The sequence below is a fragment of the Balaenoptera physalus genome (genome assembly GCF_965194825.1).
Source record: "Balaenoptera physalus genome assembly, chromosome: 19".
Taxonomy (NCBI): domain Eukaryota; kingdom Metazoa; phylum Chordata; class Mammalia; order Artiodactyla; family Balaenopteridae; genus Balaenoptera; species Balaenoptera physalus.
The window spans coordinates 3,201,634-3,438,169 of record NC_138900.1 but is presented as its reverse complement, the minus strand read 5'-3'; the positions used below and the strand labels follow the sequence as shown (position 1 = coordinate 3,438,169).

Sequence of the window (236,536 nt, the reverse complement as noted above, 5' to 3'; positions counted from 1 at the left end):
TGTCCTGACCCAGCTCAAATACCCTCTTTGGAAAAGCCTGCCCGCATCCCCTAGGTTAGTCTCCCAGCATCCACTTTTACACCTTGTTCCCCACCTCCAGCCAGGGGTCCAGCTACGGAGAAGTGGCTGCCTCCTGAATGTGTCACAGGCTTCCTGGCCACTCTTCATCCTGTGAGACGACAGCCTAATAGGAAGCTTCCTACCTCCTCAGCAACAGCTCCTTATCCCTCTGGCCAGCCAGCAAGTTTTTCCCGTCATCTGGGTGGGTGGCGAGGCTGGTTTGGGACTGGTTTTCTCTGGATCCCAACCTGGTTCAGCGTGGACGCTTCTGCTTCCCCAAAATGCCCCCTGACAAGCTCCCCTCCCCACCCCAACCAATTCCTGCTGGCCTCTACCCCGGAGCTCAGCTTCTATCCGAGCCACCAGATGGCGCCCTCCAAAATCAGATGGGAAGGGACCAGAGGCACAGCCCTAGGCAGGCAGCAGCTGATCCTCAGCCCCTATTTGCTGCCCTCATGCCTCGGCCTCCTTCTGGAACCAGACCCATCATCTCTCCAAGATTCCTTCCCACCTCAACCCCACCCTCTCCCCTGCTCACACACCTCCCCTGGCTCCCCATGTCCCACCAGATAAAATCCAAGCTCCGGCTCGGCAGCCGAGGGCCTGTAGCCTGCCAAGCTTACAAGCTTCTCGGGCACCGTGCCCAGCTTCCCTCTCCCTGTCTCCACGCCTCAGTTCATGCTGTTCGTTTCACCCGGAATACTCTCAGCCCTAGCAGGTGTCTAATCGTCTTTCAGCCTCTTGCCTGGTGCCCCAGCCCCTGTTTCTAACCAAAGAACCACGGAAGCAAGCAGTTCCCCAAAACAAGAGTTTTCCCCTGGGGTTTCCCTGGAGGTCCAGTGGTCAGGACTCTGCGCTTCCACTGCAGGGGGCACAGATTCAATCCCTGGTCGGGGAGCTTAGATCCCACAAGCCACGCAGCACGGCCAAAAAAAAAAGTCCTTACCAGGGCCACACTCCTACAAGGCCAGCCCTTACTTCTCCAACCTCATCCCCTGCTACTTTCCTACATTTCAGGCACATTTTTATCCCTTTGCCCACGCTGTTCTCCTCATCCAGAAGACTCTTTCCTCAAATACCCACATGGCTCGTTCCCAGACGCCTTCAAGTATCTGCCAGTGCCAGCTTTCCAGTAAGGCCTATTCTGACCACCCTGTACAAAATGTCACAGCCTGACATTCGGTGTTGCAATCAGACAGGCCCCAGTTTTGGACCAATCCCGGACCCCCGTGGTCTGCCACGCCCCCTCTGGGCCAATCAGAGTGTTCCGCCAGGCACGCACTCCTGCACACGCGCACACCAGCCTCCCTAACCCTGCCGCCCCCTCTGCTTTCTCTCCGCAGCACTACCACTGGCAACACATTTATCTTGTCCCTGGGTGCCTCATGCCTCTCCTCCTAAAATGTACCGGATCTTTCCCCGTCTCATGCACTACTGTACCACCAACACGTAGGACAGGGCCAGGCAAGAAGAACAGGACCACGAATGGGCGAGTGAATGAATGAATGCCCCAAATTGGAGAATAGCTCCTACTTGGCTCCAGCCAACTGCCGCCGAGCAGGACTGAACAGCTTGCCCTGTCGGAGTCCTGTTTACTCAGAAAAGTCAAAACCCCGGACTTTTATATGTGAACTACCCCAAGTTTTAAATGTTGGCAGCTGACTCAAATTTGTTGCAAAAGAAGTGATGGCAAGACCCAAGCTCCCCAACCCAATAGTCACAGCCCCTACCCCTCGCCCGGCTGACCCTTTCTGCTCTGTACCAAGCCAACTTGTGACCACGTGGGCCCTGGGTTGGGACCTCTGCTCCAACTAGCCGCTCTTCCTGAAGCCCCGTCCCACCCCATGACGGGCAGGCACAGCCCCAGCACGGAAGCGGGAAGCAGTGCCCCCACCTCCAGCCAAGGACGCAGCCACTGAGTGGCAACTTCACGGCTTTTATTTGTGGTGCCTGTGCTTTATCTCGAAAATACCTTCTCCCCCTGCCCCGGAGAGTGGGCCGCGAGGGGGCAGCAAAAAATAGAAGACATCCCTCCCTATTGCACACGGACCCTATATACAGGCCCACCTGGCCGAGGCCGGAGGGACTATTGGCACATTCTCGGATCCCTGTTCAGGAGTGGGAGGGGTGATGAGGGTGGCATCACACGTGAGGGGGGACCTCTGGGCGGCCACTCTGGTCCTGGCGCTCCTTGGTCCTCGGTTCCTTCCTGGTCCCGCCTCCAGCCCGTCCCCCCTCAGCGACGTCCCCCTACCTGGCTCGGCCTCCGCCTCCATCCTGGCCTCGGATGGCCCCCCTTGGCTCCTGGGGACTCTGTACTCCCCTCCCAGTCTGGAGGTCCCGAGGGGAGGTTATGGCTTCTCAGAGACTCCCCGGGAGCCCTGTCACTCGTGTTCACGCAAAGGAAGGGGTGCATGTGGCAGAAGCAGCTGTATAAATATGGGTGCGGGGGAAGGGCCTCCTCCAGAGTCACTTGGAGAGTTTGCTGATGACGCGAATCAGGGCTGCGTTCTCGTCCTTGAGTCGCTGGTTGTCAGCCCGGAGGTCGGACAGGGCCTGCGAGGTGGGACGGGTCAGCCAGGTGGCCCCGGGCAGGCTGCACCCACTGCCCACCCTGGCCCTCTGCCCTCAGCTCCCCATTAACATTCACCTTCAGCTCCTCCTCCAGCTCTGCTGCCTTCCGCTCCAGGGCCCTGCGCTCCTGGAATAAACAGGGGAAGGTGAGGACGAGGGACTGGGGGTGGGGGAGGGCCGGAGGTCAAGTACGGCTGAGAGAGGTGGGGAACGGGCAGAGGGGCGGGTTAGGAGGTCAGTGTGGCCCTCTTCATCCAGACCCGCCTGAGCTCGTAAGGCTGGGGACACAGCTGGCCCCACTCCAGCCACCCTTACTCACGAATCTCTCCAGCTCCAGAAGGGCGGGCCTCTCTGCAAATCGCTCCTGCCTCTGGTGGGGACACAAAAAGAGCAGGGGTCAGAGAAGCGTCCAAACCGCAATGGCCAGAAGGGGGAAGCCAGCAGTGAGAGGGGGAAAGGCAGACTCCTGGCTGGCCCAGACCTCCCCACCCACTGCTCAGGACCACAAGCCCAGCCGCTCTTGGACAAGGCTCCGCCTCCGAGATCCTAGCTCTGCCCCTCATTCGCCCCTCATCGCCCACGCTCCGCCTCCCAAGGGTCCTAGTACCCCCACCACTCAGGCCCCTCCCCTCGACGCTCTGGCCCTACCTCCCAGGGATCCGGAGCCAGCACTGGCACGCCGGCCAATTCCCACCACCTCCAGGGCCGCGGCGTCCTCACCTGCGTGGCACGCTCCAGCTCCACCTTGAGCTGCGCCAGCTGCAGTGTGGTCTCGGTCAGGGCCTCGCGAAGTCGTTCGTTCTCACTGCGCAGCTCTGCATACAGCTGGGGGCCCCAGGAGGAGGGACACGGGGGTCAGGCTTGCCGGCTGAGGTGCCGCATGTTTGCGGGGAAGGGGGGTGACTGTGGCTCAGGTGGGGCGGAAAAGAGCAGGATGCCCGGATCGGTCAGGCAGAGCCACTAGGTAGGGGGCAGGCAGGCAGGTATATAAAAGCCAGCAAGTGGGGGTTAATGGCACGATCGTGGGGTGGGATCGCGAACCTTCCTGAAGCCTCCATCAGGCTCTTCCGATTCTGGCTCTGGTTCTGGGTTGAGGTCCCGCTGCCTGCGGGAAGAGGGGCCGCCCTCGGGAGTGCTGGGGTGAGGGCAAGGAGGGCGTCATGGGGCGCGCCCACGGCCCCACAGACAGCCCAAGCCCTTCCTGCCCACCCTGTACCTGGATCCTGGGCTGCGGTCTGCAGGCGCCGGCTCCGCCTCCTCCCCCTGTGGGCGGAGGTGGGGTTCAGCTTGGCTCCACCCCCAGCCCACCTCCAAGGCCGGCCCCACCCCTCACCTCCGCAGGTCCCCGCCGCTCCTTGCTGACTCTGCGATGCTCCTCGGGGGCCTGTGGTCCTTGCCCTCGGCCGTCGGGCGCCTCTGCTGGGGGAGGGGCAGGAGTCAGCCCAGGGATCTGTGCAGGGCTCCCCCCTGCAGGGTCAGGGTCTCTGGGCCCAACCCCCAGGAAAACAGTAAGGCTGTAGCAGGAGGGAGCCGGTGGGCCCAGGAGGACCACCTCCCAGAGACCAGACCTCACCTCTCTGGGCAGGGCCATCAGAGTTCTCGACCCCAGGGACTCGGGGTCGCCGGGAAGGGTCCTGCGGGAGAGGGGCACGGGGGTCAGAGGACGAGGGCATCTTGTACCACCCCCTGCCCGGGCACCTGAACCCTCTCACCAGGCTTTGCAGGCACGACTTCTCTGGCTCTGGGGCCTTTCCTGCAGCCTTCTCTGCTTCTTTAAGGTCTGTCAGAGTCACACCCTGGCACGGAGAAGGGGCAGTCAGGGGGTCCACGACTCAGGGCCCAGCCCCTTCAGGACAGACTCCAGGCCCCCAGGCCCCCCTCCCTCAGACCCAGGGGCCCATCCTCCATCCCCCCTCCCTCAGACCCAGGGGCCCATCCCCCATCCCCCCTCCCTCAGGCCCAGGGGCCCATCCCCCCTCCCCCCTCCCTCAGACCCAGGGGCCCATCCCCCATCCCCCCTTCCCTCAGACCCAGGGGCCCATCCCCCATCCCCCCCTCCCTCAGACCCAGGGGTCCAGGCCCCCAGCCCCTCCCCCCTCAGACCCAGGGGTCCGGCCCCCAGCCCCTCCCCCTCAGACCCAGGGGCCCGTCCCCCAGCCCCTCCCCCCTCAGACCCAAGGGTCCGGCCCCCAGCCCCTCCCCCCTCAGACCCAGGGGCCCATCCCCCAGCCCCTCCTCCCTCAGACCCAGGGGTCCGGCCCCCAGCCCCTCCCCCCTCAGACCCAGGGGCCCATCCCCCATCCCACACCTGTGTGGACCTCCGGGACTGGCGCATGAGGCGAGAGCGAGCTTTCCGCTGAGATTCAGACTCCTCGTCCCGCACAGGCATCTGGTAGGACCTGCGTGAAGGGCCCCGACCTCAGAGAGGGTTCCTTTGGACCCTGTCCCATCCCATGGCTGACACTCTCAGGGGGAGTCAAGTTCGGCCAGAGGACCTCAACGCCAACCCTGGGACTCCTGGGTAATGCAGTTGTCTCCCAGCTGGGGAGACAGCTGCTTCCTGCCCTCAGGCCTCTTCACCTCACCTCCGGCGGTCCCGGGAGTCCGCTGGGGGCGCTGCAGAGGCTACGGGGACATTTGGCTTCACTGGGGATTCAGGCTCCGGAATCCTGGAGGGAGGAGTGGAGTTATCCAAGGGAGGAGGAGGCCTGGAGATCTCAGACCTGTGTGAATTCATTCAATCAGCAAATATTACTCAAGCTCGCGTTACATGGCAGGCACCAGACATACAGCAAGGAGCAAAAGAAAAAGAAACAAATTATCTCTGCCCCCATGAGTCAAATCTGAGCAGAAAAGATGCAAGCAAAAGAAAGGATAACCACAGAAAGAGCAGGACACCACATGATACATCAGGAGGATAAAGTACTCTGGAGAAAAAAGACAGAGCAAGGACAGGAGACCGGAGGTGTGCATGTCCGGATGCTGGGGCAGTGGGGCTGGTGGGCCTCCCTGAGAAGCTGACATTCAAACAAACCTGAGAGAGGGAGGAAGGAAGCCCTGTGGGGGTGAGCGGGGAGCAACAGTGAAGGGCCCGGGCAGGAGCAAGCCCGCGTCAGAAAGGAGGGTGGAGGGATGGAGAGGGGGGTGGGGGCCGCCGGAGGCCGGATCACGGTGGCCTTGGAGTTTTGCTGTGAGCTTTTACTTGATGCACCAAAAGGGAAACTGAGGCCAAGAGTGGGAGGCAGGGACCAGACCCCAGAGAGCAAAGGCTGACAAGACAGGGGCCCAGACCTGCCCCACTCCCGGCGGGACCCGGGCCGTCAGACTCACGGGGCAGAGGACTCCGGCACCTTCCGGGAGGGGGTGGGGGTAATTCTGGCAAGACGGGGCTCCCTGGCCTGCGGGGAGAGGAGAGGAGGGGGCTATTCTCCTTGACTAGGCAGGGTCTGGTCCCCTGCCCCGCACCCTGCTCACCTGAGTGGAGGTCCCTTCCAGCCGCGAGGAGGAAGCGGAGCGCGGCAGCCCAGCCCCGGGGGCACCCTCGGCGCCCCGCCTCTCTGCAGGACCTAGGGCCCCAGAGCTCCCCGTCTTCTGGAGGCCAAAGCGCGTGGAGAAGGGGGCCTCGTCGGGGGTCTGGAGAAGGGAAGGGTCTCAGTTACAGGGAGAGGGTCCTACTTCTCAAGAACTTCAAGTGTTACCCCCAAAAGGACCACCACAAACTACAACTGGGGGGTGGGGAGGACAGGCACAGCCAGGAAAAGGCAGTCAGTTGTCCCAGAGGATTCTGGGAACTGTAGTCTTCACCCCACCTGCCCTGACAAGAGGTTCACAGCCTTTACGGCTACGCCCCCCCCAACCTCCCAGGCCAGCACCGCCTCCGGGAACCCAGACTCACCATGGGGCTCCTAGGGCTAGAGGGTGGCGGGGAGGAGACCCCGTTGAGGGTTCCGGATTCTGCAGGGGGTGGCTCTACAGTGTAGGAAGCGGGAGAGGTCACAAGGATCAGCCAGCTGCCTCTGAGCACCCGCCCTTCCTCCCTCAGACCCCTCCTCTCCAGATTCAGGACCCCAGACCCCCAGCCCCTCACCTGAGGGGCCTTCTTCTCCCTCATCCTCGTCCCGGATTGGGGGCCCCCCTGCCCCTCCAGGCCGGCGCTCCTTGGACAGGTCCTGGAGGGAGATCTTCTCACGGCTGCTCAGACGACATACAGAGCTCCTGGTGGGAAGGGGAAGGCGTTGGGGTCCAAGCCCTGGGGAGCCTCCAGCCCACCTACCCTGCAGGCGACTCTCCCCTACCTTCGGTGTTTGCTGCTGGAGGGCCCCTGGGGCTCCTGGCCCCTGCTCTGGGAGGCTTCCTTCTGGTTCCGAAGCTGCAAGGGGGAATGGGGCCGCTGGGGAGGGGCAGAACAGGCAGACCCTCCTGGGTCCCACACACAACTGTGCTGGGGTGGAGGTGGTACAGGGGGGAGTGAATGGGATGATTTGTGCACCCGCTGAGTTCTCCTAGACATGGCGCCCTGGGTCTCAAGTATGTCGTCCAGTACTCAGGGGCCCCCAGGCTTCCTGGCCTCTACCTCCCAGGGGCGACCTGCCCAAACTTCTCCCCGACCCCTCAGCACACCCGGACACGGGCTGCCAGGCCCGGCCTCCTCCCTTAAGGCTCGCTGTCAGGCCCAGCCCCCAAATGGCATCTCAGGGCGCAGTTCCCAGACTGCTGTGTCTTCACACCTCGGAGCCTGCACAGCAGTTCCCCCGCCCCTCCTAGCAAACCCCTTGTGCTGCAGGTCTCCCTTCCCAGACACCCCCAGGCCTCGTCTGTGCCCCCACCTCTCAGAGACCCTGCCCCACCCACTAAACGCCCCCCCAGAGCCCCCAGCCTCCTCACCCTCACGCTGCTCCTCCCTGGCATTCAAGGCCCTTCAGGGTCTGCCCCTCTCCTAATTCCGGGTACCATACGACTCCCCACCCCTGGGCCTTTGCACATACTGTTCCCTCAACAGTGTGCGAGCCCTAGTCCCCAGGAAGCTGCCCAAGTCCGCCAAGCCAGAAACAGGACCGTCTCCCTCAATGTTGCCACAGCCAAGCTTTAAACACGGGGATCTGGCCCTATCTACCTGCCACTCACCAGAAGCTCCAGGTAGAGGGCCTGGCCCCCAGAAGGCCTCAGGAGATGTTTCTTGCTACCTAAGAGTGCTTACTGTGTGCCACGCAGGGTTCTGAATGCTTTTGTTTAGTAACATACACACCACTCATAGCATAATACATACTCCACATAACAGCACGTGTAACTCATAAAGTGCGCCGTACTATCCCCATTTTACAGATGAGATAACTGAGGCCCAAAGAGGTTAAGTGACTGGCCTGAGCTCACACAGCAAATCCATGGCAGAGCTGGGATTCAGACCCCAAGTCCACACCGTTCACCCCTTCATTCTGCGTTTTTCCAGCGACAAGGCCTGGCCCAGTGCTGGTGGGGGGGGAGTCCCAGGGGTGACAAGGCCCAGCCCAAGCCTGGATAGATGACTCCCATCTGCATCCCAAGGTCCCCCGGGGCCCCAGGCCCCGCCTTCCCCTAGTGCCCAGCTGTGCCCCTCCTCCTGGCTCCCCACTGGGCCCCGGTCACCGGCCAGGGAAGAGCAGGTCCCCAGGGACGTGGAGGCCCTCCCTCCTGGCTGCAGACAGACACTCACGTCCTCCTGCTTCCGGGCCAGCTCCTCCAGCAGGCTCAGCACCTCCTCATCCGCCAGGTCACAGGGACGCTGCCCCTGGGTGGGGAGGGGAAAAGGCAGGTGAGGAGGAGGTGGAGGGGCCCTCCCACCCCCCACCGGTCCCCGGGGCCCCCGGACCCGGCCCTCACCGCGTGCGTCAGCGAGTCCATGCCCCCACCGTGCTCTGCCAGCAGGCGGCAGGCGTCCTCCACGCCCCAGTGGGCTGCGGCATGCAGGGGTGTCCAGCCGTCCCCGTCCCGCAGCTCCGGGTCGTAGCCGGCCTGAAGGAGCAGCCTGGGGGCCAGGGACGCTCAGGTCAAGGACCAGGACAGGGGCTCGGGGCCGAGAGCTAAGGTCGGCCAGCTGTGCTGCACCGAAAACAGTCCTGGGCCAGGGGGTAAAGCGCCATGGCCCCAAGGCGCCCCCTCCCCGAAGTGGCCCCCTCTGCCACTGCTTTGACGCCTCCCCTGGCCTAGCAGGTGGCCTCTGGAACCCTGCTTCTTGTACCTGAAGTGCTCGACTCTTTTGAGCGTCACCCCTGGTTGTGAGACAGCTCCAGGGGAGGTGAGGGCAGGGGTTCCCCAGCACCCAAGCCTAGAGAAAGGATGAGACCCCAGAAGGGGCGGCCTGGGGGCAGCACTGTTCCAGGAACCCTCCAGCTCAGAGCAGCGGTTCCCAACCAGGACCACATTGCCGCCTGGGGACGTCTGGCCGTGTCTGGAGACGTTTCTGGATGTCACAACGTAGGGGTGGGTGCCAGAAGCGTCAGTGGGTCGGCGCCAGGGGTACTACTAAACATCCCACAGCGCAGAGGATGGTGCCACAGCCAGGAACGATCTGGTCCAAATGCCACCAGTGCCGAGACAGAGACCCTGGCTTAGACGATTCCTTCCCGGGGGATAATCACCACCTTAGACCCAGCCAGGAACGATCTGGTCCAAATGCCACCAGTGCCGAGACAGAGCCCCTGGCTTAGACGATTCCTTCCCGGGGGATAATCACCACCTTAGACCCAGCCAGGAACGATCTGGTCCAAATGCCACCAGTGCCGAGACAGAGCCCCTGGCTTAGACGATTCTTTCCAGGGAGATAATCACCACCTTAGACCCAGCCAGGAACGATCTGGTCCAAATGCCACCAGTGCCGAGACAGAACCCCTGGCTTAGACGATTCTTTCCCGGGAGATAATCACCACCTTAGACCCCACGATCTGGTCCAGGGCAATTCTGCAAACTCAGCTTAGGGTAGACACGCCTGCTTTTAGAGAACTGCATTTAGGTTCTGTGTCAGTGAGAAAGAGCTAAAGCAAGGTGGGAAAGGCAGAGAGATGAGGTACCTTGTAAAGAACCGTTTTAAACAAAAGCTCCTCTGTGGGGCCCCCCAGCTCACTCTGCTCCAGCCGTGCGGGCACCCCGCTCCTCCCCCAAGCACGCGCCCACGTTGGCTCCGCTGTTCTCTCTGCCCAGCGAGTGTTCTCGAGGCATCAGTGCCACCCTCTCGGCAGTCAAAACCCCCTCACCGAATCTCGAAGGGGACCTCCCCACCGCACTCGCTCTCCCCAACTGCCCTGTTTACATCCCTCTAGACCAGTGGTTCTCAGCTGGGGACGACGCTGACCCCCAAGGGACACTGGGCAACGCCCAGAGATGTGCCTCGTTGTCGTGACGGCGGTGGGGTGTGACTCCCGGCATCTAGCGGGTGGAGGTCAGGGGCGCTGCTCAGTGGCCCACCCCCATGAGCAGGACAGGCCCCCAGGGTTACCCAGCCCCACGTCACCAGGGTGGAGGCTGCGGACCCCTCTCTGAGCACTCAGGGCCACGTGATGTGACCGGCTTCCTCAGTCACTCGTCTGTCTGTCTCCTCGACAAGGCTGCGAACGGCACGTGGGCCCAGGTCTGTCTCGTTGGCTGCTACATCCCCAGTACCTAAACGATGGCCTGGCATACAGCAGGTGCCCAGTAAGTGTTGAGTGAATAGCATCAAAGAAATGTACGCCTTTACTCTGCCACTCATCTTTAACGAAGAGAATGTCAGCTACATTCTTCCAAAAATGCAGTCCATAGATCTGGTTGTAAACCCATACTAAGGGGCGGAAATGAAATTATAGTCAGTGAGTATCTCTAAGGCCAAAGCGTTTCAGTTCTGTGGCAGAGAATGAGGCTGTCCATGAATATCCACTCTCCTTCCACCTTTAATAATAGTACCCAGGGACTTCCCTGGTGGTCCAGTGGTTAAGACTCTGTGCTCCCAATGCAGGGGACCCGGGTTCAATCCCTGGTCAGGGAACTAGATCCCGTGTGCTGCAACTAAGACCCAGTGCAGCTAGCTAGCTAGCTAGCTAGCTAGCTAGCTAAATTAAATAAATAAATAAGTAAGTAAATAAATAAATAAGTAAATAAATAAGTAAGTAAATAAGTAAGTAAATAAGTAAGTAAGTAAATAAGTAAGTAAGTAAATAAGTAAGTAAATAAGTAAATAAGTAAATAAGTAAGTAAGTAAATAAGTAAATAAGTAAATAAGTAAGTAAATAAGTAAGTAAATAAGTAAATAAGTTAAGTAAGTAAATAAGTAAGTAAGTAAATAAGTAAGTAAATAAGTAAATAAATAAGTAAATAAGTAAGTAAGTAAATAAGTAAATAAATAAATAAATAATTAAATAGCCACTGCAGAGCCCTGAATGAAGATGAGGCCCCCTGCCCTGGGAAGACCCTTCTAAAAAAAAAAAAAATGGCACCCAGCTTTCACTGGGTCGCCTGCTTAAGTAGAATCTCCCAGTCTCCCTCACAGCTAGGAGTGGCCAGCTGAGAAGGGTCTGGCAAATGGGATGTCAGTATTCAGTATGTACACCACTTCTGGACTGTTCTTTTAAAAGAAATGGACATTTGCTCCTTTTGCCCCCTGCTTTTTCCTGCTGGCTGGGACACAGATGCAATGGCAGGAGCTGAAGCAGCCACCTGAGACTCAGGGGTGGAAGCCATGGGTAGAAGAGGGCACAGCTTCCAGGCCTGGGCACATCACCGGGCCTGACCATTCACAGTGTCCCACCCTCCTTGCCACAGGGATCAGCCCTGGGATGAGCAGGTGTGCAAGGTAGCCCAGTGAGTATCAGACCCAGGACTTTCACTGGAACTACGGAGGACGAGGCACTCTACCTCTGAATTAGGGGAAGCAGCCAGGACATGAGCCTGGAGTTGCTGGGCGTCATCTTAAGTTCCTCACTGAAAAGCTTCCTTTTTTTTTCCCCCAGCCGCACCGTGCAGCTTTCGGAATCTCAGTTTCCCGACCAGGTAGGTACTGAACCTGGGCCACGGCAATGAAAGCCCAGCATCCTAACTACTAGGCCACCAGGGAATTCCCCTGGAAGACCTTTCTAAAAATTCATTAACACAGAGGTGAGCAGAGATGGAGAGATTCATCTGGACTCCATTTATATACTAAACATAAAGTATAACATCACATGAGAGAGAGGGAAAAAATAAAGAGAGAACAGGGGAGCCTGACGATAAGAAGTAGAGCCAACTACTGACAGGAAGGGGTGAGGCACTCAGAAATGGACAAGACCAAGGTGAGGATGAGAAGAGAGTACACGGTGCAACAATTTAAAATATAGATGCACCAAATAACCTGGCCTTGAAACATGCAGCACAAAAACTGACACAACTACAAGGAGAAACAGCAAAAATCCACAATCATAGTGAGACATTTTACTGCACTTCTCACAGCAACTGACAGAATAAGCATATGGGGGAAAAAAAATCACTACGGATATAGAAAATTTAAATAGCATGAGTACAAAATGGACCTATTAACCTATATAGGACGCTGTACTTAACAACACAATTCTTTTCCAGCTCACAGACTGGGGTATGAAGCACTCCAGCTTACACAGACTGGGGTATGAAGCAAACCTCAGTGAATTCCAGAAATCTGGAATCACAGAGAACCTGCTCTCTGACCACAGTGCAAGTGAGCCAGGAAGTGAGTACAGGCAGATCTCGGAGGTATTGAGGGTCTGGTTCCAGACCACCGAAATAAAGCAAATATTGAAATAAAGCGAGTCATATTAATTTTTTGGTTTGCCAGCGCATAGAAAAGTTAAGTCTGTTAAGTGTACAACAGCATTATGTCTTAAAAAAAAAAAGTACATACGTTAAAAAACACTTTATTGCTAAAAAACGTTCACCTTCACCTGACAACGCAGGGTTGCCACAAATCTTCAATTTGTAAAAAAAAAAAAAAAAAAAAACACTATTGGCGAAGCACAATAAAATGAGGCGTGCACGTAATTCAACTACGACTAGAAAATCCCATGTATTTGGAAATTAACGACATACTTCTAAATGATCCCTGGGTCAAGGAAGACTACAAGTTGGAAAACGTTTTAAACTGAAGGACAGGGAGAAGCATGCGCATCAAGACTTAGGGATGCAGCTAAGGCTGTATTTAGAGGGAAATGCATGGCCTTAGGTACATAAATTAGAAAAGCGAGGGAATGGACAAAATCCACAGGAAGGTGTAAGACAGTGAGAAGGAACAGGCTGGCCCAGAGCAAAGGGCAGGGGAAGAGGGAGGGTCTACACCGGCCCAGCTCACCTCATCACTTCGATGTAGCCCTTGGCGGCGGCCACGTGCAGGGCAGAGGCCCCCGTGCGGGGGTGCCGGGCCTCTGGCATGGCGCCCCCGTTCAGCCAGCACCTTGTGTCATGAAGCAGCAACTCCTCCTCGGCCCGTTTGGCTGCTTCCACATCCACACCTGGGAGGACGAGAAGGGGGGATAGGTGGGACACCCACCCTGAGACCCAGGAAGCACAGAGTGGCACCTGGCCTGGTGTCTCTGCTCTGAGCGCTCCTCAGGGGCTCAGAGGACCTGAACTAGCTCTGTCACTTCCCAACCATGCTCCGTGAAGCCCTGGGTTCCACTAAGGGTCTCTGAGTCAGTGCTGGGGGCTGGGAGGATGGAGGGCGCAGGAATCGTACATCTTACACTTCCTATCACTACAGATACAGTCCTTAGCCCAGCATCTTTGTGTGTTTTGTCACCGTTATCACTCATGAGTAGGAGAAACCAGGCAAAAAGCCACTAAACAGTGCCCGTACCATTGGGGCAACGGCACCTTCCCACCAGGTGCTGTTCCCAGCTGTCACCTGCACAATCTGTGCGAGGCAAGCATGCTTCCTCACTCGCCAATTTCACTGTAGTCAATTGGTCTCATGGAAAACTGTACTGCATTTATGGATGCAAAAGGCAAGTTATGACTTTAAACATAAGTTGACTGTGGATCAAAACAGGCAGCCTTGTTGAGGCTGGAATATTACCTTTTGACTGTCACTGAGAATCTGTACTTTCACGTTATGAACTATTGAGACGGGAGTCAAAAACAGTCTCTTCTAGGGAATGTGTACTCTTTCTCCTGGGAAGTGTATTACTGGCTGTTATTTTTTCGATTGTGAAATTTCTCACTCGCCCAAGTGCTGCACAGAGTTACACAGAGTTAAGCCGTCCTGCTCAACAGCCGTCAGCAACGTGCAGCTACGGAGCCCCTGAACTGTGGCTACTTCCCACCGAGACGCCTTGTAAAATACACTGGATTTCGAAGCATAGAAAAAAAGAGTGTGCGGCAGCTCACGCGTAGTCTTTCATATTGATTGCATATTGAAATGATAATGTCTTGGACGTACTGGATTAAGTAAAGTATATTACTACAATTAACTTCACCTGTTTTTGTTTTTCCACGCGCCTACTTGGAAATTCTCAATTACGCTTGCGGCTGACTCTGGCTTTCCACTGGACAGCACTGGCGAAGGTGCGGCGTACAGCCGCTCGGCTTACAGCAGTACAAGGCGACAGAGGCAATGACAGCGTGCCCCTCCCCGCGGCCCCAGAGGTTAACCACCGTCACGAATCTGCTTTCATGACCGTGAACCTGGTTACACCCTTACCGCAAGGTTGTAAATGCTGCCCCGGGGCTACCCAGAGGATCCCAGAAACGCAATCCCCGCCGGGACCGAATCTGTCCGGGTCCAGCTGCGCACTGGCGCCACCCGGTGGCACCTGGGCACTCGGACTAAACTCCAGTGGATTACCTTAGGGTCCCCTGGCTGGCGGAGACTCCCAGAGGCAGCTATTACAGGAATGTCTGGCTGGCTAGGGCCCATCCCGCAGGCCCAGGCTCGGGTGGAGGCCCGGAGAGTGCCGGGGACTCAGGGACTGCCCCCCTCCCTCTCTCCTCCCCGACCTCCTTAAAGGGAATCACCTACATTCGGTCCTATTATAGATGCAGGCGCCTTGCTGCGGGCAGGGAAGGGCAGAGTTTGCCAACCTTTTATTCAGCAATCAGTTAGTATCCTGCGTGTTCAAACGCATCCTTCGGCAATTTTGCTCTTTGCCGGGATTTGCCCATGTTTATTAACAGAGCTCTTGATGGGGGTTGGCAAACTACGGCCTGCACGCGCAGGCCACCTGTTTGGTTAACATAAAATTTACCGATTTCACGCTTTTAAAGCGTACTACTCGGTGGCTTTCAGGACATTCACAACGCGCAACCATTGATCCTATCTGTACCTCAACTTTCTCATCACCCCAGATGGAAACCTCGTACCCCATTGAGCAGTCCCTCCCCAGCCCCTGGCAACCAGCAATCCACTTCCTGTCACTGCAGACTTGCCCCTTCTGGACAGCCACCTGTGTGTGTAAGTAAAGTTTTATTGGAACACGGCCACACCCACTCATTTACATATCCTCCCTGGCTGTTTTCCCCGCCACAGCAGCGGGGTAGAGTGGTTGAAACCTGACAGCATGTCCCACAAAGCCTAAAATATTTACTGCCTACGGAATTCCCCAGTGGTCCAGTGGTTAAGACTCTGAGCTTCCACCTCAGGGGGCATGGGTTCGATCCCTGGTCGGGGAAGTTCCGCATGCCATGCAGTGTGGCTAAAAAAAAAAAAAAAATTCACTGCCTAAAACGTTTGCCGACCACTGCTTGGATCACTCATTTATAGATGACAGACTGATCCGTTCGCCCTTTGGTGCCGGCCACATCCTCTCAACACTGAAGGCTCGAGTTTGGATGGTTCCATCGGGTGGCCTAGGAGCGGAACTGCTGGAACACGGGGAATGTGGATCTCCAGCTGTAATCCATGCCGTCCAGCTGGTCCCCACGGTGGCTGGAATCACCCGCACTCCTGCGGGCCAGGGATAAGAGCGCCCTGCCTCGCCATCACTGAACTGACTGTCAAAGCTGCCCGTCTCTGAGAGTAACTGCCCCGCGTCTACTGTCCTGATGTTGGGATGCCAAGTGATGGCTTCAAACGCTTCAGAAACACTTCACGTGTCCTCCCTGCCCAGTTCCAAGCCCCTGTGGGTCCGACCATGGCACTTCTGAGCAAGCGGCCCGAGAGTCCTGTACTTGGGCTGTGTCCCTGCGGCCCGGGCTGTGGGAACAGCATCTGCGGTGGAGACGTTGCTTGGACCTGCAGGCATCCGGCCTCCCGCCTCCGTGAAGACTTCTGCCTCCTCCTGACCCCTGCTTTCAGCCGACGTGGTTCCGACGTGGCTGAGCCCGCAGCCCGGCTCCATGGGTGGCCGCTTCACCAGGCCTGACCGTCCTCCTTGCCACCGTGACTGGCTCAGGGGCCAGCCTGTGACCAAGGTGGCCCTAAGAGCGTCAGGCAGAGGACTGTGGATGGGACTACTGAGGAGTCAGGTTCTAGCTCCGCTGGGGTATCGGCCTGCCCTGCTTGGAGCCACGCTAAGAATCAATACCTCCGGGAGAGAACCTGCCTAAGGATGAAGTCAGCACAGAGTTCAGCAGTGATGGAGGGATGCTTTTGACTTTGTGCACCTCGATCAAACCATTCCTTAAGTCCATGTAACTCCTAGACCTCGGTTACCTATGCCCATAAATTGTCTTCTTCTTTAAACTGCGGTAAAATACAGAGACTCTGCCGACCACACTCCGCTGAGGCTTCCGTGTGAAGAAAAGCATCGCGGAGCCGTGGGGCAGGAGCCATCCGATTCCCGAGGCAGTGGCTGCAGTGGTGTCGGCAGGTGCCTCCCACCCCCCGCAGTGCAGCAGAGGGTCCTCCCAGTGGGACCACAGGCCTCTGCGCCTGGTCGGCCCCACAAGCCAACATCCCCCAACCTTCGCCCCGCAGAAGGGGAACATGGGCTGCTGTGAGAAGGTGGTGTGAGCTCTGGGCACTTCCTGCAGAAACACACAGGATGTCCGAGAGATCACCCGCCCCCTGGTGGCCTCCAAGCATTGCCCTGCAGACTACTTTTTTTTTTAATTTTTTAATTTAATTTTATTTATTTTTTATACAGCAGGTTCTTATTAGTTATCTATTTTATACATATTAGTGTATTATGTGTCTATCCCAATCTCAGACCACTTTTTTTTAAATTAATTAATTAATTAATTTTTATTTATTTATTTTGTCTGTGTTGGGTCTTCATTGCTGCATGCGGGCTTTCTCTAGTTGCGGTGAGCGGGGGCTACTCTTCATTGCAGTGCGCGGGCTTCTCATTGCGGTGGCTTCTCTTGCTGCAGAGCACGGGCTCTAGGCGCGTGGGCTTCAGTAGTTGCAGCATGTGGGCTCAGTAGTTGTGGCTCACGGGCTCTAGAGCGTAGGCTCAGTAGTTGTGGCACACGAGCTTAATTGCTCCGCGGCATGTGGGATCTTCCCGGACCAGGGCTCGAACCCGTGTTCCCTGCACTGGCAGGCGGATTCTCAACCACTGCGCCACCAGGGAAGCCCCAATCTCAGACTACTTTTTAACTACAAAGGGAGGAAGATGCCGCCACGGTAGAGTCACCTGGGCAACCCCCCTGAACGAGGTTCAAGGTTAACATCACCAGTAACGGGGCAGAGAGACAGAGCTTGTCTCCCGGAGGGACTCGCTGAGAAGTTCCTGCCAAAACTGCAGAACTGAAGAAACAGCCAGGTCCAAGCTGAGGGACCTGTGTGTGAAACAAGGGAGGGTGGGAAGGGCGAAGGCTGATCCAGGTGGAGGGAGCTGGAGGTGACATGAGAACCAGGTGCAGGGAGGGACCCAGGGAGGTCCGCTCCCAGAGGAGAGGGAGGGCGCACGGGCAATCGTGCCAAGAAGTTAAAAACCCCTGAGTCCACACTTTACGATTCCACTGATACAAAACGTCCAGAATAGGCAAATCTAGAGACACAAAGCCAATGAGGGGGATGCAGGGCTGGGGATGACAGCTCAGGGGTGTGGGGTTTCTCTTGGGGTGATCAAAATCATCTAAAATCGATGTGGGGACTTCCCCGGTGGCACAGTGGTTGAGAATCCGCCTGCCAATGCAGGGGACACGGGTTCGGGCCCTGGTCCGGGAAGATCCCACAGGCCGCGGAACAACTAAGCCCGTGCGCCACAACTACTGAGCCTGCGCTCTACAGCCCGCGTGCCACAACCACCGAGCCCGCGTGCTACAACTGCTGAAGCCCGCGCAGCCAAAAATAAATAAATAAAATAAAATTTTAAAAAATAATAAAAATTTAAAAAATAAAATCAATGTGGTGATGGATGCACATTTAGTGTGAACACACTAAAAACAAACAAACACCAGATCGTACACTTCCAAAGGGTGAACTGTACACACTGAATTTTATCTCCATGAAGCTGCTGAAAACCCCTGGTAAATCTCAGTGAAGGTCATGTGGGCACTCATCGGACTGCTATCGAAACCTGCCTCTGAGTTTGAAGTTTTCTGAGATAAAAAGGTGGAGAAGGGGAGGGAGAAAACCCCGGTTCTGTCTTTCCTTTGCTTCCCACTCCCCTCCACCTGAACCAAAGCAGGGCTCCTGGACCTCAGCTGCCCACCTCGGCTCGCCCACCAGCACCTCCATACCCTGCGTGGCTCTCACGGCCACCGACACACAGCTGCCCAAGGGCAGGCCCTTGTCCCTCCCACCCAGAGCCAAGCCGGCAGTCTGGGCGTCACCTCGGACGCCCCGGCATCTACTTTTCACCAGCCTGCCTGCACCTCCTGCGCAGCCCTCCAGACCTGCCAGGCCCACTGGCCCTGCGCTCACACCTTCCCACCCACTGAGCCCCGACCACCCGCGAGGCACTGCTGCCGCCACCCTCGCTCTGGGGACGAGACGGTCACCTCCACAGCTGGGCTGTGACCCAGGACTCCGGCGGGAGACCGGGTGAAGCGGTGAAGCTGCTGGCCATTGCCCACCCGACCTGCCCCGTGTCCTCCGCCCCCAGCTCAGCCAGGCGACAGCCTTCCCCACGCACACTGCACACCAACTGGCCCCAGACGGCTATTTTTAGCGGGGCGGGGGGAAGGTGGGAACCTGCTAGAAGTGACACACACTCCCCCTAGAAAAATGAGCATGGCCAGACACAGAGTTTTGAGGGGTCCTGGGCCCCATATTAAGGACACTGGGGCTCAGTGATCCTGAGCACGGGAGAGACCAGTCCCCCAGAAGCCTGTGCATTCCCCTGCCCGCACCCCAGCAAAATTCCTGAGATCACCTGCAATCGCGTAACGAACCCCTGGACAAGCCTCTACCTCAATTTCTTCGGTCACTCGAGGATAACGTGACACTGCAGGCCAACAGTGGTTTGAGCTCTTATTCCGTGCGGAGCACTTCCTCCAACTACTCTAGGTAACCCCGGGGGTAGGTACGCACACCCCGCTTCCCATGTAGGGACACGGAGGCCCACAGAGTCAGGGTCCTCGGGAACGGAGGGCCCCCCCCGCAGCAGCCCCCGAGGCCCACCTCGGCGGGCAATCTCCACCTTCAGCAGCCCCTCCACGGCGTCACACTCGGCCAGGTCCAGGGGCAGGTCCCCATCACTGTTCACCGCCGCGATGTTGGCCCCGTGGCTCAGCAGGTACCTGGGGGCAGGGCGAGGTCAGAGCCGAGGGGTCCGGGCCCGTTCTCATCAGGCCCCGCCCACCCTCCCCGCCTCACCTGGCGATGTCCAGGTAACCGCAGGAGGCGGCCACGTGCAGGGGTGTCCAGCCCTCGTTGTCTGCCTGGTTCACCGTGGCACCCTGCTCCACCAGGAAGCGCACCACCTCCAGGTTCTCGTCGATGCAGGCCTGGGGGGCGGGACACGGTGTCACCCTCACCTGGTCCGGACCCCGCATGCCCTGCAGGCAGGACCCCCGGCAGGGACCGCTAGGCAGATACAGGGCCAAGCGGCCCTGACAGTCAAGGAGAAGACCCAGATGGCCCTGGAAAGCACCAACCCTGTCCCCGGAGGCCCCTCCAGCCACCCAGCTGTTTAAAAGCCCCCGGCTTCCCAGTGCTTAGGTCAGCCAGGCATCTGGGGCTTACTGGAGACCATGAGAGGAGGAACTGGACAGAGAAGAGAGGGGGGCTTCACATCCAAGTGTAGGAATCCTGAACAGTGCTTGTTAGATGAGACGTACCCCACAGTCACCACCGAAGGATGGGGCTTCCAGTGATGAACCAAAGGGAAGAGGCCCAGCCCCTCCTCCCTCAGACCCAGGGGTCCAGGCCCCCAGCCCCTCCCTCAGATCCAACAGATACTCTACAAGAACTGACCATGGCCCTGCCTTGTACCTGGAGGGGAGACTGCTGGACCCCTGGGGCCCAAGGCTGTGCAGGGCTGGTAAAATCACCAGGTCCCTGGAAACCTGGGACAGAGTGAGGGTCCCAGGCAGGCCTCCTCCACTGAGAGACATGACTGAGTTAGCGTGTACCCTGGACCTGGGGCCCGAGGAGAGGCAGCTCCCCTGCACCAAGGGCCTCCTAGGCACAGGGCGCTGCACCAAGGGGCTTCCACGGGCATCTTCCCCAATCCTACGGCTGTCAGGGTCCTGTTTGATGCAGGAAGAATCAAAGCTCCAGGAGACAAGCGCTCTTGCCCAAGTTGGCACACCAAGCGGGGGCCAGAGAAGGGATTTAGCCCCAGGCGCGTGTGAACACTGGGTGGGCACTGGGACCTGAGCAAGGGCTGAGGGATAGGAGTGGACCTGGACTCCTGGGTCCTCAGGGTAGATTAACCTCCAGCTCCCTCACCTCTCCAAAACCGTCCATCTGGAGGAGGGGGAGGAAGCTACAAGGGCCAAGAGCATGAAGTCATGGAAACTCAGGCTGTGAAAGGGGGGCCACACGTGCCCTGGGAACGGGATGAACTCTGGGCTCCGTTTATTTCCACTCGGTTGTCATGGTGATGGGGGGAGGGGGGCAAGGAGGGAGATGGGCCTTTCCCTTTCAAGGACCTGGCCGGGCACAGGCATCCATGTGAAAGATGCCTGAGGCCTGGGCACCAGGGATCCAAGAATCTAGGCCCCCAGCCCCTCCTCCCTCAGACTCAGGGGTCCAGACTCCCCCACCCCTCCCTGTTCAGACCTAAGAATCCTGGCTCACAGTCTTTCCTATTCCAGACCCCAGGCCCCTGGCCACTAATTACAAGGTAATTTCAGGGAGGGGACAGAATATACCAGCCTCGTCTAGCAGTTGACAAACCAGCCTGAGGTTGGGGCCGAGGCTCGAGAACTCCTAGGGACACGACGAGAGCAGGGAGCTGATGCCTGGGGACCTGCTCCATGCAGAACAGAAACCACAGCCGCAGGACTCACCCAGATAATGTGAGCAACTGTGCCGGTTTGCCTGTCTGGGGGTTTCCTGGGACCTGGGACTTTCAGTGCTAAAACCAGGCCAGTCTTGGGCAAACCAGCATGAGCTGGTCATCAGACACCCACACCTGACCCAAACCCCAGCACCCCCGCTTGCTAGCTGTGTGACCTTAGGCGGGGACTTCCCCTCTCTGAACCTCAGTTGCCCTCATCCTTCACGCCTCCTGCAAAGGCCTGGCAAGGGAGCTTACCAAGTGCTCGCCTGTGGAGGGAGTGGGAGAGGGACCCCACCTAACAGGCCAGGCCGGGGTGGTCTTCTGCAGGGTCTGGGCCAAGGGAGAGGGTGGGGAATGGGGCTTGGCCTGCAACGCAGGGCCAAGAACCCCTTTGGGAAGGTCGAGGGGAGCCAGGGGCAGGGACGGTGGCGGAGGACGGGGGACAGTGAAACCTGAGGCCCCTTTCCTGGGTGTGCCAAGCTCTGAGACCCTCCTCTAGATGGAGGAAAATGTCCCAGAGAGCACTAGAGCCTCTGCAGGGCACAGGCTTGGGGGTAGGGAAAGGGAAAGGGAAAGGGAAAGGGGGGAGGGGTAGCACTTGGACCAGGGGCTGCAACTCCCCAACTGGATGCCCACGGCCGCTTCCTGAAGGGTGTTTTTCCTCCTTTGCCAGAGCCCTGCCAGGGAGGCGCTGACTACTGGCCCCATTAACAGATAAGAAACCTGAGGCACAGAGAGAAAAGACACTAATTCGAGATCACAAAGTTGAGGAGCAGAGATCAGAACTCAGGACTATTCTGCTTTCCTGAGCTGCTCCTCTTCCCGGGAACCTGAGAAGCGGGCCTCTTCCTGCCTCCACCCCACTCCCCTGCCCCCTGCCAAGGTTTCCTTCCCAGGGTCCTCTCTGGGCCCCAAAGTAACCAAACCCTAGCGGTTCCCGCACAGAAGAGGGCTGGGGACTGGACCAATTCGAGGAGAGTAGGAGGCAGACAGCCTCAGGGACAGAGGGAGGGGACAGAGCTCTTCTGTGGCTTGTGCCTGGTGGTCCCACTGGAGATGGGGGGGGAGTGATAATAGCACGCAGAACTAGAGAGAACTCTGGTTGTGGGACACTTGGGGGGCCCTAGTTCAGAGGAACCCTGGAGACAGCAATCGGAGTGTTTTGGAACGGCATGGGGGCCCCAGGGTGGACACAGAGGAGCAAGAGGGTGCTAGACCCCTTGGGAAGGTGATATGACGGGGGCTGGGAGAGATGGCACATGCTGCGGGAGAAAGAATCTGCCCACATCCACAGGAGGGGATCCAGGCAGAGAAAGCAAGGTGACCAAAGGACAGAGAGGTGTCCCGAAGCCAGGAAGAGGTGGGTGCTTTGAGTGTGCCCAGAAAAAAAGGGTGATGATGCAGGTCTGGCCAAGGCAAGAGGAGAGGCAGAGAGGAGGTGCCTGGAGAAGAAGAAACATCCCTGAGAGAAGGCCTACAGTGGGAGACAAGAGGTGGCACAGCCCGCAGAAGGAGAATGAAGAGGCCATGAGGGTGAAGGGAGGCAGGGAGACAGCATGAGGTGACCCAGACCCGGGGAGCATCCCCTTCAAGAATACAGAGCTGGAATTCCCTGGCGGTCCAGTGGTTAGGACTCCGCGCTTCCACTGCACGGGGCACGGGTTCGATTCCTGGTCAGGGAACTAAGATCCCACGTGCTGCGTGCCACGGCCAAAAAAAGAATACAGAGCCTTGAAGGCAGGGACTCAGGAAAGAGCATCCTTAGACAGCAACAGATGGCACAGACCAAGGATGAAAGAAGTGGCATGGAAGGCCCTGGGCCTAGCGAAACAGGTGGCCCAAACCAGAGACCAAGGGGGGAAGCAGCACAGGCCCAAGAAAGAGGAGGAGGCTGCTCCAGGAAAGTGATACCTGCCTGGAAGGGGGAAGCTGTGGGCACCGGTAGAGCTGTAAGTGTCACAGACTCAGGAAAGAGTTCCAGCATTAGACGACAAGGTAGAGGTGGGACCGGTGGAGGTGGCACAGGCAAGACTAGTAAAGAGAGCTCAAGGTCGGGAAAGAGCAGCGCGAAGTGACAAGACTAGGACGGACTGGACTGAGGCCGTCAGCAATGGCTCGGGTCCAGGGAGAGGGCGGCGCAGTGTGGCAAAGACCAGGGTCAGTTCAAGTGTCTCAGGATCGGAAGAAGGGAGCTCGAGGTGGGTGGGCGGAAAAGAGGACCAGCACGGGATGGCAGGGACCGGAACAGCAGCGACGGCGCAGACCAGGACTGGCAACGGTGACTCCGGACAGGGGAGGGAGGGTGCTCGAGGTGGCGCAGACCCAGGGCGATTCAGGTCCCCGGGACGGGCCCGGGCGGGGGCGCTGACCTGGTGCAGGGCGCTGATGCCGTCGGCGTTGGTGGAGTCCAGCACTGCGCGGGCGGGCGGCGGGGCAGCAGGGTCGAGCTCGGCGCCCGGGCCGGGGTCGGCCTCGCGCAGCATCAAGCGCGCCTCGTCCAGATCGCCGCCCGCGCAGGCCGCCAGGAACTCGGCGGCGCGCTCGAAGCGCACGGTGCGGGCGCGCCGCTCCCCGGGGCCCGGCTCGGCGCCCGCCCGCGCCCCCCACTGCCGCAGCTGCTCCCGCCGCCGCTCTCGGGCCGCTGCCGCCGCCGCCCCGGGGCCCGACCCCGGGCCATCCTCGCCCGACATCGCGCCGCCCGCCCGCTCGTGAGCGAACGAGCGAGCGAGCGAGCGCCGAGCTCCGAGCCCTGAGCTGCCGCCGCCCGCCCACGGGCCGCCGTGATCTGCCGCCCGCCCCGCACCGTCCCGCGCCGCCCCGCGCCGCCCAAGGATCCACGGGCCCCCGCCCGGCGCGTGACGTCACCACGCCGTCCGGGGCGCGCTGGGAAATGGAGTCCGCAGCCTGGAGAGGCGAATGGCAACCGCCTCAGGGAAGGCCGCGGGGAGCGCAGGGAAATGGAGTCCATACACGGAAATTGCTCTTGGCAACATTCCGGCCATGATCGGCCCCGAGGCACACTGGGAAGTTCGCAGCTCCGAGGTGTCGAAAGGAAACATGATTGAGAGGATTCTCCTGGGAGTGCTGGGAAATGGAGTCTAAAAGCTACAGGTGTGCCCCCCAGGGCATGCTGGGAAATGTAGTTCACAGCATCAGAAGGACGAAGAACTGGCCCCTGGGGACCTAGTAGGAAATGGACTTGACAGCCCGAGAGTCCTAAAAGGTATAGAACTAATTTTTCCACACACCTTACCCGCTTTCCTCATACCATGTAATTTATTTATTTTGGGTTAGTCTGCTCGCTTCATCTAGAAATAAGCCCCAGGAGGACAAGAAATTTTGTCTTCCGTGTGCACTACTTGCTCCGCGATCGGAAATAGTATTTTGGATGAATGAATGAATGGATTCCCTAGGTCGTGGGAAACGTCAGGACACTACGGGAGACTGAGTCCGCAACCCTTAGACCAAGACAATCCCTGGGTGACCTCCCAGGGCATGCTGGGAAGTAAAGATTGCGGTACAAAGGTCACGGCAATCGGCCGCTGGGCACGCTGGGAAACGTAGTCCTCGGGGCCACGCCCCTAAAGGCACAGTTGGTCCTAGGCAGAGCCCCAAAGCACCCCAAGTCCCTGATGGAACCCCTGGATCACATCGGGAAATGAACCGAAGAGACGGGGTCCACAACCGGGCTCTACATCATCGCAAGCCATGCTGGGATTTGTAGTCCAGGGCGAGGAGATCGAACAGATGTGGAGGGTGAATTGCCTCATACATAGCACCATAAAGCATGATATAATCCTTATGTTAAGCACTCTGCACTTAAATTCTCATTGGGAAAGAGACAGGCACTTTTAGACCGGAACAAAGACCCATAAAAAGCGCAAACGTTTCAGCATAACGGCGCTGAAATCCAAACAGAAGCAAGATTCTTTTTTCCCAAGGGATGTCGGAGCAGCCCTACCCACTCTGAAGTCCCTGGGCTTGTGCAAAATAATAATAATAATAATAATAATAATAAACTACAAATCCCGTGAGGGCTGGAGACCGTCGGGATGGATACAAAGGGGATAGCAGTCCCGGTGGCTCTTGGGATGTGTAGTCCCTAAACTCCACACTTCCCACTCAAGGTACACACCCACCTCCTTCTCCAGGGAGCTTAAATTATTCGTATGTTGTTACGGTGTCTGTATTTATGTGTGTTTCTGTGCCTGTGCATAACTGTGATAATTGTGTGTATTTGTGATCATGTCTGTGGCTGGGTGTATGCTGTTTTTGGATGCTTGTGTTTGTTGTGTCTGTAAGCTTTGGTGTAAATATGTCTGTATTTTTGTGAGTTTTATTTATGGGAGACACAATCTGGGGTATCTGCTCAACCCATACAACTTACTACAGGATGTGCTCCCACCATAAGTTCTATTAGGAATCTTTAGGTTCCTATGCTTAGACTTTAACCTCTATTTAACAAATTCTATTCTACTACAATTGTTAGGAATTCCAGCTCTGGTTTAGGCAGTCCTGGATTTGATCTTGCCTCTGCCCACTTTCTAGCTCTGTGACCTAGGCTTAGTCTCTTTATCTCTGCCTCTCGTAGCTGTTGAGATGGTGTACCTGGCCTGTCTCATAGGTAGACATCAGCTCTGTACAGGCATTTTTATATTCCACTCATTACAATTCTCTTCTGCCCTTCTCTTTTCCATGATGAAGGTTTTTTTCAATTCTCAAGCCTGCTGTTTTCTCTCAATGCTAGCACTGGAAGTTTGATGCTTAACCTGGGAACTGCAGGCCCTCCTCAAGGCTGGTGAAAATAACCTCAGAAAGATAAGAATAAGATGTGGGTTAGGGGAGACTGGGTCAGAGACCACTAACTGCCTGCCCATCAAAAATAGAACCCTGCTTTTGTTTGGAGCAGCAAATCACCCAACCAGCTAAAGAGCGAGCAAGAGACCTAGTCATCTTTGCAGTTAGGGGTGGCCAATAAGATGTAAGTGAGCATTGCTGGGTGGGGCATCCAGAAAGTCTTTGGAAAGGGATTTGATTTAGCTGAGAGGTGCACGTTTCTGCCTTCTTGTCTTCTGCTGCCTTCCTTCCTGGAAGTGGATGTGATGGCTTGGAGCTCCAGAAATCATATTGTGACCCACCTGTGACCTCACAGACGGAGGCAGAGCAGAAAGGCGGGAGGCATCTCGGTTCCTGATGGCAGTTTTGTGGGGTTGTTTTAGGTTTATCCACTTTTGGCTTTGTTTTGTTTTGTTTTGTTTTCAAGAGCCACAGTGCCTTTATTTAACCATTTTTAAAAATTGAAGTACAGTTAATTTACAATGTTGTGTTAGTTTCAGGTGTACAGCAAAGTGACTCAGTTATTTTATATATATATATATTATTATTCAGATTCCTTTCTCTTATAGGTTATTGCAATTTTTTTTTTTGGCTACGCCCTGCAGCTTGTGGGATCTTAGTTCCCCAACCAGGGATCGAACCCAGGCCCCCGGCAGTGGAAGCACAGAGTCCTAACCACTGAACCACCCTATTACAAAATATTGAGTATAGTTCCCTGTGCTGTACAGTAGGTCCTTGTTGGTTATCTATCTTATATATAGCAGTGTGATCAGTGGGTTTTTGTTTTCAGTCTATTCACAAGGTTGTGCAACCGTCACTACTGTCTAATTCCACGACACTCCCATCACCCCCAAAAAGAAACACCATTCCTTTTAGCCATAACCCCTCATTCCTTCCTTCCCCTGAGGCCCTGGAGACCACGACTCTACTCCCTGCCTCTATGGATTTGCCTTCTAGAAATTTCCTATCAGTGGCATCACACAATGTGTGGCCTTTTGTGTCTGGCTTCTTTCGTTATGATTTGGAGACTCATCTACATTGTAGCCTGTGTCAGAGCCTCATTCGTTTTTATGGCTGAATGATATTCCCTTGTATCCATTCACCAGTGGACGGACGTTTGGGTTGTTTCCACCTCTTGGCTATCGTGAGTAACGCTGCCAAGATTCCTGTACAAGTTTTTGTGAGGACAGAGATTTTCAGTTCTCTTGGGGCAGAATTGCTGGGTCCTATGGTAACTCTACGTTTAACTTTTTGAGGAACCGCTGGACCGTTTTCCAAAGCGGCAGCCCCATTTTACATTCCTGCCAGCTGTGTGTGAGGGTTCAAGCTTACACATCACTGTCATGATTGTTGAAGATTCTAATAATAACAATCAAAGAACAGCAGGTGCTGCAGGGGGAGCATTTATTTCAAGCCACAGATGGGACACACACTCCCAGTGCTCCCGGGTGCCTGGAGGGGGGTCGGGGGGCAGTGCCCAGATCCTCACTTCCAGCGGCCTCCAACGCGGCCCTTCCCGGCCCCCTTCCGGCTGTAGGAGAAGGAGGGGTGTCAGGAAGGAAGGCCTCCCTGACCCACCTCTGAGATGGGTCCCTGTCCTCAATTCAGGGAGCCCATCCCCCCAAATCCCCGCCCTCCCCGCCAGAGGAAGAGGCCGGCAAGTGCCTTCTCATTGGGTTCACTGCCTGGAGTGGCGTGATTAGTGGTCACAGGCCCACAGGCGGGTAGGAGTTGGTGTCAGTGAGTGAGCTCGGGATGCTCATGTGGGCGCTGATAAATATTTATGGGTACAGGGAAGGGGGAAGGAAAGGGTGAGTGACTGAGAGAGGGTCGGGGAGGCTGGGGTGAAAGAGACAGAAAGATGGAAAGTGAGATGGAGAGAGAAGATGAAGAGAAGGCAGAGGGGAGGGAGGGAGGGAAGGAGAGAGGGGAGACAGAACAAGAAACAGAGGAAAAGCCGGGCTTCTCAACCTCAGCACGAGCGACATTCGGGGCCGGATCATTCTGTGGTGGGGGCCGTCCTGTGCGTTGTAGGACGTGCAACAGCAGCCCTGGGCTCCACCCACCGGGTGCCAGTAGTGTCCCCCTCCCCAAACAGGTTCCAGACATCCCCCGATGTCCCCGGGCTCGGGGGCAAGATCACCCCCGCCCCGAGAACCAGTGATTTAGAGGGACATAGAAACGGGCATTGAGACCCCAGAAGAGAGCTGGAGGGTGGAGAGGAAAGGACAGATTATGAGACCGTCCCAGAGAAAGAGGGACAAAGACAGAGCCCCCAAGAAGGGGTGGAGAACTGAAACTCAGAGTAAGGGACAGCAAGAGGAAAGGAAAGAGAGGCCCCAAGAGTCAGAGGGAGGGGTGTGGGGCTCAGGGCCGGGTTCACACTTACAACTTCTGGGCGTGGCTGATGCGATTGTACAGAACATTGATCTGCAGAGACAGGAGGGAGATTCTGGCACAGCCGGAGGGACAGGCCCGCTCACCCCCTACCCAGCCCCAGCCCAGCTCCGCACCCAGCCATCCCCAGCCCAGCCTGGCCTTCAGCAGAGATGGGTCTCACCTCATATTTCTGCTGCTTCATCTTCTCCATCAGGTCAAACTTCTCGGACTCCAAGTGGTGGATCCAGTCTGACAGTTCCTGGGCCTTCTCCCTGGCAGGGCAGAAGGGCTGTCATGGAAGGGAGCCAGGCCAGGCCATGAGCCCAAAGAGGTTGAGGGAACTGTTCAAAGCCACACAGCGAGTCTCTGAGTTCGACATTATTGGTGCCATTTTGTTAATATTGGAGGCCACGATATTCAAAGTGAATTGCAGCAAGGGGTTTTAAAACCTCTGCCCACTTCTCCATATCCAAAACAGAGAGCTCACGTTTCTCTAAGGGAGAATGAGCACGGTTAAGGGCCTAGGCCCTGGAGTCAGAAAGCCTTGGTTCAAATACCAGCTTTGGAATTCTCTGGTTTGTGACTATGGCCAAGTGACTCCCCCTAGGATCCTTTCTCCCTCTCCAGAAAAATGTAGAAATCAAACGGTGAAAGAAATGGCTGGTTGCCCACCTTCTCCCTTTCTTCCTTAGAAATCGAATTTTTTGCAGTAGGCTCAGTTAAAAAGTTTCTCTCCCCAAGCTCCCTTACAGGTAGGGTAGCCAATGGGATGAAAGTAGGTCATTGGGTGGAGCTTCCAGGTAAGACTTTGTGGGTTTTGCTTTGTAATTTCTGCTGCTTGGATGTGATGGCTGGAACTCCAGCAGCCATATTGGACCATGAGGTGATTTTGAGGACAGAAATATCGGGCTAAAAGTAGTGGAGCAGAAAAATAGGAGCCTGAGTCTCTAATGATTTTGTAGAGTTGCCATACCAGCTATGGACTACAGATTTCTTCTACGTGAGAAAACAAACCTCTATATTTTAGGCTGCTATAGTCAGATCTCAGTTATTAGAGGCCAAACTTATTCTGAACTTAAAAATCTACTGCCTTGAACTGTTATAGAATGAGAGAATAGGTATAAAGTACCTGGCACATGCTAAATACTCGACAAAGCTAGTTGTTACTATTCTTTTTATTCTTACTAGCAGTCTTTGTTTTCTTTTGCCAGCTAATGGTCTTCAAATGCTGTCTCTTCCGTGGTGTATTTTACTTTAAAATTTTATAGACCATCACATGACCTCTATCTAATAAATAAAACTTAAATAACTTGAGATCCTCAAAAAATATTAGTAGACCCCTGGGCTTCCCTGGTGGCGCAGTGGTTGAGAATCTGCCTGCCAATGCAGGGGACACGGGTTCGAGCCCTGGTCTGGGAAGATCCCACATGCCGCGGAGCAACTAGGCCCGTGAGCCACAACTACTGAGCCTGCGCGTCTGGAGCCTGTGCTCCGCAACAAGAGAGGCCGCGATAGTGAAAGGCCCGCGCACCGCGATGAAGAGTGGTCCCCACTTGCCGCAACTAGAGAAAGCCCTCGCACAGAAACGAAGACCCAACACAGCCAAAAATAAATAAATAAATAAATAAATAAAATTAAAAAAAAAAAATTAGTAGGCCCAAATTATGAGTGGATGTGTGGTGAGGGAAGGAAAGAGGAGGAAAAAGGAACTTTAGTGACCTGTTATTTAGTGCTAGGCCCTGTGATAACGTGACTGGGGAAGGACGGCACATCGCCAGTGGTGGGCTGGAGCCAAATCTGCGCACCCTTTCCCGACTCCGAGTGCACTGTTCTCACACTGGTAGTTTGAAATCAGCACAGTGGGAGTATTTACACCGTGGAAATGAGCAAATGCTAAGATGTGGACTTTTAGGCCCTGGAGATCCACGTGTTAAACATTTACCATCACACCACTTTGTAAAAGAGTGATGAAGAGCACAGACTACCGCACCAGACTGCCTGGGTTCAAATCCCCACTCTTCCACTTGCAAGGTGTGCAACCCTGGAAAGGTTACTCAACCTCTCTGTGCCTAGGGTTGCTCTTTTTTTTTTTTTTTTTTTTTTTGTATGTTCCAGTTGCTTGCTTATCTTTAACATGAGGGTGATAACAGTATTATAGTATCTGCCTCTTAGGGTTGTAAGCCCTCCACAGGGGGCTGCTGCTGCCGTTATGATGACGATGGTGATGGGCTCACTGACCTTCCACTGCTCTGTGATGTAGATTTTGTTATCACAGCCTCATTTTACTGGTGAGGGAAGCAAGGCTCACAGAAGGTAAACAACGTGCCTAAGATCACACAGCTGTAAGTGGTGCAGCCGGCAATGAGCCCCTGGCAAGTGGTTTCAGATGTTGAGCTCCAAACCCCATCACTGTGCTGCCTATAAGGTGGTGGATGTTTCTGACTTTAAAGTCTGTGCCTGGGCCAGAAAATGTCAAGACGCAGACGAGGGCCCCGAAGGAAAGACCCTCCCCGGCCTTCCCTCAGGTGGCTTATCCCGAGATCCAGGCTGTGCAGACAGTGAGCTGTGAAGGGCAAGATAGAGCCCCATCCAGAAGAGATGTGGCTGGAAAACTGTTGCCAGTGCGTCTGGCTTTAATTCAGGTAAAAGATGGGGCCCATTCAGAGTTCCCAGGGGACATCAAAACACCATCATCTCCTAAATTTTGGTCAGATCTGTTGTCTGGCTTCCGTATTATCACCCAGACTCTACAGGTCTCGGCACCCACAAAACATGGGTCCTATATCAGTGAAACATTCCACAGGGGAGTCTACAGGGGCGCAGAGAGGGAGAGACACTTGCCTAAAGTCACACAGCACCAGGGCTTCTGCCCAACTCGGATCTGGGTCAGGCATCCCCTTATCTGCCTGTCTCATACCCAGGCCTCTCCCACCTACCGGAGCTGTTCTTCTCCCATGTGGTCGATGTTCAGAGGCTTTTTACGCTCCGACAAGACGCGCACTTTCGTCTCACGCCCTGTCTGGCGCTTACCCCGCTTCTGTTCTGCCTGACGGTTGGAAAGGACATTGTGAGCTGGGGGATGGGTCACCCGATGGCTCCGCGCCTCAGGACCCAGGGGTCCGGGCCCCCAGCCCCTCCTCCCTCAGACCCAGGGGCCCAGGCCCCCAGCCCCTCCTCCCTCAGACCCAGGGGTCCGGGCCCCCAGCCCCTCCTCCCTCAGACCCAGGGGCCCAGGCCCCCAGCCCCTCCTCCCTCAGACCCAGGGGTCCAGGCCCCCAGCCCCTCCTCCCTCAGACCCAGGGGCCCAGGCCCCCAGCCCCTCCTCCCTCAGACCCAGGGGCCCAGGCCCCCAGCCCCTCCTCCCTCAGACCCAGGGGTCCGGGCCCCCATCCCCTCCTCCCTCAGACCCAGGGGTCCGGGCCACAAGCCCCTCCTCCATCAGCCCAGACCCCCAGCCCCTCCACCCTCAGACCCAGGGGTCCGGGCCCCCAGCCCCTCCTCCCACGTCTTAGGGAGACCAGTCCTTTGCGCACCACACCACCCGTTTCCGGTTGAGGCCCCAGCAGGCTGAGCTCACCTTGACCAGGTAGCCCCCAAAGTGGGCCCCAATGTTGGACAGAACCTTCTTCTTCTTGGCGTCGTCCTCAGCCCGCTTCTTGGCCTCTTCCTCTTCCTTCCGCATCTTCTCCTCCTGCGGGAAGAAAGGGTTTAATTCCTGGGCCTCCCTCCAGCACCCTGGACTGAGAGGGGAGGGGGTCTGAGATGGGCACGTGGGAGGGGGCCCTCTTCTGCACTGAGTGAAGCGGGGATCAATCAGACCCAAGCGTAAAACAAGGTCAATATCAGAACAGGCAAGGATGCTGACGGTCCCCTCCTCACCTTTCCAGGCCTGGCTGTGTGACCACCTGCAAGTCCTTCCTCCTCTTTGAGACTTTATATACCACCCCCAAGGAAAATATTAAACTAGTGGAGGGATGTGCTTGCTTTTTCTGCATGCTCCAGCCTGAAATGGCCAATGGTGATCTTTGCTGTGTGACCTCAGTGCAGGCACATACCCTCTCTGGGACTTACTCTTCCTTAGTCTCATGAGAGGAGAATGACTGTCCTCAGAGGGTCATGGAAGGTAACTTGTGATGGGAGTCGGGGGGCTTGGGGCAGTAAAGAGGCTCTTGGCCTTGAGCCTGAGGAAGAGGTTCTAGAATGCCTTCACTAAGGCATTACCACAACCAGAAAGTCTGCATTGCATGTTCCAGAATTAGTGGCTTGTCCAGACCAAAGCCCCCTCCCCACTGGAGAGGCAGGTGGATGGGTATGATGGTGTTTCACTTGTCCAGGATTCCCCACCTGAATTAATTTCCTCTCGCTGCTGTAATTTGCAAACACAGTGGCTTAAAACAATGAAAGTTTATCAGCTTATAGTTCTGCAGGTCAGAAGTCTGAAATGGGTCTCATGAGCTAAGTCAAGGTATGGACACGGCTGGGTCCTTCTGGAGGCATTAGGGGAGATTCACTCCCTTTGCTCTTCTGGCTTCTAGGGGCCGCCTGCATCCCTTGGCTCGGGGCCACTTCCTCCATCTTCAAAGGTCCTCCCTTGTATAAGGACCCTTGTGATAACATTGGGCTCACCCAGAAAATCCAGGAGAATCTCCCGATCTCAAGATCCTTAACTTAATCATACCTACAAAGTCCCTTTTGCCAGGTAGGTTCCCATATTCATAGTCTCTGGGAATTAAGATGTGGACATTTTTGGGAGACCAGTCCTTTGCGTACCACACCACCCGTTTCCTGTTCTTTAAAAGTGGTTTCAGGGGGCTTCCCTGGTGGCACAGTGGTTAAGAATCCGCCTGCCAATGCAGGGGACACGGGTTCGAGCCCTGGTCCGGGACTATCCCACATGTCATGGAGCAACTAAGCCCGTGCGCCACAACTACTGAGCCTGTGCTCTAGAGCCCACAAGCCACACCTACTGAGCCTGCGTGCCACAACTAGTGAAGCCCACATGTCTAGAGCCCGTGCTCTGAAACAAGAGAAGCCACCGCAGTGAGAAGCCCGTGCACCGCAACGAAGAGTAGCCCCCGCTCCCCGCAACTAGAGAAAGCCCACACGCAGCAACGAAGACCCAATGCAGCCAATAAATAAATAAATAAATAAAGTGGTTTGAGGGACTTCGCTGGTGGTCCAGTGGTTAAGACTCTGTGAGGGGGCATGGGTTCGATCCCTGGTCGGGGAACTAAGATCCCACGTGCCGTGCAGCGTGGCAAAAAAAAAAAAAAAAGTGGTTTGAGTGAGCCACTCCTGATGCCAAGTCAGGTCATGTTTTCAAGGGTTAAACCAATGGAAGCATTCTAACCACTGTCTCCCAACTAGCCAGTGATTCACTCCACAGTGGACAGGTGAACAATCTGAAAACATCCCAGGATTTGTGCAGGAGACAGAGAAAAGATGAGTTTAAGCCAGAGTTGCTGGTGGCCATTTGCCACCCCTGCCTGGGAACCATCTGGTTTGCCTGGGACTGACCGGATGCAGGATTTTCAGGGCTCAGACCAGGAAAGTGCCAGGCAAACCAGGATGAGTTGCGTACCCTCCTGGACACATTGTCCACAGAAATATTGGCCAAGATGGGAAGATAAAAGCTGGGTCTTTGTGATATTATTTGAGTCCCTTGATCCAGCCATGCCTGAAGCAAGCCATGCCCTAGACCTTTTAGTTATATGAGCCAATAAAGTTCTCTTTCTGCTAAGTTCAGTTTGGGTTGGAGTTTCTGTCCCTTCCAACAGAAAGACCCTTGAATAATACAGCATGAGGACTTTTATGGGATCACAGAGAATATTATGAGTGGAAAATTGCAGTGTCCAGCTGAAAAAGTAACATTTGGGCTCCGGGAGGAGGGGAAACACCCACCACCAGCTTAGCCTGACGCTCGCGCTCCTTCTCGGTTCTGAAGCGCTGTTGCTCAGCTCTCTCCGACCGGCGCCGCTCCTGGGGGAGAGAGAAGAATGAGGGGGTGCAGGGACCACCAAGCACCCCCTTTATCACTTCCCAGGGTAGGTCAAGAGTGGCGATGGGCACCAACTTGGGTACTTTCCCAAAAGTTTCAGCCTTGGGTCTGTATTGGACGGGAACGTATCTCCCAAGACCCAAAGGATGGAAGGAGGGAGAAGAATTTGGGGAACCCCACCTCCCTTGACTCACAATGCGTTCTTTTAGCGCCACAAGCTCCTCTTCCTCTTTCTTCCGCTGTTCAAAATGCACATCAATGAGCGTCTGCAGCTCCAGCAGATCTTTTTCCATGCGCTTCCGGTGGATGTCCTAGGGGACAGAGGGTGGGAGCACGGTCATTCCCCAGGTGGTGCCCCAAGAGGGCGCCAACCTCTCAGCACTTCTGAGAAGCATCAGGAGGGGGAGCCCTTTGCAGCAAGAATTGGTGTGGTTGGGCTTCCCTGGTGGCCCAGTGGTTAAGAATCCGTCTGCCAATGCAGGGCACACATGTTTGAGCCCTAGTCTGGGAAGATACCACATGCCACAGAGCAACTAAGCCCGTGCGCCACAACTACTGAGCCTGCGCTCTAGAGCCCGTGAGCCACAACTACTAAAGCCTGTGCGCCTAGAGCCCGTGCTCCGCAACAAGAGAAGCCACCGCAATGAGGAGCCCGCGCACCGCAACGAAGAGTAGCCCCCGCTCGCTCTGCAACTAGAGAAAGCCCGCGCGGAGCAACGAAGACCCAACGCAGGCAAAAATAAATTAAAAAAAAAAAAAAAAAAGAATTGGTGGCGTTGACAGCTGGGACAGACGTCTGCCATGCACTGTGTTTCCAGCAGATGGCAGCAAAGCATCGTATTCTGACACTAAACTAAGGGGCTGTCAAGGCACAATTCCAAAAGAAGGGGGTAGGAAACAAACAAACAAAAGGGAAAAGACAAAAACAAACAAAAAACAGTGGCTAGGAAGGGGCGCCTCTTCCTAATTTGCACCCTATAGGCTAGCAGCCCCTGCTGGGATGGGATGTCTGTTACTTACGTCGAAGTCCACACGTTCCCCCTCTGGGATCTTTGGGGGTATCAGCGGAGGCACCACGGGCCGGCTGAGTGGACAGAAGAGAAGAAACACTGAGTAGTCTGACCTCCCTGCTGGGCTGCACCAGCCACACGTGTGCTGAGCGCCTGGAATGTGGCTGGTCCAGATCAGAGGGGCTGTCAGTGAAATGCACTGGATTTCACAGACTTGGTTGAACAAAAGAATGTAAAATATTTTACTAATAACGTTTTATATGGATGAATGTTGAAATTACGAGATTTTGGCTATAACAGGTTGAGTAAAATACGCTATTGGGATTAATTTTACCTGTTTGGGTTTACTTCTTAAAAGGCTGCTAGTAAAAAAAAAAATTGTTTTTTAAGTTATTACATATATGGCTTGCATTGTATTTGTATTGGGTGGTGCTGCTCTGGGGGACTGCCCTTGTCCTCTCCTTGATTTCCTGCCCTGGGCACTCCCACTTCCTGGAATTTTCTCTTTCTTTCTTTCTTTCCTTTTTTTTTTAAGCTGGAGAATTTATTTTTATTCTTGCAGTTTTATACTAGGAAGTCAACATTTAATTTAATAATTCATTTTTCACAACTGATTTATAAGAAACTTTAATCCTTAAATTGTACATCAGTACCCTATGACTCCAAATCTTATTTATCACTCTCCTTCAAGTCTGAGGAAAATGATCATGTAATCTATTAACTTCCACAGACAGCACAGTCCCACTGACATAACATTTGGTTCGAAGTCCTACACGCATATGAAGATTAAGAATAGCCAGTATCAAACTGGCCTGAAACCTGATTGTGTTCCTGGCTCAGGATACCTGTAGTAAATTTGTAAGTCCACACTAAGACACAAAAATAAACTAGGGTGTGTATATCGTATAAAAAACTTTTCACAGTAGAGTAAAAATAACATTAAAATGTTACAAAATTTCAATCATATTACAGTGTTTTAATCAATTAGCTTTCAAAATGCCTGATTAACTGAATTAAATGCAAATAACTTTGTATGGGATTTTTTTTTTATGTTTGTCCAGCATTTCAAAATGGTTATGGAATATAACTTTTAAAATGTCAAAATACGCTATACATATTGCACTTTTCTGCTAGGCTGGGCTAGTATCCTCCATGGCAAGATACCAAAACTATTGAATAAAATACACATTAAAATCAATAGGTATTTTATTAATTTCCTTGAAATTATCATCATCATTACCAAAACCTTCCAGGATTTTGTAAGATTTGATTCCTTAAATACAGTTTTAAAGTTTAACTTAAGGAATGAAAAAAACCCTCATATATTTGACTTTTTGTTTCCTTTTTTGGTCATTCAATGATCAAAGAGAATTTTAAACAAATTATGCTTCATCTTTCCTGGTTTAATAAAAAGCAACAATTTCTATTATTCAGATTAAGAGAGTTTTGCCCTTTGAGTCATTCGTGGGACACTCTTGTGATTAATGTCATTCACGCCTGTGACTTCGATTATCATCAATTACCGAGGATTCACCAACTCTGTCTCCAGCCCAGACTCTCTCCCAAACCCCAGACTCCAGTAAACAGACGCTTCCTGAACATTTCCTGCCTTTGCACACACCCTGCCACAACTGAGCTCATCAACCTGTGGGTCTCTCAGTCTGTGGCCCCTTTCCACCCTATGCCCTCTGCTCCAGCTTAGGCCTTTTCCCCTTGAAAACTCACCACATCCTACAGTTCCCTGGCCGTGTCATGTGCCTTTGTGCCCCCGGGCCTTTGCACACTCCGTTTGCTCTGTCTACAATGCCCTTCCCCTGATATACTCCACCCGAGACCTTCCCTCCTCCAACAAGCTTTCCCTGACACTGAAGCACACGTGTGCTTTCATGTGCCCCTGTGCTCTCAGCCAGATCTGATCCTCGGCCCCCACTGAAATTGACCACTAATCACGCCACTCCAGGCAGTGAACCCAACGAGAAGGCACTTGCTGGCCTCTTCCTCTGGCGGGGAGGGCAGGGATTTGGGGGGATACAGTCCCTGAATTGAGGACAGCCCTTCCATGGCTCCCCGGTGCCCCAGAGAATTTCTGCATCTCATGCTCGATTGCTGCCTCCTTGCATCTCCAAGCTTTGTCCCCAATGTCACACCCTCCAGGGGTGAGCTCTCACAGACTTCACTGGTCTGCCTAGTTTGGATCTTTCTCATCAGAATGACCTGTGTCTGCATCTGTTCCCTGAAAAACTAGCCTAGATCCAGCTACTGGACTTTGCACACACCACTCCGCTTCGTCATCTACAATCTCCCTTCTACTTCCTTCAGCTAGCAAACTGAAGGACTCCGCCTCAGGACTCGGCATCACCTCCCCTGGGAAGCCTTCCTTGATTGCCTAGGGCACAGATAGGGCCCTCTTCTGCACTACCATTGCTGTATCTGGGTCTGTTTCACCAACAGGACAGCAAGAGTCTAACTCTTGCCAAACACAGTGGGAAGTTCACCAGAAATGTTTGTGGAAAGAAGGAATCACTGTCCTTTTCTATGTTTCCATTTCCCCACTCTCCTTCTCTGCCTTTCTTGCACCCTATCTCTGGAGGTGGGGGACATATTTAAGAGGACATGATTGGGACCCCCACCCCCCCAGGATCTCACCTTGGTTTGGGGCGCTCCTCTTCTGGTGGAGGGATACAAAAAGATAATTAGCAAGAGTTCTTGGGGTGGGCATGACACATCCAAAGGAGGGACCCCCCCCTCCAAGCCTTGGTCCCCACAAGCCCAGTTCCCTTCTCCTGCAGCTCTGGGGGAAGGGTATGGGGGGGGAAGAGGATAAGGGAAATCGGGGTGGCCATAAAGGAGGGAGAGGGTCACACGCATCAGATATACATTCAGAACTGGTGTGGGGATCCCCCTCCCACTTCTCTGGGAACCCAGGTGTCCAAACCCCCAGACCATAAGGAGAAAAAAAAAGCAAACCCTCAGACCCTCGTTCTACATACCCAGAGCTCCTGCCCTCCATCAAGATCTAGCAGTGCAGGGAGGCCCCAAGCCCCCTCTTCACTCGGTGACTCAGGAGTTGCGTCCCCAGCCCCCTCCCCCTTGGGGACAGAGGAATACGGACTCCCACCGCTAGTCCCTTCTACAGCCCACGCCCCAACCTTTGAATGTATATGAAGGAGACAAGTAACAGACAGGCGAAGATGAGAGGGGGGAGGGGTGCCTCTCCGCAAACATCCAACCCTTCTATACGTATTCCTCCAGACTGGGGAAGAAGGCTTGGGTGTCGGTCCCTTTAAGAAGGAAGGGAACGGGTTAAAGCCGTTGCGAGGCTATTTCCCTTCCTGGCCGCCAGAGAGCGCGAGAGCTCTCCGGGGCTTAAAGGACCGGGCCCGGGGCGGGTTACGGGGACGGGTTACGGGAGCGGGAGGGAGTCATCTTGGAGGTCAGGGCCCTGAGGACCCCCGAAATCGGCCTCAGGAAGCGAAGCGGCCGCGGTTACCTCGCTCAGCCACCGGCTCCGGCTCCTCGGGGGCTGGGGAGGGGGCGGGACGAGAAGCGAGGATTTGGGGAGCTGGGGGAGGGGAGCAGCCATGCCCGGATGCGGGAAGGGGAGAGAGGGGAGAGAGGGGAGAGGCTGTTAAAGGAGCTGAGGCCGAGGCCATCGAGATCCCCGTCCCCCGCCCACCCAGCCCCCCGGTCCTGCGTCCAGCTCCAGACCTGCGGAGTCCAGGGCCTCACCTTCCTCCTCCTCCTCCGCAGCCTCCTCTTCTGGAAGGGGTGGGGGAGAGAAGAGGCGGCGTGAGGAGCCCGGGGCGGGGACGGAAGGGGCTTCAGATGGGGGAAGAGTGGGGGAGTGCGCAGAGACCCGCGCTCGGGTTCGAGTCTCATCTAGACGGGGGGACCCCTCTGGGCCTCAGCTGCAAGTGGGCCCACTGAGCTTTTCCCACGGGCTGTGCGGACCAGGAGGGTGGGCGTAGGGCAGGGTGGGCTAAGATGCGCCGAGGCGTCCCCACCTCCCCTCCCCCCCCAAGGCCAGCCCACTCTCCACTCACCTTCAGGCTGCTCCCTGGGGACCCGGGTGGGAAGGAAAGAGGGAGGGGGAGAGTTAGGCGCCTTGGCGGGGGGAGGTGTCTCCACCGCTGCAGGGCCCCAGCCCTCCTGCCAGCATCACTCACTCATATTCCTGCTCTTCGGCGTCCGACATCCTGGTGTCCTGGTGTGACCTACGAGCAGCAGAGAACAGGCGGAGTGGGGTGGGGCCCAGAGGAGGAGGGGCTGGGGGCCGGGACCCCTGGGTCTGAGGGGGGAGGGGCTGGGGGCCGGGACCCCTGGGTCTGAGGGGGGAGGGGCTGGGGGCCGGGACCCCTGGGTCTGAGGGGGGAGGGGCTGGGGGCCGGGACCCCTGGATCTGAGGGAGGAGGGGCTGGGGGCCCGGACCCCTGGGTCTGAGGGGGGAGGGGCTGGGGGCCCGGAGCCCTGGGTCTGAGGGGGGAGGGGCCGGGGGCCTGGACTCCTGGGTCTGAGGGAGGAGGGGCTGGGGGCCGGGACCCCTGGGTCTGAGGGAGGAGGGGCTGGGGGCCCGGTCCCCTGGGTCTGAGGGAGGAGGGGTTGGGGGCCTGGACTCCTGGGTCTGAGGGAGGAGGGGCTGGGGGCCTGGAGCCCTGGGTCTGATGGGGGAGGGGCTGGGGGCCTGGACCCCTGGGTCTGAGGGAGGAGGGGCTGGGGACCCCCAACTCCTAAAGACTCCTAAACCGCGGGTGAAGACAGCGCATTGGGAGATACGGTCTGGGCAGAGCCCCAAGGCTGCAGCCCCCGCCCCCTGACCACAGCTGTCCCCTTTTGTCTTATGACAAGTCCGTAGGAACCTGATCTGAGTAGGGATTAGGAGAAGGTATTTGGGAAGGGACAGTGGCCCGAAGACAATAGCTGCCCCACCCCCAGGGTCTATTTTGGGGAGATGTCGTAGAGAGTGACACAGAGGACATCTCCTGAGAAGTATTCGTGGAGGGGGGGGTTCTAGGATAATTAATCATACCCGCTGCCCTCTCCCACCCCAGGTCCCCTCCCCTTTGGCTGGTTATCTGCCCACCTGTCGCCTCCTTTCACCTTCACCCACTGCCATGGAGGGGACAGGACACATAAGAGCAGCTTCTGTCCCCAGACCTCATCCTGACCCCTAAATACTAAGACTCCCCAATCTCTGAGATCCCCAAGGCGTCCAGGTTGAGAGACCCCACAAAATCCCCATACCCACAGACCCCAATTTATGAATTCTGAAAGCCAGTAACTCCTCATATCTCCAGATTCTGAGACTCCAACTGTCGAGACTCCCAATTATGGGTGCCCTAAAATCTTGACCCCCTAGGTCTTGACATCCCCTAAATTCTGAAACCTCGGGACTGTGAGACCCCAAAATCTGGATGCCTAAACTCAGGGGACTGATTCATGAAACCCCAAAATATGACATTACAAATTCTAATACCTCCCATCATGAGACATCAGACTCTGCGACCTCGATTCCTAAATCGCCAGATTCTGAGACACTGCCCCCCAGTTCTGACACCCAGACTGTCTGTCATCCAAGCCCAGGGACTCCCAGTTTCTGAGATTCCCTCAGACTCAGACCTCCGAGGTCCTAAGATGTTATATTCTGGGACACCCAAACCCTGCACTCCCAGCTTCTATAACCCTCAAGTCCTAATACGTTCCCTTCCATCCCCAGTTCCTCTGGGACCGTTACCTGAGGCTGCGTCTGCAGAGGCGTGAGCAGTGGGGCAGTCTTGCTGGGCAGGCTGAAGCACCCCCAGTTTATAGTGGGAGGCTCAGCCCCGCCCCAGGGGGAGAGGGAGGGGTAGAGAATTCCTTTCCTGACACTCAGAGGCTGCCCTGCCCCCACTCTGGCTCCACTTTCGGGATCGAGGCACCTCCTGGCTGTTCCAAGGCCTCTCCTCCATCCCAAAAGCATTGTCCAGGAACCCCAGGCTGGGTGGGGCCGCCCTCGGGCTCCCCATCTCCCAGATCACACGGCACACTATGCCCTGAAGCCCCTGGGCTCAGCACGCAGTAGGTCCTTGGAGGATGCTTATTGATGAAAGGGGTACAAGGGACCCCTTCTCGCTCCATGAAGGGGTCCCTTTCTCTGTGTCTCTCTGGGCCTCCACTTCCCATACCCCGTTTCCCTGTCTCTATCTCTCCTTTGTCTCTATGACTCTCCGCCTGTGTTTCTCTGTGTGTGTCTGTCTCAGCTTCTCCATCTCTCCACCTCTGTCTCTGTCCATCTCTCTGTCCCCCCCTCCCCACCCCCATCCCTTTGTCTGCCACCAGGATTCCACCCGGGTGACAACAGGCGCTAAAACGGGGAAACAGGTGTGTGAGGGGGAGAGGGAGGGGGAGGGGTGTGTCAGGCCCACAGGACCTCACACTCCCCACCTCCATCGGACACTGATCTTTTTTGGTATCCCCCTCCCCCTTCCCAGCCAATCCACAACCTTGAACTCTAGGGGCTTCCTCACCCCTCAGTGCCAGTGTCTGTCTCTCTCCGAATTTCTGATTCTATGCATTTCTCAGGGGTTGGCTTTGGGCCTCTCTCTGCATCTCTGTCTCTGAGTTCTTCACTCTGCCTGTCTCTGTGTCGCCAGTTTTTCTCTCTGCATTTCTGCGGTGTCTCTGAGTATCTGCCTCTCTTGATGTCCGGCTATTGGTGTCTGTGTCTCCAGGTGTCCCTGTGCTTCTCTGTGACTCGGTTTCTGTCTGTCTTTTGCTCCGTGTCTGTTTTTATCTTTCTAGTTCTTGTGTGTGTGTGTGGGGGGGGGGGGGTCTCTTTGTATCTGCAGTTCTTCCTCTGTGGGTCCTTATTTCTGTCTCTTCCAGGGCGAGGTCATCTCTGTCTGTGTATATCTGTCTCTGTTTCCCCTTCCTGTGCACTTCTTCCTATGAATCTCCGCCTGTTTTCCCTCTCCCTTTGGGTCTCTGCCTGGCTCTCTCTCCCTGGGTCTCTGACTCAGTCTGTCCGTGCCTGTGTGTCTGTCTTTGGGCCCTGGTCTCGGCACCTCTGTGCAGCCCCACGTGGAGACCCAGCTCTGCTCCTGATGTGCGCTGTGGCTTTGGGGGAGCCTGGCCCTCAGGTCTCCCGCCTCTCTCACACCTAAGCCCCCCTGGTAATAGACACACAGCCACTCCCAGCTCAGAGAGAAGCTTTATTCCTCGGGGCCGTCCTCAGGGCCAGGGCCAGGGCCAGGGCTGCGCACAGGCCGGCTCAGCCCTCAAACTTCTTCTTGCGGCCTTCCATTCCACTCAGCGCATCGATGTTCTTGCGCCAGTCTCCCACCTCCCGGTTTTCCTGGAGGAACGGGTCAGAGGTTAGGGTGTCTTCCTGGTCTACAGGCTCTCAGATATCCTCTGCTTGCCCTCCCGCCTGCTGGGCCACTCTGTTCCGGATGCCCCTCACAGAGTCTGGCTCTGGAACACTTCTTGTCCCCTCAGACGATCCCTGCCAATTTGCCCCACTTCCTGTCTCCCTGCTGCACTTCTTGTCTCCCTCTTGGACTTCCTGTGTCCCTCCTGCACTTCCTGTCTCCCCTCTGCATTTCCTGTCTCCCTCCTGCACTTCCTGTCTCCCTCCTGCACTTCCTGTTTCCCTCTTGGACTTCCTGTCTCCCTCATGCACTCCTTTTCTCTCATGAACATCCTGGAGACATCATGCACTTCCTGACTCCTTGCCACTTCCATTCTCCCTAATGCACTTCCTGTCTTCCGCGTCTACATTCTGTCTTCCTCTTGCATTTCCTGTGTCCCTCCTGTACTTCCTGTGGAAGACCCTTACCAGATACTTCTCCCCACAACTTCAAGTGCCACCTGCCCTCAGGCTAGTCCCTAGAATTGCTCACACACACACACCTTCTCCCCTAAGCACCCGCTTTCCTGGACCTAGCCACACTGACCTTCTCCGTGTCCTCCTTCTTCACCTGCTTGAGGTGGGCCCGCAGGTCTAAGGACTCCTTAGCCCTGGTCCCCAGCAGTGCCTGCATCATGGCATCCGCAGAGATCCGCACTCTACGCAGAGTGGGCCGCTTAAACTTGCCCCGAAGGTCAAAGATCTTCTGGGTCAGATCTGCGATCTGGTAGCAGCCATAAAGGGAGGTGGAGACCCCTCCTTCCACTTCCTCCTTGCCTCACGCTTCCACCCTGCACTTCCCTCCTATCCCGATCCAGGTTCTACCTAGCTTAGGCTCCTACCGCCTTCGAGACAAAATCCAAGATCCCCATCCTGAAATTGGAACCTGATCTGCCCCAGCCTCATCTCTGAAAACTACTGACACGTCCCGGTCCAGCTACACGCATCTCACAGTTCCCTGGCCCACACCTGAACTCACTTACCAACACTTGAGGCTCCAGCCACACATTTTCACAAACATATTTTCCGCTTTCCCATCTCCTGGGTTTTGCATGTGCTGTTCCCTCTGCCTGGAACAGCATTCCCTGACCGTATTGTACTCATCCTTCTGCCCCCTCCCTGCCAGGCTCACAGTTGTCCTGGGTCTCCTGGTGTCTGCAACCATAAGCAGCTGCAAGGGTCCAGGCTGAGACCAGAGCCCCAGGCATCACCCCCTACCCTGAAGCGACCCAGACGGCCCAGTGTCTCCCACCTCTGTGATGTTCTTAGTGACTTTCGCCTCCACGTCGTATCTCTCCTCATCCACCTTGTCCACGCGGGCGTGGAGCTGTCGGCACAAGTCCTGGTGGAGGAATGCAGTGTGCGTGGTGGGGGGAAGGCTGGGGGTCTGGACTCCTGGGGTCTGAGGGAGGAGGAGCTGGGGACCTGGACATCTGGTCCTGGAGGAGTAGATTGAAGCCAGACCCTGGGGAACTGCGAACAAAGCAGAACTCCAGAGCCAGGTGTTCTGAGAATCTGGACTGGAGTGGGCTGGAGGAACCAACCTCTGGGTTTTGAGATTGTAGGCAGCTGCAGGCCACATTTCTGACCTCCTGAGGGTAAGAATTGGGAGATTGGACCCGAAGGTCCTGAGCAGAAAGGGGGCATAGTAACTGTACCCCTGAGTCCTAAGGGATGCAAGATCGGACAGTAGGAACCTCGGATCCCGGGCTAGGCAGGAGTCCCTGATTGGAGCGGGTACCTGCAGATCCGCGAAGCCCAGCCCGGCCAGCTCCAGAGGCTGGCACCGCGTGCTCAGAGCACGCCCCTTCTCTCCTCGCCGCTCCTCTGCTTCCCGCTCCAGCTCCTGTTTCGCAATCTGCAGCATCAGGGTCTGGGGAGGGGACGACGGGTACGGTAGCACAGGTATGGGGATGAGGACAGAGCGGGATAGCCACCCCCGCCGGGCCCCGCCCTCTAATCCCAGGCCTGCTTCCAGAGACCTGCCCCCCCCAAGGTTGATGTCCATCATTCCAAGGCCCCGCCCCTCCCTTGCAGGGCCTCCCGCCCACTTGCTCTTCCGAAGCCCCACCCAACTTCCAAGCCCCGCTCCCTGAAGACACCTAGGCGCTCTCCCCAGGCTCATCGCACCTTCAGCTGCAGTTTTCTCGAGGCGGAGATCTTAGACTTTTTCTGCCGGGGTGAGACAGAGCAAGGGAGGATGAGAGAGGAGGGTCCGAAGGAGGACGCCGGGAGGGGCTTCAGAACCCGCCCCCTCAAGCCAGGTCCAGATTTAGTCCCGCCTCCAACTCCAGCCTTCAGTCTACGGGAAGCCACGCCCCTCACTCCCATCCACCAATGTGGTGTCTCTGGTTACCCACCTCCCCCCACCATCTCTAAGCAATCTCATTTCCCACGGGCAGCGGGACTCCGCCCATAGGCAAGCTCTCACCAATCAGAGCCCAGCCCTCTGATAAACTCCGCCCCTGAAGCGCCTCATCCGCTTGGGCTCCGCCCACGACCAAAGTCTGGTAAAGGCCCTGGCTCCGCCCCTCCTCCCCAAGCTGCGGGTAACCCAAGAATCCGAATCCAGACCCTGCGAAGTCCCGCCCGGCCCCGCCCACCGCGCTGGCCCCGCCCTCACCTTGGCGTGCGGCTCCGTGGCGTAGGCGCGGTAGTTGGCTGAGGAGCGGCGTCGTACAAGGGGTGGCGCGGGGCGCGGGTCCCCCGCCTGGGATTGGGGGAACGGAGCTGAGTTATCACAGGGACACCCCCCTCCCCAGCCCCTCTCCATGCAGTCTTCCAGGGCTGCAGCCTCTCGCCCCAGAGCCCTCCCGGCAGCGCCCTCCCTGGCCAGGCGGGTCCAGCCCACGCCGACTCTCACCGCATCGCCGCTCCTGGAGGGAGAGAAACCAGGAAAAGGGGGTTAATGGTAGGCCTGGGTCCTGTCCACGCCGTGTCCTAAGGGACCCCAGAGGCCCCTCTGACCGACAGGTCCGGCCCACCAGCTGCCGCTTCTCGGCTCCTAGGGGTCGGATTCCCAGACTCTTACCTCATTCCGATGCCCAGGAGTCCTGTCCCTACCTCCCTTCTCAGGCCTGGAGTCCAACCTCGCAGCTCTCACCCCTCACAGGAACCCGGGAGATCACCGCCCTACCCGACACTGTCTCGGGCCTCAGGAGTCCCGGTTACCAATCTTCACTCACCGGTCCGCCATGCTGAGTCTCAGGCCAGGGGTTGCGGAAGGCAGAGCAGGGGACGAGGGGCTCTTGGAGGGTCAGTGAGGGGGCGTCCGGAGTGACCTTGAAGGCCCCTGGGGCTTCTGTCTCGTCCGGTCTGCTCAAGCCTCACTGAGGACACTGAGATAAAGGGCGAGGACAGAGACTAAATATATTGCTGCCCCCTCCTCTCCCTGCCCAGGATTCGAGATAACGGGGCGCGTGAGGGCTGGGGCGGGCCATGCTCCAGCTGGATCACCCCTCCATCTTGGCGGCCTGGGAATCCAGCCCCTCCCTCCTCCCACCTAGGAGTCCAGACTCCCAACCTCTCCATCCTCAGACCCCGATGGGTGTCCAGGCCCCCAAAATCCTCTTCCTTCTGACACAGGAGTCCAGGCCCCCAGCCCCTCTTCCCTCTGACACAAGAGTTCGGACCCCAACGTCCTCCTCCCTCAGACCCAGGAGTCTAGGCCCCGCCCTCTCACTAAATTGTAATTCTCCTTGAGGGCTGGAACTTTTTTTTACCATGTTATGGTCAGTTTCAGTGCCCCAAACCTGTTAGCCAATCCATAAATTTTGCTGATTTATTTGAGAATCCAGGTGTGGGGTGCCCAGGCTCTCAGCAGGCAGCACGGAGAAATTCACCCCTAGCCCTCTTGGGAACCCAGAAATCTGGTCTGGAGTCTCCTCTCTTGAACACTCCTGCCCCTCCCCTCTCCCAGCCCTGGAGACAGACTGAGGGCAGGAAAGACACATGGACACACGGAGAAGAGGATCTGGCTCTCTTTACTTGGACCACCCTAGTGTTGACCAGCCTGTGAGAGGAGACACCCCCAGCCCCTAGTTAGGAATGGGATGCCTGGGGATGACGGGACCACGCAGAGGGCCTGAGCCCCAGGGCCGGATCTCCAGGCTGGTTTTAGAGTCTTGGGAGTGGAATGTAGAACTCAAGAGAACAATCTAGAATTCTAGGAATAAAATATAGAATCCCAGGAATGGAATCTGAAATTCTAGCGACACCTCTGGCGCTGAGTGAGAATGCTGGGAGTATAACTGAGTATTCCAGAGGCGCGTTCTGATCCTAGGACCCGACTTTAGAAGTTAGGGATTGGGGAGTTGGTCTCTGGAGGTACAGTCAGACTCTCTGGTTTGGGGGTCTGACTCCCTGTGGGTGGAACCAAAGCCTCCAACAGTGAAGCCTGAGACTCTGAGGGCCGTTTGAGGGGTTCAGAGGGTGGGGTCCCGCCTTCAAGGGGCTGGGTCAGGTCCTCGGGGGGAGGGTTGGTTGCCTCAAGGGGCGGGGCCAGGACTTCAGGGGGCGGAGTCCCAGATCCCACAGCTGGGTCCTTGTGGCTGGGAGCAGAGTCTCCGGCCTTGTAGAAGCGCACGAAGGTCTGCGAGCGCCTGGCCCCCGGCTGTGGGGCGAATCCAGCCGCCTGTGCTAGCTCCCCGACCCGGCTGGAGAACCCCTGCAGCTGCTCCTGCCGCAGGTCCACTAGGAACCTGGAACCAGGAGGCGGCGTGTTAGGGGACCTGGCTTTCCGCCCCCAGCCTGGAAGTTCCCCGCCCTGCTCTCCGCTGGCTCACTGGGCTAATTCTACAATGAGGCGTCCTCCGGGGGCCACGCAGGCCCCGAGCTCAGGGCTGAGAAGATGGACCATCCTGCGGAGAGAAAAGGGGAGGGCCGAGGCTCAGACTTTTAGGTCCCGAGGGAAGAGGCGGGCTGGGGACCTAGACACTGATTAAGGAGGGTCTGGAGGCCTGGATTCCTGGGTCTGAGGGAAGAGGGGTTGGGGGAGGGAAATCTGGGAACCTCCCAGGCCCTCTTACCCACAAGCCATGTAGAGAAGCTGGAACCGTCCCTTGTAGCAGCTCTTGTGGTGGAGGGTCAGGGCAGAACCGAGGGACAGGAAGTGGACCGCAAAGGATTCCGGGACAGGGGCTGCTGGGGAAGGGAAGACTGGCAGAGTTAGGCAGACAGACAAAGCTTGGAGATGACTCGCCTTGTCCGTCTTCAAGCCCTTTCTCATCCTTTCTCTTAGGCAAATTCCTGGAAAATTCTGGGAAGATTGGCCTGGCACGCAGAGACCCATTTTACAGACCAGGCAACTGAGATTCAAGAGAAGAAAAGAGAGTGGTTGGCCCATGGCCACACAAGACATCCATTCACCCGGGAGGGCCAAGTTAGGGGATGGGTAGAAGGAAGCACGACCAGATTTGGGGGGGGGGCTCTCCAGCGTTAAGCTGGGACCCAGCTTAACCTTGTTAAAATGTTCTCAGCCTCTTGGACTTCTGCAGGTAGGATGAGAATTCTACTACTGGAATTCAGGATGCTAAGGATGGTGTGAGGATTTAGGAAAGGGAGAGAAGCTCAAAGAGAAGAGAGAAAAATAGACCGGATGTCGGGAAGGGGAGGTCACTTGTCCAGACATTAGATACCGTATCAGTCCATGCTTGGACTTGAAACACCAGGAGCCTGAAGCCCGGGACGGGGGTCCGGGTCCCATTCTTTCTCAGACATGATCACCCGAGCCCCACTTCCCATCTCAAGGAAGAAGGCTGAGTCCGTCGCTTACCAGGCTCCGGGCTTCCATCCGCGTCGCCTTGCACCTGCGCGGGGTCTCCCTGGGCGGCTCTCGGGCGCCCCCAGGCGGCCATCTCTCGGAACAGCTCCGTCACGTTGTGCTGCGTGATCTCGCCCGCAGTCTTTAGGGGAGAAGGGGCGTGGCCGGATGCGGGGCTAGGACCGCGGGGCCGGGATGGCAGGGGAGAGGCTTAGAGGACGCCACCCCCACACTCCCCCACCCCCAGAGCTAGCATCTGGCGGGCAAGCTTACACTTCCAGACTGGCCCTAGGAAGTAGAGAGGGGGCGCGTAGGGGGCGGCGCCTGGACGGCAGGGGGCGGGGTCTCGCGGACTCGCCTCCAGCCCCAGCGCCTCCAGCCTCAAACCTTGATAGGCTGCCCGTTGCTGGTCCTCAGGAGGGTCTCGTCGTCCGCTTCTATGCCGAAGGCCACGAAGGGCCCCGTGACGATGTCCCCCCAGTACCCACGCGCTGCTACGCGCTCCCCGCGCTGGGAAATCAGGGAGAGAGGAGACGGGTGAGGTCGATGTTCGGGACTCCGACTCCTGGGCCCCCGAAAAGAAGCAGCAGCCAGGGCAGGGAGTGGATTCGCACGTGGCTCAGGAGGCGACCGGACGCCAGAGTCCGGTTGGGCACGTGATAAGCGCTGGCGTCTCTGAGTTCAAAGGCGACTCCTGTGTCCCTCCAGCGCCGGAACTCACTGGTGTGGATGACTCGGGCCTGGAATGGGGGGATGCAAGAAGAGGCCTCAGTGAATCTGGTATATGGATCCCAGGATCTCCTCCCAAAGACCCAGCACTGAGGGCCTCTGGCACCCTTTTCCTTCAGACCCAGGATTCGGGGCCCCCAACCGCTGCTTCCTCAAGCCCCAGCCCCTCCTCCTACACACCCAGGACTGGAGACCCCAGGCCCCTCCTCCCAGCCCTCACCCCGCGATCGTGCAGCTTCATGTGCAGGTCCCAGTCGCTGACACCGCGCCGGGCGTCGTACCGGGAGCCCAGGTAGTGGCGCAACCTCGAGTCCCACAGGCGGCTCATGGGGAAAGCCTCGGGCCCCTTCTCCCCTCCGGCCCAGAAACGGAACACGGCCTCCAGGGCGTCGCGCTCGCGGAACTGCGCGGGCAGGCCCGCATGGAGACAGAACGAAGGAGAGGCGGCTGCAGGGACCGCGGCTTCTCTTACCTGATCCTCCCTTCCCTCCTAGGGCGTGGGAACGATTCTCTTTTTTTTCAGATGAAGAAACTGAGGCTCCGAGAGTAGAAGCCACCCCCAGGGCCATATCCCACTGTGGGAGCCGGGGAGCCCTCAGCTCGATCCATCAACGCAAACCCTTTTGGACTGCCCATCCCCATTCTTCCCGCCGCCACCCGGATCCCCGCCGGTGACGGTCGCAGGTCAGGCGGCGGCACCTTGAGGGCGCCCAGGCTGAGCCAGGGCAGCTGCTCCGCCAGGCGATCGGGCTCCGGGACGAGGCGAGCCAAGCGGCCGGCCTGGGCGCGCACGAAGGCGGCCACAGGCGGGCGCAGCAGCGAGTTCCCCCACACCTCCAGGAAGGTCTCGCTCCTCTCTGCGGGGAGGGGGGAGAAAATTAGAGGAGGGGGCAGAGGAGTGAGCCCAGAAATGAGACCCGTGCAGATGACGCATCCCCACTTTATAGTGATCTTCTTATTCCATAGTCGTGTAATGAGCACAACGGACCCAGGCAAACTCCCTACCCACCCGAATAGCTAGAACACGAAGAATAACTTACACCTCACCTAGGTCTCCTCGCCTATTCCTTCCCACCCCCTGCAGGTAACCCCAATCCTGAATTTCATGTTTGTTTCCCTTGCCTTAAAAAAGGAAAAGTTGTATATAGATATAGATGGAGATGAAGATCTATGTGTGTTAAAGTGTTGAATATTTTCATTTTAATTAAGAATCTTATAAAAGGGACTTCCCTGGTGGCGCAGTGGATAAGACTCCGCGCTCCCAATGCAGGCGGCCCGGGTTCGATCCCTGGTCATGGAACTAGATCCTACATGCATGCTGCAACTAAGAGTTCGCCTGCCACAACTAAGGTCACACAGCAAGCAGAGTCAGAATTTGAACACAGCCTGCCTGAGTCTACACTCTGCTCTAGGCACTAAACTGAAGTTTTTGTTACTGGGAAATAATCATTTCCCACCCAAATCCTCCTTCTCCCCCTCCTCCTTATAATCTCACTTCCAAGGCCGCTTCCTCCATGCAGATTCCCTGGGGTGCACACCTCTAACTAAGGGAGACTCAGGCCTGAGGGAGGCTTTGGGCAGGACTGAGCTCAGCTCAGCCAAACCCTCCCCACATCTGGGGGACTCACTACCTCTCAGGAAGCCCTTTGATCTCTTTTGGGCTTCTCCCTCGCGAGGAGGTTTTGAATGCTTACACTGTGTCACGCACGGTTCTGAGAGTTTTATGTGGCTTTTCTCCTGGAATTCCCTAAGTGATTCTAGGAAGTATTATCTTTTATCCCCATTTCAAAGGTGGGAAAAGCTGAGGCTCTAAGGCTACCAAACAAGTGAGCAAGTGACGAAATAGGGAACAATGTCCAAAATGTTTAACCACACCCTTGAAATGCCAGAATTCCTGCAGGGAGGGGGAAAGAGCTGGGGGCCAGATTGCTGGGTCTTTGCTGACCTTGCAACCCCATCTTCTCAGGATCCTCCAGGGCTAGGCAGAAAATCAGCATGTGTCGGGCTACAGCTTCCATATTATTCTCCAGCACATAAAACTGGAAGGATGGACAGGGAAGAATGATTCTGAGACCTGTGTTCCTGGCCCCTAGGAGACCCTGGAGTGGGAAACCTCAGCCCCCTCCTTCCACAGGACCCAGGAGACCTGTACACCAGCCCCACTCCTTCAAACACAGGAGTGTGGGCACTCAGAACCCTCCTCCCCATCTTTACTCAGGAGACTTGATCCTTAGGCTCTCCCTCCCACTTCAACCCAGGAGTCCCCAACCCCAGCCCCTTCCCTCCTCAGAACCTAGGAGTCTGGGTCCCCAGCTCCCTCCTCCCTCAAGGACTCAGGAATCTGTGCTCTTATCTTCATCCTCCTCCTTCCAGGATCCCATAATCCCAGCTTACACGGAACCTCCTTCGAGGCCAGAGAGCCGCCCGGGCCAGGGTCCGTAGCAGGTGTCGCCCATCCACGGAGCCCAACAGCAGCACATTTAGCTCGGGGGTCCCGTGCTCTGTATCGGCCTGTGAGTCTGGGTCCACAGGAGGACCTGACAAGACGACAGCGGGCTGGGGCTGGTGGCCTGGAGAGGGCCCCCTGAAGCCACCCCCAGAACGATGGACTACAACTCCCAGCAGGACTTGCACCCCTGGCCTTGGTTTTAAAAGGCGCTGTGCCTCTAAGCGTTCTGGGACTCGTAGTTCGCAGAGGTATCTAGGCTGTCCACTGGAGGGCACCCCCCGCCCTTGGAGCCTCAGAGAACGTTAGCGCCAGAACGTTAGTGTCTGCCAGGCTGTGAAAGCAGCCGCTGTGTCGGATGATTTGTGGTCCTGAGTGGGCGACTCACTCTCAGCCTGCAGGTCAACCGCCGGGGACAGGCCCCACCAGGACACAGAGCCGAAGCCAGTGCCCGAGCCCGCTGGTGTGGTCATCGCCCTGCGGGACAAACAACCCGGGAGTCCCCAAATATCGTGTCTGCATTGCCCACCCATTCCCCTCTCACCTCCGCTGACTTCTCGCCCCTTTCACACCCCCTTCACCTTTATCCTTCCAAATAACCCGAGACGTCCTCTCCCTCCCCTCTCGGTGCGGCGCTGGGATCCGAAGGCCCCTACACAACTGCTGCCCATAGTCCCCGCCCTTTTCAATCAGTCGGCCAATAGGAGTGGGCGGGCTGGCACCACCGCGATCAACTGACCAATGAGAGCGAGGGAGACCTGCCGGTTGCAAACGTTTAGCCAATGGGAGCGCTAAGGGTTTGTGGGAGTGGTGGGCGAGAGGACGCGGTTGTCAAGACGACGGCGCTGGAGGAGTAGGGGCGGGGCCGGAAGAGGCTGGGGCGGAGCTGGGGACGAACCAAATTTCTGGAAGCTGGAGGCCTGGGCCGATTCAAATTTAGACAGAACGGAACAGAATTTTGATAAACCCAAATTAAACTGAGGTGGCTTAGACCTTAAACTATAGACCTCTGTGGCCCCATTTCCCCTCACACCCTGGCTCTATCACACAGGGCTTCTCTCCAGGTGAGAAAAACACAGCGAAGTACTGGGGCCAGCTAGCACTGGCCCCGGTTGTTAAATTTTCAGGAATTTTGTGACCTGGTTTTACACACAATCATTACTAAAAATTAAACTTTTTACTAAATTAATTACTAAAAATTAATTCCAATAAAATACATTAAAATAAAAGTAATCATACTCAAAACTCATCACTTCCTACTTTATTATATTTTACAATTATTGATGGTCTTAAGGTTATTTACAGCTATTGTACCTGTAAGAAGGAAATGCTATTTTAATGCAATAGTTTAAAAAATGAAGTTGGCAAACTAGGACCATGGGCTGTCTATTTTTGTAAATAAAGTTTTATTAGAACAAGGGCCAGGATTAGGATAAGGCAGAGTGGTCCAAGTGAAGGGTCAGATCCTGTCTTTAAATTTTTAATATTTTATTTATTTTTCCATCTTGTATTTCTTTTTTGCATTAGTTTTGAATTTTAAAAAATATTGCATTAAAATGCTATCTTGATTACTGGGTGTGTTGGTTTTGATGACTTTGTTTTTGTTTTTGTTTTGGCTTTGCCTTAAATTCTGGAACCCTTGTTCTACTCTGGGAAATACTATAGGATGGTGTGGTAGTAGGCATCTCTTCTCAACTCTATATTCAGACTTCACATTGGTGGCTTGAAATCAGCCACAGTGACAGTATTTAAACCACGGAAGAGGGCAAGCTACACAACAGGGCTTCAGAGAGATGGTAACAGCACACCTCAGGAACCACACCAAGTCCTCTGTTGTCTCCAGGTCTATATGGCTTGTGTTTTTGTTTATTTATTTATTATTTATTTATTTACTTGGCTGAGCCAGGTCTTAGTTGTGGCACGCAGGATCTTTTTTTTTTTTTTAGTTGCAGCACATGGCACCTTTTAGTTGCGGCATGTGAGATCTAGTTCCCTGACCAGGGATCGAACCTGGGCACCCTGCATTGGGAGCATTGGGAGCGCGGAGTCTTAGCTACTGAACCACCAGGGAAGTCCCTTTATGGCTTGTGTTGCTCCTTCTAACATCCTCCCCTTCTCCCCATGGAAAACTCCAACTCATCCTTCCAACCTTAGCCAGGGATCTTCCTGAGTTCTGCTCCTGCTCTTTCAGCAGATGGCCACTGTAGTCTACCCTGTGACTCCCAGTACTTTTTATCTGGGGTTGAGGACCCTTGAGAATGTGGCTTTTGGTGCCAGACATGGCTGGGTTTACACCTTGTCCTGTCACTTGCTGGCTGAGAGAAGTCGGCCAGGTGACTTAACCTGTCTGTGAGTTTCACAAGGGCAGGGACTCCAGTGAGGCACATCTCCAGATCATCCCCAGCACCCAGCCCAGGGCACAGCACCCAAGGAGCCTCGGTTCTCTGTCCCCTCTCCTCACCCTGCTACATGAACTTAGCCAAGTCAGTCACCCTCTCTGCCTCAGTTTCCTGCTCTGTAAAATGGGAAAGGTAACATGCAGCTAGCAGGAGTGTAGTGGGTTAAAAGGAGGTCCACCTGCCTGCTGAGGACAGTTCTGGTTAGCGGGAAGGAAATGAAGGCTGAGTTTTCAGCAACGCTCCAGGAGTGGGCCAGCCAACCTGGGCCCCTCCTGAGTCAGCCTTCAGCCCACCAGAGCCCCAGATCCTGACTGTCTCCAGTGAGACATAATGTCTTTTATCTTCATCACCACCACTCTCCACAACGCTTCCTCCACGGAGGAGCCAGAGTAATCTGAAATGTGAACCAAGCCATGCCACTTCCCTCTAAAACCCTACTGAGGTTTCTCACTGCAGGTAGATACAATCCCAGTTCCTTAGCTTCACTTCCTAGTTCCTGTGTGATCTGGCTCTTGGCTGTGTCTCTTAAGTCATGTCCCCACCCCCACCCCCGTACATCCGCCCTGATGCTCCTCTCCAGCCGCACTGGCCTCCTGGCTCTTTTGAGAATACATCAAGCCTGTTCTTGCCCCCAGGGCCTTTGCGAGGAACTTGGGGTTCCTTCTGTATGGAATTTTCTTCCCCCTCATCTTTGTGTGTGTGTGTGTTAAAATACACACAATACGAAGCTTACAATTAATGATGTTTAGTACATTCACAGTATTGTGCAACCATCACCACTATCTAGTTCCAGAAATTGCTCATCGCGCCATAAGGAGACCCCATATTCATTAATCAGTCACTCCCCATTTATCCCTCTCCCTAGTCCCTGAAAACCACTAGTCTACTTTTTTTTTTCTCTGTGGATTTGCCTATTCTAGATATTTCATATAGTTGGAATCATACAATATGTGGCCTTTTACGTCTGGCTTCTTTCACTTAAAATCGTGTTTTCAAGGTTCATCTATGCTATAGCATGAATCAGTACTTCATTCCTTTTTGTGACTGGATCATATCCCATTGTATTTCCCCTTCATCTTTGGAAGCCTCATGCCTTCTTGTCATTCATATCACAGCCTAAACACTACTTCTTCAGAGAAGCTGCCCCTGACAACCCTCTTTAAACGATCTGAGCCCTTACTAGTTTCCTTCCCAGTTTGGTCGCCACTTGTAATGGTTTTATACTTCTCATTTGTCTGCTTACTTGTGGAGACATAGACCTAGGGATCCCAATGTCATCATCTAACTCAGAACAGATTCAATCCCAGGATTTAGAGAAGGACTTCCTGGATGTATGATCCCGAGCAGGTCATGTTAATTCCCTGAAGCACAGTTTCCTCATTTGTCAACTGGGAATAATGATCGTGTCTATTTCATGAGGTTGCTGTGAGGATTATTATCAAAAGTAGCAAAAGTAATAGTAATAATAGTAATAATATATACATAGTACTGTCTTTATAAAGATGCCCCCCACTCACTCACACATGAGAAATTACTGCATTCCTCTGGAGAAATTTCTTAAATTTCATGGACCTCACAACCTAGGTAACTGATCAGATTTCCCTTTTCCCCTTGGCCACCAGGAAGCTCAGGGGTAAGTTCTGCCCCTTTCCTTAGCACATGGCAGTACTTGTTGGCTCATTTTCCACTTTACCTGATGCTCAGAGAGCTCTCTTGCCAAATGTCATGGACCTTTGTCCATCACCTGAAATCCTGTCTGGGATGAGATGGGGGAGAAGCCAATAAAATGATCAACTTTCCTAGACACAGACTGAGAGAAAGAATTTGTTGAAAAAAGAATGAGGTGTAGCTGGAACTACTGTGTCTCCCTGAGGAAATCTTGCCCTTTCTCTCATTCTCTGGGGATTTCATTCCTAGACGCTGCATATCTACTTTGTGTCCTTGATGACAGTAAGTTGCTTGGAAGTAAAGTCTGGATTTGCATCTATTTGGGGGTCCCCAGCATCCAACAGAAGCTGGCACACAGAGGGCCTCAGGGAATATAGAAAGGATGGATGATGCAAGGAAGAAAGAAAGGGAGGGAGGGAAATATGGGTAAGAAAATCTATGTAAATCATGGGTGAGGGAGTGGATAAATTCATGAATAACTAAGTGAATTCTCATTGACTCCTCACAGCAAATGTACAGTAGGTATTAGTATTATCATGATTTTTTTCAGATGAGGAAGCTGAAGTTTGGAGGGGTGAGTGAATGAATAAGTGAGGGAGTGAATGGGAGAGTGAGTGGGTGAAAGGATGGATGGATGAGTGGGTGGGTGAGTTTCCGTGTGTGTTTCCAGGATAGGCAGCCCTATCCCTGCCCTTGTGTGGTCCCACCCCTGGAGGGTCCCTCCTGCGTTCCCAGTCCTCACCCCTACCCACCCCCATCAAGGAGCACCGGTCCAGGCCAGCAAAGTTGCTGAGTATTTATTTGGTCCCAGGAGCGGTGCAGGAATCAGACCGGGGACAGGAGTGGGTAATACTGTGCAGGAAAAGGGGTATTGGGAGCCAAGGGGATAGTAGGCTGGGATCACTGATTGTCAAAGCAGAGGGCGGGACCCTGGGATGGCGGAAGCCTAGACTGCTCCCCTCCTCCAGGGGTCCCTGGGGCTTCTGGGCATGTGCCATATTGGGGGAGTTGGCAGGTTATCATGATTGGCATGATGGGGGTGGGGAGAAGGCAGGAATGGGTAGAGTGGGGGGAGGGTGTTAGCGTTCAGAGAAGGCTTAAAGGTGAGCATGGACGTGGCTTTGGCCAGGAGTCTGGGGTCAGGGTCTTGAGGGTGGGGATCAGGGTGCTGGCGGTGGCCTCACTCGGTCAGGGGGCCGCAGCGAGTGCCACTGGGCGATGGGCCGCCGGGGGTTGGCCAGCATGTCTGCCCAGTGCCGCAGGCCAGCGCCCCCGGCCGCTGCCCCTACGGCCACCCTCCCGATGGCCTCGTTCTTGCCCAGCTTGTCGTAGTCTAGCACAGTCAGCTCCACCTGAACCTTCTGGGGTGGGCAGGGGAGGAAGAAGAGACAGAGAGTGGGGTAAGGAGGTAACGCGAGGGACTCAGGTATCATTGCTAAGGAGACCCTCTCCCTCGCAAGCCTCATTCTGAGGGGCCCTCCTAGGCCGCCGGGCTAAGCCTTCATCTGGAGCTCGGACGGGGGGGTGGGGGGCGCGGGGCGGGGGCGGAGCGCCCTGCGGTTGGTCACAGGGATGCTCTGGAGTCTTCCTGCGATCAGATTTCAAAGGAGATAAACTCGCAGGATCCCCGTTGCTCAGGGGTTGTTAGGAGTCTCCTTAGGGTCTGCTTCCTAAGGGGGCAAATCTTCAAGACTTTGAAATAGGTGGAGGGGCCGGGCCTTAGGGCTGTGGGGAAGTCTCTTTTTCTCAGTAACTAGAACTCCTGAGGGCAACGGGCACCCTGGTCTTGCTTGGGGGCGGGGCTTCCTGGTCCTCATGGGAGAAACTGAGATTGAGAACACAATCAGACCCCCAAGACCTGGCTTCTAAGGGTTGCTAAGGAGTCTCCCTTCCCTTAGCAACGGGGGTTTCTAAGGGCCTGGGACTCCGGGGTAAGGGCTGCTCTGGCAGGGGCTATGGGCAGGTCTGAGCTCACCTGGACCTGGTCACAGGGCACCTCGAAGCTGAAGGCCTCGTTGTAATAGGGGTTCAGAGTATTCTTCTTGATGGTCGTTTTCTTCTTCCGCACCTTTTTGCCGCCCTGCAGCAGGTGGACCTTGACATACGGATCTGGGAGAGGGAGGAGGAATCTTATAAACCCACCACTCTGGTGAGTCCAAAGGGATCAGATTGAGGGGAATGCATGAGACTCTTCTTTGGAACAACATGGAGACAGCCCATGGACCCCTCAGGTCTCCCTTTCTCTATCCCCAAATAGAATCTAAATCCTCCATGACAGCCTGGACCTCCCTCTCCCCATGAGACCCTCGGGGCCCAGACACTGCCAGAACCTTAGCCAGAGCACCTCCCCCGCCCTTCACCACCACCATGTGCTTGCTTCCCACACACCTGACAGCCCTGCTACATCCATCTTCTTCAGGTTTTTAGCCTCCAGGACGATGACGGTGAGCTTCCCAGCCGTGGGAACATAGCGGAGGGAGAAGCAGATGTCACCTAGTTTCTCCTGCTAAAAGATGGAGAGGGACCCATCACCGGAACCGGGGCTCCGCATCCAACCCCTCTGCGATTTTTCTTCCCTCCCCCTCGTGTTGAAATGGTATGGTCCAGAGTTAAGACCCGGGTGGTACAATCCGAGGGGGACTGCCGAGGGGAGGCGTTGATCCACCAGGATAGACCTGGGAGCTACTCTTCTGCAGCAGGTGGAAGCGCTGGAGCCCGGAGGATCGCGGAGGCCTGTGATCTGATTGGCCCGGGGTTGAGGTGGGCGGGGCCAGATGTGGGGCCGTGGCCACGCGTGCTCACCTCCTCCCGAGGAGCCGCCTGCAGCTCCCGCCAGGCCAGCACTGGCCGCCCCAAGTCCACGGAGCTCATGGGGACCCGCACCTCCCCAATGGCGTCGTTGCGGGAGAAGCGGTCGAAGTCGTATACTGCCATGACCAGTACCCTGCCCCCCAGCTCCACGTAGGGGACCTGGGGGAAGGGGGACGCAAAGAAAGCACACGGTGAGAGTAGGAAGTGGGACACAGCACATCCAGGTGGAAGGCGATGAGCGGGGGCAGCAAGGGTCCCAAGGAACAGTTAGGGGGGTGTCAATGGACCCCAAATGGGACAGCCCAAGGACCAACGAAGCAGTCCAGTGGCCAGTAGTGTCCCCCAAAGGGACAACGCAGGGTCCAGTGGAATAGTCCCCAGAGCTGGTAGCTGCCACCAGTAAAAGCTGAAGATACTGGTCCCTAGTGTTCCAGAGACTGGGGACAGGCTGCCGGGCATAAAGCACTGAGGCCACGAGCTCACCTTGAAGGCAAAGTTCTCCCCAAAGTGTGGGTTCAGCGTCTGCCGATGCACCCTGGTCTCGTGCCGCCTCCGTTTGTCTGGCAGCAGGTAAACCCGCACGTAGGGGTCAGAGGAGCCACCGAGGTCCAAGGCTGCCAATCCCTCAGCTTGCACGATGCCCACCAGCAGCTGTACAGTGATAAGGGGACCCTAGTCTTAGCTTCCCTTCCAGAGCCTCCTCCAGGAAGGGGCTGGAACCCCTGGGACCCTCCCCTCCAAAGCATCTCCCCTCCTCCACACCCACCTGGCCACTCTGGAAATCATAATCCAGTGAGTACTGTAGTCGTCCTAGTTCATGCTTCTCTGCCACCTGCTGCCCTGGCCCAGATGGTGTCGGCTCCAGCTCCTCCACTTCTGGCTGCACCTTAGGGAGCCAGGGGCAAGGGCAGGTGAACTCTTCCCCTGATAGTGATATCCACCCAGGCGCAGAAGCCAAAGGAGACTCACAGATCCCTCCAGCTATACCTGAACACTTGCAAGCTAAGCAGAGTCGGTGTTTGATTAGTGATGTCTGCCACAGGTGGGACTAGCCATGGCAACACAGTGTGGTACGGTTTGTCAGTGTTTTATTAGTGATGGCTGCTACCGGTGGGGCATAGACGTGGTGACACGTATGCAGTGTGTTTGTCATGCCTAGACTAGAAAAACAAGCACGACAGTGTCTCATTGCCTACAGGATGGATGCAGATTTTAGTTCACACATTAATGGATGTATTGGGGTGATTGTCCAAATTGCCACATTGATTAGTGATCTTGGACAGAAAATATGGAGGAAAAATGGCATATTTAGTGCGTATTTGCCATTCTAAACTAGAACAACAAAGTCAGAAAACTTCTTAAAGTAAGCCACCGATTTTCAAAATGCAATGTGAATCAGAATTCCCCTGAGTAGCTGGTAAAATGCCTTCACTTCAGAGATTCTGATTCAGTAGGTCTGGCACAAGATCCAGAATTTGCATTTCAACAAGTACCTGAACTGATTCTGATGCTGATGGGTCTTTGGAGTCACTGGCTTAGGGGAGAGGGATGGAGACTGGATACCAGGGCCCTACAGGACACCCCTTAAGGGTAATAATTATAACAGCTATTTGTTGAAAAGGGAGGTAAGGAAATACTAGCTATGGTCCACAAACTTGAGGCTCAGAGACAGACAGTGAATTTCCCAAGGTCACAGAGCCGGTTGCTCTGGGCTGGAAACCTAGGACTCTGGCTCCCAGGAGAGCCTCATTCCACTCTGCATTCAGAGGCCCAGTGCTCAGATACTTGCACCTGTAGCTTTCCACGCTAATGACGTCTTCCAACTCGCGTTTGCTTCAACCTCGCAAGGCTGCCATACAGCCCCCTCCCTTGTCTCCTTGCCCCAGACGTGTCCTCCACAAGGGTTCCAGGGGATTCATCCTAAAGCCCATGTGACCTTGTGCCTCTCCCACTCAAAACTTCTGTGGCTCCTAATCACCTTCATTACATGGGTACTGCTGAGCTCTCCAGAAACCTCACCCTAGAGCACAGGATATCTGTATGCTATACCCCAGCTATTGTGAAGAATGACTCTTTGTTCTCCAAATATCCCTCAGAATCAGGATTCCAGGCCTCAACACATGCTCCTCCTTTGAGGTAGAATGTCCTTCTCTCTGCTCTCAGTTAATTCTGAGTTCCTTTGGGTCTCAACACAGAAGTCACCTCCTCCAGGAAGCCTTCTCAGACCCCCTAGGCTGTCAGGTGGTTTCTCCGTGCTCCCATGTGCCCTGTACTGCCTCTAATGTGGCACATACCACCCTGTATTTTGAATGTCTATATGAGCATCTGACTTCCCCATCAGACTGGAGGCTCTTGTGAATGTCTGGTCTATCTCCAGGTCCCCAGGTCCAGTTTAGGGCTAGACACACAGGGGAGATGAGCAAATACAGCGGGTGTAGGAGGGATGGAGCAGGGACTGAGGCTGCTGGGCCATTGAGAGGAGTAAGGGTGCAGGAAGGAGCAGGGCTGAGGGGCTGGGCCAGGCCACACCTTGTCTATGTAACTCCGGCCCAGCTCCTTCACTTCCTGAAGGTGGACCTGGGCTTGAGCCTGGCTCTTCTTGCCCATCCTCCTCCGACAACGCTTCCGGTAGAGACAGAAACAGCAGCTGAAGACGAGGAGGCCTGAGACCAGCACGATGGTGGCCAGAGCCCAGGGGGGCACTGCAGAGGACATGGAAACAGCAAACATTGAGGCCCTGAGAGACAAGCAGGCTGATTCATTCTGTATGACACGTGTCAGCTGAAATTCTGGCCTTGTTTTTCCTCCAGCCATTTCCATTCCATTTTATTCCCATGTTTTCCTTCCAACTGGTCTCACATATAAAACTATTTGAAGACCTAAGGCAGGCTGACACCATCTAGATTTTCTTGCCTATTAGGATTAGTTCCACCTCCTCTTCTACCCCCATTCTAATCTTTCTGCTCGACCGCTGTTTTAGAAGGCTTAACCCCTCCCTGGGCCTCAGTCTTCCTCTTTAAAAGAAGGGAGAGGTGGACCTTCCAACTCACCAATCCACGGTTCCATTCCATTCCACACCCCTTGATTTGGTTCCTGATTTTCTTGCAAACCTGTCCCTTTTTCATTTCATTTAGATTCCAATCCAGGATGCCGACTATAATCTCACCCGTACTTTCCAGCCCGCCGGCCTGAATACACCCGTTCGAACCCCACCCCTGGGAATCCTAGCCTGGCTTTCCCTCCGCTCCACCCCAGGTTTCGCTCACCAGGGCCGTGGCTGATGCGACTCGAGTCAGGAGGCGTGTCGGTCGCTGGAGGCCCCGGTGTTGGGGGCGCCGGGAACATGGCGGCGGGGTCCTACTGTTCTTTCTGCGGAGGCACCCAAACGCTCTAGTCCCCCCACACCCACCCCGTGCATCCGTTGAGCCATCCGAACAACAAAGAACTCCAACTCCCATCGGCACCCTGGGCCGTATGGTCCCGTATGGGAACCTGCCAACCGCCGCGAGGCATGCTGGGGGTTGTTGTTTCAGCCTTCCTGCGACGGAGGGCGAGGGCTTGGGGTGGATTCCAGGACCAAGTCTCATCCCAAGGGACGCCCCCTCCCTCCAAGGCCGCCAGGAATCCAATCCCGCTGACTTCTGTCCCTTCCTTGCCCTTCCCCGGGGCCTGATCCGGAAGTGGGCGAGGGCAGGCGTGGGAACCAGCGCACCGGTTTGCCCAGAGCAACGGCTGGCTCCGCGAGGGCGGGGTGAAGGTAGCGCTGGTTGCCCCGGCAACGGCCTGTTGCCAGGACAACGGGCGGGGCTGACGCACAGAAGCCGAGTCCCAGAGGCTCAAGCTGGTTCGGTTCCCCGTCCCACCTGGGATCTGAGACCCGGATACCCGTGACAAGCGAAGGTGGGGAGGACGCGGTCTTGCCTGTCCGTCTGTCCACGCGCCCACAGCTGGCTCCTCCCTCCACATCTGGCCCTGGGAGTGAAGACTCAGGCTGCCCTCCCTCTCCCACTCTTGCGGGGAATGTGGGGGGCGGGCGGCTGCCCTGCTGCCTTGGCTGGGCCCCCACATCATTTTCAGTTTGTCTCTTCCGCGCACCCTGAGCTCTCTCTTCACACCTGTCCTCGTGACCGCCTCGGCCTCCATTCCTCTCTCGACCCCACATCGAGGTCCGTCTCCCCGTCGGCTTCTCGCCGCTCCTCCGTCTGGGTTGTCTGGCCTCTGCCTGTTGTCTGATCTCAGTCTACCGGGGTCTCGCACCCTCTTCCACTGCCTGCTCCTCCCTTCCCTCTGGCTCTTTGTCTCCACACCTGTCTCTAAATCCCATTCTCCCCGTTTCAGGCTCCAGCCCTCCCACTCCATCTGCTGGTCTCTCCCAGTGTCCCCGCCACCACACACACACGCACAGACACACACACACACACCATCTCTCTAGGGATGGGAATGAGGATGGGGCTTAGGGAGGGGGTTCCAGCGGCTCCTACCTGCTCGGTGGCTAGACAGGACCCTCCCGAGAGACACCGAGGCGCCGGCCCCGCCCGGACCCCGCCCCCGCACGCGTGTGGCTGGCGCTGTCCTGGGTGCTGATCGCGGGGCGCTGTGGGGCGGGGGCTCGGCCGAACGGAGCCGGCGCGGGGTGTGTATGTGCCCGTGTGCGTGTGTGTGAGCGTGTATATGTGTGTGAGAGAAAGCCTGTGTGTGGGAGTGTGTATGTGTGTGTGCGCGTGCGTGTTTGGAAGGCGGAGAACCCCGCCCCGGCCCTCGTCCCGCCCCAGCCTGGAAGCACCAGGGCGCCCACGGATATTTATACTGGTCCCAAGGATTTTCTGCTTTCTAGTTCAGCCACCTGGCATCCAGACCCCTTCTCCCCACCCCAGCCCCCGGGACTGTCCGTAGAACCGAGCTCCAGGATATCGGGTTCTAGGACCCAGAAGACCCTCTCCGGAGACCCGGCTATTCAGATATCCAGACGGGAGACTAAGCGTGAAATTCTCCAGCAAATCCGATACAGACTTCACTCCACCCTCTAAGTTCCCCTAAGGCCGGGCCCAGAAGGCAAGCCCCCGTGCTCCTAGCTCCAGGGAAGCGAGTCCACACTGCCCAGACCCTAGACCTGCAGCCTTCTCCGAGAGACTCAACTGTCCAAACCTACATTCTTCAGGTGCAAATTGTGAGTCCCTCTAGTTTCCTCCCTAGGACGTTGGCCTCAGTACCTAAACATCAGGAACCCACCCCAATATTATTTCCAGACCCAGAAATCCAATGGGGCAAGTGTCTCTGGGGAGAATAGTGATTTAATAAATTATGGGATAAAAGAAAAAATATGTACAGGCAGTGGGGTGCAGGGAAACCTCAGATCCTCGAAGACTGATGATTTAGTTTCTGGAGTAAAATATGGGCAGGATCGTGCCTGGCCTGCCCTTGCTCCTTGGGTGGCCAGAATTCTGGACCCTCATTACTTCTCTCTTCCTCAGAATTCAGCTTGTTCCCTTGAGACCCTGCAGCCTCTTCCTCCCTCAAAAAACAACAAGGAAATCCTAGATCCCATCCCTCTCCTTCTTCAAGGAACTGGAAATCCAGGATCTGGGCTCCCACCTGACCTCTCTCCCCCTCCGGAAAGCAGGAGTTTAGGCTGCCAGCCCCCTCTTCCTGCAGGGCCCAGGAGTGTGGGACCCCAGCCCTCTGCTGTCCCAGGGGTCCAGGTATCTGGGCTGAAGTAGGGATGCAGAATTTGAGTCTAGATGGGCTGGGGTCTCAGCCCTCCCACAACTTAGGCCTCTGTAGGAGCTACATTCTCGAAAAGCAGGTTCTCATAGGGGGGCCCCTTCTCAGCGGGCACTGGGGATGACTGTTGCAGAAACCTAAGGATGCGCTGGTGCAGGAACACATACTGGGCCTGGGGACAGAGCACGGGCAGGTGAGGGTGCGCTACTGAGCCTCGGCCTGCTTTCCTCTGGGGCCCCACCGCCCCCCACTCACCCTGTGCCGGAGGGTCCCCATCACCTCAGTCTGCACCATATGTGGCCGGCTTTCTCACATCTCCATCACGTGGCTGAAGGGCCCCATGAGGCCCTCACACTCCAGCTGCCGCAGCAGGACATCCAGGACAATGAGGGTGCCCGTGCAGCCCACGCCAGCGCTAGGCAGAGACAAGAAGGGTCAGCCCACGGGAGGGGGGAGTCTCAGCTGACAGGAGGGATCTGTGTTTGGAGCACCCAGGGGTCAGGGTGTTCAGTGAGACTATTCTGGAGGCTACAGTGTTAAGTGGGGGTTACTTAATTAAGTAGGAAGTAATAACAAATGACTACGCTCTGTGTTCTATCTGCTAGGCCCTGTTCCAGGTGCCTTATGTGCTTTTTTCACTCCTCCCACTCCTAAGAGGTAGGAACCATTAGTTGAGCGTGCCCATTTTACATATGGGGCAATGGAGGCTGAGTGAGGTGAAGTTGATTGTCCCAGGCCACTCAGCTAGTAAGTGACAGAGCTAGGGTTCACACACCGGAAGATGAGCTCCCAAGCTTGTCATTTAAAAAAATTTTTTAAACATGAAAATGACCATTTTATTTTATTTTTTATTAAAAAAAATGTTTTTTTGGCCGTGCTGTGAAGCTTGTGGGATCTGGGCCCTCGACAGTGAAGGTGCTGCGTCCTAGACACTGGACCACCAGGGAATTCACCCAAGGAGCTGTTTTAAATGTTTCTTAAAACCTTTGGCTGCCTCTCCCTTCTGCTCTTCACCCCTCCTCCCTCCTTCTCCCCATGCATGCCTCCTCCTTTACCTCTTTTTCTTTCTTTCCCATCTCTTCACCTTTATCATCATTCTCGACCTGCATCACCGCCCTTCACCTTCTGCCTCCATCTTCTCCGTCCCCTCCCCATCTCCTCCACCTCCTCTAGAAGTTCCTAAGGACCCAGAGAACCCTGGTTTCTGAGCCCCAAGGGGGCGGTTTCCTCACAGGCAGAGGGCTCTGGCTGGTCCTCACCTGCAGTGCACAGTGGGGGGGCCTCCGCCCACGGTCTGGTCCAGCCACTGCCGGAGCATCTTCCAGAAGGCCAGCAAGGGGTCTGGGGAGTGGGGGACGCCGTGGTCTGGCCAGGTCACGTAGTGGACCTGACGCACAGATAAAGTCTTCCGCTCTTGCATCTAGAGGGAGGGGAGTTGGGGGGCGCTCAGGACCCGGGGGCTGGTTTCTGACCAGGGGGGACATCCCTGGGGCACATTGTGGTCCCTTGTGGGAGTGGCGAAAGCTTAGACTTCATGGGGAGCTCTGGGGAGGGGACTGCCTGGAATAACACAGGGGAGGAATTGAGGGTCAAGGTGGGGCTGACGGGGTGGGGTGGGGGCTTACGTGCCGGAGCTTCAGGTTTCGTACTGTCCAGTTCTCCATCACCTCCTCACCCACCAGGGTCACTTGTAGGTGCCCATGGGTGCAGGGCTGGGCGTCTAGAGGCCAGTGATGCTCACACTTCACCTGGGGGAAGACTGGGGCGGGTCAGAGTACAGGAGGCCCCAGAGCACCTTCCCTGGTGCCCCTCCGCAGGGTGGCTCTTGTATTCAGTGCCGGGGAATCCCCCCTGCTCTGGTGACAAGGCAGGACCCACGGGCAGCCAGGTGTAGATTCATCCCAGCCGGGAGGACTCTTCTCTCCCAAGGTCCTTGAGATCAGCTTCACCCCGTAGGTGGACAAATGGGCAGACTGGGGGAGACAGGAAGGTTGGGGCCGTGGTGGAGGGAATCAGTGAGGTCTAGGTCAAGGGCTACCCTGGGATCAGTGTCTGGGGCAGGGTCACGGGCTGGAGCTCAGGGGTCAGCACCCAGGACCCAGGTGTCCTCTCACCCGGGCAGACTCCACGCAGTTGGTCAGCGTGAGAAGTGTGGGGCTCCGCTGCCCCTACACCAGGCGCCTGAAGTCGCCCACAGTGTGGGGAAGGGGGCCCTGGGCTGCAATGAGCTCCCGGAGGCTCCAGAGACCCTGGGTGAGGAAACAGGTAGGTCATGTCCCGCCTCACCTGGCCCTCGTCTTCCGATGCTCATTCAGCATCCTCCCGGCTCCCAGCCGCAGCCTTACAGGGATGCAGCTGGCGTTGATGTACTCGGAGCCCGGCTCCCCAGGGAGGGGCGTCAGGGGCACACGGGACCAGTCATCTAGGGGAAGAGGCCGGCATTAGCGATGCAGGGGGCAGGGCGGGAGACCCAGGGATAGAGGTCATGCCGACACGTCACGCTGCACACAGACAAGGGGAGCTGGGAGAGGGGCTGAGGGACCTCGGGCGGGAGGAGCCGGCCTGGGGTTTCTCAGCTCATGGGGGCAAGAGCTTTGTCCCTCACGGGGAATAAGGGGCAGGGGTCAGGCCTGGGGTGTTGACAAAGTCACGGCTGAGAACAAAGTCAGCAGAGGCTCATGACTCACAGGGCAGCACGTTTCTGTAAGGGTTCTTGGCGCTGTTTTCCGGAGCTAAGGCCACCGTCTGGGACTGGCTGTGGTCCTCCAGGGCCAGTTGCTGGGGGCGAAGTGAGGGGAGGGTGCACAGGTGCTGGATTTTCTCTGCCCCGCCCCAGGGATACCCGCGTTGCTCCCTCTGCCTTCCTAAGTGCCACCCCACTCACCCCTTACACCCTGGAATTCTGTAGCACCTACAGAAATAGGATGAGTAGGACTTCCCTGGTGGTGCAGTGGTTAAGAATCTGTCTGCCAATGCAGGGGACACGGGTTCGAGCCCTGGTTTGGGAAGATCCCACGTGCCGCGGAGCAACTAAGCCCATGAGCCATAACTGGAAAAAGCCTGTGCGCAGCAACGAAGACCCAACGCAGCCCAAAATAAATAAATAAATAAATTTATTTTTAAAAAAAGAAAGAAATAGGATGAGTGTGTGCACCATCCCCAGGGGGTCATTTGGGAGGATGGGCAGGAGGATGGGGACTGGAGAGGTAGGTGAGAGAGGAGGGGTCAGGGGAAAACCAAGGTGCTGCTTTAGGACTAACCCATCCAACCAACACTACAGTACGAGTTCAGTGAGTCAAAAAGGTGGATAATCATGGCTGAGAATTTCTGTATGAGCCAACCAAGTATGTATCCCTGCTTCTGTTCAATCCCAAAGGGGTGGAAAGGTCTCGGTGGGCACGTGGGGCTCGGCTCAGCCCCCTCTGTTCTCACCCGCCCTGGTACTCCTCAGCAAAACCACAGCCGCTGTCCTTCTCGTGTTTCCTGACGAGGTCGGCCAAGTCTTCAGTCAGGATGCCCCCTGGGACGCTGTGGGGGAAGAGGGGCACATAACCTCCTTTAACCTTGTGCGCTTGGATTAAAAGAAAAGGATTTTGTTTTCTTTTTTTACCTCCCCAGGACTTATTTATAACTGGAAGTTTGTACCTTTGATCATCTTCACCCATTTCACCCTCTGCCTCTGGTAACCACCAGTCTGTTCTGTGTATCTACAAGTTTGAGGTTTTTTAAATTCTTAAATTTTGGCCACGCCGCACAGTTTGTGGGATCTTAGTTCCCCGACCAGGGATCGAATCCGGGCCCCTGGCAGCGAAAGCACCGAATCCTAAACACTGGACCCCCAGGGAATTCCCTCGAGTTTTTTTTAGAGTCCACACACAGGAAGTCACCTACATACGAACCTTCAAGTTGCGAACTTTCAAAGACGCGAATGTGTGTTCGCATGTCCAATCACATAAGGCGTGAGTGAAATTGCAGCTTGCCCTCTGTCTCCTATAGCTAAGGATCCTTCAGCTCTGCCATCTCCCACCTCCTCTCCCTCCTCCAGTCAGTAACTCTTCTTTCCTGTTCACTCGATGCCAGCCCCTGTATGCCAGCTGTTATACTGTACTACTGTACTTTTCAAGGTACTGTACAGTAAGAGTAAAAATGTTTTATTTTTTGTGTTTGCTTGTTTTTATGTATTATTTGTGTGAAAAGTATCACAAACCTATTACAGTACAGTACTATATAGCCAATTGTGTTAGTTGGGTACCTAGGCTAACTTTGTTGGACTTATGAACGCAGTCTTGGAACGGAACTCATTTGTGTGTAAGGGACTTACTGTATAAGTGATATCTCATACCGTATTTGAGTTTCTCTGTCTGACTTATCTCACTTAGCATAATGCCCTCAAGGTCCATCCATGTTGCCACAAATGGCATTACTTCATTTTTTTTTTTTTTAAAGATTTGTACATGGATCATCATAGCATCTTTATTATTTTTTTAAATGTTACTGTTTTTTAAAAATTTATTTATTTATTTTTATTTTTTTTGGCTGTGTTGGGTCTTCGTTTCTGTGCGAGGGCTTTCTCTAGTTGTGGCAAGTGGGGGCCACTCCTCATCGCGGTGCGCGGGCCTCTCACTGTCGCGGCCTCTCTTGTTGCGGAGCACAGGCTCCAGACACGCAGGCTCAGTAGTTGTGGCTCACGGGCCTAGTTGCTCCGCGGCATGTGGGATCTTCCCAGACCAGGGCTCGAACCCGTGTCCCCTGCATTGGCAGGCAGATTCTCAACCATTGTGCCACCAGGGAAGCCCACTTCATTCTTTTTTATGGCTGAATAATATTCCATTCTATATGTATATTACACCTTCTTTTTTTAAATTAATTAATTTCAGCTGCGTTGGGTCTTTTGTTGCTGTGCATGGGCTTTCTCTAGTTGCAGTGAGCAGAAGCTACTCTTCGTTGTGGTGCGAGGGCTTCTCATTGTGATGGCTTCTCTTGCTGCGGAGCACAGGCTCTAGGCACACGGGCTTCAGTAGTTGTGGTGCACGGGCTTAGTTGCTCCGTGGCATGTGGGATCTTCCTGGACCAGGGCTCGAACCCATGTCCCCTGCATTGGCAGGCGGATTCTTAACCACTGCGCCACCAGGGAAGCCTGATATTACACCTTCTTTATTCATTCATCCATTGACAGACACTTAGGTTGTTTCCATATCTTGGCTATTGTGGGTAATGCTGCTATGAACATGGGAGTGCAGATATCTTTTCAAGTTAGTGATTTTGTTTCTGATTCATCAATTGCATTTGTAGGTATATGTCCAAAAGCATTGAAAGCAAGGTCTCAGATATTTGTACACCCATATTCATAGCAGCGTTATTCACAGTAGCTAAAAAGTGGAAGCAAACCAAGTGTCCATTGATAGATGAATGGATAAAGAAGATTTGGTCTAACCATACAATGGAATATTATTCTTCCTAAGGAAGGAAGGAAATTCTGACACATACAACAACATGGATGAACCTGGGGGGCATTATGCTGAGTGGAATGAGTCAGTCACAAGAGGACAGATAAGAGGACAAATACGATTCCACCTATACGAGGCACCTAGAGTCATCAAATTCATACAACCAGAAAGTAGAAGGGTGGTTTCCAGGGACTGGGAGATGGGGGAGATGGGGAGTTAGTGTTTGATGTGTACAGAGTTTCAGTTTTGCAAGATGAAAAGAGTTCTACGGGGAATCTCCTGACAGTCCAGTGGTTAGGACTCTGCGATTTCACTGCCGAGGGTACGGGTTCAATCTCTGGTCGGGGAACTAAGATCCCACAAGCCACGTGGCATGACCTAAATAAATAAATAAATAAATAAAGTTTAAAAAAAAGAGAGTTCTATGGATGGATGGTGGTGATAGTTGCACAACAATGTGAATGGACTTAATACCACTGAACTGCACACTTAAAAATGGTTGAGGTGGTAAATTTGTTATTTGGAGGTTGTTTGTTTTTTACCGCAATCAAAATTTGTTTTGACTCAAAAAAAGGAAAGGGTATTTCTTCTCCCACTTAGGACCACTGCCCTTCTCTGGGCCCCAGTTCCCTGCGGCCCTCTCTAGCCATGGTTCTTCCCTCTCTGCTGTATCTCTCCCCTCTCCTCTTTCCCTTTTGTGTGTAAACATGCTAATCTCGCTTTTGTATTAAAAAAAAGAATCCTTTGACCTCCTGTGGCTCCAGCTCCAGCTCGTTGTCTCTCTTCCCCTTGTAGTATAGTGTTCTATATACAATGTTATGTATACAGTCTTGACTCAGTTTTGAGACCCTGGTTGGAGGTTCATCAGTTTACCTTCTTCTTTTTTGCGTGATTGTTTTTTTTTTTGGTTTTGGGGTTTTTTTTTACACTTTTGTTTATTTATTTGGCCACGCTGCATGGCTTGTGGGAGATCCCTGACCAGGGATTGAACCTGGGCCCAGCAGTGAAAGTCTGGAATCTTAACCACTGGACCGCCAGGGATTTCCCCAGTTCTCCTTCTTGAGAAGCTGATTAAATCCACACCCTCACCACCTCCCCTTTCGGGATCCATCTGCTGGAATCCCCGCCAGGAACAGGGGACGGGCCCTGTGCATCAGAGTCTAGTGAAATGATTCCAACTAAACCCGTTTGCCTTGGATTGCCCACTTCTTCCGGCAGAAACCACAATAAAGCCTCTTCCTCAGGTGTTCCCCGACCTCCCAGCTGACCCTGGTGCTTCTCTGCATGGCCTTGCTTGGTGTTAACGTGTAATCCCTCTCTTGGGATCTGTGATTGTAATGAACTATCTTTCAGTGGTGTCTGTCTCTGGATCCCTTGGCCTTATCACACCTAAACAATAATAAGACCTATGAAAACACACCATCACATTCAAACTTTGCACACTGACCGGTTTTCTCTGCTTCCTTCCCACCCTTCACCACGGCCTGGTGTCTACACCACGACTACAGGGGAACAAGGACTTTTTTCAAAGTCCCCTATCTTATTTGCCTCCTTATCACCAATTCCAAAGGCCACCTCTCAGTCCATCCTTCGCGTGAGTGCTCAGCAGCATTTAGCACCTTTGGCCGCGCCTTCCTTTCTTCCGGATCCACCCTCTTCCTGAACACCCTCTCCTGGTTTGCACCACCACCGCCTCTCTGGCTGCTGCTTCTCCATCTCCTTGGTGGGCCCCTGGTCCTCTGCCCATCCTAAAAGGTGGGCATCCCCGGGAGTCCATCCTTAAGCCCCCCTTTCTCACTGGACACACACTTCTTATGGGGTTTGTCCACTTCCTTAGCTTCGCTTTCCATCCATTCATCTGTGATTTTTGAATCTCCGTTGCCAGTCCCTACTTCTCCCCCTCCTGAGCTTCACAGCTGTTTTCCCACCTGCCTCCTGGAATCTCCACCTGTGTGTCCTCGAGGGTCATCGCTGGGACATCCAAACACGCACGTTGAGGTTGAGGAGGGCAAGATGCTCAGCATACAGGTGGGGCCAGACTTGGAATACAATGGGCGCAGTGATTTGTTGCAGATGCCATATAATGGACACAGGGTAAGGAGGGGAGAGGTCACAGGGTGAGTGGGGCGGGCCGCTGGCCAGGACAGATTCTATGGCGAAGGAGAAACTGGACATCATCGTATTTACTCTCCCTCATGCCCCTGCCTCTGATGGCCATGCCCTCAGTTTATGCCTCTTTCTTTTGCACCCAGGCCGTCTCAGCTGGTCTCGCAACATCCCTTAACTCCCTGGCCTATCTCTCCTCTATTGATCCCTGGGGATCGCTCTGACATAGAGATTTGATGATGATTGACCCAACCTAAAGGGGACTCAGAGCGATGAAGACATTTGCACAAACGTTTTTCTGAACCACGGAACTCTGTGTCCAACAGCCCATTCAGCACTGTCTTCACTCACGTGTCTGACAAGCATCCCAAAATCAGTGTGTCCACCACTGAGCTCCTGATACTTTCCCCCAAACCTGCACCCCGCATAGTCATTCCGTCTCAAGTAACGGCCATTCCAGCCTCCCTGGGGCTCAGGCTAAATTCCTTGGGTTCACTCTTGAGCCCTCTCTGAATCCTACACCATACATCCATTCTTTAACCAGGTCTGCTCTTCAAACACTCAAACGGCATCTTGAATCTGATTCCCTCTAACCATTTCCTGCTCCAAGACATAACAGACATCTGGATTATATACAGACATCCTCCTTTGCTTCCCTACTTTTGCCTTTGCTTCATAAAAATGTGAGACTGTGTCACAGGTCTATTGAAAACCTCCAAAAACTCCCATCTCAGGATAAAACCAAAGTCCCCACTATCACCTACAAGGCCCAACCTGATCTGATCCCACCTGGTAACTCTCCGACCTCATTTCCTACCCGCCGCCCCGCCCCCGCCCCGCCTCATCCACTCTGCTCAGCCTCAGGGACACACTACGTTCTCCAAACACGCCAAGCCTGTGCCTGCCTCGGGGCCATCGCACTTGCTGGTCCCTCTGCCTGGAATGCCTTTTCCCCAGATGGGCACAGGGCTCTTGCCCTCACTTGCTTCAGGTCTGTCCTCAAATGACTTCGTCTCAGTCATCTTAGTAAGGCTTCTCCTGGACACTCTATTTAAAATATTCCTCCATCCTTCCTGCCTCCACCTCTTGCTTTATTTGTCTCCAAGTAAGCATCACGTTCTTTATCATCTTGGTTTTGTTTTTTTGTTTTTTTGTTTGTTTTGGCCGCACTGCACAGCTTGCAGGATCTTAGTTCCCCGACCTGGGAACCCGTGCCCCCTGCAGTGGAAGCGTGGAGTCCTAACAACTGGACCGCCAGGGAATTCCCAATCATCTTGTTTATTAATGGCTGCTTGTACTAGAATGTAAGCTCCACAAGGGCAGGAATCTTTGTTTCAGCCAGTTTCCTCGGCACCTAGAACAGTGCCTGACACTTAACAGGGGTTCAGTGAATGTCTTTTTGGATAAATGAATGGAAGTCCCAGAACTGAGACTGAAAGAGATTCCACAGCCACCGGCCCAGGCTGCTTAGGGCGTGGGCAGCGGTGAAGGCATTGCGATCCCTGCCGCAGGGGGGATCTGAGGCTGGTGTGGGTGGATTCCCTGGCCCTGCCCTCTGACCTATACAGTGACCAGCCGGATTTGACCTGACAGTGAGTCTTTTGGATGCTCCCCAAACCCACTCACCTGAATACCAGATCCCTGGGTGCTGGTTTCTTCTCACTCTTCTTATGCCTGGGAAAAGGACACGGGGATGAAAGGCTTGGGGAGTGAGGCCAGAACCACGGATCCCCATCTTTCCCCAGGCCCCCTCCCTCCTGGCCCCCCATGAGCCCTGCGCCAAGTCTCACCTCCTCTTCAGGAAGAAAACCAGCAGGCCCACCAGGATGAGAAACAGAAGGGGACCGACTATGGCTCCGACGATGGCCCCTGGGGGACGGAGGCGTGGAGGGCTGTGAGAGCCTAGGTCTGCTCTCCTACTGTCCCATCTCCCCTACCTCTGTCCTCACCTAGACTGTGATCAGAGGGTCTAGAGGGTAGATTCGAGGGCAGAGAAGGGAAAGGAGAAAGCGTCTGGATAGAGCCCTACCTCCCACCCAACCTCTTCCCCTTAGGTCCTCACTTCCCAAGGAGCCTGATCCAACGGCATCACTTTCTCAAGAGACCTGGTTGTTAGAGAGTGACTCTTCCCCAGTTTGGCCTAGACTAGTCGTTCTCAGAGAGGGCGATTTTGCCCTCCAGGTGACATCGGGCAATGTCTGGAGACACTTCTGGTTGTTACAGCTGCGATGGTGGCGCCACTGGTATCTAGTGGGTGGAGGCTGGGGAGGCTGCTCGACATCTTACCATGCCCAGGGCAGCCCCCACCTCCCCATCAGAAAGAGTGATCCAGTCCAGGATCCAAGAGGACCTGTGTTCTCAGAGACCCTTCTTGCTAAAGCAAAGAATCCTGGACAGTGGGACCCATGGAACCTGGTTTGGAAGAGCATCCATTTATCAGTACAGCAAACTCCAGTGTCTCCAGATCAGAGACCCCATCTCATAAGAGGCTTTCATTCCTAGGAAATGGCTGACAGGGCCCAGGGAGGCACATGACCACGGTCAATGGTACATGATCAAAGATTTCCTGAGTGTGAGGTTCAAACTTCTTCAAATACCCCACTGGTGGGTGAAAAATGGTGCGGCCGTGTTGGAAAAAAATTTGGCAGTTCTTCAAAAGATTAAACACGGACTTACCGGGGCTTCCCTGGTGGCGCAGTGGTTGAGAGTCTGCCTGCCAGTGCAGGGCACACGGGTTCGAGCCCTGGTCTGGGAGGATCCCGCGTGCCGCGGAGCGGCTGGGCCCGTGAGCCACAATTACTGAGCCTGAGCGTCTGGAGCCTGTGCTCTGCAACAAGAGAGGCCGCGGTGGTGAGAGGCCTGCGCACCGCAATGAAGAGTGGCCCCCGCTTGCCACAGCTGGAGAAAGCCCTCGCGCGGAGACGAAGACCCAACACAGCAAAAAAATAAATAATAAATAAGTTAAACACGGACTTACCATACGATCTAACAATTCCACTCCTGGGTATACACCCAAGAAAAATGAAGACATACGTCCACATGGAAACATGCACACGAATGTTCAGAGCATTACTCATAATAGCCAAAAAGTAGAAATGGCCCAACAGATCCATCAAACAGATGCATAAACAAAATGTGGTCTATCCACACAATGAAATCTTATTTTGGCAATAAAAAGTAATGAAGCACTGATACACACTAGAACAGTGGATGAACCTTAAAAACATTATACTAAGTGAGAGAAGCCAGTCAAAGAGGACCACATATTGTGTGACTATTTTTAGGAAAGCTCTAAAAGAGGCAAATCTATAGAGACAGAAGTAGGTTAGAGATTGCCAATGGCTGGTTGGTGGGGGATTGGGGAAATTAGGGGGTGATGGCTTAAGGAGATGACTTTTCTTTATGGGTTAATGAAAATATTCTAAAGTTGATGGTAATAACGGTTGCAAATACTGCAAATATACTAGAAGCCAGTGAGCTGTACACTTTCAGTGGGTGAGCTGTTGTATGTTATAGGAATTACAACTCAATAGAGCTGTTTAAAGAAAGCAGGAAATAAAACACAAACAAAAAGGACTCCATGGGTTGGTGAGACTCAACAACAGGGCATGAAGGGGTCTGGAGAGAATGTCATTGTATCAGTAGCTCTCTGTCCCCGTGGGGCTCTGCTCACCTGTGCTCTCGGTGTGGCAGGTCACGGAGGCACACTGGGCCCTCATTCCATCCCAGACGGTCGTGATGGTGGCTGAGTAGGACTGAGCCGGCCTGAGCCCCGACACCCACACGCCTCTCCCACGAGAGGAGCTGTCCTGGAGTCCCGCTGCCGCCCACCTCCAACTCAAAGGCCTCATAGCCTCCCGGGGGGCAGGACTAGGTGAGGATGACTCCGTGGCCCCCCGAGGCGCTGATGCAGGCGGTGATGGTGACGGGGTCCGGGTCTGGGTGGAGGGAACAAGACGAATCAGTAGGATCCATCCAGGGGGGCTTTCCAACTCCCCACTCCTCACCAGTCACGCCAGGTCTCTGAGAAATAGCTTACCCCTTCCTTCCCCCAAATCAAAATACCTCTTCGTCCCTCATCATCTGTTGTCCCCAAATAGACATGCCCCCCTTAAACTACAACTCCCATGAGCACTTGGACTCTCTGTGTCACTGCAGCTCATAAAGTCATGACCCCATGGCCTGATGGGATTTGGAGTCCACTCACCTTCATTGCTCCCAGGTCTGATTGATCTAAGTTACTACCTGGACCTTTACAGGAAACGTTTGCTGGCCCATGACATAGTTATTTTCACCAGCACTTTTAGGTTCACAGCAAAACAGCAGAAGGCACAGGGATTTCCCATACACCCTCTGCCCCCATCATGCATAACCTCCCCCACTGTCAACATCCCCAAAATGTATACATGTTACCATTGATGAACACAATGATAATCATCCAACGTCCATATTCCATTCCTTTTCGTGGCTGAATAATATTCCACTCAATGGATAGATGACAATTTGTTTCTCCATTCACCAGCTGATGGACATTTGGGTTTCCACCTTTTTGGCTGTTAAAAATAATGTTGCTTGAATTGTATGTTTTCAGTTGTATGTATGAAAACATTGTACGTTTTCAGTTCTGTGGGGCCTGCCCCCAGGAGGGGCCACACTCTCTTTTTACAGACTCCGTGGCTATCCTCCTTCTAGCCCGCTCCAGCTGCCAACCCTGTCTACCCCTCCACCACCAGCTCACAACCCCCTTCAATCTTCCCAGGAGTTTCTCACTATTTTTGCTGCTCAGTGGACATCAGTCTCTCTGCTCCATGCTTTCCTCTCCTCGTGTGGTTCAAGAACTGAAGCCGTGTTCGTTCACCATCTTGAAGCAATTCCCTGCCTGCCTGCAGGTGTTTACCCAACACCTATGGCTTCCTGCAGGCAGGACCACAGGCTCAACCAGCACCGGGGACGCCAAGGGCAAACAGCCTCTTCCAGCCCTGGCCAAGCTTACACTGTGGTGAGGAGGCAGACTGGCAAGGTAACCGCAGAGTGACATGAAGTGGGCTGCCACGGTGAGAGCACCGAGAAAGCACCCGTCCCTTAGTGGGAGGTGACATTGGGGCTGAGTCTTCATACAAGAGCAGGGTTTGGTCAAGTGAAGAACTGCATTGGGACGTCATCACAGGCAGAGGGGAGAGCCCATGTCAGGGCTAAGAGGGAGGAGAGGGCTGGGGGCAATCTGGGGGGATTTCTGTGTGGCCAGAGGGCCAGGTGGAAATGGGACTGGAGGGAGTGACCTTGAAGTAGGGGTCAGGCCACCCGGTCCCAGCCTAGTCTCAATCTATATTTAGCCTGCGGGGTTGGTGAACACGTGGAGATTGGGGAGAGGAACACTTTCTGGATAGGGCATGGAAGCTCTGTGCCCTCTCGCCACACCTTGCCCTGTGCCTGTGCTTCTTCCATCTGGCTGTTCCTGAGTTACATCCTGTAATAAACCAGTGATCTAGTAAGCAAAACGTTTTTCTGAGTTCTGTGAGCTGCTCTAGCAAATTAATCCAACCCAAGGAGGGGGGTCTTGGGAACCTCTGATTTATAGCCAGTTGGCCAGAAGCACAGGTTAACAACCTGGGCTTGTGATTGGAATCTGAAGTGGGGGTGGGAGGTAAAAGGTGGCAGTCTTGTGGGACTGAGTCCTTAACCTGTGGGATAGTGTCAGAACTGAGTTGACTTGTAGGACGCCCAGCTGGTGTTGGAGATTGGCTTGCTGGTGTGGGGAGCAAGCCCCACACTGGAATTGAGTGCAGAGTCGTAATTGTTTATCATCATGAAACACTGAAGGATAAACAACAAGGTCCTATTGTATAGCACAGAGAACTATATTCGACGTGTTTTTGTTTTTGTTTTTGTTATTTGGCCACATCGCAGGGCATGGGGGATCTTAGTTCCCCAACCAGGGATCGAACTCACGCCCCCTGCATTGTAAGTGAGGAGTCTTAACCACTGGACCACCAGGGAAGTCCCTGGAGAACTATATTCAGTATCCTAGGATAAACCATAATGAAAAAGAACATTAAAAAAAGAATGTATATATATGTATAACTGAATCACTTTGCTGTACAGCAGAAATTAACACATTGTAAATCAAGTATACTTCAATTTAAAAAAAATTAAAAGAAAAAAGAAAAAAAACACTGAAAACAACCCAAATGATTGGAAATACCAACATTTAAAGATGAATTATGGGTAATTCTCTTGCAGTCCAGTGGTTAGGACCCTGCACTTTCACTGCCGAGGGCACGGCTTCAATCCCTGGTCGGGGATCCTGCAAGCCATGCGGCGCAGCAAAAAAAAAAAAAAAAAGTGAATTATGCTAGTGGCTTCCTTGGGCTGGAAGGGGATGGGTGATTTGTAAAAGGCACGGGGTCTCTTCTGGGAGTGATGAAAATGCTCTAAGATTGATTGTGGTGATAGCTGCAAAACTGTGAAAACACTAAAAACCACATGCACACTTTGAGCGGGCAGTTGGTGGTATATGAAGAGTATCTCAATAAAGCTGCGATCGTAACGTTTTCAGGAATTGGATATAAATGCCTCCAAACAGAACATGGTCACAGTATAGTGATTACAGACAACAATGTTGTATCATAAACTTCAAAGTTGCTAAAAGACTAGATCTTGGGGGCTTCCCTGGTGGCGCAGTGGTTGAGAATCTGCCTGCCAATGCAGGGGACATGGGTTCAAGCCCTGGTCTGGGAAGATCCCACATGCTGCGGAGCGGCTGGGCCCGTGAGCCACAATTACTGAGCCTGCGCGTCTGGAGCCTGTGCTCCGCAACAAGAGAGGCCGCGATAGTGAGAGGCCCGCGCACCGCGATGAAGAGTGGCCCCCGCTTGCCGCAACTAGAGAGAAAAGCCCTCGCACAGAAACGAAGACCCAACACAGCCATAAATAAATAAATAAATAAAATAAATAAACCCAAAGTTTGAAAAAAAAAAAAGACTTAATTGGTCCCACCACACACACAAAAAAAGGTTGTTATGTGATGCCGTAGAGATGTTAGCTAACATTACCAGGGTAAATCATATTGTGACGTCATCAATGTATCAAATCAACACCAGTACACCTTAAAGGTACACAATGTTTTATGTCAACTATATCTCAATTTAAAAAACCAGAATATGGGCTTTAGACAGATGGAGGCTGGGAATATTGCTCCTTTAGCACGTCTCCCTGGGGTGGAAGGTTGCTCTGGGGGGCCCTTTAGGAGGGGAGCGCGTGCTCACTTTATTCACCCCCCAGTTAGTCTGTCATGAGTCTCCCACCCTTAACGGCTGACAGAGTGATGAGGACCTCGGCAGCGTTAAGAGGTGGTCATGACCACCAAGTGGGTGTGGGGCTGAAGGAAGGCATCCCAGGCCAACGTGGCATCTGAGATTGTGAGGAGCAGGGCACCCCCACCGAGAACACCTGCCTCCTCTGGCCTGAGGCCTTCCTCTATGGTGAGTGGGGATCCTGGCCTGAAGGTGAGGCAGGGACTAGAAACCAAGGGTGGGCTCTGGGGGTCCCTAAAAACACATCATGGATGTAGAAGTCTCCTCTCTGCTATAAGAGTCCCCAAAAGTACATCATGGATGCAGAAGTCTCCTCTCTGCTGTAAGAGTCCCTAAAAGCACATCATGTCTGTAGAAATTGAGCAGGGTTTGGAGAGCAGCTCTGAGTGCTTTCTGTCCTCACATGTAGAACCTGAGGCCCAGAGAGGGGCAGTGGGCTGCCAAGGTCACAGCCAGGACGAGGGCCATACCCAGGTTCTTCCTTCTTTAGTACTCTATTCCCACCGTGTTGCTACCTACACCTTCCTCCAAGTCTCTTCTTGAGTTTCCTCATCTCCTCAACCCTCTCCTCTCCTGGTATTGTATGTGACTGTCATCAGTTGAACTGTGACCCCCAAAGAGATATGCCCAAGTCCTAAGCCCCAGCACCTATGGATGTGATGTTAGTTAGGAATAGGGTCTTTGGAAATGTAATTAGGGATCTTGAGATGAGATCATCCTGGATTTAGGGTGGGCCCTAAATCCAACAACTGGTGTCCTCAGGAGAGGACAGATTCACAGAGGGAGAATACCATGTGAATGTGGCTGGGGCCACCAGGAGCTGGAAGAAGCAGGAAGGACCCTCCCCTAGAGCTTTGGAGGGAGGGCACCCCTACCAACACTATGATTTTGGACTTCTGGCCTCCAGAACTGTGAGAGACTAAATCTGTTGTTTTAAGTCACCCAGTTTATGGTAACTTGTGACAGCAGCCACAGGAAAACTAATACACTGACCAGTCTCCTCCCGGCCTCAGATCTGTAAAATCCTCACCTGTACAGTGAGCATGGTGAATCCCCACCACCAGCAAAGGGCCCGGGGTGGGGGGCGGTTGGTTATTCCATACCCCCTAAGTCCTGGGCACCAGGACTGGTCCACAGGGAGTCTGCTGTGGGTATAGTTAACAACATTGCGTTGTACATGTAAAAATGTGTCCCGAGGGTAGATCTCACAGCGAGTGTTCAATGCACAACACTGTGAATGTACTTAACGTCACTAAATCATACACTTAAAAGTGGTTAAAATGGTAAATTTTGTGGGGGGGAAAAAAAAAGGAAAACGAACCACTTGCTGTTATTGTGATCACCCCTCCCCAAATAATGGAGATGTCACCATTTCAACACCCACTTTACTTAGGCAACAGAAAAATAGATTAGGGCCAGAGGGAAGGGGCAGGCACACATGGAGACCATGTGGGATTACAGAAGCAGGCAGGGGGCTGGGGAGGGCCCAACGTGGGTCTGGTTGAGGGGCCTGGAATTTGGAATCGGAACCGAGGGAAGGCAGTGGGAACGTGGCGGTGGATTCGGAATTCCAGAAACAGTTCTGTGTCTCCAGATAGACTGGCACCGGCAGATGGGAGTCTGGGGGCCTGGCTCTCACCCCCAAGGGTGTTTCTCTGGCCTCACTGGTCTTGGGGGCCCAGGTCCTTGAGGGAGGAGGGGGGTGGACGTCTGCCGGCCTCAGCCCCTAGTCAGTTGGACTTGAGCCTGGGGCTCTGGAAGGCCGACAGGGCGATGAGGGTCTGGGCAGCGTAATAGGTGGTCATGACCACCAGGTGGGCATGGGGCAGGGGATGGACGAAGATGTTCCAGGCCAGCACGGCATCTGAAAGCGTGAAGAGCAGGGCGCCCCAGCTGGTACTCCCGCCCCTGGCCAAGCCACGCCACAGCATAGCGGCCAGGACCAGGGAGTAAGCTGTCAGGGGCAGGACCATGTCAGGCGGGAGGTGCCAAAGCAGGAGGCCATAATATGGGATGGAAGCCAGGAGAATAGGCAGCAGGAGGCTAGGCTTCAGGGGAGTGAGGCCGAAGGCCCAGAGGTAGAGCAGGTGGGCCACGGCGAAGGCAGCCATGCCTGGAGGAGACAGGGGTGGGTGCGCCTGCTGTGACCCCTGCTTCCCGGCATCAGCTCGTTGCCCTCAGAGCCTGAGGAAAAGGGCCGTCCCCGAGCACCAGCTCCCACCCTGGCCATACCACCCCATCTGCCAGGATTACAACGCTGGCCTCCTTGGTGGTCCTCTTTCCTCCCGCTCTTGGCGCCAGAATGACCTAAAAACGCGCACTGCATTCCTTCCTTACTCTGCTCAGAACCGTCCACCGACTGACACCCCATCTTGCTCAGCCCCTAGTCGGCTTCACCCAGCAGGCACACCCACCCCAGGGCTTCTGCACTTGCTGCCCCTCTGCCTGGAAGGGCCTTCCCTGGAAGGGGACCTGGCTGGTACCCCGCACCCGCTTCAAGACTTTACCTTCTCGGCGAGGCTGTCCTTGACCAGCGTACTCAGGACCGTGACGCCTGGACACTCACACAGCCTCAGGTAATGCTGCCCGCGCCCTCATGGAAGGAGAGCTCCTCGGGGTCCAGGGTTCGGGTATGTCTCCCTCGCTGCCGTCCATTTCCCAGTGCCTTTGGGTCTGGACCCCGGACCCCCCGCCCCCCGCCGGGGTCCAGAAGGGACAACACAACACAGCCCCTCTCACCGTGGAGGAAGGCCTCAGGCCAGACGAGGCAGGAGTCCCCCACAGCTGAGCACAGAAGGGCCCCCTGCAGGAGCAAGCTGTAGCCCCCGCCGGGGTACACGGTCCACAGGAACACCACCAGGTAGAGGATGGGCAGGCACTTGATCAGGGCACCGACCCAGGACGGCTGGTTCTCAGGGCTCCAGAGGAGAAAGTAGACAGCACAGGTGAGGAAGAACGGGCTCAGCCACCTGCCCACATGCGCCTGCTTCAGGGGACAAAGGAGCCGCTGAGCCACGGGAACTCAGCCCAGCCCCCAGGCCCTGGGACCAGGCTCCAGAACCCTCCTGGTCTTGGTCTCAGCCAGTTCCCAGCCCTTGGGGGTCAGGCCTCACCCGGCCAGGAGTTGGGAGTCAGGGCTTCCCCCCCACCCCCACCCAGGGACGCCAGCCATGCTGTCCAGGGTAGGGGGGCAGCTGCACAGGGACCAGGACGTCCAACCGCACAGAACCCAGCCCCTCAGTTCTTCCAGGTCACGTGGGTTCCCAGGAGCCCAGGCCCAGCTCCCACCCCACACTCCGTGGCTCTCACTTGAGCTGAAAAGCGAGGTTTTCCAGGCAGCCCCTCTTCCCCGGTGTCCATGTCAACGTGTGACCCACCCCAACTGGCCTGCATGTGGGCACCGGTGGCTTTGAGGGTGGAGGGGATGGCGTGTGGTTACACGTTAACCCGAGGAGCGTCCTGTGGACTCTGGGACTGATAACAGGGCCCAGGGAGATGCTGCCCCCACCCTGGGGATGGCCCTGCCTGGCACCCGCTGATAAGGTGCCCACTGGGACCCAGGGGTCTCTCCTCCTCCACAGCCCCCTGCCCCTGGCTTCCTCCCTCCCTTGCCTAGGGAGCCGTGGCTGCCAATGCCCCTCCCACTGTGCTGTGCCTGGCGGGTCAGAAGGGAACGGGGTGCAGAATCTCAGCGCCCTCCCCTCCATGAGCCGGGGCAAGGGCAGGGGGCCAGAGCCCAGGGACAGGTCGGGAGACTCCCTCCTCCCCTCGCCGTCCTCGGCCCTGCCTTCCCTCAGGAGTCCCCACCACGAACGCCTGCCCAACCAGGAGGCCGTCCGTGCCAGCCCTCAGCTCCAGGGAAGGCTTCCCGCGCATGTCCGCCAGCGCACCTGGTATGTTCTTTACCTTTCCGCTGGAAGACATGGGCCCGCTGGGCGCCCACCTGTCTGGCTTGGTTGGCTGCCCCCAACCACCACTGCTCCACCAAGGGGAAAGGGCTCGGGGACATGGCTTCTGCAACACGCTGGGCAGGTGAGGGGGTGCCGGAAGGGGGCTGGTTAGAAGCCCCCTCACCACACCTCCCGGAGCCTGCGCGTGTGGACAGGGGGTGAGGCCGGGCGGCACTCAGCTCCTCCAGGAAGCGCTCCGCAGCCTGAGCAGAAGTCACCCCACAGCAGAGCGCGGAGCTTGAGGAGCCCGATTCCGTGCTCCAAGGGTCCCCCTCAGAGGCCACGACGCGGGAGCAGCTCAGGCTCCCCGACCCCAGGTCCCAGAACTCAAGGCCGAGCAGCAAGAGTCTTCAACTGTCTTCCTTTATTTGTTTGTATTTGCAATATGAAACAGAAGCTCGGCACAGACACACGCACACGCACGCCAGCCTGGGGAGAGGGAGCTGGGACAAGGTCACTTGGCAGCTGGGCTGGACCCCAGACCCTTGGGAGTAGGACGGGGACCCCAGCCAGACCCCCACCCCAGAGTCCATGGGAGATGGGGGGGGTCTCAGTGAGTGCGTCAGGGCCCCGAGGGAATGTCACCGGGGAGGCCCCCTGGGACCAGGACTCCCAGCTCCCTCCCACAGAGCTGGCTGGGCCAGGTGGAGGGTCTTTTAGCTCCCGGCCTGGGTCAAAGTGCAGGGTCCGAGGCAAGGGGATTTGGGCAAAGGCACGACCCCCACTCGGGCCCTCCCCCAAGGTGGACCTGAGCTGAAAGGCCAAGTGTGGGTGTGGGCGTCTGCACCGGAGGGAGGCTGGGCATGGTGGGAGGGGAGGGTGGGTGGCAGCCTCAGGACCCTCACCACGGCAGCCCCAGTGGGACAGGGTGAAGGTCCAAGCCACTGCCGCCCAGCCCTGCTTCCTTCTGGCTCCCTGCCTGCCCACTCTCTCCCGCCTCGAGATATATATATATATATATATATATATATATACACACACACATATATATATATATATATATATATAAAATATATAATATAGGTCTCTCTCTCTCTCTCTTTCTCTCTATTCGACTCTATTCTAGGAGACAAAACTCCGTAATTTCTTCTCTCAGTGCAAATGGGGGTGGGGTGAGGGGCCTGTCTCCCTGGCACCAGCCTCCTGGGAGCCCAGAGAGGACCTGGGGTGGGCAGGGCAGGGATGGGGTGATGGGGCAACAGGGCCACTGCGGAACCTGCCCTGCCCCCACCCGGACAGGGTCCACGTGGAGCACGGAGGACTTGGCTGCCACCACTGGGACCAGGCAGTTACCTGCGAACCGAGAGGAAGGCCCGCGTGAGGAGCCGGCCGCCCCGTGGCCGCCCCGTGAGGTCCCTGCCTGCCCCGCCCCAGCCCACCCTCTGCCCCCAGCCCCACCACTCACTGGGAGCCCGGGGACGCCGGCCCTCCTGGGGCAGAGCCATTGGGCATCGGAAGTGGCTCGAGGGCCAGGGCACTGTTGGGGGAGAGGGACAACATGGGGAGGTCAGTGCCCCCTACGTAACACCAGCTGCCCTGTGAGGCTGCACCATGCTTACCTCTGGCTTCGGGGGAGCGCCAAGGACTCTGGGCTCTTCACCCCCTCCGTGGTCTGGGGGGGCTGGTGGGCCCCGGGGGCCGGGACAGAGGTAGCAGGGTCTCTGGTTGCACTGCGGGGGGACCCGTGGGGTTACTGGCACTGACACCCTGCTGGGCACTCTCTCCCTCAGCCCCCTGCTCGTGCAAGCAGGGAAGGAGTGCACGGCTCAGGGGCGTCCCTCACATCCGAAGACCCCTGGGAGCCGCCCGCCGGCAGGAGCAGCTCAAGGTCAGCGGGACACGAGCTCTGCACACCCCCAGCCCCCTTCTGCTCCTGCTGGGCCTTCCCACCCCAGCGCCGAGCGCGGGACCCTGGGGTCCAGGATCCTCGCTTGTGGCCACATGTGGGCACAGGCACAGCCCTAGACCTTCAGCTTCCCGAAGCTCTGAGGCAGTGGCACACACGTGAGGGGAGGGGGGTCTTGCAAGGGCCACGTGGAGTAGCTCCAGGGCAGGGACGGCCCAGGGAACAGGCTCCACCCGCCTCCCCACACTCTCCCCTTCTCGGCCCCCCAGCGGCTGCTCCCTAGCCAGTTACCTGTCCGAGGAGCTGGGGGCGGGGTGCGTCCCTCTGAGGGTGGCCTGGAGGTCCCCAGCACTGACCAAGGCCTGGCAGGGGGCTGTGCGGAGTAGAGTGGCCCAGAGGTGTGAGCCTCGGCGAGCTTAACGCCAGCCTCGCTCCTCAGGAGCAGGTGTGGGCGAGGCCAGGGGACAGCTGTGTACGGGAGGGCTGAGGGTGAGGGGGGCAGGACGGGGGGTGGGTAGAGAGCGGCTCACCCGAGGGCTCTGCTACTTGGCTGCCGTCTGTGGCTTCCTGAGGTGCTGAGGAAGGGATGCGATCCTGAGACCTAGGAGGCAAGAGAAGGAGCCGGAGGCGCAGCTGGGGTCAGCGCTGGAGCTTAAGGCGACCAGGCCCTGGGCACCCGCCACTAGGCCTCACCTGAGCTGCAGGGTGCTGGGGGCCGCAGGGCCAGCTGGGCTCGGGGCAGGGAGGTCCGGGGGCCCGCTGCAGGGCTCCTGTGGGGCAGGGGGCCCAGAGTGCAGTTCCTTCTCCCTGCAGGCTTGGGGGCCGGTCGGGGCATCCACAGGCACTGGGTCAAAGGTAGCTGTCCAGCTGGGGTCTGGAGGGGGAGAGCAGCGCAGGGGTGAGCACAGAGGCAGACAGCCGGATGCACCCGACCACGCCCGCCCCGCGCATGCACCCACCTGGAGGCTGGGGGCCAGGGCTGGGGTGAGAGGTGGGCCCAGCCCTGCCACGGGCCACCCGCCGGTCACCATCCTCGTCGTCCTCGTCCTCCTCGTCGTCCTCGTCCTCCTCGCTGTCTGTGCTGCCTCCGCTCCTGCCCCAGGGACACCTGTCAGTCAGCCACTGTGCTGGGCACCCTCCTGACCCCACCAAGGCCGCCCCAGGCAAACGATGGGAAGGAATCAAAGGGATGGAGAGGAGGGGGCAGCGGGGAAGAGGCCCAGAGAAAGAGCCCATGTCCCATGGTGGTGGGAAGGCAGGTGGGAACTTGAGTGCCCTCTGGAAAGAGCGTGGCCAGCAGCACAGGGGCGGAAAAGCCCCGCCCAGCCCTCAGCAGGAACGGGGACACCTCCCACCCCCTGCACAGCCCTCGCAGGGAAGGCTGACTCCACACTCTTCTCCACCCATTATAGCCTCGGAGGAGGGCAAAGCAGAGCAGCGCAGCTCGTAAGGGCTGAGTGTTGACTAACACGCAACCCGACACCGTGTCCGATGGGGAACCGCTAAGCAGCCCTGGGTGCTCTCCACGGACACTGGCTGCCGTGACCAGAAGGGGCTCGTCCGCACGGTGAAAACGAGCCAGACGCTTGGGCAGACGGACAGGGTAGAGGGAGCTTCCTGAACCTGGAAACCTCGGAGGGCGTCTCCAGAACCCACAACCCATGTCACACTCACCAGGGAGACCCGATGTCCCCCCAGATCAGGGAAGTGCTCTTCCCACTTGGAAAGGAAGGAGCAAAACTATCTCTAACTGCAGAATGGGTGATTTTGTATATAGAAACCTAAGGAATCCTCTAAAACTGTTAGAACAAGCAAGTTTTGCAAGGATGCAGGATACAAGATCAATGTGCAAGAGACTTGTATTTTTATACACTTATGACAACTTCAAAATGACTCTGAGAAAACAATTCCACTCAGGATTGTATCAAAAAGAATAAAATGCTTAGGAATAAATTTAACGAAAGCAGCATAAAACTTATACTCTGAAAACTACAAAACACTATGAAAAGTAATGAACACCTAAATAAATGTAAAGACATCCATGTTCATGGACTGGGAGACAAAATATTGTTAAAATAGCAACACTCCCTGAACTGCCCTATAGATTCAGGGCAATCCCTCTCAGAATCCCAGCTGGCTTCTCTGTTGAAATTGACAAACTGATCCTAAAACTCACCTGGAATCTCAAGGAACCTGGAATGGTCAACACAACTTAAAACAGAAGAACAGACTGGATGCTCACATTTCCAAGTTCAGAACTCACTACGACGAAACAGTAATCAAGGGTGGCCCCGCCACAGAGAGGTGTACAGACCAATGGACCAGAAGACAGAGGCCAGAAATAAACCCTTGCATGTACAGTAGAAAGATTTTTGACAGAGGTGTCAAGACCATCCAGTGAGTGGGGAGTCTCTTCAACAGGTGATGCTGGGACACTGGCATTCCCACACACAGAAGAATGAAGCCGGACCCTCCCACCTCACACCACATCTAAAAAACTAGCTCAAGGTGGATCAAAAACCTAAACGTTAAGAGCTGACGTTGAAAACACAGGGATGCATCACAACCTTGGATTTGGCAATGACACCCATAAGTGCAAATCAACTTGGCAGTCACACAATGACACACCAGCGGATGGGAAGTGACACACAACCACACCTACCCGAGGGATGGGCCTCACATGTAGGAAGAGGCAAAATCTACAGGGCAAGAAGTCAGGAGAGTGTCACCCTCGGAGGGCGGCCAGCAGGGGGCACAGGGGTACAAGAATGGTTCTGCTCCCTCCTCTGGGTGCTGACAAAGCGATGTCCACGTGTCCGGACACTTAAGATTCGTCTACTTGTCTGTATGCTAGTCACCCGTCAATTTAAAAAGTTAAAACACTCTAACCCTCAAATCAGAAGCCATAGGGGTCAAGTTGCAGGCCCTGAGTTGGTATTCACACTGGCAAACCTATGCCACCCAAATGCATTTAGTCAGTGATTCTGGGGCCAGCCAGTAAAAAAAAAAATAATGTACTGCTTATACAAAGGGCTGGTTCCAGCTTACTGACCCGCATGCTGGGACTGCGAGGGAGGGACAATCATCATGTCTCACTTCACTGAAATTTGGGAAAGGAGCTGACAAGACACCTACTGCCCTTTTGGGAAGAACACCTGCCCGACAGCTACCACAGGGGAGAGCAGAGTGGGGGGTGGGGGCAGATAATGGTTTCATTCGCACCTGGACCAAGCTGTACCTGAAGGACCAGCCTTGCACAAGCGGTTATCCTACTCCTTTTGTAACTGAACTCATCTGAATTGGGTTTTTATCACTCACAATTGAAAGCGCCCCAAATAATACAGACACTACATTCTCCTTTATTTTTCTCACTCACTCCAGCTGATGAAAACCATTTTACATGGGCCCTGTGGCCCCGCTGTGCTGGGGAGCCTGCAGGAGGGTACTCACCGCACACCCGGGGGCTGGCCCAGGCGGGACCCCCTGGCCAGCTGGCCGCCCTGCCAGGCACCATCCTCTCCATCAGACCCCCCCGAACCCTGGCCCTCTTCCTCGTCCTCCTCCTCGTCATCGAACTGCTGGATCCGGTCCTTGTAGCATATCTCAAGCAGGTTGGCGTTCGGCTGCGGGGGCAGGGGGGTGTGAGGTGAGCTGACTGCCTGCAGCCCGCCCCCACCAGCAGGGGTCGGGGCAGCACTCACGTTGTCGTCGTCGGCGTTGAGGGAGAAGGTGATGTTGGCCGTCTTGTCGAAAGGCGCGCTGCGGGAGAAGCACAGGGGCAGTGAGGGGAGGCTCCGGCCACTTCCCCCTCTCATCCCCTCGCTGGACGACGCTCGCTCTCCTCGGGCCCTGTACCAGCGAACGCACCTCCTCGCTAAAGCTGATCTGTAACCCCAGATCAACTCTGGCAGCACCCTCCATCAGCGTAGATGTCTGCAGAGCGGAGTTAAGTGAGCCGCCCAAGCTGCACACCCCCAGCCGAGTGAGGTCCCACAAGGAGATGGGGTCAGGCCCCACCTAAGACTCCTAAACCTTGTTTCCTCTACCGTAAAATAAGGGACACAGAACCTAGCTGGAGAGGCTGTTTTTAGGGTTTGAGATCACATGCTGGGTGAGATTATTTATTCCTATGCACACGCTTCCCCCAGGAAACGGCTCACTGCTCACGCTGACTTTACTGGATGCAGCCTCACATGGGCCGCCCCACACAAAGCATCGCCCCAGCCCAACGAGGGTCAGTCTGGGCCAAAAGAAGCAGCCTTGGAGCTGAAACAAAAACGCTTCTGTGTGGGCCCCAGCGCCAGCCCGAGGCAGGACCCAGATGGGAGCGAGTGATCCTAGGGATCGTGGGGAGCGCGGTGTTCAACATCTCCAACTTCCAGCCTTTCAGTGTCCACATCCGCCCACACCCACCTCTGCTCAACTCTTTCTCTTTCAGAAGGCCTCACAGAAGTGCAATTCCTGGGTTAAGGAATTAAATCCATGCATTTTAAATGCTGACACAAATTGTGGAAAGAGATTTGTCAATTTATACTCCTACCCGCAGACTGTGCAATTTTTCAACAGCCTCCTACTTGTTTTGTTCGCACCCTGCACCCCCTTTTTTTCCTGGGGCACCAGTCCGTCCTCCTCCTGTTCCGTGGAAAGAGCACTTTGTATCTATGCCGAGGTCCGGGCTCCACGCCATGTGGTAGGGATGCTCCCCAGGCTGTTATCTGTCTCTCTGATTCAGGAAGTGCATGAACAATCCCTGAGTGCCGACTTGGCACCAGCCGTAGTCCAGGCAGGTGACAGATGGACCCACAGCCACCACCAGGGCAGGTATTCTCGTCTCCTCCACAGAGAGGCAGCAGCCCGCACGCGCAGCTGGAAGGCACCGCGACCAGAGCCCCGCGAGCAGCACCTGCAGCCCTGAGATTCAGGATACTCATCCATTTTCTGCTCCAGAATGCTTCATGGCTTTACTTTTTTCTTACATTTAAAGCTTTTAACCTCACTGGAATTTATCTTGACGGAAGAAGTAACATAATTTCATCCCAAAAGGGCAGCCGGCTAAGCTGAGGCCATTCACCGAGTGTCACCACCCCCGCCAGGAGGGGTGGTGTCTTCCTTGGCCAGTGTCCTTCCTCTCCAGGGGCCTCCCAGCACCGGGCGCTGTGCGGGACAGAGCAGCAGCAGACACGAAGCTCACTTCTGAGTCCTACAGGGCCTCTGTCTGGCTGTGGGCCCGAGAGACCGCAGCTGACTCTCCCACAGTAACTGGTGAGCGCCCCGGGGTGAGTGACAACGCTGCGTCTCTCGGCTGCAGATGGGCTCCTGAGCCCCGAGCAGAGGGTTGCCATGGCACCTAAGTGGGCAACACCTGAGAGGGCCCGGCATGCTGCCTGTGATGAAACGGACCAGGCCAGGGCCCCGGCCCCCGCATGCAGCCCCTAAGGGGCCAGCAGGGCCCTTCCGTCACCACCCCGCTCAGGAACACCCCCACGGCACGCCCTTCGGTGACTGTTCCACTTTTTCTTGGGCGTCATGGACTCATCTTCTGCTCTGACCGCGCTGGCTGCGCCGGTCACTGAGCACGTCCCCCAGGGCCCGGCCCGAGTCCACAGGCGGCGGCTCCGCTCCCACCCCGACACAGTCTCCCCTTCAGACTCTTGCTGCCTGCCCTTCCCTTCTCTATTTACCCGTTGCTGTCGTAAGGCTGCTCGTGAAATGACAAACCACTAAAACTTTTAATTTTTTCTGTAAGCAAAAAACTTGGACAATAAAGAAGGTAGTTCACGAGCGCAAGGCCAGAAGCGACTGCTGTCAAAGCGCTACAGGACAAACACAAATAATCAGACCTGGTCGTTGAAAACCCATCTCTCATGAGGCCCTGAGGCCTCCGCAGGGGGCAGGCAGGCCGGCCGGCCAGCTCTGAGTCCGCGAGTGTCTGTCCCACAAGCTCCGCAGCCCAGCTCTGCACAGCCAGCCCCCGTGTCCCAGGACGCCCACGCCTCCGGCCTGGTCCTCAAGAGGCGGGGAGAGGGCGCAAGGCCGGCTGCTCTCCAGGCTGAGCCCCACGTGGGGCTGGGGGGCAGCGGGGAGGACGGCAGGAGGAGCACGCCGCGGGAGCGCATGCTGCCTCGCTGCCTCACACCCCTCCTGCCACACGGCCAGCCGGGCCCCGCCTGCCCCTGGCCTTGCCCGGGGCCACACTCACTTCACGCTCTCCTCCTGCTCCCCAAACTCCTCGTCATTGAAGCCAAAGTGGTCGATGAAGGCTGAGGTCATGCGCTGCATCTGGAAGTCCATGAAGGCCTGCCAGGGTGCGGGGGGCAGTCAGGGCCGGGCGTCCAGAACAGCCTCCCCGCCCCGCCCCCCCCACCGCCCCCACCTGCTGCAGCACCGCCTCCTCCGGGAAGTTGAACTCCTTGAGCCTGTCGTCCTCGTCATCGCTGGAGGAGTGCAGGTGGTGGGTGTTCACCTGGGCAGCGGGGGCGGGGGGGGCAAGGGTCAGGGCCTGCGGAGCCCCCAGAGAGGACGCGCGCGAGTTGGGGCCGCGGGGAGGGGCGTCCGGGCTGGACCAGGGGGAGGAGCACCGGAGAGGGCTGACGTGGGCGCGCCTGGGTGCAGAGGCCTCACCAGGTCCACCGTGTTCTTCTTGTTGGTCTCCGCCAGGGGTCCCGACACGAACACCTCCCACCGCTCCCGCTGCTGCTCTGGCAGCTCTGCTGGGGGAAGGGTGGGTGTGAGGACACAAGGCCCCGGGCGCCCAGCCTCCTCCCGCCCCCAGGCCGGCCCCAGCCCTCACCCTTCAGCAGCTGCCCCAGCTGCTCGGCGTTGGGCCCCTTCTCCGAGTTCTGCGCCAGGGCGTTGGCCACCCTTGTCAAGTGGCCCATGTAGCCTTTGCGAGGGCCCCCTGCGGACCTGGGCGAGAGGGGCCGCGGCTGGACACAGACCCGCCCCGCCCGCCCAGCCCTGCCCTCCCCGGGGAAGGCCCCGGACGCTTGCTCGCTCACTGCACGCGGTCGTTCTCCTCCCAAGAGGTCAGGATGCGCTCCACCAGGCGGCACTGCTGCAGCAGCTGGGGGGGAGCAGCGAGGGGCCGGCGTGGGGTGGGACCACGGCTGGGCCCTGCTACCCCAGCCCGCTTCCAAGCCCCTGGTCTGCCTACAAGGAGCGTGCAGCGAGTGTGCACACGCACGCTCCTCCTCTGCTCACCCAGACACGCCCTCTGCCTGTGTGACGCCCGCTCAGCCCACCCAGCAAGCCCCAGAGCCACTCCACCTGCCTCCAACTCCTGCTTGTCCAAACCCCCAGCGCCCCACCGGTCAGCTCCTCCCTAGGCCCCAGGCTACAACCAGAAAGGCATCTCCACTAGCGTGGTGGCCATCACCCTGGGAGAACCCTTCCTGGTCCCCCAGGACACCCACTGTCCCCCAAGGTCACCACTCCACTCAGCCCCACCCCCACACGTCACCCTCTACTTTCCAAGACTCTCCAACTAAGGAAGAGGCTGAGCCCCCAGTGCCCGGCACATGAATGGCCTGGCAGCACACAACAGGCGAGGGGCAGGTGTGGGGCAGAGCCCACCCCCCGAGATCAAAGGGGGACCTGGGAGCCCCACTCACGTGTTTCACGACAGGGTTCTGGGCGGGTGTGTCAGAGCTGCTGTTGGAAGGGGGCCCGGAGCTCAGCATCGTGCTCACACACACCTCCACTTGGGCGTGCAAGAAATTGTTGAACACGTAGTGGAAGAAGAGGTCCTGGGGGTAAGGGGCACAGGCTGGCTCTGAGCGGCCCCCACCCCGGCCCCGTCCTCCCCACCCAACCGCCCCTCCGCACGGTGCCCCCTCCGCCCCCTGCCCTTCGTGCCCTGTACCAGAAGGGTGTTGGGCACGTCCAGCGCTAGGAGCTCCTGGGTCAGGGCCGCATCACTGGCGCTCAGGGCGCTGGCCAGCAGCTTGACCACGTGCAACCGCGTGTTGCCCAGCGGCGGGGCCAGGCTGCCCCATGTCGTGCGCAGCGGCTCCAGCTGGAGGCACAGGAGAGGCTCAGTTCCTGCCCCAGCACCGCCCTGACGGCGGGGCACCCTTGCTGCCACCCCCTCCCCCACGCACCCTGCCCACCTCGGGCGGCTCCAGCAGGAGTTGGTGGAAGCGGCTGAGCCGTGGGCGCAGGGCATGCAGGGTCCCCACGCTGGACACGGCGCTGTCCAGGGTTCCCTCGGCCAGGAGCTCCAGCTGCCCATCCACGCTGCTGAAGAAGTTGTTCACAATCACAGACTCGGACCTGCAGAGGGACAGTAGAGGGCAGAGTGAACCGCCCAGACAGCCTGTGCACTTGCACGTGTGTGCACACGTCTTCACGTGTGGGCCACACCTGGGAGGGAGGGAGAAGCTGCTGCCCTTGGGAGCCCGGGATCCTGGGGGCAGTGACCCGCCCCAGCAGCCTGGATCCCAAAGGCCAGCTCGAAGCTACAGGCGGTCTACTCACCCCGTTTCCTCGTCTGCCAGAGGCACCAGGAGGACTCCTCTCCGGAACCCTAGCGACCCCCACCCCGGAACCGAAGGGTGGGGCTCTGAGGGGTCACCTGGGGAGGGAGGCCAGCCGCTCACCTGGGCCTCCTGGGCTCCAGCAGCGTCAGTAGCACCTGGATCCCGCTCACGATGACGGACTGGCTCTGCTCCCCCTCCAACATGTTGCTCAGGAGCTGCTCGATCGTCTCCTGCCTGGGGCGGGGGTGGCAGGCGTCAGGGAGAAGGGCCCCCAGATGGCTCCCCCTTCCCTCTAGCCTGGGCACCACCCGCAAACCCACTTCTCCAGGGTGGCCAACAGCTGGTCAGGCTCCGGGCTGTCCTGCACTTGGATCACCTGCTCCCGGCTCAGGCGGATGATGTCGCACAGGGACTGGGATGCGTTGGAATGTTGCTGGGGGAGGGGAGACAGAGCTGGCACCCCGGGCCGGCCCCGGTGCCGGGAAGCCCCACCAGCTGAAGACTGGCCACCCGCCCCTGAGGACACAGGGTCACGCAGACCCCGGGACACAGTGCCTCCCGAGGGAGAGAACAAAAGCACCGAACACTGGCAAGGCAGAGACGACAGAGAGAAAGGGAAACCAGAGACGACTTCCTGGAAGAGGAGACACCCCACACAAACACCACACTATCCACAGTAGCCACAGAGGAGAACAACCCAGGCGTCCGCCACCTGGTGAACAGATAAGCAACTGTGGTCTATCCACACACTGAAACGTTCTTTGGCCTTAGAAAAGGATGAAGCGCTGACACACACCACAACACGGATGAACACAGACAACTTGGTGCTAAGGCAAAGAGGCCAGTCACAGAAGACCCTGCCCCATGCAATCCACTTATACGAAACGTCCAGAACAGGCAAACCCAGAGACAGAAAGCAAACTGGTGGTTGGTGGGGGCCAAGCAACCATGAGGGAAATGGGGAGGGGCAGCTAACGGGTACAGGGTCTCCTTGTGGAGTGATGAAAAATACTCTAAAGTCAACGTGGCAAAGGCTGCACGACCCAGTGAATATACTAACAGCCACTGAATCCTATATTTTTAATGGGTGAGTCATGTGGTACGTAATAAAGTTGTCGCAAAATAAACAAAAAGAAACACAAGCAGAACTCTGAGTCTAACCCAACAGGTGCTTCCAGGGCCCACCCACACAGACCCCCGACCCATGAAGACCAACCAGGCCACCGGCCGCACTTCAGAGCCCCTCACAGATGCCCTGCCACCTGGCTCATGGCAGATACCCCTCGTCCCTCTGCCACAAAGGCCTGGACAGTCACCGCTCTCCCAGGCCAGGCACTGGCTGAGTGCCTGGTGCTCACTACCTGCGCCTGTGGACCTCTGCCTACAAGCCAGTGGGCCGGGAGGACAGACTCAGGGCTCCTGGGGGGCTTCTTTGAAGGACCGGCAGAGCTGATCCAGGCACAAGAGACAGGAAGAGCCACCAGGCCACAGAGCCAGCAACAGAGGGGAGGAGGAGAGGGGCCCCTGGGAAGGGCAGCAGCGAGGGGCCAGGGCCAAAGGACCCCCTTCAGAGCCCTGACCCCACATGGGATGATGGGCCAGGTTCCTGCGAAACGTTCCACGTGTGTACACCCCTTTTCTGTTCTCAGCAGGAGCCCCCCACTCAAATACACACAGTTCCAAGTGCTTCCTTCTCTCATCAACTCGTTTACGAAGGGAGTGGAGGGACAAGCTGGTGTGGGGCGGAGGCTGGAAACGTCAGGTGGGTGGGCTGCACTCACATTGTCGTCCTTCGATGGGTGGATCTGCTCGATGAGCCGCTGGACAATCTTCTCCTCATTGAGCCACTGGGGGCGAGAAGGTGGAGCTCCGCTCACTGACCCCGCTCCTGCCGCCCAGCCCTGCCCACTGCCCCGCCGCGGCCCCTCGGCACTCACGTTGACCACGTCCTGCCTCAGCTGCGGCCGCTCCACGCAGGTGAGGAGGCGCAGCAGGAGGTCCATGATGGCCGAGGTGCCGATGTGCTGCAGCAGCAGGTCCACAAAATCGTCCTTCTTCCGCAGGAAGGACACGAGCTGGGGACACGGGGACTGGCACGTCAGCGCAGGAGCCGGCCCCACGCCCACCCGCCCACCCTCCTTGGGGCCCCAGGCACCTGGTCGGTCTTGCGGTTGATGAGGACGCCCATGACCTTGCTGAAGAAGCTGGCCAGCAGCGGGTTGAGTCTGCCACTGCTCTGCAGGAAGCCGTAAAGCCGGTGCAGGAGGGACTCGTCCGCACCCAGCGCGTCGTTGATCTGGGGCACGTCCGATGTCAGGATCTCGCAGGCCACGCTGGGGTACCTGACACACCCAGAAAGGGCTGGGGAGGGCACGGTGGGGGCGGAGGCCGAACCACCCCGCCTCCCAGTCGCAGCCCATTCACGCTCCCCACCCCCCAAGGCAGCATCCAGCCTCCTGAGCCTGGAGTCAGGGGACCTGACCCCCTCCCAACACATGTCCCCCTATCCCTCTACCCCCAACCCTCCAGTCTGACCCAGGCCCAGCCCCGATGACCCTGCTAAAATCCAACCTCACCCCCTCACCGCCTTGTACAGACAGGGACAGGGCTGCCCCACCCAGTGTGCCACCCAGGGCCCTGGGGGACCACAACCTTCTCCAGCTCTGCCCCACCCAGTGTGCCACCCAGGGCCCTGGGGGACCACAACCTTCTCCAGCTCTGCCCCATAAACTGTAAGGCCTCTGGGAAGCGGGTTCCTTGGGGCAGGGCAGGGAGCCCAGGGGCAGCTCGGTACAGGTGTCAGAATGGAGGCTCCCTGCTACTGTGAGCAAAAGCCCCGTCCACGGGGCCGCTGGACACGCTCAAGGGGGTACAGAGGCCGGGCGAACAAAGCAAAGAAGGGAGAAGACACACGTGGGGGCAGGTAAGTGACAGATGAACACTGGGGGACACAGGGGACACTCTGCTGGCCCCCCCCGAGGTCCCCACTGTGCACCAGACCCCACACTAAGCAGCTGGCAGCACCTCACAGACCCCCGCTTCACAAAGGGCAAAGTGAGGAGAAGCAGTCACCCACTCCCCATCTGGCTCAAGGCCTGCGGGGACAGAAGATGCAGAGCTCGTAAGGACCACCTGCGTGTCTACAGTGTGAGGGGCCGGGGAGAGGGCGACACCAGGGAACCAGGAGGATTGTCCAGGACAGACTGCACAGGGCTCAAGGAGGGCAGCAGAGGGACTTCCCTGGTGGCGCAGTGGTTAAGAATCCACCTGCCAATGCAGGGGACACGGGTTCGAGCCCTGATCTGGGAAGATCCCACATGCCGTGGAGTAACTAAGCCCACGCTTAGTTACAGTGGCAACAAGAGAAGCCACTGCAATGAAAAGCCCGGACATCGCAACGAAGAGTAGCACCAGCTCGCCGCAACTAGAGAAAGCCCGCGCACAGCAACGAAGACCCAACGCAGCCAAAAATAAATAAATAAATTAAAAAAAAAAAAAAAAAAGGGCAGCAGAGGCTAGGGCAGACAGAAGCCCCCCGTCATGGAGACGATTCCCATTGACCCTCAACCGGGCCCTGCCCTGTTCGTCCACCCTCCCTGGCACACCCGAGGGCCCTACGGTGGGAGGGAAGGGCAGAAGAGCATGGGGGAGGGGGCACAGGCACACCCTTAGCGCCTGGAGTCGCACTGGGCACTGGGGACGTGGGGGGTGAGGGGGCAGGCCTCACGCTGCCCATACTCCAAAGAGGGAACAAAAATCCAACTGAATAGACCACGGAAATAAAGTGGGGGTGGGGGGTGGGCCAATGAAACAGACTGCCCACACGCGGCGCCCCTGACGGCTGGGGAAGGGTCCCCGGGGTCGTTCTGCCCATCCCTCCGCCTGGGAGATGTCTGGGAGGTCCCGTAACAACAACGGGAGTCAACAACGTCCACAGCAAGTCGGGGTGTCCCACCGTGGGGGACCGACAGGGCGGGGCTCACTTGTAGCGCAGCCGCTCCTCGCCGCTGGCCGGCGGCTCCTGGGTGACCCAGGCCACCATGGCCTGCAGGTGTGGCGGCTGCAGCAGAAAGTCCAGCAGCTTTCGGTTGACGACCTTGCACTCCTGCAGCACGTCCTCCTCGTCCAGCAGCTCGGGCAGGCTCAGGTCCTCCCGCTCCAGCAGCGTGTCGAGGTGCGAGCTCGTGTGCAGGTCAAACTTCCAAAACATGGCGCCCTGCGGGCAGGGGCTGTCACACGTGGGCTCCGACCCCGCCCGCTTCCCTCCACCTCCCAGCCTGCGAGGACCACCCTACGGGCGACTGTCCTGTCCACTGCCGAGCCCCCAGGCCTGGGTAAGACCCCCGGGTGCGACCACACAGGCCCCGTGGAGAACAGCCCCGACGCTGTGCACGGAGCTGCCGTGATCCTGTCACCCCAGGGCCTGTGTCCACCGTCCCCACATCTAGGCTGGAACTGTGCTCATCCTGGAACCTCGGGCATCAGACTTGCTTCAGTCTGCATTGCCGAACAAATTAAAACGCCCCATGACAGCCAGCACGGTCGCCATCCAGCCCGGCAATCTCCGTGCTGTGTGCAGGGTGTGGGGTAGGGGCAGAGGGAGGAAGGTCTGCGACGTCTCCAGGCTGTGGTCGCTGCCTGGACACTACACACACACCCCCCAAGCCCCCGTACCCAGTGCCACGACAGGAAGAGGAAAGGTTTGAGGGGAGGGGGTGGCAGCTCCCAGAACAGCCGCTGCCCGGGGCCGAAAGGAACCAGGACAGGGAACCACCTTAGCAGGGAGGACGGAAAGCCAGCGCCCACCACTGGAGGATGGCAGCTCGCTGGCCAGCACTGGAGACCCTGTACACCTGGCTGTGGCCCACCCGACCCGGCACTGGCCTTAGGGCCATCTCGGGTGGAGCACTGACTGACTAGGTGCCAGGTGGGTCCAAGCCCTCGACGAGCAGGGATTTGGCTGCTCCTCTGAAGATTTCTATAGGCTCCCAGCATTGACCACCGTGTAGAGACCCGCCCTGAGCTGGCCGCCAGTTCCCAGGCCACTTGTTGCCCACTCAGGTTCCCTATGTACCGGGCACTGTGCCTATGGCCCTTGGGAGGGGCTGTGATCACCCACTGCACGGTGGGCAACCACACCCGGGTAAGCTGGGCCCCCCGAGCGCCGTGCAGGCGCTGACCAGAGCTCACGCACGCCAGCCACCTCGTGAGGACCACCTGAAGCGGAGACCACTGAAGACAGACCCAGACGCCAGGATGCCCCTCCCGCAACCTCCCGGACGCGCACGCCGGTCCCTCTCCTACAAAGCCCTCCCTCGCCGCTTCTGGCCCACACCATCCCAACCACGGACTGTGTGCCTGCCAGGCGGGGCACCAGCCCAGGGGAGAAAGACGCTCGACTCGGGAAGCAGCTGGGGCTGAAAGCGGGGCAGAGCCGGGTGGCGCGTGTGGCCGCGGGCAGGCGACTGGCCTTCTGCCCCTCGGTTCCTTCAAGACGCCACCAGCACCCAGCTCTCCCTTCCAGCCTCCTCGGGAGCCTCGCTTATCTCCTCCCAGCCCTCAGGGTGACTTCTCAGTGACTGGGAACAAGTGGCTCTAAATCTGCAGTCCCTGCCGGGACTCATGTCAGCTCCTAAGCCCTGGCCGCCTACGGCTGAAGGTGGAGTGGACGAGCCATGACCCCGGGAGGCAGCAGCAGACACCGACCCCAGACAGTGGGTGGACGCAGGGGCACTTGAGAGCCCCCAGTCCCGCAGGCCTCATGGGTCCCGTCCGACAGCATGCCGGGACCGCCCCCTTAGCCCTGCACCCCACCCCACTCGGGACGCTTTTCTGAAACACAAACGTGAGCACCTCATGCTTGCTCCCCCCAGGAGACCCTGAGGTGGCTCCCCCGTCTCCGCACGAAGACCCCGAGGGCCCCTGACCGTCTCCTGGCGCTGCGCACCCAGGACCTCCTGCTCGTCAGCACTCACTGTCCCAGTCCTGCCTGAGTACGTGCACCAGGCTCTCTCACACCCGCCACCCCCTCGGCCGACCCACCTCCATGTGTGCGCCGAGCCCAGGCCACGTCCCCTGGTACCACCCCGGCCCCGAGCAAGCTCCGGCCTGGCTGCTCACATGTCGCCCCGCGACTGCCCTTTCAGGGCACATCTCCTCCAGAGCCTGCAGCCCCGAGGAGCCTCCTGTGTGATGTCACTGCCTCCAGCCCTAGGCCTCCGGGTCTGCGGGAATGGGGGCATTCTGCCGACAACACACCAGACACGTGAAGTGGACAAACCACGTTAGCTGCACCCCCGACACTGTTCCCAGGCCCACACAGCCATTATCTCAATCTACCCTCACAACCGCCCCCAACGAAGGAACCGATGGCCCCATTTTACAGGTGAGGAAACTGAGGTGCACCGAGGTCTGGGGGCTGCTGAACTGTGGAGATGGCACCCAAACCCCAGGAGGTAATTTCTCGGGGTGCAGGGCCTCATCCCATTCACTGGTGCCCAGCCACTGCCAATGAACACTCACAAAACAAGTGAGTGAGCTCAGGCCCAAGGTGGTTGCCCACACTGGCTCTGCCCTGGCTACGGCCTTCCCTAACCTGGCTCTCACCAGCTGACACCCTCAGGGAGCTGAAGAGCAGCTCTTTCCTGGTCTCTGTGGGGCTTAGCGAAACGCTAAGCTGCAAGTCTAGCACTTACTCAGTGGACATCTCAGAGTTCAGGGAGGAAGGCTAGGCCAGGTCCCTCACAGCCGGTGCCGCCCTTACGCCGAGCGTGCCCTGACAGGCTGGTGGACAACGCGGGGAGAACCTTCCCTGCTGGGCCGCTGTGAGCACCCAGACAGCACCTAGCGCGGTGCCGGGCGTGCGGTACGTGCTCGGAAACTGACTGAAGGACGCCCCGAGTTTTCCCACGGACCCCGCTCCCGAGGCAGGAAGCTGACATGCCTGTCAGGGCATCAGTAAAGGGACCCGCTCCCACCCTGTCTCCCCCAGCCACACTCAGAGGCTCCCTATAAACCACAGTCACAGGTCGGGGGGGGTGGGGTGGGGGTGACCACCAGGGCAGGCAGGCTGGGGATGGGAGGAAGGAGAGTGGGCTGAACCCGGTGCCGAACGTGGGTCCCTGTGTCGGAGTGAGGACCACTGCTCCAAAAGGAAATCAAGGCAGCGCCCCCGGCTCCGCAAGTGCTCAGAGACCTGCCTTTGCACAAGGGCAATTCCCCACTTCTGCCCAGTTCCCAGACCTCTGAGGGACCCTTCCACCGTCCTCTTCACTTCAAGAGACAGCCGGGCCTGAATGGGTTTCCTGAGCTGGGTGGACCTGGGACCAGAATCACTTCAAGGGGCAGCCACTGCTGGGCCCAAGGGACAAGGAGCTCACCACGGCGAGAACACCACCTCTTTCTACATCACAGACTTGTGCGGCGATAAGGAGACCAGAGAGGTCAAAAGGCCACCCAGGTGGCATGAACAAAGCCAATCACCAAAGACTACATCGTATATTTCCATTTACATGAAACATCCAGAAATGGCAAATCCATAGAGACAGAAAGCGGATTAGTGGTTTTCAGGAGCTGGTGGACATGGGTTGGGGGCAGGGGGGGGGGAAGAACTGCTAGCGGTTATGGGGTTTCCTTTTGGGAAAAGGATGTTCTAAAAAAAAAAGTTCTAAAATCAATTGTATACAACTTTGTCAACGATACCTCAATTTAAAAAATCCATTGTAGGACTTCTCTGGTGGCGCAGTGGTTAAGAATCCACCTGCCAATGCAGGGGACACGGGTTCGAGCCCTGGTCCAGGAAGATCCCACATGCCGCGGAGCAACTAAGCCCATGCGCCACAACTACCGAAGCCCACGCGCTCTAGGGCCTGTGTGCTGCAACGACAGAGCCCGTGCACCTAGAGCCCGTGCTCCGCGACAAGAGAAGCCACCGCAATGAGAAGCCCATGCACCGCAAGGAAGAGTAGCCCCCACTCGCCACAACTAGAGAAAGCCCGCGCACAGCAATGAAGACCCAAGGCAGCCAAAAAAAAAAAAAAAAAAAGAAATAAATGGTTAAGCCACAAAATGTCTGGATTAGGATATACTGTCAAAATGAATGGGAAGGAATAAAAAAGTCTATAATAGTCATTAAAATTTGAAAAAAAAATCCATTGTGGTGACTGATGGTTGCACAACTCTGAATAGACCAGAAACTGTTGAATTGTGCACTTTAAATGAGTAAGTCATATATGGTGTATGAATTACATCTCAACAAAAAAACCGTTATCAAAAACAAACAAAACCAAAGCTGCCTGAGGCTGCTGTGACAGGGCCAGGCCTTGGCCTTGCTCTGCATCCAAGACACCCCGAGCTGACAAGCCGCCAGGCCAGAGCCGAGGCTGAGGCGTGAAGGCTCCGCCTCGGGAGCGCACCCAGGTCCCCCCTCCCCACCCTCACTGCCAACGCTGCCCCTGAGCTAAGCAGGCCCCCCAGAGCTGGGGGACAGGGCCCTGCCGACCCCTTCCGAGAACCTGTGCACCTGCACGGCACTGTATCTCTCATCAGGACGCCTAGGTACAGCACTGTTATTATTCCCATTTGATAGCTGAGGAGATGGGGACCCGAAGGGGTCGAGCCACAGCAGAACCAGAGCTCAGCGCCCTCTCCAGAGCACAGGAGGAAATTCTCAAGGCTGAGGCACGCCCACACACTTCCAAAGCATCTGGAGACACGGCACAGGCTACGCTCCTCCCACCCCACCCCTCCCCTCCCACCTGCTTCGGACAGCAGGTAGGACTTCCCTCCCAAAGCTGGCTTGCCAGAGAACGGAGAACGGAGAGCGGGTGCGGTGCGGAGGGCTGGGGGGTGTGGACTCCAGCAGCCTCAGAAACCAGGGGGCCCCTTAACTCTCAGAACCTCAGGTCCCTCCTCCGAAAATCAGAGGAGCCTGCAAAGATCAGAGGCAGTCGGGTGGTAGTCGGTATCCTACAAACATCAGGTCTCAAGCTCTACGCAGAACGGAGATGCAGACACAGGAGAAGTGGAAAAAAGAAAACAGAAAAAAGAGAAAAACACTTTCCCCCGCCACAAACTCTCAATTCACTCTAGCCTCAAGTCCTGACAGTCAATCCCACCTTCCACTTAATGGAACTTCCTGGAGGAAGCTCTGGGAACTGGACAGGAGAGGTGGGTTTCGTTCTTTCTCTCTAAGGGGGTGAACATGGGCCAGGCACTTGGCATCCAAATGCCTTGTTTCCTCATCTGTGAAATGGGGGCACAGCCATCGGGAACGGCCATTTCATGAGAACAGCTGGGTCAGGCCAGTGGTCCTGATAGAGCAGGTGCACAGCAGGTGTTGGCCTTTCCTATCTGTCCCTGAGGCCAGGCCAGAGCCTGGACACTTCTGAGCAGGAGGGAAGGAACAGCCACTACGCAGGGTGACGGCGCTAAAAACAGAAGACCTGAGGAAATGCCCCATTTGCCTGAGTGACCGAGGTCACTCAAGTGCTCTGGTGGGCGCCATACACCCCGCCACCCCCACTCTTTACAACTTTTACAGAACTTCAAGAAAACGGAAGTGACTACCTACTGGTTTTTAGCGACCGTTTGAAAATCATGACTCTGGCTGCAAACGGAAGAAGGGGAAACTGTAAATGAGAAAGGAAGCCATTAAAAACGAAAACTACCTCTCTCTCTGCCAGCTCTGCACCATCGCCCCAGGTTTCCTGCTTTGCTGCGTTGTTCTCAGGCCTCCGACACCAGCTGCCCCTCTCGGGAGCCTGCCAACCCCTGGCCCTGCCTGGGCTCAGATAGGGCCCGACTGCAGCTCCCAGAGAGCGTCCCCACTGCCGCTGCTGCCACCGTCCGACACAGCCCCGCCTGCCAGGGAGCCCGTGGGCTGATCCTTTATCTGCCACCCCTTTCTCGCCTGCCCTGGCCCTGAAGCTCCCGGAAGTGGAGGTCAAGTGTGAAGAGGCCTCTGGGAGGGCCTTGGGGCGGCCACCTGAGATGCCCCGAGGCTCAGCAGAGACTCCAACATTGGGAGAGGCCATCTCAGGCCTGCTGCTGCTGCTGCCCTCAGCCACCACAGGCCAACAGGCCCCTGAAGAGACAGCGGCCAGGCGAGCCGCAGGAGGGGAGAACCTGCTGCTGGCTTGGCCAGCCCCCAGCCCCTGGCAGGGCCCAGCAGCTCAGAGGACAGCGAGACCACCACCCTCTAACTGCCCCCCGTCCGTCAGCTCTCAGCCAAATCTGAAATGAAATGGGGGTGGGGGACTTCCAATTCCCAGAAGGGGACAATGGATAACAGCAGGACCCAGCACAGACCCAGCAAGGTAAGCAGCGGGACATCCATTTGGAAGTAGGGGCCACAGAGGCCAGAGGAGAGGGACCTGGCCAAGGCCACACGGGACGATGGGCTGGGACTTTCCTGTGGCTCATCCTTCCCATGGGGGGCTGGGGGGGTGGAGAGGCAGCAGTTAGGGGCACCACCGCCCCCTCTGGCCCTAGACCACACCTGCCCAGGGGAGGTGGAGGCTCTGGTCCAACCCTAGAGGATGGAACAATTAGGAAACAGAAGAGAATGTGATACCCAGCCAAGGACTGAGGAGGGGCCCGAAAGCTCCCATTCAGTGCCATCTCCTGGATCGGTCATGGGTTCAAAGCGGAAAAGAGCAACGAATAGATTTTGAAATAGCTCTTGGAAAACAGAGGGCAGGAGTGAGTGTTATAGGGTGATCCAAAGTCAGAAAGGCCTGAGTTCCAATCCGCCTCTCCAAACTCCAATCTCTGGGGCCTTAGACCAGGGACCTCAGTCTCTTCCCTGAGAGACACCTCACGGTCACTGTAAGACGGCACTTCCCATGGGAAGATCCACCAAGCCAGTGTTCAGGGGGAAACCATGGTTCAGCCTGGAAAGGAAGGTGTGTCCCCACCCCCCAGGTACTGAGCCTGCCCAAGCTCCCTTTAGGAGGCCGGCAATGCGGGGAAGGCTTCTCGTTTCCACCAAGGCGTCCAGGCCTCTCTCACCTCATCTCTTGCTGCAACCCGCATGGCGCTCAACACTCCCGCCACACCTGACTGCTCGGCTGCTCCCTCTGCCTTCCCTCCAGCTCTTTGGGCCTGACTAGCTAGCTCCTCGTGGGTCCTTCAGGCTTCAGCACAGACACCACTTCCTCCAGGAAGCCTCCCCTGACTGCGTTAGAGGCCTTCTCCACACTTGCACAGCTCCCGTGGTCACACTACGATGGCATCTGAGCGCTCTGCGACAGGACTTGCCTGTTCGGTCGCCTGCCTCCCGCAGCAAGATGCCAGTTTCCCGGGACCTAGCATAAGGCCAAGCCCACAGCTAGAGATACTTCTTCTCTTCTTTAATTTATTTTATTTAAGTCTAGTTGATTTACAATGTTGTATTAATTTCTGCCGTACGGCAAAGTGACTCAGTTATACATACATACACATTCTGCTTCATATTCTTTTCCATTATGGTTTATCCCAGGATACTGAATATAGTTCCCTGTGCTATACAATAGGGCCTTGTTGTTTTAGAGATACTTCTTGAACTGATGAAAACTGGAGTCCAGAGGGGAAAGGTGACCTGCTATGGTCACTTGGCCATGGATCCTGAAAAAACATTGGGTGGGTGGGTGGGTGGGTTGGGGGGAGACCAGCAGATTCTCCTTTACTGGAAAGAAACAGTAGGTATCCCAACAAAACTAACTACCAAAAACACAAAAGTAAATGAAAGTACACAACTCAGAACACACAGCCGAGCTCACAGTAGCAAGAAAGCAAACAAGCCACAACGATACAACACCCAAGCAAGAAAGCAGAGTTCGTCCACTGCAGCACTACTGACAGCTGGGCTGGAAAACACCGTGCTGTGGGGGGCTGTCCTCTGCGCTGGAGGAGCTCGAGCATCCCTGGCCTCCACCCACTAGATGCCAGTAGCATCCCGAGCGGTAACAACTAAAAACGTCTCCCACTGGCAGTAAACGTCCCCTGGGGGATACCATCGCCCCACCCCCCCAGTCGAGAACCACTGCAATGGATAACCCCCAACTAAATAATAACGCTGGTGCACTTCCTGTGCCTTGCTTTCCGCTACAGGCTTCTACAAACAGCACGCTGAACCCCCAGAACCACCCTACGCGGAGAGCACTGATGTCAGTGCCACTCTACACCCCACTGAAGTTTCTTCTTTACAACTCTGAAGCCCGTCCCACACCTGACAACACATCTTCCTTTCCAGAAACAGCCTGCCTTTCAGGCTGGTGGCACCGGTAACAACCGTGTCCTCAGCACTGACGTACAGGTATGTAAAACATCCGGCAAGAAAGACCCTAACCAGGTCACGTTCCAGGGCCTGGACGAGCAGCCCGACCACGGGGTTCCGCCCGCGCTCCCAGCACATCTGCACCACAGGCGCGCAGGACTCCTGGGTTCCCACCTTCACACGTGTGCACGTGCTGTTCCTTCCACACGCAAGGCCCTGCTTCCCACTTGCCACCTGTCAACTCCTACTCATCCTTCCTAGACAGAACACGCCACCCGCTGAGCCGGTCCCGCCAGTCCCCCTGCTCCGCGGCCTCCACAACCCCCTGGGTTACCTCGGTCACTACGCCAGCCACGGCGACCGACCGTCCGGCTCCGCCTCTGCTTCCCCCGGGCAGGGCCTGGGCCGGCCCCCCCCCGCTCTGTGCCCGCAGCCAGCCTCCCCTCACAGGAAGGAGACGGAATGGAGGGGCGGCCGCTCCACGGAACTGGCTCCCTGGCCTCCTCGCAGCCCGAGACAGCCGGGCGGGGAGCCACGGTCGGGGCGAAGGGAGAGCCCCATTACCCTAGTTCCCCGAGCCCAGGGTGGGAGGCAGAGAGAGGGAGGGCAAGGGGTGTCCTGGGGAAGGGTCCGAGGGGGCGTGGGCCAGAGGGGAAGAGAGTGGGGGTGGAAGCCCAGGGGCTTAGGGGGGTCAGAGGGGGAAGACACTGAAAAACTACAGGGGGCTCCCGTGGAATCACAGGTGAGGTGGGGGAGGCAGGACACGAGGTGAGGGAGGGGAATGTGGAAAAAAGAGACACTGAGGCTGGGGGATGGGCCTGAGAGGGGAAGGAAGGGTGGTCTGGAGGGGGAGAGACTAGGAGACTTAGGGGGCTGATGGGGAGAGACAGTAGGAGACTTGGGGGGCTGAGAGGGAGAGACAGGAGACTTGGGGGGCTGAGAGGGAGAGACACTAGGAGACTTGGGGGGCTGAGGGGGGAGATACTAGGAGGCTTGGGGGGCTGAGAGGGAGAGACACTAGGGGACTTGGGGGGCTGAGAGGGGGAGACACTAGGAGACTTGGGGGGCTGAGAGGGGGAGACACTAGGAGACTTGGGGGGCTGAGAGGGAGAGACACTAGGAGACTTGGGGGGCTGAGAGGGAGAGACACTAGGAGACTTGGGGGGCTGAGAGAGGGAGACACTAGGAGACTTGGGGGGCTGAGAGGGAGAGACACTAGAGGACTTGGGGGGCTGAGAGGAGGAGACACTAGGAGACTTGGGGGGCTGAGGGGGAGAGAGACAGGAGACTTGGGGGGCTGAGAGGGAGAGAGACAGGAGACTTGGGGAGCTGGGGGGGAGAGAGACAGGAGACTTGGGGGGCTGAGAGGGAGAGAGACAGGAGACTGGGGGGCTGAGGGGGAGAGAGACAGGAGACTTGGGGACCTGGGGGGGAGAGAGACAGGAGACTTGGGGGGCTGAGAGGGAGAGAGACAGGAGACTGGGGGGCTGAGGGGGAGAGAGACAGGAGACTTGGGGACCTGGGGGGGAGAGAGACAGGAGACTTGGGGGGCTGAGAGGGAGAGAGACAGGAGACTTGGGGAGCTGGGGGGGAGAGAGACAGGAGACTTGGGGGGCTGAGAGGGAGAGAGACAGGAGACTGGGGGGCTGAGGGGGAGAGAGACAGGAGACTGGGGGGCTGAGAGGGAGAGAGACAGGAGACTTGGGGGGCTGAGGGGGAGAGAGACAGGAGACTTGGGGGGCTGAGGGGGAGAGAGACAGGAGACTTGGGGGGCTGAGGGGGAGAGAGACAGGAGACTTGGGGGACTGAGGGGGAGAGAGACAGGAGACTTGGGGGGCTGAGGGGGAGAGAGACAGGAGACTTGGGGGGCTGAGAGGGAGAGAGACAGGAGACTTGGGGGGCTGAGAGGGAGAGAGACAGGAGACTTGGGGGGCTGAGGGGGAGAGAGACAGGAGACTAGGGGGGCTGAAGGGGAGTGACTAGGAGACTTGGGGGGCTGAGAGGGAGAGAGATAGGAGACTGGGGGGCTGAGAGGGAGAGAGGAGACTAGAGGGGCTGAAGGGAAGACACTAGGAGACTAGGGGGGCTGAGAGAGACAGAAGACTTGGGGGGCTGAGAGGGAGAGAGATAGGAGACTGGGGGGCTGAGAGGAAGAGAGATAGGAGACTAGGGGGGCTGAAGGGGAGAGACTAAGACTTGGGGGGCTGGGGGAGAGACACTAGGAGACTTGGGGGGCTGAGAGGGAAAGAGACTAGGAGACTTGGGGGCTGAGAGGAAGAGACACTAGGAGACTTGGGGGGCTGAGAGGGAGAGAGACTAGGAGACTTGGGGGGCTGAGAGGGAGAGAGATAGGAGACTAGGGGGGCTGAAGGGGAGAGACTAAGAGACTTGGGGGGCTGGGGGAGAGAGAGATAGAAGACTTGGGGGGCTGAAGGGGAGAGACTAAGAGACTTGGGCTGGGGGAGAGAGACAGAAGACTTGGGGGGCTGAAGGGGAGAGACAGGAGACTTGGGGGCCTGGGGGAGAGAGACAGGAGACTAGGGCGGCTTGGGGGAGAGACTAGGAGACCTGGGACGCTGAAAGGGAGAGACCGGGGGTGGGGAACCCCCACGGACGAGGGACAGGGTCCGAAGGGAAAGGGGTGAAGAAACTCGAGGGATACCTGGGCGGGGCACTCGGGGGAGGGGAGGGTGACTCGGGTGCTTGGACTGCGGGGAGACTCCCGGTACGGCCCGCTCACCTGCGCGGGGGGGCGGCGGCTCCTCGCACTCGGGGCTCATCGGGGCGCCCCCCCCGCCCCGCCGCCGGCGGCTCCGGCCCCTCCTCAGGGAGCCGGTATGTGGGGGCGGGGGGCGGCGGCGGGGTCTCGCCCTGGCGCCGGGGCTCGCGCACGCGTCTCGGGCCTAGGAAGGGGGCCCTCGCGCGCCGAGTTCCAGAGTTTCAGGGGCTAGCGCCGGTCGGGCGGGGCGGGGGTCCGGGGCCCGCGGGCGAGGTGTCTGAGGGAGGTTGGCGGGGTCGCGAGGCCCGCGTAGGCCCTCAGCTGGGAAGTCGCCCCGGTTTCCCCGGCCCGGCGCGCCCCGCGGAAAAGCAAGGGCCGGTCACAGAAGGCGTCCTACTCCGCAGTCAGAACAGGCCGCAGTGCTGAGCAACGGCTGACGGAAGCCGAGGCCCACTTCCTCCACCGCCCCCTTCCCCACACCGGCGAGACTCCCGGGCTTTGCAGTCGGCTTCAGGGCCTCAGATGCCCGGCTCCGTCCGCCACTATCCCACAATCCCCCGAGTACGGAGGCACGCAGGAAGCCCCGCCCTCCTGCCGCCGACTCGGTGCGCAGGTGTGCGGAGGCCACGCGCCCGAGCCCGACAGTGCGCATGCGCGCTGGGCCAGCTGCTGCGGACCACGCCCAGCTAGAATAACTCCGCTGCAGAAGTGCTTGCGCCGCTTTGTGCCAACGGTCTCTCCCTGAGTAAACCCAGGCAACCCAGTGCGCAGGCCCCATTGCACACTAGGGCATCGTTTCTCTGCGACTCCGTTCCAAAGGTCCACAGGAAATCCTGCTCCTGAATTTCTCTATCCCCTCGCTCCCTTTGGAAATCCACTTGCTCTTCTGTCTCCTCCAATCACATTCCTGCTTCGGCTCCAGGGTCGGCTCCTGAGCAATCCATCTCGGGTTTTCTCTCCAACCCCGGCCAAGAGTTTTTTGTCCCGCTGCGATCTTTCTCGAAGCCTTCCTCCTCTGTGCCTTGGGCTGACTTCAGTCCCACTTCTAGGCCTTTGCCCCGGCCGTGTCTTTACTGTTGCCAGCCGCTGCACAAAGTATCCTCTAACAACATCGACTGGAAGGGTTCTCCTAGACTTTGTATCCATGTTCTTTAAGGTCCCATCTTGCTCTGAGTCTCAGTCTCCTCAATTTTCATACCCCTCTCTTGCCATGTTACAGGCCTTCTGTAAGAATCAGCGCTGTAAGTGCGTGTAAGGACTCGGCATATTTTAATTTTTTTAACTCGCAGATTTACCTTTTACATTTCAGGGACATTTTTATTGAATCCTATTCTAGTTGTTCTCTGTTTCAAGGATATCATTATGCATTTGTGCTTAACATCTGTTAGCTTCTCTGTAATTGCTTTAATCTTTGTCATTTCTACCTGCATCTGCTGATTACCACATGTCAGTAATTTCATTTTACAGCCGTGTCTCTTCTGTTCCTTGCTATTTCCAGTGTATTTGTTGCGTGTGATGTTCTTAGCTACTGCTGAGTGACAGGCAGCCACAACCTATCATGCTCACAGCTTAGAGCTGCAGGTGTGAAGGTTGGTGAGGCTGGTTCTGTTCCTCATGTCTCTCATACTCTGGGCACCAATGGACATCCCAGGGCACCATCTCATAAGAAAAGACAGAGGCGCCTCAGATCAAGCCAAGCTGTGTTAGCATATTTCAAGTCTCAGGTTGCCTCACATGTGCCACCATCCATTGGTCAAAGCAAGTCACATGGTCAAGCCCAAAGTCATGGGGCAGGCACCTACGCCCCACCCAGCACGGGTGAGGAAATGTACTTCTCTCATGGAGGTGCAATGAGAGGGAGCAGATATTTGTTGAACCATCTAATTTATTAATTACCACAGTCCTCAATTTGTTTCCTTAGGTTTGCCAAGCTTACCTTCTCATCTTTGAGGTCTTGTTTAAAAATGGACACAGGTTACTACTGTTATACAGCTTGAAGCATTTGTGAGGCATTTCCTTCTGTTCCTTGAATCATCTTCTACATCAGCTTCTTTTGTCGTTTGCACAGCATTTTGCTTGCTTTTTCCCCAATACGATTGCATAGTTGCCACACTGTTTTAACGCATAAGCTTAGGAACTGAGGGGCAGGGGGTTGGCCATATTCAATCACCAAATGGAACCTGAGAAGCTGACAAAGTCCATCTCCAAGAACCTGGGAAGCTGCAGGGGCTTAGGACTGAAGTTGTGTCTCCACCTTGTCAGAACTCACAGGTCGACAATGCTGTTCTTTGTATTAGAATTGGAAGGAGCTTCTTAAAGTGTTTGGTGGGAACACTCATTCCCCATTGCTCACATTTCCACATGGAGAAACTTCTATGGCTATACCTTTCCTGGCCTCTCCACCCCTTCAGAGGCTGAGGAATGATTTACCGGATTGGAGAGGCATCACGGCTCAGCACTCCAGCTTCCCTCCTCTTGGAGCCAGCTTGCCCAGTGTTCTGACCTGCTGCCTGCACCCGAGGGGAAGGACTGCACTTGCCCAGTACTGCCTATGACCAGACAGACAACCACATCCAATGCTGGGTGAAGTGGCAACAAGACCAATGCCGCTTTCTCGTATCTGCTCTAAAAGTGATACAGGTTATATGTTATTTCCAATTCTCGGATCCCGTAGCTACCTTTCGATTTATCCTGAACTTGGGAAGGGGAGTGAAAAAATAACCATTCCCTCCCGTACAAGTAAATTCCACAGGAGAGGAATTAGTCTGGCATTAAATGGGTGTAGGAAACCAGGATACAGGGAGGAGGGGCACAGCTTTGGAATTGGCCCAGGTCTAAATTTTGGCTATGAACTTGGCCACGGATCAACCACCCTGGGCTCAGCTTCCTCGTCTCAAATATACCACCGGTCAGGACTCTTGGTTGTAAAGGAAAGCTCCTTTGACTAAACTGAAAAGGAATTTATTAAAGGAGGCGAGGCAGTTTCCCTCTGTCCCCGCTCGCCCCCCAGTCTCGGAGAAGGCTGGAGAAAAGGCTTAGCGCTTTCCTGTTGGGACAAAGCCCACGCCCAACCACGGCCTGCCCCAGGCACCCAGAGTGACCACTAGCCCTGGCGCGGGCAGTACAGCGAGACCTCCAGCACGTGCTCCCGCCTTCTCCGGCCGCGGCTCAAGAGCGGGCGCACGGTGAGCTCTGATTGGCGGAGCTGAAGCCACGTGATGCCCCCCACCCCCCACGCACGTCCTGCCGGGAAAGAACTTGGCTTCCCCCTTAGGCTCAGCAGCGCGGGTGTCTAACGTAGAGATTGCTCAAACAGAGGAGTAGTTACAGAGACGGTGGGGGCCAAAGAGGAGGAGTATCCCACACATTCCTTCTCCAGAGAGGCCAGGAGGATGAAAGAAGACAATGGCTCTGGACTTTAGATAGCAACACTTTTATTATTCCCAGGTTCCGCCCGCTGCTGTTCCCTCCATGGCTCCCCACGTCCCCTAAGATCGTGCCCCTCCTCCCCAACCAAGGCACTCTCCAGGGGAGGTGACAAAGGTGGCAGTGAAGGAGGTGGTGGAGGAGAAACACCTTTACTGGAAGACCAGTGTGGACACGAGAAGGGGGAATGGAGTGAGAGTGCGCGAGAGGTGGGGTCCAAGGAGCCAGTGCCTTTTTCAGCGCCCCTCCTGAGGGCTGAGAAGAGACGGGCTGACACGCCCCGGCACCAACAAGGCCCTGCTCTCCTTTGGGAGAGGGCCTCGTGGGTGAGGGGGAGTCAGGAGGCCTGGGGTTCCCACAAAGAGAGGAAGAGAAGCCACCGGGTTTCACCGATCCATGATGTCGTCCGTAGGGGTGGAGAAACAGGTCTGTAGCAACTTTTCGCAGAACTCCAGCTCCTCCTGGATTGGGGTGTGAGATTGGGAGCCCTGAGTGCAGAGGCCACCCCCTGCCTTCACCAGCTTTGCCCGCAGAAACGGCTCCTCTTCCCTTCCGCCCACCACCCCAGAAGCTTCCTGTCTCACCCCACTGGTCTGTCCTCACATCAGCCCCCTCCAGCTTTTCCTAACTCCCAGAAATGACCAACCTCGATTAATCCCTACTTAAAACCCCTTCCATGGATACAAACTCCAGAGACCAAGAAAGAAGCACTGATAGATTGGACCACATAAACATAAAAGGTATCTGCATAGCAAAAAGATGCAGAAACAAAAGTGAAAGAAAAACAACAATTTGGGGTGAAAAATATTTGCAACTCATCATAAACGGCTAACATGCTTAATACTTCAAGAGCTTTAATGGGGGCTTCCCTGGTGACGCAGTGGTTAAGAATCCGCCTGCCAGGCTTCCATGGTGGTGCGCTGGTTGGGAGTCTGCCTGCCAGTGCAGGGGACACGGGTTCGGGCCCTGGTCTGGGAGGATCCCGCATGCCGCGGAGCGGCTGGGCCCGTGAGCCACAATTGCTGAGCCTGCGCGTCTGGAGCCTGTGCTCCGCAACAAGACAGGCCGCGATAATGAGAGGCCCGCGCACCGCGATGAAGAGTGGCCCCCACTTGCCGCAACTAGAGAAAGCCCTCGCACAGAAATGAAGACCCAACACAGACATAGATAGATAGATAAATAAATAAATAAATAAATAAAGAATCCGCCTGCCAATGCAGGGGACACGGGTTCGAGCCCTGGTCCGGGAACATCCCACATGCCGCGGAGCAACTAAGCCCGTGCGCCACAACTACTGAGACTGCGCTCTAGAGCCCGTGAGCCACAACTACTGAAGCCCGCGCGCCTAGAGCCGGTGCTCTGCAACAAGAGAAGCCACCGCAATGAGGAGCCCGCGCACCGCAACAAAGAGTAGCCCCCGCTCGCCGCAACTAGAGAAAGCCCGCGCGCAGCAACGAAGACCCAACGCGGCCAAAAATAAATAAATAAATAAATAAATATTTTTTAAAAATAGAGCTTTAATGAATCAGTTGCAAAACCACCACCCATTAGATAAATGGGCGAAGGATATGAATGAGTAGTTCACAGAAAAAGGAAAAAGATGCCCAACTTCACTCACGGGAAAAATGCAGACATAAATTGGACTGGAATACTGCTTTTCACCAATAAGCTTGAAGAAAGGTCAAATGGCTTGAGGGAAAAGCTTGAAGAAAGGTCAAATGGCTTGAGGAAAAGCTTGAAGAAAGGTCAAATGGCTTGAGGGAAAAGCTTGAAGAAAGGTCAAATGGCTTGAGGGAAAGCTTGAAGAAAGGTCAAATGGCTTGAGGAAAAGCTTGAAGAAAGGTCAAATGGCTTGAGGGAAAGCTTGAAGAAAGGTCAAATGGCTTGAGGGAAAAGCTTGAAGAAAGGTCAAATGGCTTGAGGGAAAAGCTTGAAGAAAGGTCAAATGGCTTGAGGGAAAAGCTTGAAGAAAGGTCAAATGGCTTGAGGGAAAGCTTGAAGAAAGGTCAAATGGCTTGAGGGAAAGCTTGAAGAAAGGTCAAATGGCTTGAGGGAAAAGCTTGAAGAAAGGTCAAATGGCTTGAGGGAAAAGCTTGAAGAAAGGTCAAATGGCTTGAGGGAAAAGCTTGAAGAAAGGTCAAATGGCTTGAGGGAAAAGCTTGAAGAAAGGTCAAATGGCTTGAGGGAAAAGCTTGAAGAAAGGTCAAATGGCTTGAGGGAAAGCTTGAAGAAAGGTCAAATGGCTTGAGGGAAAAGCTTGAAGAAAGGTCAAATGGCTTGAGGAAAAGCTTGAAGAAAGGTCAAATGGCTTGAGGGAAAAGCTTGAAGAAAGGTCAAATGGCTTGAGGGAAAAGCTTGAAGAAAGGTCAAATGGCTTGAGGAAAAGCTTGAAGAAAGGTCAAATGGCTTGAGGGAAAAGCTTGAAGAAAGGTCAAATGGCTTGAGGGAAAAGCTTGAAGAAAGGTCAAATGGCTTGAGGGAAAAGCTTGAAGAAAGGTCAAATGGCTTGAGGGAAAAGCTTGAAGAAAGGTCAAATGGCTTGAGGGAAAAGCTTGAAGAAAGGTCAAATGGCTTGAGGAAAAGCTTGAAGAAAGGTCGAATGGCTTGAGGGAAAGCTTGAAGAAAGGTCGAATGGCTTGAGGGAAAGCTTGAAGAAAGGTCAAATGGCTTGAGGAAAAGCTTGAAGAAAGGTCAAATGGCTTGAGGAAAAGCTTGAAGAAAGGTCAAATGGCTTGAGGGAAAGCTTGAAGAAAGGTCAAATGGCTTGAGGGAAAAGCTTGAAGAAAGGTCGAATGGCTTGGGGAAAAGCTTGAAGAAAGGTCAAATGGCTTGGGGAAAAGCTTGAAGAAAGGTCAAATGGCTTGAGGGAAAAGCTTGAAGAAAGGTCAAATGGCTTGAGGAAAAGCTTGAAGAAAGGTCAAATGGCTTGAGGGAAAGCTTGAAGAAAGGTCAAATGGCTTGAGGGAAAAGCTTGAAGAAAGGTCAAATGGCTTGGGGAAAAGCTTGAAGAAAGGTCAAATGGCTTGAGGGAAAAGCTTGAAGAAAGGTCAAATGGCTTGAGGGAAAAGCTTGAAGAAAGGTCAAATGGCTTGAGGAAAAAGCTTGAAGAAAGGTCAAATGGCTTGAGGAAAAGCTTGAAGAAAGGTCAAATGGCTTGAGGAAAAGCTTGAAGAAAGGTCAAATGGCTTGAGGGAAAAGCTTGAAGAAAGGTCAAATGGCTTGAGGGAAAAGCTTGAAGAAAGGTCAAATGGCTTGAGGGAAAAGCTTGAAGAAAGGTCAAATGGCTTGAGGGAAAAGCTTGAAGAAAGGTCAAATGGCTTGAGGAAAAAGCTTGAAGAAAGGTCAAATGGCTTGAGGAAAAGCTTGAAGAAAGGTCAAATGGCTTGAGGAAAAGCTTGAAGAAAGGTCAAATGGCTTGAGGAAAAGCTTGAAGAAAGGTCAAATGGCTTGAGGGAAAAGCTTGAAGAAAGGTCAAATGGCTTGAGGGAAAAGCTTGAAGAAAGGTCAAATGGCTTGGGGAAAAGCTTGAAGAAAGGTCAAATGGCTTGGGGAAAAACTTGAAGAAAGGTCAAATGGCTTGGGGAAAAGCTTGAAGAAAGGTCAAATGGCTTGAGGGAAAAGCTTGAAGAAAGGTCAAATGGCTTCAGGAAAAGCTTGAAGAAAGGTCAAATGGCTTGAGGAAAAAGCTTGAAGAAAGGTCAAATGGCTTGAGGAAAAGCTTGAAGAAAGGTCAAATGGCTTGGGGAAAAGCTTGAAGAAAGGTCAAATGGCTTGGGGAAAAGCTTGAAGAAAGGTCAAATGGCTTGGGGAAAAGCTTGAAGAAAGGTCAAATGGCTTGGGGAAAAGCTTGAAGAAAGGTCAAATGGCTTGGGGAAAAGCTTGAAGAAAGGTCAAATGGCTTGGGGAAAAGCTTGAAGAAAGGTCAAATGGCTTGAGGAAAAGCTTGAAGAAAGGTCAAATGGCTTGGGGAAAAGCTTGAAGAAAGGTCAAATGGCTTGGGGAAAAGCTTGAAGAAAGGTCAAATGGCTTGAGGAAAAGCTTGAAGAAAGGTCAAATGGCTTGAGGGAAAGCTTGAAGAAAGGTCAAATGGCTTGAGGAAAAGCTTGAAGAAAGGTCAAATGGCTTGAGGAAAAGCTTGAAGAAAGGTCAAATGGCTTGAGGGAAAGCTTGAAGAAAGGTCAAATGGCTTGAGGAAAAGCTTGAAGAAAGGTCAAATGGCTTGAGGAAAAGCTTGAAGAAAGGTCAAATGGCTTGAGGGAAAGCTTGAAGAAAGGTCAAATGGCTTGAGGGAAAAGCTTGAAGAAAGGTCAAATGGCTTGGGGAAAAGCTTGAAGAAAGGTCAAATGGCTTGAGGGAAAAGCTTGAAGAAAGGTCAAATGGCTTGGGGAAAAGCTTGAAGAAAGGTCAAATGGCTTGGGGAAAAGCTTGAAGAAAGGTCAAATGGCTTGAGGAAAAGCTTGAAGAAAGGTCAAATGGCTTGGGGAAAAGCTTGAAGAAAGGTCGAATGGCTTGGGGAAAAGCTTGAAGAAAGGTCAAATGGCTTGAGGGAAAAGCTTGAAGAAAGGTCAAATGGCTTGGGGAAAAGCTTGAAGAAAGGTCAAATGGCTTGAGGAAAAGCTTGAAGAAAGGTCAAATGGCTTGAGGAAAAGCTTGAAGAAAGGTCAAATGGCTTGAGGAAAAGCTTGAAGAAAGGTCGAATGGCTTGAGGGAAAGCTTGAAGAAAGGTCAAATGGCTTGGGGAAAAGCTTGAAGAAAGGTCAAATGGCTTGAGGAAAAGCTTGAAGAACGGTCGAATGGCTTGGGGAAAGCTTGAAGAACGGTCGAATGGCTTGCGGCACCCGATCCTGGCCAGCATGTGGGAAAGCTCAGCACCCTCATGGCTGCAGTGTCGACTGGTTCAACTTCTATGGAGAACAGCTTGGCAACAGCTAAGGGCATGGCGCTTAAACCCTGTAACTGCATCTTTAACCTACCTTAACCCAGCCTTCCCCTTTCTAGAAATTGCTCTATAGACATACTCCTAAAGTTACATGTGTAAAAGGTTATTCTTTTAGCAGAGTTGATAGTAGTGAAAGAGTGGAAACAAACTCCAAGAGGATAGAGCCACAGGCACCAACAGGAAACACACTCGTGGAGATGTTATGAAAGGGAATACGGCAAGAGCAGAATAGTGGTCAGAATAGGCTGAATTTACACAAAATGAAGAGAGGAAGAGGAAGAGAATTGATATGTACATTTCCTTGTATGTGCACAGACGATCTTAGGAAGGCCACAGGAAGAACTGGGTAGATAGGAATGGGGTAGGAGGGAGACTTTTCACTGTTTATCCTCTCGTGCATCTTGAATTCTGAACCACATGACTATGGGGCCTATTCAAAAAGCACCAATTAATTTAACTCTACACAGGGCCCACAGAAATACCTACAAAAGAGGACTGGCTAAATCATGATGTAGTCACTTTAGGGAATACTATGCAATTATAATATTGAATTACACTGAAATTAAAGCACACCTCTATTTACATATCTGGAAAGAGTTCTAAGACAGACACATAGGGGAGAAAGAAGGCCATGTGAAAACAGAGGCAGAAATCGGAGTGACAGATGTATCCATAAGCCAAGGAACGTCAAGGACTGCCAGCAACTACTAGAAGCTGGAAGAGACAAGGAAAGATTCTTCCCTAGAACCTTCAGAGGGAGCATGGTCTTGCTGACACCTTGACTTCAGACTTCTGTTCCCCAGAACTGTGAGAGAATACATTTCTGTGTTAAGCCACCCAGTGTGTGGTACTCTGTTACAGCAGCTCTAGGAAACAAATGCACCACCTTACCTAAAATATCACAGCCCACCATTCTCTAACCCCTCACTGGTTTAATTTTTCCTCACTGTAGTTCTAACTTTCTCATGTCATATTATACACAACAGTATATGTTAAATTATATACAGATACATATTACACGTGTGTGTATAGATAGATATGTATGTATCTGTAAATATATATTTGTGTGTATGTTTGTCTACATTTTTATCTGTTACCCTATGAGCCCCATGAGAACCAAGGCTGTATTCCTTTGCTCCTCACCAAATCTCCAGTGCTCAGGTTGGGACCTGGCACATGGGTGACCTGCCCCTGATGGAAAAATGAAGGTTTCCACAGCTGTATACATATGTAAAACTTCTCACATTGCACACTTTCAATATAGGTAAATTATACCTCAATAAAGCTGTTAAAATTTGTTTTGAAAACAAAAAAAATGGCATGTTGGCCGGTTCACACGAGGCTTCCCTCACCAGGTTGGTCTCATGGTCTGGTACCAGGATCTGGCACACCAGAGGCTCAGGGAACAAACACATGGATGCATCAAGCAAGGACGGCTAAAACCACAGGCCGGACGAGGGCCAGGCCTTCCCCTGCCCCCCACGGGCACAAATCTCCACGGGTTCCCGTGACAAGGTCAGGGGGCGAGCACCTGGGGGAGGGCACTGTGCCTCTCCCAGTCACCCCCGCTCCTCACACCCAGTGCCCAGCACCCTTCTGTAAACACCTGATGGTGTCCACAGAGGAATGATCTCAGCAGAATGCAAGTCCCAAGAAGCCGGCACGTTTGCTGTGTCCAGCTCTGCTGAAGCACCAGCGTCTGGGCGGTACTATAATGGCTGGATAAATTACTTAAGTAAAGTTAACTAAATCACTTAATCCTTTAAATAATTAAATAACTACTGAAGATGTAATTAGTTGCTCTTTATTACTTATTTGTTACTTATCTATTTAAATATCTGAGTTGTCATTTATCATGTTACTCAATATCTATATAATTAATACCTAATGAGTTATTTGTTATCACTTATTTGTTACTTATCTATTTAACTATTTAGTGAGTTATTTATTGCTTGTTATTTATCACTTGTTACCCTTTATCTAATTAAATAGCTAATGAGTTATTTATCACATATTAGTTACTTACCTATTTAATCAAATATTTAATTTGTTGCTATTTATCATTTACTTATTTATCAATCTAATAAATACTTAAATATTTGAATGATATGATATAAACAACAATATTAAATAATTTGGATAATAATTAGATGAGTTTGGGGGAATTCCCTGGCGGTCCAGTGGTTAGGACTCCATGCTTCCACTGCAGGGGTTACAGGTTCCATCCCTGCTTGGGGAACTAAGATCCCGCAAGCTGTGAGTCATGGCCAAAAAAAAAAAAATTAAATGAATTCGTTAACTCTTTAACTCTCAAAACCCTGAGCTTCTGGTTCTCCTTGCAATCCCCCCGGTGCTAACACAGCACGAGGCACATGGGAGGGGGGGCAATAAATGTTTGCTGAATGATGACTAGAGAAACACATGAATTGCAAAGAGGATGTAAACAAAAGCGTGGGCGAAGAGACCACAGAGACGCAGAAGGCAGGCACCAGGCTGGCCCCTCCCGCAAAACACGGGCGGGTCCCCCGGGCCAGCGCCCCCGCCCCCAGCCCCCACCCCCGTCAGCAGTACCTGGTACTCCTCGTGCTGCTGCAGCAGCTGGCACCGGTGCCGCAGAAGTTCCTCCAGGCCCAGCTCGGGCTCCCGGCACTCCCGCACACCCTGCGGGAAGTCCGTCACCAAGCTGCGGGCACAGGAGAGCAGTCCTTGGGACCTGGCTCTGCACAGCACCCCGAACCACGGGAGCCTGGGCAAGCCGCTCCCCCACACTGGGCCTCAGTTTCCCCACCTGCAACGTGGACTTCACTCCTGTCCCCGCCCCGCCCCAGGGACTTTGTGCACTCAGCACAGTGCCCGGCCTGGAGCCGCCTCCACACGTGAGAGCTGCTGCCTGCCTGTCCAGCTTCTCCGTTCCGTCGTGTTTTAAGACTCTAATCTGCTTGTACTTTGTGTGGGGGATGGGGGAGTATGAGTGTAAGAAAGACTCTCCCCCTCCTCCCCAGGCTGCTGCGGCAGCCCCCAAAGGTGAGGAAACTGAGGCTCAGGGAGGGCCAGCGCCGTGGTTCCCGCTCCTCTCTGACCCTAAACCCTTTAGCCCCCACGGGGGGGGCCGGTCCTTTTGGGCCCCAGCGCACCTGCACAGGGCTCCAAGCACGTGCTCATGGAAGGGGCTGTGTTCTGTCCGGACGAGGGCCACCAGCTGCTGGACCATGCCCATGGAGCACAGGGTCCCTGGGGAAGGGCCACGGGGTCAGAGGGGCAGTCCCTTCCCCCATGCAGTCCCCGCCAGGAACCATCCCAGCTCCCTGCCCTGGCCACCCCACCTTTGTGTTCAGGGTGGCCCACCAGCAGGTTCTGCAGCAGGAACGCCGACTTGACCTTGAGCTTTTGCACCTGCTGCTGCATGGCCCGCATCAACACAGAGAAGCCATCCAGGCGGAGGAACTGCAGCAGCCCAGCCTCCTGCTCCCGGACCAGGCCTGGGGAGGGGGGAAGGCGGGGCCTTGAGGTGACAGTCACCACTGCCACCATTATCGTCACCATTATCTCACCATCACCATCATCACCACCATCATTACTGTCACCACCCACCATCATCACCACCAATATCATCATCATTACCATCATCACCACTACCATCACCACCATAAACACCACACTCATCATCATCACCATCATCACCATGACCATCACCATCCCCAGTAATCACCTTCAGCATCATCACCATTATCACCACCCACCATCATCATTACCATCACCACCATCATCACCAGTATCATCATTACCATCATCACCACTACCATCACCACCATAAACACCACAATCATCACCATCAAGACCATCACCTTCATCACCATCATCATCACCAATATCGTCATCAGTATCATCACCATCCTTATCATCACCATCCTCATCATCATCGATTTCTATGGGCCCATGCTTTGCAAGCATTACCTTTAAGTAGTTTTAATTTAGGGACTTCCCTGGTGGTACAGTGGTTAAGAATCTGCCTGCCAATACAGGGGACACGGGTTCGAGCCCTGGTCCAGGAAGATCCCACATGCCACGGAGCAACTAAGCCCATGCACCACAACTACTGAGCCTGTGCTCTAGAGCCCGCGAGCCACAACTACTGAGCCCGTGTGCCACAACTACTGAAACCCACACGCCTAGAGCCCGTGCTCCACAACAAGAGAAACCACCTCAACGAGAAGCCCGCACACCGCAATGAAGAGTAGCCCCCGCTCGCCGCAACTAGAGAAAGCCTGCACGCAGCAATGAAGACCTAAGGCAGCCAAAAACAAATAAATAAATAAGTAAATTTATTTAAAAAAAAAAAAGAGCAGAGTACTTTAAAAAAAAATTATTTTTAATTGCGATATAATTCCACAGTCTGTACAATTTACCTTTTTAAAGTATACAATTCAGTGGTTTTTAGTATATTCGCAAGGTTGGCTTACCATAACTATCTAACTCCAGAATATTTTCATCACTCCCAAAAGAAGCCCCATACCTGTTAGCGGTCCCTCCCCCAACTGGCAACCACTAATCCGCTTTCCATATCTATGAATTTGCCTCTTCCGGACATTTCATATAAATGGAATCAAACACTATGTGGTCTTCTGTGGTTGGCTTCTTTCACTCAGCATGTTTTCTAGGCTCGTCCAGGTTACAGCATGAATCAATATTTCATTCCTTTTAATGGTTGAATAGTGTCCCATTGTATGAATAAACCACGTTTTTTTAATCCATCCATCCATTGATGGGAACATTATCTCTTTTTAATCCTCAAAACCACCCTAGGAGGTGAGTGCTCTAGGAATCCCATTTTACTGATGAGGAAACTAAGACCCAGAGAGCCAGACTACTTCGTGGGGGTGACAGGCACCGTGGAAGGCCTCCGAGTATGACAGAATCAGCCTGAGGGGTGGAACTCCAAGGAGGTGCCCACTTGGGCAGGGTCTAGGCCAGGATAGATGGGAGCCCCCAGAAACCTGTGGCCAGTAAATCCCTAACATGTGGCAAGTGCCACTGAGGACCTGAGTTGTTAATCTCATTTGAGTTTATTTCAGTTTAGGGTAAAAAAGTGAAGCAGTGGTATAGCATGTTCCCATTAAGCACAACTTCGTCCCCTCACTAGAACCACACTCCACACTGACCGCTGAAAATACAGCCTGAGGTGAGATGTGCTTTACATGTAGGAGGTACACCGGGTTTCACAGACGTAGAGTGAAAAAAAAAAGATGTAAAATATCTCATTAATACTCCACATAATGATGGGCTGAAATGATAATAATTTGGATATATGGGGTTAAATAAAACATTACTCAATTTAAAAAATAAAAAAAAGGACAGGCAGATGGTGAGGGGAAGACATGACGACCCTCCACGTCCGCTCGGCAGGCACAGCCCACTGGCTCTGCCTTCACGACGTGTCCAGGGGCAACCACTTCCCTTCACTCCAGGGCCTCGCCACTGGGCAGAGCTGACATGTGGGTACAGGTCATTCTGTGTCGTGGGGGCAGCAACCCTGGCCTGAGCCCACCAGGTGCCAGTGGCCTGGAGATGCATCTCCCCGGGGGCTCCCCCACCCACCTCCTCCGCAGCTCTCACACACTCCTCCAGCTGGCCTTCTCCTGGTCTCGGGCCGGAGGGTGAACCTCTGTGAGCCTCCATGCAGCGGGCGGCAGGAGCAGTCAGGAGACCGACCAAGCAAAGGGCTCGTAGCACCAGGGCTGGCCTGTCCTAAGCACTTTCCAAATGGTAGCTGCCACACGATGGCATACCCTGCAGCCATGCCCACCCCCCCAAAAAAGAAGACAGATGCCACTGAATTGTACACTTTAAAATAGTTATGTGAATTTTACATCAGTTTTAAAAAATATAAAAGGCATCAGGCTTCCCTGTTGGCGCAGTGGTTAAGAATCCGCCTGCCAATGCAGAGGACACAGGTTTGAGCCCTGGTCCGGGAAGATCCCACATGCCGCGGAGCAACTAAGCCTGTGTGCCACAACTACTGAGCCTGCGCTCTAGAGCCCTCAAGCCACAACTACTGCAGCCTGAGCACCTAGAACCCGTGCTCTGCCACAAGAGAAGCCACCGCAATGAGAAGCCCGCGCACCGCAAGGAAGAGTAGCCCACGCTCGCCACAACTAGAGAAAGCCTGCGCGCAGCAACGAAGACCCAAGGCAGCCAAAAATAAATAAATAAAATAAATAAATTTTTAAAATAAATAAATAAAAATAAAAGGCCTCAGCCGTTAGAAAAAAATGAAATTTTGTCATTTGCAACAACATGGATGGACTTGGAGGTATTATGCTCAGTGAAATAAGTCAGACAGAGAAAGACAAATATGGTATGTTATCACTTATATGTAGAATCTAAAAAATAAAACAAACTATTGAGGGACTTCCCTGGTGGCGCAGTGGTTAAGACTCTGCGCTCCCCATGCAGGGGGCCTGGGTTCGATCCCTGGTCAGGGAACTAGAGCCCACACGCATGCTGCAACTAAGAGTTTGCATGCCACAACTAAGACCCGGTACAACCAAATAAATAAATAAAATACTTTTTAAAAAATAAAATAAAATAAAACAAATTATTGAATATAACAAAAAAGAAGCAGACTCACAGATGTAGAGAACAAACTAGTGGTTACCAGTGAGGAGAGGGAAGCGGGGAGAGACAAGACAGGGGTGGGTTTTAAGAGGTACCAAAAAAGAGGAAAAAAAAAAAAAAAGATAAAGGGCATTGAATTGATAGTTCCTGTAGCTCCTGCCTGGCATCCTGGATTGCATTTTCTGGGAGAAGCTGGCTGCCCGGCTTGAGTTGTGATGACACTCAAGCAGCCCCCGAGAGGACCCCCCCATGACAAGGAGTGATCGGGGCCCCAAATGTCAACAGTGCCAAGACTGAGAGCCCTGAGGGGCCTAAAAGCACTCAAGCTGGGCCTCGCCCCGTGTTGTGAGGCTCTGGCTCTCTGACCAGCGGCGGGCGTGGCAAGCTCACCGCTCTGTTCCCAGCACCCAGCAGAGCCCCGGCAGGTACTGGGGATAAACGAACACACGAGGCCCCTCTCCCTCTGCCCAGAAGCAGATCCGGAAGCTGGCACCAGCCCTAGGGACCCGAGCCCCTCCCCGGCAGCCCCCGGGACACTCACAGGAGATGGCGAAGAGGGCCTTGACGCGCACGGCGTCGCAGGGGTCCCGATCCAGCAGGCGCAGCAGCTTGCGCAGTGCGCCAAGGCCCAGCACCTGCTCCTGGATGGCTGCGACGTTCTGGCTGCACGTGCCGATGAGCTGCGCCGCCCGCCACCGCAGCCCCGCAGGCCCCGCCTCCAGGTAGCGGCCCACCAGCAGGTGCATGCCGGACAGCTGGCAGAAGTCTGTGTGGAGAGAGGGGAGCAGACAGGCCCGGGGTGACGGGCTGAGCTGTGTCCCCCCAGATTTACATCGAAGCCTGAACCCCCAGGGCCTCAAAATATGTCTCTATCTGGAGACAGGGCTTTAAAGAGGTGATTGAAGTGAAACGGTGTCATGGGATGGGGCCCTAATCCAATATGACTGGGGGCCTTATAAAAAAGAGGAGATTAGGACACAGACATGCACAGAGGGAAGACCACATGAGGACAGAGGAAGAAGGCCCCCATACACAAGCCAAGGAGAGGGGCCTCAGACGAAATCAACCCTTGGACTTCCAGTCTCCAGAACTGTGAGAGAAGAGATTTCTGTTGTTTAAGTCCCCAGTCTGTGGTGCTTTGTTACGGCAGCCCAACTGGACAAATACACCAGGTGAGGCTGAGGGGAGCCTGCCTCCAAGGGCTGGCTCTCTCTAAGCACCCAACTGGGGGTCTGTCCAAGGCCAGTGTGTCTCAACAATGTCAGCATTGGAGGGTCAGGGTCCCAGGCTCCAGACCACTAAATTCCAGCTCTGACCCCCAGTCTTTGTGACAATCAGAACATCCCCTGTGGGAGAAGAACACAACACACTAGAAGTCGGCAAACTATAGCCTACCACCTGTTTCCTGTATTGGTGAGCTTGGCAGTTCTTCAAAAAGTTAAATACAGAGTTACCCTGTGACAACTCTTACATATATATCTAAAAGCATCGAAAGCAGAAACTTGAACACATGTTTGTACACCAGTGTTTACAGCAGCATTATTTACTATAACCAAAGGGGGAAGTGACCCAAATGCCCGTCAACTGATGAACGAATAAACAACATGTAGCCCATCCACACACTGGCGTCTCAGTCAGCCACAAAAAGTAAGAAAGTTCTGATACAGCTACGACATGGAAGAACCTTGAAAACATCACCTTCAGTGAAGGAAGCCAGTCACAAAAGGTGACATATTCTACTATTCCATGTACCTAAAATGTCCAGAACAGACAAATCCACACCATCAACGACCACACCACACCCCTCCAAGTGGAAGTGACCACTCATCCTTCTATTGGCTTCTCGGCATTTAAAATAAAACCCACAGCGCCAACCTTGGCCCGTGAGCCCCTGTATGCCCAGCGTCACTTCCTAGTCCTCGTCCCTCACTCACTCTGCTGGCTTCACTGCTGTTCCCACACAGGCCAGGCAAGTTCCCACCTCAGGGCCTTTGCACTGGTCATTCCCTCTGCCTGGAATGTTCTTTCCAGAGCCAATCCCATGACTCACGCCCTCACTTCAGGTCTCTGATCAAATGTCACTCCTCGGGGAGGCCTTCTCTGACTACCGCATCCAGGACCACCTCCTGTCTCTTACTCTAGGGAGCGGCAATGGACTCCCAGCAGACTAGGGTGAAATGGTCAGTCTCAGAGCATCAGGGAGGTGGTGGACTGAACCTGGCGCCATCGCTGCTCCTGATGGCAAGCGGACCAAGCCGGGAGGGACAGGGCAGTCTCACCTGGGGCCTGAGTCGGAGCCAGACTGGAGGGGTGAGGCTGGGAGGCTGGGAGGAGGCTGGCTGTGTGGTCCCTGAGACAAAGGACAAGGGCTGGGCTGCAGCAGGACCCAGGGCTGAGGAGGAGGAGGCAAGAGACAGAAGGGAGACCGGAAGGCAGAGGGACAGGGCCCTGGAGGCTGGGGGCAGGCTGGAGCGGGCCCGGCGGTACCTGCAGCGTTGTCCATGTTCTCGCACAGGTCGGCCAGCAGCTCCAGGGCCCCCTCGCGCTCTTGCTGGTCGGCAGCCAGTTCAGCCTCACCAGCTGAGGGGGGCGTGGGCTGGGACAGCACTCGGAGGCAGTTCTTCATCTGCTCCACCTCTTCCCGCTGGCCCCGGAAGGCAGCCGACATGGCCTCCTGCAGCCACTGGCGCCTCTGGGGGGTGAGGCGGAGCGGGAGGGCGGGGGAAAGAAGCAAACCTCATCAATAATCAACTCAGGAATAACAGTCATTAGTAATAACAGCCAGGGCTTCCCTGGTGGTGCAGTGGTTGAGAATCCGCCTGCCAATGCAGGGGACACGGGTTCGAGCCCTGGTCTGGGAAGATCCCACATGCCGCGGAGCAACTGGGCCCGTGAGCCACAACTACTGAGCCTGTGCGTCTGGAGCCTGTGCTCTGCAACAAGAGAGGCCGCGACAGTGAGAGGCCCGCGCACTGCGATGAAGAGTGGCCCCTGCTTGCCACAACTAGAGAAAGCCCTCGCACAGAAACAAAGACCCAACACAGCCAAAAATAAAATAAATAAATAAATTAAAAAAAATAATAATAATAATAACAGCCAACATCTGAGAGCTGAGTGTCCTTCAATCAACACATACCTACCGGGCACCTTCTCTACTGACAGACTCTTTTCTAGGCGCTAGATCTATGGAGAGACTGGCTGTGTGGCGTGAGAGAAAACGAGGGGTCAGGGACACCTAGGTTTTTGTCCTGAACAACTAGAAGGAGGTGGGGAAGACTGCAAGAGAAGCAGCTGCGGAGTGAGAGTAGAGATTAGAGCTCATTTCTGAACTTGTTAAGTTTGAGGGATCCATGACACACCCGAGGCCAAATGTTGAGTACGCTGCCTGAAGTTCAGGGAGGAGGTCCAGCCTTGATCTCAACCTCGAGGATTTCTCAACCTCGACTCTGCTGACACTTTGAGCTGGATTGTCCTGCGGTGGGGGTCGTCCTGTGCACCGTAGGATGTAGAGCAACATCCCTGGCTTCCACCCACCAGACGCCAGTAGCACTGCCCCCACCTCCCACCCCCCCAACCCCACCAATTTGCGACAACAAGAAATGTTTCCACCCATTGCCAAACGTGGTTAAAACTGCCCCCCCAGGAGAGCACCACTGGCCTAGAGATATAAATTTGAGAATCATCAGAGGAAAACGTCAACATGAGATCACACAGGAAGTGAGGGTAGAAGAGAGAGTCCTGGTGTGCTCCACGGTTAAGAGGCTGGGGAATGAGGAGGAACCAACAGAGGAGATGGGGAAGAAGAGCCAGTGAGCGGGATGAAAAGCAGAAAACCATGTTGTTCCAGATGCCAAATGAAGGAAGAACTCAAGGGGAGGGGGTAGTAATCAAATGCTGCTAGTAGGTCAAATAAGATAAGCGCTGAAAACTGGCCGCTGGTTTTTTGTTTTTTGGCCAGGCTCCATGGTCACTGTCCTGGATAAATTTGGGCAAGATGTTAATCTTTCTGTGCCTGTTGCCTACCTCATGGTCCTAGAGGTTCAATGACATCATGGATGTAACTGAATTAGCACCATATTTTGTATACTGTAATTGTCATCGCCAACTAAACATCATGTATAACAAATATTGCTATTAATCTCCGAAACAACCTTCCATGGTTAAGGATTACTGTTATTCCCACTTCACAGATGACAAAATGGAGGCACGGAAAAGTGCGACTTGCCCAAGGTCACATAGTCAGCCATCCACAAAGCCTTAAGTCAAACCTAAGCGGTCTGTCCACAGAGCCTGTGTTCTTAATGAGAATATCCTGTTGCCTTCAGGAGCACGACCTATGTGCCAGGTGCTGTGTTGAGCCCTACTTCAACTGGAACCTCAGAACTACCCTGTGAAGTACCACTGTTATTCTTGTCATCAACATCAACTTGCTACTAAAGAACCTGATGCTCAGAAACATGAAGTGATATACCCAAGGTCACACAGCTGTATGATGCTGAATCCACGTCTGTCTGGCTCTGGAGAGCCCTTGCTTTTTCTTTTTAGCATAAGACTCTCTGCCTCCCAGCACAGTGCAGGGATCCAGGGATCTGACAATAACCCTATCGAGCGCAAATACAGTCTACTATGCCTTCACAGCGGGACTCCCGCCCCTCCCCAGATATCTGTCCCCTCGTCCCTCACCCCAGCTTCTTGGGTCCCCACCCTTTACCTCCTCACTCATGGGTTCTGGAGGGGGGTCTGGCTCTTCAGAGCCCGCCATGATGGCCATCTGCAGCAGGCCTTGGAGGTTTCGCGGTGGCGGGGGATTGCCGGAGCCGCCCGCGGAGGAGCCGCTGCCCCCTGACGAGCAGCCCTGGGAGGCTGGGGGCAGCGCCAGGGGAAGGTGACTTCTCCCGGAGCCTTGGTTCGCCATGGGCTGTTTTCAAAGAAGGGAAGAATGTGTTGGGGTAGGGGGTGGTCCCCGCTGAGGTAGCTCTGGCGTCCTGACAGGTCGATTCCTGGGGGTCTGCTAATAAGGTGGCGTTTTAGGGGAGCTCCGCGGCCCCCCATGACCCCAAACCACTCTGCCCACACCCCCTTTAACCACAGCCCTCTTTTCTTCCCTCATACCAACAGGACCCTTCCCCAAAGTCACAAGTCCCTCCTTCCTCCCTAGCAACAGGCCCCACCCACTGTCCCTAGCAACCCCCTCCTCCATTTCCACTGCCGTCCTTCCCGTCTCTTAGCAACCCCACTGCCCAGCCTTCAGAGCAACAAGCCCTCCCTGTGGTCTTCTTAGCAACAAGTCTCCTCCCTCCTCTCCGAAGAGGGGAGCCTGAGCGGGGCGGACCTCACCTTCCCGGGCCTCGTGTCGCCGCCGCTACTAAAGACAAACCCGCCCGCACCTGACTATGCTGGGCGCCGCCATATTTACCGGAAATACTCACGGTCTCGCCCGGAAGTTCCCGGCGCAGCCACCCAACTAAGGGCCGTACCTGGGCGTGAGGCTACTTCTCCCGGTTCTTAAGTCCTTCCCACCTGGCGGGATACTTCGCTCGGCCCGGCCCCTCACCTAGGCCACGCCCCTCGCGCTCACGCTCTTGTGTAAGTCCCGCCCCCTGCCCGGATCCCGCCCCTAAGGAGCCCCTCCTCCTCATTGCAAGCTCCACCCTGCCCAAGTGTAGGCCCCGCCCCCGGTCTGGCTCCGCCTTGGCTAGACCCCGTCCACACCCACGCAGCCTGTCCCAGTTCTAAACTCTGCCCCTCGCCGCCACTTAAGGCTCCGCCCCTGTTCTAGGCCTTTCGCCCTCTCCCAGCTAAACCCCGCCCCCGTGCCCGTGTACCCGCCGCTCCCCGTTAAGCCCCGCCCTCTTCCTGGCCCCGCCCCACCCCGTGGTTGCCTGTAGCGAGGGTCCCCGCACCCTCGGGGTGTTTTCCCCTGCACCTGGGCCCCGATTCCGTCTTTTACTGGAGCCCTGGGTTCTCACCACTAATACCTGACCCAGGCAGAGTTTGGCCTGTCCCACCCCCTTCTTGGCCTCAATTTCCCCTTTCGTCATAGGAGGCTGCCTGTTACCCCCACCTGCAGCACCTGTGCGGACCTCTCTTATCCTCCAGCGTCTCCCTCGTGGAATCTTCCCTGAGTCCTGCCAGGTGCAAAGGAGGTGATTCTTTTTTTTTTAAATTTATTTATTTATTTATTTTTGGCTGTGTTGGGTCTTCGTTTCTGTGCGAGGGCTTTCTCCAGTTGCGGCAATCAGGGGCCACTCTTCATCGCGGTGCGCGGGCCTCTCACTGTCGCGGCCTCTCCTGTTGAGGAGCACAGGCTCCAGACGCGCAGGCTCAGTAATTGTGGCTCACGGGCCTAGTTGCTCCGCGGCATGTGGGATCTTCCCAGACCAGGGCTCGAACCCATGTCCCCTGCATCGGCAGGCAGATTCTCAACCACTGCGCCACTAGGGAAGCCCAGGAGGTGATTCTTGAAGCCGGGCAAGGTGGTTTAGGCGGCTCGAGGCCTCCCTGCACCAAATTTGGGGCTCAGGTCTGGGAATGTGCCTGGTCTTTGGAGGTGTTTGCTTTGCCCTGGGCTTAGAGAAATCCTAGTTTTAGGCTTCCATAAGAGGCCCTCCCACTCCAGGAAAAGGTTGTACTCAACTTTGGTGGAGCCCACAAGTCGCAGATATATTGAGCACACTGCTCGGTCTGGGATGTGCCCGGTGATCTTTTGGACAGAGATGGGAAGACCAAACATATAAGCCGTGTGTGTGTGTGTGTGTGTGTGTGTGTGTGTGTCGCACTGAGGAGGATAGCTATCAGACAGGCGTCTGGGCCCCTGGGTACCCAACTGTATCCATTTCCTGTCGCTGCTGTTAACAAATTACCAAAAACTTAAAACAACACAGATTTATAACCTTACAGTTCAGAAGCCCGGAATGGGTCTCACTGAGTTAAAATAGTTAAACTCAAGGTGTCAGCACGGTTGTGTTTCTTCTGGAGGCTCCGGGGAGAATCTGTTTCCTGGCCTTTTCCAGCATCTAGAGGCTGCCCACTTTCTTTGTATTGTGGCTGCATCATTTTGGCTACTGTTTCTTTCCTTATCCCATCTCCTCCTCTGACTCTGATCCTCATGCCTCTCCCTCATAAGAACTCTTGTGATTACATTTAGGTCCCACCCAAATAACCAGGACAACCTCCCCATCTAAGATTTTCAGTTCAATCACATCTGCAAAGTCCATTTTGCCATGTAAGTGACATATTCACAGGTTCTGAGAATTAGAATGTGGACATCTTTGGGGGCCCGTTGTTCAGCCTAATATACCTATGTACACATATGTACAAGTCCATCTAGCTATAATACTATTTACATATATTATTATACATAATGCCATATATGTACATATAACATGTAATTGTATATAACATTACATATATGAACATATGTTTAATATAATGGTAGCCTAGATGAAAATTCCCCAGGTACCCTCTAAAAGACATAGCTTTTACAATGACCTGTAAGAAGGATGATCATATAATTTCCCATCCACAGCAAGACACTTGAGAGTGAAAACGGACCCTATTAATAATTACAGAATAACAGACAAAAACCAGGACATGTGGTCACCCTGCTTCTTTTTTCTTTTTTTTTGTGGCCACGCAGCTTACAGGATCTTAGTTCCCTGACCAGGGATCGAACCCAGGCCCCAGCAGTGAAAGTGCCGAGTTCTAACCACTGGACCACCAGGAAATTCCCTGGTCACCCTGCATCTAAGGCCCTATTTGATCTGCTTCCTCACCTCATTTCCTCTCACCATTCCCCTCCAGCTACACTGGCTCCTTCAATCTTCCTGTAACACACCGGGCACACTCCTGCCACAGGACCTTTGCACTGCTGTTTCCTCTGCCTGGAAGGCTCCTGGCACTTTATCTACATGGCTCTGACCCTCATTTTTCTTCAGTGTCCCTTCACTGAGGAGGCCTTTCTTGGCACGCTAGTGAAAATCATATAAAGGGACTTCCCTGGTGGTCTGGTGGGTAAGACTCCATGCTCCCAATGCAGGGGGCCCAGGTTCAATCCCTTGTCGGGAAACAAGATTCTGCATGCATGCTGCAACTAAGAGTCCACATGCATGGCACAACTAAGAGTCCGCATGCCGCAACAAAGATCCTGTGTGCCGCAACTAAGACCCAGCACAGCCTAAATAAATAAATAAATAAATATATTTTTTTAAAATCATGTAGAAAATTACTCAATAAACATTTCCTGTCCCCATTCCCTCCTTTAGTTTCCTCTTTATCACTGATCACGGCTCTGTAACGTACCATATATTTTGTGCTTTTTTGTTTTGTTTTCTTTGTTTTGTTTTTTGGCCACGAGGCTTGTGGGATCCTAGTTCCCCTAACAGGGATCGAACCCGTGCCCCCTGCAGTGGAAGCACGGAGTCCTAACCACTGGACCACCAGGGACTTCCCAACATACCATATATTTTGATTGTTTATCTTGTTTATCTCTGGCCTCATCCACTGCAGTGAGAGCTCCGTAGGACAGGGATCTTTGTTGATTTGGTTCCCTGCTGTACCCTCAACACTGGGAACAGTATCTGGCTTAGATTTGGCACTAAGTATAGATTCATGGAATGAAAGTGGTTGACTAGGAGACTTAAGGTTCGTGGGTACACTCTATAGGTGATTTGGAAATTAAATGGGTGCCTAACGCCTTTGGGTGTCTGATACAGGGGAATCCCGGATCACGTGGAAATCTAGCTGTGCACATGGATGAGCTATAGTGGGACATATGATTATATTGGAGCCCACATGAAGATCTACGGGATCCAATGGTGGGCACAGAGAATAGACAGGGGCCTAAAAAAACACACAGGGGGGCTCCCCTGGTGGCGCAGTGGTTGAGAATCTGCCTGCCAATGCAGGGGACACGGGTTCGAGCCCTGGTCTGGGAAGATCCCACATGCCGCGGAGCAACTGGGCCCGTGAGCCACAATTACTGAGCCTGAGCGTCTGGAGCCTGTGCTCCGCAACAGGAGAGGCCGCTATAGTGAGAGGTCCGCGCACCGCGATGAAGAGTGGCCCCCACTCGCCGCAACTGGAGAAAGCCCTCACACAGAAACGAAGACCCAACACAGCCAAAGATAAAAAATAATAATAATAATAAATAATAAATAAATAATTAAAAAAACACACACACACAGGGACCTCAAGGGGTTCTGGAAGTTTCTCTGTAGGAGGATCGTGAATCCTAAATGGAGGTATGGATCCAAGATGATCTAAAAACCGGCACCCTGGGCTGTGGGTGGATACAGGGTCCTGATGCTAGTGGGGAACGGAGGCCTGGGTGGGCAGCTTGTGGGTCTGGGGGAACAGAGATGAGCCTTGGATCAGCAATTCCCCAAATGCTTTCCCTCTCTCTGCTTCTGTCTCCCCTTTTCTCTGCCCCTCCAATCTGTCCCGTCTCCCCCCAGCATCTAGCCCTTCACCTGTATGTATCCCCCATCTTTTGTGGTCCCCACCTCTATCTCTCTTTGTCAGTCTCTCTTTCTACATCTCTCTGTCTCTCTCCAGTTCTCCCTCCACCTGTCTCTCTGTTTTGTTCCTCCCCCCTGGTCCCTTTCCATCTCTCTCTCCCACTTTTCTCCTGCTCTCTGACCCTCCATCCTCCCCTGCCATCTTCCCCTGTGCCTTACCTTTACATCTTGCCCCCCTCTGCCCCCATCCCTCTATTTTTGTTAATTTCTCTCCCCCATCTCTCTGTGTCTCCACTGCTGTCTCTCTGTGGTCTCCCCTCCATTACTCTGGGTCTCTCCTCATCTCTGGCTCTGTTTTCTCTGTTCATCTCTCTTCGCATCTGTCTCTCCATATCTCTCTGCCTCTCTCCCCTACCCCCTACTCCCTGTCTCTCCAACTCTCTTTCCCTTCATCTCGGTCTCTCTCCATTTCTATCTCTGGTTTTCTGCATCTCTGTCTCTCCCCATCACCTTCTCTCCTTTTCTCCATCTCCCTGTCTCTCTGACCACCCCCCATCTCTCCTGTCTCTGCCTGTCTCTGGCTGCCTGCGTGTTCCCCCATCTCCCTCTCTTGCCCCATCCCTGTTTCTGGTGGTCTCCATCTCCCTTGCCATCTGTCTCTTTCCCTGACTCCTGTCAGACTTCATCTCCCTTTGTGTAGCTCCACCTCAGCCCCTGCCTGTTTGCTCCGCATCTCTGTCCCTCCATCGTCTCTCCTGCATCCCTGCATCCCTCCCAGCATCCTCCCACCTCCTCTCCATCCCTCCAGCTCCCAGGCCCGCCCCCTGCCCCCGCTCCTCCCTCCCCCCTCCGAAAGGGTTAACTTTGGGGAAGGGCCCGGAGTCCCCGGATGGTGATGTCAGCGTGCGGGAGAGAAAGGACGAGGTGGCGGGGGGAGGCGGAGAGGAGGAGGAGGCGGAGGAGAGAGGGCGCGTGGGGGGGCGGGGGGGACCTCGGCCTGCAGCATCCGCCGGCCCGCACCTCAGACCCCCCCGGCGGGGGGAGGCGCAGGAAGGGGGGGGCCGGCCAGGGACGGGCTGGGGAGGGGGGGCCGCGCAGCCCCCCCGGGCCATGCTGACTCCCGGGGCCTGACCCCCCCGGGCCAGCCCCCCCTCCCCCAGCTCCGCGGCCCGCCGACTGGGGGGGGCCCAGCCCAGCCCCCTGGGGACCCCCGGAGAGGTGGGGGGCAGCCGGGGGGGCCGGGACGGAGCGGTCGCCGGCCCCCACCGGAGGGACGGGGCGACCGGCCGCAGGGGGGGCGGCCGGGGGGCCGGTCGGGCCGGGACCAAGGGCATCATGTCGTCCGGGGGCAAGGAGGGGGGCGGGGGCTCCCCTGCCTACCACCTCCCGCACCCACACCCACACCCACCCCAGCATGCCCAATATGTGGGCCCCTATCGGCTGGAGAAGACGCTGGGCAAAGGACAGACAGGTGAGTCAGGGGAGGGGACACCTGGCGCGGGGGCGAGGGGAGATAGGGGACAGAGGGCGGGACTCATGGGTATTCAAAGGGCAAGGGCTGGCCGCTCAGACCCCTGAGTCCCTCACAGAGAAGGGACTTGGGGTCCAGACTGCCGGGTCCCTAGGATGGAGGGGGGTGAGGGCTCAGACTCTGGGGTCCTGGGGAGAAGGAAGCTGGGGGTCTGGACTCCTGGGAGGAGGTACTGGGGCCCAGAGGCTCCCACCCTTTGGGGGCAGAGGTTGGGGGGTCCGAGGCCACAGTGGGAAAGGAACCTCGGCCTGCAGCCAGGGTCTGGGCCGGGAGCTGAGGTCCTTGGTGCAGTACAGCCGCAGGCCGGGGTGAGGTGCTGGGATGGGGGTGCGCCTCAGGAAGCTGCTTCTCTCTGCACTGTCCTCTGGCCTAGGAGGGCCTCTGTTGGGGTTACAGGGGGACTGAAGCTGGGGCGATGAGGTCTACAGCATTCTGCCCCTTCTCCAGCATGCTGGCTCAACGTGGGGACCAGGAATGGAGAGGTGGAAAGGTGGATGCAAGTGGCAAATCCCTCAGGAGTGGCTGTGGATTGGGGGGTGTCATCTTTCACTGTTGTTAAGCCTCTGTAACCTCTTTCCTGCCAGGTGGGAGGTGGGTGGGTGTAAGACAGGAGCTGAACACCTGTGTTCTGGGTACGAGGTTCAGGATTGGGTCCAGGATCTCTATGAAGCTGAGGGTCAGGGCTGGGAGAGGATCAGACTCCATATCCTAGTGCAAAAAAGTGTGAAGGTGTTGCTGACCTGAATTCCTGAGTTATGGGGGAGGAAGGGGCCATGGGCCTGGACTTGGGGGTCTGAGGGAAGAGGGGCTGGGGGCTTGGACTCTTGGGTCTAAGGGAGGAGGAGGCTGGGGGCCTGTACACCTGGGTCTGTGGCTTTGGGGCTTACCCTTGGGGAGTGGGGATACCCTTGGGGTGTGCATGCTTCCAGCTACAGCTGCTATTAAAAGAAGATCAAAGAAGGGGATTGAGAGGTCAGGGTTTGAGAGGAGGTGGAGGAGGATGGTCTGGGAAGGGGGCAATCATAAAATTATATTCCTTGGGAGACATGGTGTCTCCAGAAGATTAAAGGGCAAAGAATTCAAGGAAGTGATGGGTTGAGAGAGAGACAGGTTTGTTTGAAGGAGGCAGATTGGAGGAGACAAAACTACGGAGAATCAGTGAGGCAAGAATATGTGGAGAGAGGAACTTAAATCGAGGGTAGCTGTGGAGGGAGGGGGAGGCAGGTAGGTGAATGGACAATCAGAAGGAACAGAATTGGGCAACAGGGAGCGGGAAGAGAATTGCGTTTGGTGGGAATGGCGGCTGTCAGCCGCAGGCGTTCAGGTGAGAGTGATTCAGGCCACCGTTAAACAGCCAGCAGGGGAAGAAAGAGGAAATGGGGTGGCAAGGGAGGCTTAGGAGCCAGAGGCGGGGAGAATGCCCTGGGAGCACAGCCCACATTTTCAATCCCAATCCCCCAGGTCTGGTTAAACTCGGGGTCCACTGCATCACGGGCCAGAAGGTTGCCATCAAGATTGTGAACCGGGAGAAGCTGTCCGAGTCAGTGCTGATGAAGGTGTGTCTGTGTGCTGGGGGAAGAGGGGACCCTTCGGGGCTGGGGGCAGGGAGGGAGGCAAGGCTGACCTCCATTCCTTTTCCCCCAGGTGGAACGGGAGATTGCCATCCTGAAGCTCATTGAGCACCCACATGTCCTCAAGCTCCACGACGTCTACGAGAACAAGAAATATTTGTAGGTATTTATAGACACCCAGCCCCCCATGTGCCCTCCCCAAGTTCCTAGGGTGGGACATTTCCAGAAACAAGGCATGGAGGGGCCTGGGGAAACTTGAGCTCTCCTGGCTGGGCCACTGAAGGCCCAGTTCCTTCCTTACTGCACAAGGACAACCCCCCCCCACACACACACACACTCATAACACTCCTTGTTCCCACACTGAGCTGGCCTGACGCTACAAGCCGATTGTGTCCCAGCAACAGGACAGCTTAGCCTGAGCCATCCCGAGTGGGGGACAGAGGCTGATCCTCCCCCTTCCTCTCCAGCCCCAGTCCCTCGCCCTACTGCGCTGCAGGGAACACTCGAAACTGGATCATCTTGATGCCCTCAGCCAGACCCAACTTGCTAAGGGCAGATCCCTTTCCTATTTGCTAGGGCAATGGGGCCTAGCAAAGCCCCAGGCCTCTTCCCAAACCCCCTCTCTGGAGCACTGGAGGCTCCCTTCGTCCCCCAGCATAACTCTGGGTGCTATGACTGGACACCCCAACAATGGTCTCCTTAGGAGTTCTAAGTCTGCATCTCAAAGTTGATTACTCCCCTTAGGATGGGGGTGGGGTCCAGCTGTCCAGACTCCAGACAATAGACCTTTGTCTGGACTCTGGTGACCCAAGGGACAGCTGGACTGGGCAGCGAGAGAGGGGACAACCCCCTGCCCCCACCAGGCAGTCCCCAGGATGAACCAACTCCAGCACCCATCAGATGCTAGGTTGGATTTCCCTAGGAAGGAAGCTGGCCAGCCCCAGGTACTCATGGGAATTGTAGTCCTCAGGCTTCCCCAGGTGTGGCGGCAGGGAGGGGCCATTGTCCCTGATTGATGGAGCTATCACTCTCACTCCACCATCCTTGTGGGGAGGGAGGGCCCATGGGAGTTTGTGCTTCACAGAGGAACCTCAGTTTTCCAAGAGCTCATAGAAATTGAGCTTTTGTTTTCCAGGGGCTGATGGGAATTAGAGGTTTAGCCTCCCAGAGCCTGATGGGATTTGGAGTGTTTAGAATCCAGGTGGCTGATGGGAATTAGAAGTCTCTATGTCCCAGAGGCTTATGGGAGTTGGGAGTTCTTAACCTCTCAGGAGCTGAAGGGAGTTGTAGTCTTTTACTTCACAGAAGTTGACTTAGATTGGTGCACAAGGCAATCGTTTTTGCCAAGAGTTAATGAGAATTCAAGTTTCTTCATCCCAGAGGCTTATGGGAATAAGAGGCTTGGCTTCCCAGGGGGTAATGGGAGTAGGTAGGGGTGGGGGTGGGGGTCTTCATTTCCCAAAGTCCTGTGAGAATTGGGGGTCTCCTCCAAGTGCTGATGGAGTTGCCTTATCTCCTGAAACAACTAGGAGTCAAAGTATTAATACTCCTGAAGTTAACATGGGAGTCTGTGCTGCCCAGGACTGATGGGAATTGAATTTTGGCTTCCCAGAGGCTGATGGGAATTAGTGTCTCTTTCTCTCAAGGACTGATGGGAATTGGAGTCTTTACCTCCCAGGGGCTGATGGGAGTTGTAGGCTATAGCTCACAGATGTTGACTGTTCATTTGGTACACACTGCAAATATCATTATCCAAAAATAGATTAAAATTCCATTATCTGCATCCCAGAAACTAATAAGAATGAGAACTTTGGCTTCCCAGAGGCTGATGGAAATACAGGGCTTTATTTCCTAGGGGCCTATGAGAATTGGGATCTCTGACCTCCAGGTGCTAATGGAATTGCCTTATCTCCTGAGGACAACTAGTCAAAGTGTTGACCCCTGAAACTGACATGCTGACCAGGGCTAATGGGAATTGAGTTTCTGTTTCCCAGAGGCTAATGGGAATTGGAGCCTCCTCCTCCCAGGGGCTCATGAGAATTGGGATTCTCTGCCTCCAGGGGCCAATGGGATTGAGGTCTTGTGCTTTTGGAAGAGAGAGACCAGGCTCTTTGGTCCTCCACATGCCCCTTCCAGCCCTCTGCCTCCTCCATGTCCCCCAGGTACCTGGTTCTGGAGCACGTGTCTGGAGGTGAACTGTTCGACTACCTGGTAAAGAAGGGGAGACTGACCCCCAAGGAGGCCCGGAAGTTCTTCCGCCAGATCGTGTCGGCGCTGGACTTCTGCCATAGCTACTCCATCTGGTGAGGGGGCAGGTTGAGGGGAGGCCGGAATGAGCACTGCCCAGAAGGCAGGCCCTTGGGAGGACATAGCAGGCTGCCTAGAAGCCAGAGTCCTGCAGCCCCCAAATAAATCTTTTATCCCTTTTTCAAAATTGAGATATAACTCTCACATCATAAGGAATTCCCTGGCGGTCCAGTGGTTAGGACTCTGTGCTTCCACTGCAGGGGGCATGGGTTCGATCCCTGGTTGGGGAACTAAGATCCCACAGGCCCCACGGCACGGCCAAAAAACAAAACAAAAAAACCCTCACACATCATAAAATTCACCCCTTGAAAGCGTACAGTTCAGTAGTTTTTAATATGTTCACAATGTTGTGCGTCACTACTACCTAATTTTAGAACATTTTCATCACCCCAAAAATCACTACCCACTAAGCAGTCACCTTGCCCCACCCCCAGCCCTGGGTAACCACTAATCTACTTTCTGTCTCTGCGGATTTACCTATTCTGGACATTTCCTATCAATGGAATCATACTATATGTAGTCTTTTTGTGGTTGGCTTCTTTCACTTAGCAAAATGTTTTCAAAATGTTGTAGTATGTATCAACAACTTATTCCTTTTCACGACTGAGTAATATTCCATTGTATGGATATGCCATGTTTTATTTATCCGTTCACCAGTTGATGGACATTTTGGTTGTTTCTTCTTTCTGGCTATTATGAATAATATGGACATATGAACATTCACATACAAGTTTTGGCGTGTGCCTGTGTTTTCAATTCTCTTGGATATATACCTAGGATTAGAATTGTTGGGTCATATGGGAACTCTTTATTTTATTTTTTTATTTTTTGACCACACCGTGCGGCTTGTGGGATTTTAGTTCCCCAACCTGAGATTGAACCCGGACCCTCAGCAGTGAGACCACGGAGTCCTAACCACTGGACCACCAGGGAATTATGAGAACTCTATGTTTAGCCTTTTAAAGAAGTGCCAGACCATTTTCCAAAGCAGCTGTATCATTCAACATCCCTGCCAGCAGTCTCTGAGGGTTCCAATCTCTTGCCACTTGTTATTATCTGACTTTTTGATTATACCTATCCTAGTGGGTGTGAAGTGGTATCTCACTGTGGTTTTGATGTGCATTTCCGTGATAGCTAATGATGTAGAACATCTTTTCATGTGCTTATCGGCCATTTGTATATCTTCCTCAGAGAAACATCTGTTCAGATCCTTTGCCCATTTTTAATTGAGTTATTTGTCTTTCTGTTACTGAGTTGTAAGAGTTCTTTATTCCAGAACAAGGGATAATTCTAGGAATAACTCCTAAGAGTTACTTATTCTAAGAACAAATCTTTTATCAAATGTATATTTTTCAAGTAATTTCTCCCAGTTTGTGACAGGCTTTTACATTTTTTACAACAATATCCTGTGAAAAGCAAAAGTGTTACATTTTGATGAATTCCAGTTTGTTGATTGTTTTCCTTTTACAATTCATGCTTTTGCTTTCCTATTTAAGAAATATTTGCCCACGGACTTCCCTGGCGGTCCAGTGATTAAGCCTCCACACTTCCACTGCTGGGGGCACGGGTTCAGTCCCTGCCGGGGAACTAAGATCCCGCATGTTGCACGGTGTGGCCAAAAAAAAAAAAAGAAATATTTGCCCAGCTCAAGGTCACAAAGGTTTCCTCCTGTGTTTTCTTCTAGAAGTTGTATAGTTTTAGCTCTTGCATTTAAGCCTGAGATCCATTTTGAATTAATTTTTGTATATGGCGTGGGGTAAAGGTTGAGGGTCATTTTTTTTTGCACATAAACGTCCATATGAAAAGATCTTCCTTTCCTCATTGAATTGCTTTCAGCTCTCAGAACAAGAGATTCAATATGCAGCATTTTAATGATTAATTATGGTGCAAAATAGATGCCTCCAGTTCATCTTTCAGCCTCATCTGTTTGCACACCTCGCTCTCTGGGATGGGGATCAGGGTGGAGGGGCTGAGACCTGGGAGTAAAGCTTGGTGATGAAAAGGCAGCCCATTTAACTTGTCAACACCTTAAGTGTCTAGACTCTGACATTAAAAACACTGGCCTCCAGGGGGCGATAGTCAACAGATTTAACAAGTATGACCCAGTTAAGGACCACTTCCAAGAGAAACTGTAGAATCTTCCGCCCCACCTCCCCCAGACATTAACCCTTACATCCTGAGGAGTTTGTCTCTGGGGGGGCGGAGAACCAGTGATGGGCTTGGGGTGGCAGTATTTTTTTTTATTATTCAGTATTGAAATATTTGAATGTTTTAAGAACCAGCTCAGTATCATCTGCCTGCTTACCTCAAAATATCTCACTTCACACATATTCAAATATTTGTGGATAAAATGATACGCTGTGTGGGGTCTCCTACAAAATCATCCAGTGGGGGAAGGAGAGCATATGTAGGGATAGAGATAAGAGAAGATTTGCCCCGAATTGATAATGGGTGAAGCTAGTGGGTGGGTACACGGGGCTTCCTATATTCTTGTTCCAACTTTGGGGCATGCTTGAAAACGTCCCTAATTAGAAGTTTCCAGATATGTCCCCCCCCCTGAGAATAGTGAATGGGGCCTTGGCTTCTGGGAAGAGGGCAGAGGCCTGAGTCCCACCATCCTGTCTCAGCCACAGAGACCTGAAGCCTGAGAACCTGCTTCTGGACGAGAAAAACAACATCCGCATCGCGGACTTCGGCATGGCGTCCCTGCAGGTGGGGGACAGCCTCCTGGAGACCAGCTGTGGGTGAGTGGGGGCCCGGCCTCCTACGCCCCAGGGAGGGGGTCAGAAGCCGGCCAGAAGCTCATACCACCTCTCTCTCTCTCAGGTCCCCTCACTATGCATGTCCAGAGGTGATTAAGGTGAGTGAGGGGCAGGTGGAGGGGAGAGAGGAGCGGAGGGAGCCTGGGAGAGATGAACGTGATGGCTGGTCCTTCTCCCTTCCAGGGGGAAAAGTACGATGGCCGCCGGGCGGACATGTGGAGCTGTGGAGTCATCCTGTTCGCCCTGCTTGTGGTAAGGCTCTCCTCACCTCTCCTGCCCCGTTTCTAGAACAGTCCTGCCTGGTGGAAGCACAGAACATTTCCATCCTCACCTCAGGGGTTGTTTCCCAAATATTTAACTGGTACCAGGAAGGTGGGGTTATTCACCAACAGAGCAAAATCCTGGGGGCACCCCTCTCTGTGCCTGGAGCTAACCGTTCAGTCACAGAACTGTGAGATAGCCCAGGCGGGTCCCCTGGAAAGGGATGGGGCAGCCAGGAGGACTTGGAGCACTTGGGAAAGTGGCTGTTTACTAACTGATCCTGATTACAGTACTGTAATGATTAATAGAACCAGACTGGGGAATATCAGCCTGGCTCCTACCACAGGGCCTTTGCACCTGCTCTTCCATCCCTGCCAGCCCTGTTGCTCACCTAGTTAATACTAGACTTCTTTTAGCTCTCAGCTCAATTGTTGCCCTTCCAGGAAGCCTACCTGGCCCCCTTCACTCCCCCCATGTGGTCAGATTTCCTTGTGGTAGGCTATCTCCTTCCTGGCAGCTAACAGAGTTGTCATTGTGTGTGTAACTCCTTGAGGGATATCTCTCTGTGATTTCCCCTCCTCTTCAAGGCATTTGGATTTAATCGCCCACCCTAATCCCTGGACGATTTCACCTCCAGATCCTCAATGAATTATATCTGCAGAGACCCTATTTGTAAACAGGGTCATATTCTGAGGTTCTGGTAGACATGAATTTTGAGGGCACACCACTCAACTTGCTACACTCCCAGATTCCCATAGGCCTCGCTCAGCCTAGTTTGTGCTCCAGTGTCACCTCAATCACTCCATCACTATATAGCTCCCTCACCAGCCTCTCCCACTCTTGGGTGTGAACTGTAGGAGGGCAAGGGCTTGCTTTGTTCACTCCTAGATCCTTGACCTGTAATGGACGCTCACTTTTTTAAAATGAATGAAGATTACCCCTCCTGAAACTAGGGAGAAGCATGTTTTCATTTTTTAAAATTTATTTATTTATTTTGCCACAACTTGTGGGATCTTAGTTCCCAGACCAGGGATTGAACCTGGGCCATGGCAGTGAAAGCCTAGAATTCTAACCACTAGGCCACCAGGGAACTCCCTGGGAGAAGCATGTTTTTAAATTTATTTATTTATTTTTGGCTGTGTTGGGTCCTCGTTTCTGTGCGAGGGCTTTCTCTAGTTGCATTAAGCGGGGGCCACTCTTCATCGCGGTGCGTGGGCCTCTCACTATAACGGCCTCTCTTGTTGTGGAGCACAGGCTCCAGTCACGCAGGCTCCGTAGCTGTGGCTCACGGGCCCAGTTGCTCCGCGGCATGTGGGATCTTCCCGGACCAGGGCTCGAACCCGTGTCGCCTGCATTGGCAGGCAGATTCTCAACCACTGCGCCACCAGGGAAGCCCAGAAGCACGTTTTTAAAAGACAGCCTCCAAGCTGCGGCCCCAGCCTCTTAGGCGCTGGAGCCAGACTGCCCGTTGTCAAATCCCTGCTCTGCCACTCCGAGCTAGATGGTCTTGGGCAAATTGCTGGATGGCTCCGTGCCTCAGCTTCCCCACCTGCAAAGTGGAGATAGTAATAGCTCCCTACCTCTTGGGGCTTGCGGTGAGGACTAAATGTGTCAATGCGTGTGAGGCGCTTAGGCACTCGCCTGGAATATCGTAAGCTCTGTGTGTGAGGGGTCTTTATTTCTCACACAGGGGGCTCTGCCCTTCGACGATGACAACCTCCGCCAGCTGCTGGAGAAGGTGAAACGAGGCGTCTTCCACATGCCCCACTTCATTCCTCCAGACTGCCAGAGCCTCCTGAGGGGGATGATCGAAGTGGAGCCGGAGAAAAGGCTCAGCGTGAGTTGGGGGGGCGGGGATGGAGGGACAGTGGGTGGTGGGGACAGAATCGCTAGGGGAGTCATGAGGATGGATTTCCAGACCTGCCCGTCAGTCCCTGGGGTGACGGCTGGGGGCTGGGAGGGGCATCGCTGGCTGAGCCCTGGCCCTGGGGTCCTGCCCACCTGCCCCGACACACACACACACACACACACACACACACCCCAAAAACCCGGGAGTGCGCGCGCGCGCACACACACACACACACACACACACACACACACACACACACACACACACACACACACACACACACCCCAAAAAACCCGGGAGTGCGCATGCGCTTACCGGCCCTTCCGAGGCGGAGCGGAGCGGGGGTGGGGGGGCAGGTTGCCACTGCGCATGCGGGACCTGCAGCCTGGCCAGTCCGGAGTAGTCAGAATGCGCCGCACAGCCGCCACTAGGGGGAGACATGAGCTGTCGTGCTGTCGTACTGCCCTTGGTTGGGGGAGGGGAGGGGGCACGTTAGGGACCCCCAACATCACCCAGTCTACTTTCACTGCGTGCCTACTGTGTTCAAACGATCTCACTTCTGCTTCTCTACGACCCACGCCCCTCACAGCTGGAGCAAATTCAGAAACATCCCTGGTACCTGTGAGTATGGGGGAACTGGACACCTGGGTCCCTGGCGGAGGGAGAGGACCCCAAATATCGTGGGTTCCCAAAGCAGGAGAGCCGGCTAGGGGGCGGAATGCCGAGGGTCTTGAATAAGGAGGGGCTAGGGACTCGAACTTCTGGGTCCTAGGGGAGGAAGACAGAGGTAGAGAAGAGGTTGGGGCCGAACTCCTGGGCCTGGACTCCTGGGTGTGAGGGGGGAGAGGCCGGGGCCCGGCCTCCTGGGTTCCCAAGAAAGGAGCAGTCTGGGACCCGGGACCCCTGAGTCTCCGCTGAAGGAGATGCCCGATTCGCTACAATTCTTCTCCTCCCCAGGGGCGGGAAACACGAGCCGGACCCGTGCCTGGAGCCAACCCCAGGCCGCCGAGTGGCCATGCGGAGCCTGCCATCAAACGGAGAGCTGGACCCTGATGTCCTGGAGAGCATGGCTTCACTGGGCTGCTTCAGGGACCGCGAGCGGCTGCATCGCGAGCTGCGCAGCGAGGAGTAAGACCCCCCCAACTCTAACACATAACACCCTGGCCACATGGGGTGAGCTGCTGCAGCTCTCCCGACAGCCGGCAGGGGGCGCGCCGGGGCCTTGCGCACTCCAGACTCCCCTGATGGGGAGGTCCAGGCCACTAGAAAGGGCGTGGCTCAAAGCTCCCACGAGGAGCTGTTCTAGGGGGAACCAGGAGGGAGTGGTAGGACCAGTGGGAAAAAGAAACGATGCTGAAAAGTATTAATAGATGCTGAGGCCAACTTAGTGCCTCACATAGTGCTTACATATAGTAAGTGCTCAGGTGTTAGCATAATTATTATTAACGCTGAGTAAAATGAGGCTGAGATGTACACTGAGACAAAGGGACCAACCCTATTGATACCTAGGAGAATGGAACCGTAGACAGAGAAACTGAGTGGACTGAGCCGAGCCACAGACACAGGGAGGGGATGAGACCATCTCTGGGACCTGACCTTTGACCCCAGTGCTCTCCTACCCGCCCCCCCCCCCATAGGGAGAACCAAGAAAAGATGATATATTATCTGCTTTTGGATCGGAAGGAGCGGTATCCCAGCTGTGAGGACCAGGACCTACCTCCTCGGAATGATGTTGGTGAGAAGGGCAAGGCTCGGAGTCCACACCCCAGATTCCTGAGGGAAGAAAGGGCTGCAGGCCTTGAGCTTCTGCGTTTAGACTCCCTGACTTGCTCTGTGACCTTTGTCAAAACCCCTCTCCACTCTGAGCCTCAGTTTCCCCATCTGTACGAGTGCCATGTACAGCTGGACCAGTGTATCTTTTGATTGGGTTGAAACTCTCGGCCCTCAGACCCACCCCGGAAGCGTGTGGATTCCCCCATGCTGAGCCGTCACGGGAAGCGGCGGCCAGAGCGGAAGTCCATGGAAGTCCTGAGCATCACGGATGCCGGGGGTGGTGGCTCCCCGGTGCCCACCCGACGGGCCCTGGAGATGGCCCAGCACAGCCAGAGGTGGGAGCCCCTGCCCCTCCAGTGGGATCCACAGCCCTGGGTGGGGAGGGAGTTCAGGGCTCTAACCCCATACCCACCTCAAAGGTGCTGTGTGATTGGGACAAGTCTCCTCCCCTCTCTGGGCCTCGTTTCCTCATCTCAAAGGAGTGTGGAAGGGAGAGGACATCTGAGCCTTCTGAAACCCTCCCACCTGATTTTTTTTTTCTTAATCTGTCCTGAAAACAGATCCCGTAGTGTCAGTGGAGCCTCCACTGGTCTGTCATCCAGCCCTCTGAGCAGCCCAAGGGTAAGGCCAGGTCCCAAATGGATTAAGAAGGGGTAAGCGGGTGAAGGCACTGTGGAGCAAAGATGGAACAGCAGAAATTACAACTCCCATGAAGTCTTGGGATGATGCCTCCTTGCCCCTAAAGGGCCAAAGACCCAAGGCCTCATTAGTATTTTAGTCCATTGGCCATTTCCCACCTTAACAGGATAGCGTTTTCAGTGTGTCTGAAGGGTTCCATTTATTCAGTTAACAAAAGCTAGTTGAGCGCCTCCTGGGTACTAGTCACTGCTGAGTTTACAGTCAGCATGATAGAAAAAGTCCCGGCCCTCCCCCGCAACAATGGGGGTTGGGGGAAGTAATTGGACTACAAGTTCCAGCATGCTTTGGGGTGCACCTCTGTGAGTCTGTGCTAGTGGGCCTAGAGCCTCCTCCACCCTCTCACCCGACTCCACCACTCTGCAGAGTCCGGTCTTTTCCTTCTCACCGGAGCCCGCTGGAGATGAGGCCCGGGGTGGGGGCTCACCGACTTCCAAAACGCAGACGCTGCCTTCTCGGGGCCCCAGGGGTGGGGGCGCCGGGGAGCAGCCCCCTCCCCCCAGTGCCCGCTCCACACCCCTGCCCGGCCCCCCAGGCTCCCCACGCTCCTCCGGGGGGACCCCGTTGCACTCGCCCCTGCACACGCCCCGGGCCAGCCCCACTGGGACCCCAGGGACAACGCCGCCCCCCAGCCCCGGCGGTGGCGTCGGGGGAGCCGCCTGGAGGAGTCGTCTCAACTCCATCCGCAACAGCTTCCTGGGCTCCCCACGCTTTCACCGGCGCAAGATGCAGGGTATGGAGGTCCTTTGGGGGTGAAGGGGCTGGGGATGCGGACTCCTGAGTCCTAATGTGGTGGTGGGGGCTGGAGTCTGACATCTGGGTCCCCGGGAAGGAAGAGGCTGGGGGCCTGGACTCACACATCCTAGGTGAAGATGCTGTTGTGAGCAGAGATTCAGGTGTTGGGGAGAGAAGAGGCGGGGCCTCCAACTCTGGAGGAGGAGCTCATCTGAAAGACACGCCCCTTCAGTGCTCTGGCTCACCTTCCCATTGGCTCATAGCTAGCAAGCCTCACCTCGGGAGGCGTGGCCTAACCAGGGGCCCATCCCTAGAAGGAACATCATGCCGTGTGCCATTTGGGGTTTAGCTGCTGGGAAGTGAATAGACTCTGGGAGCTGGAACCTCTGGTTGGAGGCCACTGCTGGCCTGTGTGCTGGACACCAGGATGACGGACAAGTGTTGACCATGCTCTCCCCTCCCCAGTCCCCACTGCCGAGGAGATGTCCAGTTTGACGCCAGAGTCCTCTCCAGAGTGAGTCTGACAGGGAAGAGGGGCAGGGGGGTGGATTTCATTCTCTTAGCCCCCTCCCGACCCACCTCCAACTATCCCCTCCCACTCAGGCTGGCAAAACGCTCCTGGTTCGGGAACTTCATCTCCTTGGACAAAGAAGAACAAATATTCCTCGTGCTAAAGGATAAACCTCTCAGCAGCATCAAAGCGGACATTGTCCATGCCTTCCTGTCGGTGAGGGGGCCTGGGTCCCCATGCAACCTCGCCGTCACAGAACTACAAATCCCAGCAGCCTCTGGGGTTCACCATCTTAGCACTGGCCTCAGTTCCACCTGGGGCTCATGAGATTTGTAGTTTTCCAGCCCGAGTTGGGCTTGGTCATTGTGGGGGCATGGAGGCAGGAGAGGTTTATTGCGCCCTGGGGCTTGGAATTGGTGAAACAGGATCCTGAATTACAATTTCCAACATATTAGCATCCACCGAGGACTAGTGAGTTTTCTAGCCATTTCCCTACCACCAGGTCTGAGATTGGCAAAAGGAACTACTTTTTCCAGTGGATTCTAGGGCTGTCCACTGGGTCCTGTGGTTTTTTGCTTTAGGGTCTCATGGGACTTAAAGTTTCTGATACAGATGTGACTTTAGCCAGTGTTTGTGGAGGAAGGAAGAAGGTTGTTTCATGTGGTTCTGGAGCCTGGGGTTGGCACCAGATATGAGAACCCTTATTACCTCGGGATTCAGTTGCTCAATCATTCCTCTGATGCCCTGTTTATAAGGCAGAGAAAACTACAAATCCCAGCGGACAGTGGGGCCTCCCAATGCCTTTCCTGTTATTCTTTCCCCCTGGTGGCTGAGGGGACTGGTAGTTTCTTGGGCAGAGCTGGTTTTAGGGCTGCTCATCCGTCCCCTGGAGTCAGGTCGCTGAAATCACCCCCTCCTTTTGTCCCCCACCTCTCTCAGATCCCCAGCCTGAGTCATAGTGTGCTGTCACAGACCAGCTTCCGGGCTGAGTACAAGGCCAGTGGTGGCCCCTCCGTCTTCCAGAAGCCCGTCCGCTTCCAGGTGGACATCAGCTCCTCTGAGGGTCCAGAGCCCTCCCCACGGCGGGACGGCAGCGGTGGTGGTGGCATCTACTCTGTCACCTTTACTCTCATCTCCGGTAAGTTTCCCTTGATGCGGCTGCCCCCAGCCTGGTGTGTGGGATGCTCAAAAGAGCTGAGATAGGGTAGCAGCCAAGGAGGGCAGCAAGCAGGAGGAGGAGGTGGTGCTGACTCTGTGAGCCCTGTCCTCTCCCAGACCCCCCACATCCTCTCCTTCACAACATGCCCAGTGCTTTATGTGCACTACTTCCTTGAAGCTTCCCAGCAGCCTTTGAGGTTTCACACAGAAGAAAACTGCATTCTAAAGAGGTAAATTGACTTGGCCAGAGTCACACTAAAGACCGTGACAGAGCTGGGGCTCAACTGAGGCCTCCTGACCTCAAAGCACTGGGCTCTTCCTAGATTAAGACTGTGATGCTCTGCTGTCAAAACTCATTCCTACACCCAGAGCAGACATCACCAATCGATCACAGCACTTCTTTCTGCTGAGCTCTACTGCAGGCAGCCACAACCAATCAAGAGTTGGCGCAAGAGATGAAAACCACAGAAGTGCCTTGCTTCCATTTCTGCTTGGTCCCTGAGTCCTGATAACAAGAGTTTGGATAATGAGGAATACCTCTGTTTGCTGTCCTTGGCACCAATCTTAACATGGCACATCTGGGAGATGAGCTTGTTCCTAGAGTTTTTAACGACGCTGCGATGGGGCACTGGGGAATTACATCACCGAAATGAACTATGGCTCTTTTTTTTTCTTCTTTAAAGACTAACATGCAGAACTTTCTCAATGTTAAGATTTTTTTCCCTCCCATTTACTTTTCTTACGTTTCTGGGTCTTCATGGCCTCAACTAGAACCCGTTTAAATAGAAAACAACGCACATCATTATTTTAAGTCGAATCTTCCTTAGTCCCACTTGCAAACCATGGATTTATGCCCAGCCCCAATAGGGGGATTTTGAGGCAAGGGAGAAGAGTCCTTTGCTGGGTGGCGGGACTGGTTCCACAGGGTGGGAGCTCCTTCCCTGTCCCCAGCCCCAAGTCAGTCTTACTGATGAAAAAATTAATCAGTCCATCTAAAAAAAAAGAAAATTTTATTCAAGGCAAACTGAGGATTTTAACTGGGGAACAGCCTTTCAGAAAGCCTTAGATGATCAAATATTTGGTCTCTCGATGCAGAGGTGGTTGCTTACTTGCCCTGAGTCCATTCTGTTCCTTCACGTTGAGTTTTAATAGCCAAGTTATTTCTTTCCCTTTAGGGGGTTGTACTAGTAAGATGTCTGGCATGAACTAAAGGTCAATTCCAAGTTGTCCACTAGGACTTATGCCAATTTTATCTTGCATTTGCATTGTGCATGTTCATGATTAGGCAGTAAATACAGGCGTCAATTTACAAAACTAGAATTTAATATCCACTGAAATGTAATCTTTTTCTTTCTAAAATTACCCTCATTTCTACCAAATATAGCCAAATTAAGACTAATTTGTTTGCAAAATAAGTCTGGTTAATTGACCACATAAGCTGTTTTATTTATTTATTTATTTTTCTAAATTTATTTTATTTACTTACTTTTGGCTGCATTGGGTCTTCATTGCTGCACTCGGGCTTTTTCTAGTTGCGGTGGGCAGGGCCTACTCTTCGTTGTGGTGTGTGAGCTACTCACTGCAGTGGCTTCTCTTGTGGAGCATGGGCTCTAGGCACGCGGGCTTCAGTAGTTGTGGCACGCCAGCTCAGTAGTTGTGGCACGCAGGCTCAGTAGTTGTGGCGCACAGGCTTAGTTGCTCTGCGGCATGTGGGATCTTCCCAGACCAGGGCTTGAACCCGTGTCCCCTGCATTGGCAGGCGGATTCTTAACCACTGTGCCACCAGGGAAGCCCCTATTTATTTATTTATTTTCTGGCCTCACCACACAGCTCGTGGGATCTTAGTTCCCTGACCAGGGATCGAACCCGAGTCCACAGCAGTGAAAGCTCGCATCCTAACCACTGGACTGCCAGGGAATCCCAAACATAAGCTGTTTTAAATTGGCTGTGCTGGAACTTTTCATAAAGGATCTCAGATTGAATTTTTTTTTTAAGAGTATAGTTGATTTACAATGTCATGTTAGTTTCAGGTATACAGCAAAGTGATTGAGTTTTACGTATACATATATTCATTCTCAAATTGAACTTTTTTTAAAGATTTATTATTATTATTATTATTATTATTATTATTATTATTATTATTATTATTATTATTATTATTTAAAATTTTTGGCTGCATCAGGTCTTAGTTGCAGCAAGCGGGATCTTTGTTAAGGCCTGCGGGATCCTTCGTTGGGGTGCATGGCCTCTTCGTTGCAGAGCGCGGGCTTCTCTCTAGTTGTGGCGTGTGGGTTTTCTCTTCTCTAGTTGTGGTGTCCGGGGTTCCAGAGTGCGTGGGTTCTATAGTTTGTGGCACGCGGGCTCTCTAGTTGAGGCACACAAGCTCAGTAGTTGTGGCACGAGGGCTTAGTTGCCCCGCAGCATGTGGGATCTTAGTTCCCTGACCAGGGATCGAACCTGCGTCCCCTGTATTGTAAGGTGGATTCTTTACCACTGGACCACCAGGGAAGTCCCTCAGATTGAACTTTTAAAAAACCTCTTGAGGCCAGGAAATCCATGCCAAGGATGTGTCACAGACTCCACCTGAGATATCTATGTATTTGGATGAATTCCTCTCTTTTTGAGTTCCCTAAAATACCTTGGGCTTCTTGCACCTGTCAGGAGGTGGCTTTCCTTATCTACCTGAGAAAGCTGCTGGGAACCTAAGAGTTTCCATCTGGAGACAACAGGTAAAGAGAAAAGATAAATGTTTCAATTCTGCTTATAAAGGAATAATTTACCAAATTGCTGCAAGTCAAGTCATAATTAGGTTGAGGGGAAGGGTTTCCTTATATCTGGAAAACACAGATTAAAAACCAGCAGTATTTCAGACAAAACCCCAAAATTATAACCATATTCATCAGTTCTCTCAGTCCTATGTGACTAATTCTTGATCTTAATCTTCGTAACAGTTTTATGAAGCCACCAGGTTTTCCATTAGTATGCTTTAATTTCTTACCCAGTTCAACAGTATGATCTGAAAGTTATCAGAAACCTGTACTTGTCAAAAAGTCCTTTCTATGAATCTTCTTGACAATGAAGCATTTTTTTTTGGCAAAAGCATCAGAGTACAACAATAACTGTCTATAAATGACAAAAGACTTTAATAGTCAAGGTTAAAGACCTGATGCCAATGCAATTGACAAATGAACTTTGTTACTGCTGTGACATACGTTTTAAAATAATTACTAGAATTATGATTGATAACATTTTATCAGGACATACCAGATTTTTAGGAATTCTATATAATTTCTAGAATATATATATTAATGACATTTGTCTATACGATACAACCTAAGAAGTTTTATAACCTCTCATTTGACAATGCTTCCCATGTAATTTAACATACAAAATAAACTTAATATTTCTCTCTGAGATGCTCCAGGAGCCCTCTCTGAAGCATCCCAAAGTTAGCTAGAGGTCAAAAGAACTTCGATTAGAATTTGATATTTGGAAAGTTCGTCAAAATATCAAAAAGAGGACTTCCCTGGTGGCGCACTGGTTAGGCATCTGCCTGCCAATGCAGGGGACACAGGTTCAAGCCCTGGTCCAGGAAGATCCCATATGCCGTGGAGCAGCTAAGCCCGTGCACCACAACTACTGAGCCTGCGCTCTAGAGCCCGCAAGCCACAACTACTGAAGCCTGCTCGCCTAGAGCCCATGCTCTGCAACAAAGAGAAGCCACTGCAATGAGAAGCCCGCGCGCCACAAGGAAGAGTAGTTCCCGCTCGCAGCAACTAGAGAAAGCCTGTGCACAGCAACGAAGACCCAACGCAGCCAAAAATAAATTAATTAATTTAAAAAAAAAATCAAAAAGATTTCAAAACACTTGGTCAAATAGGACATAGGTCACTGTATTCACTTAACCAAAGTCACAAAAAAGATTTCAAAAGCAAATACTGAAAGTTGTAACAGATTACCAGCTAAAGAAACTTTACAATCTGTTTTCAAAAGCAGATCAATATTTTCAGAAAACTTTGTCCTCTTAATAGAGAGAAAACCAAATTCAGGTTTTGTAACACTTTAATACTAAAATTCATTTACGGGAATTCCCTGGCAGTCCAGTGGTTAGGACTCGGTGCTTCCACTGCCGGGGGCCTGGGTTTCATCCCTAGTCAGGGAACTAAGATCCCACAAGCCGCACGGTGTGGCCATAAGTAAATAAATAAATATAAAAGTCATTTACTTAATTAAATTCAATTTAATCTTAGCCAACCCTGAACATGCACAAAACTTTTTCCTCAGGGTTTCTTTTCCCTTAACAAAATGTATTTCCTTTCTTCATACTGTCTTTTACTGAAAATATACCTTCCACTTTTCTTGCATACCAAAACGTTTATTTTGGTAGCTTTAGTTACACGTGCATAATTCTTAACCTTAAAACTTAGTTTCTAGCACAAACTAAGTAGTAAGCAAGTGTGAACTTTTACATTAGCATCCCATAGGTTAGCAAACGTATAAATACTGTTTATAGTTTCTAGAAAAAGTGTTTTTTTTTCCACAGAAAATGTTTTACTGTGGCATCAACCGTATTTATTAATAGTCCTAATTACCTTTAGTTTCTCTGTAAAAGGAAGCATATATTCAGTAATTACTGTTCCAGTATCTTATTTGGAAAGGATCTGGATATTCAATGGATTCCTGTAGTTTAACTTAGTTTAGCAAAACTCCATGAAGTTTCAAGTTATCAAAATCTGGAGAGACTGCTTTAGATAGACATTCCCAAAACATAATTTTTCCTAAAGAGTTTACCTAAAAGTGCTTATCTCATTTACATCTATTTTATTTACTGAAAAGTTTCATCACATCTAGTTATTTTTCTTGCTGACAAACTTTGTAACAGGGATAATATCTCATTTATTTGATTTCTAGTAAACCTAGGTACAATAAAAATATTACACTTAACGCTGATGACTCTAAAGACATGTCTGTATTAATTAATGCAACAAGCTTCAGCTAAATTTTAGTACCGGATATTAATGCTATACCCAATATTTCCCAGTTTACGCAAACCTGAAAGTCATTGGGGTTAGTTTTTTTTCTATTTCAGAGAATTTATATAAGTGCCTAATTTCCTTTCCGTGTAAGTGTAATTTTCACTTACAAACTAATTTTGGCAATAACACGTTTTCAACACACATATATAGATACCTACAAACACACAGACAGACACGTACAAACACACAGACACCCCCCAGTTTCCATTCCAAAATGTCAGCCATGAATCAGTTACAATAATGTAAAACCCATCTGTTACAAAACAGGTTGGATTCAAATTACCTGTCTCCCTTTTGTTCTTTCTTTTTATAAGAATTACCTTTCCTGAAATTTGCATTTTTAAAAGATGGTGGAATTAAGAGTTCCTGGAGGGGACCAGGTAGAATATTTGCATATCAAAGGCATTGGAGGAGAAAGGCAAGTTCTCCTAGAAGGACTTTGTTCCCTTAAGGCCAGAATTTTTTTTTGTTTCCAATACTTACGAGCCTCTTAAGATAAAGAGGGAAGGTTTTGGGAGTGGTAAAAGGATTGGTGGGTTTTGGATTGTTTCTGGAGCCGCACCTCTGGCCCTGTAAAGACTAGATTTGTAAAACAAGGACAGTTCTTAATTCCTTAAAGAACTGGGTGGCCACCTCAGTGATTGATCAAAGGACTGACATACCCATTCACCTATGTTGGAATGTTTTACTTTCCCTCGTTTAGCTTAGGTGAGAAGGCTCCCCCCCCACCCCCCATATTCCTAGCAGGCTCTGAATTTCAGCTGTGGTCAGTTTAGTCATACCGGTGGCCTCCCATCTTGGTAATCCATTTACAAACACTTTTGCGCATCCTTCCTGGGTTTTAAGAGTGGACAGGCACTTCAGACAGAATTATTAGAATGAGTACTCAAAGGAGGATAGAGAGGAGCAGTCATGTTTTAGTTACCTTTTATGTCATTGATCTTTCATTAGCCTTCTGCAACAAATCTTTCAATGAGACCTTTTTTTTTTTGGCCACATCACACGGCTTGCGGGATCTTAGTTCCCCCACCAGGGATCGAACCCCGGGCCCCTGCAATGAAAGTGCTGAGTCCTCACACCTGGACCGCCAGAGAAGTCCCTCAGTGAGGCTATGTTGGAATTTTGAAGACTTTCAAAATTCTAAATATGAGTGACAATAGGAAAGTAAGATGAGAGGTCTCTAAAATTTTACAGTTTAGAAGTTCTTCCAATTCAAAAGATCCTAGAAGCTAGCGCTACAAATATTTTCCCCTGCTCACCTAACTTTAAAAAAGACAAAAACTCTTAACTACTGTTGTTTCCAGTAGACCCTGCAGACAGAGGTCCAGGAGACTGCAGGGTTTAACTGCGCATGAAAAATCAGTTTTGGGGTGCTTAAAGGAACCCATCTTGGGGGCTTCCCTGGTGGTCCAGTGACTAAGTCTCTGTGCTCCCAATGCACGGGACCTGGGTTTGATCCCTGGTCAGGGAACTAGATCCCACATGCCGCAACTAAGAGTCCGCTTGCCACAACTAAAAGATCCCACGTGTCGCAACTAACAGCCAGTGCAGCCAAATAAATAAATATATATATATATTTTTTTTTTAAAGAAAAGAAACCTATCTTGGCCATTTCAGGACAGATTTCCTTTAATTCCAATTAAGTAGTTGCAAACATACATAAGCCCAGCTGGTATTCCCATTGGTGGCTGTCTGCACGGGAGCTGTTTGGCCTTTGAGGCACAATTTCCCATTATTAATGTCATAGCCTAATTCAGATATGAAATATGATCTAAACAACTTTCTGAGGGCAGTGTGGTGGATTGTATGTGCACTGCATCTGAGTCTAGCTCCCCAAGGAGTTACCCGTGGGTTACTTCGACTCTTTTACCTGTCTCGGTTTCTCCCTGCAACAGCCTAAAACCATCACAGGTGCTCGGAGTCCTAGGTTATCAGCCTCTGTTGCCCATCCCCCCTCACACCTCCACGAGCAGTATTTACTTAATGGTTATGGTGGGTCTCCCTTTTTCTTAAGAGCTGAATAATTCAGTCTCTCATTTCACTAGCAAAAGTTTTGTTCAGACCATATAGCAACTTGTTTTTATTTTTTCAATTCAAGCCAAATGTATTTATTTTATTTTTTATTTTTTGGCCTCACGGTGGGGTGGGGGCATGCGGGATCTTAGTTCCCCCACCAGGGATCGAACCCACGCCCCCTTGCAGTGGAAGCCAAGGAGTCTTAACCACTGGACTACTAGGGAAGTCTTCTATTCAAGCCAAATTTAACAAAAACCCAGCCACCTATGTTTCCCTGGGCCTCTTGCCCAGACCCCCAGGTCCTGCCTAGGGAATACACCGGTGCCCCTTAAGACTCCAAGTCTTAAGTGAAAACAGCTCGAATAAAATTTTCAGGATCATCACTCAAACAACGAGATCCAGCTTTCAGGAGAACTCGTCAGAACACCTGAGGAGTACCGAGAAGCCGGGGCGGGGGGTTGGCAATGGGCCCGTGCTGGTACTTAGCGCTGGTTCCGGTAGACTCCAGGTGCTCTCTGCTGGGTGTCTCTCATATCCTGCCGGCTACGCCATGCACGGCAACGAAAAAGTTAATCGGTCAATCTAAGAAAAAAGTGGAAAACTTTATTCGAGCCAAAGTGAACATTATAACCCAGGAATGGCCGCTCAGAAAGCTCTGAGAACTGTTCCGCCATTAGCGGTCAAACCACAGTTATATAAATTTTTGAGACAGAGGGCTGTACATTAAATGACGTGTTATTGACAGTTTACACAATCCAGGTACAAAGCGAGTAGTGGGTCATGGGTCTTCGTGGCCCCTGACAAGATTAAGAAGGTTACCTCCTAAGCAGGTGTGGTTAATGCAGGTGCACAGCACACACTAAAGGGGAGGGAGGAGGCCCAAACCGGCAGAGAAAATTGTTGAAGTTTCTCGTCTTGTTGTAAAATGTGGATTTTGTTCCATCAGTCTGTTTCCCTGCCCCTTCCAGGTCCCAGCCGTCGGTTCAAGCGGGTTGTAGAGACCATCCAGGCTCAGCTGCTGAGCACTCACGACCAGCCCTCCGTGCAGGCCCTGGCAGGTGGGAGGCGCCTTGGGGCACCCGTGGGGCGGAGGGGAGACTTCCTGGTGGCCAGGTGCTGCGGGGGGTGGGGGCGGTGTTACTGGCGAGGCTTCAGCTGTGGGGCAGCAGGGCCCACCTGCTGTCGCCCTTAGGTCCTACCTGCAGTGCTGGGAGCAGGTTCCCAGAGAGGCTGGGGCCTGAGCTCCGAGGGAACCAGGCCATCCTGAGCCTGAGAAGGCCTCACCAGGGAGGGGACCTCCAGGGATCCCTAAGGGAATGACCCGTCTCTGTCTCGGAGGTAGCGGAGCTTTCCGCTAACAGAGGCTCCTGAACTGTGTTCTGGAGGAGGGTGGCCGGCCGTCCTGGTTTGCGCGGGATGGAGAGGTCCCTGGGATGCAGGAGTTTCAGTGCTAAAACCGGGGCAAGTTGGTCATCCTCTCTGCAGATGCTCAGAGTCTTCTGGCCCTGCTGGGCCTGGCTTTCAAGGACTTGAGCGTCCCCCCGGGAGCGGGCGAGGTCTGTGCTCCGGGGGAAAGGGGCTTCCCTTCACCCACCAGCCCCGGTCATCGGGAGCAGAATTCCCTAGCAACCAGGGATCAGCGAGGCCAGGGTCACAAACAGCAAACTCCGTACTTCAAACAACATCCATTTATTATCATACAGTCCTGGAGATCAGAGGCCCAGCACAGGCTAAGCAGGCTAACACCAAGGCACCTGGCGGGAGGGCCTCAGTAGTAGGGAGCTGGAGAAACTCTACCTTCTGTTAGCCTGGTTCCCCAGGGCAACCAGAAGTGAGGAAGGCCCCCTGAACCTCTCCAGACCCGGTTGCCAAGGAAAGCTGGCCTTGACAACCAGAGTTCCTAAAAGGGCATGCATTCAAAGATGTAGGACCCACAGACACCCAGGGCCCGAGCCACGTGCCTTATAAGGGGAGTGGGGCAATGCGGGACCTCTGGGTCCGCCCCAAAGAGGGGGAGCCCCATTGGTTCCTATGGCAACAAGGCCCCCAGCAATCAGTGTCTCTTAAGGGGCTGGCCTCTGCTACAGGTGCTATTTTGGGCCCTACAGAAACTACTGCATGGCTACTGGCAACCAGCACTGCCACCGCAGTCCCCTAGTCTGGGCCAGTGAGGCCCCACAGAAAGATAACCCCAGTCAGGCAGGCCCAGCTGGGAGAGCCCGAGACCCCCAAACAATCTGCTGTGGGCAGTGGAAAGTAATGGGGCCCTTTGGCCATGATCGGGGGACTCAGACAGTGCTGTAACCAGAGTCTCTGAGGATGTCTCCTGAGCTGGGCCAGCCAGGTCTCACTGGGGCGTGGCCTGGCTTCCAAAGCCTTAGGTTTGGGGGCGCCTGGGACACGTGCCTTGTTGGTCTAGGGAAGCCAGGCCTGGTTGCTGGCGTGTGTGACCCCTGGCAGCCACCTCCCCTGCTGGAGCACGTCCCTGGGCTCGGTACCCCTGGGGTTCCTGAAGCCAGATCGCTTCCTCCCCCACAGACGAGAAGAACGGCGGCCAGACCCGGCCTGCGGGGACCCCGCCCCGAAACCCTCAGCCCCCGCCCGGCCGCCCAGACCCAGAGCTGAGCAGCTCTCCCCGCCGAGGCCCCCCTAAGGACAAGAAGCTCCTGGCCACCAACGGGACCCCCCTACCCTGACCCCAGGGGGCCGGGGAAGGAGGGGCGCCCCCTCCACCCCCCTTCCCTGCCCCCCAACTGTGAATCTGTAAATAGGGCCCAAGGAGTACGTAGGGAGGGGGGAGACACAACAAACCCGGCCTTGCCCTGCAGGGATAGGGCTCAGGGGGCCGTGCCCAACGGGGGTGGTTCTGGGGGGACTGAGGGAGGGGAGCTGTTTCTATTTTATTTATTGATTAATTTATTATTTTATTTATTGATCAATCTCTCTGCGGGATGGGGTGGGGGAGGGATGGGGTCTGGTTGGGGTGGCTTAGCAGATCCGGACGGACAGGGCCATCTGTCCTTGTGTCCCCAACTCCCCCTTCCTGGGCCCCCCTCCCCTGGTCTTCTCCCTTCCCCCACGACCTTCTGTACGGATTTGCTCTCCGGAAGGAATTCTGATTTCGCGTGATCCTGCCTGCGTCCGTGTCTCTGATTCCGCCAGCGGCAAAAAAAAAAAAAATTAATAATAATAATAATAATAAATATCCTTGATCAGGGATGGCTGGCTGGCTGGCCTTGGCCTCTCGCTTCCTGGGTGGCCCTGGTTGCAGGGGCGGAACCAGATGGCAGGGACAGGAGGTGTGAAGATGCCACGCTGACCAGGTGTTCAGAGCTGGACCTTCAGGGCGATGGGGGAGGCCGGCGGGGGGCTCGGGCTGCCGGGGCCCGGCTGGAGGCACAGGGTGCAGCCGTCCAGGCCGGAGAAGTCCACCGCAAAGAGGCCAAAGAGGGTGAACAGCAGCATGGCGACGACCCACTCACAGGCGGCAGAGGCCGAGCGCAGTGACCAGGTGTGCAGGACGACCACTGTACCGCAGGGTCAAGGGCACAGCGCCACGGGGAGGGTCCGCCAGCCCGGCTAGGCTGCTGAGTGACCTTGGGCAGGCTGAGACCCTCCGCCTCTGGGTACCCTCTCGTGACATGTCCGCCCTGCCCTGGCTGGAATGACCCCTCTGGCTGGACACCCTCCTTGGCAACTCCCAGACAGTCTCAGATGGGTGCCCTCCAGCTCCCGCCTCTGTCTCAAGCTGTTTTCTAAATGTTTTCCCTTGCATGTTTCTCCGGTTTGCACTGCATTCCCAGTATCCCAGAACAAGGTACTCTTATCTTCCTGTCAGCCTTCCCTGACCCCGTGAAGGCTCTGCCATCTCCCCACTTGCCAGGGCCAGCTGGCCGCCCTTGCTTCTACCTCCAAAAATGCAGGGCTTCCTAAAGATGCTTCCACCCACCCGCCAGCCTCAGGCTGTGCTTGCAACTTTCTCCCCCGACCCAGGGCCCACAGGCCCCTCCTGCAGAATCTCCCTTTCTCCCTAAAAGCTCTTCCTCTTTCTGGGTACCCCGACCTCCGTGACAACACCATCCACTCCTGCTCCCTAGCAGACCCTTGGGAATCGCCTTCGTCCCCTCCCTCCTCATCCCCATGACCAGCTGGACACCCCAAGTCTTGTCCTCTCTGTCTTGCCCATCTCTTTCTGGCCTGGCATCTCAACTGGTTGGCCCTGTCCCTCCTCCGGCTCCACGGTCCCAGCTCTTTAAAACTTTTTTGTAACCACTGGTCAACACATACTCTGAGCTCCAACCTTGCAGAGATGCCTCTCGTTTTCTGGGACCACCCCCCTCACTGGAGCACTCCTCCTCCTCTCAGAGCCAACCCAGCTCCTACTCACCCCTCCTAGATCAGATTAGGCATGATTTCATTCATTCAAGGATTTTTAGACAGTGAATAAGGCCAACACCATCTCCAAGCCCCAACGATCCTAGAACAAAGAAGTGCTTACCCCAGAACTGACTCTGTAACTCCCCCACTCACAAGCTTTCTGTGGCTCCCTATTGCACTTGTACAGAAGCACAAGCCTGGAATCCCTCACTTTAGCGCTGGAGATGCTCATCTCCCAGCAGCCTCATCTCCTCCCCTGGGCTGGTTTTCTCACCCTCCGCATGTACCCGCGGTGTCCCTCCCTCTCTCACCTAACCCAGGCCAAAAGCAGCTGGTTCTGCAAGACCAGCTCAAATGCCAGGTCTCAGACCGCTCTTTGCAGGCTTCCAGCCCTTACGACACTCAGCTGACCATTTTATGGTCCTGTCCCCCGCTTCCCGCATCCAAGGGATATCAGAGCCCCACAGAATGAGGACCCTGTGGCCAAACTGATTATCAGCACAGGCAGGATTTTGAAAGGGGCCACCTAGACCTCATCGTTAACTGCACCTGCGGCCGCACAGGACGGATGCCGGTTCTGCAGCTTCAGAAGGCTGAGCTCGGGCGCCAGCCCTTTCTATCCATTTCACTGGATTCAACTTGCTGCTCTGGGAAACGAGATCGCCACCCCCATTTTGCTGGGAAAATGGATCCAATTTTCCAAAGGGATCCCCTGAATGCAGCCGGCCCAGGGTCTCAGCTGGGTTCCCTCCAGCCTCTTCTGGATGCCAATGACCTCTGGCCTCCCCTTCCATCATCCCCACAGGGGGCCGCAGTCCCCAAGGCTTAGCTTGCGGCCCCTCCTCTCTCTCAGAGCCCTCTGCTTCTCAGTAATCATCATTATTCTGATAAAAGCAACTCCATTCTACAGATAGGGAATCTGAGGCTCGGAGAGTGGTTTGGCTCACCCGGAGGTGTGCTGAGCTAGTGGGTTCTGGGGTGACTCAGAAGTGGGCTGGAATCAAGGCTCCACCCACAGACGTGCTGGTGAATGTGTAACAGCTGGCTCTGATTTGTAGCATTTGTTAGTTTCTTGGCCCTTTCAAGCTATTACTAACATGACATCACTGCACATGGAGCTGGGAAGAGATATACACAGACAGCTCAGGAGACCCTGTACCAGCCGCCTCCAGCCTACCACGAGCTCTGCCATTGAACTTCGTGACGGTTCTTGGCCATCTGAACCTCCTGTTTCCGGTCTTAGCCAGCACGATGCCCAGCACAGAGCGGTACCCCAAACGGACTGCTGTCATTGGTTTATCGATCTCCCAACATGTATTGGTCACTCACTATGTGCCAAGCACCGATCTAAGCACCTCACGTGTGTCATCTCCTGCATTCCTCACATTCCTTATTACTATCCACATTTGATAGATGAGGAAACTGAGGCACTGAGAAGTTAAGAAACCAAAGGAGTTCCCCCTGCTCCCCCAGCTAGTATGTGGAGGCAGCGTGACCCCAGAGCCGAGACTCGGTGACAACACCACTATAATCCTGCACGGAGACCGAGGCTGAGAAAGGAAGGGGCACCCTCAATAGCACACAGCAGACCCACCCCAATGAAGACGTGCCCCCAACACCTGTCCCCGGCCCCAGGAAGGATACTGGCCACCGTGAGGATGGTGCAAATGCTGCAGAGGACCAGACGGAGTGGCCCGATCCAGGGAGCCCCAGGCTGGGGCAGGCTCTTCACCCTCCAGAAGAGAAGGAGCTGCAGCCAGAAGTAGAATATTCCCACGAAGAAGGCGAAGAAGGCCCCCGTCAGGTGCGTGGCCCGCTGGTTCTTTTCCTGGGAGAGGAAGGGAGCAGAGTTGAGGGGCAGGCCTGTGGGAGGGCGAGGGCCACGATGCCGTGCAGGGAGGCGTCAGGACCAACTCCACGGACTGTGCTTGAAAACTGCCATACACGGAGGTTGGCTGATTGATTAGGTGCATTGGCTATTGTCAGCTCCACGAGGCCAGGCATTTATTTAAACTGCTGTTCACTGCTGGGGCCTCCATCCCTAAAACAGGGCCTGGCACATACTAGAGCCTGGTAAAAAAAATTTTTTTAATTAATTTATTTTATCTATTATTTTTGGCTGCATTGGGTTTTCGTTGCTGCGCACGGGCTTTCTCTAGTTGCAGCAAGCAGGGGCTACTCTTTGTTGTGGCACGTGGGTTTCTCATTGCGGTGGCTTCTCTTGTTGCGGAGCATGGGCTCTAGGTGTCCGAGCTTCAGTAGTTGTGGCAAACAGGCTCAGTAATTGTGGCTCGCGGGCTCTAGAGCGCAGGCTCAGGGGTTGTGGTGCACGGGCTTAGTTGCTCCACTACATGTGGGATCTTCCCGGACCAGGGCTCGAACCCGTGTCCCCTGCATTGGCAGGCGGATTCTTAACCACTGCGCCACCAGGGAAGCCCAAGCCTCATAAAATATTAGTGGAATAAATCCTTCATTCTCAACCTGGGTGGAAGAGAGCAGATTGTTGCCACCAAGGGAGTAAAAATTGGTTCTTGGAGGGTGAAAAAATATTAAATATTACAATGGTTTCTGGCTTACAGATATAGTATGTATTATATTAAAATGTTTTCATACTAAAAACTCCATGGTGGGGGTGGGGTGGGGTGGGGTGGGGGGAACTTCCCTGGTGGCGCAGTGGATAAGACTCTGTGCTCCCAATGCAAAAGGCCTGGGTTCTTCGATTCCTGGTCAGGGAACTAGATCCCACATGCATGCTGCAACTAAGAGTTTGCATGCCACAGCTAAGGAGCCGGCAAGCCGCGACTAAGGAACCCACAGGCCACAACTAAGGAGCCCGCGTGCTGCAACTAAGGGGGTCTGCCTGCCGCAACTAAGACCCCAAGCAACCAAATAAATAAATAAATATTAGGAAAAAAATAAAAACTTCATGGAGGGAAAGGATGATTAGGAGAAAATGTCTAAAAAAGTCTTCTGGGGACTTCCCTGGCAGTCCATTGGTGAGGACTCTGGGCTTCCACCGCGCGGGGCTCGGGTTGGATCCCTGATCGGGAACTAAGATCCCACATGAGGAAGGGAGCAGCCAAAAAAAAAAAAAAAAAAGCTTCTGCGTGGGGGATATAATAATTAAAGGAAAACAAAGGTTAATGAACACAGGAATACATGATAAGTGAATGATTTGCTATGCAAATGTCATGGGGAATTTTTGTTAAGTTGGAGGCAACCTCTTGTCTAAACACCCTGCGGCTTCCATGGCCTTTTGGCGGGAGAGGTTTGGAATCAGAGACATCATACTGAAAAACATAGATAAAAAATAAAATGATAAAATAAATCAAAGATTCCTCCTATTACTCATCCATTTATTTATTCTACAAATATCTACTGAGCTTTGTGGCTAAGAATGTGGGCTTCTAGAGTCTACGAATCTGGGTTCATCTCTGACCACCACGAACCGGCTGATAAAGAAATATCTCCGTCGGATTTGACCAAGAAGGACCTCCCTGGAGTTCTTGTGGAGATGGGTTAAAATAACCCTGTACAACGTAAAAAGCTAGTGCCTTCTACAGAGAGAACACTCCATCGACGTGGCAAACATTAAGAATAAGTGGGGTCTTCCCTGGTGGCGCAGTGGTTGAGAATCTGCCTGCCAATGCAGGGGACACGGGTTCGAGCCCTGGTCTGGGAAGATCCAACATGCCCGCGGAGCAACTAGGCCCGTGACCCACAACTACTGAACCTGCGCGTCTGGAGCCTGTGCTCCGCAACAAGAGAGGCCGCGATAGTGAGAGGCCCGTGCACCGCGATGAAGAGTGGCCCCCACTCGCCGCAACTAGAGAAAGGCCTCGCACAGAAACGAAGACCCAACACAGCCATAAATAAATAAATAAATAAATTAATTAAAAAAAAAAAAAAAAAGAGTAAGTGGGGAATTCCCCCTCGGTCCAGTAGTTAGGACTCCACGCTTTCACTCCCCAGGGCCCCGGTTCGATCCCTAGTCGGGGAAATAGGATCCCCCCAAGCAGCGCGGTCCGGGGGGGGGGGGCGGAGGGGGGGCAGTGAGCTGAGAAATTTTATCATTAAATGGGGGTATGGCAGTGAATTAACCCAAACTCCTAGGGGTTAACGGAATGATTGCAAAGAGCCTCCCACGCGGCCTCTATCCAGAGACCAGACGCCCTCCCTCCACGGCCCGAGAGCCACAAGAGAAATACAAGTCCCAGGAGGCCGTGCGGGGACCAGCCCCCCCAAACCAGAAGCCTGCGCCCCGGGAATGCTGGGAGTTGTAGTCCCAGACTCGGGCGGGCAAGAACCTGGGCTGGCCTGCTCCGTCTCACCTGAAAATTGCCCACTATGGATGTGCCCAGGGCGCAGAGGAGCCCCGTCCACAGGATCAGCTGGTTAGGCCACTTTCCGACCCCCCAGTCCCGAAGCTGCTGGTAACGGAGAATGCAGGTCCAGGCGGCTGGGAGGAGAGGGAAGTGGGCGGGAGGCCCGAGCCCCAGACGCCTGGGAGGGGGTGGGGGGTGGGGGGTGGGGTGAAAGAGACTGTGGGTCCTGGAGTGAGTGCCCAACTCCTGGATGTGGGGCAAGAGGAGGTTGGGTGCCAGGGCCCTCTTGGCTGGGTAGGGCTAGCACCGAACGAAGTGTGCGCGGGAGTATTTACCCAAAGCAGCTCCCAAGTTGAGCACCTGGCTGAAGATGCAGCTCTGAGGGGGGCTATTTCCACATCGACTGGGGGAGATAAACAGTCATCCTGAAGCTCCTCAGAACCAGGACCCCCTTCTTTCCTCCCTCCGGACCCCCCCACCCCAAGCACCATAACTACCTGATATAGGGGAAGCCTTCCGTGAGGTTCACAGCCTTGTTGGCCACAGCAAGCGAAAAACTGAAGTCGGGGAGACATCAAAGAGAGTAGAGGGAGTTCGACGAAACTTTTCTTTCTGTTACGCGCAGAAACCGGACTTCTAGCTCCCCCTCCCTCAGACCCAGGGGTCCGGGCCCCCCAGCCCCTCCGCCCTCAGACCCGGGGGTCCAGACCCCCAGCCCCTCCTCCCTCAGACCCAGGGGTCCGGGCCCCCAGCCCCTCCTCCCTCAGACCCAGGGGTCCAGACCCCCAGCCCCTCCCCCCTCAGACCCGGGGGTCCGGGCCCCCAGCCCCTCCCCCCTCAGTCCCAGGGGTCCAGGGCCCCAGCCCCTCCCCCCTCAGACCCAGGGGTCCGGGCCCCCAGCCCCTCCTCCCTCAGACCCAGGGGTCCAGACCCCAGCCCCTCCCCCCTCAGACCCAGGGGTCCAGGCCCCCAGCCCCTCCTCCCTCAGACCCAGGGGTCCAGACCCCCAGCCCCTCCTCCCTCAGACCCAGGGGTCCGGGTCCCCAGCCCCTCCCCCCTCAGACCCAGGGGTCCAGGACCTCAGCCCCTCCTCCCTCAGACCCAGGAGTCCATCCTGCCTCTAACACTCACACGGTCCAGATGCCAGCAGTAGCCCAGAATGCCAGGAAGGCAGGCAGCAGGGACAGGTATCCCCACATGCCGGGGTCTGCAGGGAAGGAGAGGGGCAGGCACTGAGGTCACGACTTTATCTCTCTGTCTCTCTCAGGTGAGCAACCAGCCCTAAGGGTACAGGTGTGTCATATCGTGGCCACCACCCCTGAGGCCTCCATTGGCTCCCAGGCATAAGCAATGGGCAAAGGTCGGGTCTAATGGGCCAGCTGTCTGCTTGGGAAACAGTCCCTATCTTTTGCGTAGTCCTTTGTCCTGATCCCCTAGTTTCTCTTAGCTGTCCTGCTCCCAGCCGGCTTCTGAGACCCTCCCAGCGCCTCCCTGCACTGCCAGCTGCTGGGCTCCCCCCATGCTCGCCTGCCTGGGCTCCCTCCGGCTCCCTCCGCCCTGGGACTGGCGCTGCGTGAGAGGTTTGGGGAACAGGGCTGGGTTGTGGGGTGGGCCTGTCGGCGTTCCAGCAGAGCCAAAGACACTGTCAGGCCAAGAGTATGACCTCCACTTTCTTCAGGGCCTGCCCCCCAGACTGCCACTTCCAGTCTCAGAACCAAGCAGGCAGCACCTTAGCTTCCAGGGGCCCCTAGCTTCCTTCCTCCCACTTTATAGCCTCAGTGTTCAAACTCCCAGCCCTTGGCCTCCTGAAGACCCAGAAATCTGAGCCTCTAGCTCTCTCCACCCTTCCTCCCTTGGGGACCCAGAAGTCCAGGCCTCCAGTCCCTTCCAGAACACATGCAGTTGTTTTCTAGCCCCTGAGGTCCATCCTCCCAGCTGTTACCTCCTTGGGGACGGAGAATCCAGACCTTCAGGTGCCTGCCCCTCTGAGTGCAGTTTCTGTCCTGAGGCAGTTGGGCGTGGGACCCTGGTGACCCTGCCTCCTCCCCCCACTGGCTTTCCCCTCTCCCTTCCTCTCTATCAAGCTGGAGTTCCCCACAGGCAGGGCCTGAGTGGGAAGGGCGATCTTAGTGATGACATCTCCATCGGAAAAACCTCCCTCCCAGAAAGCGACTGCTTCCTCTACCCGGACCGTTTTCTTCTCTCTCCGGCAGAACAAGCCTTAACTTCCTGGCTTCCTCCCCTCTTGATACTCAGGTGTTTGTGTCCCGGGCCCCATTCCTGCTGCCCCAGGACCCAGGAGTCCAGGCCCCAGCCCTTCCTCCCTCAGACCCGGAAGTTCCAGCCCCTCCTCCCTCAGCTCCCACCTCTTTTTTTTTTTATAAATTTATTTATCTATCTATTTATCTATTTATTTATTTGGCTGCATTGGGTCCTCGTTGCTGTGTGCGGGCTTTCTCTAGTTGTGGCGAGCAGGGGCTACCCTTCATTGCGGTGCGCAGGCTCTAGGTGTGTGGGCTTCAGTAGTTGTGGCTCGCGGGCTCAGTAGTTGTGGCTCGCGGGCTCTAGAGCCCAGGCTCAGTAGTTGTGGTGCACAGGCTTAGTTGCTCCGCGGCATGTGGGATCTTCCTGGACCAGGGCTCGAACCCGTGTCCCCTGCATTGGCAGGCGGATTCTTAACCACTGCGCCACCAGGGAAACCCCCTCTTTTTTTGTAATTGAAGTAAAATTCATATAACATAAGATTAACCATTTTATTTTATTATTTTATTTTATTTTATTTATTTTTTGCTGTGCCACGTGGCTTGTGGGATCCTAGTTCCCCAACCAGGGGCCAAACCCCGGGCCCCTGAGAGCACCGAGTCCTAACCACTGCACCACCAGGGAAGTCCCTAACCGTTTAAAATTATACAATTCAGGGGCATTTAACATATTCACAATGTTATGCAACCACCACCTCTATCTAAGTTTCAGAGCTTTTTCATCACCCCAGAAGGAAACCTCGTACCTATTAAGCAGACACTCCCAATTCCCTCCTCCCCCAGCCCCTGGCCACAACCAAACTGCTTTCTCCATATATAGATTTTCCTATTCTGGATGTTTCATATAAATGGAATCATATAATATGTGCCTTTTCATGTCTGGCTCCTCTCACTGAGCGTGATGTTTCTGAGGTTCATCCATGTCGTAGCATGCAGTGCTTCCTGCCTTTTCATGGCTAAATAATATTCCACCCATGCCAGCCATCTGGGGACTCAAGGGTCTGAGACCCGCTTTTCTCCTCCTCTGTGCTGCAGGATTTCCAGTGCCCCAGCAACTAGGACCTTCAGCTCTCAGTTTCCTTGTGAGTTAAAAAAAAAAAAAAGCAGAGAAACAGACAGACACTATGAATATTTCTTGAAGGAGGAGGCCCAGCGATCAATCAAGAGTAAGATCTCTGCCTTCAGTGGGTTCCCAGCGTGGAGGGCAGACACACACGGATCCATAATGAGAACACAAGATGTTACAATGAAGGTAGCACAGCGCATGGGGGTCCCCAGAAGAGGAAGTGGCTAACTAGCAATGGTGGCCAGTGTGCGTTTGGTTGTGGGGGACGTTTAGGAAAGTCTGATGAGCCACACTTAGAGGATACATGCAAGCTGCAGCAAGACCTTCTCAGTAGAGTCCAGAGGGTTCCTGAAACCAGGCACCTGAGGGTTGAGTGCCTTTGTTTTGTCGACTAAAATAGAAATGCACGACCTGAGAGCTGTGAGTTTCAGTTTTATCTGGGGACATACTGAGGACTGTGGCCCACGAGACAGCCTCTCAGAGAGCTCTGAGGAACTGCTCCGATATCAGCATCGGTGTGATTTTGGAGAAGGGGTACGTGCCGTCAAGCACACATCTCTGTAGAAAGTTGCTGCTACTCACGAGGAATAGATACCTTAGTTAATGACTTTAGTGCTTTTCTAAGTACGAGAAGATGCAAGAAATTGGGTTCATAAAATCTTCTCCTGAAAATATCTAACTCTCTGTTAGATATTTGGCCTGCTCTGCCAGTTTTCCCAGAGCACAGAGTGCCTCATTCCTGATCCCTGCCTTGAACACCCTTCAGGGTGTGTCGAAAGTGAGTAACTCCAGTGGCTAATGACTCAATCCTTGTAGAGCCAAGTGGAGAGCAACATTCCTTAGTAGGCAGTCTGCTGGGTTACAGATTGTGGGGTCCACTAGGAGAAATGAGCCGGGACCCAAAGCTCTCAACTGCCATAAAGAGCTTGGATGTTATCCTGAGGGTACTGGGGAGCCATGGAAGGTTCTTGAGCAGGGAAGGCTGAGAGGAGCTGATACTGGTGGTGTGTAGACATGAAAAAGATATAATGATAGTAACTGTTACCCCATCTTACGTGTCGGGCACTACCCTATGTGCTCCACATGGGTTAACTCACTAATTCTCATGACAGCCCTAAGGTGTCGTTGCCGTAATTATGGACCAGATTCTCTAATCCTCATGAAAGTAGAATTCCTCGTTTCGTTTTCTTTCTTTCTTTCTTTCTTTTTCTTTTCTTTTTTTGGCCACGTGCTTGTGGGGTCTTAGTTCCCCGACCAGGGATCGAACCCGGGCCCTTGGTGGTGGAAGCTCGGAGTCCTAACCACTGGACCACCAGGGAATTCTCAAATTCCTGGCTTCTTGAGTCACTCCTACATGCTCCCCCCCCACCCCCACCCCAACACACACACACACACACACACACACACACACACACACACACACAAAGCCCAGCGATCCTGAGGAAAAAGCATCTGGAATAATTCCAAACTTCACACATCTAAGTGATACCCCAGAAGATCCAGAGCTTTCAACTTGGCAAGACTTGAGTTCGAATCCCACCTCTGCCATTTAAGAGCTGGGTGTCTGTAGAGTGTCCTACAGCTGCTGTAACAAAGTACTACAAACTTAGTGGCTTAAGACAACACAAATGTATTAGCTTCTGTTTCTGGCGGTTAGAAGTCCAAAATGGGTCTTATGTGCTGAAATCAAGGTGTGGGCAGGGCTGAAATCAAGGTGTGGTCCTTCTGGAGGTTCCGTGGGAGAATCCATTTCCTCCTCGTCTTTTCCAGCTTCTAGAGGTGCCTGCATCCCTTGGCTCATGGCCTCTACCTCCCTTTGCATGGTGGGAGGTGCTTCTGTCATCACACCCCCTTCTCTGATTCTGATAGTGACCCCTCTTTCATTTGTAAGAGCTGTGCGATTACGTTGGGCTCACCCAGATAATCCAGGAGAATCTCCCCATCTCAAGACCCTTAATTTAATCTGCAAAGTCCCTTTCACCATGTAAGGTACCACCAACACACGTCCTGGAGATGAAGATATAGACATCTTGGGCGGCGGTGTTATTCTGCTCCCACAGGGCCCTTGGGTGGGGGGGCGGTCTCAGTTTCCTCAATCTGTAAAATGGGGCACATCGTACCATTTGGGAGTCTGACTGCCTGGGTTTGGGTCTCCGCCTCTGCCTCTTGCTGGCGGTGTGACCTGCCCCAAGGGCTTCATCTCCCTGAACCTTTGCTTCCTCATCGGTGAAATGGAGATAATAGTAACTAGCAGGGAGCTGCAGTGTGGAATTGCGGAGCCAACCCGCCTAAAGTGCTCAGAGCATGTCTGACATGTGTGCGTTTCTTTTTTTTTGGCCGCGCCGTGCAGCTTGTGGGATCTTAGTTCCCCAACCAAGGATTGAACCCGGGCCCTCAGCAGTGAGAACACAGAGTCCTAATCACTGGACCGCCAGAAAATTCCCTGACACCTGTGTGTTTCCAAGAGGTAGCTGCTGTTCCTTTTGCCTTTATCTGGGGGTTCATGCTCAGAATCAAGTGAAAACAGAATGCGTGGTCCGCCTTTGATGGGTGCCTGGCACGTGGCTATAGTTCAATGCAGGACGCTTCCTTAGTTTAGCTGCCAGTGGCAGGAGGGGGAATCAGAGTTCCTGGAATTTTGTTTTGTTTTGTTTGCCACTTAGCAGATACTGACTGAGGACCCACTGTGTGCCAGGCACTGTTCTAGACGCTGGAGATACAGCCGTGAACAAGCAGATGAAAACTGCGCTGGTGGAGTGGCGCTCTAGCAAGTTCTCACCCCTCTCCCCCGACCCCACCAGTGCCCTCCTTTCGTTTCTCAGAGACCACTGTCTCAGCCGTGGCTCAGCGTCTTCCTCCAGAATCCTTCCTTCCTTCGTTCAGTAAATATTTCCCTGAGGTACCTGGGCTCCCAGGCCTGATCTGACCCAGTCCCTGTCCTCGAGGGGGTCCCTGTGTGCAGGGGATGTGTGCCCTAGTGGACATCACACAGAGCCCTGAAGGAGCCCAGGGGAGGGAGGGCTGGATGCGACCAGCTGCTCTCCCTGCCAGGGAAAGTGTGCCCCCCACCTTGCCCCAGCTGTGCTTGTGCCTGTCTGATTCTTGCTCCTCTTTCAAAAGGAAGTAAAGATGCCAACTCCCAGGTGACCCTAGGCAAGACTCCCCCCTGCCCTGCTCTGGGCCTTGGTACCCACCTCCCTGCATTGGTACAAAGGCTAGGCTTACTGGTGTCCCTCTGGTGGCTGTTTGATATCCTCAGGACATCCCTGAGAGGACTGGGGGAAGGGCGACTCCAGCCTGGTGGGCTACTTTCAATTTGGGAATCAGGCTCCTCCCACTGTCCACTTGCAGGCTGGGGGCCTGGAATCTTCTGGATCCTTCCAGAAACAGGCTGCTATCCTGGCTCGGCTGAGGGGAAGAGGCCGTGGTCTTCCTCTGGGTGAGACGATATTACAGTTTCACTTTTAGGAAACTGCTTCTGCTTGGTGGTGGGAATCGTTTTCCCCAGAAAAGGGAACCTGCCCGGGTAGGGGATGAAGGCCTCTAGGGATCTCTGTTTTCTCAGCTGTAAAAGCAAAGATCATAATGGTGCCTCTGTCATGGCGTTCAGGAGTGAGTCCATGCAAGGACTTAAAACAGTGCCTGGCACATAGTGAATGCTGCATAAAGGTAGGTATTCACGTTGTGAGGTCCTCCAGGTTGTGTTCAGAACTTCTGCAGAGCGGGACTTCCCTGGTGGTGCAGTGGTTAAGAATCCGCCTGCCAATGCAGGCGACACGGGTTCGAGCCCTGGCCCGGGAAGATCCCACATGCCGCGGAGCAACTAAGCCTGTGAGCCACAACTACTGAGCCCGCGTGCTGCAACTAATGAAGCCCACACACCTAGAACCCGTGCTCGGCAACAAGAGAAGCCACCGCAATGAGAGCCCATGCACCGCATCGAAGCGTAGCCCCCACTCGCCGCAACTAGAGAAAGCCCGTGCGCAGCAACGAAGATGCAAAGCAGCCAAAAATAAATAAATATAAATAAATGTATAAGATAAAAATACAAATAAATAAATAAATTTATTTTTTTTTAAAAAAGAACTTCTGCAGAGCCTCCTGCAACCCTGAGAAGTTGTGCTGCTCTGTAGGGTAGGGAGCTCGAGCTCAGAGCAAGAGGCTTGCTGTGTCCCTGGGTCCTCCAGAAGGCAAATGCTGCTGTGGCCTTAGCAATACAAGAGGTTTATTGGGGGTGACACCAGTGAAAGATAGAGGGGAGGGAGACGAGGAGTAGGCGGGGGAGTCGGTCTGCCACCTGTAAAAGGAAAGGGGGGAAGGAAGGTATATTTAGGAAGAGCTTGAGACCATGCAACTCAGAGAGCTCAGCCCAACGGGGAGATGCAGAGCAGAGATTCACTGCGGACAAATCCATAGGAACAGAAAGTAGGTTGGTGGTTGCCAGACGGGTGGGGAGTGATTGCTTAATCACTTCCTTTCTGGATGGCGAAAACGTTTTGGAACTTGATAGGGGTGATGGTGGCACAAGAGTGCAACAGTACCAAATGCCACTGAATTATACACCTTAAAATGGTTAAAGTGATGAATTTTGTGTTACTTGAATTTTATCTCAATTTAAAGAAAAAACAAAAAAAAAGATTGCCATTAGATGAGTCCCACATTGGGTGGAAGTGGTCAGGCCCCAGCACGGCCCCCACCCCAATGCTAAGTCATTGGTTGGGGGCTGCCCAAAAAGAACGTCGATCCAAAAAAAATAATAGTTGCAGGTACTGCAGCTGGGGGCTGTCAGCCAAATGCACTCCTCACAGCTGGGTAAGTTCTTTATTGAAGGGAGATCCATTTCGGCTGCTGTACTTCCCAGTGTCACTGGGGAGCTGGGGTCAGAACTCAGGTTTGTCTGGTTCTAAAATCTGGTTCTTCCTCCTACACAGTTGGTGGGAATGTAAATTGGTACAGCCACTATGGAGGTTCCTTAAAAAACTAAAAATAGAGCTATCATATGATCCTGCAATCCCACTCCTGGCTATATATCTGGAGAAAATTATAATTTGAAAAGATACATGCATCCCAATGTTCATAGCAACACTATTTACAATAGCCAGGTCATGGAAGCAACCAAGATGTTCATCAACAGATGAGTGGATAAAGAAGATGTGGTACATATACACAATGGAATATTACTCAGCCATAAAAAAGAATGAAATAAAGCCATTTGCAGCAACATGGATGGATGGACTTAGAGATTATCATACTAAGTAAGCCAGAGAGAGAAAGACAAATATCATATGATATCACTTATATGTGGAATCTAAAAAAAAAATGGTACAAATGAACTTATTTATACAACAGAAATAGGCCCACAGAAATAGAAAACAAACTTTTGGTTACATATACACACTACTATTTATAAAATCGATAACAAACAAGGACCTTACTGTATAGCACAGGAAACTATACTCAATATTTTGTAATAACCTAAAAGGGAAAATAATCTGAAAATTTATATATATATAACTGAATCACTTTGCACCTGAAACTAACACAACATTGTAAATCAATTATACTCCCATAAAAAAAACAAAATAAGAAAATAAAATCTAGTTCTTTCCAGTGTGCCATGCTTCTTCCTCAAATACCCATATCCAGCCAAACTTCCACCCAACCCATCCATTCATCTGTGCATATGTTCTTGCCTTTATGCATTTATCCAACAAGTTATTTACCCACTCATCCACCCACTTGCCTATCTATCCAACCATAATTTCTTCAGATATTCTTCAAGCTCTCCAAAGCTCCATCCAGCCATTCAACTATCCATTCACCCACCCATATGTTCTTTCATTCTTTAATCCATTCGACCAGTTCTCTGTTCCTGTTTATCCTATCATCCATCCATCAATCCAATCATCCACTTTCCCATTGATCCAGTCCACTTAATCAACCATCTATTAGCTTCCTATGGCCGCTATAACAAATTCCCTCAAACCTGGTGGCATAAAACAACAGAGCAGAGTAAGGGGATGGCTGCGGTGGGTGGGTGATTCCAGGCAGGGCTGTCGGGGAAGGTCTCCTGAGGAAGTGACATTGCAGCAAAGACCGGGAGCAGGTGAGAGAGTGAACCCTGTGGATATCAGTGGGCAGAGCTCTCCTGGTAGAGAGAAGAGCAGGGAAAGACCTGGAGATGCTTGGGACTTTCGGCTTCCAGCAAGGAAGCTGATAGGACTATAACAGAGTGAGCAATGAGGAGAATAGTAAGTGATAAATCAGAGGAAGAATGGAGGCCGTTGTAAGGACATCAGATTTTAATCTAGGTGTGTATCCATTGCCTATAGTTTAGGACGTCAATAAACATTTATCATCTCACATGGTTTCTGTGGGTCAGGAATTCAGGAGTGGCTTAGCTGGATGGTTTTGGCTTGGGGTTTCTCCTGAGATGGCTGTCACGCTGTGGATGGTGCAGAATCCTGTGAAAGCTTGGTAGAGACAGGAGGACCGTTTCCAGGGTGGTCACTCACATGACTGTCAGATTCAGTTCCTCTCTGGCCGTTGGCAAGAGGCCTCAGTTCCTTGCCCTTGCCTCGTGGATGTCCCCATAAGGAGATTGCCATGACCTCTTGACATTGCGCTGAGTTCCCCCAGAGGAGTGAGTGATCCCAGAGAGGATGGTGTCTTTGATAGCATAGCAGTGGACATGCCATCTTTTCTGCAATATCCTGTTGGTTACACAGCTCAGCCAGGTTCAGTGTGGAAGAAGCTACACAAGGCATGAATCCTGGGGAGGGGGTGGGGTGCAGAGTGAAGGTCATCTTGGGGGCTGGCTACCAGGGTATGAGTCCATTGCAGAACTTTGAGCAGGGTGATGATGCTATAGGTAGAGACAGATATATAGATAATTATGTACATGCATGTGTGCATATGCATAGGTATGTATATATAGATATAGAAATATGTATATAAATTAACACATAGTATGAATACTTATATTTTATTCTATTATTATATACATTTTGTTATTACACAAGTAATACATGAAAACAGAGAGACAACTCACCACCAACCATTTATTTTTTTCCAGCTTTATCGAGGTACGACTGACAAACAAAAACTATGTATATTTAAGGCGTACACCATGATGTTTTGATATATGTATACACTGTGAAATGGTCACCACGATCAAGCTAATTAACACATCCATCACCTCACATAGTTACCATCTTTGTGTGTACGTGGTGGGAACACTTATGACCTACTCTCTTAGCAAATTTCAAATGTACAATGTTTTATTATTAACTGTAGTCACCATGCTCTACCTTAGACCCCCAGAACTTATTCATTTTATAATTGGAAGTTTGTACCCTTAGACCAACCCCTGTTCCCCCCTCCCTGTAACCACCATTCCACTCTTTGTTTCTGTGAGTTCGACTGTTTTTTATTTTTTATTTTTATTTATTTTTTTAAATGAATTTATTTATTTTTGGCTGCATTGGGTCTTCGTTGCTGTGCGTGGGATTTCTCTAGTTGCGGTGAGCGGGGGCTACTCTTCGTTGTGGTGCGAGGGCTTCTCATTGCGGTGGCTCCTCGTTGTGGAGTATGGCTCTAGGCACGTGGGCTTCAGTAGTTGTGGCACGCGGGCTCAGTAGTTGTGGCACATGGGCTTAGTTGCTTTGTGGCATGTGGGGTGTTCCCGGACCAGGGCTTGAACCCGTGTCCCCTGCATTAGCAGGCAGATTCTTAACCACTGCGCCACCAGGGAAGTCCTCGACTGTTTTTTAGATTCTACGTATAAATGAGGTCATGCAGTATTTGTCTTTCTGTGTCTATCTTTTCTCACTTAGCATAATGTCCTCCAGGTTCATCCATGTTGTTGCAAATGACAGGATTTCCCCCTTCCTCATAGCTGAAAAATATTGCAATGTATGTATACACATCTTCTTTATCCATTCACCTGTCCACATACACTTAGGTTGTTTCCATGTCTTGATTATTGTGAATCATGCTGCAATGAACTGGGGAGTACAGATATCTCTTCGTGATAGAGATTTCATTTTGATATATACCCAGAAGTGGGCTTGCTGGATCACATGATAATTCTATTTGTAATATATATATACACACATATATATATATATTTTTTGGCTGCGTTGGGTCTTTCTTGCTGCATGCAGGCTTTCTCTAGTTCTGGCGAGCGGGGGCTACTCTTCGTTGCAGTGCGCGGGCTTCTTATGGCGGTGGCAGAGCATGGGCTCTAGGGCTCAGGCTTAGTAGTTGTGGCGCATGGGCTTAGTTGCTCCGCGGCATGTGGGATCTTCCTGGACCAGGGCTCGAACCCGTGTCCCCTGCGTTGGCAGGTGGATTCTTAACCACTGCGCCAGCAGGGAAGTCCCTATTTCTAATTTTTTGAGGAAACTCCAAATTTTTTTCTCACAGTGGCTGCACCAATTTACACTCCCAGCAACAGTGTACAAGTGTTCCCTTTTCTCCACATCCTCCTCCCAATCATTTAATTTACAGACACATAAAAGTAGATATCCCTTTCTCCTCAAAATATGATCATCCCGAATTTGCTGTTTTATAGCACGCTTTCCCCCTTAATAAGTCACGTGCCCCCTTGAGAGTTACCAAGCCCACGATATCCCTCCAGCAAGTGAATGACTGGTCTGAGGAAGCCACCTGCAACCCAGGTGTCTCCTAAGGCATGCTTCTCATACGTTCTGGAACATCCCAATCACCAGTCTGGGTGATTCTGATTTAGGAGGTCAGGGGCGGGGTCTGAGATTCTGCATCTCTACCAAGCACCCACGGAATCCTGCTTGATGCCGCTGGTCCATGGCTACACTTTGGGTAGCAGCATCCTGAAATGATTAATTATTCAATATTCGACCAGCCTCTCTCAAGAGGCTGAACCTTGGAATCTATATGTTCACTACTTTCTCTAGGTGATTCTTTATTATTTTCTCTCTTTTTGTTTTTTGGCGGAGTTTCTTTCTTTTTTGGGGGGGTGGTGGTGGTAGAATATACATAATGTCAAATTTGCCATTTTAACCATTTTATTTATTTATTTTTGGCCTCACCTCGGGGCATGCGGAACTTCCCCACCAGGGATTGAACCTGTGCCCCCTGCAGTGGAAGGTGGAGTCTTAACCACTGGACCACCAGAGAAGCCCCATTTTAACCATTTTAAAGTGTACAATTCAACGGCATTATGCACATGTGCGATGCTTTGCAACCATCACCGCTCTCTAGTTCCAGAACTTCATTCAAAAAGGAAACCCCATGCCCAATATCAGTCACTCCCCATCCTCCCCAGCCCATGGCAATCACGGATCTGCTTCCTCCCGCCCCCCACCGCTTTGAGGCATGCGTGATCTTATTTTCCCGACCAGGGATGGAACCCATGCCCCCTGCAGTGGAAGCACTGGAGCCCTAACTCCTGGACTGCCAGGGAATTCCCCGGATCTGTTTTCTGTCTCTCCAGATTCACCTATTCTGGATATTTCATAGAGATGGAATCACTCCATATGTGACTTTTTGTGTCTGGCTCCTTTTACCCAGCATGATGTTTTTAAGGTTCATCTGTGTTGTAGCATGTGTCAGAGATTTATTCGTTTTTCCGAGGTTCCTCTTATGTCATGTGTGGGTCGAGAACCAGCTGGATCCTGTCCGGGCAGTGCAGCAGCAGGGGTTGAGAGTACAAACTCTGTAATCTGGTGGTCAGTTACACCTCCTTGGAAAGCCTCACTCTGCTCATCTGTAAAATGGGGATAATAACAGCCCCTCCCTCACAGGACTATTTGCAAAGTGACTGGAGTGTGCTAAGATCTCAGTAACTGTTAGGTACTATTGTTCTTCCGTCTTGCGAATATGCTGTAATCGGTCCAACCAATCTCCTACAGCTGGACATTACAGCTCTTCCTATTTTTCTGCTTTTTCAACAAATGCTGAGACAAACATCTTTAAATATTTTAACACTTGTCCAGTTATTTCTTTGGCATAAAATCCTGGAAGTGGCATTGGCGGGTTAAAATGTTATTTGTATTATGAAATATTTCTGACACGTAGAAAAAGAACAGACAGTGAATACAGTGAACTAGGGCTTCCACCTCCGGGCTTAAAAAACAAAAAATTACCAATAACAATGTCCTGAGTAGCTTTCCTGGTTGCATTCCTTCCGCTCTGCCCCCAGGGGTCGCCACTGGGACTCCCCCGCCCCTTATCATGCCCATGCAAGTTTGTGTATAATTTCATGTGTCCACACACGACCCCTGTTTTATGTGTTTTAAAACTGCGTGCATTCGACTATGTAAACTTCTGCAACTAGCAGCATGCTTTAGGGTTGTCCAGGTTGATATACAGAGTGCTGGTTCATCCACTTTCACTGTAGCATGGTGTTCCCCTGTATAAATATGCCATGATCCATTTACGTCATGCCTCATGTGATGGACATTTAAGCCGCTTCCAGTTTTTCACCCTTACGAACACCATTGTCGCAAGCATTCTTGTGCTTATTTTTTGTTCACATTTTTGAGAGTTTTTCTAGGGTGTACACCCACTGGTGGAAGGGCTGCACTTTTAAGATTCAGACCTGCTGATAGGACTTTCCCGAAGAGCTGAGTTTTTTTGTTGCTGTTGTTTTTTTAAATTAATTTTTATTGGAGTTTAGTTGATTTACAGTGTTGTTTCAGTTGAGCTGAGCTTTTTATAGGGTCCTCTCTGCTTGCTGGCTCCCCTTCTCCGGGTGAGGCTGCATCTCTTCTCCGGAGCTGTAGCCATCCTTATGGGGGTGGGGGTACCTGGGTTGGGGGTGTCTCCGAGCTGGGGATAGTCCCAGATGGGGAAAGAACAGTAAGAACAGAGGGTGGGGGCCTGCAAGCACGAGTGAAGGACACCTAGGAGGGTGTTAAGGACCCCTCAAAGAGGGACCAGTGTGGTCCTTGTTTTATAGATGTGAGCCTGAGGCCCAGAGAGGGCAAGCCACTTCTCCAAAGTCACAGAGTGACGGATTGCAGAAACCAGCTTCATACATTCATTCCTTCAGCACAAATTAATGAAGCACCTATTCCGTGCCATGCATTGTTCCAAGAGCACAGGATCTACAGCCGTCAACAAAACAAAGACCGCCTGCTCCAAGTGTGGGGCTTATTATTCCGGACGTAATTATGATGAATTGCTAATTATGTCTGCCTCTAGGACTGGAGCAGAGGGGTGATTCCAACTGTGGGCGTGGGGGGGGTGCCCCATGGGAGCTCCCCATGAGTCAGGGCTTTCTTCAAAGCCCCCACCTATCAATCTCCTTCTTTCTGACCCTTTCACCCACAGAGTGTTACTGTGGGTACTCAAAATTAAACAGGTTATTTAGGGGAAGAGAAGGTGGTCTAGAAGTGAGGAAGAGAGCGGAAAGCCCTTTGTACCGGGCAGGGTTGTCAATAAAGTTTTGTCGCCTTGGCAACCGCTGGCCCAGACGGGCGGGGGGAAGGAGGTGCGCGCGCATTCACCCCCCCCTCCCATCCTCCCCTGCTTTCTCCCTCTGGTGGTCGAAGGTTTCGCCACAGAAAAGGAACAGGGAGGTCGCGACTCGATGGTGACAGGCGGAGACCTTAGCCAATGGAAGCATGAGTCGCTCCAAGGCCAACCAATCACATGAGGGCTCTAGAGCAGGCGGTACCCGCCCTCTTTCCACTTGGACCCAAATAACCCGACCCAAACCCGCGTTTGGCCCGGAGCGACGGCGCTTTCGGCCAATGAGGGCGTCGACTTTGGGCCGTGGGCGGGGATACATCTCCATGGCAGCGCCGGAAGGACAGCGGCGGCAACCACTGGGTGCAGTTGGCGGCTCTCAATGGCAGCGAGGGCGAGGCGGAGCTTTTTAGGGGCGCTGACCGTGGGGCGGGCGGGGAGGGGCAGAGCGGAGCCCGGCCAATGGGAGCGGCGCAAGCTTCAGAGCGACTGAAGAGTGGCGGCGACCTTGGCCAATGGAAGGCCGTAACGGCCGTTGTGAGGCGGGCCCGGCTGGGCAGACGGGAGGCGCGGCGACCGTGTCTGAGGAGAGCTGGAGAAGGCTGTGGGAGGTGGTGGCAGCCGCAGCGCGGGCGCCTGAGGAGGAGGAGGAGGAGAAGCGGGTGAGGGGCGGCGCGGGGCCCGACTTCTGAGCCCCCTCTCGGCCCCCGCCCCGCGCCGCCTTGGCTCCCGGTCGTCCCCAGCCCCGACTGTCCCCCGCCCCGCCCGGCCCCTCCTCGTGTCCAGGCGCCCACGTCTCCTGGCCCTTCGGCGAGCCTCAGGCTGCTCTCGGCGCCCAGCCCCTTTCCTGTGCTTCCTTACCCAGGCCCCGCTCTCGCGCTCCAGGCTCTTCTCTGGACCCTCAGCTCGCCCTCTGACTCTACACTCCCCTCCCTGGACCTCAGGCCCTTCTCCTGCACTCTCCCTGCCTCCCCAGGCCCCTGTCTGCTTCCCCCAATTTCCCTCTGGACCTCAGGCCTTTCCCCTGGATTCTCACTGCCTACCCAGGTCCTTCCCTGGAGCCCAGGCTCTCTTCTCGCGGCTCTTCTATGCTCCTCCCTGGATCCCTAGGACTTTCCCCTGTCCCTATTTGCTTCTCCAAGCCCCGTTCTGGAAGCCCTAGGACCCCCTATACCATCTCAGGACCCTCCCTGGACCTCCAGGTCCTTCTCTACTTTCGTTGGACCCCTGGTCTCCCTGCTAGCTTTCCTGGGGTCCTCCCTGGATCCCCAAGCCTTCCCGCAGCCCTCGGTCTCCCCCGCAGGCACCCCCGCCCCTTCTGTCTGCCCCAGCTCCCTCCCTGTGGTGTCCGTATTACCCACTTGCCCCTCTGCAGCTTCCGTTCTGTCCCAGCGCCTTCCCGCAGCGCCCCCTCTTTATTTATCGCCAGCCTGCGTGCCTTCTCGACCCCCTTTCCCAGCTGCTCTAGCTCCTGATCTCTTTCCAGCTCCCCTTTCCTCGCTGTCCCCCATCTGCTCTCCCTGAAGCACCGTGGTGTCGGTGCCACCAGGCCCTCTGCAGTCGGGGTTAGGAGGCTTGTTTTGTTTCGTTTTGCTAATCCCCGTCTTTCTCCTCTTTTTTTATGGGCCTCTTCTGCCTCTCCACACCGTTCCTTTCCTCTCCCCCCTCCCCCCGCTTTGTCCTCTGTGCCCCTCCCTCCCCCGGAATCCTTGGAGAGAGAGCAGGTGCTGGGAGCCTTCCGCTGCTCTCCCTCGCCTCACCCGCCCCCGACTCGGGCTGCCTGGGGTTTCACCCAGAGCCTTCTGAGGACTCCCAAGGGCTGCTGGGGATGGGGGTGGAGGCCAAGGCCAGGAGAGAGTGGGGATGGGTGGTGGGGCAGGAAGCCTTGGCTTTTTCCTCGGTGAGGGCCAGAGGTGGAGCTGCTGGGTCCCCCCTGACTTCCACCCCCTGCAGGACTAAGCCTTTAGGGTTATCCCAGACTACCAATTAATCAGCCTTCCGTGGGCCAGTTGGCACGTTTGCGTGTGTGTGTGTGTGTGTGTGTGTGTGTGTGTGTGTGTGTGTGTGTGGTGTGTATGGGGGTCCTGGGGAATCTGCGTGTGCGCACGGGGTCTGCGAGTGTGTGTGCGCGTGGCGGGGCTGTCATAGGTGCTTGGAGGAGATGCAGCTACTAACGATGGTGGCTGGCATTTCTTTGGGGATCTCCCCATTGTCAGAAGCACTTGTTGCATTTCACCTTCACCGAGAGCCCTGTGAAGTCAGTATTGCTTTTCTCCCTGCTTTATAGATGAGGAGACCGAAGGGCTTGCCCAAGTCTCACACAACCTATAAGTGACCTAGAGCAGGCACACGCCCCGGGCGCCGCCCCTCCCCCTGCCCTGAGCTCTCCACTCTCCGCAGGAGGCAGCATGGTGCCTGGGGCACCATGGGCCCCGACAGAGTGACAGCCAGGGAACTGTGTGAGAATGACGACCTCGCCACCAGCCTCGTCCTGGACCCCTACCTCGGCTTCCGCACCCATAAGATGAACGTCAGGTGAGGCGACCTGGGGGAGGGCGACCGAGGGCTCGGGACCCCTTCCCTTCCACTGCCACCCCTCAGCCCCATCCTCCTCTCAGCTCCGAGTGGGGGTGGGGGTGGGGCCTGGGAAGGCCCAGAGGGAATAGGCCAAGGCCCTGGGACCCAGGCGTGCCCTCTCCCCCAGCCCCGTGCCCCCCCTGCGGCGACAGCACCACCTGCGCTCAGCGCTGGAGGCCTTCCTGAGGCAGCGGGACCTGGAGGCTGCGTACAGGGCCCTGACGCTGGGAGGCTGGATGGCCCACTACTTCCAGAGCCGGGGCCCGCGGCAGGAGGCTGCCCTCAAGACCCACGTGAGGGAGCCCTTCCCTTCCCTCCCCTCGGCCCTCGTGTTCTCCCCATCTCCTCTGCCTGCCCCGGGTCCCCCGCCCTGCCGGGCAGACCCTCAGCGCAGCTCCCCGGGACTCCCTGACTTCCTAGCCATTGGGACCATCTGAGGCAAGGCTCAGAGAATCCTAGGAAAGGAGAGCTGGGGGGCCCTCTGAAATGCAGTCTAACTTCTTCATTCGACAGATGAGGAAACTGAGGCCCCGAGAGGGGAAGTGAGTTCCCTGAGACCACACAGCGAGTCAGTGGCAGAGCAGGGCTAGAACCCAGGAGAGAGGGCCGAGGACGACCCCGCCCCACCTCCTCACCCCGCCCACCCCTCACCTCCCCCAGATCTATCGCTACCTCCGAGCCTTCCTGCCTGAAAGCGGCTTCACCATCTTGCCCTGTACCCGTTATTCCATGGAGACAAATGGAGCCAAGATTGTGTCTACCCGCGCTTGGTAAGAGGGCAGAACATGCCTCCCCGGGCCCCAGGCCTGACGAGAGGCATCCCTCCCTGGGGGCTGCTGGGAGAGGAGACCCCCTCCCTTCTGGAGGAGACTGGGCACTCGGCACAGGGCCACGAAGGTGTCTGTGTTGAGAGAAAGGAGGCCGGGTCTGGTCCCCCAAGACCCTCCTGGCCCACCACGGCCCTGCTGGGAGATGAGATCCCCTCGAGACCCAGGCTTTCTGGGGCTGCCAAGAAAGGACTGATCTTGCGCCCAGGACTGTGCTGTCCTTTTTTCCATCCCCACTGGAGCCCCTGCTGCGTAGCAATCGCTGCTGGGTACGGGGCAGGACGGTGAACAAGACCACCCTGCCCACTGCTCACGTTCTAGCGGGAAGGCAGGTGGTAGCTGAGTGAGCGCACAGGTCTGACCACAGCTGCTCAGTGAGTCCTGAGCCTGCCCTGGGATTTGGAGAGTGTTCCTGGGAGCCACGCCTAGGCTGAGGCCCGAAGGATGAGCCGAAGGGTCTAGTGAAGAGTGTGGGGGCGCCTGTGGGGACTTCCGGGCGGGACTGGACTGCGGGAGACCGCGGCAGTGGGCACTGGAGGCTGGAGGAAGCGAGAGCGGGAGAGGCTGCGGGTCAGGCTTTCAGGAGGTGGAGAGTGCCGCGCCTGCCGCAGGTGTAGAGGCAACGGCGGGTGCATTTCAGAGAGATTCGGGAGCTGGAACGCCGTGGCTGGTGCGTCCCATCGATTTCTTCCCGCCGGAGGCCTGGGATGAGGGGCCCCTGGCCCCAGCACTGGTGGTCAGGGAGGTGCTCACAGACCCACCACCTGGCTTCTGGGCAGGAAAAAGAACGAGAAGTTGGAGCTGCTGGTGGGCTGCATCGCAGAGCTGCGGGAGGCCGACGAGGGGCTGCTGAGGGCCGGGGAGAACGACTTCAGTATCATGTACTCCACCCGCAAGCGCAGCGCTCAGCTGTGGCTCGGCCCGGCCGCCTTCATCAACCACGGTGGGGACAGGGAGGGGGCTGGGGGGGCCGGGGGGGGGCGAGGAGCCAGCGGGGGAGGGGTTGTGCCCCGGCTTTCTGGCTCGCTGACCCAGTTCTCTTCTCTCCCCGCAACCCCCCAACTGGCTCCAGACTGCAAACCCAACTGCAAGGTGAGACCTGGGGACCCCCCTTCCCAGGACTGGGCACGAGGGAGGGGCTTTCTGGTCGGTGAACAGGCAGAAACTGTCCCGGGTCTCCCCACCTGACAAAGCAGTTTCCCACCCCTGGCTGGGCAGCACTGGCGCTTGTGCCTGCGATTGTCAGAGGAGGGAGGAAGGGGCTCTGGCTAAAGTCACACTGGAACCCAGGCTGCCACCTGCTGGCCGCATTCTCCCCTCTGAATCTGGGCTGGGAGCTGGGCCAGTTCGGGGGGAGTGTGGTGATGGGGAGACACAAAGTGCCCCGGGCTTCCCCCGGGAGACACCCACAGCAGCTGTGATAGCAGGAGGCTGGGGAGGGCCTCCTGGGGCGGGGTCAGAGCAAGCCCTGCCCTGGAGGACAAGGACTCTTCCTGATAGGAGGTTCTGGGAGGCCACCCCCCACCCTGTGCTGCGTGTGGAGCGCGGAGCACGTGAGAGGGAGGAGTTGCGGGGAGGTGGCCCCTGTAAGGCCTTGGGAGCGCACCCTGCCAAGCGGGGGGCTCACCTGGCCGCCCGTGGGGCCCCAGGGGTGTGAGGGGTGGGTTTGAGTCCTGGCCCTGCCGCGCCGGCCCTGGTTTCTCTTCTCGGATGGGAAACGGGGAGAACTTGCCTCCTGGGCCAGTTGTGAAGGCTGGGTGTGTGTCAGCGTCCTGTGACTCTGCACACCGTTGTGTGGATTTCGGGGCACAGACGCTGGGTAGGATGGAGAGTGAAGCAAAGCTCGGTGAGGCGGGGGTCAGCCACCTCGTGGTGTGGGACCGCAGGCTGCATGGAAGTGACGCCGGAGCCAGGCGTTGAAGGAGGAGTAGGATTTTCCTAGGTGTTGAGGGCAAACGGGGCCACTTTAGGGCATCCCAGAGGGGAGGCGCCACACTGGAGGGCGAGGAGGCACAGTAGCTCCCGCCTCGTGTGTCAGCGCGAGCTGGGTGTGCCCCGTGGAGGCTCCCACGGGGTGAGTGAAGGGGGCTTGGTTCTCAGAGGCCCTGGTGCCGCTGCTCTGGGAGCTTTGGGGGCGGGGCTGGAGGGAGGCAGTGCATGGGCTGAGGCTGGCAGGTAGCCTGGGGCAGAGCTGCGCAGGAGGTGATGAGGGGCAGCTGGGGTCTCAGGGAGGGAGGGAAAGGGGACGCCCGACACTGCCCGCTCGGGAGGTGCTGGCCAGTTGTCCTGGCGGCGGGCGGGCAGGCGGGCGGGCGGGCGGCCAGGGCCACTCCCAGGTGTGTGTCAGGCTAGGATGGACAGATGGGTGGGCGGGCGGATCACGGATGGATGGGAGTGCCGCCTCTCCCACATGGGGAACTTGGAGTGAGGAGCAGGCAGGCGAGAGGGGTGGCGATCCCGGACTGGGGCTGCGGGTGGACACTGGCCTCGGGAAGGGCAGGCGGCAGAGCCAGGCCAAGGCGCACGTCTCGGCCACTGAGGTGCAGGCTGGCAGGGTGTGTCAGAGGAGCCCAGAGAAGGAGTGCTGGAGGGAGCGGTGCTTGTGCGCGCTGCCAGGGCCTGGTTAGGTCATGTCCTGCAGGGAGGGTGGGAGCCAGCACAACGGGGGAGGGTCAGGGAGTGCATGCCGAGGGCAGGCCCTGGGCAGGGCTCTTCCCCGAGCTCTCGGCCGCTGCCCGTCCCCGCGGGGACCCTTGCGGCCAGGGTGCCAGGCCAGGCGGGGTGGGGCCAGGCCACCCCCAGGACAGGGCACTGAGCCTCCTGGCCCCCAGTTCGTACCTGCAGATGGGAACGCAGCCTGCGTGAAGGTGCTCCGGGACATCGAGCCGGGGGACGAGGTGACCTGCTTCTACGGCGAAGGCTTCTTCGGTGAAAAGAATGAGCACTGTGAATGCTACACCTGCGAGAGGTGGGGATGGCCTGCAGGAAGGGACACAGTCCCCGGGATCCTGGGAACCAGAAGTGCATCCTCAGGGCCCACCCCTCCCTCCCTCCTCATTTCCCTCCCATCCTCAGGAGAGGCGAAGGAGCTTTCCGACTGCAGCCCAAGGATCCCCTGCCGCCCCGGCCCGTGGACAAGTATGAGCTCCGGGAGACGAAGCGGCGGCTGCAGCAAGGCCTGCACGGCCCCCGGGCCTGTGCCCACCCACCCTCGCTGCGCCGGGACCCGTTCTGTGGTGAGCGCGGGGCGGGGACCCTGTCCTGTTGGCCTGTCTTCATCAGCTGCTCCCCCATCCCCAGCCCCTTGTCTGCCCTCCTCTCGTCTTGTTCCTCCTGGTACCCCCACTCGGTCCCCCAGACAGGGTCTCACTCCTGAGCATCCCTCTCTTCATCTGTCCCCCTCTGAAGAGCATCAGGGGGCGGCGGCTGGCCTGAGCGGGAGCTGTTCCCCTCTGGAGAGGCCCTGCTCACACAGCTGCCCTTTTCTCTCCCCGCTCCCCCTCCCTTGGGCCTCCACAGCTGCCTGCCAGCTCCTGCGCCCCCCGCCCTGTGGTGCCCGCCCTGATGCCTCACCCCTCTGGCTCCAGTGGCTGCCTCAGCCCCAGCTCCGGGTGCGTCCCCGGAGGCGCCGACGCCCCCAGCCCCGGCGGGCCCCGGCGCCCCCCGTTCTCCGTGCTGCCCGCGTCTCCCTGCACCGATGGGGAGGCTGCAGCCCCCACTGCTGCCTGCGGGCGGAGGCCCTGGTGGCCCTGGGGCCGGCTACCCGTGCCCGCTGGGCCCCCCAGCAGGACTGGCATTGGGCCCGGCGCTACGGGCTGCCTTACGTGGTACGTGTGGACCTGAGCCGTGTGGCCCCGGCCCCGCCTGCCACTGCCACCCCCGCCCCTGCCGGGACCCCAGGCCCCATCCCCATCCCCAAGCAGGCCCTTGCCTTTGCCCCCTTCTCCCCACCCAAGCGCCTGCGGCTGGTGGTCAGCCATGGCTCCATTGACCTGGATGTCAACGGTGATGGGCCGTGACGGGCTGGACAGGGAGGCCCAGGCTGGGAGAGGAGGGCGTCCCTCCTGGTCCCCTCCGCCCTGAGTTCTCAGTAACCGACCTCCAGAAGGAGCTCTTGGACCTCTGGGAGGGCGTTGACTTTCAACCCCAGCACAGCTCTGACCCCGGGGGCGGGTTGGTTTGGACACCCCCGGGGATCTGACCCCTGACCCTTCGTGACTGCTGACCCCTGAGCCACCCCCATCCTAGCAGGGAGCCCTGGCCATTGCCGCCCTCCCACCCTAGCCCCGGCCTCAGGGCTGAAGGAGCTGTTCCCTCCCCACCCGCCTTCTCCTGCCCAGGGAGCAAAGCCATAAGGGGTGGGGGCCGCCCCGTGGCTTCTCCAAAGAAGCCCAGGCCTCGGGAGGAGGTGGAACTGACATGGGCTGGCGCTCCCTAGACACTGCCCTACAGAGGGGAGTCAGTGTGCTCTCGGCTCTGTGTCTGAGGTGGGGGGCGACGAGGGGGCGGCCAGGGGCACGTCCCCACCACCCCCGTGGGTCTCAGGGAGGCCGGTGCGACCTCATCTTTCTCATGGTGCTATCCCTGGTGCTACTGGGCTGTGGGGGCTCCCTCCCCTCCCCCACACCAGAATGGGGTATGTTGGGGGATTGGAAGCACTTGAACTTTCTATTTTATTTTATTAAAACCTTGTCATAAGCAGTGCCCTGGGAAGCATTTCATCTTGATTTACATTTTGAAGTGATGTCCGTTGGGAGGGTGAGGCCCTCCGCCTTGCTGGGGAGACCAGACCGGGAGGAAGCAGCCCAGACTTTGGGCCCTGAAAGCTTTGGAAGGGTGGAAGGGCAGTGGGCTCTGAGGATGGCAGAGTACAGAGGCGCAAACTATGCTCATAAAGAACGCTTTCAGTCCCATCTTCTCACCCAGGTGGGGAGTCTCCCCATTTTTCAGATGAGATTAGTGAGGTCCAGCAACTAGAGTGACTTGTCCTGGGTCACCTGGGGCCAGGTCACCCTTGTCTGAAGTCAGAGCCCCTCCCAGACCTCACGTGTGTCATCTCGGTTGGCCTGGCTCTGTGAGGCCAGGACAGTGAATCTTCTTGTTTCTTCAGATCCAGTTCAGTTCTCATTCCCCAACCAGGGATTCAACCCGGGCCACAGCAGTGAAAGCCCAGAATCCTAACTACTAGGCCACCAGGGAACTCCCCCCATCGTCTCTTAATTCTCACCTCAACCCCCATTCTACAGAAGGAAATACTAACAGCTTACAATTAGTGACTGCTTCCTGGTACCAGGCACCACCTGCAAAGCGTCTTGTGGATGTTTTTCTTGTTCATTGAGGCCTCACAGCCATTTCATGAGGACAAGCCAGGAACGTCTGAGGGTTGTGTGTGGGCTGCAGGCCCCAGTTTATCTCCTCCATGTCGGCCGGCCTTGGAAAAGTTTACCCTGGAGGCTGATGAGGCCAGGCCATATGCATGAGGGACATGGGGGTGCTGAGAAGAGAGGGTGAACACGCATGGAGAGGCTGCAGGAGGACTTGGGTGGGCCGAGGAGATGGCCCAGGAAGGGGCACTTCCACAGTGGACCTGGGGATGGGGATGGGGACAGTTCAAAGCAGGTAACTTTTTTTTTTTTTACTTTAAAATTCATATTATTTATGTATAGCCTGCTTCATCCCTTTCAGAATGAGAAAATGTGTCTTTCTTCCATGCAAATCCTACTGAACCCTCTTAGTTTTCTCCCTCAGGTTAAAAATGAGGGAGAGGGCCTCCCAGTCAGCAAGAGGCAATGAAGAGAATGAAGAGAGATGGTTGACACAGTCGCTAAAGAACTTGTCCCTCTAGACAAGCAGAAATTCATGGCTTCTAGACAAATATGACAGCAGAGTAAGGAGTCAGCCTGGATGGACATTGGAGGTTCCGAGAACCTCCTGGAATCCTATTTCAAATGTAGTAACTGCATATTCACAGGCGTGTTCATGGCGCAGAGGGTTTAGAGCCTTCATCCAACTCTCAAAAGTGTCTGGAACCCAAAACACGAAGATTAGAAACTGGTGATCGGAGTCTCTCACCCTCAACACTGCTGCCGTCTTGAGCTGCTAATCCTGTGTCATAGGACGAGGAGTGGCCTCTCAGGCCTCTACCCACGAGTTGCCAGTAGCATTCCCTTAGTGGTGACAGAAATATCTGTGATCATTGCCAAATGTACCCCTAGGGGTCAAAGCCAGCCCCCAGTGGGAACCACTGGGCTAGAGTGACAGGATGACGGGAAAGGAAGACCTCCAGGACAATACAGCTGACACTGATCGCAAGTCCTGCGCATCCTGGCATCAACCTTCACAGCAGCGCTACCAAGATCACCCCCCTGCCTTTGCAGGCAGTCAGGAGGGCAGGCACGTCTGCCGAGGCCGCACAGCTGGTACGTGGACAGAGCCCGCCTTGCTGCCAGGTTTCTGCCTCAACCACCAGGTAGATGGAGCCCCAACCACGATAGGGAAGCGAGAGGAGTGCGTGTTGAGTCCAGTGAGCTGGCGGGCCCTGGGATGTTCGGGTGGAGCTGGGGCTTGGGAAGCCCAGGGGGAGGGTCGAAGGGTCAAGGCTCAAGCTGAGAACCCCGTCATACACATGGGGGCCAGAGCAAGGAAATGGGGAACCTGGCTGGGGCAGGAGGAGGAGGGAGTTGAAAGAAACAGGAAATAATTACAGGCCAGGGTCTCAGGAAGCCCCGCACTCTGCGGTGCCTTCCCCAAAGCTTTCTAAGTTCCCCTCCTTGGGTTACTGGGACAGCAGGGGAGCCAGGCAGGACATCCCAATCCTGGATCCCATTTCTCCCCTTGGGGGAGCTCTCTGGTGCTTTTACCCTGTGCACGGGGCTGACCAGATGCCTGCAGGAGCTCCAGGGCCCTGTTGATGGTGTTGGTCATCCTGGGGGTGCTGATCCAGGAGGGCAGCTGACGATCAGTCACCCCCGCCTCCAACATGATATTGGGCACCAGTATCGGGCCGACATGAGGACTCTAAGTGCCTCAAGTTATTTATGTAGACAGAGAACCCGCACAGCCCGAGGACAGCTGCACTGGACACTGTTCCGGCTGGGGACGCAGCGTCACCCTCTCCACGGCCCTGTGAAGTCTAGGTGTTGTTATCACTGTATTTTAGGTGAGAAGGCCACAGTGCAGAGGGCTTAGGAAGTTCGTCTGGGGCCACAAGGCTGGCACGCTTCAGGGCCAGGACTTGAACCCATTCTCAGAGCTCAAGCAGGCTCTGAGATCCTTGGGATGGGAAAGAGGCAGACACCAGAGGGGAGGCTGGGGCCGTGCCCACTGGAGACTCAGGGCTTGTTTCAGCAGTGGCTTCAATGGGATGAGGGGGGGTGGGGGTGGAGACGAGGGCCAGAGCAGTGCCTGGAGGGTTCATGGAGCAAAGGGTGAAGGGCACCGAGTGGTTTTGTGATTTTGACCGGGAAGCACCTGACCCTTTCAGTAGACTGGGAGGAAGGAGCTGCAGAGGGAGGGGAAGAGGGTAAGTGTGCGGTTGATGGGCTGGGGCTGGGAGAGGGGTAGGAGGGAGAGGAGGAGGAGAGCAGGGATGCAGGTTGTGAGGAGGGATGGGGACGTCAGTTTCCTTTGTCCTGGGAGGCTGTTGCGGGACAGTGAGCTTGACGTTGGGGGTTTCAGGTTGTGGGCGGGCGAAGATGGCCCAGGAGCCTAGGAAGAGGTGTTCAGAGCCAGAGTTTGGGGCCTGAGAGTGTTGGCCCAGCCAGCTGGAGGTGAAGTGGGTCTGGCCCTGCCCTGGGTTCAGGCATCCATAGGGCAGTGGTGGCCAGAAGGGAAGCCAGCAGTGTAAGAATGTCCCAGGAGCGGTCAAGGGATGGTGGCAGGGATCCTGGCCCCAGAGGGAAAGAAGGGGGGACTGGGAGGGGCTGCTGGCCCACAGGGCGAGAACGCGCTGCCAGCTCTGGCGCTCTGGTGAGGCCAGGAGGCCGGCTGTGGCTGCACAGGTGTCAGGCCCTGTGCTTGGGTGCTACCTGGATGACCTCACCCGGTGCTCAGACAGCCGCCAGCCCCACTCACTCGGTGACTCAGCGCTGCCTGGCCTGCGTGGCATCACGGCTTTCCTTCTTTCCTGCGGCAGCGCCACCTCTGTGCGGGCCAGAGGTCTGCAGGTCGGGGGAGGTCACATGAACGACTCACCCCCTCCTGTAGCTTCCAGCCTGTCTGTCTGAGTCCACACCCCATGCCCTCATTTGCCCCTCTGCCTCTCAGGTTGTGGTCTGAGAGAGGGGGCCCGGGGCCAAGGTTTCGGGTGGAGCCTTCCTGGGAGATGGCACATCTGGGGTGTGCCCTGGGTAGGGGGATGAGGGCAGCATAGAGGGGGTGAGGGGAGGGGACGGAGCCAGTTCTCCCCTGAGCTCACCCAGCCCCTCCCATCATTCCACCCCTCCTGATAACGGGACTTTGCACCATCTCTGTTGACAGCTGGGGAAACTGAGGTGACGACGCAGGTCAGGAGGCTTGTCCAGGGCCACCCAGTAAGTTGTCGTATGATTAGTAATAGCCACTTTTGAACCCTGGGGTTGAATGAGGACCTCATGAGATCACTTCAGGCAGAGTCTGGGGGTCCAGACTGCCCCAGGAGGCTGACAGCTTCAGGCAGAAAGTCAAATCCACCACCACCCCCATGCCCAGGACTCATGCCCATGTAGGGCAGGCTAGAAGCCCCAGGCTCCGAGCTCAGTCAAGGGTCACTCCTCCGCCTGGCTTGGGGCGGGAGGGGGGGGGGAGGTGACATTTTGAGGGGCATCTGGAATCAGGATGAATCTCAGCATTGTGGTCCCTGAGCTTGGCTGAGGGCAGGCCCAGAGCCCGAGTGGGGCGGGAGCGAAGAATAATTTATCCTGGAGCTCTGAGCGTCCTGGAGGAGCGCGCAGTCAGGAACGGGCTGGCAGGAGAGACTGAAGTGACGTGTGTTTGGTCAGAGGAGAAGGCTGCTCCTGGCTGTGGACAGGGTGCTCCGAAGCCCTGGGGGACCCGTGCAGAGCACGCTGTTGGGAGGGGCTCACGTGATGGGCTTGGGGGTGTGCTGGGAGGGATGTGGAGTCCAAGGGGACAGGGGAGTGAGGGAGTGGCAGCGAGCCGGGAAGGGTCGGGAGCAGGGGAGGGAGTGATGGGGTCCGCGCTGGGTGGTATATAAAAGACTCCTTGGAACCTGAGATGGGATGCAAGGGGTGGGGCAGGAAGTTCAGGAGCCAGCTGGGGAGGTGGTCCAGGAGGGGAAGAGGATCCTGAAGGAGGAGGTGGAGGGAGGACTTGGGTGACAGGTAGGTGTGGGGACTGAGAGGCAGGAGGACCCTGGAACCATCCTGGTGGGCAAGTGTTGGGACTCAGAGAGCCAAGGGGGACCCTGCTGAGAAGAGACTGCTGCCTGCCGGAGGGGGGAAGGTGGGAAGGGGGCGGGAGCGGGGGGCTCAGCTTGCTCCTTCCCTGACTGTCCTCCCTCCATACCAGCCCTGATGGAGCCCAGTCCTCCCTCACCCCTCCCAGGATTAGAACCAGTAGTGTTGGCTGCAGGGCACAGACAGGGAGGACCTCCCGACGCCCCCGCACCTCACTGACCAGACATTAAGAAGAAATATCAGCAATAACATAGCTTTATTTGCGGCTTAAAGATGGGGCGGGGTTTGGGGTGGTGGGGCCCATTCTCCGGAAGACGAGGGAATCGGGGGTGATGACGCTGATTACTGATCCCTCGGAGAAGCCGCCCTCAGGCCGTTAGATTTTGCCAGCGAACGTCCCGTCCTTGATCTCGGTCCAGCGCTGCACCTGGGGTGGGGGGGGTAGGAGCGAGGAAGGTGCGGAGCGGGCGCTTACTCAGCTCAGCCGGCCCGTCCACCCTCGCCCGGCCCGTCTGTGCGCTGCCCCTCTGTCCGCTCACCCAGCTCATGGGGCACAGCGCGTGGAACACGCGGAAGTAATACTCGCAGGGCTGTGTGCTTTTCCCGCGGCGGTTCATCCTCTTGACGCAGGGATGGTAGTCTGCCGAGTGGGGCGGGGCGGAGCGGGCAGGTGGGCGGGGTCGAAAGCACACCCCGCCCCCTCCACGCCAAGGCCGCGCCCTCCAGAAAGGCCCAGCCGCAGACCCGCCTCCTCCCCGCAAGGCCTCGCCTGTCCTCTCACCCCACCCTTCCATGACTTGATCGCACGCCTCCAGAATAGGCCCCGACCTTCCACTGATCGGTCCCGCCCCTTTCATACAAGGCCCCTCCCCTCCCAGGTGGGCCCCGCCCCTTCCTACCGTGGTCCGCTCCACCTCCCACCCCAACGGTCTCCGCCCCCGCAGCGAGTCCGGGACCCTCTCCTCGTCCTCAGGTGGGGCGCGCCCCTTCCTGCCTCCCACCTTCTCTCACCCGCTCCCCCTAACTTGGCCCGCGAGGTTTTACCCAGGAAGTTCTGGTAGCAGTTACGGGTCTGGTTCTGCTTGGGGAAGCGCGGGTCGAAGGCTGGCGTTGGCCATCTCCCCTTGCAGGGCTTTGGGCAATCAATACCCAACATCCACGAAGACGGCGGCTCCTGCAGGGAGGGATGGGATTCCGTGGGGCCTAGGGGGCGCCCCTCGCTCCGACCCGCACCCAGCTCCTGAGCCCCACCACGAAACCCGGACCCCGTTCCTACCCGTCCTGCCCTCACCAGGCTGTTGTCAGCGGGTCACTGGATCAGTTGTGCTTGTGGCTGCGTCCGGGGAACCCCTCGCTTCTGAGTCTCGAGGGTCCCAGCCCAGGAAAAACACGACCCTCCCGGCCGGATTGGCTGGGACCCCCGGAGCCCCAGCCAGTGGACGCCGTTGCGCCGTTGCGTTGGGTCGCGGGGCGGGGTCGGTGTGGACCCGCCTCCCCCGCCGCGACTCCCACCTCCGGCCCGACACCCCCTTTTGGGTCCGGCGCGCACACACACAGGCACCCGGGCGCTGCTCTTGCCGAGTCTCAGGCTCCGGCTTTTAATCTCTGCGAAGCTGGGCCACCACGCGGGCTCTCCCTCCACCCGTCCCCCGCCACCACCACCCCCCCCCCCATTTAAAGATATAGATAGCTCTGGTCTCTACCGGAGAAGGAGCATCCCCCCCCGGCCTTTTCAGCACCCTGATTCTTAACAGTAGAGGTGCACAACACCTAGGGGCCTGTGAGGAAGAGGAAAGAGACAGGGTGGAGTCCGGGCTCCTGGACGCCAGCTCCAGGTATAAGGCTGATCTGCAGGGTTCAGGGGCTACCTGGCCTCGCTGGGCTCCTCTGGACACTTCGGCGACTGAGGTTGAGTCCCCCGCATCCCGCTATTGAGGCCGCTGGGAACGGTGCATGCTGCAGAGAGAGAGAGAGCGAGAAAGCCGGAGAGGGCTTTGGGTGATCGGCAGGGAGAGAGTAGTGCACTAATATCTCTTTCCTCTTAAGAAGCCCTCTTTTGTCCCACATCCTATACCAGCTTCCTCTTCAGGTCCCTCCTCCCCTTCCAGCAGATCACTGGGAAAGAGCTGGTCTACTCCTCCTCTCCGATTCCCCTCTTTACATACATATGTATGTATACAAGTAGTAGGAAAATACACATCCCATGAAATTTACGATTGTAACAATTTTAAAGTGTACAATTCAGTGGCATGAATTACATTCATAATGTTGTGCAACCACCACCACTACCTAGCTCCCAGGACATACTCATCACCCCAAAAGGAAACCCCAAATCCATTAAGCAGTCACTTCCCGTTCCTCCCATCCCTTGCAGCTCCTGGCAGCCACCAATCTGCTTCCTGTCTCTTCGGATTTGCCTCTTCTGGACATTTCTTGCAAACGAAAATCGTACACTATGTGGCCTTTTGTGTCTGGCTCCTCTCGCTCAGCCACATGCTTTCAAGAGTTGCCTCACGGTGATCCACTTCCTGTGCTCCCTTAAGCCTGCCCCATTCAGGTCTTCGTCCCCACCAGGTCACCTCCTTGCTGTTACATCCAGAGGTCCTCTCTCGTCCTGTCTTCCTTCACCTGCTCGCAGCATTTGACACAGCTTCTCTCACGATGTTCCTCGTCATTTTCTTCACTTGGTGTTCAGGATGCTGTTCCGTGTTCACTCTTTCTGACTATGGTTCCCCTTTCCCTAAACACTTTGGCCTCTGTCTCCACCTGCAGTCACTCGCTGGTGACCTCCAGTCTCATAGCTTGCAGCAACCATCCATTTGCTGATGATTCCCCAAATCATTCCAGACTCATGTGTCCAGCTACATACCCCGCATCCTCACCTGACATCTCAGAATCAAGATGTCCAAAATGGAATTCCTGATCTTCTCCCTGACATCTACTCCACTCACAGCCTCCTTGACTGCTGCATCTTCCCGGTGGCTCAGATCCCAAACCTTGAAGTCACCCTCAATGCCATGTCAACATGCCCAATCCATGAGCTGATCCGTTGGCTCAACCATCAATACCTCCATTACCTCCATCCCTTCCCCTCTTGTCCAAGCCACCATCATCTTGTGCCTGGGTTATTGCAACTGCCTCCCTACTCTTCTCCCAGCGTCCACCCTTCCTCCTCTACCTTCTCCACACTTCAGCCAGAGAGAGTTCTTTCTAACATACAGCAATTCCAGCCATTCTGCTCAAAACCCTCCAGTTTGCTCAGCGTCAAACCCAAAGTACTTAAGATGGCCCCACATGATGGTGCCACCCTCGTGACTCCTGTGACCACAATTCCTACTCTGGGCTGTCCTGGAGCTCCCTCTTGGTCCAGCACATCGTGCACATTCCTGCCTCAGGGACTTTGCAGTGGCTGTTCCTTCTGAAGGGAACGAATTTCCCCAGATGTCCACATGGCTTCCTCACTCCCCTCCTTCAGATCTTTACACAAATGACATTAGCTCACTGAGGCCCTCCTGGACCACCCAATCCAATACTGGAAGTTGCCTACCCCCACTCCTAATCCTCCCTACCCTGCTGTCTGCCCGGAGCCCTATCAGCTAATAATGTACAATATAATTACTGTGGATTTTATTGTCAGAGTTCCCAGCTTCAGCACTACTGATATTTTGTGGAGGATCATACTTTGCTGTGGGGCACCATCACGTACATTATGGGATGTTGAGCAGCATCCCAAAAGATGCCAGGAGCGCCCCCCTCCCCAAATTGCTCAATGCCATGTCCATAGCGCATAGAGTGATGCCTGGCACATAGTCGACACTCACTATACACTGAGAGCACAAAGGAAAGTGAAAAGAGAAGGAATGATCCTCTCTACCTCGTGGATAACAGAGTTGACAATACACGTTAGCTGTCACCCCAAATACCTGGGCGAAGTAGCAAAGACGCCCACTTCCTCTTTTATCTTCTCCACCTTGGAGGCCGTGTCCTTCATACTCTCAATTTCCAAGAGAGTGGGCAAGAGAATCTCCAAGGACGACCCCACTGTGGCCATGGGGCACTGGTCCGGCACCCTCTTGGGCTCTTGAGATACTCTCCTGGGCTGTTGGGAGACCCTGGCCTCCATCTTTGAGACAGGGGTCAGCGAGGCAGGCGACTCGGTTACATCTTCCCACCTCGTTGAGGGCAGAGGGATGGGAGTCAGGGAGGCACCATTCATCTTGGGGCTGCTGGTGGCACGCTTGGGGCAGGGGGACGCTTTGGAAGGCCCCTTTGGGTCCCGGGGCACCTCCTCCACCTCCGCCCATGGATGCGTGTTCCCCTTCGCCCAGGCCCCCAACTGTGGCTGCTCCCTGACCACCACCGGCGTCTCCTCCAGCAAGGACACCTTGGTGGTGCGGAGGGGTACCGTGTCCATAGTTGGCATGGCAGACCCCTGCTGGGTTGAGAGCCAGGAGGGCAGATTGACCAGAGCTGATCTCAAGGAGGGATCCTTGGAACTGGCAATGATCAGCTTGTCAAGGGTGAGCCCTTCCACTGAGAAGGGCCTGGTCTGCCCCTGCGAGGCTTCCTCGATGGCCAGCTCCTGGGTCTTGACCCACTTCTTCTGCTGCCCCACCTCCTTGGATTTGAAGCCCGGCATGTCCAGAGAGATCTCCTCCTTCATCCTGCGGACTTTGTCCTCCAACTTGCCCTTGCCCTTCAAGCCATCCACGGTGATATCCTGGGCTCTGCTGACCAGGACTTCCTCCGACTCCTTCTCGGTGGTGGTGAAAGGCAGCTCCAGAGGTGTTCTCTGAGTCCTCATCTCTACTGTGTTTGTCTCCTGGGTGCCCGTCAACACCACGGGCTCTGGCTTCCCTTCAGGCTTGCTTTGCTCAAGCACATCTCCTCCGTGACTTCCCGCAGGCAACACGCCAGTGGTAGCAGGGTCCAATGTCATTTGGTATTGGGTAGGTAAGGTCAGAGCCTTCTGGGACAGGGTAGGTAGGAACACAGATTTCCTGTTTGGAGCAGAGGGGGACACAGCCTTTGGAGGAACAGCAAGTGCATGTGGGGCCTTCTGAGATGGGGCAGGCATGGCTGGGACCTTGCGGGGAACAGCCGGTACATGTGGGACCTTCCGAGATTTGGCAGGCACGGCTGGGGTCTTGTGGGGAATAGCCAGTACATGTGGGGTCTTCCGAGATGGGCCAGGTGTGGCTGGGGCCTCCTGGGGAGCAGCAGGAAAAGCTGGCGCTTTCCGGGATGGAGCAGGTACAGCCAAGAACTTCTGGGGCTGGTCAAGGATGAATGGAGCCTTACAAGAGGCAGCAGGGATGGCTGGGGGCTTCTGGGAGGGCGGCGGCCACAGTCTCTGCACGGAGTCCAGAGGCCTGGCCTGTTCGTTGCACCTGCGGAAGTCAGGAGGGTAGGCGGCTGGGCAGAGGGAGGACGTGGACAAGGTGCTGGCCTCCGGGTCCATCAAGTCGTCCATGTCCTGTTGCCACAGGTACATATCCAAGTGATCACAGGAGCCCAGCAAGGGCATTTCAGGTCTGTCCTCCGAGATACAGAGTGAAGGGGTCTCAAGTAAACCTGCCAGGCATGTGGCCCCCTCAGAATCAGAGCAACCCTGCAGGTAGATGGAGGGGAGGGGAAGGATGGTCAGGGCCAGTGGAGATGCCCAGACCCAGGTCCCCAGCCCCCTCCTCCCTCAGACCCAGGGGTCCAGACCCCCAGCCCCCTCCTCCCTCAGACCCAGGGGTCCAGGCCCCCAGCCCCTCCTCCCTCAGACCCAGGGGTCCAGGCCCCCAGTCCCCTCCTCCCTCAGACCCAGGGGTCCAGGCCCCCAGCCCCTCCTCCCTCAGACCCAGGGGTCCAGGCCCCCAGCCCCTCCTCCCTCAGACCGTGAGTGGCCCTCCTCCCTCCGATTCTAGAGTCGGCCCCGGCCCTCAGTATATAGCTGCCTTGGAAGAGGATGCCACGTGGTCAGGTGTATTGGAAATGATGCTGAAGATGGTCTGAATGGTGATGCTGGGCTTCTCTGGTGGGGTGGGGCGGGAGAAAGCAGTCTGAGCTCTCAGCAGAAGGGTCAGAATTTTGGGGTCCATTCATGGAGGCAGAGGGAGGGGGTGTGCTCACCGGAAACTTGGATTTCGGTTTGAGGTCTCTCAGGGGAGAGGCCCGGTTGGGACCTGTAAGGGCAATTTGGTGTGACTTTGGCGGCTTCAGCACTAGGATCCCCACCCTTGCCCCCTGCCCTGCACGGCAGCAAGGCCCCAAGGCTACTTCTTTTCTGTAGATTTCTTTCTCGTGTCAGCTTGCTCCTGCTGCGACCAGACGAGAGGCACGGAGTCACCCACGGCCTGAGACTTGAATTTGCTCTTGAGGGTCTGGCAGCGGGAGGAGGGAGGGAGGGCAGTCAGAAGGTGCAGCCCCGTCAGTCCCTTCCCCGCCAGGCCCACCGGGGCCCGCTCACCTTGGCCTTCCTCTGTCTCTGAGTCGTCAGAATCTTGTAAGGAAAGGTGGGCTCGACAATCATGACTGGAAAGACAGGGGGACACTTCAGGTCAAGGACCCCGATGGGGATGACACGGTGCGGGGGGAGGCCCAGAGGGGACTCATGAGGGGCTCGGCCAGGGGAGAGAGGGGGAGGATGCTGAGGCTCCGTCCGCGCCTGGTGGAGCAGAAGCTGAGACTCGGGGAGGGGCCTGATGGACACCCAAGCCAGCTCACCTGAACGTCTGTGGTGCGATGGGTCCTGTGGACAGGAAGAGGGGCAGTGACGAAGGGTGAGATCTTCCTGGTTTCCACAGCTCCGTTACCTACCCAGCCCAGGGCTCCAGGGCCCCAACCCCTACCCCCTCAGACCCAGGGGTCCCGGCCCCCAGCCCCTCCCCCCTCAGACCCAGGGGTCCCGGCCCCCAGCCCCTCCCCCCTCAGACCCAGGGGTCCAGGCCCCCAGCCCCTCCCCCCTCAGACCCAGGGGTCCAGGGCCCCAGCCCCTCCCCCCTCAGACCCAGGGGTCCCGGCCCCCAGCCCCTCCTCCCTCAGACCCAGGGGTCCAGGGCCCCAGCCCCTCCCCCCTCAGACCCAGGGGTCCCGGCCCCCAGGCCCTCCTCCCTCAGACCCAGGTATCCAGCCCCTGGTCCCTCCTCCCTCAGACTCTGGAGTGCAGGCCTCCTCCTCCTTCAGAGCCAGGGGTCTTGGCCCCCAGCTCCATTCCTGGGGCTCTTGTACTTCTGGCTTTTGGTCTTGGCGCCGTCTCGAATCAAGAATCATAGCTGCCCCCAGGGGTCTGTGGGATCAGGGCCCACCTGGAGGCGCCAGGTGGAGGCAGGAGGTGCCACATGACCCAGGTCCATGCGGGGCGTGTATAGGGTCCTGGGAGCCCGGGAGGTGGCGGGCTGCTGGAGCAGGTTGATGAGGCGGATCCAGCGGTCAAACAGGAAGCTGACCTCACTGTCAGGGGCGTCCAGCTCCAGGTAATAGTAGCGGCCCGTGACCAGACGCAGCTTCAGGCGCCAGGCAGACAGGTCGTGGACGTAGAGGTGGGCCAGGTCCAGCGGGATCATCCTAGCAGAGGCAGGAGATGGAAGCGGTAGAGCAGGAGATGGGGGCGAGGTGGCAGGGGATGGGGGGATGGAGGCACCTGGTGAGGACGAGGCTGGAGCACTCCCTGCCCTCGGGAGGCTGGGCCATCAGCAGGATGTCTGGCAACACCAGGCTTGGCAGGGATGCGGCCACGCCCATGGTCACTCGGTTGGTTCTGTGGTGCACGTACACTGGGGCCCCTCGATTGGTCACCTGGGGGTCCAGGGAGAGGGGCTGGGACCACTCCTTTCTCTTACGCTCCGCTGGCACCTCCACACAGACTCCCCCACCAGCCCCCCAGCTGCCTTGTGCCCTCCTGGGCCCAAATCCCCCAACCCAGGGGGTCTCCCTTCCCTCCTGCCCCTCTCTGCCCCCAGGGCACAGGGAGCCAGGGACCTGGACAAAGTTACTCTCGAACATGGGCAGCGGGCGGAGGGGCAAGTACTCGCCCTTCTGGAGGGTCTTCTGCAGCTCCCCCAGGGTGGGGACCCACTTCAGGGGTCCCTGGAGTGGCTCCAAACGCCTGATGTTCCAGAGCCGGTTCATGATGGCTGCAGAAAGTGTCGGTCACCCGGGGCACGGAGGCAGGGTGCCAGCACCCCAGCCCACCGGCCCCAGCCCCTCGGGCTGCAGCGGTTCCAGAGGGTGGAGCTTCCCCAGGGCTCGGACATGGCCCTGCAGGGGGGCTCAGCCCTGGCCTGGGGGAGGGGCCGTCGGTGGAGGAGCTTTGTGACCTCATCAGACACAGTTGCAGCTCTTCCTGGGAAGTCTCCAGGGGCCTTCAGCTCCCTTCCCCTCCAGGAACCTGTCCTGGAGTCTTGAGGGCTGGGGTGGGTGAATCAGAAGCCCCTGCTCCAGACCCAAACTAGGGACAACCCGGGGCCCTGGGCGGGTCCGTCTGGGATGTTGTAAGTGAATAATTAAACAAAAGGGTTTCTGACTCTTCAGGGGAGGCCTGAATTACAGTCCCAACTTGCCACTGACCCATCTCTAGACCCCGGGTAAGGTCTATACCCCCAGGAACCTCAGTTTCCCTGTATCTAACTCGTTTGTGTCCGTGGCAATGGTTGCTGTACATTGGTTATAAAGAAAGGGACATGAGGTTTGGAATAAGCCAGACCTTTGGCAAAATCATATTCTGCTTCTCCCTAGCTGTGTGGCCTTGAACGACAGGCATCCCCGAGGGGCCTCAGCTTCCCTCATCTGTAAAATTGGTGGGTATTGGAGGATGCACGGGATCCTGTAGGTAAAACCCCACACTTAAGGCATGGCGCACAGTAAATGGTCACTCCTGTCCCCTTCTGAGGGCTTTTGGGGTGGGGGGGGGTGCTGATAGTCTGTCATTCTAAATATAGTGGTTATTATTTTTTTTATGTGTCATGCAAAATACATGGTCATTGTAAAAATTCTGGAAAATACAGAGAAGCACAAATAACGAAAGTCACCCACAATCCCACCCCCACCTTCTACCCTGAGGTGGCCATAGTCAACACTTTGGTGTATTTCCTTCTAGGATTTTTAAATAATCCATGGATTATATGTATCTGTACAAAATGGGGATCACACAGTGGTTTGTAGCCTTGTGGCCTGCTTCTTCTATGCCTAAAGCAGGCTCCGTAGCGCCCCTCTTCATGGCTGGTATATTCCATCACATGGATGCACTGTCATTTATATAACCATCCCCTACTGTTGGACATTAGGGTTGTCTCCAATTTGCAGTTGTAAATACTGCCAAAATGAACAACCTTGAGCCTGCAGCCTTGTCCTGTACTAGTACTGTTGGTCACAGGGTAACCTTCTGGAATTATCCATTAAATATTTATTTATTGACTGTGAGACTAAGAACTCACAGTCTCTGGGGGACTGATGGTTCCCCCTCTACTTCCCTGTCCACGCAGGGCCCCCCCGGGACCCCAGCACTCAGCCCCTGGCCCCCAGAGAAATCACCTCTAAGTGGATGTGTTTGACAAATTTAATTCCCTCTTCTCTATCTCACAAAGGTTCTCACATTTTTGTACAAAAATCCAGGCCTCCTTTCCCCCTCCCTCCCCAACCCAACACAGAAAATAATTGTTTAATAAATAATATATGCTCCTGCCCAAGCCCAGAGGGGTGGGGGTCAGGGAGACACCGTGGCCAGACTTCTTAGAGATCCAAGAATCCGGGACTCCGGTTCCCTCCTCCTCAGGGACCCCCGAGTCCACCTGCCTCCCACCCACCCCCTTAAATAAATAAGTATAAATAAGGCACAGATGCCCCCCTGCCCAGGTCTCCTGGAGGGATCGTCTCTAACTAGAGGGAGACAATGGTGAGGGCGGAGTCCTCTGGCTACCACGCCCCCAGTCCCGAAATAAATAAATAAATAAGGTCTGGCTTTGAAGGGCGCTGGTGGCTCTAGGTGGAGGGTCACAGCCGAGTCTTCAGCAGCAGCAAGCCCCGCACAGCCCAGTCGAGCGTCAGGTGCAGCCCCCCAAGGATGGCATGGGCCGCCCGGACGCCTCCCCAGGGTGAGGCCGGGGGAGGCAGGGGGGGTGCCGGTGGGTCTGGGGGCGCCTGGGGCAGGGCCAGGCGGGACATCTGTCAGGAGAGGACAGAGGGTTAACATCAGGCCAGGGGTGCAGTTAGGGTCCGGGGAAGCGGGTATTTGGAGCCTGTACTGAATCAGGGTTGGGGAGGTCCAGCTTGCATATTTCCACTGTGTCTCTGGCCTGTGAGGTGGGGTGTCTGGGTTGGGAATTCTTCAAGACGTTGGGGCTGGGGCCAAAAGGTGGGGGTCTTAAGGCTGGGATTCTAGGGCCAGGTTCAGAGGGCTGGGGGTGAGGTCTGTAGCATCAGGGCCAGGATCCTGGGGCCGAGGTCTTAGATGTGGGGTCTCATTGTAGGATCAAGCTCAGGGACTCATGTGTGAGAGCTGGGGTCTCAAGTCTGGGGTTTCAGAGCTGAGAGTTGGAATTTGAGTTACAGGGTCTTTGGGGTCAGGTCCAGGAACCGGGGTCTGAAGTCTTACAATCTCAGGGTCTTGAGTCTGGGGTTTTGAAAGTCAGGGTCTTGGGGTCTTAAGGGCTCACAACCTAGATCTGAGCTCTTGGGGACCCAGGGCTCAGGGTCTGGGGTCTTCTAGTTTGAGATCTCAGGGTCCAAGTCCTTGAGATCTGAGGTTTGCAGAACCAGGGTCTGCAGGCTGGCTTTGAGTCATGGTGCATCATCTGAGGGTCTGGGGTCTTGATGTGTCAGGATCTCAGGGCCAGGATATGGGTCTCAGGGTTTGGAGGTTCAGAGTTTCCTGGGCTTGGGGTCTGGATTCCTCCTGTTTTGGGACCGGGGTCTCCAGGTCTTGGGGTGAGGGTTTGGATTCTCAAATCTTAGGGCTTCAGGATGGGAGTCTTGGAGTAACAAGACCATGGGGTTTCCGAGTCTCAGGGTGAGAGTTTAGAGTTTCCAGGCAGGATTTTGGAGTCTGGGGCCTCAGGGACACAGGGTGAGGGTCTCGGAGTAGGCCTGGGGTCTGGGGTCCTGGGGTCTCAGAGCCAGGTGATCGTACCAGGAGCTGCAGCCGGCGCAGCAGCCGGTCCAACCGGGCCTGCAGGGCGCCCAGATCGGGCTCCAGGGTCCGCAGGGAAGGGCCTCCTGCCCGGCGCAGCCACTGCACATGCCTCAGGTAGGAGAACAGGTCTGCCCGCAGCCGTGTCAGCACTCCCGGTAGCTGGGGGACGGGCGGGGTGGGGGTGGCGTCAAGGAGCACCTGGCACCTGCCCACTCCAGCCCCTAACCCCCTGCACCCCCTTCACTGCCCAGCTCCCACCTTTGACCCATCCCCTGCCCTTACCTGCAGGGCTCCCAGCGCCCCCGCACTCATGGCCAAGGTGGGGAGGGAATCCAGGTTGTGGTCTCCGTCAGCTGGGAATTTGTCTCTCTTGGGGGGAAAGAAACCGTGAGAGGGACCCTGCCCAGCTCCGGGGGTCCCTTCATCCCCCACCACGAGCCCCGGACTCCTTTCTCCCCCGTCTCTGCCACCGTGGTAGCCCAGACGCCCTCCCCGCTCTCGGTCTTGGCCCCAGCCCATCCCCTCCAGGCTCTCCTACCAGCTGTGCGGCCAGCTGCCGAGTGTCCGCCAGGAGAGAGCGGGTCAGGAGGACGGCGCTGTCCAGCTCAGCCCGAGGGTCTGGGGAGGCCCGTGGGGGGCCAGGAGGTGGCCCCGGGGCAGCAGCTCTACCTGGCCACAGGCTCAGCGCGACCAGGACCAGGCAGCAAACACCTGAGGGAGGGAGAGGACAGAAAGGAGGCTCGGGCCCGACTGGGGGATCTGAGGGAGGAGGGGCTGGGGTGGGGGTTCTGAGTCCCAGGGCGGAGCGCCCAGGGCACGTCGCAGGGCCTGGGCTGGTTTCCCTCTCCCTCTCTGGCTCTGGTCGCCCCGCCCGTCGGAGCAGACGCGCCCCGGGGCGGGTAGACGGGCCGGGCGTCTCCCGTCCGCCCCCGGACGCCGGAATCTGGGCCCCGGGGCGGGGCAGGAGGGGGGAGACACAGGCCAGAACCTGCCCCCTCCCGGGGCTCAGGAGCCCGAGCCGGACTGAGAGCAGGGGAAGGAGACCTGGACAGAGGTCCGGGGGCCGTGACCCCTCCCCGGGAGACCCCCGCGTAGGCCCCACCAGAGTGGACCGCGGAAGGCCGGGCCGCAGCGCCGGGGATACCCCACAGCACACCTGGGCGGAGAGAGGCAGAGGCGCGGGCGCGCCGGGCTCGCGGCGGGGAGAGAGGGACCCGGCGGTGCTCAGCGCGGGGGCTCCGGCCCGCTCCCTCCGCGGCCGCCCATCCCCCAGCGGCCACGCCCACCCCTCCCGCCAGCCAATCAGCGACCCCCGGGCCGCCCCGCTCCCGCAGCACACCCCCAGCCCGCCCCCTGGGCCCTCCCAGGCCGCGGTCTGTCCGCCCGTCCGTCCGCATCTGTCTGGCTCTCCTGTTTCTGTCTGCACCCCTGCGTCTCGCTCTGCCTTTCCTCCCCGTAGCTGGGGTCGGTGTTCTGGGCTTGCTCTCACCTCCTTGGCCTCTTTGCCTCAGTTTCCCTCCCGGAGCCTCTCTGTTGAGGTCCCTGGGAGTCTGCGTCTCTCGGTCCCCGCTGACTCCCTGGGGGGTCCCTGGCCCTTTGGGATCACCCCCTGGCATTCGTCTGTCTCTGTCTGCGAGTCTCCATTTCTCTCTGCCTCGCGCTGCCCTGTCGGTGTCTCCGCGTCTCTGATCCGTCCTTTCATCTCTCGCTCTGCCCGTCCCTTCTCTAGGCCTCCTGCTTTCTCTGAATCTCCTTCCCGCTCGCTCCGTCTCCGCCTCCCCATCGCTCCCTCGCTCTCCTCCGTCTCTCGGTCCGATTCCGCTGTGTCTGTCTGCTCCCCACCCTTCCCGCCGACGGTCCCTCCCTCCTCCCTCCCTGTCCCCCCTCCGGGAGCTTGAACCAACTTACTGTTCATGTCCCCACAGGGCAGGGGTTCCCCAGGGCAGGGGGCAGGGGGCTGGGGGCCTTTAACCCTTCCCTGTCCGCTGCCGTGGGAGCCCTGGGGGTCAGCTGGGCCTCGGCCTGGGGAGGGGAGGCATGTGCGTGTGAGCAGAGAGGGCCGCGGCAGTGAGGGAGTGTGTGCGCCTGGGGGGTTATATAGGGGGCCGGGGCGGGCGGGCGGGGGGCAGGCGGCAGGGGAGGGCGGCCTGACACATCCTGACTCACCCTCCCTGCCTGCCTTTTCCATTCCGACGGAGCCGGCTGCCTCGCAGGGCTCACGCCGCCGCGCTCGGAGGAGGGCACGGAAGGAAAAGTTGGAAAAGTTGAAAAGGGAAAGGGGGGGTGGTCGGAGAGGGGCTGGTGAGGTCATTGGCGTCCCCTCCCTCCACCTCCTCGGCCGGCCGCCGCCGCCGCCGCCGCCGCCGGGGTAGACACGCGCAGCTTAAGAGCTGGGGCCTGGCTGCGGGGCGGGGGTCCGGCTGGACCAGGACAGGCAGAGAGATGGGGTGGCAGGGGGTGATGGGGACGGGGTAGAGGTGGCAACGGGGCCACAAGACGCAGGCCTGGCGGGCTGGAGGTGAGACGGGGTGAGACTCCCAGGGACAGAGAGAGATGGAGAGGCCGAGACCCAGGCTAGGAGGTAGAGACACACAGAGAGATGGGGACACGGGACAGAGGTGGAGAGTCTGAGGTGCAGAGATAGAGACAGCCAAGGAGACACGCTGCAGAGGCAGAGAAACAGGAGAGCGAAGTGAGGTTTGAGGGGCAAGATGAAGACAGCAGGAGACATCTGGAGAGACCCAGAGAGACCCCCAAAAGGAAAAGGGACAGAGACAGGCATGCCAGAAAGAGGGGAGGCAGGCGGCAGAAAAGAGAGACACGAGGCAGGGTGACAGAGATGGAGAAGCCCCAAGGGGCAGAGATCCTCCGAGAGATGCAGATGCTGAGATGATGAGGACTCAGCAGTGGGGACTGAGAGAGGGGGAGCCTTTCTCCAAGAGACAGGTTGGAACATGGTGAGAGAGAACCAGAGGCAGAGAGACAGAGACCAAGAGAAAGAGGCATCGAGACACCCAGTAGAGGTGAGACCTCGGGCACATGGCTTCACCTCTCTGTGCCTCGGTTTCTCCATCTGTGAAATAGGGATACCCCGGGCACGACCCCCTCCCGAAAGCCTGTGTGAGGATACAGTGAGTTCACTCCGGTAAAGCACACAACCAGCTCTCAGTAAATGCGAACCATTGCTATTCTCACCGTTGATTTTTACTAACATATCCAGGGAGACAGAGAAAAAGAGGGAGCCCCTGGGAGAGATGGAGATGGTGAGACACGGAGAGAGCAGCTGGGGTGGGTGCGGGGAGCTGGAGACCAGGACAGGGCAGGGAGGACACTATGCGGAGAGGTGGAGATGCGGAGAGGAGTGGGAGCAGGAGTGGGAGACACAGACTCAGGGGGACAGTGGTGCCGACACAGACGCACACAGGGAGTACCAGGTATACGGAGCAGAGGTGGCCCCGGGGATTCAGGGCAGAACGAACGAGTGAGGGACCATGACAGGAACCCAAGTCCCCAGGAGCACCCCGACCCCCAGGATAAGGGTGGCAGAGAAGGGTGGAGGGTAGTGAGAAGACGGAAGGTGACAAGGACTTCCAAAGGTCCCCCCGCAGACACCCCCCCCCACCGGCCCCTGAGACTGCTGAGCTGGCAAGGGGGCTCTGAGGATGAATGGCGGCTGAAGTCCTCCCCCTCCCACCCCCCACCACTTGGGGGGGGCAACTGCTCAGGTCCCCAGGGAGGTGAGGTCACAGCCCCCCCATGGTGGGACATGACCTCATCGCCTCAGGTAAGAGCTCCCTCTGCTTCTCTCAGTCTGTCATGGCCACCCCTGCCAGGGCCCCCCAGGGGCCCTACCCAGCCCCTGCTCATGCTGGGACCCAGGCCTCTGACCACTGGGTCTCCGCCCCCAGGGGGCCTGTTTCCGGCTGAGTCAGCGTGGGGGGGCCCAAGGCTGCGTCAGTGAGGGGAGAACTGACGTAGCCCCCCCCAAGACCGGTGGGGCCAGCCAAGGTGACTCAGGCCACCAGCCTGGGGGATGGACTGGCCTGAGGGGATGGGAGACTGAGCCTGGGGCCAGCCTGAGAGCCACAGCGGGGATCTGATGATGGCAGCCCCTTCCACCTCCGGGGAACCGACCCCATTGCTTTAATCTAGGAGCCCAAGAGCCCAGCTCCTCCTTCCTCAGACTCAGGGGTCCAGACCCCCGCCGCCTACTCCCTCGGATCCAGGAGCCCAGCTCTCAGCCCCCTCCTCCCTCAGACCCAGGTGGCAGGTGTCCAGGCCCGAAACCCTTGTTTCTAGAAAGGTAGAGAAAACTTGTGGCCATTCTGCAATTTGGGGGTGCTCTGCTGGGGAAGGTCAGGAGTCTAGGCACGGGTCATCAGTCCCCCACTAGTGCCATTCCCCTCGGCCTGCTTCGGCCCTCTCACCCCGGGGATGCGGGGTCGTCTTCCCTCAGCGTGGCAGCAGGAGGCCGGTGGCTGCAGGATGGGAGGGCGGGGGCTGCTCAGGACTCCTGGGTCTTCCCCAGGGTTGGGGACACTCAGGCTACTTCTGTGGAAAGGAGGGCAAGAAGGAGAGACAAAGACAGAGACACGAGTAAAGAGATGGAGAGGCAGGGTAGGAGACTCACAAACAATGACAGGAGATGACAGTGACAAACAGAAAGAGACAGGAGCACAGAGGCCAGAGTGAGAAAGAGACAGAGATGAAAAAAAAAAAAAAAAATTGGGACCCATACAGACGCAGAGACAAGCTCAGGGGCTCGGAGACAAAGACTGGGGGAGACACGGAGCTGAGACTCTGAGGGGTGATGACAGCCGTGGGGGGGAGATGCCACTGGGATATGACGGGGGACCCCAGGGGGTCCTTGCTCATGTGCTGGCCCCTGGGTGAGGTGGAGCTGGCTGGTGTGAGGTCAGCAGGTCCGAGGCTGTGTGTGTCCGTCTGTCTGTCCCTGGGGGGTCCTGTCTGGCCCCTGGGGGGTGACGGGGCAGGCGGGCCGCAGAGGCAGCCCAAACCTGTCATTAGTGGTGAGGGCCGTGACGGCGGCCCCCCCAGCCCCAAGCCGCGGTCCAGGGCCCGGCGGCCCCGCCCCCCCCACCCCCTCCTTGATCCCTGAGGAATCCCGGGAATTGGGAAGTGGGTCCAGATGATGTTGACACAGGAAACGGTCAGCAGCTGCCCGGCCTCAGCCCCACAACCCCTCTGACCCCCACCCCCGGCCCCCTGCCGAGCCCCTCAGACCTGTGTCATCTCTGACGAAGGCAACCCTGGGCCCCCTCAGCACCCACCAGGATGTTTACGGGAGATGGGTAGGACGGGAGGCAGCCTCAAAGGGCTTCTTGAGAAATGGGGTCTGGACTCCTGGACAGCTGCCCTCAGACCTAGTCCCCTGCCCCCTCCTCCCTCAGACCCCGGGGTCCAGACCCCCAGCCCCTCTTCCCTCAGACCTGGGAGTTCTGACCCCCAAATGCTCCCTTCCCTCTGATCCAAGTGTCCAGACCCCCCAGCTCCCTTCTCCCTCAGACTCAGGATCTGGACACAGAGACACACCGCCCCAGGAGAGCTGAGCCCCCTCCTCACTGGCTGGAAAGCTGAGTGGAGGTTCAGGGGAGAATGAGGGATCACGTTCCCACCCCAGCCCCCAAGTTGGCCTCCTCCCCCACCACTGGGGTGGACCAAACCAGAAGCTTGGGGACCCCAGTCGGATCCATTTCCCTGTTTGCAGGGGGGGAAACAGACTGAGCTAGAAGGGGCTCCCTTCCCATGAGTCCCCTCCCCACCACCCGGGGCCTCAGATCTCTCCGATCCTGGCCCTCCCTTTACACACTCCCCATCAGGAGGCCTGGATGCCTTTGGGACCAGGGGACTCCTGAGCAAGAGCTCTGGCCTATGGCCTGACCCCCATTTTCTCATCGCCCTCTTAGGTCTCCTGGTTGCAAGGGGGCCTCCCTAACAATGGGGCTCAGTGAGGTCTTCTGGGCCTCAGGCCCCCTGCCCCTGGTTGCTAGGGGGAAGACTCCCTGGCAACCAGGTCTCAGGAGCCTTTGGGTCACCTGGAGCTGCCTTTCAGGAATGTTTACTAAGCAGAGGGATTCCCTGGCAAGAAGGTTTCAGGGTGCCCACTCCTTGGGTCCCCTGGTTGGCAAGGAGGAGATGTCTTAGACTCCCACCTGCTTTCTACCCAGGTTGCTAAGGAGGCTCTTCTAATGCCAGGGCCCCATCCCACCCACAAGGCCCCTTCCACCTGGTTGCTAAGGAAGCAACTCCCTAGCAACCAGGTGTGACCAGGCCAGTATGACCCCCCCTTCTTTCTTCCCAATTGCTAAGTGGGCTCCCTAGAAATAGAACTTAGAACTTTGGGGGCCAGCTGGGCAGGCGGGCGGGGCCGAGCCGGTTGCTGGGGTGATGGCCTTCAAGGTCTCTCCCCACAGAGGCCCCAGGAGTCTGGGGAGGCGACATGGTGGGGTCTGGGATCCCAGCTTTGGGCCTCTTCCTGCTAATGCAGGGCTCCGTAGGTGAGGGGGCTGATGAGAGGGTCAGAGAGCTGAGCAGAGGGCCTCCTCACCCTCCATACAGCCTCCCAACACCGCTCTTTTCTTTCACAGACGGGAATGGAATCCAGGGATTCTTCTATCCATGGAGTGAGCAGTGGAGGAAACCCTGGGTCCCCTGGGGACAGGGAGCCCAGACTAGACTCTTGGGTCTAAAGGGAGGAAGGCTGGGGGCCCGGACCCCTGGTCTGAGGGAGGAGGGGCTGGGGGTCTGGACCCCTGGTCTGAGGGAGGAGGGGATGGGGGCCCGGACCCCTGGGTTTGAGGGAGGAGGGGCTGGGGGCCCGGACCCCTGGGTCTGAGGGAGGAAGGGCTGGGGTCTGGACCCCTGGTTTGAAGGAGGAGGGGCTGCGGTCTGGACCCCTGGTTTGAGGGAGGAGGGGCTGGGGGCCCGGACCCCTGGGTCTGAGGGAGGAGGGGCTGGGGGCCCGGACCCCTGGGTCTGAGGGGGGAGGGGCTGGGGGCCCGGACCCCTGGGTCTGAGGGGGGAGGGGCTGGGGTCTGGACCCCTGGTTTGAGGGAGGAGGGGCTGCGGTCTGGACCCCTGGTTTGAGGGAGGAGGGGCTGGGGGCCCTGGACCCCTGGGTCTGAGGGGGGAGGGGCTGGGAGCCCGGACCCCTGGGTCTGAGGGGGGAGGGGCTGGGGGCCCGGACCCCTGGGTCTGAGGGGGGAGGGGCTGGGGGCCCGGAGCCCTGGGTCTGAGGGGGGAGGGGCTGGGGGCCTGGAGTCCAGGGTCCAGCACGAAGTAAGCACTAGGCCAGCAGCCCCAGAGCCTGGTGTTGGGGTCAGGCTCTGTGAGGCAGCTGCCCCTTGTGTTGGTCCGCAGGCTGTGAGGGAGATGTGTGGGACCGGGAGAGCTGTGGGGGCCAGGCGGCAATTGAGAACCCGAATCTCTGTCTGCGTCTACGATGCTGCTACCGCGACGGGGTCTGCTACCACCAGCGGCCGGATGGTGTGTGCCGGGGAGCCAGGGCCCCTGGGGTGGGGGCTGGTGCCAGGGACCCCTTGGTCTCACGGCTCCCTGCTTTGTGCAGAAAACATGCGGAGGAAGCACATGTGGGCGCTTGGCTGGACGTGCGGAGGCCTCCTTTTCCTGATCTCCAGCATCTGCCTGTTCTGGTGAGTGGGGTCGGGGCTCGGGTGGGCTCCCCTGCCCTGGGGGGCGGGGGCAGGTGGACGGCACAGCTGAGGGTGTCCCCTCCCTGCCAGGTGGGCCAAGCGACGGGATATGCTGCGGCTGCCGTGGTTCCTGAAGGGCAAGTGCAACCTGTCAAGGACCGTCTCTCTGTTATCCAAGGACCGGACACCAAACGAAAAGAAGACGGCGTCCATTGGCAGCATGCCCACGGAGGGGGCCCTGGACGTCTCGGGGGGCACTGATGGGGAGGGCACGGAAGGGGGCGAAGAAACGGAAGCAGGGGAGGAGGAAGATTAGAGGCACCCCTGGAGGGACCCCTCAATACAGATATAGCACAGAGATGCATGGTCTCTTTTCTGAGAAGCATGAAGCAGGGGGCAGATAAGACCCAGAGGCCGGGAGAGAGTGTGTGTGTGTGTGTGTGTGTGTGTTTTGGGGGGTGCCTGGGCTGTGATCATGGGGGGTGTGAGCTGACGGGCGTCTGGGGTCCAGGAGTAAGTGGGGAGGATCTGAGCTGAGGGGGACTTGGGCTGATGGGGGCGGGCCTGAGCTGATGGGGGTCCTGAGTTGAGTGTAGGTCCTGGGCTGTGATTATGGGGGGTCTGGACTGAGGGGCTTGGGGTGAGTTGGGGGTGGCCTGGGCTGGGACTGCAGCTGGGCTGGGGGTACATGGACCACCGTGCCCCTCAGCTGTCCTTCTGCCGCTGCCTGACAGCCTCTGCTGCCTGCCCTTGGGATCCTGCCGCCCTTGGGCCAGTAGGCATTTGCCTTGCTTCCCACGAACGCCTGGACAACTACAGCTCTCAGACTCCCTAGTGGCGGGACGGAAATTTTCCTGGAAGTTCATTACAGTTGAAGATTCACCCTGCTCCGTCCTCTTTCCTCTGCCCCTCCTCCCTCAGGTAACAGAGCTACTCCAACCTACCCTCCATAAGTATTCCCCCCAACAAATATCTTGCAAGTCTTTGTCCCTCTGTCTGCATCTCTGGGGACCTCAAACGAACAGAGGAACCTGGGCTGAGGGAGGTCTGGACTCAAGGGGTGGGTCTGGGCTTGAGATCCTTGCCCCCCACTCCTGTCCCCCTCCGTGAGGGGACAGTGTGAAGCTAGGCTCCTAGGTCCCCAAGGGCTTGGGCAGCCCCTCCCTCACCCCTGCCCCAGTGCCGTCCCTCCCCAGACAGATACGAAGCACAGTGAGGCAGAGCCCTTTATCCAGGGGAGGATAGATGCAGGACACGTAGGCATCCTGGCAGCCAGATGATGACGGGGGCAGCTGTGCATCTCCATCGGGTCCTGACAGGTGCGGCCATGCGTTCGTCTGTAGGAGGGAGGGTGGGGTTAGTGGCTGCTCAGGACCCCTGCGTGTATCCCTGCATCCCAGGACCACCACCCAGGAGAAGGAGCCCCTTCCTCCCGCTTCAGTCCCTCACCATTGACTGACGCACTTGCTCATTGGCTCCTTCATTACTCCGTGCCCTGACGTGCGGCAGCGACTGTGCCTTTAACTCACCGGAACCCAGTGGTACAAGGTGGGGAATGAGAGGCAAGGAAAGGCAGAGATGGAGAGACTTACACACAAAAGAGAGAGAGGGAGAGACACATATGTCAAGGGAAGGACAGAGGCACAAAGACAAAAAAAGACACGGGAGATAGACTGAGACAGACACAGGGACAAAGAGAAAGACAGGCAGAGACAGAGAAGATGAAATGGGGAGAGAAATGACATAGGATGGGTTAGGCTCTGCACATCTTCTCAACTAATTTTGGTCCCAGAGGGAGAGAGAAGTGACCAGAGCCAGGACCTACAGGCCCCTCTGTTAAAATTCCAGTTCTCTGTCCCTCATGTGCTGGAACCACCTCACCCTGCCATTATGGAGTCCTGTGTTTGGAAAGGCCCGTTTTCCTTCTAAGAGGGGCCTACAGGCCGGTCAGCTTGGCCAGTTTCTGGCAAGTGGTTCTAGCAGCAGAGGTCTACCCAGCTGTGTTAGACTTCTGGGCAAGGTAAAGTGTTTCCAGGGGTAATTTTAACCACAGGTGGTTATTTCTGCATTGTATGCCAAATTTTGTGTTAGCTCATGCTTCATCTATGCATAAACTGTTTCCTCATCTGAACCACAGAACATAGCATATGAATGGACTGACTATTTTCAAAATTCTCACAAAAAAAGGGTATATAACTATCCTTCTGGATGCAGAGAAGGAAAGTTAATTCATCACCTATAAAGAATGTCTTAGGACATTAGAATTTAATTCTTCCCACCCACCCACCAACCCATCTATCCTCTCATCTATCTACTTACCCATCTGCCCAAACATCCATACAACCCCGCATTCACCCATCTACCAGCATCAATCCCACCATATCCATCCATCCACCCACCCATCCATCAACCAATTCATCCATCCATCTATCCCTCATCTATCCATCCATCAATCCAACCACATCCACCCATCCACCACCTATTTATCCATCAAGCAATTCATCCATTTATCCCTCTATCCACCCACCCATCCACCTATCCACCCACAACTTCATCTACCCATCCATCCATCAATCAATCTATCCATCCACTCATCCATCAACCCAATCCATCCATCCATCCACCCACCCACCGGATCATCAATCTCTGACTTCCTGAGTTCACTCTTTGCTGGGGAATGCTAAGAACAAAGACACCAGAGACCCAGGCCTTACCCTCCAGGGGCTCCCTGTTGGGTGGGAGAGACAGTATCAGCACACACACATACAACACACAGTGATACAAGCAATAACAAGGGTAACTCAGACAATGTGAAGACCCAGAGAAAGGCACTGAAGTTGAGTTGGATCTGAAAAGACACCTGGGAAGTTTTCTGAGTGGAGTGCAGACAACAAGGGCACCCCCAGTGTAGGTGAAGGCATGGACAGAGGCCAGTTGGTGTGAGACAGCCTGGCCATCGTGGACTGAGGGAGGTCATTCTAACTGCAGAGAAGGCAGGAGATGTGGGGCTGAGATGTGGCAAACACACACATAGTGAGTGGCTTGGATTTAACCAGAGGGCAACAGGGAGCCACAGCAGGTCTCTGGCAGAGGAGTGCACTCTGGAGAGTGCAACAGGTACCTCCCTTTTGGCAAGAGGTGGCACCTTTTGGGGCCTCAGTGTCCTCCCTGGGGTGGGGACAGTAATAGCAGTGACCTCAGAGACTCTGTTACACTTGGAGGATTAAATGGGAAACAGGACTCGGTGCACCTGGGGACTGGAGCACAGGGACGAATCATCTCCAAGTGTTGGTGGAGCTAAAGGTGACTCTCCAGCCCTCACGCACGTCTGGGGGCAGGGTGTCATTTGTCTCTCCCCAGTCTGCACCCATGCCTACTGTCTCTAGGTCTTCATCCTCTGGGTCTCCGCTAGTCTTTGCTTCTCTGCCTTCCAATTTTGACCTCTACCTGTCTCTCTCTCCCCATTGTCTCTGTCTCTCCATCTTTCCCTCTCCATTTCCATCTCTCCTTGATGTCTCTCCATCTCTCCCCTCTGTCCTTCCCTCCCTCCCTCCCTCGCACTACCTGTCCAGCTCTCCGTCTGTCTCTTCATCTCTCCCACTGTCCTTCAATCTCTCCCGCTGTCCCTCCATCTCCCCTCTGTCCCTCGGTCCCTCCATCTCTCCCCTCTGCCCCGCCCCGCTCCCCGCCCCTCACCTCGGGCTCACTCGTTGCCCGCACCCGCCGCCCCAGGCCCGGCCTCGAGCGAGACGAGCTGCAGGCGCACGCGGCGGGAGCCGGGGGCGTGCGGCGGGGGCGTGCGGGCGGCGGCGCGCGCTCCCCAGGAGACGGGCGCGGCGCGCCGGCCGGCGGAGGAAGAAGCTGGCGCCGACCAGCGGCGGGAGAGCTTTCGCGCGAGGCGGGAGAGCGCCGAGGGCCGCAGGCCGTAGTCGCGCTCGAGCTCCTGGCGCGAGATCTCGATGTTGCCGGTGTACCAGAGGATCCAGCCGAGCAGGCTCAGGAAGACGAGCAGCGCGCCCGAGTAGATGAGCAGGTCGCCGAAGTCGCGGCCGCGCACCTGCAACTGCGCGAACACGCCGGTCAGCAGCGCCGCCATGCCTGCCACGTCCAGCGCCACGGCCAGCAGCAGCGCCAACCGGCAGCGGCCCAGGCCCGACGCGGGCACAGGCGCGCCCGCCGGCGGGGACGGTGCGCCAGGCGGGGGCCCCTGCGAGGCGCACACCGCTGGCGCCGCCGCCATGGCCCTGCTCCACCGCAGCGGCTGGCTCCGACGGAGAGCGTTCCGCGTTCCGGGTGCGGCCCGGTCCGGGGCGGGGTCAGGGGACTGCGCCAGGTGTGCCCGGCACCCGCCTGGTCACCTGAGCTGGGCTGGGTGCGGTCGGGCCCGGCCCGGGGGCGCCCTGCCCCTCAGAAGCCGATGCTGGGGGCAGCTGGGCGCACAGATTAGTGCGGCCCAGGGCCCCTGCACCCTAAGGAGCCTGAAGCAGCGCATGGTGAAAATCCGGGGTGCTCTAATATAGAGGCAGCAGGGCAAACCCCAACATTCCTGTTTGCTCAGATTTCTCCTGGGGCCTCTGGACTGTCAGGACTCATTACGGCGAAGTCCAGGGGCACAGAGATGGGCCAGACAAGGCCCCTGCCTTCAAGGAGTTTCTGGACATAATCACAACTCAAGGTGCCCTAATGGAGGTGACATAAAGCACCGTCATTCCTTCTGTTCACTTGGAGTCTCTCCAGGCCCTGTGCTGGTGAGGCTGAGGACTCAGAGGTATATCAGGCGAGGCTCCTGCCCCTTAAAGAGGACCCTGACAACAGAAAATAAACTTCCCTAAAGTGTAACGGGTGTGACATAGGGCGGAACGGAGGGGGAGAATAGGGCTGGAGTCCGCGAGGCACAGGAAATAAGCTGGGCGAACAGGTATGCAAGCCCTAAAGGAACCAAGACCTTTCCCAGGCAAATCTCGTTTCCTCCAAACACACCTCGCCCTTAGAAGAAATGGGCGGCAGTCTGCGAGAAGGGTCCGTCCGGCTTCTCTCTAGACTCGAAATGGTGCAGGAGCTTAAAAGGACACAGGGGAGGGCGAATTGAGAGGGAGCTCCCGGGGTTAGCCGAAGGTTTCCGAACGTGGCCGAATGGAGACCGAGTGTTTCCGAAGAGATTCGAAGCGGGCATGGGCCAATAAGAGGGAAGCTGGCCGCCCTTCGGAAGAGTGTTTCCGGAGAGTTCCGAAAATGTCCGACCGAGCCTGCTGCCTTCGTCGGGAATAGCCGAGGGCCTACGAAGAACGTGGAAGCATCCGAAGTCCTTGTGTGGTTTAAATAGTTAACGCACTAACAAGTTCATTCATAAAACAAATGTTTGTTGAGCACCCACCCTGTGCCAAGCTCTGAGTGGCAATTTGGACAGAAGCCGTTGAGGAAGGGGACTTGGGACTTCTGGAAAGGGACACACTCGGAAATCCAGCCGTGGAGTTCCGAAAACACACGAAGGGCCCTCGGAACTGTACCACTCCGCGTCGAGAACACGCCCTCGGGTCCCTAGCCGAAGAGTTCCGAAAGTCCCCGAACGGTTTGAGACTGACTGGAGGAAATAGCCGAATGTGGCCGAGCTGCCTCGGAGGCGGGCGGAAGGAGGCGGGGACAGGAGACGGCGCGCGCGTGTGTACCCTGAGAGGAAGCGGAAATGCGTGTTGCTATTAAAGGCGTCGCCCCGCCCCTCGCCTGCCTCTTTCCGTATCCGGCCGCCGCCACGAGAGGAGGTGAGTTGCTCCCGCGTGACCGCCTCTCGCGCCTGCCACCGGGTGTCTGTGCCCTTGCCTGCCTGTCTCAGTGCGCCCCTCGCGCTCTTGGCTTCACTCCGCCCCCGCCGCCTTAGGTCGCTGTGGATTCTCACCTCTCGTCCCTCGCAGTTAGTCTCGGCCGCCCAGGTTCAGCGCCTCCACCTTAGGCCGCCCAGCCCCGCCTGGCAAATTTCTAGGCGCTCTCGGCCCACGCGGTGCTCCCATTCGCCAGGTCCCCAAACGCACCCTTTCTCTGTTGTCCGGCATCGGCCTGCTGCTCCCCTGACGTTCTCCCGCGCCCCTTTCTCCGCAGCTGCCGCCATGTCCGCGCATCTGCAATGGATGGTCGTGCGGAACTGCTCCAGCTTCTTGATCAAAAGGAATAAGCAGACGTACAGCACCGTAAGCGGGGTTCTGACGCGTGGGTCGGAGGGAGGGACCTTTACGATTGCTGTGCCCCCTTCCTCTTCATGACCGCGATGCGTTCTCCTTCCCAGGAACCCAATAACCTGAAGGCCCGCAACTCTTTTCGCTACAACGGGCTCATTCACCGCAAGACTGTGGGCGTGGAGCCGGCGGCGGACGGCAAAGGGGTCGTGGTGGTCATGAAGCGGAGATCCGGTGAGCATTTGCCCTGGCTGGGCCCAGGCAACAGACCCCCATCCGGGGCAGGGGGCTGTGGTTTTTCACTGTCGGGCCGCGGGAGTGATTCTGCTATTGGACGGAGGATTCCTGGGGTCAGGATGTTTGCCTGGGAGGCTGGTTCCTCTCCAAGCTAGCCCACCAGCTATGTGAGCTTATCATCTAAAAAGTGGAGAAATTAAAAGCACCTGAACTCCGCTGCGTGCTTGTCAGGGTTAAAGTACAGGGTTGCATGGTTTGATGACGTTTTCAGAATAAATCCTTGAAGCAGGTGGAAGTCTGCCTCCACCGGTGGGAAAATTCAGGTAAACAGATGGGGAGCCGCCTTCTAGCTCCCGCATAGGAAGTGACAGCTTGGGTTTGAAGCAGTAGTTTGGCTCCCATTCTGGCTTCGAGGATTCAGAATGGGGCGCTCAGCATCCCACCTCCCTGTGTCTCAGGCACAGACAGGCCCTTTTAGACTCTTAGAGGAGGTCAAGGGGAGGCAGGGGTGTCTCTGGGTAACAGCTGAGTCATGGTATCGCACCCGCAACACTTTTGTTTGTAGGTGGGCAGTGGGTTTTAAGAGATAGGAATGAGCTTTTTCCCGGGTCCCTGATGAGGACTGATTTCTCTTTGGGTTCTGAGCCCTGTGTCCTGTTCAGTGACAGCAGCCGCCACATCTGCTGCCTTCTGTTCTCAGAGGGAAGGGGGTTAATCTCCCTTCCCAGAAGCACAGACCCAGGAGCAAGCAGTTGCTTATGTTTTGGGCTTCTCAGGTTCCCACACTCCTGAGAACCCTGTTCTGGTGCGCTGGGTCCCAAAACCTTTGCTTTCCCTTCTTGGATTGTTGGGTGGCTTTTCCTGGGCTGTCAGGAATCGGGTTGACCTGAGGAGGTAACATGGGCTCTCCTCTGGGGTCAGAAGGCTAACGTGAAATCTCCAGTATGGTACAGGGTCTTTGGCATCTGGGGGGAAACCCAGGAGCCCAGGATCCTAGCCAGGACCCCATCAGGTCTTTAGCGCAATAAAGGGGGTGTTTTCCTTTTTATCCTGGGCAGGGGAGTCCAACTCCACCTGTGCACAGGTGAGGGGCAGGTGTTTTCCCCAGGCCTCTTCTTACCCCTGGTCCTCCTGTGGCTCCACATCACCCCAGCCTCACAGCTTGGCGTTTCAGACACTTGTTGCTGAGCGGGTAGCTAGAGCCCAGGAGGGTGCGGAAGGGAGAGGAGCCAGAGCTGCTTTCTGGGGAGCGCTCGCCACCTGGTCAGCGTGGTGCCAAGTGCCCACCTCGCCCAGGCTCTCCTTGGAGTCACACAACTGTGCTTGTGACCTTGGGCAAGGGAGTCCTGGTTCCTTTGCCTCTGCTTCCCCTTCGGTGCAGTGAGATGAGCAGTGTTGTGTCTCAGGGACAGGCTGGAGAGGAGACGCCTATACAGGTGCAGGGCCTGGCCTGTGGTGGCCCTCGCCATCGTCCTGTTAAGTTGATGCTTGGAGATGGGGCTGCCTCCCAGGCTCACACAGTCCAGGCACTCGGGTTCTCTGGGTGAGACTGTGCCCTCACCCCGGGGGTGGGCACCAAAGGTCCAGACCGTCTGACCCCTGGGGCCCCTCTTCTCCCCACCACACCAGGCCAGCGAAAGCCAGCCACTTCCTACGTGCGGACCACCATCAACAAGAACGCCCGGGCCACCCTCAGCAGCATCCGGCACATGATCCGAAAGAACAAGTACCGCCCGGATTTGCGTATGGTGAGTGGGGGCTGGAGAGCTGATGCCAGGTGGTGGAGGCGACTACACAGTGGGGACCCAGGGAGCCTGGCCAGTGCTGTGAAGGACGGCCCTCCGGTGACTGGAGCCGGACCTGCGCTCTGGGGAAGAGGGAACGTCGCCCATCTGGGAGGCATGCGGGGGTGGGGGGCACAGCTGGTGGGGTGGGTGATCTGAGCTCGCCTCGCCTCCCAGGCTGCCATCCGCAGAGCCAGCGCCATCCTGCGCAGCCAGAAGCCTGTGATGGTGAAGAGGAAGCGGACCCGCCCCACCAAGAGCTCCTGAGTGATCTGTCCCCTTCCCCAATTCAATAAAGCTGTCAGCTGACTTGCCTCAGCCTCCTCGCCTTCCAGGCCGTGTCCCCAGGGGCTCCCCTACCAGCCAGCAGCACACGGTCGTCCCAGTGTCTTGAGTCTGGAGGGACCAGGTCCAGGTGGGGGAGCTGAGCCCCAGCTTTCGTGTGTGTCCTTGGCCCATCGTTTCTGCCCATCACGGAGGGCTGGCGTTGGTGTGAATTTTTACATTCGACGCTCAGAGGTGATTGTTCAGTACCGCAAAAAAAAGGAACTGCAGGTTAAGTAAAATCTAGAATCAGCATGATCCCACACTCTGCTAATGCATGATAAAGCTTCAAGAGAGATATAAAGTGGAAGTTTTTGTTTTTTTAACGTTTAGTCTAAGGTTCCTGAGGGGTGGGCATCTAGACCAAGGGTCAGCGCGCCTTCTGTTGTGTGTAGTTCTGTGGCCTGTGGCACAGCAGTGTTGGCAGTGTGGCCTTTGAAGGAGGAAGCATTTACGGTCTGGGTCTTTGCTGTCTGGGACCCCCGCTGTAGACCGTTTCTTCCTCCTGGGGTGGCCTGGAAACCCCAGTGGGAACTGGGGTGAGGAGCAGGCTGGCCCTACCCTCCCACGGCAGGTCCTGGGGCAGCTCGGCCTCTCCAGGGGGCTCTGCAGGTGTGAAGTGAGCATCCTAGGACTTGGGGGTGGACAGGGCCCTCAGTATGCCGTGGCCGTTGGTTCTGGGCCCAGAACTGCACTCACAGGCACCAGTGCAGCTCCTGAGTCCAGAAGCCTGTGGGACTCTGTCCACAGCTGGGGGAGGGGAACATGAGCTGCCCCAGCCACCCAGGAGGAAGGTGGCAGCCTCGGGCTTTCTGCCAGCAGGCGTGTCCTTACACAGCCGTTTTCTGGCGAGGAGCCCCCCTGGCCTAGCGTGTCTGCCTCCGGCTGCACTGGGGGTGAGCCCAGCGTCCCTGCAGCTCTGGCCCTCACGTGCTTCCTGCTCTCAGCAGGTGACTGCCCTCCCCGCTGCCTTCAGCTGCTCCTGGCCGCCCTCCGGCCCTCCCCCAGGCTGCGCCGCTCTGTCTCCTCAGAGGTCTCTTCTGACCGCTGGGTCTAACGTAGGTTCTCCTAGTTGCTTCCTTGTGTTTATTACAACTGTGACGTGGGCTCGTGGGCACTGCCTCTGGGCACCTGCCTGGGTCCTTCTGCCAGCTCAGCTGCTAGCTGTGTGGCCTTGGGCAAGTAACTGGATCTCTCTGCCTCTTGTCAGAATTACGTGGGCTAAGGCAGCGGTCCCAAACCTTCTTGGCACCAGGGACTGGTTTTGTGGAAGTCCCTTTTTCCACGGACTGGGCGAGGGGAATGTGGTTCAGGCGGTAACGTGAGCGATGGAGAGCAGCAGATGAAGCTTCGCTTGCCCGCCGCTCATCTGCTGTGCTGCCCAGTTCTGACAGGCTGCGGGCCAGAATTGGTCCACGGCCTGGGGTTTGAGGACCCCTGGGTTAAAGAATGCAGGTAAGTGCGGCAATTAGCTGTTGGCGTAGTGTTTTAAGCCTATGACAAGCTGGATGGCGTCTCTGTAACTCTTCAGATGGGCCTGTGGCGTGCGTGTGTACACATATACGTACACACACGTACACTTGAGAGGCTGTTTTCTCTGACTGCCCCAGATGCCCCATGAAGCAGATATCATCCCCACCTTACAGATGTAGAAACCGAGGCTCAGATGGGTAAAGGTCACCCACGTCATTGCTCGTGGTGTGTTTCCTGTGCACCTATTATGTGCCAGCCACTATGCCACGGGCCAAGGACTCAGGTCTCTGCCATCCTGAGGACCCTGTGCAGAGACGACAACCCTGCCCCCACCTCACAGCTCTGTGCCGGGGCCCAGGAGCTCCACACACCCAGACAGTTCCTGACCCCCCTCCCACCCTGCTGCCCCCTCCAGCCTTCCTCAGTGGGCGTGAACCTGATCCCTTCCTGCCGAACCCTCTTTCTCCCCTGGACCATCCGCCCTCACCCCACGGGGGTCTGTCCTCAACCCAGCTGGAGTGGCATCTTTAGTTCCAGGTGGAACTTAGGCGACTTAACACCTGCTCAAAACCCTCCCACGGTTCCCATCCCACTGCGGTTCCCATCCCACTGCGAGTGAAAGGCAGCCCCCTAGCCTTGGCTGGTCGGGCCCATCTCCACCCGGACGCCCAGCCCCCTGCTGTCCACCCAGCCCACGCGGTTCTGCCTGGGAGCATCTGCACTAGCTGTTTCTCTGGAAGGTGCTTCCCCACAGGGAGCCAGGGCCTCTTACTCTCACGTGTTGCAGGGCAGTGAGGTCTCCTGACCACTTTTCTTCCCCTTTGGCCAGCATCCGGGTTCTTAGTTCCCCGACCAGGGATCGAACCCGCGCCCCCTGCAGTGGAAGCGCCAAGTCTTAAACTTTGGACTGCCAGGGAAGTCCCTCTTCTGGCCACTCTTAAAAATCCTCCCCCCCCCCCCCCCCCCGGCTTCATTTTTCTCCACAGCACTGAAGTCCATCCAGCGGGTGTGTCCTGTGAGCCAGGACTTAGCCCGGCACCCAGCGTACCAGACGCACACAGCGCTGAGCGTCTGCTCCCCCCCGTGGCGACAGGCCGTCAGATGGTCCGTCTCCTTGTCTGTCCCAGAGCCCTGCTCCTCTAGGCCCTTAGCCCACGTGGAGTCCGGCTGGTCACCTGAACCCCCAAGATAACTACCTCCCTCTGTGGCCTGTTTCCTCCTCATAACACAGCCTCACTCAGTCTGTGGACCTCTAGCCCTGAGGGTGGCCGGGCCATCAGGGGTGGCTGGGCTGGGGATGCCATGCCAGGGGTCTGGATGGCACTTCGGGGAGGTGGAACCAGGAGAGGGCTGGTGGGAGGGAACAGGTCTCAGTCTTGAGGCCCTGCTGCTGGAGCCCCAGTGCTGCAGGCATTCCAGGCCTCAGCTTCCCATCTCCCTCCTGGGGAAGGAGAGAGCCTGGCGGCAGGTGTGGTTTGTATGGGGGGCCATCTATGCAAACTTTGTTTTCTCACAAGTGATGTATGTCGGCATGGAAATTGGAAAAGCAAGTAAAGAATTAATACAAGATTTAAAAAATCATAAATACCCAGACACATCATAGTAAAAACGCTGAATGCCAAAGACGGGGAAAATCTGGAAAGCAGCATGAGAAGAGCAACTCATGCAAGGGAACTACAGTAAGACTCACTGCTGGCTTCTCAGCAGGAACAGTGGGGCCAGGAGGCGGTGGCATTACAGGCAAGTGCCCAGAGAGATGCCCACACCCCTCCCGTCCCCCACCACCCAGAGCATCCCCCTCCAGTTCCGCGTGTCAGTTCCTACGCTTGGGTGCGTCACTAGTCTCTCTGCGCCTCAGTTTCCCTACAGGTGAAACAATAAGGTCGTTTCTAGCGTCTGATTCCTCAGGGCTCCGCAGTGCAGAGATCCTGGTTTGGTTTGCTGCCGTTGTCTCCAGTGCTGATCTGTCTGCAGAGCGTAGGGCGCACCCTCGGCAGCTGGCCCACACAGGGTCACTCAGAGCAGTGGAGACTCAGCGCTGAGACGTGCTCTGTTCATGGGAGGGCCTGGCCTTGATTTTAGTTCCATCTGCACGGATACCTCAGATACCTCAGGGCTCCGTCACTCCTCCACCTCTGTGCCTGTGACACGTGCATGTGAATAGACCTTACTTCCTAAGGCCCCTGAGGTTAAATGTGCAGAAAGCTTGTAACATGGCTGGCCAGGACAAGCCCACAGATCTTCCTTGCGTGAATGAACAGTTTAGTATAAATTATCTTGAGCAGATGGGCTCAAAACAATCACAAATGTCCTCCCGTTTCTGTAACTGTTTGCACACCAAACGATGCTCGTGTTCTTCTGAGCACTTTGAGGACAAATCCACACACGCTAGTGCCCGTGGCTCCCGGTCTGCATGAGTTCTGTGAATACACCGCTGTGTCCTCGGCCGCATTCCCTCCAGGCTGTTTCTTCCCAGTCCAGGAATTTAAAAAATCTCTTTGTTTCTCTTGTAGTCATTTGCTGTAATAAAATCTGTTCTTCAAAGTCTTTCATTATGAAAATGACATGAGCACGTGGTTTGGAGACATGCAAGGAGCCCCGGATGCCAGCCCCGGATCCGACCACGCCGCCTGGCATGCGGGGTCTTAGTTCCCTGCCCAGATACTGAACCCGTGCCCCCTGCAGTGGAAGTGCAGAGTCCTCGCCGCTGGACGGCCAGGGAAGCCCCTTGTGTTTCATCTTGAAAACTGTTCACAGTCATCCACCTGTGGGCCTTGAGCACCCCAGGCCTGCCGAGTTCACCCTGACTGTATGTTACCCCCATGGCCCTTGGCCAGGTTCTCACAGCAAAACCAGCACATTTGTTTCAGCACCTTCACTTAGCGTAGCATTTATGGAGGAGATGCACCCAAGGGCGGCGGGGACACTGTATTGTCTTCACGATTTCTGTGTAACTCCAAAACTGTTGTAAAAAAAAGTCTTTTAGGGCTTCCCCGGTGGCGCAGTGGTTGGGAATCCGCCTGCCAATGCAGGGGACACGGGTTCGATCCCTGGTCTGGGAAGATCCCACATGCCGTGGATCAACTAAGCCCATGCTCCACAACTACTTCGTCTGCACTCTAGAGCCCATGAGCCACAACTACTGAGCCTGTGTGCTGCAACTACTGAAGCCCACGTGCCAAGAAGCCACTGCAATGAGAGGCCCGTGCACCGTAGCAAAGAGTAGCCCCGCTTGCAGCAATGAAGACCCAATGCAGCCAAAAATAATTAAAAAAAAAAAAAAACTTTTAAAGATAGACTAAGATAGTGTTCACCTCTCAGGTTGAGAAACACCCAAAAGTTGGGTAAAAATCAAAGTGCACTTAGTGAGGCCGTTGTGGGGGGGATGGGCACACATCACTGACAGCGTCAATTGGTACAAACCCACGGGGAACAGCTTGGCCATATCGGTACAGAATTACAAATGAATGTGCCCTCTGGCACAGGGATGTCACTTGAAAAGGTTGACTCTGTTCCTTGTGTGCCACGGGATCCATGCACAAAGGTCATTCCTTCCAGCTCAGTGTGGCATAGCTGAGGGCAGGGAAGGGCTGTGAGTGCTGCAGGACAGATGGCCAAGATGTGCTAAGTTGAAAAGCCCAGGTGCGATGTGCCGTGTTATACACAGATGAAACACAGGACGTAAAAGAACATACGTTTATGGTTTATGGGAATTCCCTGCCGGTCCAGCGGTTAGGACTCCACGCTTTCACTGCCGAGGGAGCGGATTCAATCCCTGGTCATGGAACTAAGGTCCCACAAGCAGCATGGTGTGGCCAAAAAATAAAAATAAAATAAAAAAATAGAACATATGTTTAAATTTGCTTACGTTTGCATAGAATTTCCCCAGAAAAATACACAAGAACCTGCTGACACTGGTTGTCCCTGATGAAGGGACTTGGGTGTTGCGTGTGGGGAGATGGGAATGAGAGGGAGCCGTTTCATTGAAGAAGCTCTTGTTATATTTAAAATTTAAAAAAAGTCAAGTCTTTGCTTGCTTTTTTTTTTCTTAAGTCTTTTTTTTTGAATGGGTAACATGCACATGGTATTCCAAGCTCTCTTTCTTGGGACAGTATTTGCAGGTGCTGATGTAACCTTCCTGAGGCATTCGATGAATATGCAAGCAAATACACATCCTATTTATTGATTTATTTTTGGGTGCGTTGGGGCTTTGTTGCGGTACACAGGCTTCTCATTGAGGTGGCTTCTCTTGTTGTGGAGCACAGGCTCTAGGCGGGAGGGCTTCAGTAGTTGTGGCATGCGGGCTCAGTAGTTGTGGCTTGCGGGCTCTAGAGCGCAGGCTCAGTAGTTGTGGCGCACGGGCTTAGTTGCTCCACAGCATATGGGATCTTCCCGGACCAGGGCTTGAACCCATGTCCCCTGCATTGGCAGGCAGATTCTTAACCCGTGCACCACCAGGGAAGTCCCACATCCTATTTAAAACAAAATTAAAACAAACAAAAACAGAAATGGTAGCCTATCTTGTACAGCATTTGCATGTTGCTCTTTCTCACGTATTTTGGAGATTGGTCCATATCTCATACTGAGCTTCTTCATGTTGTTAAAATTCTGAAATATAGCAGACACAGAGAAAAGCACACAAAACATATTTGTACACTTCCCTCCTGGGCTCCCTACTGGCTAGAGGTAACCAGTGTCCTGAGCTTTAGGGAAACAATCTTCTTGCTTTTACAGCTTTGCCACCAAGGTGTGTGTTCAGCAGCACAGCTTGGTTTTGACGGTTTTGGAATTGTGTGCGAAGGCATTCAGACTGTGGGTCTCCTGTGACTTGCTTGTTTGCCTGATGCTGAGTTCTCCACGCTGCGGGAAGTAGTGATGGCCCACTACTTTTGTGTCGTATAGTGTTGCTCCTTGAATGTACAAGCATGTTTATACTGCTTGCAATTAGGACAAATGTGGTTTTGCAGCCCATGGTACGTGTGCAAGAAGGCTGAGTAATGAGATACTACTGCGTCCCCACGTGACTTTTACCATTTCACGCTCCTGCCAGGGTCGCACTGTGGGCCAGGAGAGTTATCCGTGGCTCTGCAAGTGGCGTTGTCAGATCTTATCACTGTGGCAAGTTTCACGGGAGCATAGTGGTCTCAACTTTGGTTTACACTGCACTTTCCCCATCACTAGTGATGACGGGAATCTTTGCATGTGCTTGGTAGTCGGTGGGATTTTCCCTTTTGTGAAGCATTTGTGCAAGTGCTTTTGCCAACTTTTGTGTTGTTTCTTACTGATTTGTAGGAGCTCTTTATACATTTGTTTGGATTTGTCCTTTTCGATTGTATGTCTTGCATACAACCCCACTGACTTGTCTTTCATTCTACTTTAGATAAACAGAAGTCCTTGATTTAAAAAGTTAAATCAACTTCTCTTAGATATACTTTACACAAAGTAAAATACACCTGTTTTAAGTATATACTCTGTAAGTTTTGACATCATTCTGCACCTGTGAGCCCCACCATAATCGGGATCTGCAATGTGCTCATCACACCCAAAGCCTTCCCACACTCCTGTACGCTTTACCCTCCCCGATCTCAGCCAGTCATTTGCTTTTGGCCGTTAGTGACTAACTTTGCCTGTTCTAGAATTTCATATAAATGGAATCAAGTATTTTGTATTCTTCCGTATATGGCTTCACTCAGCATGTTACTTTGTTTATCAGTGTTTAGCTAAGTAGTATTCCACTATGTGAATTCACAATTCCTTTACTCACTCATCCATTGGTGAACATGTGGGTTATATTTCCAGGCTTTGCTGTTCACAAAGGAAGCAACTGTGAAAACTGGCATACCAGGCTTTCCTTTCTCTTTGTATTTTATGATCATTTTTGACACTGTGTCCTAAGGCCCGGCACAGAGCCTGACAGAGGGCAACAAAATCTTTGGCCTCCCCATCTGTGCCTTCGTTGGTTTCTGCCAAGACGGACCACTCCCTACTTTCCCACCAGCCGAGAACCCCGACACTTGTCCGGGTCTGCGGCCCTTACCTGACCCTCCGTAACAGTCCAAGAGGTACAATGACCAGCAGGTCTGCCCTCCTGCAGATGAAGGAACAGGGCAGGGAGAAGGGCCATGCCGCGGGGCGCCAGCTGCGTGCAGGAAGCTGACGTGTGCCGGTCTCCCACCCCCACCCCCGGAGTGAGGGCAGAACCTGTGACCACGCTGGGACGTGCTCCTGCAGTCAAGTTATCACCCGGGGCTCATCAGCTTCATCTAATCAACTGGGTCCCACAAAAGAGGGCTGTGGGGTGAGAACCCCGGCAGCTTCTAGCAGCTGGGGATAGCCCCAGGCCCTACAACCCCAAGAAACCGAATCCCGCCAACTCTGAGTTTGAAAAGGACCCGAGAAAGGAGCATGCCCGGTGGATCCTCAGCTTCGCTTCTGAAACCCAAGCAGTGACCAGCCCATCACAGCAACTTCCGACCAACACAAACTGTAAGACAGGTGTCTCCTCAGGCCTGGGATTTGTGATATGTGATACAGAAATCCACAGGAACATGTTCTGTTGGCTAGAACGGGATCAAGTGCCGCAGCGCACGGCAGACAGACGGGGCTCCCACACCCACTGCCCGGCCACTGTGCCCATTTCAGGAGAACAAGGGCAGGAGAGATGAGCAGCAGGCCCGTGCCTGGCACTGCACCCCTCAGACAGAGGGCGCCCCGACCCCAGCAGGAGGCCCGTGGAGCTGAGGGCCCTGTGCTCAGCCCGCGAGGAGACTCGGGCTGGGGGGCCCGCTGCTCAAAGCCAGGCTGGTGGAGGCAACAGCAGCTGCTTTTCCAACTTTATTTAGAAAAACAAATCCAGGTCCTAGTGCCCCCGTGCCCTCCCCCACCCCAGCCATAACTTAAATAACTTAGAGACAGAGTTGGGGGCAGGCGGGTGGCGGTGGGAGAGGGAGGGAGGCGAGCCCGCTACAGCCGCCGCAGCGCCCGCTTCTTGTCCGTCTTCTTCTTGGCTGCCAGCTTCTTATCACGCTCGCCCGCGTGCTTCTTGGCCATGGGCCCCTCGGCCCCTCCTGGGCCCCCGGGGGCCACGGGGTCAGCGGAGGAGGCCACAGCCCCGCCGGCCTCGGCCCTGCCGCCGCTGGGTCCGCCTGCGCCCCCGTGGATCTCGGTGAGCAGGCGCGCGCGGGCGGCATACTCCTCGTAGTTCTCCAGGAGCAGGCGGCCCGCCTCCTCGTTGAGGGCAGACTCGGGGTTCGGGTGGATCAGCAGGCACTTGATGGTCTGTGGGGAGAGCGCCAGGGTCAGGGGGGCCCCCCAAGCCTCACACGGCCGACCCTGCGGCCCCCATTCCCAGCACCGCTCCCCGGGACGGCACACGCCTGCAGGCCCCGCCACCAGTGACTCGCCCCAGCTCATTCAGCAAGTGACGGGGGGCTTCCCTGGTGGCGCAGTCATTAAGAATCCACCTGCCAATGCAGGGGACATGGGTTCGAGCCCTGGTCCGGGAAGATCCCACATGCCGCGGAGCAACTAAGCCTGTGCGCCCCAACTACTGAGCCTGCACTCTAGAGCCCGCGAGCCGTAACTATCGAGCCTGCGCTCTGGAGCCCGTGCTCCGCAACAAGAGAAGCCACTGCAATGAGAAGCCTGCGCACCGCAACGAAGAGTAGCCCCTGCTGGCTGCAACTAGACAAAAGCCCGGGCGCAGCAATGAAGATGCAATGCAGTCAAAAAAAAAAAAAGGAAGTGAGGGGGACAACTTAGGAACTAGCAACTAGCAACTAGACAACTAGCTCTACATTACACTACAGGAAGATGCTTAAAGCTAGAGCTATCTCTGGCTTTAACAGGAATCTCAAGGGCAGAGGCACAAACCCTGGCTGGACAAGCTGTTAACACCCAAGAGAAAGGCGCCAGGGCATAAACAGAGACTGATGCCCGAGGACAGTCAGAGAGTGGTCCAAGAAGGAAGTGAGTCTTCAATATTCCTTAATACACCCATTTTTTTTTTAATTTTTATTTATTTATTTATTTGTGGCTGTGTTGGGTCTTCGTTTCTGTGAGAGGGCTTTCTCTAGTTGCGACAAGCGGGGTCCACTCTTCATCGCGGTGCACGGGCCTCTCACAATCGCGGCCCCTCCCGTTGTGGGGCACGGGCTCCAGACACGCAAGCTCAGTAGTTGTGGCTCACGGGCCCAGTTGCTCCGCGGCATGTGGGATCTTCCCAGACCAGGGCTCGAACCCATGTCCCATGCATTAGCAGGCAGATTCTCAACCACTGCGCCACCAGGGAAGCCCAATCTGCCCATTTTAACTGCAGAGTAAATCGAGGCTGAAAGGTGTGACCAGCCAGCCCCCAATGGACCCTTCTAAGAGGAGTCTACACAGACAGCTGTGGCCCCTAAGCCGTGTTTGTTTTACCTCCACTTTCATTCTAAAAGGGAACACAGAACACCCCAGGAACCCAGAACTTGTCTGGCCTTGAGCAGGTGAAATGCTCTCTCACCTGTAAATGGGGGCAGTAACGAGTACTCGCCAAAGCACCGGGCCCAACACACATCACTGATAATCATGAGGGACCAGGATCACACCCTAATTCTGACAACTGCACCCCACAACCAGCCTTCCCCACAGCTGCCCTCCCATGGCTGAGCCTGGCCTGGGCCCCGCACTGCAGGCGCTAGGGTCGCTGGGGACACTTGGGGTTATTCTGTGAGCTCATCTCTGGTGTTGCTGGCAGGCACCACTGGCGCTCCAGGGAGAGGAGGGAAAGGTCTGGGGTCTGTTTACCTTGGTGCTCAGTCCTCCCCCGGGCCCTGCAGGAAACCCCAATTCCCCATCCTCCCTACCAACTGCCCCAGGGGCTCATTAGAAATTCAGTGTTTGTATTTTTAAATTTCACCTTGTGAGAGGGGTGGAGAGGCATCAGGTGACTACATGCTTTGAGTGGCCTATGGGGACCCTGGAGCACGAGTCGTCTGGCTGTCTCCACCTCCGCTTGGCTGAGGTGGGCCCGGATGGTTCTCCGCGGGGTGGTCCCTGCGGCAGGATGTGCAGCAGCTTCCCCGTGGCCACCCACTAGGTGCTGGTAGCACCCCCAGCTGTGACAATTAAAACTGTCCCCAATGGAACAAAACCCCCCCTGGCTGAGAAACAACGGAATGACAATGGTGATGGTTGTACAAGCTGTGACTACTGAAGCACCAATGAACTGTACGCTGCTGGATACTGGAAAGTCTATCTTCACCCTAACCAGATGCTTGACTTGTACCTGTCAGAACACCGTCCCGCTACACAAACCCATCACTTGTTCCACAGCAAAGGCAGCTGGGCACTGCCAACCCTTCCAGAAAAGCTGGAAATCTGGATTCTTATGTGGAAGCCCCAACCACTTCAGCGTTGACTTTAGAAGAGAAACAAGGCTCTGTGGCTTGGACATCATTGGGACGCGCCCAGGAGGGAGGCCCGGGCCCAGGCAGAACTCACCAGCAGCACGTGCCGGATGCCCAGCTCAGCTGTCCAGTCCCTCTTGAGCACGTTGACGCAGATCTCACCATTGGCGCCCACATTTGGGTGGAAGATCTTGGTCAGGAAGTAGCCCTTGGGCGGGGAGGCAGGAAAGTCCTTCCCCAGCAGGAGTTTCATGCGGAAGAGGCCTCCGGCGTATGGGGTCCCCTCTGGAGTGCAGAGAGGGGGACAGCGTCAGGAGGCACAGGCCTTCCAGGCACCCCCAAAACCCAGTCTCCACGGTCTGGCTGCGAGGCAAGTGCCCCACCGCCTCCTCCACCAGACCGGGGGGTTCTCGAGAGGAAGACAGGCCCAGGTTCCCAGGGGGCCACAGGCACCATCCCCAGCTCAGAGTTAACCCCCTGACTGGTGGGCCCCACCCATAGATCCCTCTTCATTCCCAAGTGAAGGCACAGCACACCCTTCCCAAGAGGCACAGACACACATGCCCACTCAGCTCCTCGGAAAAACATCTATTTGGAAGCCTCTCAGGCAAATGTCAGGACAGTTGTGTCCACTCCGTGGTCTTCCCTGCCGCAGCAAACACTGGGAGCTGTTCCAGACCCGTAGCTGTTCCTCGTGCCCCAGCCCCCACGTCCAACCCATCACAGCCTGGGCAGCTGACCTCCAGGTCCACTCCTGAATCTGAGCCCACCTCCAAGTCCAGCGGAACCACTTCTCTCACCTGATGGATGCCCATGGTCAGTGGCTTCCTGACTAGCCTCCAGATTCTATCCCCACCCTTGCCGACGTCAAAGTGAAGTCTGAAGCGACCCACTGGCCCGGCTTTAAACCCTCCAAAGGCTTCCTTTCCAGACTCCTTTGAAAAGAGGCCTACAAGCCCTAAAAGATCTGTTCCCTATAAGCTTCACAAGTCGTTCTTCTGTTCCTCAGGAAGTCTTCCCTGACCCCCTCCCGACAAGTTCAACTCCAGACTAGGTCCTTCGTCACATACTCTTCACTTAAATTGTAAAAATTCAACTGATAACTTAAATGTAGTGCACGTGAAACGACCTGCTAAACCACTCTGCAAGATCAAACGATCCTCTGTAGTCATTTGGTTATTACTGGTATCTCCCTGCAAGCCTGCATTTAGCTTGTTCTCTGCTTGGTCCCCAGAAAACCTAACACTGGTGGCAGGAAGGAGTTTGAGATGATCCAGCCTCCCCTCCAGGCCTTTGCTGACACTTCTCCCCACCTGGCATCCTCTTCCCAATCCCACTTAATTCCTACCCATACTTCAGGATGGAGGAAACACCCAAACCCAGGTAAGGCCCCATTATATGCTCTCCTGGCCCCCAGAATTTTTCTCACAACACTTACAGGGAAAGTATACACAATTACTTGCCATTTCTAGTGTCCTGCCCTGCATACTGCGAGCACCATGTGTAACAGGTGTGCCTGTCTTGTCTACCCTTGCGTCCTCAGGGTCTGGCAGTCCACCCTACAGTGGGAGCCTCCTATCCTTGCTCTAAGATTGACGAGGATCTAGGAAGTGCACCCCTCCCTCTTGTTCCCACACTCACCAGGGCCCTCGATGGTGACCTGCAGGTCAGTGAGGTCCTCCTCATTGGGAAAGACCTTGATACCGTCAGGTGGGTCAGCTGTCAGTGTCGTCACCTCCTTGTACACCAGGCGGATGATATGGGGGGGCAGGTTCTCCACGTTGGAGTTCTAGGTATGGAGACAAGGGCGTGAGCCAGAGGCAGAGCCAGGGCCCGGTGCCTCCTGCAGGATCTAGGATGCAGTGGCACCCTAGTCTTACTCCTGCAGTCCCAGGCTGTCAAATCACCCCGAGCTCCCAGAACCCCCAACCCAGGATCCTTCAGACGACCACCCCAAGCTGATCTCCCACTAGAAATAGGGCGGATTGCCGAGGGCTTGCGGATGACTCCACTTTCCCCAGAAGACCCCAAGGCCCGCTCGTAGCTCCGCAAGGCCCCCCAACGATCCCGGGCAGGCCCGAGGCCTATGCCGGTCCCCCTTCCCCACCTAACCTTGGTAAGACCACCCTGGAAATCCCAACTCGGGCCTGAAGACGGCGGCGGAGCGTCGTTGTTCCCGAAACACCCACGGGCGGGCCAAAAAGCCCGGAGCTCGGCCGGGCCCTCCTCTCCCGCCCCGCCCCGCCCCGCCCCGCCTCGCCTCGCCTACAGGAGGGCCCCTGGGCCCATCTCAGGCCCGGGATACCCATGTGGGCCCTCCAACCCCCCAAGCCGCCCGCGAGAGGCTCCTGAGACTCCCGCCTCCTCCTCTGGGGAGGGCCCAACCACCCCTCCCGGGCCTGGATGCCTCGCTCACCATAACTGCTGCCGGCCGGGGGCGGGTCCCCCCGGCCCCCTTCCTGCGCTCTCCGGCCGCCGGCCGGGGCGGGGGGCCCAACTGCTGCCGCTGCGGCCCTAGCGAGGCCCCGGTGGCCCCGCTCTGCTCCCCGCTGCCTCCAACGCCCGCCGCGAAGCGCGCCCGCAGCTCCGCCCACCCCCGGTGCCCGGCCGCACTAAGCCGGCCGCGCGCGCACCGCCGCTCTTTTATATCCGCCCACAGGCCGCGCCCCCTCGCGGCCCCCTCTCGCCGTGCCTCGACCCGTGACGTCAGCGCGCACGGCCCTCGGCGTTCGACGGGCTCGCTCCCTTCCAGCAAGCTGCGGGCCGAAGTTGGGGAGAGGGCGCTCGGCGGGCCGGCCAATGGGGGTGCGCGGTGGTCGGGGAAGGGATCCGGGAGGATGGAGTGACGGAGAAGGGGAAGTAGAGTGGAAGAGGACGTGAAGGGCGACGCGACCGCTGATTGGCCCGTTTGAATGAGACGCTGGCGCACGCGCGCGCCCCGACGCCCAGGAGATCACGCACGCGACTAACGGTCGGCCGTGGAGCCTGGGCAGGGCGAAGGGAGGTGGGACTCTGGCGGTTTAAAAGGACGATAGAAGGCGCGCCGGCCAATAGGGACGCGCAGTCGTGGAGTGGCGTCACGAGACGCGCGCGGGCCAATCCTTGACGGAGAAGGCAGTAAGGGGGTTGGGGGGCGGCGAGAGAAATGGTGAGCGACCAATGGGAGCCTTGCCTAGCGCGGACCCAGGCGCTCGCAGCCAATGAAGTTCGTTGGTTTTTGTGTATGCAAATGAGCGTGCGCGGATGCCCGCTCCCCTTCCTCAGCCGGGAGTGGGGGTGGGTGCTGGGAATCCTTGTACGTTTTTCTCCCAGGCGCCATTTTGTGCTGAGAATGACCTGTGACCTGCGTGGTGTGTCCCGGAGGTTCCAAGACCAGTCAGCCCGGCGCTGAAGGCTTAGACGCCTGGCCGTCCAGTGTGTGACCTCTGGCCCCAGCCAGGCCTCAGTCTCCTCCTGTGGGGACTGTGCCCGAGAAAGAAGGAAGAGCCCCCAGCCCTTGTTGAGGGCCTGGCCCTGCCTGTGACTGACCGCGGCTTCCCGCCAGCCAGGCCTCGCCGGGACTCCCTTTCCTTGTCTGGGGAACCGGCCCAGAGCGCCCCGGGCGGCCCAGTGTAGGCGCCCTGAGAGCGGGAGGCCCGGGAGCTGACCCGCTTCCTCGGCTCCTGTGCGGTGCGGCCGCGGCGCCCCCCTCAGGCCCTCTGTGCCCTGTAAGAGAGGGTCCCGACAAGACCCCTCAGGGGGCCCCAGCCTCTGGAACAGGGGCCAGGAACGTGCAGAGACGCCCACCGCCGTAGCCATGACTAGTTTGTGGCAGATTGGCCGCACGCGGGCATCCCACGCGCCTCGCCTTGGGTCTTATCCCGCCAGGTGCAGAGGAGTCCGGCCCAGTTAACACTCGAGAACCCTGAAGGAAGAGAGGGGTCAAGTGACTTGCCCAGCACCCCCCCCCCCCCCCAACTTGGGACACGGCGGAGGTGGTGGTCAGACTGAGCTGTATCTCAAAAGTCCACCCAACAGACGTAACTGATGATGGTCATGAGAATGGTGGCGATCGATCCGGTGCTCGCTGGGCAGGGCACTGTTCTAGTTTCTTTGCATGCTTCATCTCATTGAATCCTTGCAACAGCCCTGTCGGGTGGATGTTATGATTCCCCTCTGGACACCCTCAGTCGTTCAGTACGCTTTTATTTTTGAGCACCTATCATGTGGCAGGCAGGATGCTCTGGGGATATGGCTGAGCGTAAAAGGAACAAAATCCCCACGCGCGCTCAGGGAGCTGACATCTTCGTGGGGAAGCCAGACAGTAAACAAGTAAGTATATCCTATCACGTCAGCGAGTGATAAAGACGTAGAGGAACAATCAGTCAGGGCCGAGGGCATAGAAAGGGAGGGGTGGGGGCTGCTGTCTGAGGAAGGATCACTTGGGCTCCATACGAGAAGGTCTAGGGGAAAAGCATTCCAGAAAAGGGAACAGCCCGTGCAAAGGCGAGGCGAGGGGATCGCGCTTGGTGTGTTTGGGGCGCCACCAGGAAGCCAGTGAGGGTAGGTCGGACGGAGGTGCTGAAGTCCGAGAGGTAAGGTGGGGCAGCGGTTACATCTCTGGCTTCTGCCGAGGTGGGCGGTGTGTTGTCTTCAAGTCCTGGGGAGCCATTGGAGGCTTTGACAGGACGGTGGGCGGTAACAGAGAGGGAGGCGAGCAGCTTGGTAGCAGTGGGGATGGGAGACGTGATGGGGATCGCTGACGTCGACAGGACCTGAGGGAGAAGGAAGGAATCGCCTGCACCTTAAAATTAGGATCAGCAAACCTTCTCAGTAAAGGTTTTTGATTTTGCGGGCCATCAGTCTCTGTCCCAGCGTACCCAGTTCTGCTGCCATAGCCCCGGAGTAGCCAAGCCCATGTGCAGATGTAGGGGCTGGCTGTGTTCCCATCAGCCTTTGTTTACAGAAACAGGCAGTGGCTGGGGTTGGCCCACAGGGAGGCTGCTTTTTACTGACCCCTGAAATCCCAACAGGCCCCACCCCTGCTAAGAACTTTTCAGGAGCCCCCAACACACTGCGTTTCGAATGAATCCCAAACTCCCATGAGACCCATAAGTACACTCTCCCTGAGGCCCCCTTGGCCTCTTTCTGTCTGTCTCCCTGCGACAAGCCAAGCTCTGTCTGACCTGAGGAAGTTTACACGGGAGTCCCCTGTGCCAGGAGAGCCTTCCTCCTCCCTCTCTGTCCTCCTCATGGCCTAGGCTCAGCTTAAAATGTTGCCTCTCGTGGGACTTCCCTGGCAGTCCAGTGGTTAGGACTCCTCGCTCACTGCCAAGGAACTGAGTTCAGTCCCTGGTTGGGGAGCTAAGATCCCACAACCTGTGCAGCGCGGCTGGGAAAAAAAAAGTCACCTCTCAGAGCAGCTTCCTCACCCCCACTCCCATGCTCTGTTTACTTCACCCTCTTTGATCTTCCTGGTCCATAAGAATTTATTATTATTTGTTTGCTTACGTGTTTGTCTCTGTCCCCCGATGAGTGCAGCCCCAGGAGAGCAGGGACCCTGTTCTTAGACTCTAGCAGAGTGCCTGACAGATCAAGGTGTTTGTTCAACAAGTATTTATTGAGCACCTGCTGTGTGCCAGGCGCTGTTCTGGGTGCTTGGGATACGTAGGCAAACAAAGATCTTTGCCCTTGTGGGGCTTACTGTGGTGAGAGAAGACAGACACAGAAGTGAAATGTAATAAATAAATAAAATACATGGTATATTAGAAGGGAGCAAGTGCTATGGAAAAAGAGAAAAGTAGAGCAAGGGAGGGGCTCAGGGTGTGCCAGGTTGTGAATTTTAAGCCAGGTGGCCAGGGAGGCCTTACCAAGCAGGTGTCATGTGAACACAAGTTTGAAGGAAGGGAGGAAGTGAGCTATGTGCTTATCAGGGAAGAGCATTCCGGGCAGTGGGAACAGCTGGAACAAAGGCCTAGCACGTGCGAGGAACTGCAAGGAGGCTGGTTTGGTTGGAACAGAGTGGGCAAGGGGGAGGGTGTGGGGGGCTGAGGTTAGAGAGATGTATGTGTGGTCGGAGTTGGGGAGCCGGTATCATTCAGGGCCTTGAAGGCCGTGGCTAGGACTGTGGTCTTGTCTCTGGGGGAACAGGGAGCCACAGCAGGGTTTTGAGCAGCGGAATGCTGGGGTCTCACTCTGACTGCTGGGTGGAGAAGAGAATGAAGGGGGATGAGGGCGGAAGCAGGGAGGCCAGGCAGGAGGCTCTTGCAATAACCCTGAGAAGAGATGGTGCTGGTGGTCAAAGAAGATGCATAAACGGCCAGTAAGCACATGACAAGACGCTCAGCATCATCAGCCGTCAGGGAAACGCACATCGGAACCACGGTGAGCTACCACGTTACACCGCCAGGGTGGCTGTAATCAAAAAGTGAGGTGATAAGTGTTGGGGAGGATGTGGAAAATTGGAACCCTCACACAGCTGGTGGGAATGAAAAATGGTGCGGCTGATTTCGAAAACAGTCTGGCAGTGCCTCAGATGATTAAATCTAGAGTTACCATATGACCCAGCAATTCCACTGCTAGGTATATACTAGAGAAATGGAAACATGTCCACGTGAAAAGTCATACGCAGATATTCATAGCAGCATTATTTGTAATAGCCAAAAGTGGGAACAGCCCACATGTTCAGCAGCTGGTGAATGGATAAGCTAACTGGTATTTACTTACAATGAAATATTATACAACCATAGAAAGGAGTGAAGTACTGTTATCTGCTACAAAATGGATGAACCTCCAAAGTGCTATGCTAAGGGAGAGAAGCCAGTCACAAAGGACTACATGTTGTGTGATTCCTTTTATATGAAATGTCAAGAACAGTCAAATGCATGCAGACAGAAAGTGGATTAGTGATTGCCTAGGGCTGGGGGACGGAGAGTTGATAGCTAATGGGTAGATTTTCTTCTTGGGGCGATGAAAATATTCTAAAATTGTGGTGATGGTATAGATGCACAGCTCTATGAATATACCAAAACACTTTAAATTGGTGAGTTTTATGTATGGCATGTGGGTTATATGTCAGTAAAGCTGTTATTTTTCTAAAAAGAATTTTTAAAAAGTACTGAGATGGGAGGAACTGAAAGAAGGCCAGAGGGGTGGAGAAAGAGAGAGAGGTCTGAGGGAAGAATGTTCTGAGCCGGTAGAGGTAGGCATGGAGGGGCTAGGCTTGGTGGAGCCCTAGGGGGTCAATGAGGAATGCTCACCGGACGTGTGAGTGGACCTGGTACTGATGTCGAGA

The 236,536-nt window shown here is 55.6% G+C and overlaps 20 protein-coding genes, 1 long non-coding RNA gene and 1 pseudogene across 65 annotated transcripts; 5 read left to right on the top strand and 17 right to left on the bottom strand.

Moving 5' to 3' along the window:
* Nucleotides 1–1,980: 1,980 nt before the first annotated feature.
* Nucleotides 1,981–23,758, bottom strand: PPP1R12C (protein phosphatase 1 regulatory subunit 12C). Of its 4 annotated transcripts, none has more exons than XM_082436302.1 (22): nt 23,288–23,758; nt 19,286–19,416; nt 19,091–19,209; nt 12,935–13,094; nt 8,491–8,635; nt 8,324–8,398; nt 6,930–7,003; nt 6,722–6,849; nt 6,530–6,603; nt 6,109–6,267; nt 5,965–6,032; nt 5,220–5,357; nt 4,943–5,033; nt 4,347–4,430; nt 4,208–4,268; nt 3,968–4,053; nt 3,851–3,897; nt 3,676–3,739; nt 3,355–3,459; nt 2,954–3,004; nt 2,711–2,761; nt 1,981–2,616 (listed from the first exon to the last, which is right to left on the bottom strand). In XM_082436302.1, the coding sequence occupies exons 1-22, from the start codon at nt 23,606–23,608 to the stop codon at nt 2,530–2,532; spliced, it is 2,319 nt and encodes a 772-aa protein (XP_082292428.1). In that variant the 5' UTR covers nt 23,609–23,758; the 3' UTR covers nt 1,981–2,529. The 4 variants fall into 4 exon arrangements, with proteins under 4 accessions (XP_082292428.1, XP_082292427.1, XP_082292429.1 ...); XM_082436301.1 differs by having other exon boundaries at nt 3,676–3,769; nt 3,968–4,050; nt 23,288–23,756; XM_082436303.1 differs by having other exon boundaries at nt 3,676–3,769; nt 5,220–5,303; nt 23,288–23,756.
* A 3,383-nt stretch (nt 23,759–27,141) lies between these two features.
* TNNT1 (troponin T1, slow skeletal type) lies at nt 27,142–40,974 on the bottom strand. Of its 12 annotated transcripts, none has more exons than XM_082436727.1 (14): nt 40,873–40,974; nt 39,308–39,355; nt 39,185–39,207; nt 38,850–38,900; nt 38,632–38,703; nt 37,788–37,809; nt 35,152–35,215; nt 34,326–34,442; nt 34,035–34,112; nt 31,711–31,824; nt 31,070–31,179; nt 28,315–28,405; nt 28,144–28,184; nt 27,142–27,285 (listed from the first exon to the last, which is right to left on the bottom strand). In XM_082436727.1, the coding sequence occupies exons 2-14, from the start codon at nt 39,334–39,336 to the stop codon at nt 27,240–27,242; spliced, it is 858 nt and encodes a 285-aa protein (XP_082292853.1). In that variant the 5' UTR covers nt 39,337–39,355; nt 40,873–40,974; the 3' UTR covers nt 27,142–27,239. The 12 variants fall into 12 exon arrangements, with proteins under 12 accessions (XP_082292853.1, XP_082292858.1, XP_082292857.1 ...); XM_082436732.1 differs by having other exon boundaries at nt 38,871–38,900; XM_082436731.1 differs by having other exon boundaries at nt 39,185–39,198.
* A 1,341-nt stretch (nt 40,975–42,315) lies between these two features.
* On the bottom strand, nt 42,316–45,863 carry TNNI3 (troponin I3, cardiac type). 2 transcript variants are annotated; one of them, XM_082436767.1, is made up of 8 exons: nt 45,711–45,863; nt 45,389–45,401; nt 45,149–45,235; nt 44,656–44,697; nt 44,267–44,398; nt 43,778–43,867; nt 43,073–43,249; nt 42,316–42,471 (listed from the first exon to the last, which is right to left on the bottom strand). In XM_082436767.1, exons 1-8 carry the CDS (start codon nt 45,719–45,721, stop codon nt 42,388–42,390), a joined length of 636 nt encoding a protein of 211 aa, XP_082292893.1. In that variant the 5' UTR covers nt 45,722–45,863; the 3' UTR covers nt 42,316–42,387. The 2 variants fall into 2 exon arrangements, with proteins under 2 accessions (XP_082292893.1, XP_082292894.1); XM_082436768.1 differs by lacking the exon at nt 45,711–45,863 and adding an exon at nt 45,557–45,576.
* Nucleotides 45,864–46,489: 626 nt separating this feature from the next.
* On the bottom strand, nt 46,490–52,129 carry DNAAF3 (dynein axonemal assembly factor 3). Of its 5 annotated transcripts, none has more exons than XM_082436514.1 (12): nt 52,043–52,129; nt 51,850–51,938; nt 51,410–51,552; nt 50,961–51,054; nt 49,715–49,872; nt 49,236–49,505; nt 48,901–49,026; nt 48,674–48,796; nt 48,299–48,428; nt 47,553–47,667; nt 47,310–47,384; nt 46,490–47,225 (listed from the first exon to the last, which is right to left on the bottom strand). In XM_082436514.1, exons 2-12 carry the CDS (start codon nt 51,932–51,934, stop codon nt 46,817–46,819), a joined length of 1,728 nt encoding a protein of 575 aa, XP_082292640.1. In that variant the 5' UTR covers nt 51,935–51,938; nt 52,043–52,129; the 3' UTR covers nt 46,490–46,816. The 5 variants fall into 5 exon arrangements, with proteins under 5 accessions (XP_082292640.1, XP_082292643.1, XP_082292641.1 ...); XM_082436517.1 differs by having other exon boundaries at nt 49,488–49,505; XM_082436515.1 differs by having other exon boundaries at nt 49,236–49,418.
* Nucleotides 52,130–56,310: 4,181 nt separating this feature from the next.
* SYT5 (synaptotagmin 5) lies at nt 56,311–64,461 on the bottom strand. 3 transcript variants are annotated; one of them, XM_082436677.1, is made up of 9 exons: nt 64,340–64,461; nt 61,606–61,708; nt 60,869–61,041; nt 59,106–59,225; nt 58,823–58,990; nt 58,331–58,498; nt 57,917–58,034; nt 57,504–57,637; nt 56,311–56,889 (listed from the first exon to the last, which is right to left on the bottom strand). In XM_082436677.1, the coding sequence occupies exons 2-9, from the start codon at nt 61,682–61,684 to the stop codon at nt 56,689–56,691; spliced, it is 1,161 nt and encodes a 386-aa protein (XP_082292803.1). In that variant the 5' UTR covers nt 61,685–61,708; nt 64,340–64,461; the 3' UTR covers nt 56,311–56,688. The 3 variants fall into 3 exon arrangements, with proteins under 3 accessions (XP_082292803.1, XP_082292802.1, XP_082292804.1); XM_082436676.1 differs by lacking the exon at nt 64,340–64,461 and adding an exon at nt 62,821–63,001; XM_082436678.1 differs by lacking the exon at nt 64,340–64,461 and having other exon boundaries at nt 57,917–58,031; nt 61,606–61,871.
* On the bottom strand, nt 63,613–66,336 carry LOC309648293 (receptor-type tyrosine-protein phosphatase H-like). Its single transcript, XM_082436795.1, has 5 exons — nt 66,175–66,336; nt 65,686–65,819; nt 65,320–65,480; nt 64,316–64,475; nt 63,613–64,232 (listed from the first exon to the last, which is right to left on the bottom strand). Exons 1-4 carry the CDS (start codon nt 66,332–66,334, stop codon nt 64,370–64,372), a joined length of 561 nt encoding a protein of 186 aa, XP_082292921.1. The 5' UTR covers nt 66,335–66,336; the 3' UTR covers nt 63,613–64,232; nt 64,316–64,369.
* Nucleotides 66,176–76,920, bottom strand: LOC309648292 (receptor-type tyrosine-protein phosphatase H-like; annotated as a pseudogene). The gene is made up of 8 exons (XR_014268670.1): nt 76,384–76,920; nt 75,287–76,166; nt 73,404–73,482; nt 73,240–73,287; nt 67,493–67,588; nt 66,748–66,838; nt 66,406–66,482; nt 66,176–66,309 (listed from the first exon to the last, which is right to left on the bottom strand). The product of XR_014268670.1 is annotated as a receptor-type tyrosine-protein phosphatase H-like (transcript).
* A 3,374-nt stretch (nt 76,921–80,294) lies between these two features.
* TMEM86B (transmembrane protein 86B) lies at nt 80,295–83,084 on the bottom strand. 4 transcript variants are annotated; one of them, XM_082436756.1, is made up of 3 exons: nt 82,833–83,084; nt 81,666–81,912; nt 80,295–81,039 (listed from the first exon to the last, which is right to left on the bottom strand). In XM_082436756.1, the coding sequence occupies exons 1-3, from the start codon at nt 82,848–82,850 to the stop codon at nt 80,657–80,659; spliced, it is 648 nt and encodes a 215-aa protein (XP_082292882.1). In that variant the 5' UTR covers nt 82,851–83,084; the 3' UTR covers nt 80,295–80,656. The 4 variants fall into 4 exon arrangements, with proteins under 4 accessions (XP_082292882.1, XP_082292883.1, XP_082292880.1 ...); XM_082436757.1 differs by having other exon boundaries at nt 81,666–81,909; XM_082436754.1 differs by lacking the exon at nt 82,833–83,084 and adding an exon at nt 82,236–82,752.
* Nucleotides 83,085–83,221: 137 nt separating this feature from the next.
* Nucleotides 83,222–108,749, bottom strand: PPP6R1 (protein phosphatase 6 regulatory subunit 1; the record flags this gene model as incomplete). Of its 4 annotated transcripts, none has more annotated exons than XM_082436248.1 (24): nt 108,196–108,749; nt 97,183–97,415; nt 95,355–95,541; nt 95,137–95,274; nt 94,981–95,046; nt 93,520–93,632; nt 93,320–93,433; nt 92,831–92,993; nt 92,584–92,736; nt 92,333–92,467; nt 91,721–91,785; nt 91,513–91,628; nt 91,344–91,432; nt 91,096–91,185; nt 90,922–91,019; nt 88,424–88,481; nt 88,173–88,345; nt 85,682–85,815; nt 85,416–85,596; nt 85,253–85,323; nt 85,014–85,095; nt 84,436–84,546; nt 84,282–84,353; nt 83,222–84,169 (listed from the first exon to the last, which is right to left on the bottom strand). In XM_082436248.1, the coding sequence occupies exons 2-24, from the start codon at nt 97,407–97,409 to the stop codon at nt 84,166–84,168; spliced, it is 2,640 nt and encodes an 879-aa protein (XP_082292374.1). In that variant the 5' UTR covers nt 97,410–97,415; nt 108,196–108,749. The 4 variants fall into 4 exon arrangements, with proteins under 4 accessions (XP_082292374.1, XP_082292375.1, XP_082292377.1 ...); XM_082436249.1 differs by having other exon boundaries at nt 91,344–91,429; nt 108,196–108,748; XM_082436251.1 differs by lacking the exon at nt 84,282–84,353.
* Nucleotides 108,750–111,591: 2,842 nt separating this feature from the next.
* Nucleotides 111,592–128,773, bottom strand: HSPBP1 (HSPA (Hsp70) binding protein 1). 5 transcript variants are annotated; one of them, XM_082436684.1, is made up of 8 exons: nt 128,632–128,773; nt 127,866–128,072; nt 125,642–125,846; nt 123,696–123,920; nt 119,863–120,018; nt 119,674–119,770; nt 119,111–119,222; nt 111,592–112,061 (listed from the first exon to the last, which is right to left on the bottom strand). In XM_082436684.1, exons 2-8 carry the CDS (start codon nt 128,067–128,069, stop codon nt 111,987–111,989), a joined length of 1,074 nt encoding a protein of 357 aa, XP_082292810.1. In that variant the 5' UTR covers nt 128,070–128,072; nt 128,632–128,773; the 3' UTR covers nt 111,592–111,986. The 5 variants fall into 5 exon arrangements, 4 of the variants coding, with proteins under 4 accessions (XP_082292810.1, XP_082292809.1, XP_082292808.1 ...); XM_082436683.1 differs by having other exon boundaries at nt 128,584–128,735; XM_082436682.1 differs by having other exon boundaries at nt 128,571–128,720.
* Nucleotides 128,774–133,658: 4,885 nt separating this feature from the next.
* Nucleotides 133,659–157,947, top strand: BRSK1 (BR serine/threonine kinase 1). Of its 2 annotated transcripts, XM_082436305.1 has the most exons (19): nt 133,659–134,083; nt 135,605–135,699; nt 135,788–135,873; nt 137,877–138,017; nt 140,649–140,765; nt 140,848–140,881; nt 140,967–141,035; nt 142,735–142,881; nt 143,483–143,514; nt 143,851–144,021; nt 144,531–144,628; nt 144,842–145,001; nt 145,227–145,287; nt 145,729–146,095; nt 146,563–146,611; nt 146,701–146,824; nt 147,548–147,746; nt 155,787–155,876; nt 157,357–157,947. In XM_082436305.1, exons 1-19 carry the CDS (start codon nt 133,948–133,950, stop codon nt 157,512–157,514), a joined length of 2,334 nt encoding a protein of 777 aa, XP_082292431.1. In that variant the 5' UTR covers nt 133,659–133,947; the 3' UTR covers nt 157,515–157,947. The 2 variants fall into 2 exon arrangements, with proteins under 2 accessions (XP_082292431.1, XP_082292432.1); XM_082436306.1 differs by lacking the exon at nt 133,659–134,083 and having other exon boundaries at nt 135,602–135,699; nt 135,788–135,877.
* Nucleotides 142,152–146,555, bottom strand: LOC309648304 (uncharacterized protein). The gene is made up of 6 exons (XM_082436808.1): nt 146,220–146,555; nt 145,079–145,216; nt 144,611–144,666; nt 143,513–143,661; nt 143,209–143,320; nt 142,152–142,593 (listed from the first exon to the last, which is right to left on the bottom strand). Exons 2-6 carry the CDS (start codon nt 145,136–145,138, stop codon nt 142,581–142,583), a joined length of 390 nt encoding a protein of 129 aa, XP_082292934.1. The 5' UTR covers nt 145,139–145,216; nt 146,220–146,555; the 3' UTR covers nt 142,152–142,580.
* Nucleotides 157,948–158,145: 198 nt separating the features above from the next.
* Nucleotides 158,146–166,912, bottom strand: TMEM150B (transmembrane protein 150B; the record flags this gene model as incomplete). 3 transcript variants are annotated; one of them, XM_082436759.1, is made up of 7 exons in its annotated part: nt 165,463–166,912; nt 164,652–164,801; nt 164,018–164,077; nt 163,856–163,923; nt 163,527–163,654; nt 160,840–161,023; nt 158,146–158,345 (listed from the first exon to the last, which is right to left on the bottom strand). In XM_082436759.1, exons 2-7 carry the CDS (start codon nt 164,717–164,719, stop codon nt 158,146–158,148), a joined length of 708 nt encoding a protein of 235 aa, XP_082292885.1. In that variant the 5' UTR covers nt 164,720–164,801; nt 165,463–166,912. The 3 variants fall into 3 exon arrangements, with proteins under 3 accessions (XP_082292885.1, XP_082292884.1, XP_082292886.1); XM_082436758.1 differs by having other exon boundaries at nt 164,652–164,727; XM_082436760.1 differs by lacking the exons at nt 163,527–163,654; nt 163,856–163,923 and having other exon boundaries at nt 164,018–164,132; nt 164,652–164,727.
* Nucleotides 163,528–178,671, top strand: LOC309648336. Of its 3 annotated transcripts, none has more exons than XR_014256601.1 (3): nt 163,528–163,644; nt 169,198–169,314; nt 169,514–178,671. It is a non-coding gene; the product is annotated as an uncharacterized lncRNA (long non-coding RNA). The 3 variants fall into 3 exon arrangements; XR_014256602.1 differs by having other exon boundaries at nt 169,511–178,671; XR_014256603.1 differs by having other exon boundaries at nt 169,198–170,516; nt 170,619–178,671.
* A 204-nt stretch (nt 178,672–178,875) lies between these two features.
* Nucleotides 178,876–186,409, top strand: KMT5C (lysine methyltransferase 5C). Of its 2 annotated transcripts, XM_082436653.1 has the most exons (9): nt 178,876–178,963; nt 180,702–180,836; nt 181,006–181,171; nt 181,539–181,648; nt 182,485–182,648; nt 182,778–182,797; nt 184,537–184,673; nt 184,781–184,941; nt 185,225–186,409. In XM_082436653.1, the coding sequence occupies exons 2-9, from the start codon at nt 180,727–180,729 to the stop codon at nt 185,722–185,724; spliced, it is 1,368 nt and encodes a 455-aa protein (XP_082292779.1). In that variant the 5' UTR covers nt 178,876–178,963; nt 180,702–180,726; the 3' UTR covers nt 185,725–186,409. The 2 variants fall into 2 exon arrangements, with proteins under 2 accessions (XP_082292779.1, XP_082292780.1); XM_082436654.1 differs by lacking the exon at nt 181,006–181,171 and having other exon boundaries at nt 178,912–178,963; nt 180,589–180,836.
* Nucleotides 186,410–191,337: 4,928 nt separating this feature from the next.
* Nucleotides 191,338–192,641, bottom strand: COX6B2 (cytochrome c oxidase subunit 6B2). 2 transcript variants are annotated; one of them, XM_082436810.1, is made up of 4 exons: nt 192,392–192,599; nt 192,145–192,274; nt 191,640–191,740; nt 191,338–191,527 (listed from the first exon to the last, which is right to left on the bottom strand). In XM_082436810.1, exons 2-4 carry the CDS (start codon nt 192,254–192,256, stop codon nt 191,477–191,479), a joined length of 264 nt encoding a protein of 87 aa, XP_082292936.1. In that variant the 5' UTR covers nt 192,257–192,274; nt 192,392–192,599; the 3' UTR covers nt 191,338–191,476. The 2 variants fall into 2 exon arrangements, with proteins under 2 accessions (XP_082292936.1, XP_082292935.1); XM_082436809.1 differs by having other exon boundaries at nt 191,338–191,740; nt 192,392–192,641.
* Nucleotides 192,642–192,827: 186 nt separating this feature from the next.
* On the bottom strand, nt 192,828–200,521 carry GARIN5B (golgi associated RAB2 interactor family member 5B). Its single transcript, XM_082436819.1, has 9 exons — nt 199,069–200,521; nt 198,731–198,885; nt 198,396–198,654; nt 197,558–197,641; nt 197,368–197,471; nt 197,221–197,273; nt 197,046–197,122; nt 195,024–196,711; nt 192,828–193,056 (listed from the first exon to the last, which is right to left on the bottom strand). Exons 1-9 carry the CDS (start codon nt 199,216–199,218, stop codon nt 193,029–193,031), a joined length of 2,598 nt encoding a protein of 865 aa, XP_082292945.1. The 5' UTR covers nt 199,219–200,521; the 3' UTR covers nt 192,828–193,028.
* Nucleotides 200,522–200,752: 231 nt separating this feature from the next.
* Nucleotides 200,753–204,297, bottom strand: IL11 (interleukin 11). 2 transcript variants are annotated; one of them, XM_082436752.1, is made up of 5 exons: nt 203,373–204,049; nt 202,755–202,927; nt 202,499–202,585; nt 202,214–202,375; nt 200,753–201,249 (listed from the first exon to the last, which is right to left on the bottom strand). In XM_082436752.1, exons 1-5 carry the CDS (start codon nt 203,830–203,832, stop codon nt 201,079–201,081), a joined length of 1,053 nt encoding a protein of 350 aa, XP_082292878.1. In that variant the 5' UTR covers nt 203,833–204,049; the 3' UTR covers nt 200,753–201,078. The 2 variants fall into 2 exon arrangements, with proteins under 2 accessions (XP_082292878.1, XP_082292879.1); XM_082436753.1 differs by lacking the exon at nt 203,373–204,049 and adding an exon at nt 204,125–204,297 and having other exon boundaries at nt 200,754–201,249.
* A 90-nt stretch (nt 204,298–204,387) lies between these two features.
* On the top strand, nt 204,388–211,007 carry TMEM190 (transmembrane protein 190). 4 transcript variants are annotated; one of them, XM_082436763.1, is made up of 6 exons: nt 204,388–205,239; nt 205,437–205,479; nt 208,825–208,860; nt 209,597–209,722; nt 209,805–209,889; nt 209,980–211,007. In XM_082436763.1, the coding sequence occupies exons 1-6, from the start codon at nt 205,171–205,173 to the stop codon at nt 210,203–210,205; spliced, it is 585 nt and encodes a 194-aa protein (XP_082292889.1). In that variant the 5' UTR covers nt 204,388–205,170; the 3' UTR covers nt 210,206–211,007. The 4 variants fall into 4 exon arrangements, with proteins under 4 accessions (XP_082292889.1, XP_082292891.1, XP_082292890.1 ...); XM_082436765.1 differs by lacking the exons at nt 205,437–205,479; nt 208,825–208,860 and adding an exon at nt 205,942–206,000; XM_082436764.1 differs by having other exon boundaries at nt 204,388–207,528.
* Nucleotides 211,008–211,101: 94 nt separating this feature from the next.
* On the bottom strand, nt 211,102–214,213 carry TMEM238 (transmembrane protein 238). Of its 2 annotated transcripts, XR_014256548.1 has the most exons (3): nt 213,586–214,213; nt 211,339–211,407; nt 211,102–211,226 (listed from the first exon to the last, which is right to left on the bottom strand). XR_014256548.1 is itself a non-coding variant. In XM_082436797.1 (2 exons), the coding sequence occupies exon 1, from the start codon at nt 214,127–214,129 to the stop codon at nt 213,593–213,595; it is 537 nt and encodes a 178-aa protein (XP_082292923.1). In that variant the 5' UTR covers nt 214,130–214,209; the 3' UTR covers nt 211,102–211,226; nt 213,586–213,592. The 2 variants fall into 2 exon arrangements, 1 of the variants encoding a protein (XP_082292923.1); XM_082436797.1 differs by lacking the exon at nt 211,339–211,407 and having other exon boundaries at nt 213,586–214,209.
* A 1,289-nt stretch (nt 214,214–215,502) lies between these two features.
* On the top strand, nt 215,503–218,395 carry RPL28 (ribosomal protein L28). The gene is made up of 5 exons (XM_082436801.1): nt 215,503–215,648; nt 215,983–216,071; nt 216,167–216,290; nt 217,923–218,041; nt 218,255–218,395. The coding sequence occupies exons 1-5, from the start codon at nt 215,573–215,575 to the stop codon at nt 218,342–218,344; spliced, it is 498 nt and encodes a 165-aa protein (XP_082292927.1). The 5' UTR covers nt 215,503–215,572; the 3' UTR covers nt 218,345–218,395.
* An 8,300-nt stretch (nt 218,396–226,695) lies between these two features.
* On the bottom strand, nt 226,696–232,112 carry UBE2S (ubiquitin conjugating enzyme E2 S). Its single transcript, XM_082436766.1, has 4 exons — nt 231,680–232,112; nt 230,905–231,052; nt 229,358–229,548; nt 226,696–227,152 (listed from the first exon to the last, which is right to left on the bottom strand). The coding sequence occupies exons 1-4, from the start codon at nt 231,680–231,682 to the stop codon at nt 226,838–226,840; spliced, it is 657 nt and encodes a 218-aa protein (XP_082292892.1). The 5' UTR covers nt 231,683–232,112; the 3' UTR covers nt 226,696–226,837.
* Nucleotides 232,113–236,536: the final 4,424 nt, after the last annotated feature.

What these genes read in the sequence shown, in the direction of transcription:
- GARIN5B (XM_082436819.1), bottom strand. Translation starts at nt 199,218, where the DNA reads ATGAACCGGCTCTGGAACATCAGGCGTTTGGAGCCACTCCAGGGACCC. An exon ending in CCTCCACCTGGCGCCTCCAG is followed by an intron (nt 197,642 to 198,395) that starts GTGGGCCCTGAT and finishes CTTGACCTGAAG; the next exon opens with TGTCCCCCTGTCTTTCCAGT. An exon ending in AACCGAAATCCAAGTTTCCG is followed by an intron (nt 197,123 to 197,220) that starts GTGAGCACACCC and finishes CCACCCCACCAG; the next exon opens with AGAAGCCCAGCATCACCATT.
- HSPBP1 (XM_082436684.1), bottom strand. Translation starts at nt 128,069, where the DNA reads ATGGCGAACCAAGGCTCCGGGAGAAGTCACCTTCCCCTGGCGCTGCCC. An exon ending in CAGAACCCATGAGTGAGGAG is followed by an intron (nt 125,847 to 127,865) that starts GTAAAGGGTGGG and finishes CTCACCCCCCAG; the next exon opens with AGGCGCCAGTGGCTGCAGGA. An exon ending in GGCCCTCTTCGCCATCTCCT is followed by an intron (nt 120,019 to 123,695) that starts GTGAGTGTCCCG and finishes CCCCCTCCCCAG; the next exon opens with GCCTGGTCCGGGAGCAGGAG.
- SYT5 (XM_082436677.1), bottom strand. Translation starts at nt 61,684, where the DNA reads ATGTTCCCGGCGCCCCCAACACCGGGGCCTCCAGCGACCGACACGCCT. An exon ending in TCGCATCAGCCACGGCCCTG is followed by an intron (nt 61,042 to 61,605) that starts GTGAGCGAAACC and finishes TGTCCTCTGCAG; the next exon opens with TGCCCCCCTGGGCTCTGGCC. An exon ending in TGCCCTGTGACCAGGTCCAG is followed by an intron (nt 56,890 to 57,503) that starts GTGAGCTCAGAC and finishes TGCCCACCCCAG; the next exon opens with AAGGTTCAGGTGGAGCTGAC.
- IL11 (XM_082436752.1), bottom strand. Translation starts at nt 203,832, where the DNA reads ATGCCAGGGGGTGATCCCAAAGGGCCAGGGACCCCCCAGGGAGTCAGC. An exon ending in GGCAGCTGGCCGCACAGCTG is followed by an intron (nt 202,586 to 202,754) that starts GTAGGAGAGCCT and finishes TTTCCCCCCAAG; the next exon opens with AGAGACAAATTCCCAGCTGA. An exon ending in TGCGCCGGCTGCAGCTCCTG is followed by an intron (nt 201,250 to 202,213) that starts GTACGATCACCT and finishes CTCTCCTGACAG; the next exon opens with ATGTCCCGCCTGGCCCTGCC.
- UBE2S (XM_082436766.1), bottom strand. An exon ending in GGTCACCATCGAGGGCCCTG is followed by an intron (nt 229,549 to 230,904) that starts GTGAGTGTGGGA and finishes TCTGCACTCCAG; the next exon opens with AGGGGACCCCATACGCCGGA. An exon ending in GCATCCGGCACGTGCTGCTG is followed by an intron (nt 227,153 to 229,357) that starts GTGAGTTCTGCC and finishes CTCTCCCCACAG; the next exon opens with ACCATCAAGTGCCTGCTGAT.
- LOC309648304 (XM_082436808.1), bottom strand. Translation starts at nt 145,138, where the DNA reads ATGAGGAAACGAGGCCCAGAGAGGGGAGGAGACTTGTCCCAATCACAC. An exon ending in ACCAACATCATTCCGAGGAG is followed by an intron (nt 143,662 to 144,610) that starts GTAGGTCCTGGT and finishes TTCCTCCCCTAG; the next exon opens with GACCCAGAAGTTCGAGTCCC. An exon ending in CAGTTCCCCCATACTCACAG is followed by an intron (nt 143,321 to 143,512) that starts GTACCAGGGATG and finishes GTCTCCCCCTAG; the next exon opens with TGGCGGCTGTGCGGCGCATT.
- RPL28 (XM_082436801.1), top strand. Translation starts at nt 215,573, where the DNA reads ATGCGTGTTGCTATTAAAGGCGTCGCCCCGCCCCTCGCCTGCCTCTTT. An exon ending in GGCCGCCGCCACGAGAGGAG is followed by an intron (nt 215,649 to 215,982) that starts GTGAGTTGCTCC and finishes CTTTCTCCGCAG; the next exon opens with CTGCCGCCATGTCCGCGCAT. An exon ending in ATAAGCAGACGTACAGCACC is followed by an intron (nt 216,072 to 216,166) that starts GTAAGCGGGGTT and finishes TCTCCTTCCCAG; the next exon opens with GAACCCAATAACCTGAAGGC.
- TNNT1 (XM_082436727.1), bottom strand. Translation starts at nt 39,336, where the DNA reads ATGTCGGACGCCGAAGAGCAGGAATATGA. An exon ending in CCCCAGGGAGCAGCCTGAAG is followed by an intron (nt 38,901 to 39,184) that starts GTGAGTGGAGAG and finishes CACCCCTTCCAG; the next exon opens with AAGAGGAGGCTGCGGAGGAG. An exon ending in ATCAGCCACGCCCAGAAGTT is followed by an intron (nt 27,286 to 28,143) that starts GTAAGTGTGAAC and finishes CTTCTCCTACAG; the next exon opens with CCGGAAGGGGGCCGGGAAGG.
- LOC309648293 (XM_082436795.1), bottom strand. Translation starts at nt 66,334, where the DNA reads ATGACCTACCTGTTTCCTCACCCAGGGTCTCTGGAGCCTCCGGGAGCT. An exon ending in GAAACCTGAAGCTCCGGCAC is followed by an intron (nt 65,481 to 65,685) that starts GTAAGCCCCCAC and finishes CCCTCCCTCTAG; the next exon opens with ATGCAAGAGCGGAAGACTTT. An exon ending in CCCCCCACTGTGCACTGCAG is followed by an intron (nt 64,476 to 65,319) that starts GTGAGGACCAGC and finishes GTCTCTGCCTAG; the next exon opens with CGCTGGCGTGGGCTGCACGG.
- DNAAF3 (XM_082436514.1), bottom strand. Translation starts at nt 51,934, where the DNA reads ATGACCACACCAGCGGGCTCGGGCACTGGCTTCGGCTCTGTGTCCTGG. An exon ending in GGTTGACCTGCAGGCTGAGA is followed by an intron (nt 51,553 to 51,849) that starts GTGAGTCGCCCA and finishes TCGTCTTGTCAG; the next exon opens with GTCCTCCTGTGGACCCAGAC. An exon ending in TCAGCCTGGGCGCCCTCAAG is followed by an intron (nt 49,506 to 49,714) that starts GTGCCGCCGCCT and finishes CCCACGCCCTAG; the next exon opens with GAGGGAAGGGAGGATCAGGT.
- TMEM86B (XM_082436754.1), bottom strand. Translation starts at nt 82,319, where the DNA reads ATGCAGGCCAGTTGGGGTGGGTCACACGTTGACATGGACACCGGGGAA. An exon ending in AACCTCGCTTTTCAGCTCAA is followed by an intron (nt 81,913 to 82,235) that starts GTGAGAGCCACG and finishes TGTCCCCTGAAG; the next exon opens with CAGGCGCATGTGGGCAGGTG. An exon ending in GCCTGAGGCCTTCCTCCACG is followed by an intron (nt 81,040 to 81,665) that starts GTGAGAGGGGCT and finishes TGTCTCCTCCAG; the next exon opens with GCATGGCTGCCTTCGCCGTG.
- BRSK1 (XM_082436305.1), top strand. Translation starts at nt 133,948, where the DNA reads ATGTCGTCCGGGGGCAAGGAGGGGGGCGGGGGCTCCCCTGCCTACCAC. An exon ending in GCCCTCTGAGCAGCCCAAGG is followed by an intron (nt 145,288 to 145,728) that starts GTAAGGCCAGGT and finishes ACCACTCTGCAG; the next exon opens with AGTCCGGTCTTTTCCTTCTC. An exon ending in TTGTCCATGCCTTCCTGTCG is followed by an intron (nt 146,825 to 147,547) that starts GTGAGGGGGCCT and finishes CACCTCTCTCAG; the next exon opens with ATCCCCAGCCTGAGTCATAG.
- TNNI3 (XM_082436767.1), bottom strand. An exon ending in CCACGGAGCCGCACGCCAAG is followed by an intron (nt 44,698 to 45,148) that starts GTGAGGGCGGGG and finishes TCACCCCGGCAG; the next exon opens with AAAAAGTCTAAGATCTCCGC. An exon ending in CGAGAAAACTGCAGCTGAAG is followed by an intron (nt 44,399 to 44,655) that starts GTGCGATGAGCC and finishes TCCCCTCCCCAG; the next exon opens with ACCCTGATGCTGCAGATTGC.
- KMT5C (XM_082436653.1), top strand. Translation starts at nt 180,727, where the DNA reads ATGGGCCCCGACAGAGTGACAGCCAGGGAACTGTGTGAGAATGACGAC. An exon ending in AGGCTGCCCTCAAGACCCAC is followed by an intron (nt 181,172 to 181,538) that starts GTGAGGGAGCCC and finishes CACCTCCCCCAG; the next exon opens with ATCTATCGCTACCTCCGAGC. An exon ending in GCGCCGGGACCCGTTCTGTG is followed by an intron (nt 184,942 to 185,224) that starts GTGAGCGCGGGG and finishes GGGCCTCCACAG; the next exon opens with CTGCCTGCCAGCTCCTGCGC.
- COX6B2 (XM_082436809.1), bottom strand. Translation starts at nt 192,256, where the DNA reads ATGTTGGGTATTGATTGCCCAAAGCCCTGCAAGGGGAGATGGCCAACG. An exon ending in CTGCTACCAGAACTTCCTGG is followed by an intron (nt 191,741 to 192,144) that starts GTAAAACCTCGC and finishes CCCACTCGGCAG; the next exon opens with ACTACCATCCCTGCGTCAAG.
- TMEM190 (XM_082436762.1), top strand. Translation starts at nt 208,677, where the DNA reads ATGGTGGGGTCTGGGATCCCAGCTTTGGGCCTCTTCCTGCTAATGCAG. An exon ending in GGGATTCTTCTATCCATGGA is followed by an intron (nt 208,861 to 209,596) that starts GTGAGCAGTGGA and finishes GTTGGTCCGCAG; the next exon opens with GCTGTGAGGGAGATGTGTGG. An exon ending in CTACCACCAGCGGCCGGATG is followed by an intron (nt 209,723 to 209,804) that starts GTGTGTGCCGGG and finishes TGCTTTGTGCAG; the next exon opens with AAAACATGCGGAGGAAGCAC.
- TMEM238 (XM_082436797.1), bottom strand. Translation starts at nt 214,129, where the DNA reads ATGGCGGCGGCGCCAGCGGTGTGCGCCTCGCAGGGGCCCCCGCCTGGC.
- PPP1R12C (XM_082436304.1), bottom strand. Translation starts at nt 23,608, where the DNA reads ATGTCGGGCGAGGATGGCCCGGGGTCGGGCCCCGGGGCGGCGGCGGCA. An exon ending in AGTCGTGCCTGCAAAGCCTG is followed by an intron (nt 4,269 to 4,346) that starts GTGAGAGGGTTC and finishes CCTCTCCCGCAG; the next exon opens with GACCCTTCCCGGCGACCCCG. An exon ending in AGCGGCGGGGACCTGCGGAG is followed by an intron (nt 3,898 to 3,967) that starts GTGAGGGGTGGG and finishes CTCCGCCCACAG; the next exon opens with GGGGAGGAGGCGGAGCCGGC.